Source organism: Musa acuminata, chromosome BXJ1-10, assembly GCF_036884655.1.
Source record: "Musa acuminata AAA Group cultivar baxijiao chromosome BXJ1-10, Cavendish_Baxijiao_AAA, whole genome shotgun sequence".
Taxonomy (NCBI): Eukaryota; Viridiplantae; Streptophyta; class Magnoliopsida; order Zingiberales; family Musaceae; genus Musa; species Musa acuminata.
The window spans coordinates 28239053-28511189 of record NC_088336.1 but is presented as its reverse complement, the minus strand read 5'-3'; the positions used below and the strand labels follow the sequence as shown (position 1 = coordinate 28511189).

Here is a 272137-nt window from a genome sequence, read left to right as displayed (position 1 = left end):
GAAAGTTGGATAAATTCAGCTGTCCAAAAGTGGATAAAACAAAAGGCAATTGGGTTGGAAAACAAATATCAGACACAAAACAAAAGCTTGATAGGCAAGAATTTCGACAATCCATTGCCTGGGCAGAAAGAAACAGTTGATGTCAAAAGGCTGCTGCGAAGATATATTACCAGGACCTGTAGTGTAAGCTTCACCGGTTGCAGCATTTGAAGGTGGGTCCTGAAATACACACGAAGCATCCAACTTTTGCATTAGAACAACAAAAAGAAGAGCCAAAGTCATAAAAAAATGGCACAAGTGAAAGTGCAATGTCATTGTCAATTGATATACATATGCATATTTTAAATCTCTTACAGGCACACGACGAAAGGCTTCATCTATTTCCTCCTTGGTTAGGCCTTTCTTTTCAAGAAAAGAACGCCGGTGGACAACTGGCGAACTCCTAACTTTTGGGTGTGATAGAAACTTAACAGCATTTTGCACTTGGTCTTCCCTCAACAATGGCTTTCCCAAGAATTCATTGGCAGCATCCATCTTGGCATCACTCCCATCCCCACCAATTTGTTTTTCTGTCTCAGAACCTGCAAGTAGAATACACGCCAAACTCAGGAATCATGCTATCCACCAAGATATGCATCTTCCACATGCTGTGAAAGAAAATAGTTGTTGGACTGTGTAGATCACCAACAACCAAAAGGTGTGTAGCACACCAATGTTACAACAGCATAACAAGGAAGACCACCTAACGCATCATCATATGTTTTGATAGCAAAATGTGTCTATCATATAAAATGAATAATCATAAACACAGACACAAAGGACGTGACACGTATGTAACATACTACAATATAAATACTTAAATGCAATATCTGAGGGTTTTGTTTATCAGTTCATGGGAGTTTTGACTTCGAAACGAAGCCAATCTTTCCATTTCCCAATTTCCTTCATGCTGATCCAAAGAATGGGAAATTTGTCAAGAAATAGTCCCTGCTGCTGATATCTGACTTTTTTGCTGGTTAGACAGCCTATGCTGGTGAAAAGATACAACAGTATCAACAGCGAGAGGAATCCATAATGTCCCAACTGTTTGGTGTCGACCCATAAAAACCCAAAAACCTTCGATCTAAACCTACTATGCCAAAGTGTTCAGTCAATCAGAAAAACCTTCGACCTTTAATCCCGTATAACCGATAGTTTTCCCCTAGCCCTAACAAACTTAAACTCTTTCTCCTGAACTCGGAATCGGAATCGGCGAAAAGTTAGCAACGATACATCATCCAAAGGCCAAGTTCACGTCTCAAACTATCAATTAAACCATTTGAATCCCACAAAAAATAACTTCCGAAGAACCTAATCATAGAAGACGGTCCCCCAACCATCCAATCCAAGAGGTCGCAATTTCTTCTCCACTGATATAAGAGCCGCCAATCAAATCCAGCAACATAATCGCCAAAAATCCGTACTTAATCTGTCGGTGGCCGATTGATGTTCGCATCAACTGAGCAATATTCCGATCACCAATAAAATGGAAGTAAAAGAGAACGGGAGGAAATTTAAAAAGAAGGGAAGAATCGATGTCGGAAGCGCGAGTTACTACCCGGATTTGGAGAACCCTCGACGGAAGGGGGCGAAGGAGTTGGGGATTGGTTCGCCATGGCCGGTGTGGACGTCTGCTCGCGTCGGCGTTTGGCGTGGTCTTCAGCGACCACACGAGAAATAGACGACTAAAGGGAGGCGAAGGATAAGATATATTGATGTATACTTCAGACTGCCATGAGATGTCAGGGAAATTGGCTTTTGGTGATGCGAACACCGATGCACGCGTCGCAATAAAAATATAGGAAAGTTGCGAAGATCCCTAAAAACCGTCCTGCGACTCTCAAATTTCATAAATACCATTTTGTTATTTCGAATGATAATTTAGATCACACTAAATTAATTTCGATTCCTAATAACTTTCTTTGACATCTCGTAATGTCATTGATTCTGATTAATGGAAGATTTTGTATGACCTTCCTGGAATGTGATATTTATCTCGTTATTTTGTTGCTTGCCTGTAATCCTGGGTGTCAATATATCATATTTAATTTATTCTGGTATTTATGGTTTCGATATATTTAGACATCTCTTCCGAATAACAATTTTTTATTATTTGTGTGAGAGGATTATTATATTACATGAGGCAAATTAGGATTACATTTCACATCAATTGTTTTTTTTGTTGTCAAGATTCCTATTCATAATTTTTTATGATTAAAAATTTATAACATTCCTAAGACATTCTTTGAATGCTCCGGTAAGTTTTTTTTTTTTTTTCTTCTTCTCTAATGAATTAAGAATGATATAGAATATGATGAATCACGTCGACCGAATATAAATATCTTTTTTTCTTTATTTCTTTATGCTCATCGAGCGATAATAATATGGATGGCGTCATATGGTAGAGTGATATTGATGGAGCTACGGTTTCAATGGATGGAATAAAGATATGATTGATAAATAAATAATTATAAATAGTAAAATATAATATTTTTTTTTTTTAGGGAGTGCTAATAGTAATATTTTTTATAAGTTCTCTAAAAAAATCCTAAGTTTTCACTTTTACCTATGGAATATCCCCTTTTTATATTATTTTCTTAGTATATTTTTTTCTTAAAGACAAATTATCTATAACCTTCGTCTCATCAATCGTTACCTCCACCTAGTCGTGGTTCCCCTCGCCTTTTCATAGTTGCATTGTGAGTTGTCTCCACCAGTATGAGGCTCTTATTGTTGTCCTCGTTACCTCTATCTTTTCTTATGACCATCATCTTTGTTTGTGAGGCTCTTCCATATAAGCTCCTAATCTTGTCCTTGTGAAGTCTCTATCTTGGGTGCTTACTACTCTTCTCATTATTTTCTTTATTATCCCTCCTCCAAAGAACATGAAGGAGGATAAATAAGATGGCCACCAGTGGTACGAGACCATGGGATGAAAGTAGTAAAAAGTTAGAGAATGGAGGATGAGCCTATAGACATCACAAATAATTATAAGGAGACGATAGCTAACCTCATCCCCTCACATGCCTCCAAAGCCTCCCTATGGGAGCTTCATAGGGGTGGAGCTGGGCCGGACGTAGAGGGGCCTCACAGATGAAGGTGACATGGGCAACACTAAGAATCGATATTATAGAAGCTACTAGTAGCATGGCATAGCGAATGGAGGGATGGACGTCGGCTATGAGTAATTTTATCTTTAAGAAAATAAAAAAATCAAGAGCATTCAAAACTTGAAGATAAAAAATATATATTATTTTTTAACCTATAATTAGTGAAAAATAGTTCCCATGAATTCAAACATAAAGAAATATAAGTTAATATGTTAGTTGAAGTACAGGAAAAAACAATTGGTGGCATGGTAAAAATATTTTAGTCTAATATATTAAAATGATGTTTATACACAAGAAACAAAGTATTGAAAAGTTTTAAAATTTTATAATTAATAAATATCTGTCTTACTATAATATACTGGATCGAAAATAATTAATTTTTTAATCCAAGCATATTAGGAATTCGATCTTTGTTCATCCAAAGCTAATTGTAAATTTTATTTCGTTGGTTTTCAAACTCAAGAGTATTAACATAAATCCTATTCGTGCATTGTCATCCTACAATCAAGCATGAGTCGAGTTGGCATCTTGTGTGACGTGTCCAGGTATGTGAGGTTTCAGCGAGCCTTACGTCCGTATGCAATACTCACGTCATCTAAGTCTATTCTACATAGACAAACAATAATAGTCTGGATTCAATAAGAAATGAGGATCCGATCCAATAAACTCCATTTCTAGACGATGATCCAATTACGTACGAACGTAGAGTTGTAAGAAGTATCAATATCCGCATTATCTGAACACAAGTAAGGGATTCTGGCTGTTTATAATTATCCCAAAATCATCAATCTTCATAAGCATATATACCCACCATTCAGAACCTAAAAATTACACCATTCTTAATTAAATAAATTAAATTAAAGATGGTGTTAGTGAACAAATGTGTCGTGGCTGGTGAGTCAGCACGGCCTGGTCCACGGGTCAATGTTGGTAGTCTTCTATCGACTGAGCTGGATGCCGAGTTTGATCGGGCCCTCACGACGGGGTGTTGATCAACGTTCCTTGGTATGTCGATCCAGGAGTCGTGTATGCTGAGCTGCGTCTCTCCTTCTCCGGGATGGTTGGCAGCTCGTCTTCATGAGGTGCTTGCGCCCTCTGGAAGAAGCGGTGGTTGGCGTTGGTCGGGATCCGGGTCGATTGGCTACTCTCATTCGTGCACTGGATGGCGATTCCCGGGTGGTTGGCAGCTCGACTTCGTGAGGTGGCCGCATTTTCCTACAAAAATAGCCCTTGTTGGGATCACCCGATGAGGCCCCTCCGACGAACAAGTCAGTGGAGTGATCAATTGATTTTTCCACCTTTTTTTTCCTCCCCCTCGATCAAATGCTTGCTAAAGGTCTTTATATTACTGTACGCGGGTCGGTCGTACGCAGGTTGGAGTGATGGACGTGTCAAGCAGTGTCGTAGTACGGATTCTGACTTGGCGTGTCTTGGGGCCGACGTCGTCTCGGGGTTCCCGAGGTCGAGCAGTGCCCTAGTACAAATTCTGACTTGACGTGTCTTGAGACTGCGGCGTCTCGGGGCTCTCGAGGTCAAGCAGTATCTTAGTATGGATTCTGACCTGACGTATTTTTGGGGCCAAAATATACCGTATCAGATGGTATTTATCATATACGAAGAAAATTTAAATATACGTTTATAATTTTGTGACGATGACCACTAACCAAAGTTAAGAGCCTTTCGTTTATGGTTGGCTTGCATCACTCTTTCCCAACAACTACTTTGACCGCGAGTCAGTTGGACTCTCTCCCCAACTGGACTACGCTTTTTCATTGATTGGACCGCCGTGGCGGGCCCACACTTGCAAGTGGACACCTACCTTTCTAGTAACGACGACCAATAAGAAAATGTGATAATTTCATATATATATATATATATATGTTTGTATAAAAGAGAAAATAAAGATACTACACGCTCCATAAATAAATAAAAAAATGAAAACAATAAAAAGGAATTGGAATGAAATTAAAAAGATAAAGTGGGCGTGATAGGGCGAACCTTCGTAGAAGATGTGGCGCCTCGACCACCATCGACCAAGTCAGTCTCGTCTCCTCTCTCTTGCGATTTCCACTTCTTCTTCCTTTCTTTGGCATAAATAAATCTATCCCTTTTGGATCGCCACACAATTCCACGATCACAGAGAGAGGGGGCCCCAAAAAGAATCAATATTACGTTACGTTTCTTCCCATTCCATATCATTCTTTCCGCCCCGTGTCGCTTCCGTTTGCCGACCTTGTCTTCTGGGGTTCAGCGAAGCGTTGCGAGTTCCGGCCAGGAGGACCGGAACGCGTGGAAAAGGTGAGCCCTTTGGTCTTGTAAAGGTTGGATCGTTTCTTTGGGATCGTGTGTCGAACTGCGTCCGGGATGTGTCCTCGATTGTGAAGTTCAGTTTCCATATCGAGATCGATCATTTTTCTCTCGTAAAGTTGTGAGTTTTAAGCAAGTTTCTTGCGTTTGCAAGCTTGTTTGTTCTTTCTTAAACTGAAATTCTTTTCTTGCGTCGTCAGCTTTCCGCTTTTTGTCGCCACTCTCGTTTTTCTATCAGCTGCCAATCTTAAACTCGAAAGTATTGTCGAAGTTGTACCTGAAAACCTAATCCGTTTTATCATTTTTATACACAGAGGTTAAAAAGAAAAGAAGATTTCATGTTTCCAGATCACTATAAATTTTTTCCCCTTCATTTTTACTGTAGTTTTGTGTTTTTTTGGCTAGAAAATTACAGATCTAAAAAGATTATGTTCGGAAGTTCCATAATGCCGATTTAATTAATCTTAATCTGACGTTCCATATAGATCTGTCTGTCAGCCTTGTTAAGCAATCTGGTTATGCTCACTCGCAAAAGTATATATTCACTTTGATTTAGATATGAGTTTTGTCTGATTTATTTTTCTTTGTCTCCTAGCACCGATATAGATGGCGATCAGTCTCTTTGATGGGAGTGCCAACTTGCAATGCGGATGGAACTTGCATATCAAGAAACAGCATCAACATGCTGCCGGACTTTCCAGTTTAGTTTTCAAGACCGGTTTCTTAACCGATGTTACCAGGTATGTCATTTGCATTGTGATTATAAGTTTTAACAGTTTCCTCTTCCGGTGCCTTAAGTTTTCTGTATTTTATAGTTGATCTGACATCGGTTGTGTCATCAACGGTGGAAACAACGATCATACTGTCAACTTTTTGCTGATTGAATATATTGTAGCTTTTTTTTTTGAAAATTCCAAAATCGGATTTTTAAGTGATCTGTTTTACTCTAGTAACTTATAGTGCCTTCTGTACCAGGTTATGTGCAATTTCCAGTGCTGCACATGGTGCAGTATTTCGTTCTGTCCGTGCGCCGCCGATGCCAAAGAGCATCTCTGCCGCTAGGAGTGCTAGAATTTTGTGCTTGCAAGACAACAATAGCAATACAAAGTATTTTGATTTTGTAGTCGTTGGCAGTGGTGTTGCTGGGCTAAGGTATGCTCTAGAGGTTTCAAAACATGGATCTGTTGCCGTAATTACTAAGGCAGAGCCCCACGAGAGCAACACAAATTATGCTCAGGGTGGAGTAAGTGCTGTTTTGTGCCCTTCAGATTCGGTAGAGAGTCACATGCAAGACACTATTGTTGCAGGGGCTTATCTCTGTGATGAAGAAACAGTCAGGGTAAGCTTCCTTGTGTTTCAGTTTGACAGCCTCTTTCGAAATATGCATATCATATTACGGATATAGCTTGGACTATTTTTGCTCTCAAGCTCTCTTTAAATGACTTGCTACGCTTTTGTTGATTGTGCCACCTTCTCTTTTGGGGAGTGATTATGTTGTTATGGTAATCCAGTGGATAAAAAGACAGAAGCAGAACTATGAAATAAAGAGATTGAAAATGTCTTTGCTTATTTTGCATGCTATGAAGTTAGAGAGATGGTGATCCTGTAGCATTCAAGTTAGTAAATTTCTTACAAAGATCTCAGAGGAACTTCTTGTACTTAAAGAGAATTGTCATTTGATTAATTGCTTCCCCAACATTTAGTATATCTTATTGACCTCGAGTTGCATTTCCTTTAATGGTGGTATACAATTACCTGCTAACACCTCTACAACTGGCTTTTACAGGTAGTGTGCACAGAGGGCCCAGATCGAGTTAAAGAATTAATTGCTATTGGTGCATCATTTGATCATGGACATGATGGAAAATTGCATCTAGCCAGGGAAGGAGGGCATTCTCATAACAGAATTGTTCATGCTGCTGATATGACTGGACGAGAGATTGAACGGGCATTGCTGAAGGCTGTTGATGATGAGCCGAACATACATTTGTTTGGCCACCATTTCGCTATAGATCTACTGACTTCTCAGGTCCTCCTTTCCTTCGGTCCTTCTTTCCTCTATGATATGTTGTTCTCTAAATTTTCTTCAATTTTATTTATGAATTGAAATCAGATTATGTCTTAATCAAAAGCATTAGCCAGTGGTATCTGAAGAGCATATGTCGTGGTCTCTGGCTAAAGGTTCAATTGATCGATGATATTATGATTTGGAGGCTTGTGATATTTTTACATTTTCGGTTTCAATGATCCTACAATATTTATCCCAGATTATTTTCCCTAGACACCTAATATTTGTAATCTATTTTTTGCTACTTTGGAGGAAATTGTTTTCTGTATGTGGTCTTTGGTTGACTGGTTGACGAGGTTTAGATATTGATGATGCATTTGAGATATGGGTGATTTCTTGAAGGAAGAAAGTCAACTTTAAAGTCCAATTGTCTTGAAACCTACTGAAAGCAGTTGTGCTTGTATCACATGGATAAAAGTTCTTGGGTGCTTCTTTTGGGTGAATTATCGATTAGGTTCTATTGAATCTTCGAGTGATGGTTGATATCATACAAAAAAACATGTTTCCAGAAGGCTACAACTGTAAGTTAAATAATACAAAATTGTCTGCGGTACCCTGTTCTTGATTATAGTTCTTCAATTTTGTAGCAGACTATATGCTTAAAATCCAAAAATATTTGAGATTCAAGATGTGAATCCCAGTGAAATCTTCTTTATTTTTCCTTTTATGTTGAAACATATTCTTGTGTTTTGTGAAAATAATCATCATGGAAACAATATGGTATGTGTGACAAACTCATTAGCACATACTCTGTTCCAAATTGTGTTTACTTATTCTTAGAGCATCAACATGTTCATTTTAATCAGTGATATAATAGTGGTCTGCCAAGATATCTGAAAAACAGTTATACTAAGCTATTCTACCGGATGATTTTGCAGGGTAATGATGAGATATATTGTCACGGTGTGGATACACTGAATACAGAAACTCAACAGGTTGCAAAATTGGTTCCATTTGAAATCGATATTTGTTAGTGGTATTCTAGTTGACGATGTGACGATGTCTAGGTCATTATTGTATGACTAGCTAGTAGTATATGACGTTTAGAGTTTTGTGTTTGTTAATTTCAGGTTGTCCGTTTTATCGCAAAAGTAACATTGCTAGCATCAGGTGGAGCTGGACATATATACCCGACAACAACCAATCCACTAGTAAGTACCGTCTAACCTTGGAAGTATGAGTTGCTGAATGTTGGCCTTTGATTTTCATGCTAATGATGCAGAAGTTGCCTAATCCTTTGTAAATGTATATGAGGATTTTTATTAAAACAAATGAAGAAAATTTGAATCTAGGGCAATCTATTGTTGAATTAATTTCTTATTCAGGGAGATTTTTTTTTATTGCAAGGCGAACATGAGAACAATGGTTGTGGTGTTCCTCTAATTCGAGTTTCACATGCCTGCAGGTAGCTACAGGAGATGGAGTTGCAATGGCCCGCCGTGCTCAGGCTGTTATTTCAAACATGGAGTAAGTATCTCTTGGGAGAGAAAGCCTAATTATCTGACTAAGCGCTCCAATAACTTTCTGATTCTTGTTTCCTTTATTAAGTGCTCTGAACTCCGAAGAACTTTTTTCGTCATGGAGATGCTGCTTTTTTTTTTGACAAGCTTGTCTCTCATCCAAATAGAATCTTAACTGTCAGATGCCTTCTCTTGAGCATTCTCACATAGTGTGCAATATTGAAGAATATTTATATTCTTTAATGAATAAATTGTCTTTGTTAACTTAATGCATTGACATTTTTTCCATCATCAAGATTTGTGCAGTTCCACCCTACAGCCTTAGCTGATGAAGGCCTCCCAATTAAGCCAACTAACAGACGAGATAATGCTTTTCTGATCACAGAAGCTGTCAGAGGAGATGGTGGCATCCTCTATAATCAGTCAATGCAGAGATTTATGCCATTGTACGATGAACGAGCAGAGCTAGCTCCAAGGGATGTAGTTGCAAGAAGCATAGATGATCAACTGAAAAAACGAGGAGAGAAGTATGTTCTACTGGACATAAGCCATAAGCCAAGAGAACAAATACTTGCACACTTCCCCAATATCGCAGCAGAGTGTCTCAGATATGGACTGGACATAACAAGCTCACCCATACCGGTTGTTCCAGCTGCTCATTACATGTGCGGTGGTATCCGTGCAGGACTACAAGGGGAGACAAATGTGAAAGGATTATATGTGGCCGGTGAGGTTGCATGCACGGGTTTGCACGGGGCTAATCGCCTTGCAAGCAACTCGTTGCTTGAAGCACTGGTGTTTGCTCGACGTGCAGTGCAACCGTCGATAGACCACATGACCAGATCAAGCCTTGGCATTCATGCTTCAACCATGTGGACTCGTCCAGTGCTTCCCACATCCCTTGAAAGCCACACAATGCAGGAGATTTTGTTCAGGACAAAAACAACAAGGGTCGAGCTACAATCTATAATGTGGGAGTATGTAGGTATAGTACGTTCTACAAGCCGATTGAAGACTGCAGAGTGGAAGATTGGAGAGTTGGAGGCAGAATGGGAGGAGTTTTTGTTCCGGAGAGAGTGGAAACCGATGATGGTTGGACTGCAAGCATGTGAGATGAAGAATCTTTTCTGTTGTGCTAAGCTTGTCGTGAGCAGCGCTCTTGCAAGGCAAGAAAGCCGTGGACTACATTACATAGAGGACTTCCCTTTCTTGGAGGAGAGTAAGAGGAAGCCAACAATAATATTTCCGACTTCATTGAAGTTGACGTGGAGCTCACAACAGGCACATAAACTAGCAGCAGGTGCACCACGATGATAAAATCTCAATCCCGTCTTTGGCATGCTAATGCAAGTTTCGTACGAGAGCTAAGTCGATTGAAATTCATTTAAAACCAAAGGTTGATAGGTTTAAGTCTATATCTTCAATTTCAAGCCTAAAATGTCTCTGGCACATGAAAGTTTGATACTGGGAAATACTCCTGTAACATTGTGCATTCCTTTTAATACAGAATTGAAAGTAACTTCAGTTTCTACTCTTTTGGTGTCATATAGAAGAGTAGACCCTAAACTTAAACAACAGGGTTTTGATGTACATGCACTTTGCACTTACTTGCTCTCTGTGTCTTGAATGTTACCATCATAAGCATTGAGAACTATTTCAAATTATAACATCGAATCTTTCAAGTTCTCTTTTCTAGTTTGTTTTAGCACATAGCGACGTTTTATGTACCATAGTTTGTTTCATGTAGCGTAAATGATCAGTCTAATGGATATCTTTGTGATGTATGACTTGTTCTTTGTCCAATCTCAGCTTTCAGCCAACTAAACTAATCCTGAGACACCCTATTTATACCATTAGAAACTTATCATTCAGGCAACCCTACAGCTCATTAACCTGTCCCACATAGTTCTTATATTTCACCATCATGGTGTACAAGGTGTAGAATTCCTCAAGGAGTGCCCCGAATACACTTAATTCTCTATTTTCTTTTCATTTATGGTTAATAATGCAATAAAGTTAGTTCCTATGATCCATAATTGGGCTTAAAGTATGATATGAAGCATAATCTCAAGTACTAGCATGTAGAATTCAGATGAAAATTCATTTGATTATCTAAAAGATCAAAAGAACCGGTCGAGTAACCATTATAATGACACATATACAACAGAATCTTGCAATCACACAGCCCTCTGTCCTCTGGAGTACAAGAATAGAGAGTATTAAAAAGAATCAGTGCATCAACAGTTAATTCTGGAAATATACATCATGCTCCATGCAGAGTGGCATCTTTCTTTACAACGCGTGGATTGGTGTCAAGGAGAGTTTCCAGTGACCTGGCTTTCCTGTTCCTGACTCTCCCGGCTTCCTTCAGCAACTCGGCCAGCCTCCTCTTCTCATCGTCTACGTCCGGGTTAGCTGTTCCAAGCTTTTCCTCCCTGAGTCCGACAATGTATTCCAAGATCTCAATGGCTTCATCCAACCTGCATTGAGGGAATAATCAACCAACAAGATGTACAATCAGCAACATGTATTTTTTAAAGGAAGGCAATGCATTAAACTATCAAAGTTTAAGTGATTATTGAAAAGTTCTTCATAGGAATTGATATGATTTGAAATCACATGGGCAACAAGAGTCACTAGTCATTCCTGCCCAGAAATTATGTGCAAAACGTCTTACAGAATTAGTAAATCACTCCCTACATCTTTCTCCACTGGTACAAACTTAGCTATACCCACCACAATATTATTGGTTCAAAATACTGCTTCCACCTTTTTAGACGATCGGTATATCAAGAACTGATTCACTTTTACACAGGCTTTTATGTGGACCAGATGGCCATTTGTAACAATGCATGAACATGATAATGAAAGTTAATACATTTCCAAAAGGCTGCAGAACACATGCATGTATGGATAAGTCAAAAGGATCAAGCCAGAGTTTTATTTATAAACAAAGTCCATTGTTCTATCACATTATTTGACTGAAAAATAAACCAATTAAAGTGATGAGGGAACAAATATAACACAATCCTAATAACTAGTGATTATAATTTAAGATTTAACTTTAGGAATCACATAGAAGCAAATTAATAGATGTCCATGATTAGTTTTGTTTAACATTGTATATCATGACTTTTGACTCTTCTAAGATAAAATCGTCGTTAATAATTTTTTCCCATCAAATTTTCACCTGAATGATACCAAAAACGTTTTATGATCTGTCTTGATACCCAAAATTCTCAGTTAGTAGGCAAAGTGTACCCAATAGCCTTCAAGTATCAGGATAACGACATTCAACATGTAAGAACAAAATATCATTTTTTTTGTCATTTATGATCTATATCAACTATGATTGACATAACACAACCATGGACGTTAGAGTTCCTCTAGACTTTGAAAAAAATCAGCAAAGGGGGAAAGAGATGTTAACATTCAAAGATTTTATCATCTTCGATTCATATTTTAAGAACAAAAAAGACTAATATACAAACACTCTGTTCCTAAAGTATGAAAATAAGATGAGAAGAGCCAAAGAACATACAAAAACCACGATCATTAAAGAGAGACTACCTTCCCATTGCGTCATAGGTTCCAGCAAGATTTCCGTAAACTCCAAGTGTCTCAGAATGATATGGTCCACATACTTGCTCAAGAATGCTCTTTGCTTCCTCAAACAATTCTGATGCCTCATTTAATGCATACCTCTGTACACAAGCTAGGCCCATCTGGTTTAAAGCGATCCCAAAGAAAGCAGACTTCTTCTCCCCACAAGCACGAAACTTAGCTATTGCACTCTTAAAGGAAGCATAAGACTCCCCATAATTCCCTAAGATATAGTATAGTACACCAATCTGTGCCTCAATTCCAGCAATCGTGCTTTGTTGACCAGAAGAACTATTATACATCTTCAAGGCCTTCTGAAGTAACTTGAGTGCCTGCTCATGCTCATTCATTGACTCATATATGGCAGACACATCCGTCAGTCCAGCAGCAATCTCCTCTGAAGAGGTCCCTGGAATAGGCTTTCCATAAATGCGGAGAGCATTTTCACAGTAAGACTTAGATTCCTTAAACTTTCCTATTTTATTGTACAGATCAGCAAGTCGCACAAAGACAGAGGCAATAGTGGTGTGGTTAGCTCCTTTTGTGGTTTTAAAGACGTCCAGTGCTTTCTGATATGCAAAGACAGCTTCATCATATCGACCCAGTGAGAGATAGATATCTCCTATGCTGCAGTCGACCGAAGCCACCTCTGTTTCCTGGCCATTAGCTACCATAGCCACGCTTGCTGACACTAGATGCTCAAGAGCCACTTCACGGTTGCCCTTGGTAACACAGATGAGACCCATAAGTCTCCTATCTGCTGTTTCTTCTAGAGAGGCTGCTTCGCCGCCTTCACTATGGATGTCGAGAGCCATCTGGCACAACTTCTCTGCCTCATCAAATTGCAGTGCTTGAATATGAGCTTCAGCCAAATAACGGCAAGTTTCACCAACCCGAGGATCCATATCTCCCAATGTCTGCTTCTGAATTTGTAGCCCCGTGGTGTAGCATTGTATCGAACTCTCTAGCCGACCCAGCATGGCATGAATGTCACCCAGTTGCATATAACCAGAAAATTTAGCAAGGGCATGCTCTTGGCCTTCTTCAAGGACTGGAATTTCAATAGACTTTTGAAGAACAGGAACAGCCTCCCCAAACTTTCCTAACTTGCAATAGATTGCTGCTATAACATGCAAGCTCATGACCAAGTCCAAGTTTGGCTTCTGACCAGCACATTTCTCAAATGCCCTGGCTGCTCGGAGGGCATACCTCAGGGCTCTTCTTGGGTTGTCAGAAGCAATTAAATCTCTTGCATGCTTAAGGAGGAAAGGCCCTAGATCAGGGTTGTCTAAACCTGTGTCAGATGGGTCCGCGGTTCCATTATGCGACTTTGCATCTCCCCTCGAACGATTATTTATTTTCTTTGCACGGCCAACTCCAACATTAGCCGTCACTTCATTCTCATTATCTTTGTCAGGGGATCTTCCATTCTTTGTGTCAGATTTCACAGATATACTGGTTTCCAACTGTAACTGCATAGGCCTTCTCGACTGCTTAGATGATCCAGAGGACACATTTGGAGAATGAACCTTCTCGGTATCCTCTTGTTTCTTACCATCAGAACCATTTTGTATTTCTTCTCCCACATTGGTGCCATCCTCCTCTTCTTCTATCACTCGGATAGCTTCCATCTCTGCACCTACTAGATGGCGCAGCTCCGAATCAATCCTCGACTCCTCTCCATCAGAACCAAAGCTGTGCCGGGACCGTGACCCGTCACTAGAGCTTTCCATCTCACATACATTATCATAAAGTTGCTCAATTGACGGCTCATTAGAAGTCTCAACGGGCACATTGACAGCCTCACCTGGAGCAGTCTTTCGGCTCGGAGAAGCATCCGGAGATTTTTGGGTGGACAAATTCTCTTTGACGTTAGAAGAATTCAACTCATGAGAAGCCTCGTTCACAACGATTCCATCCCTTGGGATTCCCGGCATGATCACGGAAGCAGAAATTGACCAGACCAGGGGAGGAACCGGGTCCAACAACAGGAAGCTCTGCAAATATTTCCAAGAACAAAAAAGATCCAATCTTCCTTTAGAGGACAACCAGAAGCATGTACAAAATCATGAAAATATAACTGGAAACTCTGCAAATATTTGCAATCACAGAAGACAAAAGATTCGATCTTTCTTTAGAGAACATATAACGCAACCATGAAAACGAAGAAAGCAACATTTCATCTCGTGCTCAATCAATTACCAACTCGGAGTTGCAATAAATGATGAGATGAATTCAACGAAGGGCAAAACGACCAAGATCCAAACAAACACGATCACTGATATCGGATAAACAAAGAAACAACCAAAAAAAAAAAAAATCAAAAGCTTAGGGTCCTCGCCTTTCGGCCACAGGAGAAAACAACTCCAAATCAATTTTCGATTCATGAACAAATGGAACAGTGGGAAGCTTCGAATGAAAAAAAAGATCAGCATACAAAAGAGCAGCAGAAAAGGGGCAACTTTTTTCCTTAGATCGGTCCAATCCCTAAAACCTCATTCATAAAAAACCAAATTCCTCCTGGATCTCACTGCATCGACCTAAACGGCTAGAATGAAAATTGAACAACAGTAGGAAAAAAGACCACAAAGAAGCCAATTTTCAATATGGGGCCAGCTAAATTTCTAATGAATCTGCCGCGCACAAGAATACAGGAACAAACTCGTCGGTTCCAAAGATCCAAAACAGGGGAAGGAAACAAGAAAACAATAAAAGACTGCAAGGGAAGATCTTACCCTAAATTTCCGACATCAGAGAAGCGTCAGCAGATTTCCAACTCCTCGACAGAAATCTTCGGACGGGGGAGACGACGGAGAGTGGGAAATCTGAGCTCCAGAATTCCAGCCGAGACCATAGAAGTCGGGACCTCGAGGACAAAGAATATATATCGGAGGAGGGCATAGAACAGGGATTTGACGCAGCGGCGGAGGGCAAAACCGGTATTTACGCCGACGGGCGATGATGACATGGGGCCATCTTAAGCTACTCCTCCTTCAATACGGCCGCCACATCCGTCGGATCGACGGCTGTGATCTTGATGCAAGGGAAAATTATGTGAGATAAATTACTAGATGACAAAAATACCCCTATCGGCGAGAAAACAAAAGGATAAACCCGCCCAGGGCGACGGTAGGTGAAAAGAGAACGCCATGTCGGATGTTAGAAAAAGGAAGACGGTGTCGGGTCACGGTCGCATTATTTGGGCACGTCGATCGGAATGCTACCGAGGCTCGATCAAATCCAGGAGCGACATCTCGACGAGATCGCTGCAATAACTCCATCACTGAATTCGCAGCTCCGACAATGGCAGCGATGTCCACAAAGCTGTCCTGTTCCTTGGCCAGAGAGTAGTGGTACTAACCTGCAAACGATCACATGCCGTCGATGACAGCGGATGAGGCCATCCTCAAGTACCGAGATTCCACTTGGGAACTAACCGAAGACATCGAGTGGGAGAGTGGTCCTAATCTTATTTATGGTGAGCTTAATTAATTGGGATGAAGGAGAGTTAATACAGTGTTTGGGAGCATAATTACGAGGAGGCAGACAGCTGGCAGGTCCAGCAAGGCGACAGGCTGGCGATCGGATCATGTCACATGGCGTCATTCCAATTAAATCCCCGGTGGGGAATTTTGTCAGACTCCCAATCTGATTCTTTTTATTTTCTTTTTTTAATTATATTTTTTTAATATTTTAAAAATGATATTAACTAGATAAAATACATTATTGCTTTGGACTTGCCTAAAATCGTAGATTGAGTGAATCCATCTAATTAAAAATTTCTTGGATTTCTTTTGCCGGATAAAAAAATGAAGGGGAAAAAACTACTCAAAGGGAATCCATCCTAACAAAATAATAATAATAATAATAATAATAATAATAATAATAATAATTTTATATCTGGGATCGATCAAAATAGATGGAGAGTTATAGCATGTGTTTCCGGTCCTTTGTGATAATACTTGTTTTTCTCTGGATCAGGAAAGAAAATTTCTCGTGCATGAGGTTGGCGCGAATGATTAATTCACCTATAAATGTTTGAAATGGTGGTGGGTGGTAAATGTTTCCTTTATGGTATTGTTTGATCTCTTGTGACGATGATTTTATATGACTTCTTCTTCTTCTTCTTCTTCTTCGTGGGTTCTAATAAGAACGATGCATGCTGATAAGGTATATTTTGGATCCGGGCCTCATCACGATCGACGCCATGTCACGCTACAGTCATGTCAGCAAGAGGAGTACCCCCACGCGCTGAGCCAGAATCCATACCAAGGCATTGCTTAGTATGTCCCATCCCGGAAAGCTCGGGACGGCATTGTATGATATCGTTTTGCGTGCCCCGAGACGACAACCGTACGAAGGTACCATCTCACCTCTCGATGATCGATCACCATGTCAAACCCGTGTACGACCGACCCTCGTACAGTAGTATAAAAATCTTGGATTAGCATTTGGCCCACGGAGAGGCAAAAGAGCAGATCAACACACCGCTAACTTACTCGTCGGAGGGGCCACAGTCGACAATCACCCAACAAAGGTCATTCTTGCAGAAAAGCTGCCACCCTCGAGCTACAAGCGTTCCAACCTTGGAGTCGTCGACTAGCGTCTAGACGTTAAGCCACTAACCGACGTCTGGACCGAGAGACGCTGATCAACACCCTGACGCCGACACCCAATCGCAAGGGCTTGACCGACCACGGCAACCAGCTCAGCCGACCAAAGACTCCCAACATCGACCCGTGGACCAGGCTGTGCTGACTCACCAACCACGGCACATCAGTTCACCAATATTTTTAGCGCTAAAGGAAGGGCTGAGCAAAAAATGATGGCAACTGTTCTGGAAGAAGCTTATAAAGAGCGGGATTAGGGCTTCCCGAGGAGAGAGATGGTCGTAGCATTTAAAACCCATCATAACTCCTCGGATTCTCCAGATTTGTCGGTCTCAAAGCTCCCGCTAGAGGCATCTCGTCACCCAAAATCTCCCGCCATAAACCATTCGTAACAAGAAGTTTCCCACCAGTCCTTGCGCCGCTCCACCATGCGCACCACATGGCGCGGTGGGACCCGAGCAAACCCCAATGCGCCACCCAATGATGCCCCCCAGTCTTCATCCTAATCACACCAGATCGGCTCCTGACTTGCGACTAGCCAGTCTTTGTCCAAGTCGCGCTAGGTCGGTCCTCCGACTTACGACTCGCCAATCTAGCCTGAGCCTAAGTGCAGACCCTCGGCCCACAGGCCCAGTCTTCATCCTAGTCGCGCCAGATCAGTTCCCGACTTGTTACTAGCCAGTCTTTATCCAAGTCACACCAGATTGGTCCTTCGACTTGCGACTCACCAGTCCAGCCTGAGCCCGAGTGCAGACCCTCGACCCACAAGCCCAGTCTTCATCCTAGTCGCGCCAGATCGGTTCCCGACTTGCGACTAGCTAGTCTTTATCTGAGTCGCACCAGATCAATCCTCTAACTTACGACTCGCTAGTCCAGCCTAAGCCCGAGTGCAGATCCTCAGCCGATGGGCCCAGTCTTCATCCTAGTCGCGCTAGAACGATTCCCGACTTGCGACTAGCCAGTCTTTATTTGAGTCACGCCTGATCGATCCTCCGACTTGTGACTCATCAGTCACAAGCCTGAGTTCAAGATCAGTTACTCGACCAACATGTCATCTCCTCTCGGATCACACAGTTCGATCTCTTGGCCAGTGACTCGCCAGCCACAAGCCCGAGCCTAAGATAAGTTACTCAGCCAATAGATCATCTCCTCTCGACTCACACAATTCAGTCTCCTAACCAACGACTCGCCAATATCATCCTGCATGGGCCTAGCCACCCGACCGACGGTGCAAATCCTTCCCAAAGCACAGGGCACCACCCCCGAACTGCCTCACGATGAGCCAATTCGGCTTCCCCTTGCAAGCAATGAACACAACCATGACATTCCTACCCAAACGCGCCCCTCGCTCTCTCAAGGACCCCACGACACGCCTCGATGGGGGGTGGAGAAGTGATAATGTATATTTTGGATCCAAGCCTCGTCATGATCAACACCATGCCACGCTACAGCCATGTCAGCAAGAGGAGCACCCCCACGTGCCGAGCTAGAATCCGTATCAAGGCGTTACTCGGTATGTCCCATCCTGGAAAGCCCGGGACGGTGCCGTATGGCGTCGTTCCGCACGCCCCGGGATGGCGACCGCACGAAAGTACCATCTCACTTCTCGAGGATCGGTCACCACGCCAAACCCGTGTATAATACTGTTGACCCTCGTATAATAGTATAAAAACCTCCCGGGTCGGCATCCGACCCAAGGAGAGGCAAAAGAGCAGATCAACACACCACTGACTTACTCGTCAGAGGGGCCACAATCGGCAATCACCCGATGAAGGCCATTCTTGCAGGAAAGTGACTACCCTCGAGCCACAAGCATTCCGACGTTAGAGTCGTCGACCAGCGTCCAGACGATGAGCCACTAACCGACGTCCGAACCGAGAGACGCTGATCAACATCCCGATGTCGACACCTCATCGCAAGGGCTCGACCGACCACGACAACCAGCTCAATCGACCAAAGACTCTCGACATCGATCCATGGACCCGGCCGTGCTGACTCATCAGCCTTGGCACATCATCAGTTCACGAACACACGTCACATGATACCCGTCTTGTGAGCTTCCATGAGCAGGTGTTCGATCGCGCCTCGGATTCTTCCGCCTTGGAGAAGATAGCATCATTCTGACAGTAACAAATGTGATTTGGAGATGCCACCCCATCGTGTTGTCTTTTGCAAAACGTACAAGCACAAAACTTGCTCAGAATCTTACAACTATTGGTGGCTCATACAAAGCGAACCCCCCCCCCCCCCCCCTCCTGCGCTGCTTGGCGAGACGAGGAGTGGGGCTGAAGAAAAGGAGAACTCGCTCGATCGCAAGCGTTTGCTGCTTGCGGAGTGGGGACCGCAGTCGGGTGGCAAGAGCTGTGTGTCCTCCATGGGAATCCGATCGCTGCACTGCTACTGCTACTGCTACTGCTTAATGTTAATGTTGTAGGCTTTTAGCACGAGGCATGCTCGACAAAGGCAGCGACTTTCTATAGTAGATTGTTCCATAAAGTTGTAAATCAGAAAAGAGTTGTCAACTCGGACAGGACGCCGTACTCGTTTATATATCATGAGACATTTTGTCACGAATGTGTGCAACCATCTGCGTACAGCCTTTTTCGTTTCGACCAGTGTCGGTCCTCTCTCTCTACCGAAACCTCACGAGACCGTGTAATCAGCGGTATCTTATCAACTCTAGCGGGAACACAAGACAATGCGAAAAGCAGAAGAGAGAATAGATTTGAAGTTGATGATGTTGATGTTGATGTTGATGGAGAGGAAGCTGTCGTGATGAGGGAGGAGGAGGAGGAGAAGAAGGTTCCGCCGGACTTCAATTTCATGGCGGTGGGTGGTGCTGGGCTGGCGGTGGCCCCCGCCACCACGAGGTTGAGCTCATCTCCGGTGCCTAGAGATCGATCACTTACTTCGAGAGCACGGCGTCGGGAGGAAGAGCGTGAGCACACAGAGTCGCATTAAGTTCCTACCCGCGAGCATTTATTACTCTTCCTGCTTCTCTTGCCTTTGGATATCGCTCGACTTGAATTAACAGGCGACGACGGATGGATGGCATGTGGACTCCACACGTTACGACGTTAGTTCGATCGACGGTAAAGAATTTAGAGATCGTTGGCTTTGCCCAAATAGAATTTTCCTAGTGCCAGAGAATCCCTCGTGGTGCTGTCTAATTTACCAAATAAAGAATTGGTGTTCATAATGATGATAGAGCCCTTTACGTGATTTTGTTTATCGTCTTGCAATATAAATACTCGGACGACGGCTTTAGCAACAGGTCAGTGGGTGATGATTCCTCTCGAAGTCCTTTGGAGTGGATGGTGGGTGGGTGTGAAAGTGATAAAAGTTATATCTTTGGGAAAGTAGTGAGTGGTTCGGGCTGTACGTGTCCACTATGTTGCTAATGTAAGCTTGGAAGGACGACGACAGTCTGTGAGGAGTTGACTCTCCAATTTAAACGGATTTAATTGCTAGCTATTATGAGCGCCCCATATTTTGATGGGTACGACCGCTTGTCCTCGGCCGGGTCGGGCGGCGCGCATCACCGCGTATCTACATGTGATTGGGCTACGACGACGATAAATTGGATTCCAACCAACCAACCAAGCACCACGACTTACCGGGGGAACTCGAGATACGAGAGTAGAAACATACTGCTAAGCGTCCACTGCATCTGCAACTCATGACCGAGGTCGGATACAAAGTCGTGGCGGTACACATCAGTTTTTTTGTGTCTTTCGATTGGTTGAGAGCTACGCGCTCCACCGTGACGCTTTCCTCCTATCCTATCCACGTTATGCACAGCCTTATACGGGCCGACACCCCTCCCAGGTTAAAAGCATTAGCCGATCCAATAGACTGGTTATTAAACAACCGATACGGGCATTCATATTTACTAATGGCTGCGAGGCAAATAATTATGTCGGATGAAGTGAAAACATTATCAACATATTTAGGAAACATAAAACAAAAAAATTACATGCCTTGTGTACGACAAGAAAAGAATCTATAGGAAAGAAAACCTTTCCATCAGATCTTCTTGGGAACTAGAACAGCCTTTCTATCAGATCCTCACTTGGAACTAGAACACAACATCAGGAGCTAATCATATTAGCTGACATATGAACAACCATTTCCTGGCATGTAGAATGAGATAAAAACCTTTATCGATCAAAAGCCAGTTTACTGAAGCCGTTCCGGAGGAGTCTTGCTTATATCTGGATGCAAATTTCGATCTGCATGATAGCATTAATCGGGGAGTTTCAACCGCTCAAACAAGACCAGAAATTTCTGCTCGGGTACAACATAGAGAAAACCAAGCTCTGTGCCTCGGACGTATGGCCCCAAACCCTGCATAAACATAATCCCAACACTGAAAATCACAATTGTTTTGCTGGTTTTGCATTTTTGGGATACAAACTTAGTTATTGGGGTAACTTTCTTCAATATAATAAAACTTGCCCCAAAAGGCTAAATATTGCTGAGATTATAAGGTTCGGTAAGAGATGTCAAACTTGTCAGACATCTGAAATGCAGTGGTTATAAAGAAACTAAGGATCAAAACCAAAAATTATTTTGTAAAACCCATTATAGTTTTTCTGAGTGCCAACAATTCAAGTTGCTTAGGAACACGCTAAACACTCATCACATGAACAATAAGATGCAAACCGAGTCTTTCATGGCATTCTAAAAAAACTTGTTTGAAATAGTATACCAATCTATTTCAGTTGCTCAGCAAACTTCAGCCCATTCATTGAATGCAGAAGACTACGATTCAAATGCTCATGATCATCAGCCGATGCAACCCTTCCTCTTCTTGTAATGCATCAGTTTCTCGCCCTGTAACTTCCCTCCTTCCACATACCCTTGCTACATTGAATTACATTTATTTTTGCCATGTTAATTACTACTCATTTGTATTTTTCCCATCTTATTTAATTAACATGCTGCATCAGGCAACAGTTTATCAGATCATCTAAAGTCACAAAACCATGATAACAATCACCACAACCATGCTGATCTCATTTATTATGAAGTGATTTAAACTTTTGTCGTGCCTATCCTACAACAAGTATTCACTTCTTCCACTTCAAAAGGTCTGCCATCTGTTTAGCAAGCATTCAATCCTAATTTTTACGTCAACTTTTGAATGGTGCCACCTTAGTGATATAAATGCATATAATTAGAAATAGGCAGCCTCAGATGTATGTTTACCTTGCCATTAAACTGAAGCAATTCTCCATCAACCCACTGTGGATTTTTAAAACCAGGTTCTGCTATTCTACCCTGGCCTTTGTAACTTGCAACCTGCATTCAAAACCAGATGCTAAGATGAGTTTTAACCAGGGCATACAGTTTCGAATGATACCGCCCGGTATGGGCGGTACCTACCAGTCCGACAAGTTACCAGTACGCAGACCGCCCGTTACCGGGTGGAACGCTTAAAAGCGCCCTGTATCGGATGATACGGGGTTATATCAGGCGATAACGATCAAAATTTCGACCGTTACTGCCCGACACAGCTCGATAATGGTTGAAATCGACCGTTACAACTCGGTAACGATCGAAATCGACCGTTACAGCTTGGTAACAGTGCTCCTACAGTCAAATTGACCATTGGAGCCCTTTCTCATATGTTTTAAACCCTTCTTCTCCCGTATTTCACTCCATTTCATTCTCATACTCTCTTAAATTATCTCAAAACTCTTTTTTTCTCACATTTGTGCTCTCTTAAACTCTACAAAACAACGATTTGTGAATTGAATTGAAGCTAATTTGGAAAGATTAAGAAAAACTTTCTAATCAAAATGTATGTATTATCTTTATTTAATTAAAAGTAATTAAGATCTTTAATGTTATGATTAATATGTTTAATGTTGATTAATTCGAAATTAGATATTATTAAGTATCTAATAAGTGTACCGCTCGGTACACCTAAATTAGGTATACCTAAATTAAGTATCTAATTAGATACTATTGATTAATTCGGAGGATTTTACACCTAAATTAGGTATATTGCTCGGTACGCCTTGGCATACCGCTCGGTACATGGTACTGTACCATACTGAGCCAAGCTCGAAACACCGGTACGGTACGGTATTTCAATCCTTGGTTTTAACAGTTTTCGTGTTCTTACGAATTGTAAAATTACTTTGAGAAGATTCAATCAAATAAATCACCAATGTGGCAAAGGCTATTATTGCTGAAAACATTGCCAATCTTTTACTGCTTCCTAAAGCACAGATACTGATTAGGAGATTATCAAGAGACAATTACCACACCAAGCTCCTCTGGATACATCCCACGATTGGATCGACGATTTCCCTTCCCAATTTTAGCACGAAAAGTCACCTGTTCACAAGAAAAAATCAGAAACAAACCTAACTGTAGAAAGAAGGCTGAAAAAGCATCAGATAGCAAACTACATGCCTGGCCAGCTGGAACATTTAGATCCCCAGTCAATTTTACTGCTTCAACATACTCAAAGAACTCTATGTCAGAACCCAATTCATCAGTACCATTCCAATGACCATATTTGCGCTGTATCTGTACCACCTCAACACCATAGGGACCAAAAGCACCCACATACAAGCCTGCATGGAAGAGAACAATGGTCATGACATACTCTACAGAAAAATTACCCAGCATTGAAAAACTTACCATCAAAAGGATCCAAGCTTTTATTGTCAGTAATGATTCGATTAAAAACAGTAGTTTTTGAAAGTTTATTTCTTCTCTGAGCGTGGCTAATTGCAAGCTTGATAACCTCACGAACTTCTTCAGAGACCTAAAAAATATTGAAATGTGCTTTCAGTTGGTCAAGAAACACACAATACAGACATACATCACTTAAATATGCAGTCGAAAGCACACTTCCAAAACATCATATGTCCATGGAAGTTGGAACAGAGGAGAATATAAAAAACATAAAACAATGTGCTCTGATAACATGGTGCCTGTGCTATGCTTACACCACAGCAACTTGTAAGTGCACAAATTTGCTAAGTGGCATGCCCTATGCTTCGTAGCAGTACCTTCCATGTTGGCAAGAGACACACAGCAAGCATGTTTGGTTCACTCCAACTAGCAACAGAACTAACTACAAATAATTCCCAAGTCGCTTCACAAGGCCCATACAAAATAATGAACCACCAGTATCCATATTCCTTATCAGCTGGATCCCAAGCAGCTAAAATGATCGTCACACAGTTGAATTTAAAGAAGTGTCTAGTCTTTTAAAAACATGTACAACAAAAATCCATTCCAAACTTTAAGTTGCCACAAATTACAATCACATCATGTAGTACATATCAAAAAATTAGTAATAGTTTCTACCAAGAAGTAAACAATTCATTTGAACCAAAGGAAGCTCACGTTAGAGAAATACAAGTCAAGCATTTGGAAAAATAGACCGGAAAATAAGGAAAATTGATAGTCATATATGTAAATTGAGATGTAGTAAGCAGAAAACAATGAACTGAAACAAGGCCAAAAGCCATTTAGACAACAGCCTGGATATAAAAGCAGCTATCAGAGATATGACCTTTTTTCTCATATAGAATTCAGTTATAACGACAATGAGTTTTGCATCATCAGAAAACATTTCACCCTAAAGGCTTCATTTATATCCAGGCTGACATGTGGTGATCAGCATAAAAGGACAGCAAAAAGACAGCATTCTCTTAGATATTAACCTTTAGAAATGTATTAATCAATTATTTAAGAACGAAAGAAATAACTAAAAAAATACTATGCATTCTGATTCAACAATTTAACGCTTAGAAAAAGGAATTGCCTAATAAAAATAACAAGTATAAGTCAGAACCTCTGTAGAACTATCGCTGTTACACACTATCTAGAGACTCCCTGAATTTAGGAGTGACCGCTTTCACGTAAACCTATTGCCATAGAGGAACCTTCTTCAGACAATTTTTCAACACCTCATATATAGTATTAGTAGTATGAATGTGACTTTTCAGATGTTATAACCGACAATATTACAAATAGATGTATAACTCTAAAAAGTAAAAACACAAGTATCAATAATGTGAAATCAAAAGGGAAAAAAAATCAACATTAGCCATTACCAAACTTGGTAATGAAATTTGTGCCAAGTCAGATAAGCAACTCTTTGATGAATTCCAAGGAAATAGGAAATCATTATCCTTAGAAGAAAACATATTTCCAACCTTTGAAATTGCTTTGTCCGAACTGAAGAATGCATTTGCAACATCGGGAGGCATAAGATCTGAGGCTGATTGAGTAGCAACAGCAGCAACCCTGATTTTTTCAGGCTTTCTTTCTACAATATGTGGATCAGAACTTTGCCCAAGAAGATACAATGTGAATGAGCCCTTCTCCACATCTTTCATTTCTGCAGGAATACGTTTATATGACTTTGTCATGGAATCATCTTTGTTATGAAGAACTCCACCAACAAAAAGCTTCACAGCCATATCTTTACTTTTATTGGCTAAGTCAGCATCCTCACCATCGGGAAGCATCTCTCCCTGACTATTTTCTGATTTACTGTCATCATTAATGGAATATTCAGGAGACCCATCCTTCTCATCATCTTCCTGCACCAACTGCTCTGACGATTCTGCATCCATCTTAATTTCCTCTTGGACAGAGTTGTTTGCTAAATTAACATTGAAACCAGGAATTCTTTCCTTGAAAAAATTTATAATGCTCTTCAGCCCTTCTTCATCAGAATCCTTATTAATGACATTATCTACATTCCTGATCTTAGCTGCATCCTTTTTGTTTTCTTCTTCTGAATCTTTGCTACTTTCACTTCCAACCTCATCAGTAGTTGGACTAACTTTGATGGATGATTTCAGAGAAGGTGATATGGGTGTGTCATCTATGCCTCTCGACGGTGATGAAGTAGACAAGGTTGAAGTTTCTTTAACTGGCTGCAGTGCTACTACCTGTCTAGTACCATGTGTCAGATGTGAATAAACAACTGGCCATATGATAGTAGGAAGAGCTTGTATCATTATCAGTGTACCTGTGTTAAAAATTTACCATCATCATCTTTGACAAGAAATATTTCAAATAATGGTGTTCCTGAAGATCCACTTAGCAGTTGCCTGAAAGAGAATTCTGGGGGTTATAATGGTTAATCTAGGTTCACAGGAGAACTCAAGAATCTTACCTTGGACTGTAACTCTTGGCTATGTATCTTCCAACAGCAGGGGTTATCCTGACTATTCTGCCAAAAGGATCACCAGAATCCTTTGCCCAGCCTGCCCACCAACCAACCTGAAAAAAAAAATCATCTAGAATAACCTGCTTTGACTAGCAGCATATCAGAAGGTAAGAGATATATGATGCTGGTGTCTTGGAATAAAGAGGAGAAGATGTGGACACAAGATGATTCACACTATCTAGTAATATATAAAACAAATACACCACAAATGGGTTGAATAAATCTGAAATGTCTAAGAAGATGAATCCTAAATGTTGAATGCAAGGGGCAGGAAGGACAAGAGGGATCGGTTACCATGCCAACATGACATGTTATTCACTAATTTCACTTAACCTATTTCTGTTTAGGATGGCAAAGAACAAAGTTGGAATTTTCACATTAGCTGCTCATCGTAAGCAAGACCTTAGCTGCTGATTCATTTGACGCACATATATATATATATATATATATATATATATATATATATGGTCATGCGCCCTCCGCAAAACAAGCTACTCACTGTCAGCAGGCACCATGGTCCTTATTGAACTCCCTCGGTCACTAGACACCTAAACATGTTTTCATATGTATTGAACCTCCACAATAGAGCTTCCCCCACTCACTTCCCTTTCCAACACCACCTGAATTTCCACCTCTATAAAACCGATGATGATGACTACCAAATCCCTTGTTCCCCTCCTCTCTATACCCACTCTCAATCTCCCCACTCTATCTAACTCAGGCTTGTGAGACTATATTTTAGACAACAGTGGAGTTGGCTAAAAGAAAACACCTAAAGATGAACATTCCAATTTGAAAAAGAAAACCTAGAGTCATAGGCCGCACACTGTCCCTTCCAAAGTAAATGAAGAAAGCACAAGACATGGCTCAAATGTTTTCTGATGTTATTAGTATTGCATGTTTTACTTTGTTAATGAACTCACTTCCTTTTTTCCCTGATATTCAATACTGTCTGTTGCCTTAAGTCTCACAACCACTCTTTGTTGTCGACGTAGCACTCACAAAAGGATTTTATTATGAGAGTAGACTCATCCAAATTATATTCTCTAAAAATTCTGTCAAGAAAACTTCAGAAAACCAGAGAGATTATGAAATTCTATATATGATCAATTAATCATATGTAATTAAAAAAAAAATTGAAGCACACAACAGATAGTAATCTTCTAAAAGGATAGGATATCAAAATTCAGTACATTCATGATGCATTAAAGTTTATTAGGACTAGAAATTACCAGTCCACTCCCAGAAAGCATACATAATCTTGATGCATCATGATAACGCTCTTCTTCTATAGCATACTGCATATAAGAAATCAATTTTGTGTTTTTTTAGCTCTCCTCAATTAGCAGTTCCATAACAGAAGGAAGAAAAATCTTGCCTTCAACTCAGACATAACTTCTGCAACAGTGTCCTTTGATGTTGCTTCTGCAATAGCTGCTTTCAATTTGGCAGCTTCCAGAAAATCTTCCCTTTCAACAGCTTCTTCAAGTTGAAACTAACATACAAATTTGTAGACACATCAGCATTTTTCCGAGAAAAAAAAGGCCAACACCATGGTTGGATAGCGCATTCTCAAATGCATTATACCACCATGGGCAGTAAACAGCTAGAAGATCCAAAAAAAACTAAGAATAGCAACAATACAATATATTTACATAACTTTACCTACATAAGACAGCTTTTAAATGCTGAAAGATAGTTGGAATCAGAACAGTTGTATATAGTGATGAAACACATGATTCATACATAGTGCTGAAAAGAAGCTAAAAATCCAAGTCAGACAAAGAAAAAAGGTAAACTTTGTGAAATAAAATTTACAAACGGGAAATGATGACATAACAATTTAATTAAAGAAAGTCCATTTTAAAACTCTAGCCAATGACAGATTTGATCTACATCAAAAAGAATTTTGGAACTGTGAAATCCTATATCATATCATCAGTTGTCAGCCAGATCTAGTAAAGAGATTTTCCCCTCTAAAAATCAACAGCAGAACTATCAATTTTGCTGCCATGACAAAAGGTTGTGCATCATGAATGCAAGCATCTGGGCTTCATGCACATGAAGCCCAGATATACTATCCACATGCTGCAGCTTCACTGAAATTCTGTTCTTAATTTTAAACCTTTTGCAGCACATAATCTTGTTCACTTTGATAGTCACAGGTTTTTGCTTGTACTTTTAAATCCAATGATATAGATGCATCAGACTTATTTGTTAGATAATGAAAACTGTTACATTGGTGTATAACTATAACTCATCGACCATGTAACATTGACAATGAACATAAGACGAGAGAGGTCTGTAAAAACCCACCTTTTTGTTTTTTTCTCTGTGCATCTTTCCAGGAAAACATCAAATACAGGAACACTGTATTGAAGTTTCTTGGCCAGAAACTGGTTCCTACACAATTCACACACAGAAGCTCACTGCCGTCAACCCAGATCTCGCTCAGGACTTTCTTTGTTCTAGATATTGTTTCATGATAACCAAAAACAGTGGAAGAATTGCTGTTCCATATGGCAAAAACTCAAAATCCAATCCTCATTCTCTGAGTTATTGTATCCTCTTATGTTTACCTGACCAAATAAACACAATCTGCACGAGTAACTCCTTTTGCATTATGAAAACATCGTCTTTGTCCTTTTTTCTTTCAAACTGTTCGTGTCCGGCATTTTTCTAATTGTTTGTGATTCATCAACGCTGACATGTTCAATTTCTCGGTGGAATACATTCGAACTGCCTCAATTTTAGATTTGAATAGTGCAGATATGCAGTTCAAAAGGAAGCCAATATTGCACGATCATACACTAGAAACCTCAAAAAAAAACGAAGATCATGAAGAAGGGATGAGATAAGGCATCCGTGGTGGATCGAGAGTGCCACTTACCTTGAGAAGAGAGGAAAAGCTCTCGGCCTGGTCGGTCTCGGAGAAATGTTGGTTCCAACGGTTCCAATCCCAATCGGAGCAGATTCCACCGCCGCCGCCGCTGGTGGTGTTGTTGGAGGCAAAGTCGCCGCGCTGACAAGAGAGGGCGGGAGGGCCACGGTTTCTCCTCAGGGCGGGGCGCCGGGGAGACGGGGCGGCGAGGCTAAGGAAGCGCAGCTCCCCCGATGACGGTTCGAGTTTCGGAGGACGGAGAAGAGGTCCCGGAGGCGGCGGCGCTGCCGCGGCCCACGAGTTCGTCAACGACATCTCTCTCGCTACACTAGATCCCCTGTTGCCGGATAAGAGGATTAGGGATTTGGACGGTGCAATTTAAGAGCTACAAATAGTTGGGATTTCGTACACCAAAAGAAACAACAAAATCGTGTTCAGCGTCTGGTTAATCAACACGTGCATCAGTGTTGTTCTCCCAAATACCCCTAAAAACTTGAACTACTTTTGTTAGAATTCCTTATCATTTATTGACTGGACAAGTCGCGGTGGGCCCAAGTTCGCTTGTTGGTGAGTTAGCGCAACGTCTTTTGCATCGGATCAGCTCCGTTTTCCGACGTATCAATATAAGGCAACAAATAAAAGCCAGTGCATGGGTGATAAAGTAAGTTAAAGGGGACCTTATCCGAACAGGATTTGAAGCCCATATCAGTAAATTCATTGAATGCAGAACCATCTGCCATACGTGCTCACTTCTCGCGACGGCTGCCACCCAGATGTACGGCCGAGATAATATGATCGAACGGCTATAAGAACGCTCCCTTCTTTCTGCACGAGACGAGCTCCCGAAGTCTTCCCTTTCCCTGTCGACGGCGAAAGAGATCTCCGTCTCCTCTACTGGGTTGTACGAACAAGGGTGATCTTTTTGAACTTGCGTCTTGCGATCTGCAATTGGTTTGTTAATTAGGTCTCCGATCGTGTTTTCTTCTCCGACTGCGGCCCCGATCTCCAGATTTCTTGTCTTGTTTGTTCCCTTTTGGCTCTCGATTTTTTCAAGCGCCTTCTTTTGATCTAGGGATTTGAATTCTTCTGTATCATAGCCTTTGATATCGTACCTGGACTAGTTGCATTTTTCTTCTAATTTTAGTGTCAGATTCCATTTTTATTTTGCTGAGGGAATTCTCACGCTTGGGTTCTGTTTAATGATCGGTAAAAGAGTGAAATAAGTCGACTGCAACGTTGTCTGGTCTCGATCGAATTAATATTGCAATTTTTTAGCCCATTTCGATCTTTGAAATTTTTCGGACCATGATAATGACAAATTTCGTCAATTTTTCCTTGGTTCATTCGTATAGGAAGTCTTCGACTGTTGCTATAATTTGCCTCTAACGCAGCTTCTACAATTATGGTAGAATCTGTTATTTATGTGGATAAATTCAAAGCGCTTTCAGCTCATCTGTTAAAAACGCTAATGAAAGATAGCCGGGTCGTGCCGCAAAGTCATCCAACTTCCCTTTTAGCTTAAATGATAGTACTGGAGTCATCATTTAATGATGTTGCGTGCATAATTAGGGTTCATATATAACATTATTGTTGTGTACACAGTTAGGTTGAACTTCATATAGTGGCGCCGACTGCTATCTGCTTCGCATATGTAGATTGGATTGTATTTATCTCCTCCTTTCACTAAGTTAGCTATATTATGACACAAAGAGCTAGTAATGGTTTTATGCCAGTAGCATCATCATATATGCTTGTTCTTGAATTACACCATCTGTAGTTAACATTTTAAATTACTGTGACAGAATGATGTCGTCCTCTATGATTGGTGTATTGTAATGGTCACTGAGAATTATAAAGGTTTTTCTAGTGTGAGTATCTTTTCTGTGTTTGGTTATTTCTCAGAAATGTCTGATACGAAGTCTGGATTGAGAAAACCAGTCTTTACAAAGGTTGATCAGCTGCATCCTGGGACCAATGGGCACACCCTGACAGTGAAGGTGGTGGATTGCAAAATGGTCATGCAGAAGAATCGCCCAGCCGGACCTCAAGTTCGGCAAATGCGTATTGCAGAATGCTTGGTTGGTGATGAAACTGGAATGATTGTCTTCACTGCTAGGAACGAGCAGGGTAAACATACCTATAACAATTAACTCTATTGACTGCTATCTTTATTTAATCCATTGTAGTTTCCCCCGATAGGACTTATGGGATCGTACTTGAAACACCTGTATTTTCTGGGTCCAGTTTCCATCAGAATTTATATGTGCTCTTTAAAATGCATCTCCACATAAAGAACTTATTTTCTTTCAGTCGGAACAACTTTATTATAGATTTGCTATTGAGCCTCTTTTTTTTTGGATTAGATGTACACTTCAGTACTCATGCAAGACCTTTTAAACATTAAATATATGAGTAATCAAGATGATGATACGTGTATAGAAAATGTCACCAAATCTTTTCTGAGAAAAAACAGCGTTTCATTTGTAATGACCATCAAAGATGGTTGTTCTACCCCAATTTACAATTGTTTTGTAATGACGATCATGATTGTTTTAATTTTTCTTCTTGTTTTTGTTTCTAGTGTTACTAAAAGTGCTTTCAGTCGACAACTTCTCTCCTACCTTTGACGCTTCTTCTGACATGAGGTTTTCTCAAAAACTGTATCGCTTTGTAGATTTCAGCCTTAATACTAAAACAAATGAACAGTCTGAGACATAAAGTTTGATAAACTTATATCGGAAGTTTGCTTTGGCCATCATTATCAAGATATACTTCTGTTTTTATGGTGTTTTCCTCTGGTTTACAAGAATCTTCTCTTGAACTAATATGTAAAAACACCATAACAGGAGAAAAATATCTCAATTAAGGAAAAAGAGGTACAATACTGAACTGAAAGATTTGCACCTCTAAATATTGTGCACTGCTTCACTTGTCTTGTTTCTTTTTTCCTTTTTTGTCCATTTGCACTTAAATGTGGAGATATCCTTGGAGGTCCCAGTTTCACAGTTTCTTTACTTCCAGTGCTTCACTTATTCATTTTAGTTCCATTGATCTTGCTTCAGGGCTTGCAAATGCTTGTCCGGTAACCTGCATGAGTAATTCTTTTAATTAACTATGGTCATTACACAATGGGATCATCTGTGAATTATTTAGCGAACTCTATATGTTTCATTACTTTATTTTATGAGCTTGATTGTGGCGAAAGTAGGTTGTTGTTTAGTGAGTCTTCCCCTCCCTTCACATGAGCTTGCTGCAATCTTTAGACCTTTGGCGTTCATTAAACTGTGAATTAAATTAAGGATTATTTGGTGAGTTATATTAGCTGATCCTTCTCAGTTATATGCCTCCTGTCACTTCTGTAACTTGTAAGGGCATGATTTATTTTCAGTGGACTTGATGAAGCCAGGGACCACCTTGATCCTCCGGAATGCAAAGATCGATATGTTTAAGGGATCCATGAGACTGGCAGTGGACAAATGGGGCCGTGTTGAAGCGACTGATCCAGCCGATTTCACTGTGAAAGAGGATAATAACTTGTCTTTGGTGGAATATGAGCTGGTGAATGTCGTCGAATAGCGAGCAGGCATTGCAGCGACGCTACGGAAAACCCTGCAAGCTGACCAAATCAAGATAAATATGGTTTTTGTTTGTTTTAGGTTGTTGGCAAGTGGTGTTTTTATTCTCCAATCGGGGCAGCTAGGATAAAGCCATTTTAGGACAACATGGTGCAATCATGACCAAGCTGCTTGCAGGCTTCAACCTTGCTATCCTGTGGAAGTCTTTGTCAACCGACAGATGCTAATTACACCTCAATTTGAACTCTGTTTGGTTTGATAAAGGTCAGTCCATTCTAAGCTGTTACCGGCTGGCTAATTCGGTTCTGTTCTAATAATGTCTATGCCTAGACTTCTCGTATGTTAAATACAGAAGAATAAATATCAATGTTATCTTCCAGTGAGATTTGGGCACTCTTGGATGGTGAGTTTATGTAATTCTATAATCCCACACAACATTTACCCAAGTGAAGTCAAAGTTGCTAAATTGCAGTTAGGCATTTTACAGCTTCGAGAAAAGCGACAGCTCACTCATCAGGATCCAGGAACAGAATTGGTGTCGCTGTGTTATCATCAGGAACACCTCGCAGCTTTGATGGAGGACATGAGAATGCAAACTGCTCGAGAAAAGAATGGGCCATGCGAGAAGAGCTCGCAATGCGTGTTATTCGTGTTGCGATCGCTTCCAATCTTATGGTTCTTCTCAGTATAATCCTTCTCTTGGGATTTGGTTATAAATCAGAAACAGTCTTCCATTTTAATGTCTTACAAACAAAATAGCTTCGAGTGTCTTGATGGCAGTTCAACTGAGGCATCCTCACGGCAAAAACATTACTTCAGTGACGAAGAAGAACAAGTTCTTTACCATAGTGTTCTATGATGGCAGCCCATATCCGTGTGGATCTCCACCGAGTACGAGTCGGTAGTATGATAGACAAGCCAACATTTCCGTTACGATTGGCAAGCTTTGTAACTTCTCTTTTTCTCTGCTTATATTCTCTCGAGGGTGTTGTCTCCCAACTCCATTCGGCTAATCTAACTGGATTATACAAGTTGGATTCGTCCTCCTATAATTTTGGTTGTCATTATTTCGGATGCCTTTTCTTTTATTTGGTAAAACTAACGTTATGATCGACGTTATTGTGTCAAAAGAAAGATGAACGTAATAAAGGATATACTTCATTGCATCAAACACCGTTCCGACCCACATGAGAAGACAAAGATGACGGCAAATAAAACATCGAAGGCGTCGACAGAGATCGCCTTAAACATCACGTGAACTGTGCAGCTCCACCTCGGCCTTGGCATCCTTCTTCGGTGTGGCTTTGAAGTAACAAGCATAGAGTATCAGTTGCAAGAAGCCGAAGAGGGCACCCAACCCATTGGGAATCTGCAGCACGAGCACAACATATCAATAGTTCAACTTGCACCGAGTCTGAACATTACGCCTAATCAAATCACATCACATCACGTTAGCGAGGCTCTTACGAATAGGTTGACGTCGAAGGGGAGGAAGGAGTAGGTCGTCCAGCAAACGCCGTTAAGGAAGCTAGCAAGAGAGAGAGTGAAGGGCATGTACTCGACGCTCTTTGTCTGGATCACCAGTTTCTGCCACAATGCATTCAAGATATCATAAATGCATGCATCACAAATTGTCCATCGACTCCTAAAGATATCATATGTGTTCATAAATGCACTTTCCCTGTTCGTCGATGGCACATGCCTGCATGGTCAGAGTGCCTTGTCCATGACATATTCTAGGATAGGCTGTTAAACGCAAAGCAGCTATCACAGAAGCATGAACTTTGCAGTGCTTCCAGTGTGGTCTTACCATGACCGCAAGCGGCGAGGCATACATGCAGGTACCGAAGATGATGCAGAGGATCCCCACGATGAGCGACCTCTTCTCGTGCGTGTGCGCGCCCAAGAGCACCGCCACCACCACCACCGTCATGAACGCCAGCTCTCCCGCCAATATCTTGAGCACCTTCAGCTGATATGCGTTCTTCCTCAGTGCCATGCCTTTTTAAAGACGGTACAGTAGAAAATTAGAGAGAGAAAGGCGATCGTGTTAGGCGTACGCGGCCTTCTCGGGTGGCATAAATGAAGAAGATGGTGAGGTAGGCGGATTCGATCACGAGACCAATGCCGTTGATGGTGACGACGAGGATGCTGTGGGGGTGGACGATGGGGAGCCCGTACAAAAACCACATCATGCAGTTGAGGAGAGTTGCGAGGTAGGGGATAGGGGAGAATTGCTCCACCGCCTTTTTCTTGATTATTTGTACAAAGGTCGGCCTGTAGACATTGCAGTTCCATAACCCAACCGGCCGTGATCAGATCTTTCCGGATTCAAACCCACCCACCCCAAGAAGAAAACGAATCAAAGATTTGAGAGAGTCATCGAAGCTTACACGGGTGATAGGAACAGACCAAAGGAGATGACATTGCCTGCAATCGAAACGGGAAATAAAGTTACATACACATCGATGGATGCATTTGTCGGTGAGAGTTGAGATCTGACTGAGAACGAGTTTCTTTTGGGAAAATGGATTATCTGAGAAAACGAAGACTCGGGTGAGAGGGATAGTGGAGAAGGAAGCTTATACCGATGAGACCAATGACATTACGGACTGCGTCCTGGCTCAGCATCACCATCGCGGCGACTGGCTAACTCGGGCTCAGAAACGAGGTGATCTCGGAGAGGAAGTTGCTAGCGGAGCGTCGTTTCCACCGTCAGTGCTTCCTCCTCCTCCTCCTTCCCTCTCTCTCTCTCTCTCTGTCTCTCTCTCTCTATATATCTCTCCTTGGTTCATTCAGTTGTCGAGCGTGCATGGAGGGGCGACTTATAGCCATCTCGGGCTTCGGGGTAGACCCCAATGCCGGATGGAGCACACGAAGCGCCCCGACGTTCTCATTATTTACGAATTAACCATCTTCTTCTGATCCGCTTGGCGGTCTCAACGGACCATGCGCTGTGGCTTGCAGTGCTGTCAAGAGCGAGCGATATGTTTTTTGGCAGCCCTTCACGTGGTTTACCGTCAATCTCACCTTCCCCGTAATTGGAGGCGGACGAAGGTGGGTGAGATGGTTAACCCATCATGGGGCCAATTGATTTTGTTTCTCATTGTTTTGGGACGCGTCATTTTATTTGCCTTTTATCTTTAGTCATAATTAGGTGCGACTGAGTTGCGTGTATGTATTTATTTGCATTGATCCCGTCGACAGATAGATAATTGGTGTAATCGGTGGATCATCGATTAAAAGGGGAGGTGAAATGAGCACAGCATTGACCGGTTCAGGCGCGCCGATTGGAGGGGCACTCGACGCGTCGCAACATTTGGTTAGAGCGTCCCTTCTTTGTCGGGGATCCGCAGGTTACCTTCCCATGACCAGATACGTTCTCTCGCCCACTTTTAGAAACACAGAGTGCAGGGTTTCAGTACTAAATACGTACTCACTGCTGCCTCTCTCTCTCTCTCTCTCTCTCCGGTTTTGGAAGAAACCACAATCTGACATGCACGTAGGCGTTGTTCGGTCGGGCCATATAATTTTCCTGCACCATATAATATGGCAGGGACTCTTTGGACACATTTAATTCACTTTTATTTCATTTAGCATTAACTTAAGTTTTGAATGAATCGAAGTGAGGAATTCACCTCCTGATCTTGATCCATGTGCAAGTGCCGAGTGACGAAAAAACAAGTTGCTCGTCAATAGAGAAGACGACACTCAAGGGACAAGGCTCGAATCTAACTTCACTCGACACTCGATTTCACCATCAAATATCCGCATGGGTGACTTTGCATATCGAAGATTGAACCAATCCATATTAACTCCACAACATATAGATTCACTAATAAGTAACTATGTGGTTCTAATAACTGTTTTCCCACCGAGTAGGTAATAAGCATAACATCAATCACCCTAGTTCACGTGTCGAAAGGAAGTGAGCACTCGTGGATCTTTTTGGGTTTATTCGTGTACATGGTTGGGTGGCAGCTCGAGCTTCTGCAGTCCCGGTGGTGGGGGTCAGACCTAATTGCAACTCAGGAGAAGGTGCGGGCTACAGCTTAAGTTGTCGGTTGCCAGTGCTGACATCCCAAGTCAAAGTCATCCATGATTCTGTTTCTCCTATTTAATTTAAACTGAATCAAGTTGTCAGTTGAATGAAATGATCAGTCGGTAGATATCCTACTTCATTGATTGGTGCATTCGTGATTCATATATAGCACACATCTCCTATATTAATAATCTTATCACTAGAGTTGCTAACGTGAATGGTCATCGTATGACTTACGTAGCCCAAATCTATTTCTCTCGATGGGTCCACTCTCCCGGCGGTGATTATAATACTCTCATTAATTCTAAGGTCCACTGTGTTGACGAGTCAACGGGAAGATGGTTAGATACTACGCAAATAGTTAGTCACTGACGCTCTTAGTGTCGTGATAGCCAACCATTGACACGTCAAAGCCAGTCTAAACGCAGAGGTTGAATCCCGGTCGCTCAGCATCTTCGAATTTTACAGCTCAATCAATGTTTACGGTGGAAGAAAGGTGGGAATTCTGAACATAAGCTCGCAGATGGTGTTACCTTATGGGACAAGAAAAAACAATATAGAATTTTAATTGGTAGATTTGTCGTTGCAGGGAGACGATTAGCTTGATTCTTCATATTTTTACTCTTGTGCCAACTCGGCTACCTCACTGGCTTTCTCTCTCCATTCCCACCCAAGAAGGTCACTCGAGTCATCGTCACGTTTTCGTTGCCGATAAAGGGTGGAGGAGCGGGTGTGTTCTGCGAGGTGTGTGCTCTGCAGCTGGGAATATTTGAGTTATTTTATGTTCAACGTTGCTGGGAACGCGCTGCAATTTGGCTGGCAGGTTTAGGGGCTCGGTTTAGGATTTTGTGATCCGTGTTCTTCTTGGTTTTGGCCTTTTTCCTTTTTTTTTTGGCGCAATCTCGGGAAAGGTGGGATGTCGAGGGAGGTTGCATTTTGAATGACCATTTCATTCATCGGAGTAATATTTGCGGCGCAGTTCGGACCTTCAGTGGTGCTTTTTTGCCATAAAGGTGGAATCTTGCGAAGCTAGGTCACATTCTTGGGTGAAGTATTTCCTTCTTTGCGTTACGAGCGGTGGTGTGTCGTTGGGTTTGTTTGAGGAGAGACTTAAGAGATTTGTCGGAAACGAGTAGATATGGAATTTTCTCATTTCGATTTCTCGGTTTAGAAGCTGTGTAGTTTTTGTTGGCTGATTTCTTTACAGAGAAGAAGGATTTCTGGCGTCACAGAGAACAGACTTTTGATCGGTACCTCCGCCGATGTCTCTCTATGTCTAAAGCGAGGGATAATTGCAGGTTCCAGTTTTGTACTAGAGATCACTAGGATCTGAGGTTTTGCTGATTCTGAGATCTCTTGTTGCCAAAGGAAGAAGCTTTTTATGGAATCTTTTCTTGAGTCTCATGGATTCATGGTGATCTGAGTTCTCCATATTTTCTTTTCATTTGATATATTTATAGGTGGAAGGGAGAAAGGAATTGACAGTATTAGTGAACATGTCCTCTTCCCCTCCACCTTCTGTTTCGGCGACTCCGCCTTCTTCTACTGTTTCCCCTCCTCTTGCTTCCTTTTCACCTCCTTCCACATCTGACTCGCCACCACCTTCTCCGCTCCCTGATCCCGTTGCTCCCCCCCCCACTCCTCCAGCGTCATCGCCAGAGCCTCCGCCTCCACCGTCACCACCCCCTCCAGCTGCCAGTTTCCCTCCGCCTGCTACCGCTTCTACGCCGCCGCCGTCTCCACCACCTTCTGCTTCTCCCCCACCTCCTGTTGCCTCTCCTACACCCCCTGTTATTACAGCTTCTCCGCCGCCACCTAGTACAGGCTCTCCACCGCCATCGGTTGCTGCCTCTCCCCCGCCACCTACCGAGGTTTCTCCTCTGCCACCCACTGCAGTCTCTCCCCCGCCACCAACCGAGGTTTCTCCTCCGCCACCAATTGCAGCTTCTCCTCCCCCGCCTTCTTCAGCATCCTCACCTCCTCAAACTCCCAATGCACCTCCGCCGTTGTCTGGCTCTCCACCACGTCCACCTTCGGCCGGACCACCTACCAGAACTCCCCCACCGCCTTCTGTTGAACCACCAAATGCTCCGCCTTCTCCTCCACTTCCACCGAGGTCTCCCAGCCCTCCTATTCCATCGGCACTAGCACCTAAAAGCCCATCGACTCCAGCTCGTTCACCCCCTGCCGCTCCTCCTTCTGCTGGTACAGTTCCTTCCCCAATTCAAGCCTCTCCTCCCTTACACTCTACCACCATTCCATCTGGCAATTCGACAAATCCAATTAGCCCAAGTTCCAACAAGTCCCCTCCTGGTTCAGATGTGGCGAGTGACAACTCTCCAGGAGGTGGTGGTACGAAGACAGGCACTGCGGTAGCTGTTGGATTGGTGGTTGTATTCGTTATATTTTGTTTTCTAGGGATTGTGTGGTATGTAAGGAAGCGCAGGAAACCTGTTGCTGGATATGTTGCAGGGTTTGTCATGCCTTCACCACGCTCATCTTCTATGATATCAGGTCATTCTCTAACATCTCGACAAGTATTTTCATTGGTTATGGTCTTACCAGCTTCTTTGTCATTGAGACACCCAAAAATCTTGACAATACTGATCCAAGAAACTTTGAAATATCTCAACATGACACCTCCCATGTTATCAAATTTTGATTATTCGACTGGTCTAAGTACATGTTCTTTTTCTTAACAGAATCACCCCACCCAAGGTCTCCATCAGCTCCTGTTGTATATCACCACAAGTCTGCAAGTGTCGCGTCCGATGCTGGAATAGTCAATGCTCAGTCGTGCTTTTCTTATGAAGAGTTATATGAAATAACAAACGGTTTCTCACCCCAAAATATTTTAGGTGAAGGTGGTTTTGGTTGTGTTTATAAAGGATGCTTTTCTGATGGAAGAGAAGTTGCTGTGAAGCAATTAAAGGTTGGCAGTGGACAGGGTGAACGGGAGTTTAAAGCCGAGGTTGAGATTATCAGTCGCATACACCATCGCCACTTGGTTTCGCTTGTAGGGTATTGCATATCGGAGAACCAAAGATTGCTTGTTTATGATTTTGTGCCCAATGATACACTTCACTCTCATCTTCATGGTATGATTAACTTATCAGTTCGTTGGATTTATAAAAGATAACTTGTAATATTTGGGATCCTGTATGTAAATTTGTTAGTTACATGTGGCACCATTTCTGTGCAAATCTTTTTCAGGTACAGGAAAGCCAGTTATCGATTGGCCAACAAGGGTTAAGGTTGCAGCTGGTGCAGCTCGTGGCATAGCTTACCTGCATGAGGATTGTAATATGTGAACTTAGTATTACTAGCAACAGTTTTCTGTAACTTCTATTTATTACTTATAATTTGGTTTGGTGATTTTGACCAGGCCATCCAAGGATCATTCATAGAGATATAAAGTCCTCAAACATTCTATTGGATAACAACTTCGAGGCCCAGGTTATCCTCCATTAATACCTCTGTGGACAGTTTCTGAGGCACTTCCTTATCATAAATTCCGTCTTGTTAATAATTTGTGTATGTCGAGTAGGTTTCTGATTTTGGGCTTGCAAAGTTAGCTATGGATGCTTGTACGCATGTCTCTACACGCGTAATAGGGACCTTTGGGTGGGTAAACCAATTACTTGATAACCGTGATTCCATGGTTCTTTGATATTAAAAATTATGTGATTGTTTTTCCATCTAGATATTTGGCTCCAGAATATGCATCGAGTGGCAAGTTAACTGAGCGATCTGATGTTTACTCCTTCGGGGTTGTGCTTTTGGAACTCATTACAGGACGAAAGCCTGTTGATGACACCCAGCCTATGGGTGATGAGAGCCTTGTTGAGTGGGTAAGCTCTGAAATTTCTTTCTCAATTTGTCTCTTCAGAAAATTGTTGAACTCAAAACTAAATGCATATCAGATATAGAAAACTCAGTAGCACATTCAATTTTCAGGTGCTGTAGCACTTGATAATGAATGGGCAAGTCAAAATTATTATGCAACTGAAGAAAATCTGTAGTTGGTCTTGAAACTTATCATGTCTAGGGCTTGCATCAAAGAAAGGAGACAGCTTACCTTGATGATCGAACAAATGTTTTCTGTAACGCTTCAAATAACTTTCCTCTTATATCCCACTTCATTTTACCCCATTTAAATTGGTCAATCTGTCTGGGAAATACCACAAATTAAGACGAGCCACATGATCTTCTTGTGGTAAACAGAACCGAAATCTAATGAACTTAAGAGAGAATGTTCTTTGTGTCAAATGGTGTTTGAATGATAAAACCAAATCTAATGCTTTCCTGGAGATTTTTTCGTAGAATATTATTAGCCAATTGCTACTTGATGCTCTGATAGAAAATTCCAGAGGGCTTGATAAATTGATGGATCGAACTTTTGTTTGTAGAATGAGGTTCTTTTTTACTTGACTTTCTTTCCTCCTTTGTTGTTGTGTTAGATATCTTCGTATGGCCTTAAAGATGTTTGGCTTTAATGTTGTTATGGTGTCTATTCCTCTTTCCCCGTTACAAACTTTTGCTTTACTAGCATTTTTCTCCGTTTTTGTTTTTTCTTTCTCTTGTCCTTCCAGTCCTTTATAGTGGCATATATATGGAGATTTTCTTCAATTCCCCCATAAAAGTTACCTTTTAGAGATTCATTGTGAACAAGGTTTTTGTCGGGTAACAAAGCTCATTCTGGTGGTCTGCCACTTGTAACCTTGAAGGGCTTATATATTTCAGCTAAGTAGCTTAGCTTGAGAAAATAGGGTTGGACTGTGAATGTTGCTTGTTAAATTAGATACTCGGATACACATCAGATTCTTATATCAATGCTCATATAACATTATTATCATTTTCAATGTTCATTTTGGAAATGTATTTTGTAACACCCCTGATTAGTCCCACATCGAAAGTGAGCAAGATTAAAATTGACTTACAAGGATCTGATGAGTGTACTACTATCAATTTCAGCTTAAGCATTTTGGTCAGTAGTTTAAACCAAATGAAATTGATAGGCCAGTTAGCCTATCAGACTCGGGTCATGACATTTGGTATCAGAGCTGACCTAGCATTTGGGCATGGTGAGGGGGCTCGAGTAGGAACGGCGTGGAGCCACCACTGGGCTACGCTTGATCTAGGTTATGTTGGTTCTTCAAATTGGACTAGGTTGGGCTACGCTTGATCTAGGTTATGTTGGTTCTTCAAATTGGACTAGGCTAGAGTTTGTTTGAATTAAGTATACTACTAATTGGTTATTGTCATAGTTTGCTGTTTCTCTTGGCATAAATGCACAGTTCATTGGACATCCATGCTTGAGACTTTAAAGTACCTTGCAACTGGATTCCTTCCCGAAGAATTGCACTGATGCTTCTTTTACCTTTTCTTTCCTTCAATTAAGTATTTGTTGTTGTTGGTGATGCACAACCATAAAACTTAAGCTACCAATTTGCACTTCTTGGTACAAGCGCAAGTTCATGTTAAGCTACAGAGCTTTTATTTGGAGAGCTCTTGAACATCTTTTTTCCATTGGTTTCCATTAATGTGCAACCTTTAAGCGGTGCCCAGAAGGCAGAACATCCAACTTCAAAATTTGTGCACAATATGAATTATGTACCTAATCTGTCACCATGCATCTATTGCCAATTTGCCACCAAGCATCAAGTGATGCCAAACAAATCATGTTGGAGACTCAATGTTGGAGTCTGAGATAGGAAACCTGAATAAGTGGAGGCTAGGGTGGTTTTCTTAATTTAGTTTTCCGTATGGAGTATTAATAACAAATAGAGTCATATATTCCCTGATCGAGTTCCCTTGGTCAGACTTGTCGATAACCAGATTGCATCTGCTTTCTCGTTGTGTGGATATCTAGATTCTAGAGTATCTGGCGTAACTAAGGTTCCTTTGTCTCCTGCAGAAATTTATTTAGTTTATGTCGATGTGATTTTGTAGGCACGACCACGGCTGTCCCATGCTCTTGAAACTAGAGATTTTGGAGAATTATCAGATCCAAGGCTCGAAAAGAACTACAATGAAACTGAGATGTTTCGAATGATCGAAGTAGCAGCAGCATGTATTCGTCATTCAGCAGCAATGAGGCCTCAGATGGGAAAGGTAATAATTCAGCATAAAACGATGACTATGCTAAATGTGAGGGGAATCTCATCTACTTGCATCGTGTTGCTTGTTCTATGAAATATTTTCGTTCAGGTAGTAAGGGTTCTCGATATCCTAACCGATGTTGATCTAAACAATGGTGTCAAACCCGGACAAAGTGAAATCTTCAACGTAGCAGAAACAGCAGAGATCAGACTGTTGCGGCGGATGGCATTCGGGAGCCATGTCTTTAGTTCTGGGTATAGCCAGTCTGATTGGAGTCATCAATCGGATATTTGAAAAGGTTTGTTTTTTGGCCTTTTGCTTTTTGTTTCATTTTCTTCCCCACGTAGTTATTCTTTAGCAAAAATGAGGCCTTCTTTATGGTTTATTCTCTTAATTCTTTTTTATTCTGTTGTCTGTACCTGTAATATATTCTCTTATTTCTGCTACAGAGGCGTCACATAATCAGTAGCAAATTCTTTATTTTCATGAAGAATCTAATACTCGGAGTCACCAATCCACAACAGAGATCTATTGTTCTTTTTAACTCATTCGTTTCGGTAAAGCAATTCATCCACTGCTTTGATGGCCAGTCGAAGACTAGAAAGTTGTTTCAGCTGATTGAAGTTTGAAACTACAGACGGTCACTCGGAAAAGCAGCGGATTCTGTGAATGATCTTTGAGTGATCGAAGTTGAACAATGTTATATATCGATTCGAACAGTGATGTTACCCTGCACAAAACATCCATGTAACAGAAGCTGCTCGTGGCCGTAGCACCTGAGGAGGCCTATGATGTTTAATGCTCTCTCCCTGCTGGTAATGTTGATGGACGCATCTTTCTGGAGGATCTTATGCTTCATGGGTGTCTTGTATATCTACGTTCAGATTCTCCATTGTTGCTCCGGTCAACAACCTCGGAAGGCGGGGAACGAGTGTTGTCGTGGGCTGAAGTCTGCTGTGCAAGAGAAAATTGCTGGACCATCAACGAGGGGCAAAAAAAGAATTTTAGGGCCATCATCTCATGTGCATTTTTATGTTTTTGGGTGATACAAAGTAACAGTAATTTCAAGAGAATTTGTACATTATCAATTTGCAAATACTTTTCTTTAGAGAATAAGATCGATTATGTACTTTTATTATTACTATCACTATAATTGTTGTAATAAGATTATTATTGTATTGCATGTTATTAAACATCACACCGGCACGCAAAGGATCCGCTCCAGGAATGAGTTTAAGAGATAAGAAGTCTGGTGAATGCTTCGATGGAAATCGACTAACGGTGTGCCACGTGTACCTTTTTTTGTGTGCATCTATAAAAGGAGGCGCGGTGGTCGAGGTTCTCACGGTGAAGCTGTGGAACGGAAGCGCTCCGATGGACGGATCGGCCGCCCACGGAACTGAAACTTTGGAATCCTCGCGCGATTCTCAAGGTGGTGTTGGTTCCACGACGATCTCGATTTCGCATTTGACTTATTGATTCTTGCTTTGCTTCGATCCGATGTTTGTTCCCTTATCATCACTATTTCTTGGAGTTTAATGCGACATGTAACAAGTCGAGAAAGGGTTTTGCGGTTCTCTACCTGAAGGATGGGTGTTCGATTTTGTAGATCGTTCTGCGCTTTCTTGTGTCTCCTTTTGACCTCTTGATGCTAGCTTTGCATTAATCTTATGCGTTGTCACCGTATCTTGAAACAAAATGTGATCTGTAACAAGTAGAGATGGGATCTTGCCTCGTTCTCTTCTTAAACAAAACGACGTTGGGTGTTCGATTTCCTACATCATTCTTTGCCGTATTTGTTGTTCCATTTGATATTTTGATGCTTGGTTTGCTTCTGTCTCGTGTTTGTAACTTTGTAGTCACCATTTCTTGAAGTTTAATGCGACCTGTAACAAGTAGAGAAGGATCCTGCGGTTCTCTTCTTTAAGGAAGTGATGATGGGTATTCAATTTTCGAGATCAATCTTCGGTTTCTTTATTGTTCCATTCCATTCGATCTGCTGATGCTTGCTTTGGTTCAAATCTTATGCTTGTTTCCTTATTGGCACCGCTTCTCGCCTCGAAGGAGATGATGATGGGTATTTGATTTTGTAGATCAATCTTCGGTTTCTTTTCTGTTCCATTTGACCTTTTCATGCTTGCTTTGCGTCAATCTTATGTTTGTTTCCTCACTATCACCGCTTCTTAAAGTACAATGTGATTGTAATAAGTAGAGAAAGGATCTTGCAGTTCTTTTCTCAAAGGAAAAGATGATGAGCATTTGATCCATTTGATCTCTTAATGCTTGCTTTTCTCCACGTTTAATGTGGTCTGTAACCATTGGAGAAATGATCTTTCGGTTCTCTTCTTGAAGGAAAATATAATGAGCTGGAGATCAGTCGCCAGTCTGTCTCTGTTTTGAGTGTCTATTCAACTTCAAGTTTATTCTTGTTTTACTGTTCTTTTCTTTTTTGTTGCAGAAGAACTTACTTATCGCCCTTTATATAAAATCATTGAATGCAACTATTTGTTCTTCTTTATCATAAGATGTAGGCAATTCTTTCCTCGAATACGAGGTGAAGTTTAGTGGGATTTGAGTTCAGTCATGCTGAGCGGATACTCAGTACTCACCCAAAGCTTAACAGTTGGGTGGCTGATGCGCTATGCTTCTAGTCTAGGCAAATGTGTGACATGGCACTTCACAAGGGGACTCTACTTATTTCTTGAAGGTGCAGCTCTTGCTAGTCTGCCAAGCTCCAAAAGACATTGGTGCCTCTGTACTTTTTAAAGCTTGATTTAGTGAGCCAAAGATGTTTTGGATTATAATTAGGTTGAAGATGTTTGGAAGTATAGATTTCTAGGTGCAGCCAATTACTTTTAAAAAAAAAAATTCTTGTAATATTCTTTACATTATGAACCTAGATGAGAAACTGCTAGACACTCAAGAAATGACTGTCCAGTTGTATTTTTGTTTAAGGTGATGAACAAGAAACGAATAAGGTACATGATAAAAACAAATTTTGTTAAGAAAATAGACTTTTTATGTATTACATGCATAGAGTTAGATATTTGAGACCTTAATGCATTAGGCCAAATATTACTTGGTTTTTCTTAGTGATGGTTATTGTTGATGATAAGATATACTGTTTGTTATTCCTTTTTGTGTCTTTGCTTAACGCATATAGATGTTGAATTCTTTGCTGTTTTACATTTAACATGTAAAATAAAAAGTGTCTAGCTGTTTCTGGATTAAAAGGATACATAATGTACAGTAAGGAATTTTTGGATCTTTAGTGTCGTTCTAGTTGAGAATTTTACTGCTATGCTCATTATCACTTTATATAATTATATTTTGTAGCTTAATGTTTCCTCTAGCTAATTATAGTCCTGAAATAACCAAACTTATGTTCCAATTCTTCTCTTCCATAATTAGAAATCTGGTTTGCAGGGATCCAATTGAGAATTCTGGTAATTAGAATGATATCAAATATCTAATATACTTACATAATTCTATAGAAAAAGAATATGGTCAACTGAAAGATGGTTATGACAATTAAGATCATTGTTGGGCTTATGACAATTAGTTGAGTTGGTTATTATCCTTCTTTCTCTCTCACACATTTTCTCACAAAGTTCTTTCTGTCTGCATTCTTCATTTTATTGGACTTGTATATTAGTTTGCTATATCTCTAGCTGACATAAAGACTATGTATATGTATATCGTTCGTAGGTTAAATACTTAACGTATGTAATTGGAGATTTGATTCCCAGATTTAAGCAAAGACATATGAGATCTTCTAGGTGCAGAGAGGGTGTCTTCTTTGCTTAATCTTAGGAAATTCTTTTAACTACTCATGCAGATATATCAGAAAATTTTTGGAAATTATTACTTGAAAATGATGCATCAGAATAAAATCTGAGTTAGTATAATCTGTAAGAAAAGTTAAGCTATAACATAGAAGATTGAGGAATCAAGATTAAATGAAGAGTTACCTCTTTAAAACCTTCATAAATCAGAAGCTTAATGTTTTTCACATATATGGTGCTTAGTATTCATGAAAAGTTGAATGGTGTATTTCTGTGTTCTTGTCATAAAGTAAATATATTTTGGGTGGTTTCTTATGGAACAGAAAAGGGTCTGAGATTGATTGTAGTAAGAGATAAGGATAGCAGCTCCACTATCATTGTTGAAGTGCTAAAGTTTGTCTTTATGATACCAAGGTTGAGCAGCAGGATGTTTATCACCATTGAGAAAAGAGTATATATGTTGCCATAATTAATCTTCCTTATGCAGAGGCCAAACTTATTTGATAGCCCGAGGATGTCTCTGTCTAACTTAACCCTATGCTTTTTACGTTTTATCAATGCTGGGGTCACCAAGTGACCATCCTTTTCCTTTGACTGATAACCCAAGGATGTCTCTGTCTAACTCAACCCAAGGTTGGTTGAAGGATAAAACAAGAAAATAAAGAAAATGGCTATTGGATTATAGTAGGATTGGCGAGGGCAATGCTAAGAAAGCGAACTTCATCACTGAGTATGTTATCTTCAAAAAGAAGGACCTGAGATTAAAGAACTGCAAACCCACTGGTTTGCACACTCGCAAAGGTTACTGTCATCCCCTCAATTTATCTTCACTATGATTGTTTGGTAATTCTTTAAAGGGTGGTTAAGTAGCTGATTGCCTTCATACATGTACGCATTTGTGAATAAAGTGGGATGTTCAATTGGTCTAATATCCTAGACGAACTAGCGGACAATGTTTCTTTTTGGACAATGCTGTCATAATTTTAACAGCCTTATGGAAGCTGTGTGTTCAAAAAATTTAAAAAGTAGTTTTTAGAATTCTATCATTCTGATTACCACTGATTATCTGGATTTATTGGAGGTTTAAAAGGTCAAAATGTCTGAAACTTATGTGTAAACAAAGTTGTAAATTTGAATTAAATAATAAAAATATGATTTATTTGTCAGCAGCATCATGAATTCTTAATCATGCATTATAACAAAAAAAAAAATTAACTCAGCAAATTAGTAAGTGGATATTTATTAGCTCAATTTCTCAATTTTTGTTTTGTTTTTCTTTTTCAGTTGGTTGTAGTTTTGGTTTTCCTGTTGATTGCATGATTAAGAAATTTTTAACTTAAGATGTTGGATGGCATCAAGTGGTTGGTGATTTTGCTTTTTTGTTGTGTGATTTACAATTGATGGCCTCACTGGTGTTCGTTGCTTTTTGTTGTATGATTTACATTTTGCTTTGCATTTTGCCTAAGTGCATGTGTCTCTCACCTAAATAGTTTTGTATTTAGGCTTGGAATCCGTATGTAGTTGAGTTTTCTATCAACTCAGCAAATCTTGGTTTTGTATATAGGATGGCTAAATACTTTTTTTGTGTGTTTTCTGTGAATAGGATGGATTTTATGAGGTATCTTGATGGAAAACGCTCTGCTCACGTTGGAAAAGTTGGTGGAACTATCTTGCATCCATTATACAAATTTATCAGAACAAGGAGGTGCCGGATGCACAAAGATTCCAAGAGACAAATGGTGTTATCTTAATATATGTTACTAATATATTGCTAAAGCTCAAACAATTGCTAATATATTGCTAAAGTGTTGTGTATATGATTACTATAGCTGATTTAAGAACCATGCAGAAATAAAGAGACGTCTACCAGAAGAGAACCATATAACAAGAAATTGATTTCTTGAAGAAGATAAGTAAACTGTGCCCGATTCAACAACTGTACAGAAATAAAGTGAGTTCTCCAAGAAGTGAAGCAAATTACGCCCGAATCAAGAACTGTGCAGATATAAAGTAATTCCTCACAGCAGAGAATCAGATCACGGCCGATTCGAGAACCACTAGGAAAAAAGTGCTTTCCCCAAGTAGTGAAGCAAATTAGGCGCCCGAATCAAGACTGTACAGAGTTAAAAGTGATTTATCCTAGAACAGAATCTGATTACGCCCGATTCAAGAGCCGCAACGAAAAAAGTGATTTCTCCAAGAAGAGAAGCAAATTACGCCCGGTTCAAGAACTATACAGAAATAAAGCGATTTCTCCTAGAAGCGTAGCAAATCCCGATTAGAGAACCTTAAAGAAATAAAGTGATGTCTCCGAGAAAGAGAAGCCAATCCCGATTCAAGAATCTTTAACGAAAAATAAATCGATTCTCCAAGAAGAGAAGCAAGTTAGTTACGTCCGGTTCAAGAACCACAAGAAAAAAGCCCACTGTATGTACTCAAATCTTACCGAAACCAAAATTGAAATCACAAGACGATAACCCAAAATCAGACGCATATGATGGGAAAGAGAAGAAAAGGAACCGTGCAATGTCGAAAAACTGATATCGCGATCAGAGCTATTGCCGTGCTAGCGTTTCCGAAGTTTCGATCGGCGGCCGATGCAGCGTAGAACGCCCGCGATTCGGCCAAGAGGATCTTGCCTGCCTCGTGTGTGCGTGTGTGTGTGAGACAGAGAGAGAGAGAGAGAAAAAGAGCCATCTTGCCCTATTTATAGTGAGTTTTAGTGATGACGTGGGATGTTCCAACTGGCTAGAGTGCCATGTTTCCTGTTCTCTGTGATTTCGGGTGAACGCTCTCTGAACTGATATTTACTTATATTTTTCATTATTTTCTTGACTAACGTTTTTTTTTTTTTGAAGAGTGGTTATCATAAATATATATATATATATATATATATATATATATATATATTTGTTATATAATACATAGAAAACCCAAACATGAAAATAGAATTATGTGCATATTGGGGTCACTTATGAATGAAAGAATGAATGTACATCATATTCGTAACTCGTGCTTTCATCTGCCATCATGTTCATATTATTAACCAAATGTTATTACAGCATAACTGTTAGTGCTCCATCGTTTCCATCAACCATCATCATTGTGTTGTATCACGAGCCTTGGGATGAATCCGCTTGATAAAGATCCCATGTGCTCCTGCAGGTAAATCACAATCTCTGTTCTCACCAGAGGCTTTCTTAGTGGAAAGCTCATCCTTACACGAAGCTTTCACTCATGTAGGAAACAATGAATATAGCCAATACGACACGACATCTAAGAAAAAGGAACGAAAGTATCTAAAGAGAATCTTATCGGACAAACAATCCATCCATCCATCTTTCTTAGTCACACACACTAATAAAACCTTCGACCATGCATTAAGCTTTTCTCCTTTCCATGTTGTTCTCCACTAAACCACAAAAGCTGGCTCCTTGCTTTTTAGCTTTACAAGACTCGTCCTCTGTTCCTTCGGCATGTAAGGTGGCATGAAACCGACACAACTGCGGCTCCTCCACCTCCCCCTTCTGTTCTTCTTCCTTCGCTGTGATGGCTTCGACCACCATGACGCCGGTACCAGACTACCGAGGACAAGCTTTAGCTCCTTCCGGGCATCGTTCGGGATCGCTCGGGCCATTCTTTGCCGTCATGTCGGCGATAGTGATCCTGACGGTGTTTTCATGCGTCTTTGGGCGGGTGTGCGCGTCGCGGGTCGTCGGTCCCGACGCATCGTACGACTGTGTTGGGTGGACTCGACGAAGATGGAGCTGGTGCACGTGGCGTCGCAGCATCGTGAGCGAGGCGAAGGCCGCGGTAGCTGCGGAGTCGGAACCATCACTTGCCTTGCCACAGCCATGAGCTACTTCGATGGATCGATCATTCCCTCCTCAAAGACTTGGCAACTCGAAGCTGTTGCTGCTGATTTCGCAAGGTTTGGCTGTGAAGCTTTCTTGTGCGTCGATCGATCGCATTTGAACTGAATGTTGCGAGCGCTCGACTCTTCATTTTTGAAAAGCAAGCGGTAGCTTTGCTAAGAAATGATCTTGCAAATGTCATTCCTCCTTTGCTATTTTTTTGATTCAAATACACTTTCCACTCCCATGTATTCGTCATAAGATGGAATCATCATAGATGGCAATAATGCTTTCTGCCGGAATTAAAAACCGAGTCGATGTTCGATCACCTCTTTGGCCCATTCTTCAGTTCATCGTTTCAGAAAAGGTTGGAAGAGCATGAGATGAAAGTCAAAAATTTGGCAATGCATTTGAATCAATTGCGACAAGGACTAAGAATTTACTGTATTAAAAAGAATCTACACCGAATGGGCAAAGAATCAAAATTTACAGCTGCTATGGCATCAAAAAATAAACTCATAATACATGGACACTCTAACCTGACCTCCAAAACCTAAATACTCAAACCAACATCATCCATCCGGGCAGCAGCTCTGACTCGAGCCTCCGCACTTTTTTAGGGAATCTAATGGTACAGTTTAGGAGGATTCTCGAATAGAAGCAGATGGTTGAGAGTGTAACTGTACAAGAGTGACCGATTTCAGATGACACAACAGATTATGGTGAGTGAACTACATGATGGACTCTGCTTCCTAACTGACTAACCTTTGCATCGATCCGAGCAGACACCCCAACCGTCGTAGGTCTGACCGACCTCTGGCGCACCACTTGGCAGTACTCAGGATCATCAGCATGGCCATCAAACCGCAACCACTGAATCATGTTATGGTACATCGGGAAGAACCGCATCCGAATAACCGAATAAGTGAAGAACGGGATGAGGGTGGCAACGACGACAAAGAGTGTTGTGATCCAATATGAAGGAGCTGGGGCCAACCCCTCCACAAAGACCATGAAGGCAGAGGTTGATAAGGTGGGCGTGATGGCTCCGTAGGCTAGCAGGAAGAGATACCACAGAGCAATGCCACCCCAGATGAAAATGTGCTGTATCAGAGTGAAGTAGCTGACAGAGAGTGCCATTTGACAGTTGGCAACCCATACCACACATGTGTACATTGTGGCCCCAAGAACTGCAAAGTCGACAACCTCACCACCTTTTCGGAAGGCCTGGTGCTGTAGTGCAGTAGTGCAGAAGAAGAAGATCATGACACCATTACAGGCACCATTGAACATCCAACCCAGTATCCGGAGCCAGCTGAACAGGACATTTTGCACGCCTTCTTGGTAAAGCATGGGAAACTGTTTCCAAACAGAGGCAAAGTTTCAGGATCTAAATGTTCTAAAGTAACAAAACAGTGCCAGGGTAACAGCAATGAATAAACATTTGAATGCAACAATGGATTTCTCATTCACTCATATTACATGATGTAGTTGAATTTTTGTTTGATAAATTCCCAAAAAAAAATCAGAAACTGGAAAACAAAGTATGTAAGGTTAAAGAATACTTGAAATATTTACTCCATTGAAATGAACTATACATCTATACATTGTTTGGTCACAAGGGCCACAAGATGCATTATTTTGGATCTTATAACAAAAACAGTGAAGAATATATTTATACACAAAAATTACCCTTTTACTTGCTGAAGTTCATAAACTTGTTTTCTTCTTTGCTATCTATTAGTGTAAGCACATGATGTCATTTGATGGATATATAAAGTCGAAACTTCAGCCAAAAATTCATAAAGGTAAGGAAAGGAGTACAACAGTGAAAATACATTCGACATTAAAAACTGTTCTTTGCCCAACTACAGAATCTAGTTGGATAGTTCTGCCAATAGATAGTCATTCAGTGAAATAATGCTTAGCTATTTATAATATTATAAAGCTAATCCTACCATCAAAAATACACTCTGATTTGCCGTCAAACTTAGTCATCAATGATTCCCAAGAATTTTTCAGGAAACAAGGAGCTCTAAAATGTTTAAAAATGAAGTTAGTACAACTTGTTTTCACAGGATATATTAGTATATTGTCACAGAGTTGGTGGTAGTATGGTTAACTTTTAATCGACTACAGATCACACTATGAAAAGACAGAAAAGTTGGAGAGATCACATACACATCACAGGTAAAATAATTGAGAACAATCATCACAGGACAAACTTTGTGGTCTATGGCAATGGACATACCTTTAAACAAAGCCGAGCAGAAACATCCTGATCGAATACCCCCAAAGCAATCACGGGAAGAGAAGTGAAGAAGACATTATACAAAGACAGATACCAATCATTATATGCAGGTTGGCCAGAGAATGATGCATATGCCTCATACAAGAAGAGGGTGAGTCCAAAAGTGATGTTTTTGTAGAAGAAGTAACATATCTGCAAAATGAAGGAACATGTCAGGAGACTAGGCTGAAAAGAGAGTTGAAACCGAAATTTATGTGAGAGAGAATACCATTGATGATATCCTTTGGTAGCACCAATGCCCATGCACGAGTAGCAAACGCTCCAAAAAGCGAAACTGAGCTATTGCAACATCGCTCGCCATGACAGCCTAAAAAATTGTTGCAATGGATATATTTTAAAAAAACACTTAAGATGCACTTCATAAGATCAAAACACTTAAAAAGTGTAGAAGGGCAACAAGGCAGCAGCGTGCAGTCTAGCATTTCACTGAACTTTTTGTGGTTTTCTGTCACCAAACATGTAGGTGCAATCACTAACCTGCATTCCTTCAGCACCACTAATGCCAACCCCTATGTCTGCTTCTTGAAGCATTCCGACATCATTGGCCCCATCACCGATTCCTAAGGTTACTTTCCCGGTGCCAGCTTTAACAAGTCTTGTTACCTGAAAATGATTAAACACCTCCATTAATTTCAAACCAGATGAATTACCTGAAGTATCAACCAGACCTCTCTTTTCATTTTTTTTTTATTCTCCATTTAGAAAACTATCCATACTCACAAGGGCTTTTTGCTTGGGGGAGGAACGACAGCATATAACTGATGCACATCCAACAGCCAGTTGTAAGAATAAGTTCTTAACATCATCTTCCAAAGCGTATGCAAGTGATTTGCCATCAATAATCAAGGCGAATGACTCAGTACTTGACGAACTAAGAAGTTTCTTTCCTTCGTTTATCTGATAGATGACACTATCCCTTGATGCCTGAAATATTAAAAACAAGATATTGTAGCAAAGGCCAAAATGGAGAAAACATTTGTGTGTCTCTCTCTCTTAGCTTATGACAAAAGCATCTTGCATACACATAAACCAAATATAAAATCGATAATGAAGTGTAAAAATGATCTTGGTATTACTATGAGTTAAGCTCATAAGAACAGTTAACATTGAAGATGTTCTAATGGTGCAGTTTCAACTGAATGGAATCAAGTGCAAGTTACCTGGCAATTTTTTTTTTTTTTTAAGAAAGACAGGATTCAGTGAAGTTTGCAAGTACTTTCATTTAAGTCATCAAAATATGCTTCAAACTGCACTATCTATACGTTCCTTAATAGTTCATTTAGCTAGTATCATACGCTATCCGTTTCTAGAACTGGTATTTGAAGAGGTCAAGTATAGAAATATTACAGCCACTTAGTGGCATCTAGATTTTTCAATGCTAGAAGGCCTTATGCTAATTTTCTTTGGTATACTTCCTGCTGAACTAATTACCTTAGCAACGGCGTCTTTGTTCCCATCTTTCTCCAACCTTATTATTTCTGGTCCATCCAAAGTGATTATTATTTGCTTCATTCCCTGCCTTAGAAGACTGCAAGCGTAGCTGCAAGAAGTAAGAAGAAGAAGTTGAAGACAACGTGCCAGAAGATAGAATCAGTAATTTTCCTGTTAAGGTATCAAGGTGCAGATCAAATAAATGTGTACCCTATATTGATGGCTGTCTCCATCTTGTCACCAGTCAGAACCCATATCTTGATCCCAGCTTGTGCAAGTTTGTCTATGCATTCAGGTACCTGTTCACCCATTACCCAGAAAATGAAAACAATAAGCAAATGCATACATGAAATGGCCATAAAATACACATGAATCATGTCCAGATAAATTCCAACTCACCCCATTTTGCAGTTTATCTTCAACAGCCGTGGCACCAAGAAGAATCAAATCCCTCTCTATTGAATCTGCAGCTTCCTCAATTTTTTCATCTCTATCAGCAGAGACTGAATTCTTAGCGGCCATGAACTTTTCATTGAAGCTTTTGTATTCTTCTTCATCAAGCTGACGATATGCGAGAACCAAGGTTCGTAAACCAGCATCAGCATATTCATGCATCTGCTCCTTAGTTTTATCTTCAAATTCCCTTCCATCTTGAGCTAGTCTTTCAAACATAACACTGTGTATATGTACAACAAATTCCATCAGAAATTCTAGGTGTCTATTAAGAAATGAAGAACATAATAAGTGGGAATCTTGTGCTTTATTCCATTATTATGTTTCCAGTAGACAAGATAAGCAGCTTACAGACCTGTCAGCACCTTTGCTGAGGAGTAGCAACTTTCCTTCCTCATCCTGAACTATTACAGACATCCGCTTCCGGGTGCTGTTGAATTCTAATACACTTAACAGCTTATATGACCTGCCAAGGAAAAGATCAGACTGAGTTGTGAAAACAAAAACGACATCAAGCAATTTAAAGTCTACATCAGGTGCAAGTTTAATGGACATTATTCACTGAAAATAGTTCAGCAGATATTTTTCTTACTTCTCGACATGCATGCCTGACACTGGATCAAATTCACGGATACAAATGTTCGTCTGCGTCCTCTGGTAGAACTCAAAGCCAAGTTCTCTTGCAGCAATAACAAAGGCAGCCTCGTCAGGTGATTCGGCTTCATATGATATTTTCCCTGTTTCCTCATCTACTTCAGGTATTGCAGTATGGCAGACTGCCAGCAACCGAAAGAACATCCGAACGACATCCGAGTGAGGCTCATTAACCCAATTCCCATTCATGATGCGTTCATCATCGAAATTAAACCCTTTAACTGCCAGTTTTGGGTGCTCATGATTTTCATTAGATTGTTCATTTTCCATCAACGGGAACCCTTTCCTCCTAGCGATTGCTCTCTCGACCTCAGTATACCCATGGCCATAAGCAGTTCCAGCAATTGAGCATTTAATGAACTCCATTGAGTTGCAAGTCAGAGTTCCAGTCTTGTCCGAAAGGATCGTGTCAACTTGACCTAGCTCCTCATTCAAGTTTGATGTCCGTGCATGAGCAGGTTTATCTGACTCCTCATGATACATCTGGATGTCTTGGTTAATAAAAATAGTCTGCAGAACCTTAACTATTTCAATGGAAACATATAAGGAAATCGGGATGAAATAGCTATATAACATCATGGCCGTCAAAAAGTGCAATATTGCCGCAACAGCTGCTTTCTTAGGATCATAATAGATTGAAGAGTCATCAGGTTTAAGATACCATCTTTTCATCTTGCCATCTTGAATATCATCACTGGTTATTATACCGAAGATAACTGACCCAATAAATGAGATCGCAACCAGTACTAACAGGAGAAGATAAATTAGCTTATCCATTTTCCTCTCAATTTTGCTCCTTTTCGATGGTGGATTTGTGGCATTCTGCATCACCTTTGTATCATGACCTGTGAAAACAACAACTCCATATATGTAGTCAGTATTCCGCAACTTCGAGTCCCTAAGAAGAAGTTGTTGAGGTGAAAGAGGGTACTGTTGCTCTTCATATTCCATGGTTCCAACAAAAGTATAGAGGCTTGCATTTGGATCCTCGCACTTGATAATTGCCTTGAAATTTTGGAAGCTAGAATCTGCTTGTAAACCTGAAGTTGCATCCAATGCTTGTTTCAATTTCAAGTTTGTTTCTCCATCGAGGTTCATTGTCTCGACATAACATAGTCCATCATCATAACCCGATGCAAGCATAACAAGGTCAGTGGGGAAGAAGTTATCCTTCTCAACCTTCACAATGTCACCAACCCTTAGATTCTTCCATTCTGTAAATTCGAATTTGCCATCCCCACGATGTATTTTGACTTTTCTATTATTCACTTCCAGATCCTGCATAAGGAAATATTGACATCAAACTTTTAAGGATTTTCAGTGTGAAGTATGGGAACGGATTTGGTAATCATACAGAACTTCCAGAAAGCTAATAGAAGAACACATATGGTATTCACCAAACCTAAGCAGTTTAATAATTTCCATCATCGGTTGCAAAGTATGAGAGGTAAAAATTATTTCCTCCTATTAGGATCAGATAATTAGATCGCTCACTACTAATCGTGCGGTGGAACCAAGTTTTGTTTCCTTTCATGACAAAACATATTCTTCAGTGACGCAGGTGGCATTTTAGGTTATACCAAAACTACTAGGTATCTATAAATGTTAACTTCAACATATGTGTGTATAAGATATTTAGATAAACAAGGCCAGTTCTGTTTTCTTTCTAATACGAACTATGTCTAGATCAAATTCTAGAACCTTACACCAACAGTCCACAATCATCCTGCCAGAGAACCTCTCATTTTCCAAACATTCACGAGTTACCATATTCGGTTTTGCCCATCTGCATATATTCACAATTTGCAGTTAGAAACACATGAAGATAGTCTAAAGTTAAAAGTGAGATATGCTATGGATTCTGTAAAACAGTTTTGCTGGTCTAGAATTCCAAATTAATTACAACATCGCGAGAAAAAAAAAAAGTCTGCCACATGCAACCAGGAAGATGCATCACAATTATCATAGCATCATAAATCATCTTTAAAAGAGGATTGTAAGAACCTACCTGCTGATATCGTCGCCAGTCTTCGATAGCTTCCTTCGCCATGGTGGCTCCAATGACCACGATTAGTGGGAGAATCGCGCTGACAGCAGAGTAAGGGGCCAGTGGGGTAAAAGAAAGGCATCCAGTAAATAGAAAGAATATGTTAGCAACTCTCCTGAACTGCTCAAACAGTGACTTGGGGAAGAATGTAGCCAACGTGTACTTGGTGGTAGAGACGTAGTTGGATCCGTAGTTTAGGTTGGCAGCCTCGAAGCAATCTGGCTCATTGGCATAGGCCACACGGGAGAAGCCCGGGCCTCCGATCTGAGAGTGGTCGACGTCGAACTTCGATCCACCACAAGCAAAACTGTATAATCGACCGAAATGAAGCTTTCTTCTCCTCCCTCGCGCCATTCCACTTACACCACGATTTCACCAGACTCGAAAAACTAATTTCAAGGAGAAATCAGAAAGATGCAACCTTTAAAGCTTTAAAGCCCCTGCAACTCCCTAAATTCCCCCAGCAGACAAAAGTATCTCCTTGTCTTCAACAAAACCAATCTTAGCAAAAATGGCTAGAACTCTTAAAAGTCTCGCCTTTAAGAACTTCCCATAATACTAACCCACGCCTAGCGGCAGACACAAATAGATAACGAAGAAGATCCAATCCAACCTCCTCCCTCTCCGAGACCGGTGAGCTAAGAAGCAGCAGACTCTAGAAAAGAGAGAAGAATATCAATGTGAAGACACAAAAAACCCAAGAAAAATCACACCTCCGATGCACTTGCAAGCCCGATTCATAAAAAGGGCCAGAAAAATCGCTTATTTATCCCTCCGACGCCAGAATCCCTAGATCATCAGAGCTTTCAGGCTGCTATAAATGACAAGGGAGGGGAGTAATGTTAATAGAGCCATCTTCGTTGAAAGATTCGTGGTCGGAAGGGACGGCAGCGTCGCGTTGAACCTTCAAACCTCGCACCAATTCCAAGCTTTGACTCGAGCCCGAGAGTGGGGCGAAGGGAAACCAAACTAGAAAATCTCATAAAAATCTCGTACGAGCCCATGGATTTGGTGTCGAAATGGCGCACCAATTCCGTGAAGAAACATTCGCAAAATGGATCCAGGCTTTCTAGAAGGTCAATCTACACAACCGGTCAACTACGTTGTATTTGACGGAGAGAGAGAGAGAGAGAGAGAGAGAGAGAGACCTCCCAGCGTCACGCCGCTCACCGCCGGTCCAAAATGTGTTTTTTCTACTCATCTTCAGCCCCGTTCCTTCTCTCCCCCTTCCACGAAGCTTCTCGTCGATGGAGAGGGGGGAGAGGGGGGAGAGGAGAGAGAGAAAACGACAACTATTAATTAAGCGCTATGACATGGTAATAATAAGAAGAAGATGATGAAATTAGTTTGTGACGAAGGAGCTCCGGAGATTCCAGAAGAACCCAAAGGGCATAAATGTCAAATATTTAATGATATCGGAGGGGTACCGCTTCCAAATCCTCGTAAAAGTACTTTCTGCAGACGACACACGGAGACTATGATTTATCTCTGACTAAGAAGATGATTATAATAATTATTCTAACTTTTTATTGACAGCTGAAGTTTTCGATACGATCACAAATTGTAATAATTATTAAACAAAACATTTTTTTTCCGCATAGAATTAAGATTTTTCTAGTAAAATACCAATAATGGGCTTTGACATTGACGGACGGCTTCGATCAACTTCCATGATTGCTTCGTTTACTCAGCTGAAATCTGACGTTGGATCATATATTCAATGCTCCTGATAACGTAAGAAGCTTAGATTCATTAATTAGGTGATCAAGTCTCGAGACCATTGGCTGCCGCAAAGGTTAACAGTAAAGGGAAGTCAATTGAAGCGGTCGCCATCGGCTGCAGAAGAATGTCTTTTTGTACAAGATGGCGACTAGGGAAAAAGAACGATAATAATTAATTATGTTTTAATTTATTTGGGATCAAATATATATATATATATATATATATATTCAATTAAATCAAAAGTATTTAATTTCATCCCAACAAAAAAAACACACACACACACCACAAACACAAGATTAACACATCCAGCACTTTAAACATGGGATCCGGTCCGAATCCTTATCCACTACATGTGATGTCACGCGTGCACGAGAATACCACAAGGAATCACGACAATTTACAATCTAAACCATGCTTTACGAGCAAGTTGAAATGTCGATACTGCACAAAGGTTCGCATGCGATTGCCCCTAATAAAGCGAATTGATGTCACGATGCCATGTGGTAGAGAGGATGAGACAGAGGAGCGGTTGACATTTATTTGTTCGCCTGCCTCCTCCTGGAAGATGCGGAATCATAAACTTACACGGCCACTCATAGGTGAGGATTTGGCTTAGTTACTTTGGGCGTCAACCAGTGGGAAAAGGAATGCCAGGAGGAGTCTGAGTGCGTGCAACACATGATTAATGTCCTATCTAAAAGACCCAACGACTTTGGGAAAAAAAAAGTCGTTTTCGTTGCTTTGCTATTTATTACATACTACCTTTTTTTATATATTTTTGAGCGAATTTTCGAAAAAAAATCTTTTAACTTTGAGAACTTTTTAGATAGCACTTCGATTTTAAAAAAAATCACATAACAATCATCGATCGCATAAATGAAAGATCATTTTACTCTTGCCTCCGTAAAGAGCATCACAAACATCCACACTAACCCTAACTACCTCTATCGCTTATCGTAGGGGACGGTAGGCTCACGCGCACGAAGGCACAAGCATAACGCTTGTTCAGGATGGAGGGGTGAGACCATCGAGGTCAACCAATGCATGGAGGCGCAGACATAACGCTTGTTCGGGGCAAAGGAGAATAGTCGATGAGGCTAGATTACGCATGAAGGCACGGGCATAGTGTCTATTAGAGCTAAAGGGGGTAGTCGATAGGGCTAAGTCATTCATGAAATTATAAGTGCAACACTTGTTCCGAAAGGATGCGATGATGGGTTGTGGTCAATGATCAATGGTAATGGACAATGAGAAGAGTCAACAACATGATGGGCAATAGGGTGGCAGAGAGAACGGTGATGATTTGGTGCACAAGTGGGGTTTATGGGAAAGGAAAAAATAATAATAAAACGAAAGGATAATAAATAAATATAATTAATTATATAAAAATATGAATGAAAATATCCATATTAAGATTTTTATAATTAATAAATTTAAATTAAATTAGTATAATATTTTTTCCATCGATCCCTTCAATATGTCATCTTCTAATATAAAATATTTTAATACTAGTCACATGTCACTATCTCGCATGAGTCATGGAGTGGATGTGAACGATAACTCAACATCCGTCTAACGCAGAGTAGAGTCAACCTAGCAGGTAGTGCCCCTTCGATCACTAGCTTCACAACGCATGAGCTGGTGCCACACTACAAAGGCCAAGATGGGTTGACCCACATTATCTCAAGCTGGTCCTACCTAGGCACAGCTCCCTCCCACTAGCTTCACAGGTGTAAAAGTTGGTCTCCGACATCTGAGCCCTCCAAATCCAACTTAAGCATCGGAAGGGTTGATTCGAAATCCCCTCTCGACATTGACATATCGTGTAGGATCTCCGTATAGATTAAGCACCCTTCGACTCCACACCTTTGAAGCAGCTCGATCGCAATCTCGGAGTTGGCCTCTCCGGTCCGAACTTGCTATCTCTAATCTAATTTTTCTAAAAAATCCATCAGGATGATCAAACCATACCAACCCCTCGGCCATGATACAAAGGTGTAAAAACACCTTCCATACTTATAGTTGGAAGATCAGAACACGACTCTTCAAAAAACAATAAAATAAATAAATAAATAAATCGAATTAGTTATATCCACTGATTGCAATTAGGTTCGGTCCGTTTTCAAACGCGTGACTTCGCCGTCTACTTCGTGGACTTTTGGTGGCTGGCAGAGTCAGCCATCACGACCAAATGCTTCCCAAGTATTTGACGTCCGCGACCAAATGTTTCTAGAATATATATTAGACACGGCTTTCTTTAGAAGACATAAATTGACAAAATCGTGTGTGTAAAGTATGCATGATGTTTCGATCATTTTTTCTCCAACAAGAGACAAAAAAAATATTCTTAAAATAAATTTTTAAAAATGATAAAAATCATATATATATATATATATATATTTATATATTTGAAGAGATGATTAGGGGCTATCGGAAATTTGATCATCCGTTGACCGGTCAACTATCTCCGGTTGGTCAGTTTTGGATTCTCTTGATTATTCGTTATCGGGATAAGGGATCCGCCCATGTGCTGTTCACGTGTTTGATGGAATGCGAGACCCGAAGATGTGGTATTTCTATTACTACACCCAAAAAAATATTAGAATAAAAGAAACAAATAAGACAGTTTCTCTGTCTTTCTTTATTAGTTTAATTTTACAGGCATTTAATAAGGGTTGCCTCCTCCGATGCATACGAATGAGATCTACGTAGCCGTTCACTTGAATCCGAGATCATGTGATCAGCGTGCAGATTGAATCCATCCCATCTATCCATCAAATAACAGAAATATTTTATTATTTAGAAAATGGATAACATGTTTGATATCAATAGTTTTGGAAGTGATGGTGGGCCATTTGTCAACCTCGGCCCGACCCAAACGGAGAAGAAGCCCAGCGTAGTTCCCTGGAGCTCAGGTTGGGCTTCATTTAGCTGCATGGTTATATTAATTATTATGTTTGTGAGTAATAATAATATGAATAATATATCAAGGTATATTTTATTTTAATGGAGAAATGCATCACAGACTGCTTATGATCCATCCCAATAGTCATTGTTCATCGTTATCGCCTCCCATTGGCTTGAAGTTTTCTTTAATAAATATAAAAATCGAAACTAAAAACAATACAAAGGCTCTTTTTACGTCATATGTATTGCATTTCTCCGTGAGGAATACTCTCCTACCTGTATTGCATTGGATCCATCCATGGGTGGCCCCACCAGTGAGTCACTACGCAGGTGACGCGAGCACGTTGCTACACCCAACCCGTAGGAAGACATTGCTTTGTTATCCGTACGACCTTTGCATTGCCAAAAGAGTTGCTGCTCGCATCGTAGTTCCGCCGGACCACCGAAACCTGCGTCACCCTTTCCCATCGTTACCCCTCGTCTCCCCTCTCAGGCTCAGCTCTCAGGTGGCGACCGCACCCCCGCCAATCGCCCGTCGTCGGATCTTTATCCAACGGCCGTGCCCTTCTGGTATGCCCTTCTCTCTTCCCCTCCTGTCCCCGTCCCCATGTACGGCGGCTACGCGGCCGCTACCTTCGCTGTGAGGTCAAAATCCTCCATTTGCCACTCTCGCCGCCTTGCCCTCCTCGACGATGGGGGAGGGGATGAATTCGCCCTCCATGGGCTCTCCATAAACCCCAGATTCATGCTCTATGGCTACTACTCGAGGCAGTCCAGTTTGATCTACTGGTCGCATCTGAGAACCTTTCTCGCCGGTCATGGTCGGCGCCACTACCTCCGGCTGAGCCTCCGCGATGTTCAGCCGTGCGCTCCCAGGGTGCCAGCGAGGAGAGGAGGGTGCAGGGCTTGTTGTTGCTGTCGGAGCCCCCAACCGAGGTTTCAAATGGCCGGTGAGTGCTGCAGAGAAAGCTTCGATGACGGGATGTGGGAAGATGACGCGGACTACGTTGAGTTTGGCGATATGAGGAGGCATTCGAGGAGGGAGGTTAAAATTAGGTCGGATGATGGTGAAAAGGTACGATCTTTGAGAGCGAGGAAAGATACATCGAGCTCGGTCTGCCCCTCGTGTGGGCATGAGAACAAGATGAGTGGGGGGCTGAGCTCTGGTGGTAACAAGTGTTACACTGGCAAGAAAGTCAATGCAGCGGTAAGAGAGGTTCGAGAAGGTTGGAAGTTGGAGGATGATGTTGATTATGATTCAAGAGAAGAATCAGATTATAGAGCTAGCAACTATAATGTGAGGGACTTGACATCGGCAAGGGTCTCTAATAGGAAGACTGAGGGTAGGTCGGCCAAATCAATTGCTTCAGCCTATCAAGAGAAAGAAGATCACCAATTTAAAGTGGAAGACGAGGTCAAGAAGAGAGACTCAAGGGAACGTTCCCGAAAGTTTGCAAAAATTGTTAAGGTGGATGACAATGTGGATGTGGCTTCCAGTTTTATTAATATGGCTAATCTAAGGAAGGTGGACAGAGACAAGCAAGTCGTTGAACAAGATAAACAGGAAGTTGACAAAAGAATGCAAAGAGGCGCTTCATGCAGTTTTTTGGCTCATGGAAGGAGGGATGAATATTACCTTGGAAAGCAAAACATTATTGGGAGGGAGTCCAGGGAAGGATCACAAAAGTCTGTAATAGCATCTGATGTACATGAGGATGATATGATGATGACATCCAAGCCTAAGAGACACGTTGATGAAAGGAAGGTTGATATGGCAGAAAGTTCATTGAAACAGCATGGGCAAGTAGACAAAAGAGTAGTTAGACGAGCTGAATCGAGAACTGAAGTCGGTGACGAATATGTTAATAATGAGAATCAGGTTGCCGTGCAAAGGGAAGCGATAGAAGGATCTCAAAGATTTAGGAGAATACCTGGGGTGCATGAGGACAATGCAGGGAGGATCGCCAGTGCTGAGAGCATGCTTGACACGAGGAAGGTGGACAAGGAACATTCTTCTACATCAATCATGAAGAAGCATACTGCAGTAGATCAGCAAGCAGTTAGAAGCTACGAATCAAGAGAACAATTACAAAATTTTAGACAGATAGAAGAGGTCCATAATAGCAACATCCAGAACGTCTCAAATAATGAAAAGCGACACGAGGAAGTGCTGGTGAAGAACAGAGATGATAAATCAATTTCAGTTCACATGGCTAGAGATAACAGAGGCCACATTGGCCAACAGATTATTGATAAAATGGAACTTGGTAAGCAGTATGAAAATCAAGTTGATGTTTCTAGACCCCATGTAAGGGGAACTGAGAATGCCAGCAGCTCTCAGAGCCTTCTGCGATCGAGAATAAATGATCGAGTAGACTATTCTACTTCAATTATGAATCCAATTCATCAAGTGGAGAAGCACCAAACACAATCAGAAAGTCAATATGCTTATCAATATAGTCCAAAAAGAGAATCTGGAAAGGCCATGTGTACTTCTGAGTTGCCAAGGAAAGATAGTGGAAAGGTTTCCACTGCCCAAGTCATGTACAATGCAGACATACAAAATGAGCTCAACAGTTGTCAGTATAGTTCGAGAAGAGAATGTGAAACAGATGCTAGAATGTCTTATGCAGTGACTGACATCCAAAGGAACTTTAATTCGCAGAATATATCTAATATGAGAATCAGAAACAGTAAAGAGAGATCTTCATTGTTGATGGTGCAGGATGATAAAAAGAAACTTGGTACTGTAACCGGAGAGAGTTCACAGCCGATAAATCAAGAAATCACTTCTCTTGGTGCTTTTGATGGTGATTCCAGCTTTCTTGACACACATATGCAACAACCAGATGATCCATCCTGCAGAGATGAGAACTACCTAGTCAAAAGTGATACACTGGATTCTGCTAGTAGATTAGAGAGCTCTTCTGCGATGTATGTTGGTGAGTTTGTGGACAAGCTAAGGCACGAGTCATCAACTTTTATATCTTCTGGAACTCGGACAGAAAAAGCACATGGTAAAGGCATTCAAGCAACTACATCCATGCAGTCAGATAGACTTGTTGCCACAATAACAGAAAAGGATGAAAAATATATACAAGAAGGTTCAGGGAGATCTTCTAGGTCTGGAATTAGAGGGCCATCAGATGAGATGTGGGATGTTAGGAGCCTGATTTCTCAAAAAGATGGTAGGAAAGAAGAACGGGGGGAACATGGTTTATCTGCTGGAGTTATAGATTCTACAACCACTACCCCTACTGTCGAAAATACCATTGCTGGAAGATCCCCCAAGTCATTGTGGGCTCACATAGCAGATATAATGAGAATGGGTTGGGTTCATCGTGCTGAATCTCATACTTCAAATCGGAAATCAGGCAAGAGAAGCTCCTCTGAAGGCAGTGAGGCTTGGTTTTCTGGTCAAGATGCTAGTGATGATGAGAATGATCCTAATGCAAGAAGCAGTGAAATAAAGGAGTTATTGCCAGTTGCAGCCCCTGTAGATCGAGGCCATGAGACACATTCTAGTATTACTCAAGGATGTTTTCAGGCACCAGATGTTGTTGTCATGCAGTTGGGAGGTGGTGCATCCACCTCGATGGCAACTGCAGGAGGTTATGCATCAAAAGGTGCTTCTGCTAATTCAAGGCCAGAACAGTCAACATTGGCTGAGAATGAAAAGGGAACCAAAAGTATAATTTATCGTGCAATAACAGTTGACAAACCATCATTGATGACTGGTGATGCATCTTCAGTTGCCATTGATGAAGGAATAACTTATACAGGAAATCTTACAGTACCTGTATCTGGCTACAAACCATCATTGATGACTGGTGATGCATCTTCAGTTGCCATTGATGAAGGAATAACTTATACAGGGAATCTTACAGTACCTGTATCTGGCTACACGAATTTTGAAGAAGATCTATTGAGAGAGGAACCACCTGAAGCTGACAAGACCGAAGGGAAGGATGGGGAGTTAAAAAGGAGGAAACTTCAAAGGAACAAACAAGTACTAAAAGAAACATTTGAGGAGTGGGAAGAAGCATACAGGTTTGAAAGTGAACGGAGAAAAATCGATGAGTATTTTATGAGGGAAGCTCTAGTGGAAGCTCAGAAAGCTGCAGACATCTGGGAGGTACCAGTTGGGGCTGTATTAGTGCAGAACGGAAAGATAATTGCTCGGGGCTTCAATCTGTAAGTATAAATTTACTTGATCCTGCATTAGAAGAATCACTGCATAAACATAACTCGGAATGTATTCACAGAGTGGAAGAAAGGCGTGATTCAACTGCACATGCTGAAATGATTTGTATTCGCGAAGCATCTAATCTTCTTCGGACCTGGCGCCTTGCAGTAATCTTTCTTGCCCTGCAGAGCTTGTTATAGTGTTACTTTTGTTTGTTAGTGCAGATTGTTTGTTATGGATATTAAAGATGAACAAGTCTTATAGATAGCATGAGATTTGATTTTTGTGTCAGTTCCCTAGGTTGTGTACCTTTTGTGGACCATTATGAAATAGTATACTTTCAAGTTTCAACTTACACTTTTTTTCTTCCATGTTTTGGAAGAATTTTATGGATGGATTTGGTATAGGTTTGTTGTGCATAAAGATTCATTGGTTTCAATTCGATCATGAACCATTTGCATCTGAAACATGCTCTTAGTAGTTTAGCTGTAATAAGATCAATGAAAAGGTAGAAATTTGATCAGCACAAATTTATTGAAATGTGTACTAAAAGAAGAAAATATGATACTAGCTAAGCATAAAAGTTGAACCCAGCAATCTTCAACATTAATGGTATTAATGGTACCAAACGTATTTCTTCACAGTATTCTTAGTCAATTTAGAACTTTCTGAAGGTAGTTGAAAAGGAAAGATCTGAAGTACTTGATAGATTTGTGGAAAGCTGGTTCGATGAAGTAATTTGACAATTTCTTGCACTAGTTTTGGATCATGAAGAAAAAAGAAGCGACCTCATCACTAATTATGGTGCCAAGTAGGTGATGATATCAGGAGGTGCAAACCATGAGGAACACAACAGCTAGGCTGTTACACACTTCTCTTTTTGGTAGTTAAGACGGAACCTTAGGGGGTTGATGCATGCCTAATGAATAGACAATCCTTTTGAACTGCTGATTCCTGAGGTCATAAGCAAATGAGCCAAAAGCTCATATAGTTTTCTAAGCCACATATTAATTGGACCCCATTTTTTATTTGTGAACATGGTTTCTGTAATTTTCACCAGGAATACTGGCACATGTTTTACACTTCAGTTAATTATCATTTTGAAAATGTGCTGCAGGAAACAACACTTTATGTGACACTTGAGCCTTGCCCCATGTGTGCTGGAGCAATCCTCCAGGCTAGAGTTGATACTGTGGTATGGGGAGCTCCCAACAAACTACTAGGAGCTGATGGCAGCTGGATCAGGTACTTGTTAGAATATTTACCCTTTTTTTTTTTAACTAGATAACATATTGGTATCTTCTCGTTTATATGCTCAAATGCAAGTTGAACTGATATTTTTCCAATACATCATGCTTTATTGATTTTCATGATACATGTTCGAATATTTACCTACTATTTTGCTTTGTAAATGTCTTCTCTCTTCTCTACATGCATGGGGACAACTGAGGTTATAATCGTCACTCATCATACTTAGTATGATATGTGTGAATGGAAAATTCTGATCAACATGTAACCTCTAATCCAATCACATGAGTCCCTTTGACTTCTGTCCACACCTTTTTGCAAGACTACGGACAGTTTGACCAGGATTTCCTTTTGCATTAATATCTTGTTCACATTTGTCTTATTTTAATAGAAGAAATTCTTGCTGTGTACTCTTCTAAACTTTCATATCTGTCCATCTACCTTGTAAAAGTGTGAACTGTCTGCATATACCTTTTGACATTAAGAACCCAGTAGGTTGCTTCTCCTCAACAACCCAGTAGCATTGATTTTTGGGAGGTCACCTTTACAAAATATCCCTTCCCTCAATTCTATTATCTGGTGGGGCCCCACCTATTGCTTACATCAATTTCTGTGGTGGTCGCACCCAGTCGGAGTGGGATGGAGCTTTATGGACATCTTACATTTTTGCAGGGGGTTATACAGAAAAATATAGAACTTTGGAAGGGTGCTGTGGTATAAACCCCATAATAATTTATCAGAAGTCGCAGGTATATAGTGGATTGTGGATCCTATTTCATTCTTTGGATCGATTGTAGGTCCGCATAGTATGATGCAGTTGAAGAATTTGATTTGGATCCATATTAGGATTCAAGGTACCAGTTACCATTAAGACATTGATAAGAAAGCAGATCTTGTTGGTTTTGGATTAGAAATGAGGTGGGCCTATCACTCTGGGCGAGAGCCTGGAATCACGGCAGGCCTACATGTTAACATCCAGTTGTATCTGAGGAAACCCACAAATAATTGAAAATACAGCTTGATATGCAGGATGTAAGAAGGAAGAGGTCCAGGGCTGTGGTTGGTTCACGCTTAGGTTTCCGTCTATCGATTAAGCAAATGATTTTTCCTACCTGCGTTGTTGCATTTCCTAATTCAACTATGCTATTTATTGGATTCATTATGTATCGAATCCAAGCTGCAAGTCTCTTTTCAATATTAATTATGTTACCAGCTAACTGTTTGTCAACTCCGCACCGTCTGTGTATTCTAAATAACGTTGTTGATCGCTTGGTCTCATGATACCATATCGACGAGCTGTTACTTGCAGTAATGTCTGGTATGATGTCGCATTTAGGTGTTGATCTGAAATCATGTAGAGTTTCCACAGAGACACTAAATCACCATGAATCAAGATTTTCTAAGTTGTTCTTGTTGTATTTGGCTTATTTTAAACTGGGCATATGACAGTATGCTGATTCATCGAGAGAAGGCTCTCTCATGAATCATAATCATGACGGTTTACTGTAATTCTTCTTATACAGGCTATTTCCTGGTGATAATGGAGGAAGTAGTAGCTTAGATCCATCAAGCCAAATGGCCGGTCCTGTTCATCCCTTCCACCCTAACATAAGAATAAGACGTGGGGTGCTTGCAACCGAGTGCTCCGATGTACTGCAACAATTCTTCCAACTCAGAAGGAAGAAGAAAAAGAAGCCGGAGTCACCACCGCAATCATGTCTGCCAGTGCCAAACCACCCTATAAAGTTATTTACGAGGATGCATAACATCTTCTCCGTAATGTTTTGTTTGTAGCGTTTCCAACGGGCTGGCTTTTTTTTGTACGATCGATCGCCGGTGGTTAGGAGTTGCTTGTGCAGAAATAATTGTCATGTTTTGGTTGCTCTCCATGATTTTCTATTAAATTAAAAAAATGGTTGATAAGCTCTAACAATTAGTACGTCTAAGAGTGATTAGTTTTCCATTAATGTTCTCCATAATAAAAACGTGCTGCTCCCAAACTGTGACAGGATAATGTTCTCCATAACTTCTCTTCTGTTGCCTGCTATAGGATGGTGATCACATTGGCAGCAAAAGAGAGACAAGGAGGTAAATATATGACAACCATGCTACGAGAACACATCCAAAGAGTATATATTCTTCCGAGTTCCAGTTCAATGGTAAAAGAATATCTGATCGTAAGTTACAGTCAGATTTTAACAGTGTGTCGAGTTTCCAGCCCATCAGCTTGGCAACACACTTCTACAGGGGCCTCAGTTGCAAGAACTGATTTGTGAGAATAATAAGCTCAAAGCAAACAGACTGATGGCTGATTACTTTCAGAAATTGCCAGCTTAGTCACCAGAAGAAAAGTTCATGTGATCCTCCATTTCTGCTCAAAGGCACTGCAAATCCTGTTTAAGCAGCATGCTGCGCTGAGAGGGTATTCTGAAACTGCAAAAGCCAAAGAAACCAGCCGTTAGCTAGCAGATCCTGTTCCTCGGCACCGACACATGTTTCTAATCATAAAAATCATGTGTTCCTGATTTTTTTTAAAATAATATCCTGAAAAGCAACCAAGTGTCGATCTAGAGATCATATGAGCATCTGCAGAGAATGACTCATATTTAAACTTTTTCAAAATCATATAAAACTACATGCAAAGATGGATATTTGTAGGGTTCATGCAATTAATTGGCTGTCTGCAAGACACTACATCAAGTAGATACCTGTTAGACGAGACAATATCATTATCCTTCTATAAAGACAGAACAGCATTATATCATAAAGCACTAAAGCATCAACAATCTACATAATTGTTGCGAACTGCCTGTTGATTGACTAGAAGCTTACTTGATATAAAATCATCAATGTATTCCTTATCGATCACTCCATGTGCCATTGCACCGACCTAAAAAATGGAAAAATGGAATGTTGTGTATCATTTATAATATTGTTAGAGTTCAATGAATAAGAAAATAGACTCATATTTCAAAGATACCACAAAAACAAGGGTAGCGTCGTCGCTAGCAGCAGCAACATAATTACACAAGTTAGCCAACTTTTCTGAACTGTATGAGAGACCTGCAAAGAACAGACTTCAAAAATTAAAAGAAGTGATCATTCGTAAAGTTTGTTTCAAATAAAATCAAAATATAAAGTATCACCTATTTTCCTGGAATTGACAGGCAGGTGGCGAGTTACAGGGTTCTTTATTACATTAAGAAGCTTCTCCCGCTTGCCAACAGCAGTTATGCTTAACTTTTGTAACAATTGTGCTACAGCATTCACAGATCAGATGTGGCAACTTCCACAGGTTAATTTACTGAAATCCAATTGTACAACACCTGAGAGGAAAATAATTGCAGATCTATTGTACTTACACATAAGACCGCAGAATCGCTTGAAAGTCCTTGGAATGCGGACATATGGTTTAATTTCAAAAAGCACTCCTTTTTCTGTTTTTACATAGACAGCCTGCAGTCTACCAGCCTTGGCTAGGGGGCTATCAAATATTGCAAGAAGTGCCTATTGCATCAGTTGACATGTAAATGTCTATATGTTAGTAGAGCTGCAAAACTTTCCCCAAAAATTGGGAGTGAACTTTTCAATGCAGAAGTATGAACCTGAGCATTCAAAACAAATAAAATGAAGCAGATGGGCATCTCATGATCATTAAAACTTCTCAGCTATTGAATGTCAAAGATCACACAATTCTTGGAGTATCTAATGAAGCATAATTTATATACTGCAATTTGACAAGGATAGGCCACTCTTCCAAACACAAGCAAGATTGCCAAATTATAAAAAAAAAAGACAACCAAGACATTCACAACTATATAATGAGAATTGCGAAACAGACGGAAAATCGTAATACATAGGGAGCTGGCAAATAAATTGACGTACCTGATGAATAATGTCAGGCCGATAATCGGCAGGATTCCTATTCTGCTTCTTTAGGTAATTTGCATGATCATCCGAGTTCAGGATCTGGAAATTCTGAATACAGAGAAAGACAAGTTTATAATTTCCACACCCAAGGAACCACCAACAGGAAGGAGAGAAAAGAGGTGCATAGCCCACTCGATACAAGGGAAGATGCACAAAAAGAGACTCCTTTTCACTTCTCAAATCCTCTAATGGGACCAGAAACCATGTTTCTCAAAATGAAACCCAAGATTCCGACAAGAAAACACTAACTTGACCCCCAGAAGCCCTGTATAAGCAGTTTGATTTTCCTTCTAAAATTTTCAGACATTAGCTCCTACCCAGTACCCTTTAGACGGTCCAAATGCCTACTTGAACCTAGAAATCACCTGTAAGGATATTGATCTTCCTCAAGAACGGTAAGTCTGCCAAAGAATGCAAATAATAGAACCCAAATTACCTATATGAAACAAAATTTTATGCAAGACAACTTTTTTCCCCACGAGTCTTTCCAACTCCGGACCACGAATTGCCTACCTGAGACTAGGTACGATCAAATACTTTACGAACATGGACTACAGATTCCATCAAAACCACGGTTTCAACGCAACCACAGCAGAGAAAACCCTACTCCCAAACCCTCGATTCGAAACTCTTGAGTGACTCCGGCTTACCTTCCCGACCTTGCCGACCTCCAAACACGCCTTCTCGAGGACGAATATGACACCCGGCCGCTTCGTTTTATCGACCGGCGCGGTGATCGGGATGCCGGGCATCTCGTTAACGGCCTCCTCCGCCCTCTCCTCCTCCTCGGTCTCCGCAATCTCCCCTCCATTTCCGGTCCCCTCTTCAACGCCGACGCCTTCTCCCTCGTCGGAGAGCACCTCCTCCTCCTCCTCCTCAACTGGCGCCGAAACTTCCACCTTTCGCTTCTTGAGCTTTCGCCCCTTCACGCCGTACGGCCGAACCATCTCTCCCCGCGCCGTCAGCGGCGACCTGATATCCAAAAGATTAGGGTTTTTGTTGCGCTGGGGAAGGGAGGGGTTTAAAGAAAAAGGACGGGGATCCGATCGTCCAATTAGGGTTTGGCCCCTCTCTTTACTCGATTTTATTGCAAAGTCCCTAATCGGCTTCTTGCATAAATATACTTTCAATTTACTATCCTACAAAAATATTTCAAATATATGTACTTAAACGTAAATTTTTCTCTGTCCTCCATTACTTTGACATACATTCGCCTCTACAGGGCTTCATTTATGGGGATGCGACATTTTCGGGATTGCTTCTTTACTGGGCCTAATAATGGGCCCAATTGAGAAACACGTCGACACCGCATTTGGGCCGAAGGGATAAATATCCCTTCGGGGACTGCCGCATTTGTTCTCCTCGTTGCAATCAATCCAAACACGAATGTCAAATCACATGATGAGACTGCTAAAGGACTGCAACTGCCCCATCAAATCGACTAATCCTTTTACCTAAATGCCACTGCGTGCACATCAATCTTCACTGCTGGCCACCAGTCGAACAAAAGCCGAATCAACCAGCGATGGAGATAGATACCAGCGCAACCTACGAAAAAAAGCTGGCGATCGACGATGAAACACCGGCATGAGGTGACATTAAATATGCAGAAACCGCAGGATGATGCCGTCCTCGATCATCATTAGACTGTGGTACGATGGCCGCAGGGCTGCGAAACACAGAGCCTAAAACTAGGGTATCTGAGTCGTAGGCTCTGCTCCACGGTAACAGAGCGCTCCTGCGGGCTCGATAGGGTCAGAACTCCTCTGAGGAAGGCAATCAGGTAAATGGTCCACAGAACCACCGGCCTCCGAGTAAAAATTCTTGGAATCCGCCATCTACTGTGCGGATACGAAGATTCATGATAGAACGTATCTTCTGGTCGACTGTGTGCGTCAGTGGCAGCGGATTTCGGATGTGGGATTGGATGCCTGTTTCAGAAGCTTGATCTGACAACAGAAAAAGTGGCGCTGCAAAAGTAGAGCATTTGTTGATTTAGCGTCGGGCATTGATGACATGCTTCGGACCAGCATGGAATGCAGCTCTGTAGCCACTTCTGAAATGTTCCAAGGTGGTGTTCTGTATGCGAACGTCTTGTCCGACTGTTGGTTGTGCCATGGCAGATCCTGTTAACATCTATCTGGAAAAGGATGCTTCCCTGTATCACTTTTTAAAGGATTTTTTTCATCATAAAAAATCTGTCGGCCTCCAAAAGTATAAAGAGCGAAATTTTTACATACTGTTTTAATTATAAAAAATTCTCTTAAAATATTTTTGATCTGATTATTTTATCTCTATTTTCGTCGGATTCATTATTATCTACGTCATCGTCGCTATACTGTCGTGGATCGTTGTGAGCGTTCACGTCAATTCTAACCACCCTTTACATCATCGTTCCATCGTTGTGAGCGTTCACGTTAATTCTAACCACCCTCTACGTCATCGCTCCTATGCTGTTGTTTCTAATCACCCTCTACGTCATCGCTCCTATGCTATCATGGACTGTTGTGAGCGTTCACGTCAATTCTAACCACCCTCATTAAACATTAAAAGCATCATATATATATAAAGGAGAGTGTCCTGCAAGATTAGTGGAGACACAAACACTACTAGGGAATGACCGATTAATAAAACTAATTTATAAATGGATGTGTAAATATCTGCGATGAGGTGGAGAGGGATAGTTGACAAGGAGGAGAGCGATGATTATTAAAAAAAAAAGAGAATGCTCTTTAGAAATTTTTAAAAATTAGGATGTGTTATGAAATTTTTTTTAACTTATGAATTTTTTTTCTGAAAATTCACCCAAGTCATAATCTATCTATTGCTAGAAAAAAGTTTTCAATATCCCTTTCTGCGATCTTCATGAAGGTGTTCATAAGCATATTTTAACAGATGGAAACGGGTAAGGGACAGTAGTTAGATAACTATTCCAACATTCTGCTTGATTACAAGTAGTTTAAAAGAAGAAAAAGAAGAAGAAGAAAAATTGACGTATAGAACTATCTACCTACGCAGGTTTGCAAATTTACAAGAGCATGATCAAAAGAAACATGATGATTACCACTTCCTGAGCAACAATTCCCCACCAAAAGCCACTAATCGAAGAAGGCAGAGCAGGAAGCCAAAAGCAGGGCACCGGACCAGAATTCTTGTCGAGATTCTCATTGTCTACCCTTCCGTTGGAAATGGAGTCATCATAGGTCGAAGGCTCTCGGTCCTGCTTGCATTGTGCCACACCATAAGGAACATTTCCCGTGACAGCATTGTAACAGAGATTTGGGTTGTCCCATGAAGCAAATTTCTTTCCCATCCTCCGATAGAACCTCTCGGGGAACCGAAGCTCTCCTGTCAAATTGTTGCCATTGAGATAGAGAGCATTAAGAGAAGGCAGAGCTGCTAATTCAGAAAAGACACTGCCGGAGAGATGGTTGTTATCCAATGCAAGGTATCTCAGTCTCTTCAAGCTCGCAATAGCTTCAGGAATCGTCCCAGTCAAGCCCATATGAGAAAGGTCCAGGGTGGTAAGGTTCCTCAGGTTCTCCCAATCGAATTCCACGATACTCCCACCCCATGGGTTGTAAGACAGAAGCAAGTCCTGAATCGACTCCGTGCCAAGGAGAGATTTCGACGAAGCACCAGATAAGCTGTTGTTCCTGAGGTCCAGTAGCGTGAGGTGCCTGAGATTTCCGAGCTCCGGTGGAAGGCTTCCGTGTAATTGGTTATTGCTGAGATCCAGCTTCAGCAGTGACCTAGCGTTGCAGAGAGAAGAAGGGAGAGAACCCGTGAGAGAGTTCCTGCTGAGGTCCAAGATCAACAGCTCAGCCAGATTGTTGCAAAGCGAAGCTGGAATTGTCCCGGACAACTGATTCCCCGACAGCATTAGCCTCTTCAGGTGGATTAGATTGCCAAGTTCCATTGGCAGCTTCCCAACAAGGGAGTTCTCGACCAGCACCAGGGACTGCAGATTCCGAAGCTGACCGAGGTCGGCTGGGATTTCTCCAACGTAGCCTCGATTCGAGCGCAACTCCAAGGTTTCCAAGGTTTCAGCAAGATTCTCCCAGTTGCTCGTTGGTATGATTGTTTGTCGACGAGAAGAGAAGCAGCTAAAGATGGAGAGGCTTTTGAGATGCTTGAGCTGAAAAACCAGTGGACTGAACTCTGCGTCCTCCGCGCATTCGAGGGAATTATCAAGGATAGGTCCGATGCTTATGGCTGTAACATACCATAAACCATCAAAAAGATCGCACGACAACCCCTGCATTTGAGAATTTTATGGATCAAATACGCGAAGGCTGTGTTCTTCCTCCAAGTTCATAGCTGAAGAGTGCTCTTATCCATGGCATGAAGCTAATAATAAGAAGTGGGATACTCCACAACTCATTTAGGTATCAACTAAAATGTGTGTTCGTAGGATAATGCCATGCCGAACATGTTTTTTGCAATTCAAAGATGAAGTTCTGCTACCTCCGATTGAGAATTTTAAGAGAGAAAATAACTAAATTTAACTTGTAGCGGAAGAACAGAAAAGATGATAACTTCAAAGGTGAGATAAACTACACACATCAGTTAACTAAGCATAAACAAAGCTATTAAACAGTCGATCTCTGGATAGAACCTGTATTAGTGTCCAGCCGCAGGGATCTGGATAAAGATCAGAGCCATTCCAGGATCTGCCGACAAAGCCTTGGATCACCCGATACAGGGCATCCCGCTCTGTCTTCTCCATCGGAGCAATGGCGCTTTCTGGTTCGGATAACGAATGGAAGATGAGGAGATGGAGGAGGAGAAAAGCCAACCGAGAATCGCTCTTCCTCATTGCCGATTCCGAGACCAACTCAAGGCGATACTATTCGGAACGAACGCAGGGCCGAACTAATCGAAGAGGGAGAAACCAAAAGATGCAAATCAACAAGGAAGATCTCCGATGACTCAACCAAGGAAACGTAGAGATTTTGACAGCGTGAGAAGAAGCGGAGCTTCTCCTCCCGTGAAGCGCAATAATTTCACGTCGATGGAAGCCAGACCGACGTTCCCAGAGAAAGCAGCACTCGGGACTCGCAAGAAAAGCAACAGCGAGCAGAAGATTTGAACAATGGCATGCGCGAACTCATACTACCACAAAGAGCTAAACCAAAGATACGGACATCAAAAGGAAAAGGATCCAAGTCATGCGCGAACTTATACTACCACAAACAGCTAAACAAAAGATGTGGACATCAAAAGGAAAAGGATCCAGGTTTGGCTTCTGTTCTCCGACTCTGATTCAGCCACCAACGAAAGAAGGCAACCGGTGCCGAGCAATTTCCCAGAACCGATGCGACGACCAAAAAATAAACCCGAAGGAGAGCAATCAAAGCATGGCAAAGAAGAATGGTATTTGAAGACCACAAGTTAGAGAGAGAGAGAGAGAGATCTAACGTTGACATTTATCGGAGCTTTTTAAAGTTGAGTAATGATGGGAAGGACTACAACGGGAAAAGTGAGTTGAAAGGATGGAAGATGGATGCAAGGCCGCAAAACAAAGAGAAGGCTGTGTCTGAGCCGGCAAGAATCGTACCTTGGGTTGGTTAGTTGTCTTCTACGGCCCCCTCCTCGTTCCAGTTATAACCACTGCCGGAAGAGACACACTAGCCATAACAGGTATGGTATTGGTCCAAATCTAATCTTCTTGCCCAAATCGATTGACTCACCGTAAGACAAGACTTTTCTTAGACTATATCAGATTAATCAGTGAGGTGAGATCGTATGCCTCCTTTTGTCCTCATGCCCTACAGTTTACGAAGCAAATAGAGAGGCGGGCTGCTCTTTGGCATGGTGCTGCAGAGGAGTAATGGAAAAGCTACACCGACCGATGTTTACAGGCCTAGAAAAGCCACATGGAGTGTGCCCTTTATTTGACGGTGGAGGTACTCTGCACTGCAGCCTGATCCTAATTTACCTGCCGTTCCATCTGCGAAATGCCAGCCCGAACAGTATCTACCCTTTAAGACTCACCAAGAGGCAGGCAACCTCCAGAATTGGTCTGCTATCTAAACGCACTTGTGCCTCAGCCATCAATGGCTAGTTGGGCTTCATGAATGAATCCCTCTGAATGGAACTCCCTCCGGTCGAGCCTTGGTTTCAATCGAGAAGCACGATGAGTGCATGATTGCATCAAAATTTCCAGACAGGTAGCGATGGCCAAATTAAATCGTGGAGCTATATGTTAGCAGTGGCATAACCTTGTAAGTTTCAGAGCAGGGGATGATGTCTATATACCCTGACTTGTAGGTTTAAGATGGCCAACGATTTTACTGATGCAGTTTGCAAGAAGACAGCTTCGTTTGGAGATCTCTGACGATTGTAGGACAGCGGCAACTCACGCCTCGGTGTAACTTGGCATGTACATGTTATGAGGGAGCAAACAAAGAGGAAGGACCAGACCAAACCCACCGACATGGCAGGCCACCACGTCGCAAAGCTTGGGTGAGACAGCAGCGGCATTAAGGAGCCATGGAGATGTGGTACCGTGGACCACCTTCTGCGAGATAAAGAAGGAGAGGTGGATGAGGCCACCTCCCTGCCCCTTCTTTACGCCCAGTCCCTGCGCATGCCGGCGTTCACATTTTGGCAGCTGCAGCTCCGGGAAACCGACCCAAAACCATGAATCTCGAAGCCACAATAATATAGGTTAAAAGAATCGACCAGAGAAGAGTCGGAGAAGATACTGCCCGACTATGACTCGGGAGAGGGGAGCGGGTGGTGGACATCACCATTGCCGAATGTTTATTTACACTTATATTCCTTTGATTAGCCTATTATCTATGATGTTTAGTTGATTTATCTTTTATGATCCGTGAACTTATAACCGGATCGAGATTTATTTGAATATCCTTTCTTACGATTTATCATAAAAAGAGAATTAAAGATGGTTGGTTGTGGACCAGCCCAAGAAGGACTAGTCTGCTATAGATCTTAGGAAACCAGCCCACGACATGTCTCTACACATTAGACCTTGTGAGATTGCTGCATTCTCAGGCTCTGCAGCGACAGAAGGCTGCTGCAAGCCCATAGTTGCTACTACAACTGATGTCCTACAGCGACGCTAAGTTTATTAGGCTGCCGTGCCACCCTCTCTCTGCAACCTGTGATACCCTAGGAATGGTTTTATGCATCGGCTCAAGTCCAAAGCAAGTCAAGACATGCTCTTATGACTTGCGCACATCATCCTTGATTTACTCTAATGATTTTGTACCCTTATTTGTTGTTATCTAACTCATAAATCACATGCACAATTAATTCATCATGATATATAATTTTTACTGGGCATTTGTGCTCATCCAAAACTATTTTCATATATTATAATATAAATTATTTCAAGATAGTATGGTAAATTATTTCATCCAAAACATTTAATCAGTATGTTGCTATTACCTTTTTCTCGTATTTATCTCTATGCATTATTTTCTTCCTTCTCGCATATAATTGGCATCTCGTCTCTAGCGTTCTAATTAATGTAATAAATAAATAAATATATAGCAAACAAAGCATTACCAACCCAACCCCACAGCCCACGTTCTAAGAGCCCACCATAACAGATGGGTAGCTTGGAAGCATGTGAATCCATTATGGCAAGACAGCTTTCATTTCTACACAGTCCGGACTAACTTGAACAGTCATTTAGATCCTTTTTTTGTTTTCCTTCACGTACGAACTAAACATGGTAGAGTGCAAAGACGACAAGGGTTAGCAGCGAGAGCTGGAACAGGGGCAAAGACCCGACGGTGGAGCATCCGCCATGCCCACCGATCTGGTCGGATCCAACGGCGAGCGGCATGTCGTAGAGGGAGAGCGAGCACGAGGTTGGATCGGAGCCTCCGGCGCCATCCGCCGCCATGAGCACCCGGAGGACGGAGGTGGTGGCCGGCAGGAAGAGCGTCCGGTTCTTCGAGAGGAGCCATGTCACCCCCATTAGTTGGCATTCCCTGTCGTGAGCCGGGGTCGCCTTCTTGTCCGACCCGTTTGCATCGCCGCCACCTCGTTTCTCTTTGGACTTCAGCTGCCAAAACCGACGCAGATTTAGATCTGTTAATGAGCAGTTGAAGGTAGAGATAAGCGCAGATTTGGATCTGTTAACGAGCGAGAAGACAAATTTTGGGGAATTTATGCTTGAAATGTCATGTGACGACGCTGTTTTCCCGCAATAATTGATCCGAGAGAAGAGAGCATCGGAGGACAGCGTTGGCAATGGCTCACTCAGCTAAACTGCAAGCTTTCCTGGGCCATAGGGACGGTCGAATTCTCAGACAGAGTGACGCAAGTACCTATGCATGTGAATCCACATACATTCTGCTAAGTTCTAGCTCAGGTATTTCCAATCAGTGAATTCATACTGATTCGACTTTTCCCGACAACTCCTATTGACCCACAGGCAGCGGCAATCATAGGCACGAGTGTTTCGACTGAGAATATAAGAATTTAAGATCAGAATATTTTTTTGATGACTTTCAGCTAAAAATTGAAGAGTTTGCTCGATTGGATACTTATGTTAGCAAATCGATACGGAGAATATGTTAATTTCGCAAGTCCATCTCAACAAAACTGAGAATGGAGAGAGGTTTAAGATCGAATGGATTGGAGGATGATTTCTTGGAGGACTGTCTTTTTAACGTCTCATCCCAAACCGCACCTTGCGAGTTAAACGAGTTAAGCGAGTCAGGTAGGGAACTCAAATGGGGCGAGGAGAAACTCACCTGGTTAAGGGTCCGAAGGCACCGTGTGCACCCGGCGAATCCGGGGCGAGCGCAGTCCCTCTCCAACCGCCGCCCGGCGTCTCCCGCCGGGACCCACCGCCCCTCCGTGGCGTTAGCCACGAATGCCCCCGCGCAGGCCAGCCGCCGAAGGCGGACTCCGCAGAAGCAGTACGCCGCGTCGCACGTGCCGTTCACGCGCGGGAGCTCCACCCCGCGGTCCCGGAGCGCGCGCTCCACGCCGCCGATGCACGACTCGGAGTCATCAGGCAGGGTGGGCAGATCGTAGCCGGCGGATGGCAGAGGCCGGGCGGCGAGGGCGGAGGCGGAGTAGGCGGCGAGGAGCCAGGCGTTGAGGGTGGGACAGCAGCGGGAGCGGGAGGGAAGGCTGCCGTCGGACGCAGCGCAGGCAGCGGAGACGGAGGAAAGGAGGTCGGTGGGAGGGTCGAGGGGGCAGGCGGCGGAGACTTCGGACTGCTCTGGGAAGGCGGGGATAGTGACTGGTGGGGAGAAGGAGGAGGCGGCGGCGGCGCCGCCGCCAGCGGCAGCCGCCGAGGTGGAGGGGATGAGCTGAATGGAAGCGGGCTCAGGTTCGGGCAGGACAGGCTGAGCGGCCAAGAGAGTAACCTGGAGGAGTAGAAGAGATAGCAGCAGCGGTAGGAGACGAGCCATCGTTGTCATTCCTCTCTCTTCTCTTCCCACCACGGTGTTTCTTCTGAGGCAGTGGAGCTTATGTCGTGCTCTTGCTTCGTTCTCAGGGAATGGGTGCAGTGCAGTGCTTTTGCTTTTCTGATGTGTGCTTGCCCCCTTCCTTCTAATATCGACTCACTGTGAGTAATAGATTGGTGCCTGGAGTTGATTGTACATATGATTGGGGGTGAACGTAACTCGCACATAACAGTGTAGAATACACTTCGGTGAAAATGTCTCACTCCCCTGTGAACAACGAGTACTTCTCCGTACCTGCAAACCGTTGTGTTTCTCCATCTCACTAAATCATGCTGATAGTGTTTGTGACTGGAACATGACATACGGAAACATGGAGAATTGTATTTTAGATCCCGTATGTTGGTACCCTTTTGGTTCTAATTCGCCGGTGGGCGACAACCTTGGCCTGAGAGTGTCATCGAGACACCGCACCAACTTAAACGCATCGAATGGGACGCTAAACTTCTCGTGTTCTTGAATCTTGATAAATGCTTCAATCTTTCAGTCAACAACAGTTATCATGCGTAGGTTCTTCTCCTTCTTTTTAGGTCTTCTACTTCCTGCAAAGTAAGAAAGAAAAAGCAATTCGACTACCCTTTTCATCATCTCGAGAATTTGGTCAAGGTATTTGCTGCCACCCAAAAGCTGTCACACAGTCCTACACAGTGCATAACCTGAGTATAGTATAGCAGGAGACGGTCGGACAGCATAGAATTTTCTCCACCGAAAAGAAAAGCAGTTCATCGTTCTTTGAGTTGCCATCACCTGCTCGTCCTCCATCATTCTCTGGTTATCATTCCTGGTAATGACTTCAAGATACCAATATGTGACAGAGTTCTAAAGCTGGTGCTTATGTGTGCCAATGCCAAATTAAGCTCTCGACTAAACAGAGAACCAGAACAAGCAGAACTCCATCATTAAGTTTCGTCAGCCTTTTTGAGAGCTGCAATCACATTCTTCTCATCCTGTGAACTCTCGCCCTTTCTCGTGATTCATTCAGCATCGACCATAATAAAATGGACCTGTGCTGGTGAAGTGTGGCATGAGCACTTTTTAGCAGCACTATTCTACTTCCTTAAATCCAACCATCGATCCTTCCTGGCACGGAGAGATGACCACAGCTGCACTGATACCGAGAAAAGAGGGAAGGGAATGAGAACTTCGAGAAGGGCATCGATTAAAGCCCTCCCCCTTCATAGGTTCTGCTTCATGTCTCACGGCTTGACGCTCTAAGTGGAACGCAGAGGAGCTTTAGATGCTGTAGCTGTTGACATATTTACCGGGCATTGGCTTCGCTCACCTCACGCGCGTGAACGAAGCCAGTGAGCGAGTCATGGACGCGCACGGGCGCGTGACGACGGAAGCAAACAGCAGGTAGCCGTGCTTGGGACCGCATGACTGCGTGTCCAACCTTGTCTGTTTGTCGATGTGCTCACAATCCCAGCAGACAGCGGTTCTGAGCAAAGGATTCTAGGAAGAAACACTTGATGAGGCTGCGTGATGACATCAAATCAAGGGCCTTTTACATGGGATTTGATCTACTGCAGCATGCCAGTGCGAGGATCCTGATGGATCACGCTGAGTCGCCCCATCGTCGAAGGTAACTATTTGTTCCCAAGTAGCCGAGTAATTCTACGTATTCTTCATTTCTAAGCACTAATACATAATAAACTCTGTCTGACCATGAATTATCATCTGCTTTCCGTTTCAGCTTTTTGGAAGGAGTTGTGTTGCTTGTTTCATGCACTTTCTTTTTACGGTTGCCTTGTGTTTGTAAGAATGCCAAAATGACCATGAATTTATCAGTATCTCATTCTGTACTCGGTTTTCTCTACAGCATTAGTCTGTGAGCCGAGTGAAAAGATAGTATGCATGAAACCTCATCAAGCGAGCATTAGTTTCCAGGCTGAAGGGCTTTACCGATAGGTTAAGATCAATTGCTTCAACCATGGATAGACAGAATTTGGACCCTGACCGCCGTAATGGCACAAACTGATAAGAGCACTAAAGACAGAATTTGGAACCTGTCGATAGGTGATGTGGTCCTTTTGGTATCACTGCCAATCGAGTGGAATTGGTATTTGTTGCTATGCTGCAGACGGGATTTAAGAGAACAAGCAAGCAGAGACAATGCAGTAAGGCATGACAGGAACAGCCCTTGGCTGCTTCTTTTGCCTGCCGGTCTTCTGTTTGTACTTCACACACTGTAGTTTTCATATTCTACCATGTTCATGGCTGATGATAAATAAATATTTTAATCAAGTGATCATAATATCTTAAAAACAAAACATTTTTATGGTAATTTTAGTGGTTTCCCAAAAGATTTTCGTATTATGCTGTCCCTTTTTTGGGCCGTGTCGATATTAGGCCGAAAAGAGAGATATATGAGCCCATTATTAATCAAAGCAAAACACATAATTTTTTTTTCTGGAAAAAGAAGGAACAACAAGTTATGAAATTTGGTTTAGCCTAATATTCTGCATGATGGTTGGACGATATACATTACGACACATCTTGAGTCTCAATTTGGTCATATGAATCACTAGTTTGTTATTTATCTACTGATTATAAACAATTTAGTACCAGATGACTGGTTATGGTACATGAAACTTAAATGTACATTATCTTGGGGATTAAAGACCTGACTCACCTAGCATGGTCTACAAGCTTTCACTTGTTTGAGGGTGAGGACCGTAAACATCAACTCCAAGCTATTATTTAACGTCTACTGTATGGCACTCATTTGCTCATATACCATGGAACAGAGAGCTTATTGGTCCATCTTAGTTCTAAGCTCTTGAGATCCCACATGAACAGCTGTGCTTGGTAGACTTGTTGTTATGTCATGCATTACACACTCCAACAGCTGTGCCCACCCAGCATTCAATGCTTTTAATCGCTGTCTTGACGATCCATTAATACTTCACCTCTATCATGCCATCTGAAGGGTGGGGGGGTGTTCTGTCGTGTACCACGTGATCTCCGCGGATCCGTGGGTTCATCGACAACAGGCAACCCACTCATCACTATCATTCATTTGGCTACTAATTTAGTCCTCCCATCAGTTAAAGCAAGTGTTAGCTGCTGTTGTTAATTGTGATGTTGGCTAAACAAGTTGAGGAGCACGGCTTTCAGCACAGTTTACATCGTAAGTTTATGTGAACAGCAGATTAGTTTAAGGCTTGAGCTTTACATAAGTTTGTGTCTGGTGGTGCAGTTTTCTTAACACGGCTTCAGAGAGGACCGAGAAGGCACAGATCGGGTGCAACAGCGGAAATCATGCTTCGACCGAGATCAACTGGATGCTTAATCAGAATTGTTAGTCCTTAAGATCATTTAACTCTACGTTGATGTTCAAAAAAGTATATCATTTCTCTGCGACTATGAAGTTAAAATGCATTTCCCTAAGCTTTGAGACTTCAAAGTTTTATGGCCTGTAGTTGTTTAGCTAATGTTGTGTGGGTTTTCATCGTTAATGCACCAAGACCAACTGCCAAAGGCTATTCTGCTGCTGCAGCACTGTTCATGGCTGCATAGTGGCCGAGAAGGTATCCGACAAAGCAGCACTGTTCATGAATTTGTTTGTCCAATTAAGTGCAAATTTTTTACTGAAAATTGACTTCATGAATGACTAGTCATGCATCTGAATCTAAATGCTGCTTTGGAAACCATTTCTAGCTTTCTTCTTCACTGTTGTGTGTTACCATTTCTAACACTATCTCAAGGTTCTGTCTCGCATTCACAGAACCCAAGTCGTAAGATGCACATATGAGTTCTATTCATGCTTGCCATATAAAAAGTTGGCCATGCCAAGTTACAATGCGAGAAGGCATAAACAATGAGATGATGATTCAGCCTAGGAGATGACCCAGCAGGTAAAGACTCAGAGTAAGTGGTAAGCTCTAGAAATGAGCTGAGTTGGAGTTGGATGGATCATATCATAGGATGTGTTAATGGAACCAACTTAAGGCGTCGATGCTGATCTCTTGTTTCGGTATTGATGCCACAAACTACTACAAAAAAGAACGCAGCATTTAAAGCTTCCAAGTTTGATGTCCAGAATTATACTTGTTTTGAGATAAGAAAATGATGCTGGGGTTTCATGGCCACGTGCTACAGAGACGTGGAGGTGAGGAGGAAGGGGGGCTCATGTGGGAATCTTAGACGTGGGTTTGCCAGACTTCCAAGCCCTCCTCCTTCATTCACGCCAGCTAACACCAACCTCTCACAGAAATGTATGCGAGCGCTTCTAAGTTCCATTAATTCTGACGATATAGAGAATTTAATGAACCCCTCACATGGATCTTTGTTTAAAGGAGCAGTAGACATCTCCTTGTATGAGTTGCAAGCCTACGCCATGCATATATAAGATCAAACAAGAGCAAATCCTCCGCAAGGAAGTCCATCCATCTTCTCCCCACTGTCGATTAGCACCACTAGGATTGGCCGAACTAGGATGATGCTCTCGCAAGAAGAAAGCTCTGATTCCCTCGGGCGCTACTCGAGCACTCTTCTTCCTTTCATGTCAGACCCGAGCAGCTCCTCTAGCAGCGCGTACGTGCTTGGCGCAGTGAATTTGCCACCGCAAGAAGCTCTCTCTTTCCTCGACTGCAAAGCCGCTGCATCCGAACACTGGGCCTACTCCAACGCTTCGGTGCTTAGCTTCGAGCAAGGCGACCATACGTCTGGTGCTGGTTACCTGAGCCTTGATCATGAGGACGAGTGTGATGCTTGGGTGGCCGCCATGGATCAGAACTATCAGCTGCGTCCCCCTGACGTCAAGCGTCGAGCTGCTGCCGATCGCTCGAGGCTAATTCACGAGCGAGATTCTTTCGAGGTAGAAAGCGGGTACGGTTCCGTAAGAACTCCGGTGACAGATAAGCGGCAAGGTCAGGTTCGGTTTGGGTTGGTGTACCCCGGCGCTGCAGCCGCTGTCGATGGCCGTCAAGAAAGCATTGGACGAGCGACGGTCCTACAGAAGCGTCGACACATGGTATCTTTTTTGTTGTTGATCTTTTTGAGTTTGATCATGCCGATACACATTAGGATAATCTATGGAATGAATCAAGCGCGGTTTCTTGAACTAAATTTAAAGGGAGAAACGAAGAAATTTTGTTCTAATTGCTTGAAATATGCAATGCGATTCGGCACATTCTGATCGAGCATGGTTATGCATCTCGTTGCAGGATGCATGTGATGTTCCAAGTCCGAAGAAGCAGTGTGGTAGTACTGGAAAGACAAAAGACAAGTCTAGTCCAACCAAGGATCCTCAGAGTATTGCAGCAAAGGTGCCTTCCATCTGCTATATCCACACTAGTAATTCGGATATGTTTTTTGTTCTCTTTCTTACCGCTATACGAGCAATTACACGATCGATAGTTCGTGGATCACATCGAGCAATAAAATAGATGTTTCCTCGTTACAGAACCGGAGGGAACGGATCAGCGAGAGGCTCAAAATTCTACAAGATCTTGTTCCTAATGGCACCAAGGTCTGCCTCGCATCAGATCGATCTGGTTTCCCATACGTGTTCCTTTCATGGTCGTCTTAGCACTTATGTTTCTCCAAATAATTTCCGTAGGTCGACTTGGTAACCATGCTCGAGAAAGCAATTAGCTACGTGAAGTTTCTTCAGCTGCAAGTGAAGGTGATGCGCTTATCAAACTCTGTTAGTTTTCCTTCTTATTCAATATATCGCATGAACTAATTAACATAAAGAGATTTGCTTCTTTGCATGCCGGTGCAGGTGTTGGCTACCGATGAATTCTGGCCGGCGCAAGGGGGAAAAAATCCAGATGTTGGGCAAGTAAAGGAAGCTATCGATGCCATCTTATCCTCTCAAAGAGAGAGGAAATCCAGCTCTGAGCAGTGAACAATTTGCATAGGAGATCAAAGCCCAGGAAGGAAGCAATGCTACGTACATGAGAAACGAGATAAAGAACTCGATGCAAGTAGAACCCACAAGGAATAGTTTGAATTTAGGTGTCGATGAAGACTTAATATTTCTTTCTTTTTTCTTCGTTTCTTTATAGCTCTGTCTCTCTGACACTCGCTTTGTTCGATGTAGTGATAACTGAAATAAACTACAACATTTCAGGATTATATCGAATATTTGCCTTTGTTGTTCTCTTGTTCTAGCGAGAACACCCAGTTTCTCTTTACATGTTGAGAATCGATATCGCCTGTTCGAGTGCCGAATCACTACCAGAAGGATCTAAATGCATAACGAGGTCCTACAATCTGTACAAGTTCGAGCTAGTAAACACACGAAGAAACAACAAATCACCAGGCTCCAAGATCAAGCTCATGAAAGTTGTGCGATTATGTATGTCAGTGACCTAAATGTCAAACAGAAGAATAATCACCAGATGAATAAATATACATATCTTTTGACCTTCATCGATCAGGGTAACATGGGAGGTACAGCAGGTAGTACAAGAAAACGCCTTCTTTCACCTAAGAGAGTACTGGTTGATGCAACTACATGTCCTTCAACACATACGTGCAGGCATGATTCTTCTTAGATGGATATTATACGACTGGGTGATGGAAGATCTAACTGAGGAGTGGGTGATGCAAGTTTACCAAGTACCAGCTTAATTCGAGGCCGATGCTGTCCTTTAAATAGCAAGGTAAGCTATATAATCATGAGAAGACCATAGGCAAGCCTTCACTGAGTATACATATACCTTCTGCTGCTATCAATTTATTTCAGCGACAAATAGAGTATAACATGGTGAAACGCAAAAACGTGTCAGAGATAGAAGTTCATGTTCTTGCATTCCTGGTGGTAAGACAAACAAAATGGCGGTATACGCGGAAGTACTGATTAGAATATGTTATCTTTCACGGTGATCACCGAAAGCCATTTCTTTAGTAGGTGAACCCTAATGTTAGTAGTAGGGAAGAGCAGCAGTGAGAAATTGGAAGAACAACATGGAGTGCAGCGGAGGATACGTGCCTGCCACCAAGGGAAGGAACGGTGGTGGAAGCTTCACTAGCTTCACCTACCAAAGCCTTTGCGCATGTGTGCATTAATTTCAAGCCCTCGTATCCAGGGAACACGTTCCCAAAGATCAACCCTCAAGGACTGATGAAACCCTAGATAGCTAAGAGCAGCCGGTTGCCGTTCTTCCCTGACACACAAACATGCCATTAACGAATGGGTTTCCCCCGGCCCTAAGCAGAATCCATGTTTTTCCTAGGGAACATGCTACCGTAACTCGCGTCGCAAAGAGCTCCCCACCACTTGATCGCTCGATCTGCTGGGCCTCATGGGGCCTCTTCGATCTGTAGCTTGGACGCTTCTTCATCGCAGACACGGGCAGCAACGTCGTGGAAGAACGACGACATGTTGTGTTTCTCTCGGTATTAAACCGAGCGAAGACATGAATTCTTTTCTGTGAAATGTCTGATGCAAGAAATAGTAAATTCATAATTTATATAATTTTTTTAATATTTTTTTATCTTTATAATACTAAATATTTTTAATTAAAAAAATATAATTTCTTGGGAGTGAAAAAATCTTCTGTAAATTATAAAAACATGTCAGTGACATTTGAAAAATTATAGAAATAGTATCTAATACTCATGAAATATATTCGAATATTAACACTTTAATCTAAAATGAGAATGTATCAATTGATTATGAAATTTATGTATTAAATAAATAATGATAATTCTTATATAATAAATAAAATTATGAATTAGCCACATGTAACATATTTTGATGGCATACATATTTATCAAGTAATAAAGATATACAACGAATATGCTCCCGATAACAGATGGATTATATATTTTTCAAACAGAGATAACTTATATCATACTCCTGATAACAAAGGAATTGTACAAATATTGGTCTACTTGCCCTAGGCATGGAAACAAAGTCCTCGATTAAAATGTTATGATCATTAATTTATATTCATTTATTTCTTCTATTTAGGAAATTAATATGATAAAATATTATGATATACCATGTTTCATATATGATCAGCTACCCTATAACTCTTTTCATAGGGTGCATTTTCAACATGGGTCACTTAACATAGCTATGTATACCATAACATAGCTATGTATAGCATGTTATAATAACCACATTAATGTTTATTAAATCATAAGTTTTAAGTTTATTAAATCATAAAGACATGATATATCAATATCTCAATAACTCTCAATCAATCTAAACTCTAATTGGGTTCAATTGGGTCAAATAGAATTAACTAATCAAATTAGTCCAGAATCATCATAAACAACCTTGAATCAATAAAGGATAGAAGGAAAATATTCAAATTTTTTAATTAAATTTTTTTATTAATAATTAGGAAATAAATTAGTCAAATAGGTTCACGTTATTGATTGGAAAATAAATAAATTAATATTTTAGATTATTTAATTAAATTACTAAATTCTTTTATATATATGCATTCATATGATTAACAAAACTAATTTTAATTAATTTCATAACATATTACACAAACTAGGAAACAAATAATTTAAATAATAATTTAATTTATGATAAAAAATCTCTTATTATTATTCATGATTGTGTGTCGATAGTTGTGTTTAATGATAATAATTTAATGACGAGAGAACATAAGCTTTAGAGTTTTTATTAAGGGGAATATCTGTTCCATTAAGAACTCGACACATGGCAATCATGGTTTAACATACTATAAAAAACCCTAACGAATCATAAAAAATCAAGACCATTTATTATTAAAAAAATTATTTTATTTTTATCAATTATTAATTTGAGTGTTAGAGGAATTAGGTCGAAAAACCCACCCGACATTCGTCTTTATGTAAATTAACTATAAAACATACATTTGAGTTCACCACAGCCGAATTTGTAGCTCTCTTATGATGATCTTATTAAGCTTAATATGCTTATGGCTCCAACCCTAGTTGAATTAATAAGCTCTTTAGTGAGGGTAAAACAGTTTAAAGCACTGTCTATGTTAAAATATTTATTAGAAAATATTTATTTTCCTAAAATTCATGATTAGTAAATAAATTAATTAATAGTTTTTGGATTATTTAATTATTATTATTTCTTAAAATTCACATCATCGATCACGAAACAAATTCCTAACTTAAGAAAACTAACTTTAAATAAATAATTCAAATAAAATAACATATTAATTATGATGATTTGATTTACGGAAAGAAAAGAAAACTGTGTGATCTGCGATGAGATAATTTACTGACGAGAGACCAAAAGCTTCGGCGTCTTCGAGGAGGTAGCACTACAAACTTGAGGCGGCTAAAGGGGTTAGGGATGGTGAGTGCGGCAGGCCGTCTGGTTGCTAAATCTTGGTGTGCGTTTGACAACCCAACCCTTTCCTCAACTTCGTCGGGGACCTGAATGACACAAATAAAACAATGCAAGTGTTTGTCCCTCGGAGAGATGAACGATGATCTTTCATCATCACAACACTACCTTATAACAATGGTAAAGGTTTTAAATGTCGATTGCTCCTCTCTACTAATGAAAATATCAATTCTTCCTCATTAAAATCGTTCCTCTCACCATTCCTACAACTTTCTCTATTTAAAATCGTTCTCTTTTGAAGCCTCCAAATTTGGTTGCTTACCATTTTATTCTATTTCATTTTGGTTCGTATTCTTTGTTCCAGTGGCATTTGTTTCCGCGTTGGACTTGGTGTGGGGGCCCAGTTATGGCTCGCTCGGCTCTTCCGATGAGATCCTGTTTGCCCGAGGTTCGGCAACTCTTATGGGCTTGAACAGCACCAGTAAAAAGCTTACGATTGGCCGGCCCATTCCATCCATGACATGCGGCGATCTGGTCCGTCCATATTTCAACGGTCAAGATCACTCCATCAAGCGTGATCAGCCCGCAGACGCACCCCTCGACGGGGAGTCGTCCATCCACGACCCTGGATCTCCCAACGCACCCCGCTTATTACCAATCGCCACGTGTACGTATGTCGACGTGGCAATATGCCATTGGCACTATTGCGGCTTTGCCATGTAGTATTTTGCTATATATATTATATATATATATGTAAATGAGACAGACTATTATCGTTTGAAACAAATAGCGAGGAATAATAGAAAGCAGAAAGAAACTCTCCAAGAGAGAGAAGCCGAGAGACCGTTCCGCATCCTACTTCCTTCCACAGAGCTCCTTCGGAGGCGACAGCGCCAAACCCTACCCTACTCATCCTCCAACGGTGAGATTCCCCTCCCATTCCCCATCATCCGGCTACTGATTCCAAACTATTCTTCATCTTTGGCTGGAGCTCGAGATCGGCCGCAAAGATGTCGAGATTTGCGGCCGGAATCCGGATTCTTTTGGTATTAGTTTCGACCTTTTCCCTGCTTTTGATCCCCTCCGAACCGGCCGTCTCGAGCATCGATCTTGGCTCTGAATGGATGAAGGTGGCCGTCGTCAACCTAAAGCCCGGCCAGAGCCCCATATCCATCGCCATCAACGAGATGTCCAAGCGGAAGTCCCCCGCTCTCGTCGCTTTCCATGGTGGTAACCGCCTTGTCGGCGAGGAGGCTGCCGGGATCGTCGCGCGGTACCCGGACAAGGTGTACTCCTTCGTCCGCGATATGATCGGGAAGCCTTACAAGAATGCGAAGGATCTCACGTCTTCTCTCTACCTACCGTACGACCTCGTCGAAGACTCGAGAGGGGCCGCCGGCATCAGGATTGACGATGGGGTCACCGTCTATACCGCAGAGGAGTTGCTTGCAATGGTCCTTAGTTATGGGATCACCTTAGCAGAGTCCCACGCGAGGGTCCCGGTGAAGGATGCTGTGATTTCGGTGCCGCCGTATTTTGGCCAGGCGGAGCGGAGGGGAATACTTCAGGCCGCACAGCTGGCAGGAATTAATGTGCTCTCGCTGATTAACGAGCACGCTGGTGCTGCTTTGCAGTACGGGATCGATAAGGACTTTGCGAACGAGTCACGGCATGTTATATTATATGATATGGGTTCCACTAGTACTTACGCCGCTCTAGTTTACTTCTCGGCGTACAATACAAAGGAGTTTGGGAAGACGGTATCGGTTAACCAGTTCCAGGTAAAACTCTGATCACCTTAAATTCAAATGTGCTACTTAGAAAGCTACTTTTCATGAAGTGCCCGTTGTTTAGAACTCTTGGGATTATATAGTTAAATGATGTCCTATGCTTGCATTTGTCTCTACCAGCCTATCTTAGTCGTGTCTCAATATTCCTTCTCTAAAAGTAGCCAGAACATTTTTTTTCCTTGGTCTGCTTCCATTCTCTATATACATACATGACCTTTCTTCTTATGTGGCGTCATGACCATATACAAATATACGGCCTCACAAACTGCATTTTAGAACACTGATGAAAGAATTATACTGTTACTTTCTAGGACTATGTAGAAACTTCTTAGATATATAGTTTTTCCTGGAATTTAAATGGATACTATGTGTATACTGGGAGACTGTTCCAACATCAATTAAAGAAAGAGCAGATGGAGAAACTTGCAAGTCAGGTTGATTTAATGTACAACGAGATATTGGGCTTTTTTATTTTCTATATCAACAATGATGCCTTTTAGGTTGTAACGGGTAGCCAAATCCTTCACCTTGGAATAACCTTAACTAATAGGAACTGATATGTATGCTTTGATAAAGCTGTGGGTAAGAACATCAACAAATTGAAAATCATGTAGCTTATTGGACTCATTGATGCAAAGTAACAACTGGTGTTCAGCTGTATGAAAAATCAACTATAGAATATTTTGAGTTAGATTTAGGTGTAGGAATTTTATGGGCAATCCCTGCAAAGGCTGATATGAAAGTCCTTAGGCTGGAACTAAGCAATTTGGTTTCTATAATTTGCTGGAAACTCAGGACAGCATTCAGCAAATATGTTGTTTATCACCAAGTTGATCAATTATGGTTGAGAATCAATGTCTATTCATGAGTGATATCTCTTTACAACAAAGATACAAGCAGAAAATTTAAGACCCACCAAACACAAATAAGAGGAAGCAATAATAAAAACATGGATAAAAAGAAGATTCAGTTTTGGTGTTTCCTATATTCCTTCCTAGAATATGACTTTAGTTGGGTTGAAACTTATGACTTTGATGTTGTTGTAGAATGTGACTTTACTTGCATGTTCTTGTTTCATATACTCCCATTAGTTTTGCTTTCATGCAGCATGCACATTGTTTAAATTTTGTTCTATGCAGCAAAAAATGACCTGCCATGGTTTTGTCAAAACATATTGGTTGATTTAATCATTACTTGTAGGAGTTTCATGCTAGCATATTAATTCTGACAGGTAAAGGATGTTAGATGGGATGCGAAACTTGGAGGTCAAGATCTGGAATTGCGTTTAGTGGAGTACTTTGCTGACGAGTTCAATAAACAATTAGGAAATGGGTTTGATGTGAGGACGTCTCCTAAGGCAATGGGTAAATTGAAGAAACAAGTCAAGCGAACAAAAGAAATTTTGAGTGCAAATACAGTGGCCCCAATTTCAGTGGAATCTATATATGATGACCTTGATTTCAGGTATGATCACCATTAAGCCTTGTGGTGTTGGGTATTTATTGGTCTGGATAGGTGGAGCTGCCAATCTGATTGCTGATGACTTGAAACCTATACTCTCTCTCTATATATTTTCTATTCCTATTAATATAACTTGTTTTCTGCCATCATTTGGCTACTACCATTTCTCTTATTATACTTCTGTTAGCACTATATTATTTTAATTTATCACATCATTTAAATTGTTAAAAGTCAGTTGTGGGATGCCTAACACTTGAGTAAACCTCTGTCAACTTTCAGTTAACTTGCATTCTGTTTTCCTTGAGCTTTATTATTACTTGATTGTTGAGTTTGACTTTCATTATTATGTTCAATTAATTATGCATGTACGGTTGGATTCTTTGTCATATAAGATTTTTCTTTCCCTTAATCTGCATATCTTACTATGTTCATTTATGAAGTTTGATTGAATGACTAGTTTTATGATTGATGTTCTTAGGTTTTTCATGATTGTTTTGAAGCATTTTATATTTTGGAATTGGTTGTACCTAAGTTATCGGTCATTTTTTAAAATTTCATTGAGCAGAAATATTTGCTAACTTTCTTGAGGTTGTTACAAAAAACTCTTTCACAAACCAGGAGACGAAGTTTATCTGTTATTATTTGTAGTAATGTTTTTAAGAGGTATTTACAATACTCAGTGATGTTATCTTAAAATTTTTTGGATGTTGTAAAAGTTATTTGTGATTGCATAATCCTGCTAGTATTTGCCAAGTTTATGCTATAATGTTATCTTCAGCTTTGCATTTACAAAGTCAATACTGAATGTATTCAATGTTTGTGTGTTTCAGAAGCACAATATCTCGTGAAAAATTTGAAGAACTCTGTGCAGATTTGTGGGAGAGGGCACTTGTGCCATTAAAAGAGGTTCTGAGAAACTCTGGATTGAAGATATATGATATTTATGCTGTGGAGCTGATCGGTGGGGCTACTCGTGTGCCAAAGTTACAGGTAACTAGCAATAATATTTCTGTTTCTTTGGCCTTAAGAACTTTGTTCCTGAAAATATGGCCTACTTATCGCATAGACAAGTTGGAGTTCTGAAAGAGGCTTTAGCCAAGAGTGATCATTACAAAAATGATCTATTTGTCGGTTTAGATTTGGATGATGTTGTTCAGGAGGTTCTTGTCAAAATGTCCCTGTTTCGGAAGTTGTGTTATAGTTTTATAACCAAGTCAGATCAACAGCCATGTACCTTATATGAAGGTATATTTTAAGCTAAAATGAAGATTGTGTAACATAGGTCGAGAAGTTGTCACCATTAATTATTATTAGCTAAAATCTAAATTTAAGTAGGGAACTACTGTAGGTTTTGTCACGACCCGGTCTTATAAGATAACTGGTGTATTAATTTCATTGAGCCTAAACCACTAAAAGTTAACGGTAGTACAGCTATCGGACCTTTACAAGCTAATCTAAGTGTTAGTCTACTTCCGATGTGAGACTAAGCCTAGTGTTACATGTCTTTATATATCTGTTACATATCTAGAGTATCTGTTTATTTCTGTATTAGTGGGGCAAATTTAAGACTCTTTTTTAAAACAAGAAAGCACTGTAACAGTTTTACTTAACAATTTTCACCTAGATAGGTTGGTACTTATCATCTTGGTTGATCACCTTTGGGTATAACTGGTGTTGGATTAGAAATCATAACAAACATATCAAGAAATAAGTTTGAACTAATATTCTTGCCTTCTAGATTTATTCATTTTCGGATAATTGTATTTTGTTATACTTAAACCAAAGTCTGAAGTTCAGACTCTGAACAATCAATTAGACAGGGATTGCTAATTGTTTTAGTATATATTCTATTTGGTTGATGGTTGATTCCTGCAGCAAATTTACATGATATTGCCAATTACTTTTCTTAGAAACATCTTGAGAAGTGTACGATCAAGTTGTATAGTTTTGATATGAATAGAAGTTGCATGTGGTCCCTTATGCACACCTTTTGTAGTTTTCACTATACCTAGTTTCAATGATATATATATCAGTTATTTATCAATGCCACATTGATGATTACCTTAAAAAAGTTCGATGGTGGAAATGACTTACTACAATGTATCGTGATGCAGGTTAAGCTCCAGGAATTTCTTGGCAGGAATGACCTGGACAAGCACCTTGATGCTGACGAAGCAATAGTTCTTGGTGCATCACTACATGCTGCCAATTTGAGTGATGGCATCAAGCTAAATCGTAGGCTAGGAATGATTGATGGATCTTCTTATGGTTTTGTGCTTCAACTAGATGGGCCTGATCTTTTAAAAGATGAGAATACTGATGTGTTGCTTATACCACGGATGAAAAAAATGCCCATCAAGGTAGAAACTTTGCATTCTATTGAGTCTACTTCATATGTTTAATTAAAAATTTCTGATATAACACCTATTCTGGCTCTTAGCTCTTTGGTTATTGTCATAACCCTTTTGTTGAACAGTTATTCAGGTCTATTAAACATAACAAGGATTTTGAAGCTTCACTTAGCTATGACAAAGCAAATGAACTGCCCCCAGGAGTTCTTTCATCTAAGTTTGCACAATATTCAGTATTGGGTTTGACTGAAACTAGTGAAAAGTAAGACACCTCACCTCTGAATTAATCACTACAGAGAAGCTATTGAAAAATCTTGTTGTTTTTTATTTAAGTTGCTTTTTGCGATATTTCAATATTACATATTATTTAATTTCTTTTTGTTTATTCTTTAGTTGTTTTTTCTAATTGCTAGTGTTACATTGAACTTCTGTGTCACCTTTTTCTTTTGAAGGTATGCTGCTCGCAACCTCTCATCTCCCATCAAAGCAAATCTGCATTTTTCTTTGAGCAGAAGTGGAGTTATATCTCTTGATCGGGCAGAGGCAGTTATTGAGATAACAGAATGGGTGGAAGTTCCTAGGAAAAACACTACGTTGGAAAATAACACCACTGACAGTTTTAATGTATCTACTGAAACAAGTCCAGGGAATACTTCACAAGGCAATGCAGAAAGCTTGAGTTCTGATGATGATGCTGATATCTCACCCAATGCCACTAATGGAAAGCAAGATAACGATATCATTACAGAAAAAATATTGAAGAAGAAAACCTTCAGAGTACCACTAAAGGTAGAACCTGAATGATTATTCTGCTTTTTTGTTATTTAAAAATCATTTTCTGAATCTAGAATCTGCTTGTATGCCATAGGTAGTGGAGAAATCTTCAGGGCCAGGATCTGTTCTTTCAAAAGATTCATTTTCTGAAGCTAAAATCAGATTAGGTGCACTTGACAAAAAGGATGCTGAAAGAAGAAGAACTGCAGAGCTCAAAAATAGCCTGGAAGAGTATATATATTCTACAAGAGAAAAGGTTTGTCGTGTAGTTTTTCCTATTTACTAGTGTGCTCCCTGTTATATGGTGAAGGTATTACTTTGTGAGATAATCAAATCTTTGTTGTTCTGTTCGCACTCTAACACATTACTTTATTATTTAATTTCTCTTTGAAGGATTGAAAAACATTATGAGCTCAAAACACAGTTTTTTTGGGTTATTGATGATTAAGCTTAGTTTGATTAATTTATAACAAAATTTCCAATTTAATCCAAAAATTTGTTCCACCTTTTGTAGTTTTAGGTAATTTAGCTTTCACCTCTAATTATAGTGGGGGAACTTTTTCCATCTCTGTGGATGGTTGTAGTCTGTATACCATACTAATATAGGTGTATTATAAGAAAATCATGGCTGCACAGATTGTCAACTTAGGACAACCTTTAATCAATTATTTTGGCTAGAATTTCACACTCCTCAATGGTTGAAACTGATAAACAAGGCAATGTAGGGATCTGAGATCAGGTTTCACTAAATTCTATCATGCAACCAAATTTTGAAATAAACATGTAATCTTGTATTAGTATTGCTTGAGGAAAAAAAACAATCAGAAAAGTCATCCTAGAAATATTTTGGAAGATCATAAAACATCTATAAAGAATTTTTTTTCCTGGAAAAAGATAAACAGATAAGGAAAATCAAATTGTATTATCCAAACATATTTAGAGAATAGCATGGACTATGATAGTATGATGTATAAACTTTGTTTGAGAGGAGACTTTGAGAGCAGTTATTCCTCAATGTTGGTGATGGTTCATCATAATTCTTAGTAGCTTGCCTGAAAGTTATACTCCTATAGTTACAAGCAACTCGAGAATCCTTCATAGCTCCAGTTGTTTTTCAATCTAAAAACTTGAATTTTTATGTTGACATGTGCATGCAGCCTTTAAAAAGGATCGTTTTGAGACTTTGACAACTCTAAGTTTGGTAGCCTTTGGCATTTCTGTGAATAAGTTATGGCAGTTGAAAGAAACCATATTGTATAATACTCATATTTAACCATTCAAATCTGAGAAATCTTATTTATTGGATGTTACCCAATTTTAACCATTCAAATCTGAGTGCAACAATGTGAACAAGTATGACACTCTGCTAACATAAGATATGATAGCCATGGGATTGGGTATTACAGGAATATTCCCATCTATCATTTAAATAATTTGATTTTCAGAAAATTCAGCTGGTAAATGATTTAACTATTATGTTCTAAACTTTTGTATCGTTTAAAGTTTAAACTATTCTCTCTTGCTTTAACTTTATTTGTTGCAGATAGAAGATAATGCTGAAGTTGGGAAAGTCTCATCTGAAGAAGAGCGCTCTTTCTTTGTAGAGAAACTTAGTGAGGTGGGGTTGGTCATTTATTTTACTAAGTCTCTAGTCACATGGTGCTTTGCGCTGGGTTTTAATCATTCTTTTCTGTTATTTTAGGTGCAAGAATGGTTGTATACTGATGGTGAGGATGCTTCAGCTAGTGAATTTAAAGAACGACTAGAATCACTCAAAGCCATTGGTGACCCTATATTCTTCAGGTAAATTACAGTTTAACTATCGAGGAACATGGTGGTGATGATAGATAAAAATGTATAATATCTAATACTTGATTTCTCTATCTAGATTGAACGAGTTAACGGCACGACCACTTGCTTGTGAGCATGCTCGTCTTTACCTCAATGACCTACAAAAGGTACTTAGTAATGCCAAGATGCTGATTTCACATGCTTAATTTCCATTTACTAATAAATAGAGGGATAACTCAATGCATAAGGTTCCCACCAATGGGATCCTGAGGGTCAGATATACAGAGTTTGAGTCTACATGGATAGTGTGAATCATGTTATTCAAATCCTGGACAGTCACCATGGAGCAAAACTTATTGTGGACCTGTGGTGCCAAGGCTAACTATTTAGACTGTTTCTTATTTTCCTATGTCTGGAAAATGTGCTAATCTGATGTCCATAAGTGTCTTTGAATCCTCTTACTTGTTTGAATGCAACCTACATAAGACATCAATGTCATTGTTAGAGAACGTAAACGAGGAGGTTTTGATTTATCATTGTAAAATCTGGAGTTGCAAACTATGAAGTCAGATTTGTTAAGCTGATTCATGTTTTTCCTTGATTTGTTCAAATATCCTTTCTTGTAACAGAAAAGACATAGTTCAATCAAAATAGCTCAGACTGGGGTAGAACTTGTATAAGTGACATTATGACTTAATGTTATTAAGTATGAAAAGATGTAATTGCATGTAGTTGTCCTTGAATAACCCTACCTGGTCTTGCTCACTATTTGTAGAATATGAAATGTATGTATGATGATAACCAAGTCCATCGCAAAGTCTTTATAACAGTGGTGATGGTAACCGATTCCATCTGTATCTGTTATGTATAACAAATGCATTGATTTGTTATAGACTGGCTACCGTGTAACACATCTGTTGATTATATTTTTCTGAATGTTTACAGATTGTTAATAATTGGGAAATGAATAAACCGTGGCTTCCCAAAGATAAAACTGAAGAGGTAATTATTGGCATTATATGACTTAAAAAGTTGATTCATGCAGTAGGTGATATATATTTTCTTGTAAACTATTCTCATGTTAAGAGGTTTATAAATAGAACTGCATCGAATGAATTCTCTTGCAGGTACTGAGTGAAGCTGAAAAATTAAGAAATTGGCTAGAAGGAAAGGAGGAACAACAAAAGAGGTGTTTTCTTGGGCTTTATATATTGATGAACCTTGACTTTTCTGCAAAATGTTCCCTTGTTTCTACTATTGAATAAATTTTATTTTTCTTAATTGGTCAATAAACCATCATCTTCTACATAAGATTTGTGGGGCTAGGAAAGGTGGGGGAAGACACAATGTTTTACGAACACTTTGAATGGTTTGTGGCATCTAGTTTGATCATTTAAGTTGCCTACCAAAGGAGTTCAAGTATAGAAAAAGATTCATCTAGCTGACTCTAGTAATTGTGAGCTTTTGCTGTTGTGCTGCATCTGTTTTTTAAGCATTAGAAATGAGTATTCATGGAGTTTATTAGGCTGATGTTGGGTTATGCTATTGCTGCTAAAGTTGAAGCAGAAATTCTATCCATGCCCTTTCTTCTGTGACCATTTACCATGGGAACTACCTCAGAATTGTTTTTGCTTTTTCTTAAGCACTGTCATTCTCAAATTTGTGAAAATGAACTTCCATTGTAATGTTTTGTATAGTATAAAATTTCTGCTGATCGTCACGTGGATCAAGGAATTAAGTTCCAGTCAGTATGGTGTGTACCAGACCATAACCCAAGGGCAGGCACTGGACCATATAGGCCTGTACCTGTCTGTACTTGTTTTCAATTATTTTTTATTTTGATATCGGTTGATCTACCTGTACTATACAGATCTATCAAGTTACTGAAACCAGTATCAGATCTAGATTTTAGTCCTGGATATCAATATATAGATCCTTCACACACTGGTTTTGGATAATTTGCAATAGGTTAAAAGCAGCATGATAAAAGCTAGATGGACTTTGGTAACATCAGGATGTCCAAACACATGAGCATATAGGGTTTCGAAAATATTTAGGATTTTTAGTTGTGTGTGATAAAATATAAATTACATCTAGGGACGGTCTAGTTTGGTTGCACTGCCTAACATCTCAACAGTATACTATTTGGTATTAGCTCTCAGGTGGATGTTAGAATATTTTGTGAAAATGTTGGTTTGCCTGACATCTCAACATACCATAGTGTGATCAGCAAAACCTTCCAATGATTTTTTGCCTTTGGTTTGAATTTGGGTTCATTCAATTAGTGTTTTTTTTTCTTTGTTCCAGGACTTCCATCTTAAGCACACCAATCTTCGAATCAGAAGAAGTATACCAGAAAGTGGCCAAGCTTCAGGATAAGGTAAGGGAGCTCTGTACTGTGTACATAATATAAAAGCAGGTTAATCAATTTCATCTTGTGCTATTTTGACATACCAAAAATCCTGTGTTTTTAGGTTGCAAGTGTCAATAGGATTCCAAAGCCAAAACCAAAAATTGAGAAACCTCCAAAAGAAGAACCAGTGAGCCAAGAGAACAGCACAGGCACCTCAAACAATACTTCTGGTGAGCCAACGCCTGAGGCAGGGCACACCACGCAAGATTCTGTTGATTCATCCCATGCTGGAACTGATCAAGAAAGAGCGGCCCATGATGAGTTATGATCATCTCGTCTCATCACCGGCTCCATATCTAGATGGATAGCTATTGATTTTCAGGGAATATACCACAACTACAACTACAGATGAGCTCAAAACACCAGGCATTATTTCTTCTCTTCAGCAAATATAGGCATTTTGGTCATTTACATGAAAGGTAGATTTCTGCAGCGAGCAATTTTGCTAGCCCAGTGTTGCTTCTACGAGCTATAAGCTATACTTAGGATCATATCTTTGCAATATTTAGTTTTTTTCCCTTGCTTCAATGGCTGCAGAGGGGCAGTGCTTTTTCAATTGGTGGATTATGCTACCCCCACAAAACAGGGGATGATATCTTGTATTCTCTTAAGTAATTGAGTGGACATGCAAATCCAAGAGGCTGATGGCATGTTGTAGAATTTGCACTGGCTCTAATATGTACTTCTGTTTTAGTGATTGTGGACTGCAACTTCGATGAAATGAGGAGCTTTATGAAACAGTGATTTAAATTTTTTATTCTTGCCCATTTGTCCTTTTTATCTTTACTTTAATGGATGATCCTTGACATTGTTATCCGTATCAGATTTCTCTTTTGGGGGGTTGGCAATCATGCTAGTTCAGATTATTGTTTACAGTTTGGCAAATATATACCTCATCGACTCTCACTATGGTCGATCACGGTCCTTACATAAAGATGCAAGTGATTAATGGCAAGGAAGGAACGATCGACATTCCCTGTCAGCACGAGTAGACACAGTGATTAATGGGGATAAAATAATTATTTTTGAAAAAAAACTTTGGAGGTTTCTGCAAGGAAAAACACCATGTCTTTTTCCAGGAATTCGCTCATATTTTTATATACAACATTTGTATTTTTAACTGATAAGAGAGAGCCCTTCGCGTATCGGATAGCACCAGCGTGAGCAGAGCCCTGAGCTCACCCCGATGGCGGAATCGCTGGGTCTCGCCTCCGTCGCCTGCGAACTCTTCTTCCTCCGAGTAGGAGGAGGAAGAAGAAGAGGAACAAGCGGCGGCTCTATAGGTTATCTTCTGCTCTCCTCTTCTTTTTCTTCTTCTTCTTCTTCTTCTCCAAACGCTCCCTTCTCCCCACTCGCTTTCCCCACCCGGGGTATCCGTCCTTCCTCTTGCTCTCTTTCCGCTTCTGCCAAGTCGTTGATCCCGAAAGGCCCGGTATTTAGTGAAGGGAGGGAGGAGGATGAGCGCCGCCTCGTCTGCCCCGGCTGCGGCATTTTCATGCAGGACACTGACCCCGATCTCCCCGGATATTACCGGAAGAAGGTTGTCGCCCCCTGGAAGGAAGAGGAGAACCACTTTGGTGGCCTCTCCTCTGACTCGGATGGATTTCTTGAAGAAGAAGAAGAAGAAGAAGAAGAGGAGGGAGGGATCGATGGGTTGGCGTCAGGGTCCGATCTTGAATTCGATATGGATGACCTTTCTGATAGGATTTTGATGGAGGGAGCCAAGGAAGGAGAGGCAGTGGATGATGGGATCGATTGGGACTTGGACTGGGATATTGAAGAGGACGATGAAGAGGATAACCTTAGGAAGGAATTGGATGGGTTTGCTCCAGCCGGCGTTGGGTACGGGAACAACACGGAGGAGACGTTAGAGAAGCGCAAGAAGGAGAAGGTTTCCAAGTCGGAGAAGAAACGGAGGATGAAAGAGGTTAAAAGAAGAGACACAGAGGAGGATTCCGTCACAGTGTGCGCTCGATGCCACTCATTGAGGAACTACGGGCAGGTGAAGAACCAGAAGGCAGATAATTTGATTCCCGACTTTGATTTTGATCGGCTGGTCACTAGCCGGTTGATGAAACCTGCGACCAGCGCACCGGTGGTCGTCATGGTCGTCGACTGTGTGGACTTTGATGGTTCCTTTCCAAAAAGGGCAGTGAAATCCTTGTTCAAGGCATTGGAAGGAGGCAATAGGCACTACAAACCATCTAAATTACCGAAACTTGTGCTCGTTGCAACGAAGGTCGACCTTCTCCCTTCTCAGATATCACCGACGAGGTTGGACAGGTGGGTTCGCAACCGGGCTAAGGCTGCAGGAGCTCCTAAGCTTAATGCTATTTATCTGGTAAGTGCACGCAAAGATCTTGGAGTGAAGAACTTGATTTCTCGTATCAAGGAGTCGGCAGGACCCCGTGGGAATGTCTGGGTGATTGGGGCTCAGAATGCTGGAAAGTCTACTCTGATTAATGCATTTGCCAAAAGAGAAGGTGTAAAGACTACAAGGCTCACTGAGGCTGCAGTTCCAGGGACCACATTGGGCATTCTCAGGATTCCAGGTATCTTGCCTGCAAAAGCAAAGATGTATGACACTCCTGGTCTTTTGCATCCATATCTGATGACAATGAGGTTGACAAGAGAGGAGCAGAAGATGGTGGAGATCAGGAAGGAGCTGCAGCCAAGAACATTTCGGATGAAGGCAAGTTGCTCGATACTGTGTTTACAACCTTTTTAGCTATCTGATTAACATGCTTAGGGCCTATATTTGTTAGCTAAAGTTTTTTGTCATAGATGTTTTGCACCTAACTAGTAGTAATTGGTGACACCTATTACAATCAGATTCAGGGTGTTCTTCGACCAATTGAGAAATCTAACAGATTAGTTACTCTTCTGATTCTTTATCATTGTAGTAGCATGCCCCTCAGAAGGATAGCACACTATCTGTGCACTTCTGTGACAAGCATGTGAGAAGATCGTATAGCTCCAAAAATATCTTCCAACATGACTCACTTATCACAAAGCCACTCTTTGATGAAGTATTTTTTTCACCTATTTGTCGAGTGTTACTGCATATGGATTTCATACATGTCATGAATGTAATTTCAATAATGGCTTTGAGTTATATCTTTGTGGTAGAATTTTGCATCCAGAAGTTCCTGTTCTGTTAGAATTTGTTTGATCTTGGTAATTTCATCTGATAACAAGGTACTGTTGGGAATCTTGAACATGCTTTTGGCATCTGGATTTTGAACCTTCTGTGGAATAAATAAATAATCTGCTAATATTACATCATGGAGTTAAAACTCAATGTTCCACATGTTCAGGGTAACTGACTTGTAACATGCTCAGAGTTGCATGCAGTAAAAGTCTTGCATTATTCTTCTTTCTTATAGACTTTTGGTATATAAAAAGTAGAGAACAACTTTGATCCACTTTGTTCTTAGGGATCATTCACAGACGAGCAGTAAGATTCTACTGCTAGTGAGACCAAATGCTTTATATTCTACTCTTCAACTAGTTGTCACATTTTTTTCTTTTGCACTGTCTGTTCTTCTTACAAGCTATGTAGATAGCTAAATTGAACTTTGACCACAAGAGCTATTCATTTGTTTCGTTTCTCGGGTGACCGTTGTATTCTTACATGCTAGATCTATACTGTCTGTCTTTGAAACTTGAAACCAAATTGTATTTTTCAGTGTTGGATCTGCATACAGTTGTTTCAGAAAAACAGTTGTTAGATGGAGATTCAGTTGCAGATGTTTGTTTCATGCTGGTTCTTTGTTGTATTAACATTAATATTGTGGTTTATGTCCATTTCAGGTCGGGCAGACTGCTCATGTTGGTAGTTTGATGAGATTAGATTTGACCCAGGCTTCTGTGGAAACAATTTATGTTACCATTTGGGCATCATCAAATGTATCTTTGCATATGGGAAAGACCGATAATGCTGATGAGATAAGAACGAAGCATTTTGGCATTAGGCTGCAGGTGGGTTTTTTTTTTTTATTTCCACCTTTTGTGGCAGTAAACCCTCTATTCTGCTACCGCTATGTGATCATGCACTCCTACTTTGTCTTCAATCAAACCCTATCTTTGTCAGAGACTTACCAAGATCCATTTCTGTGCTTGGGTGTTTAGCCACCTATTGGGCAGGACCGAGTGGCTGAACTGGGTGAATGGAGACAGCGAGAGATGAAGGTATCTGGCAACAGTTGGGACGTGAACAGCATCGACATTGCAGTATCTGGTGTAGGATGGTTTTCACTGGGACTGAAAGGTGAAGCTACTGTGGTGCTGTGGACCTTTGATGGTATTGAAGTAACACAAAGAGAGCCCTTGGTTCTTGATAGAGCTCCGTTCCTGGAGAGGCCGGGATTTTTATTACCAAAGGCTATATCTGATGCCATAGGTAAGCAAAGCAGGATGGAGGCCGAAAAAGAGAAGATGAGAGAAGAGCAAACAGATTTTCTTCTTAATGCAAGCATCTAAATTTCATCTGCGATTGTAGACTATAGCTTCCTCGGCAAGCCTTTGGTTTGGTTTGTACCAAACAAGCATTCCAAGGAAGAAGTTTCTGAAGAGAGTATTCTCTTTGGACTCTTTATGCAACCGAATACACCCTACTAGTTTCCTTTGATAAAATATCTTCTGTTTTGCCTTAAATCTTACGTGAAAGTGTTATGTAATAGATCGGTAGAGATTCTGTACCATGGAAGTCGTGAAATTTGTCGTTGAGGATAATCTTGGCAAAATTATGAAGCTGATATTTAAAGGATGAACATTACCTGAAGTATGGACTCCTTAGATCTTCCAACTTATGTATCTTGGAAATTTTTAACATCTCCGGCTTTCCTTTTCTGTTGTGCATTTGCATTCAAATAAGGTGGCTCAGGAGCACACTAGCTTTACTCTAAGGTTGTGTACAAGTCAACGCAGTTGTTTGCTTTAAGGAGTGCATTGATCCATCTCATCCATGTCTCGTGGAGGTAATTTACAGCTTCTTTTAAATGTTAGGGAAAAAGAGCATCACGTTCGCCAATTTGTGTTCAAGGTATGGGTCTCCCTTTTTCTTTCTTATGGTGATTGCTTGCTTCCCTCTGTTGCAACTTGACTTGTGTTTATTCCCTGGCAATTGGGAAATCGGGCTTTGAGTCATTTATGCTTACTGTCTTTGTTGTATTGGGAGTCGATTCAAATTCTAATTAGAATTATCATTAGAATGCTGATGTGCTTTTCCTTCATGCAGGTTGTATTCCATAAAGGTACCCGTCAAGTTTCCTCTAACCTTATTGTTGTGTGTGTATTTTACCATCATATAGTTGTATTTTTCCTGTAAAGAATACAATTTTTTGATGAGTAATATCATTTCCGTTTCGATTCTGATCGTGTTTACACTGATATACCTCAATCCTTGCCTCGTTCTTAGCTCAAAGCTGATCAAGTTCGACCCGGATAGGCTGGATTGCAACAGTGACTACAAATGATACAGGAACGGAGAACGTTCTTAATCCAACGTTGGCTTGTGTTTAGACTTGGAAGATTAATGTGTCACTCTGAGCTTGGATACACGTTCACCTAGCCAAGTCAATCCATTTGTATCTAGCAATTCTTTCAAGTTTTCTTGTGTCCTACGAAAACGAAATTACCCTCATAACGTGAGATGGTGTTCTTGATCAGGTCACGGGCTATGACTTTTTTTTGTGAAGCATCACAGTCGCAACCTTTTCCGGTCAATCCTTCAGCACAGATCACCATATCGCAAGAAAGAGAGAGGGGCACAAATTGCCGAAGGACCTAAAACACATCTGACTGGTAATCAAAGATACTAATTTTAATATCTCATTCGTCCCGTAAGCCAGTCAAAATTCTCCTGAAGGTAAGATAATCTAGAAGCAGGGTCGAGGAACTTGTTTTAGAAGCGATGTCCATCTTCAACGCATGAACAAGTCTAATGAACCATCTCTTCTATCGTACGACGAGCCATGAGACTCCTAACGTTGTTCGCATAGGTCGAACTTGCCGAAGAAGTCTATCGATCTGCCTCCAGCCGACTGTTTGAGTCAAACAGCTAATCCAAGTTTGATGTACGGGTTAGTCTGACTTACTCAAGCTGGATTCAGCAGTGAGACCAAAGACTTAATGCGGCGAAAGAGGAAGAGAATGCTGGGAAGGGACCAAACATGCTCTGACTTGGTCGACAATCCCCATTGTTGTTTGTAATCTTGTCCTCTTGGAGCTTTGACTGCCAGAATAGCAGCAATCCGGTTGCTGCTTCTCTCCCAATCGCTAGATCAAAGACAGCTGCTTTCCGATCACTAGATCCAAGCTAAATGAACCCTTCTTTGACTGCCAGTACTGAAAGCTTCCTATCAGTACGAACATGGAAAATGGATATAAGAAATATCTGTCCATCTTCATTACCCATTTTTACATGTTGAGAGTATAAGGAATCAAAGTTCCCATCTTTCTTTGTTACAGGCCAAATAATGTTCAAGCTCATCCAAACCTTGAAGTAATACTCTTTCAGCTGGCAATCTCTCCTGTTTGCAGTCTGCAGAAGCTACTGAGAGCGATATGTAGCAGAACATCTTCTTCAGTTATATATCGGAGACCACCACGAAGCTGAAAAAGAGCTATATATCGGAGACCATATTGATTCAACCATGAAAACTCAATACATCCATTGAACTGCAAAAGAAGTACATAACACTCATCCCTTCTACTTTGTTTGCACATGCCAAAGTACTCACGGAGGAGGAGAAGCATAAAAGAAACCAGAACAGAGTTCACGTAGGAATTATAGTCACAGCGCTAACAAACGTAACCGGCGGTCACCGGACTCTTCTGGGCGAAAGAAGGCAACGGGCTCCGCAGCGGGGAGCGCGGTGTGGGCACCTCCGCGAGCTGGCGTCCGTCGGCGTCGTAGTAAATGACCCCGGAGAAATCCAGCGGCTGGCACTTCTCCCCCATCAGAATCGTCCTCCGCCACACACCGTCCTCGCCCTGCATCTCCTCCTCCAGCTCTCCCTCCGTGTCCTCGTCGCCGAAGCCTCCATCCCTCTCCTTCTTCTTGCCGCGGAAGGAGGGGACGAAGCTGGACCGGCGCCGGGAGAGCTTCCTGGCCGCCCGCGACATGTTCCTGGACCAGGCGGACACGAGGGCGGTGACCGCGTGGAGCAGCCCGATCGCCATGGCCTTACCTACGGAGCTCGGCCTGGAAGGCGTTCGGATCGATGCCTTCAAGGTCTTCGCTCACATCACGCTCGCACACACACACATATATATAGATAGGGAGAGGAGGGAAACACAGCGGTCCGGGATTGGACCGGGTTTTTTTAAGTAGAAAATTAGCATGGGAGTCGGTCCAACCAAAAAAAAAAGGGGTTGCTTAGGAAGTAATGGCCAATAAGAAATAGTAGATGAGCATCAAAAGAAAGAGGAAAAGGTTTATGATTCCCTCATAAGCTTTCCTTTTGCTAAATGATATCTTTGTGCATTAAAAATTAGGGTTTATCAGATATTCCTCATCAGTAATTTTATTGTTGGTCGGCAATTTCTAATCAAATCCCATTCATCACTAACATACAATTCCCACTCCCAGTCTTGCCTTCGATTCTATCATACTTTAAATCCACTTGCACCTCAAAGTGATTGCTAGTAAAGGTGTGCGTGGAAGTGTATCACCATTTGCAAACATATGGATTCTCTACGATCTCCATTTCGGTCACATCCATCCAATCATGTCTTACAACCAAAGTTACTGACCAAAGAAAGCATATCCATTTGCCTCCAATTTGAACAGGTAAAAGAGATGGCTGATCCTAATAGAACATGGAAGGAAGAAAGTTTAGGCAGCTTTCCTTTGTTTCCTTTCCGCAGCCATTTCATTTGAAGGAAGTCAACCTGCAGAGATTGGGTCGAAGATTTTGTCCAAACTCGTATTTTCCTCGTTTGGCGTCACTGCGTGTCTATCATCGCCCACCATGACTAAGACCGTAGTGCAGTGGCCGGCGCAATGGACCCAACTCCCATCTCACCAAGCTCCAATCCAGGAAGGACAATCCATGGATGTCCACCGGAGATGAGTGGGAGCTTTTTACACTTGAAGAAGTTGGTTCAGCAGCATTTCGTCGGAGATAGAACAGCACACATCAGATCATGTGATGGTGGCAGCACCGAGTTTGACGTTTTGTGACATTTGTGGCTCGAGAAGATACAAATGGCAGCACAAATCAGTTCCTTGTCATCCATTAAGCTGACAAGCTGCGTAGATAAACTGGATGGATAGATCAGCAAGTGGTGACCAACCCCTGCCAAGAACGAGACGGTGGCATTCACCACCGGGGTGGCTCATCTTACATGGCTGGAGACATGCGGGAAGCTCTTACAAGTCCCTGATAAATTAGTTCGTCCAAAATGCTCTACTGTGGCAATTAAGCAGTCAAATGATGAGCACTTCAGTGGGCAGTCTTAACGCTAAGCTGTAGGATGGTTTGATATGCCATCGTACACGAGCAATGATTGAACTGTTTGGATTCTTGCTGGGTTTCAACTCTCATATACGATACACCGACCTTCAAGGATTCGCAGACGGCAAGTAATCGGTGAAGAACATGAGCTGCAGAAGCTCTCACGAGCTTCAGATCTTTTGTTTATCCTTTGGCTGTGGTTGAAGGTGAAGGTGCATCAGAAGGCAAGCAACAGTTATCCTTACTCGAAGTCAGCATTGAAGACCAAGTCTAACAAGTTAGGTTGTAGTGGAATGATAACGGAGGTGGGCATCGAAAGACCCACTTCATCTGCTCAACAGGTCATTCTTCTCTCTAAAACCTACATAGTAGTTGGGTCAGTGTGAAGGTCAACGTACAAGGCCAAAGACATAATAAGCTCACATTTATCACGGGACCAGAGTTGACTTACTCATGTATGTGCTCTCTTCCCAAACATATTAGTCTGTGACTTGATGATGATCTTCCAACCAGTCATCTGAACTACTCTTGTTAAGAGATCATTTGTTTTCTTCACCTTGACTTGTGTATCAATAATGCATGTCCATTGCAGGGTCGTCTTCGCTCGCACATGTTAAGTGTACTAAACCTTCAATCATTTGATGGCAGAAAATTAAAAGATGTATAGGTTAGGATGCTTGATGGCAGAAAAAATAATATATATATATATATATATAAATATAATTTTGTACTCTATTTAGGTAGTGGGAGGAACTCAAGATGTGGTTATGGGCCTATGAAGGGTCTCATTGAGTACTAGCCCGGCCCATGACCTCTGGTGTATCGAATTTAATTTGGGGCTAAAAGAATGCCTTATTGGCTCCATCAGATGGAAATTGAAACTATACCACTGTGTGAGCTTTGCTATTATTGCACAATAAGGAATAAATAGGGGACATGAATTTTCTTTTTCATTGGTCTCCATCAATATTAAACGAAAATGCGGTGCATCATGCGAACAACTAGTTAATATTCCAATATCACCAATCTTGATGCATCGATCTCGATCTAACAGTTAAAAACAGTTATAGTCTCACTAATTTCCAACGACTCCTCGGAAGCAGTCGTCTTAGTGTACGGAATAGAACACTGCTTGCTCTACTCTCAGCCTAAACGCTGCCCGCCTCTCGGTGGCACGACCGGAGCCAAGTTCGGCAGCTGGTTTCCCTGGGAGTCGTACAGGATTTGGCCCGAGAACACCAGGGGCCTGCACCTCTCCCCCATGATGATGCTCTTCCTCCATAAGGCCTCTTCTACGGCTACGCTGCAGAGGAGCTCTCCGTCCTCCTTTGGCGAAGTGCTTGGGTTACTGTCTGTATTCTCCTTTGCCATCTTGGAGTGCTTGCGGGTGGTGCAGAGGGAGTTGACAATAGAGGCGACCGCGGCCACCAAGGCCACAAGGAAGAACAGAGCGGCAGCGGCGTTGGAAGCGGGTGAGAAATTTGAGAGAGGAGCATGTCGGGCCATGTTTGCTTGTGTGTGTGTTATTGTTGGACCAGGCACTTGCCGACCTTTTAAGCAGAAAAGGCAAGGAGAGGATGGAGTTTGGCGACGATGGAACCGGACAAAGAGTGAACATCTCCTCCATTTCGTTTAAAATCTCTCTCTCTCTCACACACACACACACACACAAACACAATAGTCGCACAGAATTCTTGGGAAGCTGACTGCATCTGAGTCAGTGGAGAGGCATTTTATAATTGGGATGGTTAAAGTGTCGTTACGGGGGGTCGGTAAATGTGCTCCAAGAAAAGAGAGTGGGGGAGGGAGGAGATGCTTACGAGCGAAGATAGTCTGATGTTTCAGTGCGACAAATCAATGAGGCCAAAGCTTCCGGCACAACTTTGCTTTCCATTTGCAATGGAGAGGTTGAGATGTGAACTCCCACCCTCGTTTATATCTACTTGTTTGTTCCTCGTTAGTTTGTATTCGAAGCTCTCGAAGTGCTCTGTTGCTGTCATTCCGTGCTCGTGCAGCAAGCCAGAAGACATCAATAATTTCATCATGGCTTTTTGGGTTTTGATTCGTCTGAATTGGCTAGTATGATATAATTCCATTAGAAAGGTGTATTATTCTAAATGACAACTACATAGGGTCGGATGAATCGGCCAACTTCTTCGCAAAGATCCATACATATTAGCAAGTGTAGGACACGCTCAGAGCATCACCACCCAAGGAAAGTGAGAAAACAAGGGGCAACTTGAAATTACATTTCAGATGTTGCTGTCGGAACTCTTTTAGGCCAAACGACTGTTTCTGAAAATTCCATGCATGAGAAACACAGACTCACAAACACTATGGTGTCGATATTTGCAACCCACCTTTGGAAAGGGATTAGGGATATTGGATTTGACGTCATGCTGGCTGCATATTTGGCACTAATATGCAATAATTGCTGGACATAGATAGAATCCAAAATATCAAATCAAACCAGAGATCCATATGAACACTAAAATATGAGACTGCAATTGGCTACACTATAGAATTGTAACACAAATAGATCAGGAATATACTTTGGGATCATAAAGAGGTAACATAAAAAAGAACATATGAGATCAAACTAACAGCGCTTGGCTTGCGCTTCACCAGTCACCCGATACCATTAGCAGCCTGGACTGGCATCATCATGTTACATTATTATGTGCTCACCACTTAAGCACTAAGGACAGAGAACAAACGATAAAGCTTGTAGGAAAAGAAAGTTTCTCATTTTGAAGAGACTTCAGATCGACGCTTACCAGCAGGTCGTTCGGATGGAGTGCACATGAGTGCTCTTTGCTGCAGCTGCCTCAGGCTCTGCTCCATGCTAATCTGAACCATCTCAGCTAACATTTTCTTTGCCTTTTCTGCTTGCTCGTGGCCGTCGATCTTAGACACGATGCTACTAACAATATTCTGCAGCGTATCCGCTTGTAATTCAGATCTCGGATACGGAGAGTCCCTCAATAACTCTAGGAGTCGATGGGCTTTGCCTTGAGATTTCGATGTCCCTTGAACGGTGAGCTCAAGAAGACCTGGAATGACGCCTTCTTTGAGAATGACTTCTCTGTATCTACTTCGGTCGCTCTCACACATCGTTAAGAGGGCTCCAACTGCATGCTCTCTGCTCTGAAGGGATCCTTCTTCAAGAATTTCCACCACCGTGAGCACCCCAGCTTCCTCGGCCATCAATGCAGTTCTCCCTTCATCAAAACCAACCAACGATTCCAGAAGGGCACAGCATTTTTCAGCTGTTTTCGAGGACTTCTTGTGGGTCTTGAGAAAGCCGATCAGAGGAGGGATAGGATGGAGTAAGAGGATAGTTTTGAGGTTATCTGTGATGGTGGAGAGATTGTAGAGAGCCGCAACGGCATCTTTCTTGGCTTGCTGGCTTCCATCTTTAAGGACGTTGACAAGGAAAGGGATGGCTCCAGAGGCACTTATGCTGGCTTTGTTGACTGATGCAGCAGAAAGGGTAAAGAGTGCAGCAGTGGCGTATTCTTGTAAATCAGAATTTGTGGACTCTAAGAAAACAATTAGTGGTTCGAGTGCACCTGCTTCCACTATGCTGATCTTGTTCCTGTGAATATCGAGCACGATGCAATTCAGGTCAGCATATTTTGAATTTTTCTCCACCAAGTTTAACACAATTACTGCTGCAAATTAATTAAAGAACCTAGCGTGGTTCTAACAGTCGCAGTAAATCTTACATATTGAAGTGCACCAATGTCTAGAAATCACCATGCATAAAACTAAAAAGTGTGAATTAAGACAGTTCATTACTCCGACAAGATAAACCTGTAGGTTTTACACTTCTACCTTTGTGTCAACTGAGATATTGACTTCTGTTACTCTTTCTCTCGAGGCATATAAGCAGCATTAGCAATTCAAGAAAGCATATTTAGGGAAAAGAACACATTCTAAATCAAGAATATCGAGAAAGATGTTTGTATCCTTTGTTTTGCTAAGTAAGCTTGCTTTTTACCCTCATATGAATTCAATACTAAAAATGTATCGAGACTATGACTTCGTGCCAACCTGAGCTTCCCATTTATCCTCATAAGAACTAATACAGAAAGCTCCTCTGGTCCTAGGCAGCACAGAGAAATCCCTAGAAAACAAAGAACACGGTTGATAATAGGCTAAGAATACGACGGTGGACCTAGAAGTATTCTACATCATCAAGTTCAAGAAGAGCAATCCACTGAGCTTCCACAAACCTAAACAAATCTGGTAAAGTAAAGAAGATACCAGCTAAAAGGTGAAATTTAGAGAACGGCCAAGATGATACACAACTACTTTCACTGATTGCTTAACGCTGATCGAAAGAAAAACTATATTCATGAGTTTTTTTTTTTCACTTTCTGCCTCAAAATTTTAATAGTCTAATCATACCTTAACATTGAAAGTTTCTTTACTGGTGGACCACAAAGTCAGACTATTTTTTCTAACAAATAATGGTGGCAAATGAGATTTAAGATGCATGAAATATATATAGTAACCAAAATGGTGATATAACGAAGCAGAAACCCCATTGAACTAAAGGTCATACACCTTCTACAAATCCTGGAAAGACACTCAGAGTAGCAACTCTACATTTCTTGTTATAAATGGTAAACTCATTCAATAGGTAGGCAAACTTGTTCTAGAACCTCCTTAGGCTTGGATTTCTGACAAAATTCATAATTGAAGCACAGATTACCAGACAACAAGCTCCTTTTTTGTCACACTAAACAGATGAAATGCATTGTACTTCCATTTTGAAAACTCAATAACATACGGTAAACATCTTCCTTTCATGACAAAATTATGAAATAACAGATAAAACAAGGATATTTATATTGGATGGTTTTTCTTAAGCTAAAGTGCTTTTTTTTTAATTTGGTATCAACCTTTTGGCTAAGATGTAACTTCTGTAACAGGGTGTTTTTCACAATATCACAAAGTTGTGAAGTGTCATAACTAATTTCCTCAACCAAAAAGATAAAAATTCCTCACCTACTAAATCTAGACTCATTCTTAATCTAAATTCATATGATATCTCTGCAAGCAAACAAAAAAATGTTTTTTTTTTTTTTTGTCCCAACAAACTTAAGTTCCAAAGAGTCAAGACAAAAACAGAAAAGAAAATCATCACAACAGCTTAAAATGTTAAAAGATTTATTCACATAGAAAGATATGATAAACGCGACCCTATAACCCATCGATTTCACATAAGAAGAGAAGGCAACGCAATAGAGGCAAAAGAAAAATAACAGCGGCATGAGAGGAACGAAAAATTTCTCCACCGTAAACAACATATAATTGTACCCAACTAATTTTTCCGAGGGCAAAAGAACAAAGATCTCACCTTTCATCCTTAACAGCAAGATTCAGGAGTCCGAGGATGGCAGCCTCGCTGGACCCGGAGCTTCCAAACCGAAGCATCGACACGAGGGGCTCGATGGCGGCGGAGAGATTTCGCCGATTCCTGGAAGACGTCTTCGTCAGCCTCCGGATCTCCAACGCCGCCTGGACCTTATGCTCCTCCGTTCCATACCTAATGCGATCCATGATTCCCTGCAGCTCCGCCAGGGAGACCCTCCTTTCGCTGCCGCAATAGCCGGAACCCTCACCGCGGGCCTGAATCTCCGACAAGGCCATCCCTAAAAACATGTATATCTCCCCGGGGAATTCGTCCTCGTCTCCCCCTCTCCCTTTCTTTCTAGTAATAGTAAGGCTAGGAAGCGGTGAAGAGGAAGGACGGAGGAGGGGAAGGGGGCAGGAAAGGGGGTTTTATCACGAACGGTAATGGCCGAGGGTAACGGCGCCGACGCTTTCGCAAACGAGCCGTTAGATGTGGTGACGGGGCAAGCGGAACCGTTCGTGTCGGCTAGCCTTGACCGAGGCGGTTGGATTTCTTGCGGGCCCCTGTGACGTCGAGATTGTTCCACGCTGATCTCCTCGGAGAGATAGCACCGGTCAAATCTTGTTAACGATTTCAGGCATGAAGTGTCGTCGTACGTTACATACACAATCACGTACATGCTGATCTCTCTCGCGAGCTCACAGAGCGAGGCGCTCATTGTATGGACCCCACATACAATCTTTTGGGTAAGAAGATTGGGACGTACATGGGGTCTCTTATTTTAATGAAGGCACGTCAGAAAGGTCGCAAGTGGCCCACATAAATCGGGCCGAACCGTCGGGGTGGAGTTGACCCGGCTTATCCCAATTTGATGCCGAGGCGTGTCCGAAGCATCAACCAAATCTTAACACGCATCTCAAGGCACGATGAATTCGAGTCGCGCTTTGCATCTTAATATCTCGTCGAGGAAATTGAATTCACGGCATCGAGAAATATTGATGAATATTTTACGTATATTTATTTAGGATTATTAGAATGTCATTATTGTTGGAAATATCTGCGCCAACTCCCCATGACAAACGAATCCAAGGAGGAAATGTCATTTGTCAAAACATTATCGATATGTCCGGAGACTCAAATGCGTACAAATTTAGGTGGAGATTGTCGAACCCGGCACCACCGTGGAGCGATGTGTTTCAAGGTAAAGAAAAGGGTAAATTGCAAATGGAACATTCATTTATAGCGTACTGAGGGAAAAATTCGAGGTAAATTACTGTCTGAGAATCGAGTTATCCCATTAATTATAGAGTGATTAGCCTTTGTTCTAATATCAGATTAAAATATAAAGATAAAAAATTAATCATAACATCATTAGTTGGCTTATTCATTCATTGGATCCCTTATGACGTGTACGATTATTGGTGCCCGATCCAAATTTGAGTGACTGACTGTGACTCATTGTTATTTTGTCAATGACATCTTCCTACGATTCAATATGTGGTGCTAATTGCACCGCTATTGTTAGGTAAATACGTTCCTTGCACCTCCCACCTACAATCACTCTCATAATTAAAGTTCCATGCAGGTGTCCAACGTGATTTATATCACAATACGACGTCTAGAATGAACACATGGATTTCACGTAGGAAATGTGTTTCGAAGACAGAAATGGGAAGTGGACATTGCAAGAGGTCAATTAAGCAGACAAAAAATATTCTCAAATGAATCATCACTCTTGATTTCATCAACTACTCTCCTCGATCATAAACTACTGTGGCGTGGGGACAACAGCATACGACAATTAAGCGTGTGGAATTGTCAACAATAATTATTGTTGACCTAACTGCGTGATGCTGCTCAAACATAAAAATATGGCACATATGTCGCTTATGATAATTTGACTAGTTCACGTAGCTTTTGAGTGACAATAGCTAAGTACTGATAGGGTGTATTATGGAATTTGCCACGAGGACTCGACCTCTGCCACATCAGTCCGAGTGCAAGGCCTTAGGAGGAAGACGCAAAGCCATGTCGGAAGCTCTACCAGAAATCCAGGATGATAGTTGGCTTCTCCTCGTGCCATCCAACGTCGCACTGACCAATTCGACCGCAACAAGGATCACTCCGAAAAACCCAGAACGGCACCGCATGATGCCATTCCATGTATCCTGGGCGATGAACGTCCGAAGGTATGTTCATCACCCAAGGGGTCAGCGTCGGTAAAGACCACGTACGATCAACCCCCCGAGGGCTACGATAAAAACTCATCCCTGGCATCTGACGAAAGGAGAGGCCAAAAAAGAGAAAAATATCATCTCCCTATTGCCTTAAGCTTTGAAAGGGCCTAAATTGGGATCACCTCCCATCTTGACCTAGGCTCATGTGTAGGAATCCGTCGGGGGAAATCAAGGCGAAAGAAGTGCGTCTACACAAAACTCGACCTCGATCCTATCAAGCGAGACTTTCATCTCCAAGACAATCTTGGACATCGCTAGTCGGACCAAGCCATACTGACCATGTGGCCACGGCTATAGGTTCACGGAACAAGTACAACCGAGGCATTATGCTCGATCGATACGGTAATTATATATTAAAATCATCTATTGGTTTGGGTATGCTTGAAAATATTGCCATGAATATTGCCTAAGAATGTTTTTGTTTCGTTGACAATTGCATCACGAGAGATGAGAGATGTGACAAATGTCAAACCTTTCATGGCCGCTCGACTAAAGGCAGCAAATGACTAGGGATCTTTAGAATCTGTCTGACTATTAACTACCAACGCAACGTGGAAGTAGGAATAACTACGGCTGCAGCACTCGCAGAGCTCCTTTAATGTAAACTCTGTCAGCTGCTTTACAGGTCATGCAGAAAGAACCAAGAATTCCGTGCATGCAGCTGCTGTCTTCATGCCAGTGGCTAATTTGCATTTGACTTTTGGTGTTCGCATCTTTCCTTTTGTTCTTGCTCCATACAAAGGGTCTTATTCTCGTTTCTACAGAGTTCATTTAATTCTTAGTTCAAGACTTGTGGCAGAACACCAAAATCAGTCCCCCAAGGAGAAAGAAGAGAAAGCGATCGTACATATACACGCATTGTATAGATAGCACACAAGGACTCGCATGATTTATCTGTGGGATAATCCACTTAATTGAATTTACACAAGATAAATCTCTCGAGAACCTGAAAATTTTCTTGATGGAGGGAGGCTAAGCTCAAGAAGAAGCCTTTTATGGTTAGTTTCTGGGGACACAATCACGGTGGGGAATGGGGAGAGTAATTGCTATTTGTTTGCATCTTCCAATGGTTGGCTCGCGGTGAAGTTGTCGCTGTTCACATTCTCCTTGTTTATAGAGTGTCAAACCCACGGCGGCACCCTCAAGCAAGCCTTTGTTCTCTCTCTCTCTCTCTCTCTCTCTCTCTCTTCTCACTCTCGTTGCCTTTGTTTCCGTTCCTTCTCCCATGGAAGATGCCTCCGACGACCGCGCAGGCCATCGCAGGAGCCTGAGAACCATGGTTGTGGATGATAACCCAACGTGCCTTAAGATCATCACCACAATGCTCGCAGCATTGCATTTCGTAGGTACTTACTGTTAGTCTAATCCGTAGGCTTTGCATGCATTCATCCCGTTGCTCGTAGAGGCTTCTTTATGGATTTCAAGTCATCCATGGGTATGAAATGTCTTCAGTTCCACCTCTTCTTTCCTTTGCTTCTTCGTGTGTTGCTCTGCTCTGGCTTCTTGATCCCTCGTAAGTAACAACTAGTCTCGTTTTCTGCATGCCCAGCCACAGAACTCGGCTGTTCCATGCTTCTTGCATTGTTTTGTGAAGCCGCATGAGACATGATCTAAGAGTAGCTTTTCTTTCTTGGGAACGTGGTTGCTTAACAAATGAAGCTATGGTTTCTTGGGGCAGTTCAACCCTTCAAGAGCGCAGCTGAAGCTTTGCTCTCTCTCCGTAAACAGAAGGAAGAAATCGATCTAGTCTTAATCGAGGTCCACGTCGGAGAGACCGGCTCGACTAGTCTTACTAGTTTCAAGCTGATCGATCATGTCGTGAAGGAGACCGACGTTTCTGTCATCAGTTAGCAACATCTCAACTTGTAATTTATGTTCTCGATCTCCTCGTTTCGGCATTGCATCGATCCACCTCAACTTCTTTGTATTACTTGTTGATGCAGCTATGTGCGCTGATGATGATCACAACATTTTGTGCGAGTCGCTCAGACATGGAGCTTGTTTCCACTTTACCAAGCCTATGACGCCCGCGGTCATCGAGGTCATGCGGCGGAAGGCAATGCGGGATGTGAGCCGACCTGGTTCTGCAGAAGGAAAAGGTGTTTCCGCCAGTAAAAGGAATCTTGGTTTGACTTTCTACGGTGTGGTCGGTCCGAGAAGATCGATCCAAATGGCCGACGAGCTCTGCTATATCGAAATATCGAGCGGGGATGAGTCAGGGAAGGGCAGAACCACTGCTGGCAGAGTACAAGGCAGTTGTTCTAAGGAGCAGAGGATGGGCCGCTTGCTCTGGGACTCTGATCTCCACCAGAGGTTCTTGACATCCGTCGAGCTGTTGGGGAAACGTAAGCTTTCTTGTCGCTGAACAAACAATGGATGACATAATTCATATCAGCTCGACGTTTCTTCTATTGTGTCCTCTGATGCTTCTTGATCTGCTTGCAGATGCTGTCCCGAGAAAGATACTCGAACTGATGAACGTTGATGGACTGACCGTGAAGCAAGTTTCCAGCCACCTTCAGGTACGATCACTGCATATAGTCGTGTTCATCGGATCGACGATTAAATGACAGTGCAGTGCTCGCGAATGCAGAAACATCGGAGACGCCAAGAGAAGGCAAAGAAGAGGTCGAATCTGCCGCGTGAGCTAATGCCCAAGCCATGGCAGCTGCAAAGCCAATCGACATTTCCGAGGAGGCAAGGCAAGACGAAGTCTTTTCTACCCTCACGCAAGCTGCCGTTGCGGCCTCTGTTACCCAAACTTCCTTCAGCTATCAAGACACAGCATCCTTCGGTGCTTTTGGCTCAGATGGAGGCGAGGATACCCCAACCACCCCAGCAACGTCCCATGACGACAGGAGGAAACAAGCACTTGGCTCTCAACCCTATCCAAAAGAATCAAGCACGGCGAGGGGGGCACCAAAAGATCATGCAGTGTCTCAGCCTGCAACGCATGTTACCTAACGACACTTGCATGGGAACTCAGTTTCCGAGTTTTGCCAGCCGGGTAATAATCGACTGGAGCTCATCGTCGACCCACCAGATTCCGGAGAACGTCGTCCATTCCTCAGGCAGCAACGATTCGACGAAGGTTCTTGCCTCAGGTGTCAATCTTGAGCCGTCCGGATCGGATCGGGGCTCATCGACAGGTAATTAGTGATCAATTCAGAATCGTATATCATGGCGAGTGAAATCACTGATTACGTTTTCGATCGCGAAGATCTTCCTGCCGTCGCTGGACTACGACATGATAAGTTGCAAGACTACTTCGATAATAGCTTAGTTATCGAGAGAGCTCTGCGTAAGGCCTTCGACGTCTCAAGCGATGGAGAAGACTCGTCGCCGCCTGATGCTTATATGAGCCTTGCAGAATTGGTTGGCTTGGACCAAGCGAGAGGTGTTGTAGAAAAGGATGTCACCAAAGACAATTCGTGTGTGGAGGAGGGTATGCTTGACGAGAGGAGCAGAAGTCCAGTGCAGGAGCATGCACCCCACAGTATGGACTTCTCTGCCGCTCCTGATCGGTTCTCTCAGCGAAGACATGAACCGGAAAGCTGCAGCACGATGCAAGAAGCTGTAAACAAAGACGAGAGCATAGCAAGTGAGAATTCCGGCAGCTTCGACATCCAAAAATTCAATGTGGATGAAGACCTCACGGCGGAAATCTTTGAGGAAATAAACAAAGCTAAAAGGTAGAGCATCACGGTGACTTCCTAGAGTTGATCTTTTAAGAAACAAGCTCGTAAATGCAATCAGATCGTCATCGACTTCTCTAAATGCAATCAAAACTGTATTTTGATTCCATCGTGGTTCTACTGGGTTGATGTGAGAATAAACGAACCAAAACCTGTTAATCCCACGATATATGTCATCTGATAAATCATTATTTGTCCTCATCGGCGAGGACAATGAGCACTCTCCATTAGCAGAGTACCTCAAGAGACGCTTAGGCAAAGATAACACTCGACTCACACCACTAACTTCAGCATTTCCGTGAAGTTTCTGCTTCTTAATATAGCTCTAGAAAGTCTTTCCGTTGAGCCTTTGGAGAGAGTTGCAAGGAGACTCAGTGAAGCTGAGCCTTTCCTCACCAATTTTTAGCTCTATGAAGTATCTATGACGGCTGAAAGAATGTTTTCCTTCCAAAATTATGTAAAGAAGATCTAAGGAAGACCACAATACGTGTCTTTTCGTGGCCCTGAAACGTACGGTAAAAGTAAAAGGTGTCACCTTTCCAAGTTATCGTTTGATCAGATGTGGGAAATCTCTGCTTGGACGTTATAATTTACATATCTTCTATAAATCCTTCGGGCGATCCACGAACATTCTCCAGAACTGTTCATATCGTTCGAAGAAGGCGATGGTGCAATTCTCAGCTCTTCTTCATCGTCTTCTCCGTTGCGCCTTCTTCCACTTCTGCGGTATTCAGTTTGCATGATTCAACAGAGAGCAGAAAAGAGAGAGTCTGATGTACCCTTATGTATCGGTTTTTTCTACTGGAACTTTTTGTAGCTAAAGGTACAATTCTTTGCTGTATGTTGACCTACATTTCCACTGTGATGCACTTCTAAAAGATGGCAGGTTGCAGCTGATCAGAGAAGGCAGAAGAATTTAAAGGTTAATTTGATGGGAAATCAATGATCAACATCCTCAATCTTGCAATTAATTTCCCTTTTTCTTCAAGCAATTACTGATATTATCACTCAATTCTTCGCAAGCAACTCGATTACGGTGCCCATTTCACTAACATCGCACCTTGTCTTCTGGTTTTCTTGTATGATCATGAATAGATCCAGAGGATTGGTTCTTGCTTCTATGACAGATTATGCGTTGGATATGGGTTCATTTATAATCGATGTTGTCAACTTCTGATGGAGCCATTAAGAAGGTATTGTTTTAAGCTTTAGCTATTCTATATATATGTATGTTCTCATAACAGGGTAGGAAATGCTTAGAAATTTTTGTTCTTCGGAATAACATCATGAGATCATGAACACAAGAAATTGGCAAAATAAACTCAATGTGCAGAAATCATTTATTCAGAGATCTTTCCCTCTTTCATGCCCTGGAGGTTCCGCTTGTAACACACACACACACACACACACACTCTCTCTCTCTCTCTCTCTCTCTCTCTCTCTAGCTCGGTCAACAGAGGTGACGACAAACGTGAGCACTTCCTGGCTGGCAGTGTGCATTGAAGGAAGTTTTCAGCAGGGAACGTGAGAAACATGAGCTCAAACGACAAATGTGTAAGCTTTACTTGTGGTCTGTTTGGATGCTTCTTCTGCCCGGACTGCAGTGAGGCAGCTCTCTCTCCATTAGGGCTACAGAAGAGCATGGCAAGTTTCAGACCCTGACCTTGTCATCATCTCCAACCACCCTGTTTTCCTCTGCCACCCTTCTGCTCTGCTTTCATCTGACCCTCCACCGTTTTCTCTCTCTTCCTCTTTCTCCTTCTCCTCCCCTATTTATGGGGTCTCATGCTGCCGAAGTAGCACATCCAAGCAAACCCATCGTGTGCTGCCTTTGGAGTTCCGCCACCCTTTTGCCTCTTCCTTTCATTTGTCGATTGGTGTGGAACAGATGGCCCATCACAGAGAGTTCATCCACCCTACACCGCAGTCGGAGCAATTCCCGGCAACATCAGCTGCTGATCCTCCCACCTATGACTTCCTTCAACTGCCTCAAAATCCACTGGCCCAATTCCATGACATGCATGAGGTAGAAGATTCACAAAATTTCCTTTCCGAGGAATTAAACTTCTTATCTACGACATTGCAAGCCTGGTGAAGGAGGTGTTGACTTTGTTTGGATTTCTACAGGTGGTTGGACATACACAGCCATTGCATCCTTCTAATTTCATGGAGCTCCAAAAGTGGCATTTACAGCAATTTTGGCAGCAACAAATGCTTGAATTGGGAAACCTTGCAGGTGAGTTGATACCATCAAAAGACTTCTTCCATGTGGGCGTGGAATGAGATTATGATTCTTCTTTTCCTTACAGATTACAAGCAGCATCAACTGCCACTTGCAAGGATCAAACGTATAATGAAATTGGATGGGGCGGCAAAGGTCTCGAATGATGATGCTCTTACAAGTCTTCTAATCATCCAGTTTTCGGGTTTTGTGTGTGTGTGTGTGTGATTTAATGCTATATAACAAAATCTTTCAACAGATGGTTAGCTCGGACACGCCGATCATATTTGCAAAAGCATGCGAGCTCTTCATCTTGGAGCTCACGGTACGCTCATGGCTCCATGCCGAGCAGTGCAAGAGGCTCACCATCCGAAGAACCGATGTAGCAGGGGCCATCTGCCATGCAGACATGCTTAATTTCTTGGTCGACATGCTTCGCCCAGATGAGTTCCAGGTATTGCTATGTTTTAGCTCCAACTTGGGAGTCCTCTTTGGTTTCTGAACAACACAAGGAAGAATTCTTCCATTGGTAGGGTGAGAAAAGAACAAAGAACAGAACATAGTTTGTAGGAAAAATGAGGTGAAGAGAATTTTAAGACAAATAAGTTACCAGCATACCATCCTTTTAGCATCAAATTAAATGCTAATGGTGCCTTAGAAGTTTGACTTTTGTCTTGCAAAGGTCTTCATCAGGCAACCACAAATGCTGCAGCAGCATATGATGCACCGGCAACAATCTTACCCTAACCACATCTTAAGTGAGCCACCTCCACCATTGGTAAGCTGTAAGAACTTGCATTCTCCAATGATATATAATAAATACTGAATGAATAATAAAGCAACTTATATATAAGATCTTCATTCTGATTTCAAAGCAGGGCCTTAATCTCCTAAACACTTTAACCAGGAAGAATCAAGAATTTGATTGCTGCTGTTAACCTATGCGTCTCTGTTTATTGTTTTCTCTTTTGCAGTGAGGAATTTGGACCGGCACCTAAACTGCTGGGAGCAGAATTGCGAGGCCTCAAGAGACCACTCAAGGACTGTTCTCATGGAGGGTAAAACGCCATGTAACGTGCATTCATGCCTTGTAAAGAGCTGATGCATTGATATTTATGTAAGAGACTCTTTTTCTCTGCGTTCACCATTCTGGTTTCGCATGAACTTTATATACTGAAGTCGATCAACCTCCTGAATCCCTTCATATGCAGTAAAGAAATTTAGAATAATCTCCAATAACATATGTATTTATCTATTGAAGATGATCAGATCATATCGCCGTGGTCTTATCCACGATGAATGTGTTGATAGAGTCTATCATTCGTCCGTGGTGCCGATGCAACCTGGAATCCTTTTCTCAAGTCAAGCTTGATCGAGATAACACAATAAATACAACATAGCAACTGTGTGTATTTTTCGACGCTTGACGACGAAATAGTTTAATTGCTGTTTTCGCAGAAGAAAAAGAAAGTTGCATTCAGCGTTTACTAATGCATCATCTTAGGCGTGGCACCAATTGGGCCTTTAATTCACGTTATAGATAAACTGCTTTCTCTTACATTATGGGCGTCTTCCCTCAACCCCCAATCTACAGAGAACCACCACCATCTCTTCTTCGTTACAAAGGAAGAGGATGAAAAGCTCAACCCCAGTATCCTTTTCTATTACTACCGTTTCTTCTCTCCTCCTCCTCTTGCTCCTCCTCACCACTGCCGAACGCTGTAGCTCCCAGCGCAATGAAAGCTGCCATCCTTCTACTTGCGGCGACCTCAGCATTCGCTATCCGTTCCGTCTAAGGGGCGATCCGCCTGAATGCGGTGAACAGCAGTTGGAACTTGTGTGTGAAGGAAAAGATGCGGTGCTCTATCTCGACCCCGACAAGTACTACGTCACCGAGATCTCATATAAGAGACGGCGATGTCGGCTACTCTATGCTGGTTTCGTGACAGGCACTTGCAGTATCCCAACCCGAGTACCTTTTAGCATAATGAATTACAGTAGCTTCCTTTCAACGGCCATTTATTATGAGACATTTGGGGGCTCAACTACAAAATGGGCCAGTTTTATGAACTGCACGCAGGAAATCCACAGCCCGGAGTATGTGGCCGTGCCTTGCCTTAGCGGGAACAACTCCACTACATATGTCGTGGTTAACTCCGTTGCATATGAGATACGCTACCTTAAAAATTCATGTAGCTTCATCACCTATCTTCCGGTTGAAGGATTCTTGAGTGCAGGCATGGATATCTTTGAGCTCCTACGGAAAGGATTCCTGGTTCATTGGTCAGTTGTCCCGAACGAGAGCATCGTCGACCAGTGTTGGACAAGCGCGACATCGTGAGAAGATCTTTAACCTTTTTGATCTGCTCGGCTTCCTTATGTGTCCTGTTGGCTTTATTTGCTTACGAATTATTGTTCATACAGGTTATATACGAATTTTGTTATATATGGAACCGACGCTATTTACATTAAGTTTCTAGAATCCATTTCTTTTGAGATGGACTTTCTAGGTTGCATCTTCTATCGGGAGAGTGATCGCAACCGCAGCCGCACTATCTTCAGTATCGCTCTGGTCTTGATCATTTTATTAGACGTAGCTCTCTGTTTACTAGGTAGAAGTCTATCGGTTCTACATTAATTGGTAGATCATCTGTTCAAGTACATATAGACTCTGATCTTCCACCCGTCACCTATGACTGTATGCAGTGAGCAGAATAATATTTGCTACTTCATCTGTTGCTGTATTCCTGGCGTACAACGCTTGGAAAATGAGAGCACCCGTCGACTCAGTAGAGAAGTTTCTGCGGAACCAGCAAACTCTGTCGCCCACACGGTATGCTTATAGCGACATCATCGCCATGACAAGCCACTTCAGAGAAAAGATAGGCCAAGGCGGCTTCGGTTCCGTCTTCAAAGGGCATCTCCTCGGCCGGTACCCGGTCGCTGTTAAGATGCTGGGCGGCTCCAAGTTCGACGGAGAGGAGTTCATCAACGAGGTCTCCACCATCGGTAGGATTCACCACTTGAACGTGGTGCGGCTTCTCGGCTTTTGCTCCGAGGGATCCAAGAGAGCGCTGGTGTACGAGTACATGCCCGGCGGCTCACTCGACAAGCACATCTTCTCTGCAAGCAGCAGCAACCATCGCCGGTTCACCATGGAGAAGCTCCGTGACATAGCCCTGGGTGTGGCCAGGGGCATCGACTACCTTCACCATGGGTGCGACATGCAGATCGTGCACTTCGACATCAAGCCCCACAACATCCTCCTCGATCACGCTTTCACTCCCAAGATCTCGGATTTTGGATTGGCAAAGCTGTATCCGAAGGACTACAGCCTGATATCCATCAGCGCCGCGAGAGGCACGATAGGATACATAGCGCCTGAACTGATATCTAGGAGCTTCGGGGTCATATCTCACAAGTCAGATGTTTACAGCTTCGGCATGCTGCTCATGGAGATGGCTGGAGGAAGGAGAAACGTGAATCCAAAGGCGGACAAGTCCAGCCAGATCTACTATCCTTCATGGATCTACGACCAGCTCGCCGGAGAGGAATGGCCAAGAGAGCCAAGATTGGATTGGACTACGGAGATCGATGCGATGGAGAGAAAGCTGTGCATGGTGGGGCTCTGGTGCATTCAGATGAAGTCATGCGATCGCCCCTCCATGAGCCGCGTGGTGGAGATGCTGGAAGGCGACGTGAATGACTTGCGCATGCCTCCCAAGCCCTTCTTCTCCTCCCCACAGCCAAGCTTGGGAAGACAGTCCTCCTGCATGCCTTCATGTTCTGCAGGACTAGAAATCATTTCAGAGCATGACGACCTTCCCTGAACCTGACAAAAGTAAATGCGGTTTACCTGCATTGTCCAAGCTAGTTTCAGTATTCAAATTGCTGGTGTGAGCAGGTCACTGTACTATCGATTTCCACAACATCAATAAGCAACACAAGTCTAAATCTCGTGTTAATGTAAGATTTAATTTCAGGAGTTAATGCTACGTGTTTTATGTCATGTCCTATACATATATTTAGGGAACAATGGATTCGCACAAGTCGCCGCCGAGCCACCGAGCATGATTCTGGGCGTTTTGATTTGCCAATGCCCCCAAAGCCTCCAAGTCAATGGCGGTCAATCTAATGAAACCACTCAAATAAGTTAGCTTACTCGAGGCTTCCAAGTCATTGGCAGTCAATATACTGAAACCAGTCAAATAAGTTGACTTTCTAAAGACTTGACGTCTCGAAGACGTAACCTAACCTTTCAAACAAGTCGGGCAAAAAAGAAAATAAAATAAAAAGACAAGATTACCACTCGGTATCTTTCTAAGGCTTGACGATAATGGATATGATTAGAAACATATTTAAAATACATATTGAGAGTTAAATACATATTTAAAATATAAATGAATATTTAATATTTTTAAATCATATTTGACTTGGATACTAAATAAATGTTCAAATGTTGATGCTACTAACGGGGCAGCAATAGTATTTCAATATTTATAGAATACTAATATCATTTTTTAAATTTTAAATATAGCTTATGAGTTTATCTAAAATTATAAGATTATCAAAATAGTTTAATAAAAATTAATATGAAAGTAAAAAAAATGTTTATTTATTTTTAATATTTTTTAATATTTATTTATATTTTTTTATTTTTATATTTTTCGGCCATATGAAATTTTTTATAAGATTGGATACATTCATTTATTTATTTTATTTCTTTACTTATTTAATTTAAATAAAAATGGTTTTTTTATTTTTCATAAATATTTTAAAAAAAAATAAAAGAATAAATTTATCATAAAATATTAGCGTAAAATTTATGCCAATACACATTTAAAACATAATTATCATCTATTATTTATCGAGTACTTAAGGTATTATACAACTATGTATTCACTCAATTTTTTTTCAATTATATATTTAAAATATAAATAGATTTATATTTTGATTTCTCTTTCGACGGAACAATTGAAAAAAAAAATAAAAAATAATAATAATATGTCTGTTGACCGACAGTATGCATGCGGATTCTGATAGTGGATCATGTTGTCGAAAGAAACAAAGTTTGAGGAAATAACAAAAATAAAGGAAAATATATGAATCGAGTGACACCTCAAAAAGAAGGCAGAAATCGAGTTAGCCAAACGTCAAACACTTCTTCTATATACTCATTATATTTTTTCATTAATTCAAATTTTTTTCTGAATTTTATCGTAATTTCCTGATTAAAAAAAACCAACCTTCAATAAAATCTGTCACTAATCTTTTTTTATTAATTCTTCTTTTCCATTCTTCTTCTTCTCTATTTCTTTTCTTTTCTTTTTCCACTTCTCGTTCCTTATTTCTTCTTATGCTTTATTTTGGCTTCTTCCTACCAAGAGAATTCTTGTTTTCAGTCCAGTATCTTTATCTTCCATCACACGCGCTACAATTTATGAGAGCTCTCTCTCTCTCTCTCTCTCTCTCTCGTCGTGTTAGATTGTATGTTGGGCAAACTTATAAATTTTCTTGTTAGATATTGATATATATATTTTTAAACAGCTACCAAAGTATAGTTAAGGATCAAACTAAATGACGAAAAATATCAAGATTCATATTCTCTATAATCCTATACATTTCAATAATTCATGGGTGTTGAACTAGTTTCGATTATCTAGTTGGATGTTGATTAAGAGATAAGTAGGGTCACTCTTTTGTACTTGTTTTGAGGTGATTTCAATCGATATTTTTATTGTCCAACTCTATTTGAGTTTGGCACTTATAAAATTGCATCGTGAGCACTATTTATAATATCCCTTTGATACCTAAGTAAGAATGAGGTTCCAAAGATTCTAACTTATATTTTAAGAGAAAAATATTAGTATTTGGGATTGCACATAAGAAGCTCTTTTCTTTTATAGTAAAGCTCTAAATATCGTTACTTTCATAGTATGTATGAGAATGTTATGTGTTTTTTTTATACTTAATTATGATGGTGGTTCATGAGTGTGATAACATTCGACCTATTCAATCTCGTATTGAGGTATCGATCATGTGATGATGAAACGTGAGCTATATAATATTGATGTATCGATTATATGATGATAAGACATCGAGTACGTAGCATATCCTTCATGTGATACTTGACTTCAATCATGATTGAATATATAATGTTTGATCAACTTAATCTTGTGTTGGGGGTGTTGATCATATAACGATGAGATATCAATAATATGACAGTGAGATATCAAACACATGATAATAAGGATGTGACATTCACGGGATGTTAAAGTATTGATCATATGATGTAAAAATATCAATCACGTGATGCTCTAACATATCAATTGCATGTTTATTCTTATGTCAACCAAAGAATTAAAAAACATAAAACACACCATCTGATGGTTTGGTAAGATAGCTGGTAATGATGCTGATAGGAATTCATGCGTCGACCGTCAGGTCCAAACAGTTAAAAATAAAGCATCGTTAGGTGTGGCACCAATTAAGGACCTGACTATTATACGCATTTCATTTTTTGAGTGTCGTCGCTCCACTTAGAGCAAACCAAATCCACGGAGAACCATCTTCTTTGTTCCAAAGGAAGACCATGAACAGCTCTGCTTCTTCTATTGCTGCTTCTCCTTGTCGTCTCCTCCTCCTCTTTCTCCTCCTCACCACTGCCGAACCCTCTAGCCCTCATCGCCACAAAGGTTGCCGTCGGTCCTCGTGCGGCCACTCGCCGACAAGTACTACATCACCGAGATCTCATACAAGAGTTCGCAATTCCGGCTCGTCTATGCTGGGTTCGTGACAGGCACTTGCCGTCTCCCAACCCGAGTCCTTTTTCGCTATGTAAATTACCGGAATAGCAGTATCTTCCTCTGTCCGGTCATTCATCACGAGAGGAGTGAGGCCCAATCTGCAAACTGGTCCAGTTTTCTGAACTGCACACAGGAAATCCAAAGCCCAGAGAATGTGGCCGTGCCTTGCCTTTGCGGGAACAACTCCACTACATATGTCGTGGTCGAGTCCGATGCATATGAGATACGCTACCTTAAGAATTAATGTAGCTGCATCACCTATCTTCCGGTTCAACGATTCTTGAGTACAGGCATGGATATCTTTGAGCTCCTGCGGGAAGGATTCCTGGTTGACTGGCCATTTATAATCTCGAACGAGAGCATCGTCGAGCAGTGTTGGACAATCATGACATCGTGAGAATAATCTTTAACCTTTTTGATCTGCTCAGCTTCCTCATGTGTCCTGTTGACTTTCCTTACGAAATATTGTTCATACAGGGCATATACGGATGATGATGATATATATGGCATCAAACCAATTTACATTAAGATTCTAAATTCCATATTTTTTGCGATGAATTTTCTAAATTGCATCTTCTGCGAGGCGAGGGATCACAACCACAGCCACACTATCTTCAGTATAGCACTGGTCTTGATCATTTCATTAGACGTAGCTCTTTGTTTACTAGGTAGGATTCTATTGGTTCTACATTAATTGGTAGATCATAGACTCTGATCGTCTACCAATCACCTGTTGGTGTATTCACAACGCTTGGAAAATGAGAGCACCCGTCGAGTCGGCAGAGAAGTTTCTGCGGAACGAGCAATCTCTGTCGCCGACACGGTAATGCTTATAGCGACATCATCGCCATGACAAGCCACTTCAGAGAAAAGATAGGCCAAGGCGGCTTCGGTTCCGTCTTCGAGGGGCATATCCTCGGCCGGTACCCGGTCGCTGTTAAGATGCTGGGCGGCTCCAAGGTCGACGGAGAGGAGTTCGTCAACGAGGTCACCACCATTGGTAGGATTTACCACTTGAACGTGGTGCGGCCTCTCGGTTATTTCTCCGACGGATCCAAGAGAGCGCTGGTCTACGAGGACATGCCCGGCGGCTCACTCGACAAGCACATCTTCTCTGCAAGCAGAAGCAACCATCTTCGGTTCACAATGGAGAAGCTCCATGAAATAGCCCTGGGTGTGGCCAGGGGCATCGACTACCTTCACCATGGGTGCGACATGCGGATCGTGCACTTCGACATCAAGCCCCACGACATCCTCCTCGGTCACGCTTTCACTCCCAAGATCTCGGATTTTGGAATCCGAAGGACTACAGCCTGATATCCATCAGCGCCGCGAGAGGCACGGTAGGATGCTTAGCGCCTGAACTGACATCTAGGAGCTTCGGGGTCATAGCTCACAAGTCAGATGTTTACAGCTTCGGCATGCTGCTGATGGAGATGGCCGGAGGAAGGAGAAACGTGGATCCAAAGGAGGACAACTCCAGCCAGATCTACTATCCTTCATGGATCTATCTACGACCAGCTCGTCGTAGAGGAACGGCCAAGAGGGCCAACATTGGATGGGAGCATGGAGATCGATTAGATGAAGAGAAAGCTATGCATGGTTGGGCTCTGGTGCATTCAGATGAAGTCATGCGATCGCCCCTCCCTGAGCCGTGTGGCGGAAGGCGACGTGAATGACTTGCGCATGCCTCCCAAGCCTTTCTCCTCCTCCCCACGGCCAAGCCTGTGAAGACAGACAGTCTCCCTGCGTGCCCTCATCTTCTACAGGACTAGAAACCATTCGAGAGCACGACGACGACCTTCCCTTAACTCGATACGCAAATAAACGTGGTTCCCTCAAATGAATCGCGTCTTTGTACTACATTTGCCATTTGGTCAAAATTGTGCCCCGCATCCTTTGACCGAAGAAAATGAACTTTGACATCCCACTTGATCTGTTTGTGACTCGCCCTTTCTGGTTTTCCTCGGCCAAGTCGTTGGGAACTTTGCGTGTCGAATGGAATCGGTGAAAGCAAGTCCAACAAGTTGTCAGTCCAAAAGCATGTATGTTCTTCACATCTTGGAGCAATCGAGGCTGCAACTCAAGCTGGTTGGGCATGGCAGAAGAATTTAACGCAAAGAAGATTACTAATCGCTTGTAGCTTTACAGGCAAAACAAGTCTTAGGATATCGTTTGGCAAAGACTCAAGGTTGGGCTAATCCGAACCTTGCTAATCTCGTGTGGCATCATCCCTAATCAAGCACTTGAATTAAGCTCGACAAAAGTCTTCTTCATGAGCATAGGTGGCAACCCTAACCTACCCAGTCTCCATGTCCTCTCGACTCTACAACCTAAGAGACTACACAGTGACCTAAGAGGGCACAAAACAAGATTAACAACTGAATCAAAAGTACAAGCAATAAACTGGAATGAGCCATTAATCAGCAATTGACATGTAAAAGAAAAATTCCATATCTGAGATCTAAATCGAAACTACAGTCATGCAAACAAACACCAAGACAGAATTAATTGGCAAGTAAAAGAAAAAAAAAGTAAAAAGAATTCCATGTATCCTGTTCTATATATCGTTTTCACCCTAAGAACTCCAGTAATTTCTGCTATGGATGATGTCAAGAACTCAAACAGTTCGTTTTTGCATGATAGATCTGATCATGGATACGAACCAAAATAAGCCAGATTAAAGATCTCTTTCAGAAGAGACCCAAAAAATAAGGCCTTATATACACAGGAGAAAAAAAAGTGCATTAGAAACCAAAAAAGCAAGAGAAAAAAAGGCCAAACCTTTAAAAAAGGGCAAAGAGAGGGTTTTTATATGATAAGATATTTAACAGCAACAGCGACCACAAATGATCAGTGGTGGGAGAGCCAGGCGACGAGCTCGGCCCCGATCCGGCGGTCGGCAGCGGCGCGAACCTCCGGCGCGGCCAGCTCGGAGCGGCACAGCGGGCAGGTGAGGTTCAGGTGGTGGAACCAGCCTTCGAGGCACTCACCGTGGAAGACGTGGCGGCAGGGGAGGCGCCGGACGCGGTCCCCGTCGGCCAGGCCGCAGAGGCACACCGCGCACTCCGCCCGCCGGCCCTCCCCTCCCGACGAGCGGGAGGCGAAGGCGAAGGACCGGTTGGAGGCGAGGTGGTCGGCGAGGACGACGAGGCCGGCGAGTCCGGATCCGACGGACGGCTCGGGGTCGGCGTCGGCGTCGGCGGGGGAGGAGGAGAGGGAGAGGGGGAGGAGGCGGAGGAGGAGGGAGCGGAGGTAGGCGATGGAGGCGGCGGCCGCGGCGAGGAGGAGGAGAGGGATGGAGTCGCCGGAGACGTCGTGGAGATGGTTGGAGAGCCCCATTCTACTCCTTATTTCCCTTTAATGAAGCCGTGTATCGAGGATTTATAAGGGAATGCGTGCAGAGAAAGAGTGAGAGAGAGAGAAAGATGAAATGGGGGATTAAGAGGAAGGACGGTTGTGGTTGATGTGATGGGTCCCATCACGGGCAAATGGTTCCATCAATGAGAGGCCTCATGTTGTCAGGGTTCTACTCCCCCCTACTGTCACGCCTCTGCTTCTTTCACCTCCCTCCCTTCCCTTCCCTTCCCCTTCCCCCTTCCCCCTTCCCCCTTCCCATCTCTAGATTAATCTCCAGAGACGTGTTCGAACGCTGCTGCTGTTCACATCTTTTCAATAACCATGTCCTCTTCGTATCAAATCTCATGCACCATTCTTCTTGGAGTTTCTTCTCCGATCCAGTGTGTACGCAGCTGGGCCATGTAGGGACAAATATTCCAGATTTCACCTCATCTTTATACCTGAGTTGAAGTGGATACGGCCTTCTCGCTTAATCAATCACAGAAAGACTAGTGACAGGATTGTGATGGTAACCCGCTATTACGGATATCGACAATTCCTTCTTCCTGTGAACTTGGAACTGTTCCTCTCTCTCTCTCTCTCTCTCTCTCTCTCTCTCTATCCTGATATCACTGATAGGATATCACTTATGTTTTCATCATGATGGGATTTCAAAAACAAAAAACCACATATGTTTTTATTTTTGGTCGGTCAAAAGTCTATCAAACTCTCGCTGGCATCACTGCTGACCTACGATGAGCAATTATTTGGTGTGTCGTAAACATGTATCGTCAATGACAATCTCAAATCATGGGGTCGAGCTAATGTCCGAATCCTAAACAATTGGCGTGGTGTGCGTGTGACAACATAGTCCAAGTTTCCATTCAACAGGTTGCATTTCTTTTATTCTTCCTCTTCTTCTTATTGACACTCAACTGGCAATAGTAAACTCTGGATACGTATTATATACGTACACCGGACGGACGACGGTGCTTCTCGTGTTCTTCTTTATCGGTTCATACGATCGATGAAATGGAGAGGGAATAAAATTATCGAGAGATGAAGACATGAGAAAAATCTTTCACATGTCATATCCGCATGCGGCGGTGTCTAATTAGGCATCGATAAGATCGGTAGGCATTACATTTGGACCTCAATAGCCGATACATGTCTTTTTTCTTGTTAGATCTTCAAATCTACCGATAGATCTTAATATAAGTTCGTGGCACAAATGTTTATCCTCAGTCACATCTCTTCAAATCTACCTGCTCTTAATAAAAGGCCAACGACCACCACAACAAAAGATGTCACATCAGCTCCTGCAAATTGCACCACGATGTGACCGAACTCGTACGAAATTGTTTGGACTAATGCTGATGATCGATTCCAACCGCGAATCACTCGGATGCTTAACCTATTTGCCTCCGATGTCTCTGTTACTGCCACGGCAGTGGAAGACTCCATCCACAGAGCAGCTACTTGCAGGATCCCAACATCTTTATCCAGGCACTGTGATTCGAAGTATTCGACCTCATCCACCCACCTCTGGTAGAGCTGCACACCAGTCGTTTGACTAAATGCCGACGCCGGTGCCTCTTTGGAGCCAAAAAGCAGACGCGGACATGCAACAGCGTATAAAGCTTCTGGTAACAGTGGACGCAGGTGCTTCTTCAGTGTTTTTCTAACGCATCAGATTCACCTGCCAAATGAGGTAGAGTCTTAGTGCGTTTTCCAGCGTGAACCATAGTGGAGGCTCTACTTCCGGATATGCCACGGCCTCGCCAGCCTCCGCTGTTCTAGTAGGACGACGTGGCCATACGCATGTTTTGTGTGAGATACTTGAATCTCCATTCTCAAGGTTTCCACATGATTGCAAAGTTCTAAGCCTTACTGGCATGAAGGAACAGCAATCAGATGGTCGAGTGTTGTCCGAGAAGCCTCGAGGGTAATGGAGTTGAAGCAAAAGGAGGTCCAAAGAATTATCCAGTTGCTTCAATCTAGTGAAGCACGTTAGTTTTAATGGTCCACTTCACCTTCAGAGTCGAGAATCTACCCAACCGTTCCACTTCCTGAGGTCAGCCTCATTCTCTACAGTGATATCAGCCTCCAGGAAATGCTTGTAGGCCTCCAGAAAAGGATACGAAACAGTATGTATATTTAATGTTTCCTGCGGTCTTCCATCAGTTTCAGAACTATAAATTAGAAACCAGGAAATGGTGGTTACAAAATCCTTTTCTTAGAGAAAATTTGACAAGCATACCAAAAAGAATATTGATATTATTTTCTAAAAGAGAAGCATCCTGCTTTCAGGTCACAGTGGAAATTGTTGCAGGCATCAAGTTGTAGCAAAATTTAGAAGAAGCTTGATGCATTGATTTCGGAGCTATTCGGATAACATCTCTGTTTCCATGAATCCCTCCATGGCATGGCCCTTCGAAAGGACTTGGTTTCTTCCAGAGACGATGAATGATATCAATTGACTCGTTCAGTGTGGCAGGTTCGAAGCTACGGACAGCAGCCGAAGGAACACTCCAAGCTGTCTTCATTGCTCCTCTTGTGCCCATGCTCATGGCCAGGACTCGACAGTGACGCGTCTTAATTGGATCTGTTCCCCACAGTGCCCGATGTGGGGTCTGTGAAGGTTGGATCTACGATTAAATCCGTGCTCTGTTGCAGCAGTGTCATGCATGATACAACTGTGTGATCCCAGTTCATAGAATGCACACGCGTGGGTGGCAGGCTGAAGAGGCCTCTTGGCAGTTTATGGTGCAAACGACAGGGACAGGACGAAGCTTCATGTGAGGTGGTTCATAAAGATGTGCAAGGGGTTTGGAAGACAACACTTCATTTCAGCTCTCCATTGCTATCTTCAATCGTATATGGTGTTCATTGCTCGATTGACATGAAAGAACTTCAAGGTTTGTGATCCACAATTTATGGTGCGGTTCATCTCTTTGATTGAGAACAATTTAGTCTGAAGTCCCAAGTTTCTTTCAGAACTTTTCGGAACAAGAGTATGCTCTGAAATGTGACAGTGCCTCTGAGGATTAGTTGATGGAATTTACTTTGTGAACAAAACCAAAATCATGCATCAAGCATGAACATGTGAAATAAAATCTCATCGAGGAATTAGTTCTATAATCATTCTTTTCATGGGAATCGGGTGTTTTTCTCATGGAATTTCTCACTTACGACAGAGTTTGGCAGGAAATCATGCTGAATGTCTAAGTGAATTTGGTAATGAATTGTATTCCAGAATGAGTCCAGATATGGAGGTCTGTGAAAAAGCCATTTAAGTTCAGTGACAAAGTTCTGCTATAAAAGCTACAATTAGCAGCAAAATGTCTTTCATGGACACAGTGCACGGTTTCGGTGCTAAAGATCTGTTCAAGTTTAGGGGTAATTTTTTTTCTTTTCGTGATAATCATACTTATACAGATCTTATTTCTGTCAGTGCTTGAGCTCAATCAGTTGCACTAAGAGTACCCACAATGGTTTTTCTTGCAAACAGATAAATTGTATTCAATGGTTGCCAGATCACAGATCATTACCTGAAATTTCAGATTCCAGCAGCTGACAGTACTGCATGATAAGACACTTAGACTGTGTTATTTGAGGGACAGAAGTATCATTTGCATGTGAGGCACCTACAAGTTACCAGCTTTCTGTCACATACTTCATGCCATGGCCTCTTGACTACAACACTCCAACAGCAGGAGCCAAAAGAGTTCAACATCAATCAAGATGTGAGTCACACCTTCATTTCAAAGTAGTTGGGCATTATCCCCACTGGATCAGAACCCATACTGCCATGTACAAGTTGGACAAGACTGGAAGAGCTTGTGAAGCTTACAGTGCCTATAGGAATCTATGACTTCCCACAAGACTTGAACAGGAAGAACTTGTGAAGCTTACAGTGGCTTTTGGAACCTATGACTGCCCACACCAACTCCATTATACTTTCAGGACACACAGAATGGGCCACTCTCATGGGATGTCAGTGACTGCAGCGTTTTCTTTATGCAAGTTCTCTTGGTCAAGGAGAAGCCTTCTAAGGTCATTATTCTCCAGTGCCTCCTTTGTAGGTTTCTTCTCCTCACTTTTCCCCCAGAGGACAAAGTAGAGGCCAAGCACAATCAGAATGGATCCAATAATCCTGGAAAAGAGCAAGGAAGACAATTATTAGGATGTTAGAAGATTATGCACTGCATGGTAGAAATTGTGATTATAAAATATTCTTCATGAAATTACTGTCACCATACCCTCCTGAGTACAACTGGTCACCAAGTATAACAGCTGCCATGATGGCCACCACCACTGTCTGCACTGGTTGGAAAACAGCAACAAAAAGGGGACCTCCCCTATCAATGCACCAAATCTGGAGAGAGAAAGAGACTCCTGATGCCACAAGACCCTGTAAAGGTTGCAAAATAAGCATCAAACATAAGACTGCAAATCTGATGATCTTAAGCAGCAGCCCAAACTGTTTGTTTAATCATGAGAGAAGCAAAGAAGCCAGCAGATGTATGGTGGCATTACAGCATAGAGGATCGTAAAGAGCTCCCCTCCGGAGTGGACTTTCCACCTCTCAATGTCCTTCTCTGCGAAGGCTGCTATTATGAGGAATTGGATTAGCCCAAAGAAGCAGGTAATTGTAGTAATTGAGAGCCTGGCAGGGTACTTCTTGAGCAATGGAACCTGTATTCATTCACCACAAGCAATCACAAGCTATCTTGTTATGATACCATAAACCAACTGATACCCTCACGAAGAGTAGATATTGAAGGGCTAACCTGAAGCACCATCCAACCTGACCATGCAAGGCAATTCCCAAGGATGTATACGCAACCCAATGTCCAATTCAGTATTGTGTTCGATGAGGCACCGACGAATAGTTTGCTATGTTGTTGGTGATTCAGAAGAGGAGGGCCCTTGTAGAGAGTAATGATGGTGGCACCTCCTATACTGGCAACAGTTCCGACCACCTTTGCCACACCATATCTACTGTTGACATTGATTTGCTCAAGCCTGCGGAACGAGGATTAATTAAACAAGAGCACATGAGATGTGATACTGCATGTATGCATATAGACTTGGTTACATTTCCTTCAATTACCTAAGAGCTGCAGCCATGGCAAATGTTATTGCTGGAACTGAGTTCTGGATGGCAGAAGCATAGGTTGGAGACAAATAATATAAACCCAAGAGATAGAATCCTTGGTTAGCAGTTATCCTGGAAGTTAAGAAAAAGAAAAAGAAAAGGAAAAAAGAAAGATTGTAAGCTGAACAGTAACCAAGTGTAGACTTGGAAAGAGGCACCGAAAGCTGGTACAACTCATGTAAACAGGACTTTGTATTTGCTTACCCACATAATGCCAGAAGAAAGAACTGACACAGCAAGGATAAGGTAAGAGGTGGCCTGTCTTTCCTGAAGAAAGAGAAAAACCAGACTGAGACATCAAATGACTAAGTTTTACTGCTCTCAGCAGGAGCATGTAAGCCAAGAGAACTGCCTTACTTCTCTAGAAAATATGCAAAGGGGGCCAACAAAACCAAAGCAATGACATTCCTATAAACTGGGAAGACAAGCTTGCTGATCCCCATGTTGAGTGCGGTTCTGGAAACTATATGGAACCCTGCATAGCTGAATTGGAGTGCAAGAACAGCTACAAGAAGCTTCACTTTCTCGGAACTCTGTGATCCTCCCGCCATCGTCTCTCTTGACAGCGAGTACAGGATGTCACAATGGGGAAATCAAAGTTGGTGCTTGCATCCAGAGGGGACGAGGCTTTATATAGAGCATTGGCCGTCTGCTCAAGTGCAATTTTCTTTAGTAGGCAATGGTTTGATGAACATGGCGTTCTAACAGTTAAAAGTAAGCCTTCGTTCTCTCTCTATAGCTCTTTGTGTAGTACCATTATTGAGTAGTGATGTTATTAATGCATTCACTGGATATGTTTGTTCTATATAGTATGATTCTTGAAATTGGTTGGGGAGACAAGCAGAAGTAAAATCATGTTGGCTAGGCTGCTACAAGCATACAATTAGCATGGAGGAGACATCATCATTTCCTTATCAAACAGGTAGGTCATCCTGTTCCTAATAATTTTTTTTCTTTGACATCTCTAGTTAGCGATGCTTACTTTATGTTATTTATAGTCAAATGACCTTAGTTACATTGACCATATGGAACTGATCCATATGATTTGGATAATTTCTTCATCCTCCGAAGAGCTTTGTTTTCTCACAACTTGCGGCACTTGCTTTTGCCTTCAAGTAGTATTTACAGCCATTTGCAGTTGCAGGCAACGTAAGGCTTCATGCAGACTAATGATGAACGAATCATGAGCCACAAGTTTATTAGATTTCAATGAAATAAGTGCATCTATGTTGATCTTTCTTCTGTTCACAATTAATGTCTTTCCAGCCCTTCATAAAGATGGATGGGCCATGTGTAGCATCAATATGTTATTTGTGAAACTGATGATGATAGAGTGTGGTTGGTCGGAGACTGGAAGGAATCAAATATCATGTGGTCCTCAATAGATGGTGTTAGACATCTAACTATTCATTTGGACTGGAGATCATAAACATGGTGAAGCACATGAGGAGGACTCATTGCATGTAATAGAATATCTCAGAACTAGACTTTGTTAGTGGAAGCTATGGATTTGGTGAATATACATGCAATGAGGCATTTTGATAGTTCCATTAGGTGTCCCTACTGATGACATTCCCCCTACTGTTAAGAAAACCTAAATGATGGTTGATGAGATATTACTCCAAGGGAAGAATCTCTCTGCCTCCTTGCAGATTTATTATTGCTCACATTTCTTGTTTTTTGGCAACTGTTTCTAACTGTTGTTACTGTTTGGTTTATTATGTTTCCCAAGCTATACTGTTTATTTTATGATGTCTGATAAGGTGAAGCTTTGTTTTGTAGAGATGTGGGTTTTTTGTGTTTCAGCTACAGCAAGCACAAAATTCAGTGGCTAGACTCATATGAAAGTAAGCCAAAGAACAGGAAGTCAACAAGAGAAGGGTAGAAGCAGAGAAGCTCAAACTGTCTGGCGAACTCTAGTGCAATGGTGATGGACCTTTTACCATAGAGGGCATCATCTTTCAGACGATTGCGAAGCAATCATAAGCAATGCATTGAATCGAAGTCTTCACAGAGAAATCAAGCAGGCAATCAGAAACTCAGGTCATCATATTCATAAAAGTACTGATCAACTTGAAGATTGTCTGCACTTGGATGACAATGCAATCCTGTGCCTGCTTTGCATGTGTACTACCTGTGTCCAAAAAGGCTAGCAGTGCACCCGCAGAACACCAAGAAGAGGCGGCAGAGGGATCCTTGGAAAGTTGCAGAGGTTCAAGAGCCAGCAACCTCCATGAGCAGAAGCCTGGAGCAACAGCCCCACTTGCTGCATGTGGTCATATGGCAGCAGGTCTGCAGCAGCAAGTTGAGAGCAGCCAGAATCTTTTAAGCCTGTGCAGCGGAGAGAAACAGGTTTCTTTATTACTCTCTGACTTGAATCCATAACACTTGTTCATGGCTCTCGGACAAGGCTGTTCCCAATCATGAGAAGCTCTGTTCCACTTGGCATTGGATATATTTGCCTTTCGAGAACACCAACCTGTTTCTTTTTCCTCTCTTTAAGTGTCGGCACTTATTTTCATCTGAAAATTCACATCAGCAGAAAACAAAAAAACAGAAGATGATACATAGATTAAAATATGTTATAATTATTAATGTCCTGTTTCTAATTTTTTATCTTGGAAACATGATATTTGATTTTATTATACTTATATAATACTCGATTGGAAGTATTTTTTTTCTCTCTTATGTAATTTTATCTTTTTAATATGTTATTATTTATTATATTTTAATGATTCAATGCTAATGAATAAATATCTTGATTATAATTTTATGATGTCATAATTTAAAATTTTAAAAAATTAATTAGAATTTGAATTGAAAACAACCAGTAGGTTAGGTCACACCCCATAGATTAAGCTGAGCCGAAAGGCTAAACTCAATCAATAGGCTAGACCCAACTCGCAAGTCAACCCCAATCCCTAGCAATCCCTAGGCTAACTCAACTCGGCCCAACATGAGCACTCATATGTGGTGCACATGATCAATTAATATGCTATCGGCTAGCTCGACCAAGAATAATACATGCATAGTTATATGAAGTACAGTACATAGGTTAGCCTAACATAGCCTACTGTCTTACCAGCTAGCTCATTTTCTTTTATTTGATTTGAGCTCAAATATTAATTAAATCAAATTAGATTTGATAAACTTATATCGATTCAAGGTGATTCCGAATCGATTTAACTTATTCAAATCTATTTAACCTAAATTGAACCTAATCTGATTTAAATTATACTAGTATAAGGTGGTTGTATATCAGTTAAATAAGAATTAGAGATCGATTTAGTTAGGTTCTAGTTAAATCGAGTTTAATTAGATCGATTGAGTATGATTCAAGTCGACCGAGGGATAATTAATATTATTTGATATTAATGATCTTTAAAAAATAAATTGAGATATTTTAATATATTATTTCATCTAAAATATAGATATGATTAGTATGAGATGATTTATTTTTCTAACGAGGGTGAGTAGGGTGATTCCCTTCGGGGATTAACGGGCTATTATATGTGGCAACTAGATGGTTCAGCCATCCGTTATTAGGAGAAACATGTATCAACTTTGGTGAGTGTGAGACACTACTTAATCCTTTATTAGGAGTGCAATATAAGTTTATTTTCATCTGTGAGAATATAAACTCATCATATAAGAGAAAACTTTTCTATCCATTATTGAAAGTATTTCTTTAGGTATTTGATATATACTAGTGGGAGATTGATTTTTGGATATGTATTTATTTTATAGTTAACATATAGGGTTCCTAACTAATTGTTATTGAAATTTTTTTGTTTGATTTTGATATTCAGAGCAGTCTCTCGGTAGTACTAGATCAAAGTATATACCTTCCTCTACCACTAGATAAATTCAATTCGATTTTATTTTTGAGTGATGAATAAATAAATTTTAATAAATATTTATAATTTATGTATATTAATAGAATAATATTTATTTACTTAGCTCTTAATGTACAAAAATTATCGGTGAAAAGATGTTGTAATCCTATAAAAAAATTCCAAGATGTGACAAAAATTATCCTCAAACCTATCCAAACATCTCCAAAACTATTGATTATAAAATATTTAATACTATTTTTAATTTTTTTGATTTAGGGTTATTATTTGTCATAATATGAGATTTTTGAATCATTGAAAGTAACCTAAGTATAACTCAAGTTTAAATAAAGAAATTATCATCAAACCTATCTAAACTTCTAGGTTGACATGATATTATTATTCTACCATATGTTGTATCCTTTTTTTAATTTATTTTCAAATTTTAGGGTGTTGAATTATCCAAATAAGGGATGTGTGATGTTTGATTTCAAACATATTAAAACTTCTCTATAATAATAATAACATAATTCTAATATGCTTAGTATTATTTTTCCTAATTTATTTTTATTTTTAGATAATTTAAAAAGAATATTATAGTTTTGGGTGGTACTACCATCTAATATTGAGTGATGATTGATTGTAGCTCGAGTTACAATGGATATAATTGATCAAAACTTATGTTTGATATGATTCTAAGTTGATTAGTATTTATTTTTTTTAATTTTTTTTAATAATTTTAGTGTAATTAGAGAAATTTGACACATGGTAATCCGAATAAAACATATCTTAACAAAAAATTATCCTAATATCCACTTTGAAAATAATCAAAAATAAAAATACAAGGATTATAACATTGCAAAATGATAACTTCAAATTTAAAATTTTCATAAGTTTACATTGTCTCGTAATGTTATAATACACTTGCCAAAAATTTGTATCTGTATACTTGTATAGATATATTATCCCTGTCATAAGTAGCATATAATTATATGACATTCGGAATTAATAATATCAAACTACAAAGTTATATTTATGTAATACTATATATTTTTTATTATTCTAGTAAAATGATTCATAATATATTGAAAGATAGATCGATGCAATCAAGCTTCAATGACACTACGAAGGACGTGCTTCAACAATGCTATAGATATTTCACTAATACAACATAAGTCATATAGCGAGGTTGCTAGGCTTCATTGAAGGCGACAATGACCAATAAGAATAAGGACATCAGTGATGGCCACCTCCGAGACATCAGTGACAACTATACTAAGTCTCTATTGTCCAACCGGTCACTAATGCTCAATAAATAGTTTTATTGATGGGGACTCTCACAAACACTAATGGGAAGGAGAATATTGATGTTGGTGACCACTCATTATTGAGGCTCATGACCACAATCACGATGATCAATAGGAAGGCGAAGGATGATGACTAAGCTAAAGTTCGATTGTCCCACTGATCGTTGATGCTCAACGCTTAATCGATGACCACGATAATGGTGAATAATAGGAAGGATGACGTACTATTAGCGTGAAGGCAACATCCACCTTCTATGCTATTGGCATCAACAACCATGACCTCCCTTCCTCTGACAATAGCTTGTTAGCAAGAAATCAATGACAACAATGTTACCAACAACGTCGTCAGTGGGACTGCCCTTCCTCTCTTGTCCGAAAACGCCCACCTATTGTCGCTTTAAATGGCTATAGCTCATGCTATCATTGCTTCATGTTGGTGACAACAACAACAAAGGAGACGACGACGACGAAAACCATGAGTTGCCGATCACCATTGGCAAGAAGGTCGGCAACAGTAGCCTTTCACATCGTTGTTGCATTGGTCGAATAGGTTAGTAGGGTGATTTAAGAAAAAAAAAGAAAGCAATTTAAGTCATAATAATAATAAATCAAATACTTCAAATTTTATTAAAACAGTTTGATTCAATAAAATTTATCCGATTGAACCATAAATTTGACTTAATTTAGGTCCATCAAATCGATTCAATCTATAAAAAAAATATAGTCAACCATAGTCAATGGATATATTTTTTTAGTTTTATAGATGATAATATAAAAAAAGACACATTAAGGTAAAAACCAAAGATGATATCATCCGATAAAACCTCATTATTGAGATTTTTTATAAATTATTCATTATTTTTTCTTTAAAAAATATTTTCCGACATGTATGCTTGTAGTTATTATATTTATTATTATTCTTGTTGTTATTATTATTATTATTGGTAATATTGCAATTTTGCCAAATGGAGCCTCTTCGCGTTTCCTTGTTTCAGAATGTAGACACGTACACACACGCGCAACAACAGCAGCTCGCTCAGGCTCACTACCCGGTGAGCATAACCCCCAGCTACTGCATCTATAAAACGAACCAACCCCTCTTCCCCACGTCTCGCCCGACACCTTTCCACGATACAAAGGCGCTTTTGCATGTACTCCGACACCCGAAGCCCTCCTCCGCCTTTCTCTTCCCCCTTTCGTCTCCCTCTCCCATTTGAATCCTAACGCCTCCTCCGTCGCCGCACCACCTTCAATACCCTGCTGACGCCTTTATGGGCGTTTCCTTCAAGGTCGCCCGCGTCGGCTCCCGCTACCGCCCACGGGCTCCCCCTCCGGACCCTGCCGACGCGGCCGACGGCGATGTGGAGAGCGCCCTCCTCCCTGTCGATGGCCCCGCGGATCCACCACGCAGCGATGATCCTAAGGTGAACCTTTAGTCTTACCAGCTTTGGGGTTTGTGTTCTCCCCGTGGTTTCTGTTCCAGCCCGATCTTTTTAGCAGTTTGGCGCATTCGGCCTTTGTCGCTTGTCCGATTTTGGGGTCGTGGCCGCGATTTAGGGTTTGCGTGTTGGATTCTTGTGAATGCTCGGGGTTTGGAGTTTGATTATTTGGGAGGTTATGTGGCTTTATTCCCTTAGTTACGCGTTCGCATCTGTTGTATTCCGAGTTGGATTGGAGTTTGGCGATGCTTTCTTTGTGGTTAATGGGTTTTCTCCGGGGTTTCTTGCTTCGCCATTGTTCTGTTTTACCCTTTATTTATGGGTTTCAATTTGCACGATTCCTTTAAGGGTTCCGTGTTGAAATGGTTATTGCCCAATCCAAATCCCCCACTATAACTTCGTTTATCTTATAGTATGTTTTTTAATTGTTATCTCGGCTGTTATTTTCCTTCTTTTCTTGTTCGCTTAATATGATCGAATTTAAGGATGGGTTTTCAGCTTAACCCGAGGCGGTGCCATGTGCATTCAGATTCAGCTTTGGTGAACTGTGCGACAAAAATAAGCGATATACATTGTCGCCCTCATTACACGGATATACTACTGTTAGACTGACCCTTCTAGTGAAGCAACATGGGAGCAGTTTATCACTCTCTCAAGTCCAATGAAGTTTATCTGTTCTTTACAAATATAATATTTACGCAAAACACAAGCAACTATGTTCTCCCAAGCATAAATGTGAAGCAAGCAAGTATCAGTTCAACGGCAACTCATGGCAGAAAAGTAGGTTGTATCATGATAACATATTACTCCATTGTCTACTCTTGACTCATTACGCACCTAGTTGCATTTGGTGATGGTTGATTTCAGGGCATGCCATTTTAGGGTTTTACAATTATGTTATTCACCGCCTACATTAAGATTCTGGTGGCTGGAGCATGGATAAACGATACCTTTCAACTGTAGTGATTCATTTCTTCTATTTACCTGTTCCTTACCCAGTTTTAGACTGACAAGGTTTTGTACGCTTTACCGCTTTTCAAATGAACGGGCTGTGATCATTTTGCCTTCAGGATTGTATTGTCTAGTTTCAATTGGCCGACTGTTTTTATTTCTATACTCTGCAACAGTTGCCAATTCTATGTTCTTTCCATGATGATTTGGCTTATTACAACCACAATATTGGCTCACCTTTTATTTGTTTCATCCATGTTGGTTGTGCATCTTTGCATTCACTTCTTTAAACATGATAATAAATGCACCATCGCTAATTTCTTTTCTCCTTTGATACATTGAGTTAAATATGACTATATAACTTCCAAGAAAATAAAGGGTGCAATTTAAAAGAGAAGGAATGACGATTGGATTTAGGTGATGCAAAAAGGATGAGAAAGAATGATATCTGCTTGTGCGAGGGTTTGAATAAAGACATTCAGGCATCAGGCTACCAGGAGTAAAGAAACTGATAAAAAACATCTGATCACTTGCAACCACACGAGCAAAGTAGCCTCCCAAGAACATTGAAAACCCATCCGAGGGTAGCTCCACCAACTGGAACGCCCAGAGGATATATACACCAATCATTTTTTGAATTATTACAGGAAGGAGAGAATAACCTATGACTAACACCAGACGGAAGTTGAGAGAGTCCCTAACTAGTTTTAGTAGATAGGGAGGTGGACTTTCCCTGATTGGAATGTAAAGTGGGAAAAGGAAGGAGAAAAAGGAAGATAAGAAATAATAGAGAAAAATGAAGAGAAAGAAAGTGGTATATATTGTGAGTCTGTGACTATGTATATGTCTATGCATTCATCATTTTAAGGCTTTGGTCCATTTGTCGAAAAAACCAGGTTTAGAAGCCAGTATGATGGACCATGCAGTCTACCATCATGAGCCATTGTCTGAGTGAATATATTGGTTGTGTTAACTGTTAAGCTTGCTGATATATGCCTGATCCGTAATATCAATGAAAAATGTTAAGATGATTGCCCAACAAGCCTAAACTTGTTGCATGTGCTACAGTAGATTCTTTTTTGCTACTGGAAAAGAAAAACCTAACTTAATCGACATAACTCGTTTTATTTGTCATTGACAGGTGAAATAACTATTCTAGTTTCTTGCATGCCAGTGAATATTATCATAAGGTTTTATTTTCTTTTCCGTCCCTTCCAAATCCAAACTATGGAAAAAAACCCATATATTTTCTCTGCAATTATTATTCAATTGGATAAATTAAGGTGCTTCAGGTTCAGGCAATCTCGACTAGTTATCTGCTTTATGTTGAAGTATTTCAAGCCACCTTCGGTAGTTGTCTCCTTTATATTTGATACAAACTTTTACTAATGAATAATGATGGGTTTTTACATACTGCATTGATGTCTACTCATATAGGTTTGTGATGTTTCTTAGTTCAGACCTTCAGTTCATAATTTCCTATTTTTTGATTTAAATTTGTTCTTATTGCTTATGTAATATACCAACTGGATATTGTGCCATTTGATCTTTTGGGTTGAAGTTTGTTAAGGATGTTTGTTTTTGAACTTATTCCTGTAGGCTTCTTTGCTGGGGTTAGATGATGGACTTGGTTGTTTTTCTTTTTTTACAACCAGGAAGGAAAACAATTCCCTTGGAATAGGTGATTGCAATGGCCATCATGTTGTAATTATTATGCGTCAACATAAATGTCTTCTCTAAATGTTCTTCTAATGGCAGAGTGTGAACCATCCTTCTCCATTAACTTACACCCTGATGGTTTCTTTATCGGAAAACCTACTGAGGTTTGTCGCTTCTACATTTAGTTGATATGTGAGTTATTACAATCAATTTTTTATCAGGTTTCTGACCATTTAGTGTTGTCTTATTATGTTATGTTGATGAATTTACTACAAATTTTAGGGTATGCTGCTGCCTTTGCTTGAAGATGTTCCCAAGTTGCTGCACCCCTATGATAGGACATCTAAGATATTGTTTTCTGTAAGTATGCTATAATTAATAGTGGCAAATGATTTGGATATTGTTACTTGAATTCTGATTTGTACTTGCTTATCTAGTCATTGTCTTATACTCATTTCTGTTGAGTCCTCAAATATGTCACTTCTCTTTATGCTTTATGTGAGCTTCTTTCTGACATAATCAATATGCTAAGACATGGTCAGAAGAATATTTAAAAATCAATTCACCTTGTAGAGGGTGACTGGGGTTAGGTCAAAAGTGTCATGTGTGTGTCACAGATGTGGACACCACTGGAGCATCTATGTTGCTACATTCAACCCTATTCCGGACTATACGATAAAGTTCAGCTTCAGTTCAGTGTGCAAGATGAGAACAAACTGAGGTGATGACACTGAGGGTGGTCAAACCCAGCCATGTATTTAATTATATATCAAAGAAGTTGCACAAAAAAAAAATTTCATTAGTTAATTTGAGTACTTGGTTAGGTTTTGATGTGCTTTTACTATTATTAAGTCATTTCCTTTCATTTGCATACTTGAGAACTGGAGCTACACTGGTGTCAATTCTAGTGTTTGTTTGGATACAAGGATGGAGGGGGAGAAACTGACCTTTCTTTTTGTGTTGGATTTCTCCTGCCCAGGCCTGAATCAATTTTGGAAAATTGACTTTCTGTTTTATGTTTATCTAATTTAGAGTGCAAGAATGGAGCTTTTTCTGATTTATTACTTTTGTGCCATGTGTCTGATTCTAAGATTCTGATTTCTCTCTATGCAGGCAATTGAGTGTGGCTGGTTGCCTGGAGATATGTTGGATGACATACCTTGCAAGTACTACAATGGAACTCTTTTTTGTGAGGTGAAGTACTGCTAGATCATTATCATATTAGTTCATCATTATTTGCTTCCTTTATTTTCTTGTGATGTACTCATGATGACTGATATTCAGAAGTTTATGTTTGACATCTTGTAAGTTCACAAGGGAATTCTCTTTTGCCATGTTTATGGTAACTTTACTGATGGCATTTCAAATTTCATTGGCATGTACTATCTTGACAAGATACTGGAATACATGCTAGACCTTGGATCAATATTCTCTCATATGGCTGCAGTTTCCTTGTGTATGTCTCATGCACCATGAACAGCATAATGTGGCACACAAAACCGATGGCTGGTATATGGCATCACATGCTTGGCACTTGACATGTTTATCCTAACTTATTTTGCAAAATACTATAAAGCAAATGCAAGAATAAGAGGATTTTTAAATCCAAAGGCTTTGGATTGTTGCAGAAGTTGGTTTCTAAAGCTTCTAAATTTATTTTTACATGATTTCAACATATTTCTAACACCATTACTTTTTAAATGGTGTTCTTCTAGTCAAAATCCTATTCCTTTGATTGCTACTTTTTTGTGAGTTTCCTCCCACTTCCTTTTCTGTGCTGTTTGGGATTTGGCCATAACCAGTGACATGCAGTTATATGAAATAATATGATGTGCAGGTTGGTAATAATGAACAATATTTTTAATTTTTTAAAATTATATATCATATATATATATATATATTTTTTTTTTTTTATAATTTTAGTTAAAAAAAAGATAACCCAGTGATAGGGTACACCTCTACCAAACATCTACTGATGCCCTATATGCTACATACCGTCATGTTCTAGTTCAACCACATCTTGCCATGGTATGATACATTTGGAGTTGCCTCGACCACGCGTGTCGTAGTCCTTGATTATTTGTTAATATCTAATAAGCCATAAGTTTTTACCCACATGCAATCATGCATTCGAGTCATTACCATGACACTGGCCATTTGTGAGTTTACTTTATGTCTAAGCTGTGGTGAAGAAAGATATTGAAGGTGATGATTACTTTAAGTGCCCATAAAGAAAGAAAAAATGGTGAATTCCGCAGCCTATTAGATGGAGTCATTTTCTTTTGCATCTAGCATTAGGGTTCAAGTTCAAATGCACATGTCTTCACTCATGCTGTTGGTGGTGATATAGTAGAAGATTTTATTTCCTCTGTGCGAGTAGATAGAGTTGTGCATCTCTTTTGCATCCATGCCTTTTAGGGTTAATGCTATGTTGTTATTTTGTGGTACTAGAATTTTCTTATTTGGACTTTGACCATAGTTGTCTCTGCATATGTTTTTATTTTGTTTGATATATGATAACCAAAATGAATATCTATTCTGGTAGGTGTGGGACTTTCGCACCTCTTTGTCTAAATTGGGGCTTGGTGGATGTGATTCCTCTCATGATGAGTTTCCTAAAGTTCAGAAAGTCTGCTTACGAATGGGTAATGAAAGTGTGGTCAAAGACTTGCAATCAATCTCAGATGATTCTTGGACTTATGATGATCTATTGGTTTGTGTGCTCAGCTAGTATGTTATACCAATGCTTGTTATCACTTCAAGCTTGATGTTGTTGTTTTCCTTTCTTGAGTTATTTTCAGCAAGTTGAATCTGGGATCATCAAGTCCTTGCAACCGCTGCTTTATTTGTGCCCAAAGCCATCTTTGGACAGATTGTGCAGGACGCCATCTTCGAAGAAGGTAATAGTTATGATGGTTTAAATTGCACTCTTGGGTTATGATATGGTTCCAAGTTGCATGACCAGCTCTGAGGATTATGTAGCTTGATTTAAGCATAATGGGGAGGAGATTGACAAGAAAGCAGCATGATGAGCCTGAAATTGGCCTCAAGTCTGTCCGTATGGAAATGGCAAGCAGCAGGATTATTGACAACTTGAAGACACAAACAAGTGGTTCCCTTGAACATGGAGGATTATGTTATGCTCGGAATACCATTTTAAGAAGCATGCCATTCATACAGCAAGCTACTGATTGGAACCACAGTATACTTCACACTTTGCAAATGGCTTCACAACCATTTAGTATCTCAGATGCAGGTTGCTCTCTCCCCGTTCCAAATAATGCTGCAGCAATACCAAGTTTTCTATTACCACCTGATCACAATTCAAAAAACTCTCTACTTCATACTGAATATTGTGCTACTCTTGGAAAAAGGAGCCAGTTCCAAGAAGAAGTTACTCAGAATACTGCTGTAAAAAGGCCAAAACAAGGAACACCAGTCTCGGATATTTCACAAGCAGAAAAAAATGTGCTGCCTGGAATCCAAGAACAGAGGAGAGTCAAGTTGTCAAAGAAGCAACAGGAAGTTCAGATTAGCCAGCTTGTTGTAACTTGTGATCGACATAGTTGTCCGTTGATAAGTGAGACTTCAATGAAAATAATTCCAGAGGTTGAGGTTCAAATGACCTCTCAGCTATACAAAGAAGCAGCAAAAGATATGGTCAAAGAAGAGCCTACTGAAGCAAAAGTTTTATGTAGGTCAGATTTGGTGAAGGGTAAGAAGGATAATCTAGTGGATGCCAGAAGTAAGATTTTAAAGCAGCAGTTATCAGTTCAGAGGTCTCTGCCATTTCGTCTGCAGTGTGATAAAGATGGTCCATCCTTTGTGAAACACCCAAAGAATGGGGATTTTTCTCGGAAAAGAAAATCGACTCAAGGTTATCAGGTTTCAGCTGAAAGTTCAGACCAATTTCCAGTGTCTCAGTTGGGTGAAAACCAGATACTGTCATTGGGAACTTCCAGGACATGTCACGAAGTTGCTGCAACTAAGTTACAGAAGGAAGATACTGCAGTAGATCCTGTGGCTTCAGTTGGAACTGCTTCCATGACATCTGTGTCCAACAGTACTTTAGTACAAGTGAGTAAGATGATACTCAAGAAAAAGCCCAAAGCTCTTACCTCAGCTTTTGCTGAAGGCACAATGGGAATTAACTTTGACACAAGTGTTAATGCTACACGAGTTCAGGACATATCAAATGGTTCCTTAGCTGAGATCATACCTGCACCAGCTCCATCAGAAGCTAATGATGATACAACCATTCTTGATAAGTTCTCCAAGATTCAAATTATAACACAAAGGTCCTACCCAAGTCAAAACCTTCTTATTAAAGATGATTTTTTTTCCCTCAACAATCATTATATCTGTTAGCCAGTCAATGACTTCTTGAAAGCTTTTCCAAGATTCAAATTGTAACACGAAGGTCCTCCTCAAGTCAAAACCTTCTTATTAAAGATGATTTTTTTTCTCAACAATCATTGTATCTGTTAGCCAGCCAATGACTGAACATGAAAAGGACATTTCTTGCTTGAAAAGGACAACCTTTGCACAAGGCTCCCACCGATGGGGTGTTTGAGGAGGTTTAATGTGCATAACCTTACCCTTGTAAGCAGGGAGGCTGTTTTGGTAACTTGAATCCTAGTCAACTAGTCACAAGGAAACAACTTAACCATGATGCTGAGGCTCGTCCTCTTGCCAATGTCTGTCCATATAGCTAGTAAATCATGCAGGAAAATGTTTTTTTATTTCTTCCCAGGTAAATCATGCTATTATTTAATGCTCTTTAGGTATGGACTTGGCTGCAAGAAGAACAAAGTTGACAGTTACATTATGACAAAAGCATCATCATGTTCCCTCTTACCACCAGTTGGGATCTTGATGCCTGAAGATAGTGAAGAAATTGATGGAAGTAGAAATGTTTGCAAAACCCGCATACTAACATATAGGCGTGTTCTATTTTTCTTTGGAGGTACGCAATCTGTTTCTGTTATCTGGTTTTCTTTTTTAAGCTCATTTGCTTGAAGTTTCTTCTCCTCAGGAAGTAGCTTACCCTTGTCGGCTTCTGAGTCTTGGAGAAAGCTTGTCTTGACTGAATTTGATGAGCCTTGTGGTCACAAGGTAGGAGCTGAAATTGTCTACATAACTGATGCGAAGCGCTTCCATATTGCTTTACTTCCGACACTTGTAAGTCTCGATCAACTAAAGTTATTATTGACCAACATTTTCAAAATATAGTTGTTTTCACCCATTTGATGACCTGCTTTACAGCATCTTGCAGATTTGTTTGCTGCTCAGTTCACTTCATTGGTAAGGCTCCCTTTCTTGCTTGCATTTTTTGCCTTTTTATGAAGCTTGCACAACTACTTCTGGAATCAAGAGCTATAGAGCTTTGAGTTTCTGTATTGGCATGTCAATATTTCATATGCAGGAAAGGTGTGAATCAGTGTCCATTCTGTTGTTAACTTTTTCTTATTAGCATAATGTAGAAACTTTTGTGGTAGATAAAGACATCTAATTAGTTTAATACTCCTAAATTCCTATTGCAGTTTTCCAAACCATTTGTTCATGACGGTCTTTTCTTTATATTAATGTATTACATATTAATCTTTTAAATTCCTTGTGTCCAATTATTATTTAACATGCTTACTCGAACTCTTAATCTCTTGAATGTGAACACTACTGCTTAACCACTAGGATGTTTCCTTGAGGTCTCCCAAACTGTCCATGGTGTCTTGTTGTTTTTGGGTTATTTTTCCCGTAATGTTAGGAAAAAGCCTACTTGATGATGATGAACCTCACAGTGTAGCTCTTGCTTTTTCAGATGGAACATGACGGATATGAACTTATGAATGATCGGCTGGAGCATTCTTCATCTACCACCTCTGATTCTTCTTTCAGTAGTTCTCAACATAATGGTTTTTCTGGTGTTCCGTTGCTCCCTTATGAAACTTCTAATATGGACCATCCATTGAGGAGAGTTACAACATTAGATAAGAGCATCTGCACTACTCGTCTGCATCATTTTTCACATAAAAAGATTCTACTTCCAACGAGATTGACATCGTCTTTCGCTGTGGCCAGGAAACAACAGCTAGAAGCTCTTACCAATTTAGGTTTCATGCATCAGCACATTCCTAATGGTTGGAGATCCACAACACTTTATGAAGACACATCGGGTAATGTAAATAGTGCTGCCTTTCTATCACTTAATGGCTTGCAGCAAAGTCCACAGCAGCCTCAGAGAATCTTGCAAAGCAAAGTGGCCGGTGGTGGAACTGAAGATGATGTCATGTGCGGGGAAGAACTTGGGCAAATTTCTGGTTCCAAAAATCCTTGTCAACATTTCTTAAACAGAGGCACCAGTCAAATAACTCAGGCAGTTGATCTAGCAAAGACCAGATTGGCAGTGGGTCCAGGGATGGATGTTGGTCTAGGTATGGGACGTACGAGTAATGGATCTGGGATGACATTAAACCTGGATCATGCTCTGGGTAGAAGCAACGTGTATCCATTCCAAAATAGAGACACGTATGTGCTACATTTTAACAAGCCATTAATGGACTTGTGCAACAATACCTGTGATCCACAGTATCAGCTGCATGTGGATCTTCAGCAAAGTCTGCTACAGAATTTGCAGCATCAACAGCTCCAGCGATTAGGCCCGCTTGAGCAGCATAATTTACCAATGATCCCAGCAGCAGTTAGTCCTCGACAGCTACCCAGAGTACCAGGCAGGCAGGTTATTTCGGGCATTGTAAATGTTGGAATCCCACAGTTGAGCTCCCAAAGTGTCAATTGTGGTGGGAGGTTCACAAAGGAAGATAATCATGGCAAAGACACTGTGTAGATAGTAGGGGTGAAGCGTTTCCTTCCCTTTGTTACGGCTTTCTGTCGTAGATTGTTAGAACCTTTGGATCAAAAAAGTTGAGATACAAAGTGTAGCTTCAATTTTCCTGTCTAAAACATCCTTTGGTGGGTTGCTGCTCATCATGGGATATGTCGCCATCATGGAAGTGGCAAGGAACTAAGGACTTAATGCATTTCAATTATTCGCTTAGGGTTCTTTTAGCTGATTTCTTTGTTAAGCATCTCAGCACTCGATATTAGCTGATCACTCCCATCAGACTGGTGTCACTCTTTTTTTTTATTGACATGTTGTACATGCGCCAGGTTTGCTTATTGTTACTGTTGGTTAATTGAAGGTACGATGTACCACTCATCTTTCACATCAATTTTATTGCTTGCATCACGTGATGTACTATTCTTGTCTTTTGTCCTTCGAGTAGTTCTTTCTTTCCACTCTCTTCTTTCGTTCTATACAGAGAACGAGTTGTCCAAGGAAAAGAATGACGAGCTTCTTTAGAATATAATAGAAGTGGAGACGTATTGTCTGGGCCACTGGACTGGCAACAAATGGGCCTATGATTGGCCTAATCTCCTGTAAGAATCTTTGTTTTATTTGTGCACTATCTATTACTGCCGCTACTATTAACTACATTATTCTTAAAATTACATTTTTTACATATGATCACTTTTGATTCATATAATTGCAGTCTAACCTTTTTCTGGCTATTCTGGAGTGGAAGATAACAAGTATATCATAATCCACGCCACCTGTGCCTCGATTTTTGTGCAAATATTTCTAATGCACACATATATGTATATTGAAGCTAAATATGACTGCATGTGCTGCTTATCTATCCATGGCGAGGCAATCCGATACAAATCATGTTCTTTTCTCGCATCTCCCACCCTCAGCAGCAGCAGAGCTTCATGCTTTGTTTTCAGAAATACAAACAGGTTCTCGTCTTGCGGCTCCTCCGTTTATCACTCGGTGGGCGTTCACCGGAGCGACGGTTCTAATGATGCTGTCCTGCGATCTCCTGTTGTTCTGGTGATGCTGTCCTGCGATCTACTGTTACCCTCACCGTGACATGATCAGGTGGAAGGGAAGACCTTTGACCGGTCAATTATGATGCGGTGGGCCAGGGCACAACCTGTAGCTGATGGGCCCCCCTGCGGATGTCGGACAGCTGTCTTCCAGGCTGTGCTTGTCAACATCCGACAACCGAGCACCGTCCGATCGCGATCGGACTGTTGTGCTGGACACTTATTCCTCGCCATGTACTGCAACCCCGCGCCCCCTTCCCTCCCACCATCACAGATTCCCTTCGCTTACTAAATATTAGCGTCCGTCACCACCGCAGTCATCAGATGTGCAAACACTCTTTTCGAGCTCTGCAGCGCTTTCAGACTCGTAACACCACTACTACTGTCTCGCTGCAGTCAATGGTCAACAATAGGCTCCATTCTTCTTCTTCTTCTTCTTCTTTTTTTCCTGGTTACTGTGTCAGTAAATTATCCATGAGAAAACTGTAGACAAAAGAAAACATGCACATTTGGGTGGGATCTCAAGGTTTCTCCCGCTTAACCTAGACCAGGATGATCAAAATAATTGTACCACAAGTATCAATGTTGGGTCCCAATAGGTGTCGTTATCTTTGCGTTCAAGGGTTAGGTCTGACAGCCCAAGGCAGCACCAAGTACTACCGATATGTGTAGGAGATGTCACCCTTTGTCGCCTCTCGTGGGACCTTTTGTCCTGTAGCTTATAGAGTCGGGCTGGCAAGCATATGAGACCACCTTTTGGCCATTCTGTCGTCTCCTTCCTGACTAGAGCAAAATATAAAGATGAAGGACGAGAGCGAGGGGGGGGATTTAAATCTCGGCTGCTGTTAGCTTGCGTTTACGTAGCAGTAATATCACTGTGTGCTTGTAGCATTTTGAAGATTTTTGGATGTTTTCTTTTCCTTTTATGGTGCTCCGAGCGAGGCCCACGCCGCCATGTCCCCACACTTCTTTTGCCATTTCTTGGCTAATAACAAGGGAGGCAAGGACGGGATCTGAGGTGGCCGCAGGACCACACGGACGTCCTTCTTTCTCTGACTTCTTTTACCATCCTTATGATGCTGTCGTCGGGCCTCGGGGAAACGTCTCATAGTGGTTGGGAAATGCTGAGAGTTATTATCAGCGACGATGACACCTTTGTGTGGTTTCCCATGTCGAGAAAGGTCGAATATGCCTTGTGATGATACATTTGACATCGATGATAGCTGAGCTTGAATGATGATGATCATAATGGGTTAGATGATTGAAGTCCAGAAAGACTGAGTGCAGTAGTATTAAAACAAAGAGCAGGCGTCGATTGATGGAGGAGGATGGTAAAATATATACCAAGTTGTGATCGCCATCATTCATGATGAAATCACTACAGATATTGATGAGCAATTTAGAATGATTGACTTGCTACTTTTTATAATAACATATTCGATCATTTCATCTTCAAAATAAAAATTAAAACTCAAATATAAAAAGATGATGAAAGAGAAGTAGTATATTGAATCAACCAAACCATTTCAGCCGATGATACAAAGTCTCTCTCTCTCTCTCTCTCTCATCTTTCTGAATGAGGAAAAACCAATGGAGAAAGAAAAGAAAAAAATCACGTTGAGTGGGTCATTTCAGCCGACCTCAGTCCACCTGCTAGTGAAACGCATCCTATTGCAGATGGATGCTTGCCAGCTCTTCTCTTTCTCCTCCGTTCAAAACCCTTTTCTTGGACGCGTCAATGGCGACGGGGAGCTGAGCTTGGGCTCTGTGAATCGTGCGTTTCTGCGTGCGGCCGAGTTTGGCGCCGTCAAGCGTGAAAAGGGATAAACCATTGCTGAGATACCCTCCGCTGAAAGTTTCACAGAAACCCTTATATTTCATTCACCCTCGAACTTAAATCTACCGTCGTCACTGTTCTTTGCTTCGTTCAAGTTTTTGGACTCGGGATGACCACAGTTGTAGATTTTACTTCAGTAAGGCACGGGCAAGTATTAGTGCAGACAGTTCTGCACACATCTCCATGCATTCATTTTCCTTGTTCTAATAATAGGAATCGTTTGTGGGACATCAAGTCAGCTTGCGGATATACTATTCCGCTACAGTAAGTGGGGAGACCTTGTGGGAGCAAATGTGGTCTTCCACACCGGTTGAGATTGGTGCAGGCATTAGTTTACTCCGGTCGGTAGGTTCAAGGATCTTTAAATGACCATATATTTTGGTGTCTTCTTGGATGCGAACTCGCTAGGAGAAAGACATGAATGAATTGCTTACAATTTCTCGGAACATACATATCCATGACTCCTCACCTTCATATGGTTCATCTTTGTTGAACAAAGCAAGCAGCAGATCCTATCACTGGCTGTGAGATCTAATGGTCGGTCCTCTCTCTCTCTCTCTGTATCAGACCGAAACGTAAATGCTAATGCAAGTTTGAGACATGCTGCAACACCTCATGACATCGGGTTACATTCGTTCATCCAACTGCTGCTGGATGACCGTACGTGCGGATGTAGCACAGGATTGAAGGAGAGAAGAAAGCCTATGGATTGACTTTGTGGATCAAAAGAAAGTGGCCGCGTCCTTATCGCCTCTCTTAAAAACCAGATAGCTGCTACTCATTAGCTTCTGATGCACCGTACTTTTGTCATCAGAGCATCATTTAACTTCATTCCCCAACCTTTCGCACACGTACGTATGGGCATTCGGAGAAGGAAAGTGCTGATTTGAATGGACGCTGCGGGTGTGTGTGCGCGTGTGTAGGAACAGTACTCTGAAGACGAGGAGGCTATTATGAGGACAGTGGAAATCTCTCAGAGGGATCACTGTTGTCAGCGAGAGTGGAAAGATACATGGGACAGTCCTACGGCCTACGCCCTTCTATTGGCCTCTTTAGTGTGTCCTTATCTCCGCGTCGTCTCCCCCCTCCAAGCTGTTGCCATTGATTTCCTTCCTGAATGGTCTCAGTTCACCGACTTCCCTGTTTGGCTACTCTTCACCTGAGGGAGGAACTTTGTTTTAGCTGGCTGGCTTCGCTTCTCGGATAAGCTGAGTGGAATAATCTTCTCTTATTTCATTATGATTTCATGTTAATCGAGTATAAGAACTGTGTTGCCATTCTTTCCATTTCTCTACCCGAAGGAAGCGCTTTTCTAATTAATTGTATTATTATTAATGTTAAGGAGTTTGATTTTTATGTATCATTACATCCAACCTAATGTGTGAAGTAGTAATCTAATTAAGCCTCATATATATTTATATTTTTTATTTATAAAAATATATATAATAATACACAGTGGCCTCTTATGTAAATATGGTAGACTAAAAGGGCAGTATTGTACATAAACACTGCTCTTCCCGTAGATCGAAGAACCTTTTTGACCACCTACGGAATCTCTTTCTTCCGTCTCTCTCACTCACTCTTTCCTTTATAAATCGTTCTTCTCTCAAACCCTGTTTTCGCCTCTCGCGATCGAGTCGGGAGGACTGGGGAGAAAAGAACTAAGAAGCTTGCGGCTTGATCGATTCGGGCTGCTTTTGGCGGCCCGGATCTCGTCGTCCTCTGATCGTACGGCGGGGGCGGGCTTGTCGGCCACTGCCTACGTGAGTGTCCGTCAAGAAACGGGAAATAAAGGAACCGCCTTTCTCGTGTTTCTCTTCCAGTTTTCCTGTGACGCTTTCAGTCCATTGCCTTGTTTTCGTTCTCCGCATTCCGGTTACATTACCGGAGAAAAAGAAAGAAACGCTGAAGGAAGAGTACAATCTTCTCTGTGTAAGGTACTCTGCGTTCTTGATTGGAATCTCTTGGTTAAGCCTTCTATTTTTGGGGTAGTTCTACCCATTTCTCGGTGTTTTGCCTCCATAATTTGGAAAATATCGTTCTGTTCGAAAATGAAAAGGGTATGGTCTCTTGCCTTTGTTGCGTTCTATTCGCTTTATCAGATACTCAACCATAAGATTATGTTCCTCCGAAGACAACTTTATCATTCATCTTTATTTTGGTGCTTGGTTTCGAGAATATTACCCAAGGAAAATGATCACTGGTGTAGATTTAGCAGAAGCCGCTATGGCGTTTCCTTTGAACGGGTCGCTTAGATGCTCTCAAGTTTGGATTTTGGATTGTGATTAAGGCTTATGAATTCGCAAAAATTGTTTCTTGTTTTCTTTAGTGGAATCCGTCCTTCGCATATCCGAAGGTGTAAAGGTTTTGGTTGGAAAGATTGTCTTTTCCAATTTCTCTTTTAATTTTAATCGTTACCACTCTAAGTACTATTTCCGAATTCGTGAGATTTAAAACTGAAACCGCCGCTTATAATAATGTAGCCATTTGTATTTCTGCTGATATAATCTGTTTCGCAGGCGATCTTTTTAGAGTCATGTGCTTTTATTTGTGATTTGCAGCAATCTGCGTATTAGATATCTTCAGCACCGGTCGTTTTAAGTCATAGAAGACAGACTTGGTTTTTTCAAGAGGTGGTTCTTTCTGACAGTTCATGGCCGTAGAACTGATTATTCCAATGAATCTTATGTTGGATTGGTTTTGGAAGCTACATGATTGAATTTTATGTTGTTTCTCAGGAACGATGTCTGCTCATTTTTTAGAGTTCTTCATATACGAGTATTATGTCTCTCATTCATCGACTAATGACGCCAGGGAGCAGCTTGGCTGATGCTTATGGAGGCCAATGGCCTAGTAAAGATAACAAGAAGGAACCACATGGCTCAAGGAGATATTGATGCGAAATCTAAAAGTGATTTTGGCGAGCTTGATCCATGGACAGCTTGGGCATACAAGCCACGCACAATATCTTTACTCCTCATCGGGACATGTATATTAGTGTGAGTTATGGCTCTTTCTAGTTTGATAGTTTGTGTGTGTGTGTATGTCAGTGTCTATATATATATACATATATATATATATATATATGTATATATGTATGTATGTATATATGTATGTATGTATATATGTATGTATGTATATATGTATATGTATGTATGTACGTATATGTATGTATATATATATATATGTATATATGTACGTATATGTATGTATGTATATATATATATGTATTTATATATGTATATGCATATGTATGTATGTATTTATATATGTATATGTATATGTATGTATGTATGTATGTATATATATATCGTTCTCCTTTCTTTTCTAAATTGTCAATTAGAGAAGACACTGATATAGCATAAGCATATCTGAACTCATATTTGATTTAGCAGTAACTACTTGAAATATTGTGTTGAAAAAAAAGGGAGGATAAGTGATCAACAAGGGAAAGAATGGTATAAGATATCTAGAAGAATGATCACTGTGGAATTGCATCGTTAACTACTTATTTCATAGTCTTCCACAAACTTTAAGGTAACCTTACATAAAGATATGGTGATGAGGCCTTGGTAAATTACTAATAAGCCATTTTAAGAACAACAGAAAATCTCATTAGCAAGTTGTAGTGTGAAGCAAAAGTCAAGATTGAGTCACTGATTCAACCAGAAGTGTTTTGTTCAGAAAGCACTAAGACACTACATCAGAAACCTGACAGTCCTATAATGCATGTGCTTGTTAATGTTTTATGGTTTTATTACAGATTGGCAGGTTTACATAACCATCTTTTTTTACAGTTGGGCAAGTGGAGCACTTGATCCTGAAAGCACAGCATCAAAAGACATTGTTTCATCAGTAAAGAGGTGTGTTTATTACATTACTGAAAAGACTTTTGAAACTGCAAAAAAAAAAAAAGAAAAGACTTATGAAAAGTTATTTTCTTTGTTTGCATTTTGATTATGAGCTTAATGTCCAAGCTATGTTCTATAAGTTATTTACTGATGAATGGTTCTCTCTGCATCATTTTTGCTCTCGGTAGTTTGTATGTTTCAATTTGCTTTTATTATATCAGACTTGTTATCATTGATCTGTCTTTGTTTTTCAGGGGTGTTTGGGCAATGATTGCAGTGTTCCTAGCCTATTCTTTGCTGCAAGCACCTTCAACGTAAGTTATGACTTCCTTTGCTTGATCCGAGGATTTAAATTTGTTATCTCTTCATTAATTTTCATGTTCTCAATTTATTTGTGGAATGAAACATGGTTCATATGCCCTTCATAAGCATATTAGACATGAAAGTCATGAAATTTACCTATACTACCACAATCAATGAAATCTTAGTGATGTTTCCTAAGCAACTGTTCCTCTATATAGGCATCAGAAATAAAATTGTTTCTATCTTGTACTTTACTGCCAATATTCAACATTTTAAGTTATAAAGTATCTGGTATCATCACAAGGATGCAGAATGATTTGATAGCATATGGAGGATCTTGTGGTACTTGCACAAGGAAATTTAAACATAGCAAATGTTTTTTTTTTCTTTTTCTTTTTATGTCGAATCATATAAGTGGTGGGAAGTTCTGTCTCCTTCAAGATGTACAATCTAGTTTGCTAGCAAAAAGCTGTCACTTGTCTTTAGACTTTTATTTTAAAGCTGTTGCTGCATTCGTATAAGATGGCATGGTAATTTATACCTTGTTCACAGCATATATGTTTTTCAGGGTCCTTATAAGGCCGCATCCTGCCATTTGGCGCTTGGTTCATGGAATGGCTGTGGTGTACCTTGTTGCCCTCACTTTTTTGCTTTTCCAGGTATAAATCACTAAGAACATTATCATTTGTGAATCTTCTTTCTATTATTAATTTTTTTGAATCGTTTTCCTTTTGCTTTGCTCTGGTACTTGGTATTGGATCTAGAATCAGATGAAGTTTTAGTCACATTTTTAAATTTGTGCAATATCAGCTAATCTGTTCTGTCTTTTTCCTCTTAGTGTGTGTCATGGTGGACCATGTAATAGGTACTTGACTTTTGGTTGGTCTTGTAACCTTTAAAAAAAAAACATTTTAGAAGGTTCTGGTGCTTCTGTTTGATTGGCATTTTACCTTTTGTACTTCTTGTTGTGTTCTGAGAAGCGTCTACACTCAAATCTAAATATACACAACCTAAGTTTTGTGATCACTTCCATCTCTAAATTCTGTAATCATTTCTCTGGTGTCTTTGCCCCACTCCCCAGAATCGTGATGATGCTCGGCAGTTTATGAAATATCTCCACCCTGATCTAGGAGTTGGTAAGCATTGATCAGGAACCTTTTAATTTGTGTTATAAAAATATTATTTTTTGTAAATAAAAAAAATCAGAATTCTGTTTATATTGTACAGAACTACCTGAAAGGTCATATGGAGCTGATTGTCGTATTTATGTCCCTGATAATCCAAAAAGCAGGTTTATCAATGTTTATGTATGATTTCTTCATTCTTCAACCTAATTTTTTTTATTCTATATTTCTTAATGTTTTCAAGCAAAACATATTTTGTAGTGTTGCAATTACTAATTGTTTCTTATGTTATTTCCAGGAGACATTATTTGATGAGTTTGTTCTTGCTCATATTTTTGGATGGTGGGGGAAGGCGATAATGATACGTAACCAGCCCCTTTTGTGGGTGTTGTCAGTTGGCTTTGAATTAATGGAGGTCTGTGTTCACATTGAGCAGCGATTACTAATATAGATTATGACTTTTTTCCCTTTAAGAATCCAGCATTTTGAAAGTTTTCCATCCAACAATCACAGCTTACTTTTCGTCATATGTTGCCGAATTTCAACGAGTGTTGGTGGGACAGTATTATTTTGGACATCTTAATCTGCAATTGGTTTGGTGAGGCCCCATTTGCTTTTCTATTGTTGCTGAATGCAAACAATGCTTATCAAGTTTTGAATTTCCCAAGTTTGAACTAGCCCAGCTAAACAGAACAGAAATTTTTTTGTGAGCCTCATCCAACTCTTTTGTGGCATAAGGTTTCATTCAATATCTATAAGGCTATAACTATGTTCACAGCTTATACTTCATTTACGAAAACTGGGGTATGATTCTAGTCTCTGATTTATGCATCCACATTATTTTGTTATTTGGTTGGTTTCTTAATTCCATGATAGGATGTCATCATTGCTTCAACCTTGTGGGCTTCTGGGCTTCAACCTTGTGGGTTTATCTTCTTCTTAAAAGAATTGCATATATTTGAATTTTGGGACATGTCAATGAGCCTTTTCTGTAATTTCTATCCTGGCAAGTTTAATAGGCTAAAAAGAAGTTTGCTCAGTGTATCTGGTTTGTGTTCTACTTCATAATATTGTTAGGTTGATGGTAGAAGCTTCCTCAACAGCTAGAATATTCATTGTTGGACTTGCAAAAATTCCAGGATTTTGCTTCCACCTTTTGCTTGTGCTTCTAAAATGACTCACTTATATAAATTTGTCTATATAACAGAGCACTATTGGGCACTTGCCACTTTCTTATTTCTGTTGATTGTATCTGTATTATGAGGAAACTCGTTCCTAAATGGCTTTATTACTGTTCTTGGGACATAATGAAGTTGCACTCGTGCACTATTGAGACAGAAATTAAGAGATTAATTTGGAATTTTGGAATTGTTTCTTTTGTTTCTCATGATGACATTTACTTGATGGTTTATGTAGTGACAGCTTGTCGAATTATCATAACGATGTAACTAATTTGTAAAAGGAGACTTTTCTGAAGTATCAGGATTTGACTATTCACCCATGAAATTCATAAGTTAGATTCTGTATTTTTTTATTTATATTTCTTTTTAACATATGAGGTTCTTTTTATACATGATGCATGAAATTTTACTCAACCAAAAAGAGGAAACAAAAGATTTGGCTGACATTATGATGATATTTTGGTTCATGGTTCAGGTATTTGTGCAGGAATGCGTACTGTTAGGTACTTTGATGGGAAAACCTATGAATGGGTTGGCATAAGTCGGCAGCCAAATATCATTGGTAAAGTATGTACTATTACAAGTATTCTTCAGCTTTTATGAATATTCGAGTCTGCCTTTATGATTATGTTGCAGGTTGGACCTGATATTTATCTTTCCTTTGTTCTTGGGAACATGATTAATTACCTGTCGATAAGAGTATTATGAATATAATGGTTGTGTTATTCTTTTATGACAGTAGATTAGGATAAGAATCTTTTTTTTTTCAGGTTTCAGAGTTCAATTAATGAATTTGTTTGCAGCATTTCTGCTAATGCTATGATACTTGATATATTACTATTACCTCTCTTGTGACCTTTGTAGAATGAAGACAGGAGGCAGATCATAAAGAGTTACACGATATATTAAACATACATACCCTAAATGATTCTTTATTTCTCTTGTTGCTTAAGTTGGGGAACATATGCTTCTCTCTTAAGAATCAAATAAAAGTTTTACCATGAATTTCTTGATATGGTTTCACAAACAAGTAAAATTAGCCTCACCATTTTGCAGAATCAATATACTAGTAAATGTCAGAAAAGATTGCACAGAGGTCTATTGACCTCTATTAATTATTTATATTCTTTTCAATTTCATATGTAATGCTAGAAAAAACTGCATGATGATCTGGTATTGGCTGGTTATAGAATGGTATCATGACTATTTGGGAGGTCTTTGGAACATGTGACATTTGGATTGCAGATGACTTCATTGAGCTTGAAGAGCTACCAGTGCATAAATGTTCAGCATCTCACCGTCATGTTGCTCCTTGATAAGTTCAAATTGTGGTCAGCCTCACACAAAATTGATCTTGCTGCACCACCAATAGATATGTTTTGTCAAGCTGCTTGTCATCTATAAACTACAGGCGCTTGATTGATTTATGATTAAATTGCCATTGTGCACATGCCATGACACAAGTTGTCATTCGTTGGTGCTTGTGTCATGATCATGTGCTGGTCATGAATGGTGCAGATTAATGACTGTCATGTCAGGTGCCCTTTCAGTGATGACGGATCCTTGGTGCAAATATCTCAAGCCTATCATGCCTATGTTTACCCAGTGAATGACAAACCAAATTTTTAAATAAGAGCTTGCCAGAATAAGTGTAGGATTTGCTGCAGGGTATACTTTCTAATTTCTATCATTCTTTTCAATTTGGCGTCTACATATAATAACTTGTTTTTATCCAGAAAAGTAGATAATATCTAATATAGCCAAATTTGTACAAAAAAGAATACTTCAAATTTTGACCAGAAATTGAATATTTGCAATTAGATTGTTGAGATTGCATTTGTGCAAATCTGGAAGCTTCACCAATTCAGCTGAAGTTGAGGCAGAACTATTTTTTGGATGTTTGGATATCTTCAACAGAAATCATTTCATGCATAGAAGAACCAACTTGAATAGAAGTGCTAAATGACAAATACCAAAGGATTTGCTTAGATTGAGATGAATGTCAAAATTGGTCATGTAGGGGTTTCAAGCAGGCTGGATTAAGGGCCCTGTTTACTTAAAAAATGATTCAGCAAGATGCTCAATCTAGCTCGCAGCATCTTACATTAGACATTCCTCCCCAAGGCATTTTATCCTACTTGAGCTTGATCCAGCCTCTGGATGTAACCATGTTCGAAGAAGTTGAGCCTGATTTGGATCTAATGGTTAAGCTTGTGATTAAGCCAATTAGCAAACTGCCTGCCTTACGGTTTGTACTTTGTTATGAGAATCCATGTCTATCTATGATCCAATGGGGACTTTGCTATCTTTTGATCTCTGTTCACTACAAGAGATTGTAAATTCTTATTCTGGTTTCTTAATTCTTACTATTCTTTAGTTTCATGTGTATCCAAATTTTGAGAAAGATTGCTGTACATGATTATTTAATCATCGCAAGCCCCATCCCTGCTATAGACTAGTTGGCTTCTATTGCATTCTCTTATAGAGTCTAGTTAATTTCTTGCTTTTGAACTTGTACAAACTGATGGAATTTATAGACTAGATGGGAATATTCATATTTTTTAATGCATGTCTTAGTTGCTTCCCTGCCACAATAATTGCTTTGTTATCTCAAAGATGTATTCATTTTTTTCATCTATATACATGTTATTTGTTTTTCAAGGTCAAAAGAACATTGGGGCAATTTACACCCGCACGATGGGACAAAGATGAATGGCATCCTTTGCTTGGACCATGGAGGTTCATTCAAGTGCTGTGCCTCTGTGTTGTTTTTATGACCGTGGAGCTCAATACCTTCTTTCTCAAGTTTTGTCTTTGGATTCCACCTAGAAACCCCTTGATTGTTTATAGATTGGTTCTGTGGTGGTTAATTGCTATACCAACTATCCGTGAGTACAATACCTACTTGCAAGACAGGTATACTTGGTTCTACCATAAAAAAAAGTATTCTTTAGTAAATGTGCAAAATTCCTGTTCATCTCAAGTTAATCGTTAGCATGTACCACTAGTTCTTAATTTATTAAAACACAAAATGGTATCTAATTTTTGATGTATTTTCACTTTCCAAAATGCGATGATCACAAGCAACTGTTGCACCTAGAACTAGAAGGATGACTAACATGATCAATGGTTTCAGAAAGCCTGTGAAGAAGGTTGGAGCATTCTGTTGGATTTCACTAGCGATTTGCATAGTGGAGCTTCTGATGTGTGTCAAATTTGGACATGGTGGGTGCCTAATATTTTGGTTTTTATGGTTTATACTTCCAATGTGCTGCTTGCAAAGTTAATTTCTGCTATCACAGACTGATTAGTAATTCCTCAAACCAGGTCTCTTTCCCCATCCAATGCCCCCGTGGTTGATTACATTCTGGACGACTGTGGGTATGGCCCTCGCTGTCTTCCTACTTGTTTGGTCATCGCATATTCATCGAGTAGTGATGAAAAAAAGGTTATGATCGCCTTTCAGATTTTTCTTCTACCATTTATTGTGCCATGTAAATATGCCTCACATTTGTAAATGGCGTAATTGATGCCTAGACTGGAAACCAGTCTGGCAGGTAGAGGAAATTCCTTTATGTTCTCTTTTTTTTTTTTGTGGCAATTATGTTTTTGGTTTCAATTCCTCCTGTACTGTTAGTAGCTGTTTTTCTCGATGACTTTGACTCTTATTTATTCAATTAAACTGTGAGATAAGTTCATATTTGAAAAATGAAATCGGGGTTCTCACTTGCGACATCTCAACTATCAGTCGTTTTAATTGTTACTGGTTTTTTCAGGATCATAAGCAATGTTCTCTTGTTTACATCACTAACCAAGAAACCGGGCACCGGTGTTTGTACTTTGTTAACTTGCTGGTTCAAGTTGGCTTGATAGAAGTATCTGTCACTGCACTCATTATCCCTATTGTAGTTATATTTGTTCCACCGTCCAATTCATATTCTACTCCATTTGTATTAACAGATGTCCAGATCATAAAGTATTTGGTACACTTATTACCCTTCGGTTGGTCATAGAATAGACTTATGGAGTGTTGGATGAAACATCTACAGTCGGAACCAATTTATTCGTTCCTCTTAGATATCAAAGTTAGGGCATCTCCTATGAACTTGCAAGACCAACTCTACACAGCTTGGTTGCCTATCTTACTTTGCTTGAGGAGTTAGATCAAGAACTACCTGTAAGAAAACTTTGTTTGAATGAAATGACTCTGTAAGATGATTGTCTCGATGGATGTTCAAAGTCTATACGTCCCTATCATCATGTTTAGGCTGCACTTTCTTGTCCTCTCCTATAGGTATCATATAGATTCAGCTGTAGTATGTTCTTATTCTGAAGGTGGGATATGTTTGTTGAACGTCTCCGACCTTTGCATGATAGCTTTGAGGTAACCCTGTAAGTCGTCAATGGTGGGTCTGCTAATTGTGTCCTCGGAACATAGAAGAGAGTAGTAGGAATCAAAGTGACTATCTCCATGAATCTGTCCTAACTAAGAATGATAAAAGCTGCAATAATCTAAGGAGATGGATGCAAAGGACTTGATGTTCTTCTCTTTTCACTGCCAAATCACAGTGTTGCTGGAATAGACTCTTTAGATTTCGGAAGTTGATGACCTACCAGTTCTAATGCATCTCCACTTTATATGCCAAGTAATAGGTTGTGTGTAAAGGCCCCACAGGTCCAAAAGAAGAAATTGATAGCCATTAGGGTCTCCAATCTCATCATACATGCAGATCTGGGAAATGCTTCGGCATCGATTGCCTGAGAAAGTTATGTCAGAGAAAAGAAAAGAGAAGAATCAGGAATCTATGTAGCTGCCCAGTTTGATGCGTCATGAAAATTTGAAGTATTCTGCTTTCCTGTGTCCAAAAGAAAAAGAAGGGAAAACAAAGATTTACTTGGATTTTTCTGGTGAAGAATCTGATGTATGTAGTTTCTTGCAGCGGTACTCGTTGGTAGGCATGAAAAGTGATGTGGTGTCATGTTGTTATCATCCAGTGATGTTAACGGCTCGTCGGCAATCTTGTTCGACTGTCCATTCTTTTCTCAGCGATCGAGTTGGCTTGCAGATGAACGAAAGCAGTGCAAATTGCTTTGCCCTGCGTCCAGTATTTGGATCAATGGTGCTGAGAACAGATTCTATCATTCACGAGCTTGATGTGAGCTTCTATGAATGATTTCACGTGGTTCTCGAACAAATCACATCGAGTTCACTCAACACAACAGTCAGATGGCGGAAGGAGAGGAGTTGAGCTGTTCTTACCAACTCTGTAGAAGTTCTTCCTGTAGAGAGAGAGAGAGAGAGAGAGGAACTCTTTATGGGGTAAGGTGATTGATGTTGCACATACTTAAAGTAGCTTCTCACTTAGATCATCATGCCTTTAAACTGCAGCAAGCAGTGCATATTTTAGTAGAAAATGACAACCTTTTACTGAATCAGATTTCAGCACTAAAAAAATATGTCCACTGATCTATCTTATCTATCTACCTAACCAAAAAATAAAATCTCAGTGGCTGTTGATATCTTCACAAGTTGGACAGAAAAAAGAAATATTCATTCCCTTTTCACCTCTCTCGCGTTACAAGATTGTAAATTCCAATTTTTGTTATTACTGCTTTTCTTGTGACTGTTATCATTATATTTTTGCTGATGAAATGTCGTGAGGAAACCTTTTCTGTCATGTTTTTGGTCTTCCTAATGCCGCTTCTCCAAACATTTTATAGTCAACATCACTCGAGAAGTCAAGCCATCATGGTAAACTACAGGATGGAAATCTGGCTATGTTTGACCAGACAAAAGCTTGTCAATATGTCCATCAGTACGATAAATGTCCAGTATGAGGTGATAAAGCTATAATTTTGGTTTCTGTTCATTGCAAGGGTGGTTCAGAGAGATCAGGGATCAAGCAAGTTTGTGAAAGTGGCTTGCAATCAGTCGATCGATCCTGGGAATGGCCACAACAATGTAGTCTGCGAGAAGATTGAGCCTTTAATATACTTCAGAAGAAGAGTGCTGCGTAGGTTGGGGAGTTGAAGGAAGAAGCGAGGGAGAAGGATGAAGTCTCTCAGAGCTCCTCCCAGGCTCGAGCCAAGGAGAACGGGCAACGCGCTCATCGTCGCCGCCATGCTTCTTTCCCTCTGCATCCTCTCTTTCATCAAGGCTCGCTATTGCTCTGCTCCATATGGTCTCTCTCTCTCTCTGATTCTTGTTTGAGCTTTTCTGTTCTTGACGACATCTAGAGCTTGTGTTCTCAAGAAACGCCTGCTGTTGTTTGTTCTTCTTGCAGCAAAGCTACGATCATTGGCAGAAATAGAATCCATTGAGGTCCCAGAGTCGGCTGCGGCGAAGAGTTGGGAAGCCGCTCTACCAGGTAATATCGACTGCATGTCCTTTTTCCTCTGCTTGTTTTCGAGGAAAACATGGTCATTTGGGGAGGCACAAGCAGCGACGAAGATTAGGACTCTAAATCTACAAGATCTTTGGCAAAATTTGCATGTGTTCTGTCGATCATTTGGAGAGGCACAAGCAGCAACTTCTGTTGATCCATCGTTCGTGTGTTGCGTTACGTGCAGAGGATGAAGATGACGAAGGTGATGTTACAACTCCTCCAAAAATTGTTGCAGAAGAAACTGTGACCGTCATCAGCAAACCGATATGCTCCGAAACAAGCAAGAGATCCAACGTCTGCCGAGCGGAAGGCGATGCAAGATTGCGAGGAAGCTCCCGAACCATCTTCCTCCACCCTTCTTTGACAGATCGAGAATGGAAGATCAAACCTTATTGCAGAAAGCATGACGGCCCAGCCATGAAGAACATCGAGGAGTGGACTCTAAAGCCTTTGGCCAGCAATGAGCCGCCCCCGCGATGCACCGTGCACCACAAGGTCCCGGCGCTGGTCTTCTCCATCGGAGGATTCACCGGCAACCTCTTCCATGACTTCACTGACGTCCTTGTTCCCCTCTTCATATCATCCTACCAGTTCCATGGCAAGGTCCAGTTCGTGGTATCCGAAAACAAGCCTTGGTGGGTCAGCAAATTCATCTCGATCCTGAATCAGCTCTCCAACTACGACATCATCGACGCCGACGACGACGACCCGGACGCCGTCCGCTGCTTCCCGCGCGTCATCGTCGGGTTGAGCTTCCACAAGGAGCTGGGCGTCGACCCCTCCAAGACTGCAACGGGGTACTCCATGGTGGAGTTCAAGGCGATGCTGAGGAAGGCGTATGGGCTGGAGAGGCCAACGGCGGCGCCGTGGGCCGACCAGCGGGATGCAAAGAGGAAGCCCAGACTGCTGATCATATCCCGCAGGAAGACGAGGGCGTTCCTGAACGAGAGGGGGATGGCGGACATGGCCATGAGCCTGGGGTTCGACGTGCGCGTCTCCGAGCCCGACAACACGACCGACCTGGCCAAGTTCGCGCGGCTGGTGAACTCCGCCGACGTGATGATCGGCGTGCACGGCGCCGGGCTGACCAACATGGTGTTCCTCCCGGCAGGCGCCGTGCTCATCCAGGTGGTGCCCATGGGCGGGCTGGATTGGGTGGCGAGGGACACTTTCAAGAAGCCTTCTTCGGACATGCAGCTCAAATACATGGACTACCACATCAAGGCGGACGAGAGCTCGCTCAGCGATCAATACCCCAAGAATCACCCGGTGCTAAAGGATCCCGATTCCATCCAAAAGCAAGGCTGGTACACGACCAGCAAGATCTACTTGGAGAACCAGAACGTGAAGCCTCACCTGAGGAGGCTTAGGAACACTCTGTTGGAGGCTCTCCGGCACCTGCCTCACGGCCGTAAAGAGGCTTAGAGTCATGGCTTGTAGCTGGAAGAGATCTCCCATATATATATATATATATATTTTTTTTATCCTTGTGTGCTAATTTTTGCATTCATTTATTTCCCTTCTGCTGTAAGAAAATGTAATCTCACACAAGTGTATCTCTAGATTGGGCTATAACATATGGATCTTACACAATGTAATCACTCGTGCTGGGAAATTGGAGCACAGCAGTTGACATGTTTGTCATCGTTCAGTTCTTCGAGTCATTTGTATATATATATATATATATATATATATATATATTTGGCTAGTTAAATATCCTTTGATGGAAAATTTCATGTACTGTCTGAACTTTCTGATATCAACTGCTTCCAGCTTGAAAATTAATTGGTAATATTAGCAGGAAAACACATGTAAAAATCTGCACCTGATAGCTCTTACTTTGGTTCCCTGTTCACCGGAAAGAAGAGTGTGCTCGCATGAGGAGGGGGGGTGGATAGAAAAAATCTCTCGCCAATAACAACAGAGAGCTGAAGAGTCAATGTTCGCCTATTCTTTTACTGTGTTGATGATATGGGAGTTTGGTCACTGAGAGGGACCACTCACTCTTACGATTTGCTTTTGACATGACAAGGTTCGTCATCCTTATCTGTAGGAGACAACACTCGTTGCTTGTTTCCTTGGATTCTTCATCTCTCGGGCAAACGAGAATTAAACGCCCGTGATACAAAGGTGCGGAACTCCACTTCATCGTCTAACATCTCTTCTTCTCCATTGACACAACTCGAATCTCATCCATGAACTTACTTTTGTTTTGGCGTTTTGGAGCTATCAAACAAGGCTGGAAACACCTCTCTCTCTCTCTCTCTCTCTCTCTCTCACCTGCATCTGAATTTTCATCCAACAGCTGAAGAAAAAGCAAGGCCAACCATCGCCTGGGGCATTCAAAGGGCCACCAAAATCTGATTTTGAAAGCAGTGTTCTCATGTTTCGATCATGACCGTGGCTGTGGCTGTGGCTGGCCAGCTAAAAGCAAAAAACTAAAAATGGTGGTGCAGTGACTGTTGGGACTACCTGCTGCTTGCCATATGATGAAGCAATTCCGTGCGTGGTCTGGCCAGACATCACATGCCACAGCATATGTTATTGCCCCATCATGTTGGTGGAGCATCTTTCTGCAACACTTTTTATCTCGAACTTCGAGGGAAGCCCCCACTGACTCAGATCGGCATGGAGCTCGATGCAAATTGTTGTTGTACATCAATAATTGTCCTTCCTCTGCCACCACTCTCTTGTGCTCCTCCTCTGCTAATGCTTGACGCAGTGCCACTGAGAGATGGACAAAACAAACAGATACAGATTGGATCCGTTCCATACTTTTTTTACTTCAGATAAGAAAAGGGTTTCTCTAGCTTGGGTTAAGATTAGCTCTGCAGATTGTAGTTAGTTTCAGAGATCATAACCGGAGTGTTCCGATTGGACTTAACTGTAGTTTCAAGTAGAAGTTATCTTCGTTTTGGTAAGGAGAACACCACACGACTGCCATATCAATATCACTGTTGTGGCCGCAGGAAGATTCCCTGGTTGCTGTGCCATTCATGTGGCACAGAAGCGAGTGTCCTCTCATGGTTTTGGCCGGAAAGCAGAGAAGAGATTGATCCTAAAGCAGAGAAGAGAATGAGCGAGGACAGATGGTGATTCTCACGTTTTTATCCTTTTCATGAGCCACACAAGTAAATGACACTGGTAAACACTGTGTGCGGCGGTAAAAGTGGCTCGGAAGAACAAAAGGTCAGTGATCAGTGATGATGATGCTCATCGGTCTGACAGCAACACCTACTTTCCGTCCGGCTGTCGGTTTGAATTAAATATTCTCCAAAATAATTGCTCAAGCAAAAGGTTTCTCAGCCAGATGATCCATCATACTCGATGTCTCAACAAAGCTTGCTCAAATCTTGAGTATGATAGATAAAAAAAGTGCTTGCTCCTCGATCATCCAGGCATAAATCATCTCTGCATTTACATTCTTCAAGAATGCCTGTGATCGCTAAGGTTTTATGTTTGTCTCGAGATCAAGGAAGGTTGAAGTTGCCATTTTTCGCTAAAAAGCCAGCAAAGTGATCTGATACCTCATCTCGACAACAACACAACGTAATCTCTGTAAAATGTTTGAATCTGTGTGAGCAGAGCAACTCGATTTTAGTTACAAAAAGTTTCTGAAAAACCACTCTGGATCATGGCAAAGAAGACGAGTTGATGAAAGAAAAGAATTAGAACATGGAGTTCCCCTCCAATTCTGCTATTGGATGATATGCTCGAGTGCTTTCCACAGGACATTCTTGAACTTTTTGGTATCAAGCTTCACGTTCTGTTTATCCATGAATGTAGACCTCACGACATCAGCTCCTTGCTTGTGGAAGGAGAGGGGATCCTTGAACACGGGGTGGTTCTTCGGGTACTGCTTTCTCAGAGTGCTCTCCTTGATGCTTATACTGTACTGCACATAGTTCAGCCCCATATCCTTGGCTGGATCTCCAAAATCCAGCGTAGATATCCATTCCAAGCCTCCCCATGGCACGACCTGTATGATGGTTGCATTGGGCGGCAGGAACACCAAACTGGTGAGCCCGGATCCATGCACTCCGACCATCACGTCCACCGAGTTCACCAGCCTTGCAAGCTGAGCTACGTCGCCTCCCGCCTCTCCATCATTGATGACCGCTTCGAAGCCCAACTGCTCCGCCAGCCGAATTATCTCGGAGAGATTCACGAACGCCCGCGATTGCTTCCTTGCAATGATCAGTATCCGCGGCCGCTTTCCGGCGAGATCTTCGATGTTGGACATCGTTTCCCTCTCCAACGAGAAGGTGTTCCTGATGAACTTGCCGAAGTCAACCATGGAATAGCCATTGGGAGCTCTAGCGGGATCGATGCTTAGCTCCTTGTGAGCTCGAAGACCCACGATCACCCTGCTGAAACAATGCACGCCCTTGTCCTTGTCGAAATCGATCACCGGGTACTTGGAGAGCTGCTTAAACACGAGGAGGTACTTGTAGATCCACCAGGGATTCATGTCGCTAACGACGAACTGAACCTCGCCGTCGAACGGACGCGAGGTTAGGAAGAGCGGGATGAGCACGTCGGTGAAATCGTGGAAGAGGTTGCCGGTGTAGCCGCCGGCCGAGAAAACGATCGCAGGGACGTCGTGGTTGACGGTGCATTCAGGTGCTGCAGTGCTATATTTCACGGCCAACTCCCGGACGCGACTGGATGCGGCTTCGTCCCCCTTGCGAGCGTATGGACGAAAGCGGAACACCTCATTTCTCCCCGGAGATTCCACGAAGATGACATCCGAAGAATTCCCAGGGATTCTGATGTCGCCGGACATCTCGCAGATATCCACTCGAGGGTCCGAAAACTCACACGACAGCTTCTTCTCCACATCCTTGATTTCCTGGACTGCATCAGGCAACACGGTGTTGTAATGTCGAGAAAACGCTGTGTTCTGCTTCGGATTTGATGTCAGTGGTGATCGACGATCGACGATCGACGATCGACGTACCCGGTTGGTCGGGAGCGGTCTTGTTTTCCACCTGAACATTATCGTTGATGGTGTAATTGGAAACCGTCGGCAGCGTCATTCGATTGTGCGGTTCGTCTCGGTCGGAGCTCCCATCGTTCTTGGTCCTGTCCTCCTCCGTCTCACTTGTGCTCTCTGCAACAAGTTGAGCAAAAGCTTTAGCTGCCTCAGATCCGTCAAACCAAATCTAGACCTTCCCCATGTCGGTTCTCAGCTCTCGGTGATGATGGACATACCCAGTACTTCATCGATGTCCGTCTTGTCTTCCTCGATTGGATCAGCAACGGCGCCGTTATTTTTGACCTGGAGATTCTCCTCTGCATTCTTTTCTGAAAGACGAAGCAAATCTTCACTAGATTGCATAAAAGCTCAAAAATCAAACTAAACTGTTCTAAACTCAATCTCAAATAGAAACCAGACAGTGCTAGACATCAGAGAAACTCAGGATGCTTCACCAGCTAAACCTCTATTTTCCTCTTTCTTCCGGTGTTCTGTGGAGTTCAACCCAAAAAAGGAGCTGAGCTGAGCCAGATCTATTGATCTGGCGAAAGATGCAAACTGAAACAGATGCTCACCTGAGTGCTGAGTAATTTGCTCATCTTCTCGCATGAAGGGGGCCGAATAAGGTGAAGAGTCCTCTGCTTTCTTTGGCTCCACATCTGGGAAGCGAAAGATTACGACTCTTAAAAGATGATCTCACAAGCATAAAATCTCTGGCTACAATCATAGCTGTTCGGATCGAACACCAAAAACATCCATGAATTACAGATTCAAGCCCGGGGGGTGCACCTGATTTCTTCGGACGCAACCTTGAACTGACTGCAACCCCGGTCAAACATATCATTTTTAGCATCAGAATTTGCAGGAATCCAAGCCGATGAACCCAAAAAAAACCAGTGGACAGAGAACAAAAACAAGATCGAAGGAACTCACGGGAAGGAAAAACGAGAGGCCTCGACACCACTATGAAGGTCATGGAGACCAGAAAGCACCCTATGACGAGCACCACGAACCGGAATCTTTGGGACTGGCCGGCGTTCCGGAACATCTTCAACTTGGCCGCCATCCTCGCAGGCGGTACCGGCCTCGATCCTCCACTCTTCAAGATGATATATGGCAGAGTTTTCTTTGTGCAGACAGGCCAATCTCTATCCACTCACATGGAGCCTGAAAGCCGCTTCCTGCCAGCCTCAGTGACATGAGTAGATTACAAGAAACCATCTAACTATTTTACGTGTGTTGTTTATGTCATGTCTGCAGTAGTTGGTAAAACTTGGCCGTGGCTGCGGTTGACGAACGTGGCAATCTCACCTTCTTGCCTTCTTCCGGGACATGGAATTGGTCCAAAGCTCGACTGCAGCAAGTTGGGTCCGCTAAAGCAGTTGGGGGCATTAACCGAGCTTTTCATCTCGGCAAGAAAAGCATAAAAATGGGAATGCGTGCTAGGGAAGATGGCCTCCCACCGGCTACCTTGACTTGGTCTGGAGCTCTGCACCCTGTTTAATATCAAAACAAATCTCCATGATCCACTGTAGCATCTAATCCTCTACTTGGAAGGCCATCATTTTGACTAGCAAGCTATCAAAGATTCTGCATGGATGAATGAATGAATAATTCTTGGGAAAACAAAAGATGAAGCGAAAAAGAAAGCAGAAAATTTGGGGGATGTTTTGGTTTGTGATTTGTTATACAGATTGAATGTTTATTTCTTATACCCTCTTTTCCTTTTTCTAATAACAAAATTCTTATCTCAAATGCCATGGAAGCGTATTTAGTAGAACAAGCCAACAGTGCTCTTGAAATGCCCCCATCTAGTAGTGGATTGGTTCCTTCTTCCTTTCCCCACTATCAGTCAAGTATTTCTCCTTTATGCTTAGTGCCTATCCGTTTCTCCCACTCCGATGGCACATCCGAAGGAACACATCATTGTTTTCCACTAGAAACTTGTAATCATCCAGAAGGATTTGTCAATAGGAATCGGATTGCACTGTTGGAGACATGAGGAAGAGGCCTCAGTAAAACGTAGATTGCACACACACGAAAAGTTTGAACTTACTTCTGTCTTGCTTTGATGTCGCTGCCATTTGTGTCCTCCCACAACATAAAGGCAGCCACAACGCTCCTGCCGAAGGCAAAGGCATAGAATAATGCTGAGATGAACAACCAAAGCAAAAAAGACGCCTTGGGAGGTTGCAGTCCATGCTTTTAGAACAACTTGGGACATGCTCTTTCACCGGCAACTTTTAGAGGTTATCTCTGTGCTTTTGGGAGTGCTTTAAGACCATTATTTTGTACGGGGTAATGTGCAGACTGCACCACCACAAACCACAGCAAGGACACCGCCGTTGAAGCTGGTTGAACACATGTAGGTCCATCATATTAGGTCTTTGGGAAACCAAATCACCACTGAAGCTTCTCTTGGATGGCTCAATCAACCCAAACAAAATCAACTTCTTAATATTTCTTGTGCATTTTGTAAGTTCCATACATTATTATGAGCTTTAAGTTTCTAAAATGTGGTGTTATGTGCCTTTTTCCTTCTCTTCTTAATGGTGGTGTTATATTTGTTTGTCATCAGAGCAGGTTGAACAAGTGTAGCATTAGGAAGGGTACTAACTGAGCTTTTTAGATGCAGGATGGTACTTTGAAGGGTGGCAATTAGCATCAAAAGTAAAGTTGGAAGATGGTGAATTTTGGGGTGCATGTCATGTTGAGATAGTCAACCTCTGTCTGTGTCTTGGAGCCTCTGAACACACACAAATTTGCGTGCCAAACTCCCATACTCAGTTTGATCCACAGGTCTTTGTTATTTCATCATCAGATAGTTAGCGCATCGTACATACTTCAAAAAGTTTCATGATCCAAAAACTTTGTACTTCTTAACATGGAGTGTATGAGAGTATTCTCCTATTTATGCTTCTTAATATTTGTTTGTCCTTATCATGAACAGGTCTTATTTACTTTTCCTTTCTTTTCGGTAGAAGCAAAGTTGCTTGTGACTCGACAACAATTGAGCACCAACCCACCAAGAACAAGCCTTCGTGTTCAAGAACATGTGCAACAGCTCCTCAACTACCATAATGAAGAGAACTTCTTTGACAACCAAGTATAAATTGTAGAAAATTTGCAGGACTTTCTATTTCCTTTTCTGTGAGCAAATCATTGTCACTGGTAGCTGCAATTTATACGTCACTGATTAATTCTGAGCGAAGCAAAGGCATTGGACCGATCTCGAATTGAAAGCAAATTTTATGAACCCAATCATTCATCTCAAAAGCGAAAATGATATTTTCCAAAGCAGAAACCGACTGATGAACCGACCGAAAACCAATAGGTAAATAGTTAAAGACATGAAAATCTTATTGTTGAGGAAAAGCGGGTGGTCGGAAAGCATTTGTGAGGAAAGTAAATCTTGAGCTGATCCTTTCACCTGAATCACAAGAACTCATAAAATTCAACCTTCTTTTCCTGTGACAGCAGTGTGGGCAGGTGGATGATCCATGCATCGTCCAAGGCTGTTCAACACAAAATATCAAATGTCATGAACCAAACCCCACCTCTCACCATGTAGTTGCCAGCTCTGTTATTATCAGTACCCAGTAAAGCACATGCAGTGAAGTGCTTGTGTTGTTTTCCTAAAGGCTTTGCCTACTGCCTGGGGTTTCCCCAAGAGTGTCATGTGAAATATTAATATGAGACCTGCATGCTATCATCACAAGGAAACATAGTAGATAAGTTTATTTAATGCTTTCACCATAACCTTAACTGACCTGCACCCACCAATCCTGACGTTGGCACTGAAGCAGTGAATTGACCCACATGATTTCCCATGGGGGCTTCAGAATTCCAACTTTTGCACCATCCTTGTTGAATTGCCTGCCCAGCATCTTGGATTACATGTTTTTTCTCAATCAATTTAAACCATCTAGCTAATTCTTTGGAGCATGAGCTTGTCTGTCATATCGATTAGCTGTAGATTAGACCAAATCATCATCAACATGACACCTGGTTTTTTTTTTATGAACCATCTAATTAAAAAAAATATGGATATGAAACTATTGATTTCATTGGACCTACCAAATCAGGTCATGCGTGTCAAAAATGTTGATCTTTTTTCCATATGCTCACTCATGTACATATTAAATGAGAAAAAAAAAAAAAAAAAACCTTGCCGAGTGCCAAGTCATTTAGAATGATACAAACAAAAGCCACACAATCATTAAACATCAAGTATTTGAGTTGCTATGGCTTTCGCAAAAACAAAGAGTTGTAAAAGATATGTTCAGGCTAGGTTTAGGCAGACAGTGGAAATGATCAGGCTTCCGTGGTGTGCCATACTCGGGTTGTGCACCAATTTGAAATCAAATGGATCTGCCGGGTTCATGTAAAATATAATTATATGCACTTTGATAAGTGGTAAAAAGAGGTCAGGTTGGATATGTTTCTTGCTTCGGCGTCCCTAATCAATCAACAACCTACTAAAGCGTTGAGTTCTCAGCTGCTGGACAAAATATTAAGCTGTTTGGCCAGGTGACATCAGTTGCCAATTACCCAAGTTTGACCTGACTCAGCTTCGTTAGTGCAGTCAAAACTTCAGACAAAGTGCTAAAACTTTATCTAATTAAGATCATTGCCTTGGTTTATCTAACAAGATTAAAGAAGGGGTGAAAACAAGTAAGAATCCCTTTGGGTCCATGACTTAAAAACCTGCCTTCCATGGGGTTCAAAGGCTATCTTCAAAAAAACCATGATTGATAATTTGTACTACATAAGACAGGCTAACAACATTGGTTTAGGAGTCCCACCATGAGACACAAATAATGATCATCTACCCTTGTCCTCAAGTTGCAGCTACAGATCAATGCCACATGATTAGCATTTCAGGCTGGGGACTGCCAAATTCACCACAATCATGCAGCCCTAAATGTAGGTGGTGGATCTCAAAGGGTCCTTGATCCATGCATACTTTAATCATTTACATCAGTTGCATACCAATGACAGAAATCAGAAACCAAGTGCCATGATACAACCAACAAAAGGGCTCTTTGTCCTTCAGTGCATTACTCATTCACAAAAAGTAACAAAGTAATGGCAAAAGGTCACTTAAAGCTGGGGCCTACCAAGTGAAAAATCAGTGAAATCAGGTAATTTACGCTTTAAAATCTTGTACAGTTTCATACTGACAAACCAAAAATCATGCAAACACTATCTTTAGGATGGCTACTGTTTTCTTGTGATAATATGCTTGTTGTACATGTGGGTTTCTTTAAGTTAGCATGGGCAGAAAAGGAAGGGAAATCTCATATATTTTTATTGAATTCTTATTCAGGGATGATGTTTAACTCTTTTTCTTCCCCTCAAGACTGTTAATAGTTCCATGGAACTCAATTTTTACTATGCAAGCAATGAATAAACTCCACATTTAAAACTTGACCTCTAAAAAATTTTCCTTTATGAAGTAACCAAATAGTGAAAAAAGGCTCTTAAGATATGAAACCTTTTTTGTGCTGTTAATATACTCTTTTTAGGAAAAAGTAGGAGAAATCCCAACAAAACTAGTAGCTTAGAACCAAGCTTGCCACAGTTTAGAATGCAGATTGTCAGCAGCCAGGGCATAGGTCAGAGATGTCACAAAACACTTCCATGGAATGTAACATTTAATTATTTCTGGAAAAGAATGCAGAACCAAATATGTATTTTAATACTTACATACCTGACAATGTTTCAACAAGAAAGCAATGTGAGCCATATCAACATTATAGTATCTCCTATCTCACTTCGAAACAGCTAGTATAAATGAATAAATCAACCAGCAACTTATCACCTTTCGCTAAGAACTGAATGCACGGTAATGAAACCTGCTCACTGATGATAAGCAGATAAATTCATCTGTACTGCTGCTCACGGAGAAGTTGAAGAGCATGTTCCAGGACAGGCCTAAACTTCCTCACATCAAGCTTCACATTCTGCTCAACCAGGAAAATCCTGGAAAATGTATCCCATCCTTGATGGTGAAGCGACATTGGGTCTTTGAACACTGCATGGTCTCTTGGATACAACTCCGACAGAGTAGTCTCTTCCTCATTGATACTGTATTCCAAATAGTGCAGTTTCATTTGCCTGGAAGGATCTCTGAAGTAATTACCAGCTATCCAATCTAGATTGCCCCAAGGGACTACTTGGATCACCACAGAGTGTGTTGGAAGGAAGACGATATTAGTAAGTCCTGATCCGTGAACACCCATCATCACATCGCATGAGTTCACCACCTGCGAAAATCTAGTAATGTTGGCATCTGCCTCAGTGACCACTGCATTGAAGCCCACCTTCTTAGCCATACGAACTATCTCCTTTACATTCGTGAATTTTCGGGTCGCCTTCCTTGTTACGATCAATATCCTTGGCTTCTTACCAGCTTGTTCACCTGGCCGCACTGGATGATCTCTCTTCAGTGAGTAAGCACTTCTTGTGAACTTGGTGAAGTCGGCCATGGTATAACCAAAAGGATCTTTCGAGGGGTTGATTGTAAAGTCACCTTGGTCGCACCGGAGTCCAAGAGTCACTTGCTTGAAGCAATGCACTCTATCGTCATTGTCATAGTCGATGATTTCGTACCGTGAGAGCTTCTCAAAGTATTTGTGGTACTTGTTGATCCACAACGGTTTGATGTTTGCTATGAGAAATTGGACCTCGCCTTCAAAATGGTACGAAGTCTCGAAGAGAGGAACCAACACATCAGCAAAGTCATGAAAGAAATTTCCAGTCCATCCACCAATCGCAAAGACCAAAGCTGGGATAGTATGATTAACATCGCAGTGTTTATCTTCTCCATGACTCTTCACTAGTTTCATCGTTACCTCCCGAACTTTAGCACCTGAGCCTTTGTCCCACTTACGAGCATAAGGTTTGATGGTCCAAGATTCACCTGTTTCTCTGTTGCTGAATTCAGAGTTTGCAACATATATCATGCGGGTATCCTTGCCGATAATTCTAACATCTCCATCTGCTTCACAGATATCTGATTTTGTGTTTGAAAGATCACATATTGGTTTCCTCCCAGGCTTTGCATTATCATGTCTTTCTTCTTCATTAAAAACTGAAGTTTTTAATCAGGAAAAAAAATGGTGTCAAACAGAGCTCAATTTAGCTCCCCTCTTTTAGAGGAATGCCTAAAGAGTGTGGATGGTTCGATTTAGTCAAATTTGAAAGGTTGACACGCTACCTAATTCATCTGAGCTAGCCATCACTCTTGTCGGATCTTGATCAACAACGGTTGAAGAATTCTTAACCACCATCCTACCGTGACCCGTCTCACACTGACCATCTTTCAGCTCACAAGCCAGGCTTCTTCCCAATTCCGCCTCCTCTGTTTCTGATAGATGAATGAATCAACTAGATTAGATCCTTCAACTAACAAACAAGGCCTTGCCCAGTGCTTGTTTTTTTCTAGCCATGAGGTAAGTAAGATATGTGCTCAACCAAACTGGTTCCTTAGGGAGAGAGGGGAATCTTTCCCTGTGTCATACTTGAGAAACAAATAGTACAAGGAACCCTTCAGCTGGTGAAATATGGGCTTTGCAGTGAAAAGCATGGAGTTCAGCTTTGCAGAAACTAAACTTGATTTCGAAATCATTGGTTTAAAAGGAGAAAAAAAGAAGGAAAAAGACAGAGAAATATGATGAGTTTGCATACCTAGTCCTTGAGAACGGATCGAAGAATCTTCCGTCACAGGATGGACATCAGATGCCATGTCGGAGGTATTCCCGTTCGTCATCGGCGGTAGCTGAGAGTTCACTGCAGAAAAAGCAAGTTGTGAGAACCGGAGTGAGCTGCCGTTTCTCACCTTTATGTGGCTCAGCAGCAGGAAGATACCAACGGAGAAGCGCAACATGCTGGTTTTGGACATGGTAAAGTAGCTCAGCGAGATCAGAAAGATTACGGCCAGCAATCCAAAACAGCAACTTTGCGGCTTTCCACGGCTGGTGTTCCTGGGCTTCATCTTGTGACTTAACCTCTCCGGTTCCGGCCGCCTCCTACTTCAGTGGAACCTCCAAAAGTTTGCAATTCTTGTCTTGCAGAAAGACTGAGAGGCGATTTTGATGATTAGCATGCAAAAGATGGAGCTACTCTATCCTCTCTCTTCTCTCCAAACAGTGATTGAACGGCGACGAGTCGAGTTGGGAAAGAGTCCAAATAAATTGGCCGTGATAAGGACCTCGTAACCTGTCAAGTAAAACAAGCACCAGAAGGCGGCTGCTACTGCTACTGCTTCCACCACCACATGCCAGCTTTCTTTGTGGAGAGGATGGTCTGAAACGAATGCTTTTAGGTGGTGTTTGGTGAGGAAGGTGAGTTGAATGCTCTCACTTCTTCAGGGCTGGGTGGCTTAGTATTAGCGATACAAAGCACTCGACACGCTTTCTATTACTCAATATGCTTCGACTTAGGAATGTGCCGTTTTACTCGTTTGTTTTCACTTCTTAGAAGAGGTGGGTGGAGGAGACCTCTACATCAAACCACAATGTCTCCCTCTTCCTTTATTTCTACATAAATAAGGTATATACGTACGTGTATAATTTTTTGTTCTGTTCGGGTTGGGACGAGGGATAAAGCAATTAAAGCAAAGCGTGATGAGGACCATTCGCTAGGAAATTGCATCGTGCATTGATTGGGGCGGACAGGAATTTAATACTGTGGCTCTCCGAGGCAAGTTGAGATTCTCTATCACAGTGTCGGTGGGAGTACGAGACGAAGGCGTCTCTGCTGGCCGTGTCCTCATCCCTGTATTGTCATAAGGACCGTTGGTACTGGGACGATAAGAAACCGAAGTATCACCAACGCTCGAGTTATTTCTGGATAGCTTTCTTCACCTGTAAAGATAGCAGCAGACCCACCGCTGCATCGGGCTGCATCATCTCCGTGTGTTGTCGTAGGGACTGTTGATATTGGGACGATAAGAAATGGAAGTATCACCAACGCTTTTGAATAAGTGTAGACCCTTTAAGGAGGCGACCGGGCAGAGCCATAGCTTAAAAAGCATTTAAAGATGCGCCAAGAAATCAGACCACGTTTTAAAGAAAAAAAAAAAAGGTTCTATCGCCCTTTATTAAAAGACCATAATCTATGTAACACCAAGACTGAGGCCATAATCTATGAAAAGCAATATTTGTAATAGACGAAGATCACAATCCAAGTGCAACAGAATTAAAGAAAACTGTGCCACCAAAATTTCATTTTGAAGTTGGCAAAACTTTACTTTGTACAAATAGGATATATATACAAAGTGAAGAAAGGTAATAAATATTAACCACATTTAACAAGATGAGTACTTATCCATAATTCTGGCAACATGAACCTTTTGACATTCATAAATATGTAGAGGCAGTTGATGTTCGACTGTCAGTCCCAAGAAGAATTACCATTACTGTGACGTCGTCATGGTACTTTCTTCTCATGCCAGCAGGGATGCTCAGCAAGTCATCTAGACTCAACCCTGCGACCCCGAAAATGTGATGTGTTACATGAACTATACAGGAAACAACTGAAGTTCCAGACGCAATGATTCAAGTAAATGCAAAGATCATTGAGGCAGTTCAAACGAAGTCATGCATTAACAGTAGTTGCAAATCAGTTCTAGCACATGGAAGTTAAATTGCTTCAACCTATGCAGTGAATTATGACCAGGAACTCTCTTCGTCACTTCTCCCTGACCAAGAATGGCTGATCTGTATATTCATTTAGTACTGCATTTTGTTCGACAAAATGTGATTATAGAATAGCAAAGGAAACCAAATGCCAATAAATTCAGTAAATGCAGATAGAGAGGCTCCACGTGTAGGATTAAAAGAAGCAGATGCAATTTTAATGACCCTAGGAGACTGCAAAAAAAAAAACCCACCGAAAAACTGCACAGACCTCAATTTGGGTTCAGTGGATCTAGATATACACTAAGAAGAGACCTCAATCATCCTAATATGATCTCTATAATAGTTATGTCTCAAAGGGTTTGAAATTGGAAGTCTGAATGCTAAGGATTCCAGGCATGTATCTCTTTCTTTGATTCAAATATAACTTCCATATTATCTGTATCATGATTATGTCTAACAATTTCCCTCCCTTAACCCATCACACTGGTTTCTAGCATTTTAAATGTTCAAATAAGTAATAAAATATTTTAAAAAATATTTATGTAAATAACTTGCCCAAAATTACAATAAAGCAAATTCTTCTGTGGAATGTGATGTATCTAGACAAACTAGACTAGCTATTCAAAGAGTGGAATGTTAAATGCATGGGAAACACCAATTATATTACATGGCTATTAATCTTAGAGATATATTCTTTATTCTTATAATTCCATTAAATATTCACAGTAATAATGAAGAGCTCTCATAGAATTGTTGCATTCTAATATCTCAGGTTACACGATGCACCATCATCGAGTTAAAAAGTGACTTGAAAAGCATATCATTTGGTATACTTTGGTCAAGAACCTTCATTTACTTTGTCAAGTACCAAATGGAAGATGGGGATATCATGCAGAGGAATTGCCCTAAAACAGGGGAACCTCACACAGGTTTTCCAATTTCAATAATTTGTAGTTCAATGTTCTTCAAGTTTTCTGAGAGTTCGAGGCTGCAACTCAAGCATTAAACTCAGCACTAACATCCAAGATCAAACAATTGATTCCCAAAGAGATTATCATATATACATCTATTGAGCCTACCAGTAGTTTTCATCTTTGTAAATACTGAAAAGATCCTTCTTAGATAATATTCTGAAGGCATTGCAATACATCTAATGGCTACTAGGTGTTGCATCTTTTACGTAACAAACCTACTGAACTCAAGTCCACTGATATACTCACTGAAATAACCTCTACATATAAACCACACATGGAATAATTTATTTATAATAGAAGTACTCATTTTCAGCCTACTTTAGTGACTTTTGGGGATGTTCTCTGGAAAAGAAAATTCAATCTTGCCACAAAGGAACAGGTTAATTTCTATAATAAAAAAGGGTCGAATATAGTTGGTTTATCTTGTAGAAGTATCATCATAGGTATAATCTCGTGTGTAGCTTGATACACCATAGAGTGAAGAATTTTGTCAGTTACCAAAAAATCGAACTTCAATGAACATGGAAACAATTTCACTGATGCGTGACCATACCTGCCATTTTGGCAGCTTTTGAGAGAAGCTGCTCCACTAGGAACTTGGCTGGGTCACCAGCTGGGGAGCTTAAAATGTAAGAAGATACTAGCTTCACAACTTCGTCGTTGCTCAAGAAGTCAAACAGACCATCACTAGCTAATATCACAAAACGATCACCTTCTGACAGTCTGTGGACACTAACAGATGGTTCTGTGGAGATATACGGTGGACTGCACAGATTTGGAACTTGAAGTATACCCATCAAAGCATCATTCATCTTTCTCTGCATATTTAAAAAAAAAGCTAAATGACAAATTTTTTAAAGTGGATAAAAATTACAGTTGACAAGCATGAAACATATAGTTTCAATTGATGCTACCTCTTTTAGATATCCTACTCCAAATGCACGAGTTAGTCTCAGTTTTCCCTTCACCTTGCCATGTACAATCGTCTTAGGGTCATCAGGGTGCTCAGACAGAAGTCGCATACGTTCCATCTCGTTATCAACTGAGTGACATTCCATAAGCTGAATTGCATCCAAATCCTTGGTATCAATGTTCTTTTGTTCAGATGTTGCCAGTATAGCTCGACTATCACCTAGGCTGAGTGTATATAAATCTGATCCATGAAGAAACACAACCAGAACACAAGATCCAATGGACACTAAATCCGGTCGGTCATCCATTTCTCGTTCAACCATATGCAGGAAATCACTTTCAGCTTGTGCAAGAGCTAGTTGAAGGCAATTAACTATGCCACATCTAAACGAATCAGACAAGGATTCATCCTCTTGGTCATGAACAACTCCTAGATCATTGAAACCATTAGCCAACAGATGTGTTTGTTTATGGAAATTATCATCCTCTATAAAGTGCTGGATGAAATCATTTGCATAAACACTACCTAAATTCTTAACATCATTATCCTTTATTCTTGAGTCCGATAGATTTAGATATAACACAATATTCTCATATAAAGTTCCAGCTAGAAAGTCAGCTGCATCGCGCCCATTGAAGCCATCAAAAATTGCACAAAATAGCCATCCATTTTCCTCCGAACATACAGCTTGTACTCTGTCTTCACCAGCAGCTCCACCTGCCATTTGCACTTCCATGACATTCAGGAAGCCTCCACTTATGGGAGCACTCATCGATTTGAACATACCCACATCTGAATCTAAGAAATCACCATGTGAAGACATGCTTCCAATTGAACTTGTTATGTTGGTCTTTGAAGAAGATGATAAAACATCCAAACTCGATAATGATGTCAAAGAAGCAACCTTATGAAATGTTTTTGGAGAATCCAAATTAGGCAAAATTCCCATCCCAAGTAAACCATTGCCAATATTGGTGTTAGCTAAAGTTGCATTTGCACTTATAGCAGCCCCTGATAAGAAAGCAAATGAACTTCTGCTTGCAGGAAACTCTTTGCTTGAACATTCTTGTTTAACAGAGCATTGATAACCAAAATTAATATTAAGTTGTTGATCCGATTCAGCAAATATTCTGCTTAGCATGATTTACTGTTGAGCCTGAGAAAGTCTCCTTCTAAAGAACACTAGTTCTCTGTATAACACCAAAATCACACAAGTAGTCAAAAGAAAAGTTATAATTCAAACAAGCATATAAAAAGCCATATGCATACTTATGCGAGAAATTTAGTAGGTATCATAATCATGCACATCCAAAATATTACAACATTGTGGTATCATACAAAAACATAAAGTTTTGTACATTTAGTCATTACAAAAAATATACACATATATGATACAAAATTTTGTATCCGTTGCTTTGAGCTCGAATCCTATCCACATAAAGCAAGTACATGCTCATTCTTCTACATACAAATGGGAATACAAACAAAAAACTTTCTCTAAGAGCATGATATGCTAAAGTAATTCAGACAAATTGTTACATATTATCATGCACAAGATTTGAGTACTAAACAATCACGTTAGTGCCATACACTAAACAAACAAGCTAAATGTTCACTTGAAACCCATGCATTTGCACATAAATGCATAGTTAGCAAGTTCAGAAACCCCCCAAAAAAGAAAAAGAAAACCTATTATGAGATTGCAATATAACTAATTCCGGATCGATTTGATATATCCAGAGCAACATGAATGCTAATATATCAAGGCTTAGGACATTTTGTGTACAAGTTGCAGTTAGCCTAGCACGCGAAGGGATGATATGATACTTTCAGTAAGACATGCAATGAATTACTCAACAGTACCCCTCCAAGGAAAGAGGTTGTGTGCATGACTCGAACTTTGGTCACCTGGATCGCAAAGGAGCAATCTCATATGACACCTAGGCTTCACCCTAGTATATGCCCCATCACTCTTATACAACATTCAGAAACCTCAACTTGATATTCATTTCAGCTTCATGGTTCTTCCAAGGTAGACAAGATCTGTCTATTATATCCCACAAAGCTTCATCATGCCAACATCCCAGTAAACGACTATGGCCGCTCTGTTACTTTTTCGCAGATATGGTATCCTTATCAAAGAAACCTATAACTTGATTCCATACTTAGCAATAAGGCCACGGTTTTAGCGAAAGGACGATTCCCTTGACATCAAGCGATGTTGTAAAAATTCAATACCATAATTATGTTCTTTTTTTTTTGCCGATCGAACTGTCTGGAAAAGAGGGAGAAACCATTAAATCGAGAATTTTAACGTGTCATTAAGCTCTGTACAACCAAAAATTGACATGGATTTGCCTAATGCCCTCAAAGATGAACGAGGACAGAAAAGATAATCAAGATCAAGGTACTGCTTCAAGAAGAAGAGTTTGGGAATGACGGCAGAGATGCAGCCGATCAAACCTAAGGAACAACACTGCACAAGCAACAAAACACCGAGGGCAAACTCCACACACACCAATTTCTAAAAGAAGTAGGATATGAAGAAAGGAGCAACAGAAGAAACAACATCGAAACCTACCTTCAGTTCCGAAGATGCCTCTGAACTTAACCCGTAACGAGGGGAGAAGAAAGATAAGGAACGAAACGAAAACACGAACGAGGACGGGTCGGTGCCACGAGCGGCGTCCCCCTTTATACATGGAATTTAGGTGGTTTCGGTCCATAATAATAAATTCGGAACGATATTGTTTTTGTTACAGTAATGAGAAAAATATATCATATAATAAACAATAAAAGGGAAGAGATTATGAGTTGTGCGGGAATAAACCATGACCTCCCTTTTTTTTTTTTGGTCTCGATCTTTTTATGTGATGCGATGCTGCCAGTCCACAAAATGATCGGAATCGATGCCTTCAACCTTTCTTTAATGGTGAAAGATTCACATCACGAGTAAAGGCATTTGTTCTGCTCCTAAAAGAATGTTCGGCAACCGTGTCCTCCGAACTCCAATCTGAATGCGATCTTCATTTAATTTTGCACCCTATGTATGCATTTCACAACGAAAAAGGAAATTAAAGCTTAACAAACATATTGAATTGTGGCATGTGCTTGATTTTGCTTTAGCGATGGAATTTGAATAAGTCAAACCGGAACAATTTTTCTTAGGCAGTTAATATTGTGGTCGAATGGCAGTAGAGAGGCAGCCATGGAGTCGCATGGCTCCCTTTGATTTCCCATCTCGATCAAACATGCTGACTTCTCTGATGTCTGTTGATCCACGCACACCAACCTAGGCCACGAGCATTGTTGTGGGCGGGCGGGCGGCATGGTCATCCGCCATCACAAACCACGCTGGAATCTCTAGGAATCCATTATTTGTGGCTTAGCATCTTCTTTCCGATACCACACATCCAAGTCACAATTTCTGGCAAGGTCTTATTTGGACCGCACCAATTTTGTCCCCATCTGCAAGTGAAAGCATTCGTATTTTGGAGGTATAAACTAAACCAAATAAGAAAAGAAGGATAAACCCAACAAGTACGTAGAGGCATCTTATCTAAATAGATAGGATCGTAACACAGCAACACTGATGTCGCTTCTCCTAAATTGGATAAGGAAATTATCATTGATCAATCATCGAAAATAAAAATAAAAAAAAACTCTGCAAGATTAAAAGTGTGTGAAAGATATGGAGGTGTCAAATCAAATGAGCACACTTGACTCTTAACACGTCATATTTCATAAAGCCCAAACACGAAATAAAATTCTGCAAATGCATATTCACCCAGCACGCACTCAACTTTCTCTGTCATGAAACAGGGATAACCACATACAACGGGCCTGTCCATGTGAAGAAGGATTAACATTGATAACGACATACAATGGACCTGTACTTACCCAAGAAAAAGGTACACATTATGGATTTGGAGCAGCAGATGAAAGTATCTATACACACATGGGAAAACAATCCAAATAATATTTTCTCTAAAACAAAATGCTCAATCACCAGCTTCCATAAGAGAAATGTCCTCAAGGCTCCCTTGAGAATGTAGGGTGAAATCAAACGTATAACTAGCATAATGCTTTTCTGTTGTCTAGCTCAGAATAATTGAAAAAGACCAAGGAATTAGACAATATTGGAAACAAAAGATGTCAGGCTTCAAGTTTACACAAAAAAAGGCTGGTTGTAAGTATTAATTCTGCTAGCTTTGATCGAAACCACAAACCATCCCGAGTCAATCCAAAGTCCAGTCATTTGGTTAAATAACTGGGATGAGAGCTACCCATCCACAACCGACTCAGAATGTTCATCCCAAGCAATTCTCCCTATTTTTCATGCCACTAAAAATCAACCAAAATAATATTTTTCTCAAGGAAACACCCTGCCCAAACAAAGATCATGGAAGTATTTCTCCAACATTGTCTATAAATTTCTGAAACCTTGTCACTCCAGGCCTTCTTCAAAGTGCTTACGACTGAAAGTTCGTAAAGTATAAATCAAGCAACTTAATTGGGGATACAGAGTAGATTCTCCCTGGTACATTGAGTATCATGGACTAATGACTACTCTTTGAGCGTGCTTGAGAAGGAAAATCAAATTCAGTTGAGCCATCTGTTTACAACAAAATCACTTTATACGACGGTATTGTAATTACATATTGCATGAAGGAAGCATAATTCCAATCTATGCAGAAACAAGGAACACAGATTCTATCAAGGGCTGATGCTATAGAAAACTTTGGTAAGACCTTTCTTTGTTCGGATCTGTGTGACCTGAAACCAAAAAGGAGACTAACAAATGCATCCATACTTTTTTTTTATAAAAAAAAATCAAAGAAGACAAACTTTTAATCTAAAAAATGAAAAAAGAGTAAATATATGGGCATTATACAGCAAGCAGAAAAAACTGATTCTGCACAGCAAGAAAGACACCTTTCAAGACCGAGCAAGCAAACTGACAGAAACTTATTCTTGTGCCAGAGTAAGATACAGCTTAAACCTAGCAACCAATGTTATTACCTAAATTCTTCAAAGTTAGATCTGGTTGTTCCACATTATGACTTCACAATGCAAGTCAGAAGGAAGAAGCAGGAAATTCCAGATAATAAGAGAAATAGCTGACATACAACAAAAGCTGTTTTGTCAACTTCTAGTTTTAGTGATTTTAACTCCAACACTTTCTCATCTATCCAACCACTTACTTTTTCTCATTTTTTGATCAATTGGGATGGACAACACATGGAATACAGTAAGTGCCTACCGGACATAACATGAAAGATACAATCTCTCGTTAAACTGACCGTTATAAGATTACTCTTGAGACAATGTCACAAGAAAACCGAATACAAAAAGTCCCAAAAGAACTTATCAGTGAAGATACCTCTCACTCGACTTTCACTACAACAATTGGTCTTGGAGAAGAGGCCTCTACCTTCCCCTCACCAAAGCACCCATCATAACCCAAAGCATCCCCTTTGTGCATGGTGCATCTACCCAAGACAAAAAAACATTCAAAGCACTCAACATATCCCATAGCGTCTCCTTTGCGCGTAATATGTTCGAACAGAACAGAAAAGCATTTGAAGCGCCCAACGTATCCCATAAGGCCTCCTTTACACGTGATGCATCCTCCCAATACAAAGAAGCATTTGAAGTCGTTGATGCATCCCAAAGCGTCTCCTTTGAGCGTGATACATTCACCCAAGAAAAAGAACATCTAAAGTGTCTGATGCATCCCAAAGCATCCATATCGAAAGTGTTGTCTAATTTAGCTAGTAAAGACTTTAGTAGATCATCATAGGATCCTAGGTTCGAATCCCACATTCGCCACTTACCCTTTGCAAAAACAAAAAAATAACACTATATAAAGTGGCCTTCTTATATATGTTTTCATTGGAAGCCGACTAAACCAACACTTACAACCTTTAGATGCCTACAGACCTAATTTGATGTTGAAGGAGTTTTTCGGACAATCAAACGTAGTCTTCTTCTATAGGAAGTGGGATATGGGATATGAACATATTTCAGCACTCGAACTGACGAGGGACAAGGGATATAAGATATAAATGCCTTCAGAAAAATTTCTCCCTCATCGAAGTTATGAAACTCAATGACTTTCTCTCTTTTGGATGTGATGGTACTCGAAAAACAAACCAGGTTGTTCAATTTCACTAAGTCAAATTGACAATCAAATTTGACCTTATCAAGTCTCATTTCATCACTTCTGTTGGGTAGTGTGTATATGCAAAGGCATGTGCTTCTTCCAAACTCTAAAAGTAAGCACAACAAAATAAATTACTATTTCACTATGATGTTTCATTGTCCAAGCCACATATTTCACAAAAGCCATAGGATTCATATTCCATCCACCATCCAATTAGCATACATTTATATAAGATTTCGATCTTAATCTCGTGCCATACTGTACCTATTAGTGGGATGATAAGGGAAGAAGTTCTTTGATAAATTCTGAAACCTGAATACTATTGCAACAAACATTAAAACACCACCACAAAATGCATTGAAGTCTCTCCATGAGCAATGGAGCATCTACTTGGTGTTAATGTCCATCGCCTAACAGGAAAAACTCAATTAGCAGGTTACTTGGTGACACACAGTTATATAGGTATCTATGTTCCTTTGACATGGAAGAAACATTTCAGCAGCTTCGAAATGAAATGGGAAAAGGATTTGTTATGCAAACATGCAATTATCATCAGTACATGTTAATATCCTTTGACATGCGAAGATAAAGACTTAATCAAAAGAAACCAAGTCAATCTTACCGTCAAGTTCCTTATATCGGCAATATCAGCGACATGTGTCCCACCACAAGGACAGCCAGGATGGTCACCCAACTTCACAATCCGTGGAGCACTATCCTGAATAGTTTCATGAAGCACTAAAAGATCACTTACATTCATAGAGGTACAAAATATCAACAAAACCACAATTTATGTCAAATTTGAACAAGAATGACAAATTAGTGGGACACTTTAGGAAGAATTTCACTACTTGATAGTTTTAATCATTAATTATGTAGATAAATTGTAACTAACAAAACCTGAGAATGATTAGTAACCTACACCAAGTTTAAGCATAAGGATTGTCAAAACTTCCTTCAGCACATCTATTATGAAGAAAATACAAGAACTCATTTAAACAGAATTATTGTACCTAACCAAAAATGCATTTCTGCATCTATGAGTTACAGTGTAGACTATAGAGGATGATATGTTACAAAGAAATGAAGAATATGTGTCTGAGATGCAATTGTTATCAGATCTTTTAGCAAAAAATTCATCATAGGGTATAACAAAACACACGCTTGCCACATAGTCTTAATTAGCAGTCATCTTCAAAGTTCACAGTTACATACCATTGGAATGTAACTGGGAAGAACACCCCCGCACCACTCAGCAGCTTCATTATAAGATAAAACGGAAGCTGAAACCTAAAGAAATAATCACAAAAGATCATGTTTTATGACTAAAAGAAGATCCAAAAATAAACACAACTTGCAAACAACTAATTAGTTACATAGTGTGGTACCCACCTTTCCTCCAGTTAAAATCAAAGCATTTGCTTCTTTCTCCAACTCCTTTGATTTAATTTGCAGCAGATCTGGTGGGAAAATGCCTTTATATTCAACAAATGGCCTGTGAAAAACAAGCAATTTGTCATCCAGACTACAAAATTTGCATCCATGTAAATCTGACAATCCAAGTGAAAGTGCAAGTCGAGTTACAAAGGATGTAGCATCCATGTAGCAAAAAGGACAATAAGAAAGAATATGGACAACTATGAAGTGTGTACAGAACAAATAAGATGGTACAACTACATGGAATGCATTCTGACTGAGATATTCTCTAAATCTAGGACACAATTAACACCATGTGCCAGTGTACACGGAGTTCCAATACAAGGACAAAATAAATGTATGCTCCTTTGTGAATCTTGATTGCTGAAGAGTATGATGAACTACAACAGAATATACACTGGAGCACATTTTAAGATACGTTCTTATAAAAACTCAAATATGACACCGTACAAATTAATGCTCTGGAAGAACCAAATAAACACAAATAAGAAAGGGCAAGTGCCATGGATGGATGATGAACTACAACAGAATGAAACAAATATTATGTGGCAGCTAATTCCCAGGAAGTTGCTTTAGGTGCAAAGATTCTATTAATTAGAATCAACAACTGGATATTCTGGCAGTAGTCAGTACATATTTTAACCCCAGCAATATGATTACGCACTCAGACATCTGACACACAGCATGACTAAGTATGCTTTGCAGACCATAACAACACAAAATATGCATATTGCAAGCAAAATGACATAATAATGGTAATGACAATGAAGGGTTTTTTGAAGTTTCAAAATTCTGAATTTATAGCAGAGATATAATCTCAAGTAAAAACACTATTGGAAACTGCATGTCCACCAAAGCAGCCAAAGTACTATGAAATAAAAAAAAATGCAAAAGATGTAAAAGTGCTTAGCTATTAGCATCATAAACATCAGATGAAAAAAACAATCCATTAACAAAGAATATAGTAGCTGCTACTCCAAAAGGTGTATATAAAAGTGCAACATCATACCCATCCGAGAAATGGTAACCTTTTCCAGGTTCTAAATGAGATAAGCCCACTTTCCGGATGCATATATCAAGCAAATGCCCTGCTGAATGAAGTCTGCAGAAAAAGAAACAGAAGGCCTGAAATGAAAATTCCTTGTATTCTTATAAACCGTCATTAGTCATGTGCAAACCTAACTAATGATCTTGACATTCACAAGACATCTGTTTCCATAGTGATGCATAAAAGTACATTGTTTAGCATTATTACAGAGGAAGAATCTCGCACACACAATAAGGGTGCCCAAGTTTCTTTCTATAAGAAAAATTCATAGCAAAGCAACATAGATAAAGCAGCAGAACCTTCTCATTGAGCTTTCTTAACTACATGCAACTCTTCTTCGACTTTACAAACAGTTCCAAACTAGGATTGTAAAAAGTTCATTTGCATGCCACAAATGGCAAAGTTCGATGTTGCAATAATACATGGTTTGTTATTCAATCATATTTGATGCCTCAGGAAAAAATTTGAAGCATGCATAAACTACATTGTTTTTATTATGTAAATATATCAGAAACTCAGATAACTACCTAATAGGCGCTACTCTATAGAATAACAAGCAGCTATAATCAAATCGATTAGTGTGACATCTTTTGCTGATAAAATAGCAGCAGCAAAGATGGGCACCAAATAGTAATGTGGGACATCAATCAATTTTGCAATTGGTTCTACTATAAGTGGTCCAAGCCACTTGAGTGAATGGGCAAATGATGGGTGTGGTAAGGATTGACTAGCGCTCATCCAGGTAGGTCAAACTTAAGCCTTTATAGTACTGGTGAGGCAAGGTTGACTTGGTTATGGTTGGCTTTCAAATGTACCAAACCAAACTGACTTAGATTAGTAAACTTTTGCCAACTTAATACTCCTTGGAGATCCACCCCAGTCAAGGATTTGAAACTAGCCAGAATGGTCCACCCGAGAAATGGTACAGAGACCTGGTGATTTCACACAGTACGGTTTCATACAGGGTATGGTTACCCTTAAGGCCTTAACTATAGTACACTTTAGATACAACTTGTTCAATTTAAAACCCTTGTTCTGTCCTTATTTCTTAAGGATAATGAAGCTGATGTACTTTGTGAGTTTGTATCTTGATGATTGTTTCATTTAATTTTGGTTTTATACTTCCGTCAAGTGTTTGCAAGTGAAGGCATATGGGGATAACATAAGCTGATATATTTTGTATCATAACATTTTTAGCAATTGTTCAGTTGTATCCTTTTCTAAAGCATTTGCAAGTAAAGAGATATGGATGGACAGTTCGTCCTCACTTCAACAGGGAAAATGTTTACTCAGGAGAGGTGTGGCAGTAACTTGGTTATAGTTGGCTTATTGTGACAGTAAGTCATGAAAAAAATCAATACCTTGAATTAAGATCACGTCTTTGGGGGTTGATATACAAGTTAACTTCTTCTCCCTCTTTTGCTATGGATACACAATCATCTTGAGGGTTCTCAAAAGAACCATAATGATAAACCTAGCAAAGAATAGGAAAAAGAAAACATGTAAAACGAACAGTGAGATGACTGAAATCTGCGGCCATGCAACCCCAAGAGATACTCAAAGCAACCATGCTCCTGCGACATGACAAATAGCAATAGGCTATTACATTTCTATTCTCAAACAAAAAGTTTACTCAACTCCTAAGATACCCTGATCTACTATCTGCTAAAACATTTTATCAACTGCTAAATAAGCCATATCCTGAGAATTAATGTTACACTCTTTATGGCTAATCACAGCCTAGAGGCAGATTTATAAGCTCTAAAGCAAAAAATAACATTATCTTAGTCTCTTGGATATATTTTGATTGTGTTGACACATGTTGTATGGTGACTGCTTTGGTACTAAACATTTCTGGTTTAAGGCTGTTCACTATATGTCTCTAGTTTGGGAGTTAAAGGGGTTGAGCCATCCAAGGAGAAGCAGCAGAAGGAGGCTTTTGTATAATAGAATGGTAGTCAGCCATGTGATCATTTTCTGACACTACTATGAAGAATGAGCTAACTAAGATGGAGAGTGACAGCCATCAATGGGAAATTTCTATGGAGACTTCAAAGTGATGAATACCTGAAACCCAGTATGAACAGTCACAGGAAGGGCTATAAGGAAGGACCATAGAAAAACAATATCCCAAAGTGCCAACTACCAGATATGCTACGATTTTAACACCAGGAGTTAACTAGAATGCCTCATATGGTGATAATTGTGATGTTAGGTGAATTTCTAGCTCAATCGGGTGTAACCAGGAAGATAGTACTTCAAATCATCCCCAAGACTGAGTTTTAAATAATTAGAACCAACGAGAAACTAAGACTTCTCGCACCAACATGGGTTCGGCTATGGGACATAAATCAAATTCGAGATGCTCTATGGAAAGTTTGATAGGGTTTCAGGTCCCAGCTGAAAAAAAAATAAAAAATGTTAGAAAAATGGACGCTCGCCTCTTTGATGTCCAATTCTCGAATTGTTTTTGGTCAAACTGCAACTGAAGAATGACACGACAGTACATGACTGTCCCACTTCTCACCACTCAGCACCAAGACAGCAGAGTCAGGTTGCGAAGGGGAGGAAGAGCACATTGAGAGAGAGATGATGAAGAAGGGTTCAAGATCCAGCGGAGAACAGCCGAGAGGCTTGAGAAAGACGATGGGACGAAGCAAAGTGAGGTAGGAACAAATTCCTGCATTGCTGAATCAGATGATGATAGCATTGGGTCATAATACGGCAATTTAACCATTGGATCAATTGCTAACCGATCACAAGAAAGTACATAACGTTGTTTTTCTGTACCAAATTCTTGTTTTCCCTTTTTTTTTTTCTTTTGTATGATCTGAAGAATCAAGAACGAGAATTAGACGATTAGACGGCGAAAGGGGGTTTAACTCACCAAGCCATCCTTCAGTCTCGCGTCCTCCACGACGAACTTGAAGCCGGAGGCGGCGCCTGAGATGAACCCGGTGTCAGCCGGCTGGCCCCCGCCCTGGGGATGGAATATGGTGGAGTCCAAGATCAGCGCTCGGCGGCCTTCCTCGGTCTTTCCGACAAAGATTACGGAACCAAAGTAGTCAGGATTTCTCTTTCATTCGGTGGAGATAAAACGTTCGGGGAGAGAGGGGAATTCAAATCTTTACCTGGAGGTGGGAGAGGAGGGTGGCGGTGGATTGGACGGCCCACATGTTGTCGAAGTATGCGAGCTTCGTGGCCGGAATCGCTCCCGCCGCCATCGTTCGTCGTCGCTTCGGATGCGAGATCGAGCTGCACCAAGTCGTTTCGTCTTGTCCGTCTCACCTACCCACTCTAATAAAAGCAATTCTTCAAACAATAATAAATAAGAAATTGTGCGAGGAAGTATATATATTCGTTTCGTCTTGTCCGTCTCACCTACCCACTCTAATAAAAGCAATTCTTCAAACAATAATAAATAAGAAATTGTGCGAGGAAGTATATATATATATATATATATATATACACACACATACTTATGACTTCTGTGGCATCTCTTATGACCTAACAACATAGGTAGATTGCTAAGTACCTTCAATTAAGTCTCTTATGATCTAGAATTTTAAAAAGGTCATCTTGAGTGAACAACCACCTCACCAAAGATTCAATTCTCAAAACATAATAACATATAAAAAATTAATGACATGAACAAACACTTATAGTTATAAAACTGTGTTAATATGCTATTATAAAATTTATATACCTTGTGATTGGACTATCTAGGAATAGAGTGCATGTAAAATTATCCTTTACATAGTTAATATAATATTAGTAAAAATATTAAAAGTCATAAGATTTTATATAGTTCATAGTTTCTAAGGTTTAGATTTTCTCAAACAAATTTAAAAGTATATTCTTGAATTTTTTTTACATTAAAAAAAATTAATTTGATACCGTACTATAGATAAGCTAAAGAGAAAAATGAAGGGAACCACACAAACATCTCCATCCCGTTTTCCATGTAGATAACGATCAATATAACACAAAAATTCAGAAGAAAAAGGGCCAAAAAAATAAAAAAGGGAGAATATTTTCTAAGAACTGCCGTTATTTTCCACCCTTCTCTCGGCGGCGAAGACCAACTCCTCCTCCCATTGCTCTCTATATCCCCAATGGCAACTACGCTCGCCGCCTCGTGTTCCTCGCCCCCTCTACTCCGCCCCATGTCTCTCCTCCCCCGCCTCCGGGTCGGCCTCTCCCTTCCCCTCCGCCGCCGCCGCGCGCTCACCGCCGTAGCCGCCGCCGTCCGGCAGGACGCCGCCACCTGGACCCAGGCCCCTCTCAGCCTCGTCGCCCCCGCCTCTGCCGACGCCTCTCTATTCCACGTCTCCGTCGACGTCTCCTACGCCCCCGACCTCGCCGTCTCCTACACCGTCCCCGGCCAGTACCTCCAGCTCCGCGTCCCCGCCTCCGACAAGCCCTCCTTCCTCGCCATCGCCTCGCCGCCCTCCTTCGCCAGCTCCCGTGGCGAGTTCCAGTTCCTCGTCAAGAGGGTCCCTGGCTCCACCGCCGACCTTCTTTGTGGGCTCGGACGGGGGGATGTCGTCGAGCTGAGTGCAGTCATGGGGAAAGGATTCCAGGTCGAGCGGATCTCGCCCCCCGACGCCTTCCCCGCCGTCCTTATCTTCGCCACCGGATCCGGAATCAGGTAGGGCTCTGGTCCCTTCCGTATTTCCAATGAATCTCTGGAGAATCTTCATAGTTGACTCTATTTGTGGACTTCTTTTATAGATACGATTTTGTGTATTAAAAATTCTTTGTTCTTCTGTGGATTCTTCAGCAAATGTGAACTCTATACAAGCACTGAAAAGACAAATAGAAAGTCGGGTAAATGTGACCAAAATTAGGTTAATTTGGGTGGGGAATTAGCTTTAACCAAACAAGTAGCAAAAGATAATTAGATTAGGAACTCTGTGGACGGAACAACTTTAATTCTAACTGCTAATCAGAGTGTCGTATCTCTCCTAACTATAATTTAGATGTAATCTACATGGGAGTTCTATAACCAGCGATGGAGCCTTCTTGTGTCATTATTTGGTGCTGACATAAGAAAGCATGCGTTTTCTCATTTACTCTAAGCATCAGATCCATGGTGATTTAGTATTTAATATTTTGAAGAGAAAAACCATTGTGTTTCTGGCAACACCTTCTTCTTGGATTTTTCTTCCTATATTTTGATTACTGTTGTCTTCTGGTTTGATAGGGGATGCCTTTATAGGAATGGGAAGAGTAAGTGTGATGTATAGATAGTCGGTCAAAATTAGTATTTGTTTCGTTGCCCTGGGCTGATGAATCTACTAGATTGTTACCGCTTGAGGGTTGTATCAAATTATCAATCACAAGAGAAGAAAAGAATGGTAAGGATGTAGTTGGGAAGTCACCATGCTGTGGATCATGTGGTTCTATGCGTGCTAGATGTATCAGGTGACAGTCTGCTGTTTTTATTTGGATTTTGTTGATGTGATTTTATTTCAGTTTCTCTTTCCAAGTCGCCGGGTTCCCTTCTTTTGTTTAATTTGTTCTATCAGGTGCTTCAAGCAATTCCTTTTTCAAACCACAGGGGACAATTCCAGTGGGCTATATAAGTCATCCTAAGGATAGTAAATCCGTTGCAATCATGGTAGATTATGTTCTGTAGTTCAAATAAAGGCATGGTTATACAACTTAGGAACAAATACACGGGCTCTTTCCTTCAGAAACAGAAAAAAATAGGCACAGACAAGAAGAAATCGTAATTACTCACAGATGAGATGCATGCCATGTCTGAAAAAAAAGCATTCTTCTCTAAACATGGTTTAGCAGAATGTTTCTTTCATGTACAGCCTGAGCCGTTGTTAAAGATTTAGACAGTCCCTTAAAACTGAGTTTTCTTTGATATCGTATTCCTGTTTTTGGCATGTAGATTCCAGAAGTTCTTCCTTGTCATTCTTTTGTCAGGGGAATTGGTCTTTGTTAGTAAGTTCATGTTACATCATTTGTTGTTGGATTAAATTTATAACTTGAGCTAAGTTTCAATGTTTGACTTGACCAAACTTGCAAGCGACTGTTTGCTATCATGCTGAGGCTATAGTTATAGAGTATGCAATACATAAATCTCATGTATCTCTTTGCTTGTAGAACACTGTATAAGATTTTGATCTCTTGTATGCTAAATTTTTTTGCCACTAGTCAACACATTTGTGTTTTTGAAAATATCTTTATTCTATCAACTCTTCGTGGCAGTCCCATTCGTTCGCTAATTGAATCAGGTTTCAATGCAAATGAAAGATCTGATGTGAGACTTTACTACGGAGCTAGAAACCTTCAGAGAATGGCATATCAGGTCTCAGATATGATATATGATGTTTGACATTATGGTTATCATCTTTCATAGAAAGATGCTGCATCATTCTGAATCAAGAAGTCAAGTGTGAAATGGTTTGTTCCTCTCTGTAGGATAGGTTCAAGGACTGGGAATCTACTGGAGTTAGAGTCATACCTGTTTTATCACAACCTGATGAAAAATGGAGTGGTGAACGAGGCTATGTACAGGTCACTCTCATAATCTATTATCGTTTTATGAAACTCTTCACTTCCTGTATCCTCATCAAATTTATTCTTGCAAACATGTTGCAGGCTGCATTTTCAAGAACTAAGGAGATTCTAAATCCTTTATTGACTGGTGCTGTGCTTTGTGGGCACAAACAAATGGCTGAGGTATGTTTTTCTGATGCCTTTTAATTATAGTCATTGGTAAATGATCTGAAGTAGCTTCAACTGTCTAAGTGCATCATTAATAGGTTTCCTGTTCTGTCGGTACTAAGAAAAGAGTGGCCCAATGCACAAGGCTCCCACTATTTGGGGACGTCAACGGTTGCCGCCTTACCCCAACAATCATAGAGGCTATTTCCGTACTGATTCTTGATACCTTATTTCATAGCTGTCACTTGTATCCTGCCTGGCTTGTATCAGTGGACTCCTCTGTTGATCACCATGCTCAGCCCTGTAAACCAACTCCCAGTAGTTTGTCAAGGATGGACCAAGACAAATTCAAGTTCGATGGTAGAAACAATCTCCCGGATACCTTAACTCTAGTAATTAACACTAAGACAATTCACTTTTCATGATTCATCTAAAATTATGCCGTATAATTACTTCTAGTAGTTTGAGAATCTCATCCTCACCGTGCATGATCTAGGCCCTTTTATTTCTGTAATGATCTTCTTCACACCTAATGAATTGCTTGGTTTGGACTCAAAACTTAACCACTATTGAGTGCTCATTTTGATTGATACAGTTGTCTTAGCTTCCATTTTTTTTATGGAACATGATTGTCAATAAGCAGCGACTTGTTTTGCTATGACACATTAGGTGCATATTCTGCTGGTGATCATCTGCTGATGCCTCAGTATGTTATGGTACAATTGCTTTATGAACCTGTTTGATCTTGTCATCTATATCTCATAACCATATATCTTATTGCTTTCTGTATTTGATTGATCTGCAGATTGCCACTCTCAAAGGAAAAAAAAAGAAAAAAAAACTGGCATTCACGGACAATAAACTTTTAGTTTGTTGGATAACCTTCATCTAGATTTAAGTTGTCTGTCTTGGTCAATCCTCTGGCAGGTCAAGAGTTTTGTAAATTTTTTTTGTTTATTTAAATCAAAATTTGAGGGAACTTTAAGGCATGCAAAACCTCGGTATCCTTTTTCTTTAATAATATTCTCCTTTTCTCGAAGCTATTAATAAAGTTTCCTGCATTTTCATCCTAGAATTTGATAGGACATAAGTAGCTACTTTTGTGTACCTTTTAGGTTGCTGGAGCTGATGCTTGAAAATGTTAAATCTGGCTTGTATCATTCCTTTAGAACCAAAGTTTGGAAACAAGTCATGATTATTGACCATAAGCAAAATATAAGGAGAGGATCCAAGAACTTTTTCCTATTATTCAGAATGTATTAGTTTTGAACAATGTACAAGTCATAATATGATCCGGTACTGAGAACAGAACATAATATACCTGATTTCCAGACCCACCATTGTCAGATTTCATTGTTAGATTTTTGGTGTTCACCTACTGTTGAGACCATGAAGCTATGACAAAATTACTTTCTACGATATTTATTTATCTTATGATACATCATCTCATTTTTCTTAGCTCATTTACGGGTGAATTTTACTAGTCACAACAGTATGTTATTATGCTGTAATGAATCTCAGTGGGTTCTGAAATTAAAATCACATGTCATGAATGCTGTAGATAGTAAGCTTTATGAGTTATTCTCGGAAAGTAGAGGATTTTGTTTGATGAACCAATTGTTGTTGTTCCAATTTTTGGTAAAGTCTCCAGATTTGGTTGCACGATAATGCTGGTTAACTTACAGTGGATAGCTTATCTGCGACTTTTTCTTTTATACATGGCAGGAAGTGACATCTGATCTTGTGGCTGACGGCGTATCAAAAGAGAAGATCTTAATGAATTTCTAACTGAGGGCAAGTCCCTCAATTTTTTTTCAAAATCTTTTGCCCATGGAACATCGACATGATTCTTTTGTTATCGGATGCTGTGATCATCTGATTGAGCTTGGAGCAGAACGATGGCGAATAATTTATCTGATACTGGCAGTCTCTGATGGCTTAATATATGGCCTCTGCGCCGAATGAATTTTGAAGAGCTGTACCAAGTAAAATGAATAATTGATGTATACTCTCCGTTTTTAGATCGATGGACAGTAACATGTCTGAATATACAACGAAAGATTCCTATTCTTTTTTTGTTTTTTAACCATTACCTACTTTTGATGAGTTATCTTAGCCAGTGTATGATTCCTTACTTTTAGTGATCACCTCTTTTAATTCTGTGCTGTGCTCAAGTGCAGACTGCTATCATGTATATATACGCTTAGGCCATAATGACACACAATGCCACTCACTGCCCATGCCTGTTTAAAATCAAGATAAGAAAGTTGGAGGATTAAAAGTGTGCAGCTATCATGGAAGTGTGTTAGAGCTCATGTCCCACTCCTAAACAATCGACATTACAGCTGCTGCTTGTATCCTGACTGCAATTACTGCTTTTGGTTGTCATCATAAATCATCGCCGAATAGATTTTATGTTTGTTTATCATTGTAAAGAAGCTTTTAAATGGGAAAATTAATTGAGGACAAAAGTATGCACAAACTAAATGAAGGAATGCAGCATAAAATAAAAGTATTTTTTTTGCAGTGAACATGGAAGAACAGATCACAGTTCAGCCTCTGCACTTTGCTTCACAGATTCATGAGATTTACTTTTTATGTAATCGAGCAGAGGCCATCTGTCGAGTTCGATGTGCTTTACGCGATGATCTAATCCCCGATCATGATCATCATCATGTCCTCTGATGATCATTTGTTCCGTGCCAACTTGCACAGCCTTCCTGCAAGAAATCTTTGGATTACATTAAATATGCTGTGACTGGATTTTTGTCTTCAGGATTCCCCAAATGATCGAGCTTTAGACCGTTCCCCACAACCACCGCAGATTCTTCAAACTGCAGATCTTGGGACACAATATGCGTTAATCGGGAAAAGAGTGGCAGAGTCTGCAAACGCAGAAATCCAGCAGAGTTTGGTGGAGAACAAACAGGGTTGACTGTAACTCGCAAGAACAACACTGATTCATCCTGCAGCCAATCCACTCGACAAACGTTGGCTGGAGCTTGTTCTACAAAACTCGAGTCTTTCTTTGTGCTTTGGTTCACATGGAAGCATGGGGGAAAGATTTGGGCCCTCGGACAAGGACAGAGACAGCTTGCAAGCTAAAGCACACCAGCGGGCAGTCCTTCTGGGGCAGCGATGGTGAATGGGGCCAAATCAAAATAAAGAAGAATGCACGGTGAAAGCAAGCTGGAGTTGGCACTTTCGTCACTGGCCAAAACACCATCAGATTGAGATGAGTCGATTGTCGTCAGCATGCACTGGCACAGATGAGCAGACTCCTCCCGTGTTGTTATTCTCTGTGTCCTCTCTACTCCTATAAAGAAGACACGAAGAGAGGGCGTTAGGTGACAGACCGAGCAAATGGCACTTTGGCCTCCCGCTGATGCTTCTCCCCGTCTCTTTGTTTCCATCATCGTTTTGTCTGCTTCCATGCATGACCTAATTCCTAACTCCCAGCCCATGTGCTCTCCTTGCTAAACAATCCCACATCAATAGCGACTGCTTGCCAAATCTCTCCCCCTCCCACCCACAACCCTTTTTAAAGTACCGGCATCCACAGGCATTCCTCAGTGGCTTGCTGCTTAATTTCTTCCTTGCTCTCTCTCTTTCTCTCTCTCGATCTCGACGAGTGCTTATGCCCCTTGCTGTGTTCTTTTAGTCGCCGGGAGACATCTCATGGGGAACACTGCATGCGCGCCATACGCTACTGGCTCAGGTGGATCCATAAAGGTGATCAGCAGCGACGGCAAGTTCGAAGAGTACGTGCACTCGGTGAGAGCGGAGGAGCTGATGGTGGAGAACCCGGGAGAGTTCGTGTGCGACGCCGACCACCTCAGCGTGGGGTGCCGGATCCCGGGACTGGTGGCCGACGAGGAGCTCGAGAGACGCCGGCTCTACTTCCTGCTCCCGATGGACTTGCTCTTCTCGGTGCTCACCGAGGAGGAGATGGCAGCTCTTTCGTGCAGGGCCTCTACCGCGACGAAGAAGAGAGGGGTGGCCAAGAACTTTGGGAGGAGGATTCTCCCCGTCCTCGGTGCAGAAGCCAAGCGAGCGAGCGAGACCACCGGCAGCGTCAAGAGGATGTCGACGCAGCGGTCATGGAAGCCGGCACTGGACACCATCGAAGAGGTTCCATGAACAAAGCCCATAGAGTAGGTGTCGAGCATCAGCAAAAAAAAAGCAACTCTTTATTCTTTGGTCACATCTCTCGGTTTTCACTTACGACGACATCCGAGGATTCGATTTCAGATTCTACACTGACAGTGTCATGACTTTGCTTGGAGTTTATGGGCTTTTGAATTAAGACGGGTGAAGACAGATTTGAGCTTATGGGTAGGGAAATTTTGTGATTTGTTTTTGTTATGTGATTATAAAAGTGAGTCTCGAGTCGTATAATTAATATAAATGTCATTTGTCACAATTACTTTTTTTTTATGACAGAGTGAAATAAGAACGCTTTTTAGGACAGAGCAAATACAAACGCTAATATCTATCTTTTGATGGTTTATAGGAGGATCCTACATGAACAAAAACAATATAAAATTAAAGCAATATGCATATAAGGGCATAAAGCTTTTTTTGCTTATGATGTGAAATATTTTTATGTGGTACCAGCAAATTTGTCAGCTGACCTTTGGTGTCTTAGTGTGTTAGGACACTAGCGTTGACTTTAGGCTTGTCTTGTCCCATGCGCCAGTGCTGTCGAATCAAAATGATCTCATGAAAGACGCCACTATAAGAAAAAGTAAGTCGAAGATATGATTCAAGGCATTCGATCACAAACAAGAAGGTTGTCAGTTGAACTCTTTCGAAACAGGGTGAATCCAAGTCATCGGGTGGGACGACGAGACGAAAGTCAACCAAGAGTAGTATCATAGAGCTAATCCTACATCAAAGCTTCTCGTCTAAATGCCAAACATATCATTCTGTTGGTAGGCAACCGATACAGAACTCATCAACTCCATTGGAGCTCTCAAGGATAACAACACCCGGGGGCACCGAAGAGTAGCAATATTATATACAGAAGAATAAGAGAGAAACGGGAAGAAAGGGACGAATACGACCAACCGTGGAAACAAAAGCATGATGACAACATTGAAATATGTTGATGGAATGCACCTTTGGTTAAAGAGCAAGTGTCGTACCGGCTGCTCAAGCAAATTCCATCTGAGGTTTTGATCTGTCGGCCACCTTTGAGCTCTCCTCAGACCTGATCACTGTCAAAAGTGTTTCCACAACTTGAGTAGAAAGTATATGAAGCAGTGATTACAGATATCTGATGCAATGCACAAAAGCCAAGCAAAGTTTTATGTCAGGGTCATGTCAGTGTCAGTACACATCGATCCTAGGATATATAACATCTGATGGAGCAGTTGTGATCAGTACAACAAAGCCATTCAACCATCAATCTGCAGGTGGTCCCTTTAGAAATAAGTAACAGGAGAGTAGCACCTCCACATGATGATACTACAGGAAGGACCACCACAGAGGCAATGATGCAACTTGAGATCCTGGATGAGGAAGTACTTTTGTTAAACCTGCCGTCCAATCCACCTGGCCTCAACAGAACAAGACTCACACCAATGCAAAAACAGAGGGCAAAGACTGCACAAAAAACACCAAACTTGAAAAGAGAAATAAACTTAATATTATATTTCTTAAGGCTCAAAAACCTATGAGTTTTTAGAGTTACAGCAACTGCACTAGAGATAGGAATTTGATACATATCACCACAAGTGACGCTTTGCTCCACTTGGGTTGCGATTTCGATATAAATGCTAGAAGAGTTGTATGTATTGCTTATATACTAGGAGATAATTTAGATCATTTAATTAAGATACTGCTATCTGAAAAAAACAAAAATTCTTAACTTCAGACAGCAGCACAAACACCTCCTCCCTTGTGGGGGCGGTTTGCGTTGACGATCCACAAGATAAGGCACAAAAGGACTCCGATTGAGATGAGTGCTAGTCCTGCATTGACCATCCGAAGGTTATTTTCCAGTCGAGGACAGTAGAGAGTGGTGATAGTGTTGAAGGTCTCTCGGACAAACTTGCAGTCCTGAAGGCTGAGTAGGAATGGTGTGTAGTGGTAGAGGGCATAGCTCACGTTTACGGCCATGACCAGCTGATCGTAAATGCCAGGGGTAAGCCTTCCACGACTGACACATGAACCTGAATCAGCAACCTTGCATGTGTAATTCTCCCATACCTGAGAAGTTTCAATATGTGAAAGCCTGTTAATATTAAATGAGTACCCTAGGAGTCAGAGGAGAGCTTTGAAGGAAATGAGACAAAATGCCTGAAAAATGATCTAAGGGCCAGTTAATAAATATCTGCTACTGATCACAAATGGAGAGATCATGTTATACAGAAGAGCTTTGAGGAGACTGCTGAAGTTGAGGAGCCAAAATGCAAAGCCTATTTGTCATATAAGTGAATTTTGTCTGCATAGTTTCAGTTTCAACCATGCAGGTCACAGCAATGTAAATAAGCAGAGCCTGTAAGTACTATAGTCACATCAAACCAGAAGGTGCAATATCTACCACAGGTTACCAAAGATGGCTAGGATATAACAGACAAATAAACTAGAGAATCAGCATGTAGAACAGCACATACCAGCCACCAAATGCTTGTTTCATTTCTTGAGTTGAAAAAAATTCAGAAGAGGGTTCGTCAAAATAGTACAGTTTACTTTTCAATTCTTCGTGAAGATATGAACTTAAGGAAAATCAAACTAAGGACTATTCTTAAGGGCTGTTGTTTACATACCAGTGATGCATTAGCAACCGACGCCTCGTCAGGGTTGCACTGTCGATTTTGCAGGTGGAAATCATAGGGAGAACAGAGATAAGGAACCATGGGCCCAGACTGGTTGTACGAATAAGTTTTCTTCTCCCGAGACGAGGTATCTGAATTCACAGATGAAGATATTGCTGTGTTGACTATGTTTACAAGCTGGTAGACTACTACTTTGCTTTGGTACAGAGTGTGATTTGTGGTCTGCTCATCGACACATGGGAGAACATTGCTCAGGGCTGTCTCGGCATAAGGATAACGAACCCATTCACCCATAGCTGTACAAGTATCAACTGTAGCACTTCAGAAGAAAGCATTTGTGAATCTTCTGATATGCCAAAGTGAAAACCAAATTTGTTGTGCTCCCTAGGTTTTACGGAACATCATGGATAAGTTTGTGATTGATATACAACAGGACAAATGAAAAAAAGGAGAACTAGAAAATTAATATTCTTACTTGTGAAGCATCACAAAAGTTCCACAGAGAACAAAGGTAAATGCCACAAGTAGCCAACCACTCATTATGAATCTGAAAGATTATACATAAGAAGAAGCCTAAGTAGTCTTCTAAAATCTTTATTCAAAATGAAAATACACCATAGTCCAGAATTTATCTACGCTGCAAACCTGCAACTTCTCAACTTACATGTAAATCGTGTGTCTGTACCCACATATTGAAAACACTGCAGCAGAAAAAAGTGGGAAATGCAAATTGCATGTCAAAGTCAATATGAGAATTAGTCAAAAAACTAAGACACAGCAAACAACAGACATGAATAGACAAGTCAGAAGATAATGCAATATAGCGAATTAGAGATTACATACCAAAACCAAGTGTGGCCAGCAAAAGCATCAAACAGGCTACACCAATCAATGTGCAATGCCTAAACAAAGAGAAAATGAAGCATGGAATATTAAGATGAGATACACAGACCAAAGAAGTAGCAAAAAAGTCGTAAATGCATACACAAAATCAATGCCTCCTTTAATTTTGCCAGAATTTTGATCTGTTTTCTCTGAAAGAGCATTAGCTGCATCATCTAAATTTGTATTCAACTTGTCAATTTCATTCTGAGCATCTGGTGGAAGATAGACCTCTTCAACATTGACAGTCTTTGCAGAGGATAGAAAGTCGGTGACATTCCTTAGAATCTGAACTGTAAAATCTGATTGGTTGACTACAAAACTCAAGGTATCCATCACTTCGCCATGAAATTCAGCCTGTTCCACAGAAAGCAGAATGCATCCAGTCCTGCATGGAAACAAATTTGACGCATAAACTAGGAAAGAAGCATCTGAAGAATGGAACGCAGTAATCCAGAGATTCCAAACTTCTATGTCAACCAGATGACACTAAACTGTTTTCGAATTGTATCTCAATTAGATCAATGGTTCAGATCTTAAAATGGTCTACAACTTATTTGACATACTAACCATATTAACTATATCCATTTTCAGGCTTCTTATTTGATGACATACATGATACCACTCCAGACAATATGAATGTGCCAAAACATCTCAACAATGTAGATCATGCTTAACAGTTTAAAGAAGTACCCGACATACTCTTGAGGATCTAGTTAGACAAATGCCACTTAGCCATTTAACATACAATTTAGCATTTGATAATCCACGTGATGATAAATGAGAATTTTCTCACGGAGATATTGTAAAGCTTAAATTTTGCCCAAAGAAAAAAGTTAATAGCTTAGGAACATTACGATGCAACACAAGTGAAGACAAACAGCAACATAAGACAAACACGTTGTTTGCAGAAAGAGCCTTCATCTTTGATTTGTGGTCCCCATCCACAGCAGAGACGTATAGCTAAAGCCAGTCCAAAGGAAACCAACCACAGTAGTGCAAGGAGAAACCCAGCAGCTCCTGTAAAAGCAACAGACTACACAAACAGCAGTTAATATATAGCAAAAGACATCTAATAATAATTTAGGGGTCAATAGAAAGAACAAAAAATCGATTTCACATTTTGAAAAAGATGCATATTTGACTGGATTTAATCCAAGCAGAGACATTCTTCACTCCTTGAATAGTCCAATCATATTTGGTGGGATCATCAGCAATACACAATCCCAATTAATAGAATACTACGGCAAACATAACTTAATATTTGCCTGTGTATTTTAAAGAAGAACATGATACTAAAAAAGGGCAATCAGTTTGAAAACCAGTTTGCATCTTTAACAACATCAAAAGATGGTCCAGTTTATTACGAGTCGAAACTGAATTTACCGGATACATCATTATGGGAGACATGCATACTCCAAAATAACTGGATACTATGACACCATCAAGACTATGAACCAAAATAGAAGATCATAACAAGATTTCCAATTATCCGACCCTAGCTATAGGATGGAATACAAAGGCAACCTGAAAAAGAAATGGACCCCAGGAGATGCTCTAGACCAGCTACATGGAATGCCACCCTTTATTGTGATTCTCTGGTCCAGCTTATTATGAGTCAAAACTGAAATTACTGGATAACATCATTATGAGGGACATGAAAACTCTGAAAGAATTGGATAGTGGATACCATGACACAAGTAAGATTAGAAAAAGGTATACCCTGTGCGTGAGGCTCAAGCCATTGTGAGATCTGGGAGAGGTACCTTACCATTGTATCAAGGCTACCGAAGCCCGCCCTCTAAGCAAGCAAGATTATCACCAAAATAGAAGATCATATCAAGCTATCCATGCATCAGACCACAAGAATGGAATGGTACAAAAGGGCAATCAGAGAAAGGAATGGATTTCAAGTGATGCTCAAAACCAGCTGCATGAACCACACCCTTCCTTTTTTGTGCATCCTTGGACAGTGTCTCATGGGGCCCAATCTACAATCCCAGGATGAGTACACACAGATACCATCTGTAGCGAAACATTCATCAGAAACAAAGTCATGCAGCTCTAGCACTAAATTGGGTAAACAATATATTTCTCTTGGCATTCCACATTCATCCTCAATCGTCTTGCAACATGATGAGCAAAATGAAAACAGAACCAACGTAGGTGAAACACTAACCGGGATCTATTTATCTGGCGTCGGTAGAATTCCATTCACAACTCCAAGAACACAGATACAAATAAAATTTAAAATATCATGTCAGAAACAGTAATGCAATCTCTGCTAAGACTACAAGAAAAGCCCCAAACCCTGATTGATTAACATGCACAACAGGGATAACAATAAGATATATACAAATGAGTGCAATTACACTTGAGAAGAACATATATAGATTCCCTTTATGTTTGTTGATGAGTATAGTCTCTATCACAAATCAAAGCCATCTTAGCCCTTAAGATATCATAATATAACACAACCATGTTAAAGCATGAAAGAGGAGGACTTGATGAACTCACCGCCCAGTAATGCTTGTTGGTAATGTCCCAGCCCCCTCGATACATCCTGAACTTGTTAAGAACGTCCGGCCTCTTCGTCCTCTTGGCCGCTAAGACCAACGGAAACCTCGCGTCGGGAGCCGTGGCGACAGGCCCCGACGCGATCGACGTCAGCTTCAACAGACCCTTCTCCCATGTCGGCAAGTTCTCTCCCCCTTCAATTTACATCGTCAACCAAGGAATCCATCAAACGGGAACAGCCAAAAAAGACGGAAAAGAATCTTATTGCATGAACAATACATATCAAATCGATCGAAATCCCAATAAACGTTCTTTGGAATCAAGAATTCAGTCTCGACCGAAGGTGACGGGATCGGATCCAAGCTTCAAGAACCAACAAAGAACGAAAAATAATCTCACCGACCTGGTATGGATTCTCCGGCGGTCCCTCCTCCAAACGCGGCCGGCGCCGCCTCGGAGACAACAACGAAAGCGGCGGAGGCGAGGAACAACAGGACGACAGCTCCACCTCCGCCTCGGCCGCCGCCACCAGCCCCGGCGCCAAGGTCCATCACCCGATCGGAGAAAAAGATCCAGTAGGGGTTCGATCTCAGCCCCCGATGACAAGAAAAGCCGGGGAAAAGAGCGGCAGCTCTGCGAAGGTGACGGCTTTTAATCGGCGGGAGTGGAGAGAAAGTAAGGAAGCGAACGGGGGGTGCAATCTCTCATACCTCGAACGTTACCCGCAATGACGTGTCGTCTAAAAGGCCCAACTGTGTGGATTGCGATGGAAACACCGTGTGGGGTCCGTGTTTGCTTTAGGGTCAAAAGCAAGCGCCACGTTGTGGAGTCATGAAACGGGTCTCTTTCTTTGGTGGACTTACGTAACGCTTTGAATGGGGAACGGTACGACCGAATCGCCTGCTGACCCCGTGTAGTGAAAGTGAAAGGAGTGCCCTGCGATTCTCAGATAATCACCAAAACGCCACTATTCCGTTTCCTTCGCTCTAACCAAAGTGCGCTTTGAGTGCGCCACGATTTGCGTGTTTGTGGCTGGTAGTAATATTGTTCACTTGTTAGGGGTATTATGGGGTACGAAAAAGAGAACGAGGATCTTGTCTAATTATACGAGCATTGGAACCTTTAAATCACATCTGAACCGTCCATTAGAGCTAAACCCCATTCATCATCCGCAGGATCTTAGCACCGTAGCCAAACCGTACAAACAAAGATTTTAGCTTGGAGAGAATCCCACCTGTAGGTTTGCGACACTGATTGGAGCCGTGCAATTCTGATCGTACGGCTACGAGAAAAGACAGGAATTTGTTTGCTCGTTCTCCAAATAGTGTGAGCATAGTAGAACGAGAAGACCAGAAAGATAGATACTGTCATTAGATGGCTTTACCGTGAATCAAACTAAAGGAGGAAAAGAACCTGTTCGACCAAAAGGGTTGGTCAAGATTTTTCTCTCGCCTGAGTATGCTCCTGAGGAAGCGAGAGAAGGGAAATGCTTAAGCAGGGACTGGTGGAATTTCACCAATTACTCAGATTGGTTGGAGACAAAGAGGATGAGATTTCCTTTGGTTTGACACTCAATAGTAAATGTATATGTCTGCTGTATAAGAAGCAAGATTACGATAGTGACGGCTGCTAATTTATGCGATTCTAAACGAGATGTCTTATGCTGGAGCATGTGTCTTCCAGTGGCATCTTAGCTTTCTCAAGATTCTCAGGTAGGATATGAGTATTCTGTTCTTAGGAAAGAGATGGTCCGACTATCTAGTTTTGGATGCTTGCATGTGATGCAGTGGGAAGAGAAGAGACTGATTTGATTGAATCTGTGGATGACAAAACAATGCATCTGTGATGGAAAAGGAGGAGGAAATCAAGCAGACAAAAAGGAACAAGAATAAGAACAGTGGGACCGCCTGGTACAAAGCTGCGATGCAACCGACGTTTTATTCTACTGTTGTCCATTCAGGTGGTTTGTCTTGAAGGTGACCGTGCCGCCTTCTTCTTCTTCCTTCGTGCGTGATCGGTGCTGGCTGTAGACACGGAGGAAAAGGTGCAATAGATTAAGGGATCACACCATACCACATGGCCTTCCGCCATGCGAGGGAGCACGTCAGACGGTGGAGTGCACGCTGGGTTTGGTATACTGTTGCTGCTGCGTGATGGTGTTGATCATCTTTCACAGATGATCAGTATCTCTTCGTAGGCTGGGATGGTTTAGCATACGGCTGCTGGTTAATTAAGAAGAGAAAAGGAGAAGGGTGCACATGTTGTCGCCTTCCTTTTCTGGTTTTCTCCATCCTTCTCTTTCGGAGGAACCGATCGAGCGTGGAAGATAGACTGGTCTTCTTCAGAAAGCTATATACATAACTACCGATCATAAATGTTCTTAATCGACCTTTTCTCGAACGGCTTTAACAAGTTATAGAATTCAATGGAAACGAGTTGAATATACGATGGAAGCTTTACAGGTTCGGTGCAGAAACAAAAGATTTCTTAGGCACAAAAGGACAATTGATAGAACCTTTCAACCACTACCAAACTCAAAAGTAGTTTACATTGATGAACTACCATTCTTAGTACTGAAGAAGACTTCAACTGCTATCTAATATAAAATCACCAGTAATAAACAATCAAGCCTTAGGCAAGGAAGAAGCATACTGTTCTGAGCCTCAGGGAGGTCGGAGGTGGTTATGGAAGATCTACTGCACTTACTTCTTTGGACTGGTCTTCCCTTTTCCTCTCCTACAATGGATTTAAAAGTTACAATCTACAGACATCTGTTTGCGAGGGCAATCTACTCCTGTCCGCAAAGATGAGGGTTGTATAAGGAGGAAGAAGAGATGGGGGATGCGTGAGTGTGCTCAGGAGAGACAGTGTGGTGGGATTTTGATGCTTGTCGCTGTGCTTCCTTCCTTTTATTTGTTTGTTCGATGTATGATAGAAAACTCGATTGCGATTCAAACAAAACCAACCATATAATGGTGTTCTGTGCATAATAGAGTTGAGGAACAATGAAACGATGGGTAAGCATCTAAATGCTAACAAAGCCAACTTGTTCCAACGTATGTGATCCCAGAATACATTGCTGCATGCAGACCATACTGAGCTCGGTCACTAGAACGATCGAGACATTAGTATCAAGATCACCGATGCCGGCATACTCAGCGCAAGCATCGCCATGGCGGCCAAGCCCACGCCAGGGCGTGCGTTCAGCAGGAAGACCTGCAAAACCCCCATCAGCTCTGACACATCCGATCCGTATCTCGCGTGGTATCGCCTCTCCCACTCCATCCATTCCCTCGGGGCTTCGTAGTTGTTCTCCGCCACCTTCATCTCATGGATCCGCCTCCGAAGCGTGGCCATGTTCTCGTCCACAAGCCTGCCACCATAGTGCTGGCCGCCGCCGTCCTCCTTCCGAGCAGAAACCACGAGCCTTGATCTCTTCTTCTGGTGCAGGCTCGTTTTCACGAGGAGACGAGAACCCAAGGAGCAAACTGGGGAGACGAAAGAAGAGGTTGCCATGCTGTGTCGATAGATGATGCAGAGGATGACAAGAATGTGTGTATATATACATACAGGCACGGTGGTGGGACGCGGAAGCTTAAAGAAGAAAGCAGAAGGAAGAAGCAAGCGTGTTGAGGTCGAAGAGCAATATATCACGTTTTCGACGGCTGTGTGAGATCGATGTGACTGCTGTGGAACTTTCCTCGTTCTTATTAGCCCCTAATCATACGTTTGCTTACGAGGAGATCATCGACATGTTGCTGTCGGCGAATATAATATCGGACAACGTAAAAGCTGTAAACCCATGCATGGAGGGACATGCGTGCTAGCTAAATCTTCCAGTAAACGAAGCAAAGTGTGGCCCAGTTTCCAGGTTTTCTTCTCTCTCTTTCTTCCTTGATGTGTAGATAATAAATGGCAATTTATTGGAGATGGGCGACGTGAATACCATTAATTTGATGTCTCCATGCTCATGCACAGAACCTTGACGTTGGCTGCCAGCAAAGATCTGCTCGTATCCAAATTAATGCAGCCTCGTGTCTTCATCCTCCAATACTTGAGAAATAATTTTAAAATGAGATGGAAAAAGAAAAGCTTCTAATTTTGAGGGGTTCGTTCGAGTCTTTCTCACACATCTTGATTCGTTCTTGTTTGCCTCCATTGATGTTTGGACGGCGGCACTAAACCACCCTTGTATCCCGAATGTTCTCGTTCTCCGACTGATCGAAAGGGCAAATCTCTGTGATGTACTTGGACGAACAGATGTTTTCTTTCCTCACGAACCAAAAGGCGGCTGCTCCCCTTCTCGGGTGCAAGTCTTCTCGATCTCGAATCGACCTCCTCTCGATCTACGTAGGGGCAAATCCAGTTGGTGTTCTTGAACGATGTTGAGAGTTCTGTACTGTTGTTCTTTCAGTGAGTTCTTTTTCGGAAGCTTTGCCGCGTCAATCAGCGAATACAACATTGCAGTCATTTTCTCGTCAAGAAGAACTTGAGAATTTTCTTCATGCGAGCAAGTATCTTTAAAAAGGGTAAAAATAGAAGAAAAAAATCATAATACAAGCTTTTGACAACAACTCTTCAGAGTGAAAGTATTGAAAGTTGTTTGCATGGCAATCACATCTAAATTCGATTTCGAAGATCTGAAGCATATATCATCAATCTCATCATATTCGTGGTTTTAGTTGGACTGTCTGCACCATGCAGAATAGATGCGGATGTAGGTAAAAGAATCAGTACTTGATGTGGAAATATTGACTTTCACTTGCTTCCACATGCATTTTCTTAAAGAACTTGATACAACAATTACTACCCATGCCAGATTCTGAAGTCAGGCAAGAAAAAAAGAAAAGCCTACTGCTCACAGACAGTTTCAGAGTTTCTGATACTAGGGGAATTCAGCAGGAAAAGAATTTGGTAGAACCAAATCCACGAACATTAGACCAAGTTGTAAGTACTTGTTGCGATTCCTGATCGCATTGACCTATCTATACCTGTTGTTGATGCGACGAATCGGGCGACACAAGCTGTTGATATTTTGGTTTGTTCTTCTTAAGCAGAAAGTAAGTGGTCCAGTACCAGAACATCAGTATTCTGGCCTGCGCAACAATGGTATCCCTCACTCGACTGCCTCCAAAGGAAAGCCTCTCCAAAGCCTGCCATGCCATAGAACGGAAGGTATTAATTGAAATCCTCAGAACAGTCACCATGCAAAAAATAAATACTAGTATGTTCAATGGACATCATTTTAAAGATGAGCCATTTTACGCTATTAGTAACTCGCACGTTGAGCACTTGACATTTGTCTTCTGTTTCTATCTAACAAGTGATCATAGATATGCTGCACCAGGGATACACACATTGCATCCAGTTAATATGGGCTATTAGTGATGCTGCAACCTAAACCGATCATCTTAGTTGAGAAAATGATAATGTCTTGATTCCCAATACTGAATTAATGGAAAATAGCATGTCTGAGATGAAAATGCAACTAAAAGATAATGCTCAAACTTACAGATCAAAGCAATATCCTCTGAGAACACTAAAATGCTGCACCAGTTTTCTATAATTATATGATTTATTAAAATCTATATTCATTTACTTGGCAAGTCTATCAGTATATTGACTTCATCATTTTGTTTTTCCTTTCTACAGGTTAATTCTGCATTTATCCTGGAGATGATGTTATGTGATAGATGCTTTCCGAGTCCCCTCATACCTGTTCTCCAGTTTGGATATCATACGAATGTTGTTGTTCAAATTGAAGGCCACTGAATTCGTTAATGCAAAGCCCCTGGAAGGCCCTGAGAATGGAAAAACGAATATGGTTGTCACTAACTGATCCAATTCATGATGTCACGGAATAATTAGTACCATCTTATCGGAGGAAAGAAAAAAAAAGTGTCTTGTGTCACCGATGGTCTGATCAATAGTGTCACAGAATAGGCATACCATCTTATCAGAGAGACTCGAGGGATCCAACGGAAGACCAGAGGCGTATTCTCAGCATTAACATAATAACCACCAAAAACAATGAACACAGTCATCAGGGATGGCCCCACAGCCATTGCTGCTTCAGTTGAAGGAACCATAGCCCCAACTGTCAGACCCATTGCAGAAGCAGCAAAGGACTCCATCGTCACAATGCCACAAAACCTTGCAAACCTGCTTCAAGAGTTGTGTGTCAGGTATACACAAAAGCAACTAATACTATATTAAAACTGTGACACTCTTATGAAATGACTATGGCCTTGGTTTGCCGAAGCGAGATAAGCTGAATACTATAAATTGCTAGCATGATACATGGATGAAGTAAATGAGGAAAAATGGTTAGTAATTTGCTACTGTGAGAATCAACAAAAAACAATAGCATATGCTTGCCACTTGGAAAATAGAACCTAATGTGTACATGTAGATATCAACCACACATGAAAAAACACTACTGTATAATTAAAATAATATATAAGGAATAAACATCTAAAACTGACCTGGTAAGAGTAGGATGGAGACGAGCCATTGGATATAAAATTGTTCCAAACATCAAGGGGAATGCTGCTCCTATTGGGATTTCAGCTAGCAATTTGGACAAAAGATAAGGACCCAATGCATAGGAATCTTTGGCACGTTCTCGATCAACAATGGCACGCTCCTTTGGAAATACACCTACTGTTTTAGTTAGAGCTGCCATTGCTGTGTTAATTGCAGCCACCTTTAGCCAACAAAAACAAAGATCCGAATCAACTACGTGTTTAATTATACTAGCACTCTTGTTTTTTTAATATAATCATCAAGACAGAAACTCCAATGATGCACAATGCAAGTACTTTCTGGCGGTAATACGTCATGTATGCACAACTGAGTTTGGAATGCAAAACTACTTGAAAAATCCTGCCATGGAGAGAGAATACACGTGCACACCTCTATTTTGAAAAATGAAATTTACACAAGCAAATAATGGAAGAAAAAAAAATCTATTTATCTAGTGCTCGTTATCTTGGTGAATGTGACTCCATTATGATTGATCTACCATTATGATTGATATATGTTCATAAATATCCCAATATGGGAAGAAAACAAAGATTTCTATGTGCCAAGAAGTTTAACCTTCTCAAAAGAAAATTAGCTGGCATTTAAGAACATCCACATTTCATGCATTCAAATGCCTTTTAGACATTTTCTCAACAGCAGCATGATAATGAAACCCTTGCATTGTGCAAGGAAAGATATCTTGCAGATGATATTTACTCTGTTTTCACCAAACACTTCATATGATATACTCCCATCGATTAATCACAGAAGCTCACATTTCATTTGCCAAAAAATATTTTAGAGGCCCCATATTTTAGGAGTTTGCAACGTGGATCTAGGAGTTCTTCATTCCAGTTCTGTCCCATATGCTGAGGATACCCCATAGAAAACTCAACCCCCTTTGTTTTTAGTACACATGAAAAGCATATGTGCAGCTTTAGTTAATTCAGACAATAAAAGGTTTACACATCACACTTCCACATGCTAAACAAATAAAGAATTATAGTTAATAACACAAGAATCAATTAAGAGATTGCAAGCCACCAAGCATGAATGTCAACCAGATCTAATCAGTTAAATAGCTAGTTTGCAAGCAATTAAATGCACTAAAGACACGAGAAAACAGAGGGTGATGCATACTTGAAGAAGTCCCATCCTATCTTGTATTGATGTTTGAGTTCTTCCCATTCGCCAAAAAACAGATCCAAATATGATAGCTGATGCAATTGACATTCTTGCCCTAACTTTGTTTGTTGGACCATCACGAGAAGCCTGAGCACAATAACAACCTCTGAATATTTTCAAAGCAAATATGAACAGTGACTATCAACACAGTGATTAATGATAATTTTCCTATTTAAAAGGAAAGAGTTATAAAAATTCTCTGGTCTCTTCACCCATATGGGGGGTCAATAAATTAAGAGCCAAATGACATAGAATCTGATAGTGTCAGTGAGATGTCATCTTGTTTTACATTAGCTAAAATATATTCAAGTTAATATCAGCTGGACATGGGATTTTTGGGAATTTTTCAAGATTATGGACCCAACACTCTGAATCTCCTGATGTCACACTATTGACAAGATATAAAATTTTCATTAAAATTAAGGACATCTAAGCAGCAGAACACCTATCTCCAACCCTTTGTTTAAAGCCCGACAAAAGGAATTAAGAGAAAAGGTAATAGATGACAAACCTGCATCCATGCTCGCTTAAGGAGCAACCGGAACTGCCTCCACCAACCACTTCTCCTCTTTACCATGGTTTTCTTGCCAAATTTTGCGGAAACCTTGGAGTCATCCAACTGCATAATTGGAATCGTGCACTGAATCATGAAACTGCTTTTTGAGAAAGCTTCAATCAGATCATCAATTCTTTGCTGAGATGAATGCACACTTTCAGCTGAACTATAATCAACTGAAATCAGATCAGCCAGAAATTCAGCAGGGTTCACATGATCAGGACATTGGTACCTGCCAAAGAGGCATCAGGTAACTCAAGAATCGCAATAACTTGACAAGTCAGTATAGCAAGAAACTAGACATCAGTGTAAAAGAATCCCACTGGTATCAGTCACCAAAAAGTTTCTGATACAAACAATAAACCATTCCATGGCTGTTTTACTCTTGACACAATGATAGTTTGTTATTTGCATTGGCATGCTACATACTCCAGTCCATCATTCTGTTCCACCATACCTCCAATTTTGTGTATCTCAAGTTAATAGAAAATGGGAATTCTATTAACTTGAAACTTGCATCGATAGTTTGTTAACATTTTGTTCTATTATGATTCTGTTCTACTATATTCTGTTAATAGAATATGGGAATTCTATTATTATTTTGTTCCACTATTGACACAATGATAATTTGTTATTTGCATTGAAGGGTAACATGAAACTTCAAAAAACATAATCAACTTCTAAGAATAGCATATACGAGCCAGATAACTGAGTAATAACCCGAATTTAGCAAAGTATGTCAATGGTTCATCCTTCGCAGGACCCATGTATACAAGTGCCCCCTCTGATAACAACACAATGTCATCGAATTTGCTATAAACCGAGCCTCTTGGTTGGTGTATTGAGCAAATAACAGTATGGCCATCCTCTGCAAGCTGTCGAAGTGTTTCCATAACCTTCTCTGCCTGGAATGCATCAAGACCTGCATGTAACACAGACCACTCACTATCAACATGTATAAGAATCAAGTCATAGTAAAACAATAATCTCTATCATTCATCTTAAAAAATCTGTTTCTTTTCTTTTTAAACAAAATTTCTCTCCGACAATATAATAGTGGTCACCTTTCCCCAATCCAATTAAGGACAGAATCTGTATTTGTTAATTAAATTTGCTTAAAATTATAGGTGAGGAATAATTAAAAATTATACACTTCTTAAAGCAGAGTGGTCACTTCGTGGACTACCGCCTACTCAAAAAGAACTTCTTTCTTGATCTACTGTCCAAAGTAGTAAATGTATATGACCGGCTATTATGTTACACAGTATAGTGAGCTATTCAGAAAAATGCATGTGGCCAGTTAATATGATTATTTCTTTTTAAACAAATTGTTCCTTCAACAGTTAAGTGCATCTTCCCTTCTCCCAAGTCCAGTTAACATGCAGTATCTGTCCTCCTGAAAACTATATCAATGAATTTGTCTGAATTAGAAGGTATGAATGCAGTAAAATATGTAGTATACTCTTTAAAGTAGTTGTTAGTTTCATTGTCTTCTTTCTAATCAAAAGAGTTTTTCTTAATCAACCACAAAATCAAATGTTTGCAGTGGTATATGTGTATGTGGCTGACAGCTGACTATTATATCACATGTAGTGAACATTCAGGAAAAGAACAATTCCGATTAAATTGGAAATAGAAATAACATATGATGATATGACAATGATACCAGTTGTTGGTTCATCTGCAAATATGACAGATGGACTAGCAATCAGTTCGCAAGCAAGTGCAAGGCGCTTCTTTTCACCACCACTGATTCCACGGACTTTGGCATCACCAACGATAGAATCAGCACAATTGACCTTTTTTAGCAAAATGTTATATCACCAACAGGGAGAAAGCAAATAAGTATAATGTATAAATTGCAGTCATCAAATGGAAAAAAAAAGAGAGAGAGAGAGAGAGCAAAAAAGTTAGGTACCAATTGTCAGTAGAAATATCTATCCTATGCATGTTACATGTGATAATTACTGTTAGCTTTTGGATGAAAAAAAAATTCAAAACATAAGTTGGACTAACTAGTTAGACTAGATGAACTTTTAAATGAAAGGGAAAATAAATCTTATGTATAGGTGTTGCTATGTGCATTTGCAGACCTAGCATAGACAACAAAACTGGGGAACTTTTTAGATTATTCTTCGGGGAAGAGTTCACCAGAGAAAAGATTGGCATGAGTAGATTAATTGCCACTTGCTTAGTCTGTAATTTACCCTTGACTTTTTTCTGTCTCGATTTCTAGCTTCATTTGATGTGGAGTTTACTGAAAATACTGCTATCAAAACTCTTATTGGTATCATACTTCCATTTTAGTATAGTCATCTTTAGATGCTTACCAAGCCCAATCGGAACAATATGCTGCTGACATACTTATCCTTCTTCTCTGCTAACCATGTCTGAGGAAGCTGAAGTTCAGCAGCCAGTAACAGCGTTTCTCGTACTGTAAGTTGTGAGAAGAAAAGGTCCTCCTGCCTCAAATAGGCAACCCTGCAATATAAAGATCCTAACTGGTGAAAAAACATGACCAATTCACTCTCCAGAGTGGCAATGCAGTACGGTGGCGGTGGCACGCTAACAATCCTTGAAAAACCTAGATCAAACAATGTCCGAACCGACTTACTTATAACCTTCGCTTGGCATTGGCAATCCGTTAATATCCAAGTGTCCCGATAAGTGCAACCGGGGAGAAGCCATGAGCTGCCCTGCCAGTACATTAAGCAAAGTGGTCTTCCCCGAACCTGACGGGCCCATGATCGCAAGCAATCTTCCGGGTTTCGCCTCCCCACACACATTTGATAGCAGAAACCTTGTCTAGTAACAAAAAGAAGATGAAAACACAGAAAAAAAATGCACATGATTCGAATCAATATACATTTAGCAAACAATTCGATTCTTTCCAAATGCTTTTCAAATTGATTGCCCAGCAAACACTGATGCAACTATATTCGATCATTTCAGAACCTAAGGAATTAAATCCAAAGCTTTAAATGCTGAGTTCACCTAACAAAGGGACAGACGCAAACAAGTGGGGGTCGTCAAGCGCCTCTCCAGAAGCATATAGCAGGGAGAGAAGCGGCTGCTAGCATACGCACACGTGTGACAAGATAAGGGTACGGGGAAGGTTTCCACGGTCCATATATGCTTACCCGTCTGCCACGCTTATCGGAGAGAGTGCAGGTGATGCCGCTCCACCGGATGGTGACCGGAAGGACCTCGGCGGAGACCGGAGCCTCCTCGTCGCCGGCCGGGTGCTGCCCCTCGTCATCCTCCTCCTCCCCTGGCAGCGGGAGGGCAGGTCCGGCACCGGATATAGCCCGGAAGAAGAACGCCGCCGCCAGCGCCGCGAGTATGCGGCCCAGCCCCCTGCCGTCGAATCCTACCACCATCTCTTCTTTTCCTTACCCTCTGCTCTCACTTCCCCTGTGCGTTCGGAATCGAGGGAGAGGACAGGCATCGAGCTGCTGGTCCACACAAACGCCGAAGGATAGCTAATCGAAGCGACAGCTTTGGGCCGTCGCAAGGTCAGTCCAATTTTTGTTTCTGGGCCGGGCCCACAATGTTTGTAATATTCATATTTATTTATACCTCTATATTTTACTTTAGCGACTTGGATTGACAATGAGTTGACTGCTCAAATGACATTAACGTCCTTATAGTCCGTGCAGTAAGATATTTCCACGGTTGGTGTGCCGACCCACCAACTCGCGTGAATTGCACGTGCAAGATAATAATCCATAACCAGCATTAACTTGCTATCCTAATCTAATTTGGTGAAGCACGAATTCACAAACAAATCACAACTTGCCATTAACCTTATCATCTATTCAATTAATTTTTTTCATTTAGTAAACTGTAATAATAATTATTATTTTTATTTCTAAAGAGTAAAAAATTATGACGACAACTAAAATATTCCAAAATAATTGATGCCATACTTTAAATAGGCAATGCAATAAGCCCATTCACTAAGCATACGGAGCTCCGAAAGAAGAGCATTTAAATATCATTCGATGGTCGCAAGCAGCACATAAGGAACCACTTCGGGAATGGGTTTCCCCCGTTGCCTCTTTAATCGTTGGGTCGGAGGAGCTCTCTTTCCGTTCCTGTCTTCCTTTCTACTCTCCGTCCGTCCGCCTCGAGATCGACTCGTCTACCGCAGACCCTAATCCCGTGGTTCTGAGATCGAGCAAAGCCGTGATACTAGCTTAGGTGCGGTGCCCCCTCGATCCCCGGCGTCGAGCCTAACCGTAGCCCTAAACTCCATGCGCCTCGGGTCATGGCGGGCGGGAGATGGCTCTTCCCCCTCGTCTCCGTCTCCTTCGTCGCAGTCCTCCTCGTCCTCTCCGCCATCTCCGGCTTCATCGCCTCCTCAGCCTTCTTCGCTGGCCAGCCGGACGCCGGCGATGTTCACCGCGGCGCAGCCCACCCGCCGGCCTTCGCGTACTACATATCCGGCGGTCGCGGCGACGCCTCTCGGATGATCCGCCTCCTCCTCGCCGTGTACCACCCCAGGAACCGCTACCTTCTCCACATTTCTGCCGATGCCCCTAACTCGGAGCGCGCGGATCTGGCGATCCGGGTCCGGCTCTCGATGCCCGCCGTAAGAGCGTTCGAGAACGTGGACGTGGTGGGCAAGGCCAGCGCCATGACCCCGATGGGGTCGTCCGAGCTGGCTGCGAGGTTGCATGCTGCGTCGGTGCTCCTCCGCCTCGATGGTAGCTGGGATTGGTTTGTGACCTTGAATGCAGCGGATTATCCGCTGGTCACGCAAGACGGTATGTGATCCTGTTTCATTAAGATTTTTCTTTTGGATCTTAGTGGTAATTAGTGTTCCGTCTTGGGGTAAAGAAAATGGGAAAAAGGAAATTTTCTGAATTTTAAGCAATAAGAAATTAAGAAACTTTTCCTCATTAAACCAAATGTAGATTGGGAGGGTTGGGATTTTTTTTTTACCCTTAAATATGTTAAAAATTATTGTTTTGTTGTTTCGATTTGTTCTTGTTGGTTCTTGCACTAGAGTGATAACAAAGGCCGATTGTGACCGTTCCAGATTTGCTATGTCTACCTGAAATTAGCATGAAATATATGCTTCTTTTAACTTTTAACTGGAGAAGTATTGCCTGTAAGTCCTATCTGAAACACTGGAACTCTTGTTTCTCTCACTTTATATGCCACCGGAACATCAATTTGAAGACATGGAAGCACGCTTCTTTTTTTTTTTGTGAAGATAACCTGTGCCTGCACTTTGTAAACCAATCTAAACATTTGTCCCATGTGGATTTGGATATACCATAATTATTAAATGGTTTAGATCAGATTGGGAGCAAACATCATGGTGCTCTAACATAAGTAATCATGCTCTCTTTTAGTGCCTGCCTTCACTGAAGCTTTGTTGGAAAATGAAGTAGTTTCTGATCTAGGAACAGAGGATTTCCTTTGCCAAAGAAAGAACCTATTATTTTGCTTTAACAGATGTACAAATATGCACAGAGATAAATTAATGGGTTGTTTTATTGTCTCATGGTATTTTAATAAACTAAACATGTTGAAGACTTGATAAGTTGTAAAAGGCCAAAAATCATGCAGGGGTTCATGCTCATCTTATTCATATTTTTCGTACTAAAATTCAATAGGGAATTTTGCTCATATTTTGTTTGTTTATATGGTTGATCATCCTCATTTTGTTTTCTCGACTTGAATCCCTTAGTTGTTAATTGTTTCCGAGTATTCTTTTCTTTTGAATTGTATTTTGAAAGATGTGAAATATTTTGGTGTTGTAGAGAGTATAAAAAGCTCTACAATGTTTTTAACTCTCCCCCGAGGGACTTTTAACTTATTAAATATTTGTCTTGTCTTTGTTTCAGATATGATTCATGTTTTCTCGTCTGTGCCTAGGGACTTTAACTTTGTGGATCATACCAGTGACCTTGGATGGAAAGAGTGGGTACATGCCATTTAAGTTTCATGATTTGTGAGATTTGTTTCTTCAGCTCCTCTGAAGTTCTCCTATTGTGTCCTTGCAGATATCAAAGGGTGCAGCCTATTATAGTCGATGCAGGCATCTATTTGGCAAATAGGAAACAATTCTTCCAAGCTTCACAGAAGCGGGACACTCCTGAGTCCTTCAAATTCTTCACAGGTAAAGAATCTTTTGTTTGTGTTTTAGATGATAAAGCCCATTCTTATTTAGCCACGTGCAGGTTCGCCATGGGTTATTCTGAGCAGATCTTTCATAGAGTACAGTGTTTTAGGTTGGGACAATCTTCCCCGAACATTACTTTTGTACTTCACGAATGTAATACTGTCCCAGGAAGGCTATTTCCATTCAGTCATGTGCAATTCCCCTGATTTCCAGAACACAACCATAAACAGCAACCTGAGGTACATGGTGTGGGATAATCCTCCAAAGATGGAGCCTCATTTCCTGAACATGACAGATTTTGACAGGATGATGGAAAGTGGAATGCCTTTTGCAAGGCAGTTCCATCAGGATGACCCAGTGCTCAACAAAATCGATGACAAGGTACTCGGACGTCGGCACCATCAGGCTGTTCCTGGGGCTTGGTGCTCTGGGCGCAAGAGATGGTGGACAGATCCATGTTCCCATTGGAGCAATGCCAACATCATGAGACCTGGTCCACAAGCTGAGAAGTTTGGTCGGGTGATGAAGGATCTTTTAGACAAATGGAAGTCCGATTCAAGGTCATGCAAAAGCCCCGAGAATGCCACGATTAGTTCCTAGAACCTCAGTGGCGTGCCATCCAGCCATTTCCCCACGCTGGGAACTAGCATTGGTAGGATGGATTTTGATACGGAGGTGGTGGGTGGTTCATTGTTTTGATGCTCGTCTGGCTTTAAATTTTCCTGTATATTATTCAACTAGCTACGGCGATACAATGCATTTTAGAGGCCAGCATGTCATCAAAACCCAATAATATAACTTCTTTCTTTTAATACATTTAGTCTCATGAGTTGTATACGTGTATGGTTTGGTGTGTGACTCTGGAATCCTTTGCCTTGTATTGCATTTTGTGTAATTAGTCAAAACAATTGCATGGATGTGGCAGTGTGGACTTGAGATGAGCCACCCTCGGAGAAAGAAAGCACTGTGGAAAGTTGTGATTCCGAGAGGCTCTTCAAAACACAATTTCTCGTGTGCAAATTCTACGATTACTGTAAGCAATAATAAGATGTCAAGCCATTAGATGAAGTCATTGTTGATCTCGAGTGTGCGAACTCAAAAAGGATTCCAAAGTTAAATGATTGTGTACCGAAGGAACATGTGAATAAGTTAAGTTGATGAACGCGACCTTACATATGCGATAAGATCAAGTCTCTTATTCCATAAAATTAGGAATCAGATCAGAATTAAACTGAGAGAATCTATTATATGTATACTGAAATATGTTTTTTTGTGTTGTTTATACCTTTCTTTTTTTACTTTTTGTTTATTGTAATCAGATTATTTCTTTAAGTGTCATTAAGTTCATTAGTACTAAAACAAAGATAATACCACAGTTTAATTATAATGTCATAATCATGATATATATAATAACACATTAATCATAAATATAAATATATATGATTAAAGTAAGTGATTATGTGTAATAAATAAGGCCCATCGCGGTTTTAATTCTTTTCACCGGAGGTGAGACTAAAAAGTCGAAATTCGAAGGATTTAGACGTCAAAAATATTTTTTGAGCATTTGTATCAACTGTTGTGTATGCGGTAACCTCACATTCGATGGTCACACTATTATCAGGAAGGTCGTGACGGATTTAAATGGCACAACGCATAGCTTATCGTCTTCGAAAATGGAAATGGGCGAATAGAGATGGTTCTGGCGAGTATCGTCTGCGATCCCCGCGCCTTTGCTCGATCCGATTCTTACACGATCATCCTTGGGTTATTGGTGAGTATTATTAATCTCAGCGATTTCTCCTCTGCTCGATTTGATTCTCGTAAGTTCATCCTCGGCTTTGGTATCTTCTTGGAAGAATCGAGTAGTTCCTTTTCGCATTTTCTTCGTAGTGTCAAGCTGCGTCCACGGGATGCGTGTTCTTCTTGGATGATCCGGCGGTAAATGGGCTTGGTGATGGTTTTCCTTTCGATTCATTTCCATCTCACGGCAATTTCTGTTCTCTTGCGGTTGGAATTCGAACACACAATTAAGTCATCGATTGCAATAAGTGCTTATGTAATGTGAATTTGAAGATCAAATCCGATCTACCCTTTCCACAACACATGGTCACAGAGACTACAAAATTGTAATGACACCACCCACCATGGAACATTTCAAATAATTGCTGTAGAGATACTTCAAAGACAAAGACATTGATTTTTTTTTTTGTCTTTTGATGATCCTAGTTCCATATTTTATACTAATTAATGCATGAAATTTTAAGTTTGGTAGAAAAAAAGGATAAGAACAGATGACACATCTCCACAGAGCCAACTGTGTTAGGAAGACTAGCAGAAAGAATTGGCAAAGAAGTAGGAAAACTGTTGATTGTTTCTCAGGACTTTTGAAGTAATTTGATCCTTGATGAAATCTTAAATAAGTGCTCAGGACTTGAGCATCATTCCAATACATTAATTAATACCTTGTGGTATTAAGAGATACAATAGTTAGAAGAAAACACACACCATAGGAAATAATCCTACTTCATATCCCACTTCACTTCACATCAATAGGGTTTAATAGAAATAAAAGTAACAGGAGATCATTCGATCAACCATTAATGCACATATGTTTGTCCATTGAAATTTTACATGGCATTCTACACTGACATGTTGCCAAAGAAAGGAGAAAGACTTGTAAAAGTGTTAGCCTTCTCAATTCATGCATATAGTGCTCTTTCCTCTCATGAGCAGAAATCATGCCTGAAAGTTCCCTCCACTCCTTGATCAAAATAAATAGAGAATTACCTCCTGTTAACGTCTTTCGTTTTTCCTCCTCCTCGCTTGAGCTTTTTGCCACTTCTTTCGAGGGACAAATTTGCTTTTTGGCTTTAGTTTCAACTCGGGCGAAAATTTGAAATTTGGATCTCTCATGCGTGCTTGTATATCCTTGAAGAATTGCATATTTAGCTTCTTAGGCCCGCCTTCTCGAAGCTCTGCATACTCTGGCCCTGAAACAATGTTTTCGAAAGCTCCAATCAGGATATCGATGTCACTCATCACCTCCCAGACATTTATGTACCGCCCATCTGGCCCTTTCTTTAACTTCTTCAGTGCATTTTCCACAGCAAGCTTTCTCGCTTGCTTTCCCGGGGACAACTCTGGGGGTTCCTTTTCGGCTTTCAACAGCTCCGAAATGGTCCTGTACTTGGGTGTCTCCTCAAACTCAAACAATTTGTCTATGTGTTTATCACTACGTTCATTCGCGTGTGACTCAGTAGGAATATCATCATCGTCGTCATCCTCACTGCCACTCCACAGGGCAACCTCTTCGTCACTTTCCGAACACAAACTTCTCAGCTCATCGCTCTCATCACCATCGATGAGGTCCGAGTTCTCCTTTGCCTGCTTCCTTATCTTCTTAATTGCCCTTTCCAAATTTCTGCTGTCCTTCTCGTTATCTTTTTCATCATCCTCGCTCGCAGTCCATAAACAGTCATCCTCATCCATCTCTTCTGCCCAAGCTTTTCTGAATTCTTCATCGCCAGGCCTTCTATTACCGAACAAGTTATAATGTGTTCGCTCACGAGCGTAGGATCGTGATACTGGAGAACCAATAAGAATAAGGCTTAATAAAAACACAAAATAACACATAGAAGGAATGACATCTCACAGTGTGATACGTTCTCAACGAGTGAAATTTCCTCTAAAATAACATTGAGCTTGAAGCAGTTACCACTTTCAAGAGAACTAATTTCACGTAAACAAGCAGTAGAAAACTAAAAAGAAGTCGTTAAACTCTTCTTGATCATGACTGCCTGGATAGCTAAACCAAGTAAACATATTGGAATCCCCCAGTTTCTAATTCCAAACCACTACTACTGTTGTTCAGTTCATTCAACTTTTATAAGATTGCAGTCTGAGATGAGGCTAAACCAATCATCGATATCTCATAAAGTTTGACGATCCTTTTTTTCTCTCGAAGGATTTATATTCCATACCTTTGCTGTCGTCACTCTGTGTGGAGGACACAGAGGCATATCATCGAACACAAAGTTGTCCTCGGTAGAAACGAATGATGCCAAAAAGACTTCCAACTATTTTAGGTTTAAGCCAATCAAAAGGTAGTTTCTTGGAATAGGAAGCATCGATCATCGCACGTAAAACTCCGATCATAAATGCTTCATGACAACAAGAGGAGAGAACGGACCTTGTAGGATAGGATTAAGATGTCCTGCACTGGTTCTTCCGCCACGGTGCACGCTTGCTAGACCGGGCGAAAATTCAGGCCTGGAATCGAGACCCAAAGAAAGCGAGTTAAGGAAAGACGACTAACGACCGTAAGCAGGGCAAAAAAGAACCGGAAGCAGCGGTAACCTATGCGACAATGGAAATCGAACGAAACGTAGACGAGCCAACAGCCGCGCCATCACAGTTTCTGAAGGGGGAGGTCCGATGCATATTGTCTCTCGTGCCCTGCCACGCGGATGGTTTTAAGAATGGCGGTGCACATTATTTTTCAGAATATATAGACAATTTTTTTTTAAGAATATATATATATATATATATATCATCAAAACTCAACAGAGAATGGCTGCTGACCCAACGTACGGAGCGGCTTAGAGGTCATTGGAATAGAGTTTCCGAGTCCGAGGTGCCTTCCCATCTCTCAAGCGTCGGTTGGCATTGGAACGGAAGAACGCGGCTATCACATTTCCATTAGTTTGTTGTTCGCATTAAGAAAAAAAAAAGATTAATGATGAACCAAGCAGACTTCCCTCTTCCCTAGCAAAACATCAACACCGCAAACTCAAATAACTTAAAACCATCCAGAATTTTTTACACTAACTTCTTGATTCAATCACACGAAAAAAAAACCGGCAGTTCATTGTGATTTGGAAGCATGACTTTTTTGATCTGAAAAGAAACACATACGATTTTCATCGACCTTCTTGATCTGAAAGTTTGTTACATCACAAAGACCTGTTTACCTAAGTTAAATGCGATTGCCGTGAAACCACATTGTAGAACACGAGAAACCATGGTGGATGCTAAATCCGAAATGGACAAAACAACATTCCCCTCACTGAACAAAATTTTTGAGAATATGGAATTCATATGGGACAACAATCTTTTTCAGAAGTTGGCAGTTAACAATACTGGTGGTGGTAAGCCAGAATTTTGAGATGGCTGCCATATGGGACAACAACCTTTGCAAGCGCCCACCTTAAGTCAAACACCATTGCTAATATAACATGTCCAAAACAAACCATGGAGAAGAAATCCGTAAGTTAACACCACAACTGGATCCGCCACTTAATTTTACTGGGAAGCCTGGAGGTTAATTCACTTCTTCAGAAGGTACAATTACCGGAGAGAACTGCAAATGACAGCACAGACAGATCAACTTCCAGAGCTTTGAAGAGAAAGCTAAATCATGTTTAGTTAGTAATTAACAATATCAACCTCATCCCCTTCGTTGCAGATAACTTCCATCACATCTGCAAAATCCCACCCAAGTGCAGTCTCCAGCAGTCTCTTTAGTTTTCTCGTCTGCAAATAGCATTACCAGTCAACATGTTAATGAAGGTCTTTAGATAAAAGGAAAAGAAGAAGACCCAAAAAAAATCTCATAATCCATGCCCACTGTCATTCATAAAAAGCACATAGAAAACAAATACCATACTGTCATTCACAAAAAGCACTGAACTTTGGTTTGCCCTAATATACCAAGTGATACACAATCTATATATAAGAATTAGAAAAGCAGTAATTTTCAAGAATAAATATTACAGGATGCTGAATGAAAATTTTAAAAAGGTTTTAACATTCAAACCCATAACAGCAGGTCACCATCAACAACTGGGGACTCCAGCACCAATGGGAAGAAATCCTGAAAAATTCAAACATGATCAATAACTATGACACTGACCATTAATACTTAAAAATCGCTCACTAAAAGAACTAAACCAATTTAGACAAACCTTTTTATGAAATTCCATCTGGAAAAAGTTCAACTAGAAAAAAAAAAAAAAGCAAGATGACTAATGCTAAAATACAAAAACAACACACTTTGACAAGAATCTTGATCGATCATTAATCTCATTCTATGGCTCACATTTGCTTATCACACGCCAAGTAGTTCTTGATTTATTGGCAAAACAGTGATCTAGACCACACGTTAATAGGGGCGTGAAAGCTAAGGGTATTACACTAATAATGCCCATACATAGTTAACCAAATGATAGAGATTACCTTGCACAAACGGAACAAAAAGATGTCCTTTGAGAACCACACATCATCCAAGAAAAGGGATATTCCTTTGCCTGAATCATTCCCATGATTTTGTTTTTTATGAAAGCCATGCTTGAGTTGGGAGTAGAGGACTCTGATAAACTGCATGCGGTGCTATTGCAATCAGATATATGAGGAAAAAAAGGAAAATTCTTCGCTGCTAGTAATTACAAGCAACACATTATTGAAAAGAAACTCGTGTCCATATCACAGAAAAGTATGCTGTTACCAAAGCTAAAGCTTGAATAAGAGTTTTTGCAACTATATGATGAACTAGAGTCAACACAAATCCTAGTTGATACTCCTTTGGCTATGTTACATATATATCCTCATCCATAATGAGGATATATCTGATTTCATAGTAAGGCTCTCCAGATGTTCCTTTTTTATTCTACCATCAGACAAGAAAGACATGCTGACAACTCAATATACAGGACACAGGACAAGCACCAGGAAGCATGGGCAAAATATCATTCTCATGTGACAGAAGAAGTTCCAATTTATATTTTTTTAATAATCAATAAAACCTTCAAATATATTAAAAAGCACATTTATGTACCTTTTAAAGAGATATTTCAATGTCAGTTGCATGTAGACCTTACAATAACACATTTATCTTTCGATAGGTAAGGAGTCATATCCTTAGTTAAGAGTATTTTAAATTTTATTAACAGTTTCTATTAAAATATTTTTAGATTTTCATATACTTCTCATACCACTAATCGTAATCATTTCATTTCTTCTTACTACCGCATCTATAAGTCTTCTTATATCATTTTAAACGAAGTTCTCTTATTTTATTTTTATCGAAATGAATGAAAATATTTTTTTTCTTATCTTTACTAGTAAATTGAACAATATAAACTTTTTATAGCTGTCCAACTGCTGCTCAAGACTCATGTAGACCTTTAGTCCTAGTAATTAGATATTTAGGACTGCAGCCAAAATAGTACTACAATCATAGACCATAGACTTAATCCAAATTCTCCAACCGAAGATACCTGTGAATACTGTTATGCAATATGAAGGAAATAACTTACTATTTCATCTTTTGTTTCAAAATAGTGTTCTTAGATTGTCATTCAGGAGTAGATATTTTAAATACAGTTAATTGACCAATGTCTGTTGAAATTACCTTGGAGAATAGCTGAGTCCTTGTCCGAAGTGGCTGCAAGAAAGAGACAAGAATATCAAAGTCATATCACCGTTTAAGCATAATTCCACTCAAGCAACACAATTACATCACATGCAAGACAAACAAAATTGTTACTGCAAAAAAAAAAAAACATCTGTTATCTCATCCAAGGTTTGTAATACCGTCAAACAGAGGTGGTACATGCCATAACTACCCAGTATAGGGTCAGTGCCTCCCGGTACAAGAAGGTACATGATCTGTTTTTTTTTTTAAGTATTTTTAAGCTTTTTTTGAAACTCAATACATAACGGCACACTGGCACTCAGTACACTGGTAGAGGACCAGCACAGTACCAGTCATTTTTTTGAACAAAGATCAAAACAGGTGAGTCATTTAAAGACAGGAAAAAGGATAGGCAGTCAAACAAAGATCTAAACAGAATCATAAAATCATAAAAGCAAAGCAAAATTATTTAAGCTCCTTTCTTTTATAAAAAGTAACAAAAGAATCATTTAAGCAAGCAAGAGCTGTTTGTGTCTGTTTAACTAATACATGAATATTGCAGAACTCACAGCTTCTGTACAGCTTAAAAGAAGGCTAATTAATGATTTCCACTGTAGAAAGGCTTCAAGTGATTGCCCCATCTGCAAGATCCACAATTAATGAAAATACAAGGGCTATAAATTTACCAGGAAACACATGCCACCAGACACATACCATAAATGCAACAAAAGCAAATTGTAGTTCCCCCAAAAGTGAATCTTCTTCGCCTCCATAGTCTTTCATCAAGATTGCTTCCAGTAATTTTGTCTGAAGGAAAATGTATCTCATTAGTCAATGCATAAAAACTCTTTAGTAATGTGACCCTTTAGTACACAATCTAAATTAAAAATGTCATTAGTAAGCCTTTAACCCAGCCAGATAACATTCAAATAAACTTTAATATCTAAGGAACAACTCCATGGGTTGTAGGAAGGATTTAAGTCCACAAAATCAAAGAAATTAAAGTAGCAAATAAGCTACCAGAAGATAGATTAAATTATAAACATAAACTGCTGTATGGCTTCTTAACAGGCAAATATTGTATCACATTGAAGTGTCATACACAAATGCCATTGTTTCTGAACCATTGGTGTAATAAAATATAAGTTTGAGCAAAATTAGAATCATGGTGTTTACACACTAAATAGATATCATCATATTGTGCAACACTCCTAAATATTAGCACTATTTTGATACCAAAACAACTAAAATGCAACCCATCTATACACTCTCAATTTCCTAATTTTGTGCTGATACAAAGTTTAAATCAATAAGTTCATGTTGGAAAGCTTTATCACGAAAGTTATTGAATGTTAACCAATGTCCCACTTTCTATCAGACATTTCAATTTAAACTTTCTTTTTAAACCGATTCAACAGAGAAAATGTTTTAGCTTTATGCCGGTAATTTAACTTTGACCCGTTATTTTTCTTGAAGATACAAAATGGCAAGGATCCAATGATCTACAGTATCAAGGTATCTATTTTGGTTTGAACACAAACGGACAAGCTCACATTCCTAGGACAATCATGGATTAAAATATTGGAAGTTCCAAAGAAAACCTTGCATAGAAGTATCATTTTGAACTGAATAAAGAAAATCCATTTACAAAAAAAACACAAACACAAGAATCTTGACATTACACACTGAGTTCAGCAACCCTAAGCAAAATTACATTTTCTCTTTTCACCAAATTCTTGCCAAACAATCCAATTATGACATTTGTTTTTCGCTTATTCAGGTAGATATAAAGATCTATAAGGCCCAGTATGCAATATATTAATCCTTCTACTTTACCAAATGGGGTAAATGCAAAGATAATTACTTTGTCAAGGTTAATTGCTGTAAGTTCCTCTCCAGAAATGCCCTTATGCTTAACAGCATGGGGAATTGATGTGTAATAGCATCCACGCCTGTGAGATCCCTCTGCTTCAGAGTTTGAAAACTTACTGTCCTTTAGCTGTTCCATCAGACGTCTCTCCATAACAGAAATAGGAACCCTGTCGATCAATCCAGACTCGTAGGCTATCATAATATCTCCACCAATGGGCTCTGTTAATTCATCCATTCAATATGTAAAATATCTGGATATCAAGGTTATCCAAGAAAAACATTGAAGCAATCTTGCAGTGACAAAAGGCACAAATAATTCAGGGAATAACCAAAAGCCTAATAAAAAATAACAAAACAAAGAAGAGAGATAGAATACAACAGAATGCAAAGGGAATAACAAATGTAAGAACTTGAATGCACAGCAACTCAGAAACAACTTTCTGAAAGGATATCTTTCCTTTTGTGTGAAAATTGAACATTCAAATAATGTTATCACCAGCAAGCCTCTTTTGTTTGATAACAATACATAAATCATGAAGGTAATTATCAACTCTCTTCCAGTTTGTCCAATTACAGCAATTCCACTGAAGAAGTATAAAGAGTAGAGAATGGGATAAAGATCCCTGAATGCTTCTTAAAAGACCATATGGCACAATAACATCAAATAATTAAAAATCTTTAGCTACAATCAAGGTAGAGGTCAGAGATAAAATTGACCGATGAGTTACAACCAACTAGGACAATGACAAGTGAAAGAAAATCCTACCAACGCAAATGCACCATACAAAGACCAAAGAAGGTAACGTGCCTTTCACAGAAAATAGAATAGAGTGCCACTTATTGGAAGTTCAGGATTGGTAAATAGACTAAATAATAGTTTTCACCCTTAGTATCACAAGCAGTAGATAGATGCATCAAAGAAGATCACATCCATGAGCTACCCAGACTTGTACAGGAAATCTATACTTCAAGAATAAAACTCAAGATGAGTTATAAGACCAATAAACTAAAAACATCTAGCATGTCAAAAAACTATAAGCATATTTGATATCTCCAACATCTGCCTAAATTCCATAGAACATAGTCTTTCATGGTGCAAAAATTTTAAACGCAATGGTACATGGCTTCCATTAATATAAAAATTCTTCTTTGCACAAAATTTAATTTTGATATGGATGTGAAACCTAGTAGTTTATTTTCTGTGCAAAGAAATGAAGGTTGGCACAAAGAAAGTTTTTGTAAAAGAGATTGCAAATGATATGTCACCTTGTAACATATTAGACATTACCAACAAAAATAAGAAAACTATACATGATTCATGAGGATTTAAATAAAAGAATTATAAACAAACTCATTCCAACCTAATTATCCACAATTAAAGCCAATAAAACAACAGCATCCACAGCTAATATACAGTTTGTAAAACTTACCAATTCTCTCAATAATGTTCTGTGTAATGTAATTAGAAAGCTGCTTCCACTCTCCATGCCTGTCTAAAGCATAAGGCCCAAGGTGGGGATCGAATTCCAGACGTCTCACTGCTTCAGAGTACCTGCCTTCCTAAATAGAAGTCAAATTATAAGTGACAACTATCAAATTTCATTGTAAATACACTAATTCTACCATTGCATAAGAATGAAGAGTTTGACTTGGTAAAAGCTGCTTATCAATCCAAAATTTCAGTAAGTTCACATTGTTGGTCTTTGCAAAACAGTAATATGTTGACAAATATTTCCTGCCACAACAGATTATCACAGATATGTTCCAAATCAACTTGGCAAAAGATCTGAATGAATCCATGGCAACAAACTTCAGTAAGTTCAAATTGTTGGGACTACACAAAATACTAGTACATAAACCAGCTTCCTGCTAACAGATATTATGCAAGACATGTTCCAAACTTCAGACATCTAACTGTTACAACACACTGAACTATCAAATTACTGCAGCATCAGAATGGACAGAACAGCATATATGTTCAACATAAGCAAAGACAGAATTACCATACCTCACAAACACACATTTTAAAATTTCAGTCTTAAGTACACCACATTTTAGATAATACAAGCAAATTCACCTATATAATACTTTTAATTAGTTATAACACTCCAATCAATTAAGTGATATCTAAATTTTTGTAACTATCATATAAGACTTGTGATCATAAATGGCTACCTCATCTTCTGAAACTTTAATCAGCCGTTCCTCCTGATGATGCCACTTGCGCACAACTACCTGTCCGAAGCATAATAAGAACTTATAAATCCTATCAAGCACAAAAGCTATACTTCTAAAACAATTCAATAATTGATAGAACCACATGATTTAAATGCTATCTATATCGCTTTTTCCATTTAAAAAATATTACTTGCCACAATGATAACCAAGGTTGTAATTTGGTTTCTCAAAGTCAACAATGTTATTCTTGTGTATGCATATAAATTACAGCATGCATACACACAAACAAGATATGTAACAAGTTAACAGAGTCCTTGTGTGTCTGATACATGCTGCAGGAATGCAGTGAGAGATCCAAAATGGTAACCTTGAAAAATGAATTTCACGTTATGGGACTGTCATGTGCTACAAGTATCAAAATGTGAACACAATATTTTATCCAAAAAAACATTTTGATATTCTTGATCTGGTAAGAAAAGTGGCACATTCGAGAAAAAAACTCCAAAAAGCAATAAAAAAATTCACTAAATATCACCCTTGGTGAAAGATCTCAAATTCTAGATTTATACCTACTAGTTCACAAAGATATCTATGTATGATTTTGCAAAGTCATATCAACAGATACCAAGCAAACATAAAGAAATATTACATAGATGAATACCTCAGCAGGATGGGTCGTAAGGAAGAAGCCAACTGTCGGTGAAAATTCATTCCCCTCTCTGAATCAATCACAGTAAAGACAGGAAGACACCTAGCTTAAGTATCAGTTGAATCAAAATACTATGGCTTAACCTATACAGTTGCCAAAACTACAATAACAACACAGATACAAGAATTAAGCTATAATGACAAACAATCTTTCCATGCCAACTGGCATGTCGAATTGTGTGAATACAAAAGTCGACCAACTTTTGCCTATTTTGGCTGGCACGGTGGAAAGAACCAGCACAACACAGTTGGAACAACATATCAACATGCTTCTGTATCATGAAATAACAATCTCTAGGAATAAACATTACATGAGCTTTCACAGAAAGTCAAGTATGTTACACCAAGCTTAATGAAGGTTCAACCAAGAGCTCAGTGAGGGGCAATCTCAATTCGTAATCACAGAACTATGAATGACTGATCCAGACACTATACCGAATTGGATCCAAAACAGTCTGACCCTAGTCAAATCAATTTAACCTCTTAAACACATTATTTAAGTCTTTGAAGTATTGAATCCATATAGAAACCCTGCCTGCCTTATGCCTCCATGGTTTTGTCATGGCAGATGTGGAAATGTGTGAACCAGGAGAAGAGGAGACCAAAGAAAAGGTTGTAGGTTGGAGAGGAACAGAAGGCAAATATTTTTTACATTGTTGCAATGTCGTTCAAATTGTTTCTGTTTTATGGTACTGCCAACATGATGATTTGTCATCCACGCGAGTTGTATAGTTTTTTGTTTTAGTACTCCTTTCAAGTGAAGAACTACCTAAGGACTAGGACAAGACACACAACCTAAGGTTTGACATCTTGTAAGACCAAAAAACTCATATTATTCTAATTGCTGGAAAACACCAAAAATAGAACGTCCAAATGTGATTTGGCAAACTGCAAGATCAGAATGGATGTCTAATATTACAAAGACTATCCTCAAGAAAAGAGCAGTGGCAAGTGGCAACCAGCGCTGTTATGTCTCACCTCAACTGAAGGCAGTTATAAGATGCCAAAGAAAGGGCTTTCAATGTTCTAGATTCCGAAACCTGCATGTATGCATACATGGAAGAAGAGCCTTTGTTATTGATATAATGCTTGTATTATATGATTTAAGGTCAATGGTCACGTATAATTGCACTCACAATGATACTATTGTTTCAATTCAAAATTAATTTGATTTTAAATAAAAATTTCCCCTGTTTCCCACGGCACTGCACTGCCATGATCTTAATTGGTCTGTTAGTGCTTCATCTCTTTGTTCTCAGACAATCAGAGACTTCGACTAATCACCAAACATCTAAAAACCTTACATAGAGAAACTTGGTATTTCTAACACTATGAATACAAGCCAGTAGACTGAATGTCCAGTGTTTCAACAATAATAGAACCCTATAGCAAGTTTAACCATGTGGCACTCAGTAATTATTGCAACAATTGCAATCAAAAATTTTTCAGTCTCTCACCCATTAAGATTTACAGAATTACTACATGTATTATTCACTTGAATCCACTATTTGTTTTAATTTATCCTTAAAAGACCATCTCATCAGTCCTTAGGCATTAACAACTTCAAAAAATAGCAATATAACTTGCCATCAGAATGAGCTGTTATAATATTTGAAATTTTGAAATATGAAAATATATTAAGGCAACTCCCTGATTCCAGACATTGAGGTATAGTTGTCCTTTTGTTTGGATTTTGGAATCAGCTAAAGCAACAAGACAACATATAATTGCAAAATTCTTGTATATTTAATATTTTAAATATTTCTTAGGTAGGTTATGCTGATTGTTGATACTATGTCATATATCAACCAAATTAACAAACTCAAATTCAACATACAGTGAGAAAAGTTATTCCATATTATTATCATTATAGTTGCACATTGCAAAGAACTTCCATATCAAGTTAATCATATATGCATAAAAGAAGATGTTAGAAGATCACATCTTACTTGCTTGAGGGACTATAGTAAATGAAGTGTGTGCCCGGTGGGATCATCTTCATACCCTTAAACATCGGCCCCACAGAAAACATCTGGAAGAAATTACATCAAAGCTTAAAGATAGTTATGTCGACACAACAACAATATGCTGTAATGATCCAACTATTTGTGGGCAATGAATCTTTTTCTGCCATAGAATTCTATACAAGACAATACCCTTAGTTAGGCCAATAGCATTCAAATTGTTTTGTATAGTTTCTACTTTCTAACAATTCTTTTGAAATATCCTTCTCTCTCTTCTAACCTTGTTTAATCACAACATCTAATATGTCTTTTTAAAACATATTCTTAATAATCTTATTCTTCCTAATGCTATCATTTATTTAGCTATACCTAATTGTTTATGAATGAAATGAAGATTTTTGTTATCTATATTTCCAAGTAACTTCATACATTCACTTCAACTCATTTCAACTAATATTTTTTTGTACATATTTTTAATAAATTGCCCAATACTCAGATCCACTGAGTATTGTTGATCAAACAATTGTTTTATATTTTTTTTCTAATCTAAGAGCATATGATGATCATACAAAAGTAACAAAACTCCAAATTCTCTTCTCCATTATATATATACACGTATATATACATATATATGCATATACATATATACATACATACATATGTATATATATATGTGTGTATATATATACACACACACACAGGCTAAATTTGTCATGCATTTTGATGTCACATTTTAGTTGCATTAGTACTAATTATTGTTGTTGGCATGTTTATGATATTAGACATCCGTCAAATTTGATAAATTTCCACATTAGCCATGAAATCTGTATATGAAATTGCTTCACAAATAGCTGTCACCTATGGCCTGGTTAAATTTCAAGTTTTGCAAAGACACCAAAGTAAAATTTCCAATTGTTGACACAGACATCAATGAACAAGTATTTTGCATTTAAAAGGTTAGTAAAACTCATGATGAATTAAATTTAGGATCTTGGTTGACATAGACAATTATAAAGTGTTTATTTTGTATAAAAAAGAATGGTTTGGACTCATTAGAATCTTAATTAATGATCTAAAACCTATTATGGTTGGATTTAATTTTTTCTTAAATTTTAATGATTACTATTATTATTTAGTGACTAAAAATATCCGTGAGAAATTTTTTATTTGATTTCATTATTGATTTTCTTAGAATAAAGGTAGGAATCTGAGTGCTACAAATAAATGCAAACAAATAAAATAGATGCACTCGTTGTGTATAAATGTTAATTTTAAATAACACAAAATTGATCTTATTGGGCCAATCATCCCACACGTAACGTACAAGCAGATAGAAACTTCTTTCATGCCTTTGAGATATGTGTGCTAAACCCCCAACAAGTGGAGATTACATCACAACAAAAGGGCAACAGACCACATGGTAAAATACTCGGATTTCTTGTTAACATAAATCATTATACAATGCAGTTTACGGCTAAAGTTTATTCGCAAGACGCGGGCATCAGTGCTTTCCATGACTCCAGAAACCCTAAAGGCTATCTTATTTCTTCTCGTCATGAAGTTTATGCGAATATGCACATCCAGGCGTCGAAAGGAAAGAAGCTTCTTGGAAGAAAAGAGAAAGAGATCTTTCTAGGGTTCGTGAAATAAAGAAACGTAAAGGAGGAATTGGTAGAAAGAAATGCGAATAGGGAACAGGAAGAGGAGACCTCGGTGTCGATGCCGAAGAGAGTGAACTGAGGGACGTCGAGGAGAAGAAGTGTCGCCCCTTTCTTCACGAGATCGAGAGCGGCTTCTTGATCCATCTCAAGCACCAGGCTGGAGAACGCCGCTTGGAGAAGACGAGGAGTAGAACGACCACTCGGTTGGGGTCGACGCTACGACCACGATCGGCGGTTGTTCTCGGAGGTTCAAGAATCAAGAATCAAGATGTCTGATCACGTGTCGCGCACGTGAAACAGAGAGGACGTTCTCTTCCCTTCTGTTTTTTTTCTTTTTTCTTTTACCTTAAAACCCTTACTTTAATTTAACAAAAATGCCCCCTCATCCTTCTACGAGTCCTTCTCGGCACGCGACTGTCAGCTGCTCGGACCACGAGTCGCACCACCTGTCACCAGGGTTAGGACAACGTTGCTTTAAGATTCGTAATTCATGATTTCCATGTCCGAGGTTTGCTTGCATTGGGAAGTACCACCTTCGAGGGAGAAGACGATGTGAACCTGTCAGAGTGGGGATTGATTACTCACGAGCACCAGGAAAATGGACCTGTTAAAATGGGGATTATTCATCATTTGCCAAAAAATTAGAAGAAAAAAAAAATGCAGCATCACAAGCAAGCTTCTCTTAGCATTTGCATCTCGAGGTCATAAACCCAAGCAAAAGACAATGAAATTGCACACTCAAACCAGTTTTTCGCAGGCAAACATGTCCATCACAACTTGAAATGACGATGGCTGGTCCAAACATGAATTCAGCACCTCAACTGCACCTATATGGGTTCACCAGTCCCCATCTTGTAATCTTACTTTGCTTTCACTTGGAGGGAAACAATAGAAACGAACCCAAAAAAAGCCGCCACCAAAAGTTGCATCTCTCAAAGGCTTCTGCACTTTGACTCCATAAATCAAATTCATCGGTCTTCTGCAATATTATGTTCCGATGCAACTAGGCACTGCGACGGCTTCACCAAAATGGTAACTGTTGTGGAAAGTGATTACACACACGCACAAGCCAACTACATAATGGTTGAGCAAACTGCAACACAAGAAAACTTGATCACTCTGCCACCAGTGGCATAAATTTCCATGGGTCAACCCTTGTCACTGTGGTAATAATTTCCAAACACGGACGCATGCATCTTCTCCTGCACTAACCAAACTGTTTTCGTCAATGAAAGCTAATCCATACACCCCTCCCAAGTGAGCCCCCTTAATTGTGATCCGGCTGGACGCAGGCTTATCTACCTCATAGACTATAACACTAGTATCCAGTGAGCCAGTGGCAATCAAGTGGCTATCAGGAGACCAGGCCAGGCAATTTATGCGGGCAGTATGGTACAGCATGTTCTTTAGCTTCACCTAAAGATGCAAGGGATGATGAGAGCGTGAAGTGAAAAATTAGAACAACATAAAATTTTAGTTCTAAGACACCGTGAAAAAAAAGATAAGGCACAATCAACATTTTCAATAATAAGATAAATTTATTCATGGCTGGGAGGTTTTTCTTCTTTTCTTGCCTCATTTAAAGAGTATATTATCAAAGTATAGATTAAACAGTTGGACAAGGATACTATAGGTTAACTTTTTATGCTTATTCTGATTTGTGCTCTAGTTTAAAGATACAAAGAAATCCACTCCACCTATCTTGTCCTTTTCAAATATAAACAAGTTTTACAAGATGTCTAACTCAGAAATGAAATATACAGGCAACAACACACCAGAAGCTAATAAGAGAATACAACTACTAGTATGTTCACAAGATAATATCATATAATACTAAAACAAAAAAAAAAGTTAATTTGATTGTCCGTGAAATCTCTTGGTACTTGACCTGCAAGGCATGTGCAATACAGTATCACATAATCACAAACCCCATCCATGAGCCATTGGCATACAGCATGATGGTTCGTGATTTTCCTTTTCTTTAACTTTCTCAGACAATAGCAATTAAGAATTGAATTACTCAAAGTTTCGTTTGTACTAGTTGGTTAATATTCATGACCAACATTTTTCTTCAGATGGCTCAAGGAGCTAAAGAGAACCTATTTGTCAATACTAGCATATAATGATGTTATGGATCAGGATGTTTATTATATATACAGTTCAAATTGAAGTTGGAAACACACTGACCAAAGCAAGCAACTATAACTGGCTTATATTGCATATTTCAGAAAGATCAAGGCTTTCCATCCCACAGTAGACCTAGTTTGACACATTTTGACAAAGATCATGCCATATGTGATGTTCCAAATGTTGTATGTTACTGACACACATGGGGACAGCTGGAAAGGAAAGCAAATTGTAAATAAAACAGCCCCTGAAGAAACATCATTAGAGTGCTGAAATTGATAGCTGATCTCATTCATTTATATTCTTATTTGAATACAAGCTTTTAGAAAATTTACCTAAACATTTTCTATTGTCTGCAAAAGCTTCTGTTGTTAACCCGATCCAAATGAACATATGGATCTTATAAGAAACAAAATTGTGTGTGGTACATTATTTTACCACAAGTTCTAACTTAACATGAGTTAAACCAGTAAGCATTAATCAACTTCCTTTTACCAGTTTTCTAGTGGCAGTAATCATTATAGACAGCTAGTAAAATCAAGAGATGGTGGACAAAGCAAAACACATCCCTCTTACCTTCATGCTCTAAACAGACAACACAGTACCAAGTTAAGAAGACATACCTCCCGAGATATCCGATCCCACACAACAGCTTCTCGATTGGCATCTGCTGAAGCAAACATGGAAGCATCGGGGGAGTAACATATAGCAGTAATAGTTCCTCGATGTTTCTCAAGGATTGCTTCCTCTGTAAGGGTGTCTCCAGTAACACTATAAATGTGCAGTTTCCCATCTTGACCACCCACGATGACCTCATTTCCGTCAGGTGAAATTGCAGATGTTGTTACAGCATATCCTAGTTTTATCTGTGAAACTACTTTTGGACCTTGCAGCAAGACAACTCCTGAATCAGTAGAAACAATAGCTAGTTCAGGGGTCTGAGCTGCAACAGTTAAACCCATCGGCTGAGACCCAACATCAACTGGCTGTGAATCCCCACATTGATCCCCGTTAACAGGAACTCTCCAAACCTGTTTGAGACAGAAGAAAGAAATAAGATTTAGAGAATGACCACAATCATTAAACAGCAAAATGAAACTAGTTCTTGATTATCATTGCACAATGATACCAATACCACAACAATAACAACAAATTATAATGGGTATCAAATTGACGAGTGCTTTCTAAAAGAAATTTAACATGAAATTTAACAACAATAAGCCAAATCTTACCAGAGAAGATCAGATGGGAAATTTAACATGAAAGGGAATCAAGAAATCAGTTAGTCCCAATTTCCACTTGTTTGTTAAGTCACCTAGACAAGTATATGCAAATAATCTGTGTCGATTTTTTTGCAAACATGTGAAAGTTATATCTCTTGTATGCAATATTTAGAATAGGCTTTAATGTCTTCTTATTTTAAAGCTATTTGAGTCTACTATGTAGATTAGGCTTGGTTGTATAAAGTTCGAAGAATCCCAAGAACCTTTCCAATTATGGTAATAAATATATTTCTATATAATTTTTAATTGTTTGTATCCATGGAAAACATCAAATGCAGACAAAAAGCAAGGCAACCTCCCAAATTTAACCACACTAACCACTCACTGTCATGGAACTTCGTTATCACTGCTTAGTGCATGTAACTAGTAACTATTTCATTATCTTGTTCTACTAATACCAATATTGATAAAAACACTCAAAACAGCAACAACAGTCGATCTGTAGGATTATTTTTGTGATCACATTGTTTTAACTGAAAGTGCCATCCAATTGAGTTCAATTGGAAACGAGAGTAAAGATAACGAATGAAGAAAATAAATGAAGCATAAGAATCATCAAGATGTGGACCCCAACTATGATCAAAGAACAAGCAAACTGACATTTCAAAGACCAAAATTAAGTCATGTAAGCATATGACATCACAAAGGTCGTTAGCCTCTTTGTCCAAAGAATTTTAATGAATTTATGAAAAATAACTGATGAATCAATAGAAAAATAAGTGTCAAGTGTCAGCTCAACAGAAAAACTGACCATAAACTTAATTAGCCTGAAATCACATGACCCAAAATGCTCAAGCATGACTTAACGATAATAAGTCCATATAGCCCTAGATAATCAGTTCCATCTTGTCACTTCAAATGTGGGACCAAATTGAAGTATGGCAATCTCTTCCACTTAAGACTTGACATCCTCGTCAAGGTGCAAGGTCAAACATAATTGATAGTTTAGTAGGTGGCATATGACAACTAGTCTAACAGTGACTCATGTCGTGATATGCCTCCAGCCCTATCCACGAATAACGTTTTTTTCTACTCTACCCTCGCACAATACCTACTATAGATTTTATTTATTACCTAGTAGCATGACCCCAACTCAGATTCAGAAACTGCTCCACCAACTTGAGAGGCTTGAAATCATGTAACTAAAAAATATTTGAGGCCCGGATTTTAGTCAATATAATCAAGTGACATCCTCCCACTTCCATTGTGGGACTAAATTGGAGTATCACAATGTGTTCATTTAGATATATGTTTATCTCTTATAGACCTTATTATCTGTAAAGCATTTTACAATTCTACCACTATCAGAAAGAATGTCATGAAAACAGTGGCTTTTATTAGTCATACCTCATTGATCATGATGATCAACAAATAGGAAATAGAATAACACCTTTGAATCTGTAGTTGGTTCTGGAATCACATGCACAAACAGCAGAGCTTGTGCAACCCAATAATTCTCAAAAATAACATGTAGCAAAATGAAGGCATAACTAGAGCTAAAGCCAATTTCAAAACTATAATGGAATAACATGCCAATAAGAACACTCACCTTATTGTCAAACCCTGAAGTAATGATTTCTTCTTCAGCTGCAGCAAAACATTTAATTTGGGTACTATCCTTTCTAACCAACTTACCAGCATAACCAATGCCTCGTATCCATCTTGTAATAATTCCATCATAACTGCTAGACAAAATGACATTCTGACCACTTTGAAGAAAAACCAAAGAGGTGATGCTTTTCATGTGTCCAGAAAATGATACCGGTGACTTGTCTGGATCACTTGCTGAGAATATTGTCATTGTTCCACCAAGAGAAACTGTGACAAGATGATCATTTTGCCACAGACAACCGACAAGCATATCATCCACTCCCCCAGAGCCAGGACTAGCCAATGTTCTCCTTAGTTTCCCACATCCATCCTCCATAATGTCCCATACTTTTGCCGTTTTATCAGCAGATACTGTGAGAACCTAAGTTTGACAAACAAGCAAGATAACTTATGGAGAAATTCGAGGAAAAAAAGAATCACATTTTATTAAAAAAAAAAAAAGTCACAAAGACAAATGAAAATCAAATGTGAGAAGAAAGATCATGTCCAAAACAAACTTGGGCACGGTGACTTAATACAATGAAGCTGTTATTAGAAAGTCAAAGACCAGATGACCCAAGAAAATGTTCACTTGGATGCATAAGTTGATGTAATGTTATCACAAACTGGAACTTTATTAGGTTCAGTGACATATTTTGTTATATAATGTTACTTTGGGCTTTTGTTGCATGCATATTTTTCAGCCCACCAGAGATTTTGGAGACAATTATAGCTCATACATACTCTCCAGCCCACCAATAATTTTGAGGACTACGGCAGCTAAATCATACACAATTCATTCGTCCCATCAGGAACTACTAGATAAAACTACAAGTGAAGTTATATGTATTTCATACTTAAGAGGGAGCAAGGATGAGAGAGGAAGAGAGAGAGAGAAAGACATGAGGAAATTGGGTCAAGTAGTAACAAGTAATTAACTGATCAACTGAGAAACCATAAGAAGTAATTGAGTCAGAATATTTCATAACATGAACTTCAAATAATATATTACATCAAGGAATGGAATCACAGATAGGTGTTTACTTGTTTGCTATCAGGACTCCAGCTTACAGCATATATGCTACCCTTGTGACCATCTTGTATAGACAATTCCCCAATCTTTTCTCCAGTCTTTCCATCGTATAATATACCCTTCTTGTCTGAGCTCACAGTTATGAACTTACTCCCATCAGGAGAAAACCGTACACAATTAACAAAGTTTGAGTGTTCCCTGCAGATCAAGAAAATAGACAGACAAAAGGTTAAAAAAATCTCAGTATGGTGAAACTCAAGTATTTCCAGTATATGATGAAGGTTATGCATATTAGATCATTTTGCATATGACTAAAATCAGCTAAACAGAAAGAAATCACTCTAAACTTATCTAACAGCAGTCATATCCAAGACCTGTTCTTAGGATTCATATTATTTCATGCAAAAAGAAAAGACGTGGAAGTGAGTGGCATACAATTTTGGTGAGACAAAACTATTTTCCAGTGTCTGAAAAGTTATGTATACTGGATGACTTTGCACATGCCTAAACCTCCTAAAATAGATCAGAGATGATAGATAAGACTTATTCAGCAGCAGTCACATACAAAGGACCCAAATTAGAGAAATTATCATCTCATGCAAGGAACAAAAAACATAGAAGTGGGCTGCATATTCATATCACATGAACACAAGCAGGTGACATGATTACAGAAAATGGTCCATGTCTGATATCCAAACTATGAGGAAAAAGCAGACAAGAAAAGAAACAATTAAGTAAAATATGACACCAGTTTTAGATTTTAAAAAAAAAAATAAAACAGAGGGGACCTGGTTCAAAATCAATAAGTGAAATATGACAGTGTGTGTTTTCTTGTCCTGACATCTTTATGTTTGATGTAGAAAGGGAAGGTTTGCTGCACAAGCAGGAGAACCAAGTTAAGAAATTTCCACAGTCTACTCAATATGCTGTTCAAAAACTCAGTCCTTGAATGAACATTCCACCTCTTATACAGCCTGCCACTATTGCAACACGGTCTCCGTATTCACTATCAACCTCATATCCACCTCTTTTCCAGCTCTCACCATTGCAACCACTGTCACTAGCTTCATGACAACCAACTCATAGTTCACCTCCTAGGTGTTGGTGATTGGGGCGACAATGAGAAAAATAAGAATAGGGAGAGGTATAACAACAGGAAGAAACTATGAGGTGATAATAGGGCTAATTATTGTCAGCATACCAAATTCTTGTTAATTATAGGATGATAGAGTGCCCAAATATATTTCATGTACTTGATGGCAAGGGCTAATTCTTGAACTACCGAATAGGAAAGGATCATTTATAGGCAGAGAACCTTTTTTTAATCTATGTCCAAAGAATTCATTTGAAAATGTCTGGAAGCATGTCACCGTTCTGACTTTTGCTAAGATGTAAAGAATGAAACAAGAGAAGAACATCTCGCTAAGCTTCAAAATTTTCAGACCATTAAGTACTAGTGCATGGGTAAGTAATTACAAGACAATTTCCATGTTTGAAGTGCCTAAGCAGTAAGTTATTTGATCATTCAACAATATTCTATACATACTGAAGAAAAAAACTCAGACAAACTGTAAGGAAACAATGACATGTCGATAGCAAAGAAAGCTGGATAAAGAAAAAGTCAGCAAAAAACCACTTGTATCATTATTGATATAACTGGAACAAACCTCTGGGAGAGCTTGAATTTAAAAGGTGGCCCTTCATAAAAGTTCACCAAGAAATCTTCACCGCATGTGACAATGCGGAATGGTCTGGTTGGCTTAAATGCACAACTTAATACCCTTCTAGAATGTCCATCAAACTCCCCAACATTAGTACCTGAATCCCACCTACACAAGAACAAAATTCCACAGCCAAAGCAATGATCAGACATTTACTGAAAACACTACTAACAACAGAAATAGTCTGCGAAGGAAGGCAAAAACAATGTTAAATTTACGAATTAGCATTCCTATGAATAAATGACCATTACTCATGGATCATGTTTGCTAAAGAAAAATAATTTTTAAGAAAAAAGACAAACATGGCATCCCAAAACGCTCAAACATGGCTTTTTCTATTAATTTGTCAAAAGTGGCAGAAACTTTCCAGCAAGAACGAAAAAAATATCAAGAAGGGCCAAAAGATTTTTCAATGAGTTTCATATGGCGGCAAAGGAACTTCAATAACAACCAGGTTTAGTGTTAATATGGAACGGAAAGGAAAGATCTATTTTCAAAGTGACATCAGCAAAGATCAAATCAACAAGACATATTTCAAGAACTACTGCATTTTGCGGTCTCGTGAGGCAGTAATTCTTCTCTGTTTTACTGGTTCTCATAGTATGAAGTATTAATCCGATCCAAAGTGGAGTCCAAAACAACACAAACAAAAGCCCTAAATCAGCCCAAACCATCTTATTTTCCTTGTGGGAGGAAAAAATATCAAATTGGAAGAAGGGATCCCTCACATGAATGCCCGTACGAAGGACTTGCCCTTGCCGTCCCCGCAGGCGACGATGCGGAGGCCATCGGGCGACCACTGGAGGTCGTCAACGCGGCCGGAGAGGACGCGGAACTCGTTCTTGAGGGCGCGGTCGCCGTGCCTCCCCCAGATCCGGACTGTCCCAGAGACGTCGGCGGAGGCGACCCACTCGCCGTTGGGCGAGAACCGCGCCACCGTCACCTGGTACGCGTGCTCCCCGTAGATCGTCGCTTCCAGCGGCGCGTCCAGCCTCCGGATGATCACCGACCGCCCGTTGCAGTACGCGATCGAGTCCGACCGCGCGTCGCCGGCTATGAGTATCCCCCGGCCGCGCTCGGTCGCCGGCACGCACGCGTACGTCTCTGACAGCTGCGCCATTCACCTTAGAGAGAGATCGAAGGAGAGAGGAAGCGAGCCGCCGATGGAAGCTTCTACAGTTAAAAACAAGACGTTGCTTCTCGGTGTCCCTTCGACACCCCAAGTAGTGTGACTCAAATATGCGGGGTCAGAAGGAACTGACCACATTCCAACCCATCGGTTACCCGCATAGCAAACTTTCCACTGGGACCCACTGACGTTTTTATCATGTGTTCGACTTATGACGAACGTGTCAGGGAAGACACGTGTTTGTGGCGGTGGCTCGGTTTCAGAATTATTATTCTTATTATTATCATTATTATTATTATTATTATTATTATTATTATTGTTGTTATTTAAACCGTAAAAATGTCGAATGTGATTCTGTTATCTTAAATCGATATATTAATTAGAAACCTATATATTCATTTTAAATATTTTTGACTAGTCTTTAAAAAAGATTGATGATACGCTTATTTATCTTTAGAATCATCCTTTTTATCATTTATACGAAAATATAAAACTATATTTTGATGTTATTGATTGATATGGTGTCGCTCATTTGATGTTATAACTCATATTTATGATTATTATATGTTCTTCGTATTTAAGACACAACGATTATGTTTATCATTGAGGAAGGCGTATAACTATTTTCTAATATTAAAAAATATTTTTAAATATGTAAAATAGTCTTGAAACCTCATTATAAAAAAATTCTCATATGTTTTTTTTATTGTCAGATTCTCAAACTCTAATACACTTGATATTAACTAAGATTAACTTAAGTATACAAAGAACATTATCGAAACATCCTCCATATAATTATGGACGAAGAGGATACGATACATTCTTAATAGCCATAAGAGATAAATGATAGGGGTAAAAACTGATTTGACGTAACACCTCGAAATTGGACGTAATACACCCCTTTGACGTAACACCCCGAGATTGGACGTAATACACCCCCACGTCAGACACCCCTGTGCGGCACACTGCCCCAGGAAACGAGCATTAACACAGACGCGACATGCACCCACGCCCGTCGTACCCAAACGACCTCCTCGCCCGATCTCTCATGACTGGCCGGGGTAGGGGGAGGCGTCGACTGACACTCCCTATACCCTGCAACAGCTCGACCATCCACGCAACGCCCACGACGACGACAGACGCCATCAGAAGTACGGCCCAGCTCTGGTAGGATGGCACATCAAGTAACATCAAACCCGCCTATAAATGCCCCCTGGCCCCTAACGGGCAAAGAGGGAGGAGGGGGGACGATCTCGCTCAAAAACGCCACTCCATATCACTGACTTGATCGTCGGAGGGGTCGGGACCCGACCTCTGTGCAGGTACTCGACCGAAGCTGAACATGCCCGGCGCCGCGGAACCTCCCAGCCAGACCCCCTGCGTCAGCCACCGCAAGATCCTAAGGGGAGCCGCGTCTGATCCTGACCACTTGGAGCCCTGGACCAGCCGCGTCGACTCCGAGGTCACGGCTGATCGAGATCCTAATCAAACAATTATAATCTATATTAATAAAAATAATACTAATAAAAATTATTATTTATTATTGATTTAGCAATCTCTTTCCAATACCTAAAAAGTAAAATAAAATGTCATGTCAAGCCCCAACTTCTCGCCAACAGATCCTCTAACTACGTGCTTAGTAGTGCCTACGTGCAACATGTGCACGAAGGACTAATCGTTAGATTTTGGTATAGAATCGACCCTTTCCTAACCATTCAAATTAACTTAAATCTTTATATATATATATATATATATAACTTATTTAACATACATCACGCATTTAAGTTCAAATCTACATACAAAGTCTAATTCCAATTTGCATCCGAGTTCATTAGTAGACAGACGGTGAATCCTTTCCCAACAGCTTTAGCGGGACATCAATCGACAAAGAGATGTTTGGAAAGGATTCACTAACATCAACCAACAAAGCTTCATAAAACCCTAGAGGTTTTGATCGACCGACTCCGCAGCTTTCAGAGGAAAAGGTCCCATGAAGGCCGCGTTCTAGTCGAAGTTGAAATCCCTGTGATGCTCCAAGCTAGGAGCATGGATATGATGAGCTGGTGACCACCAGAGATGGTTGGGAGGTGACTGCTCGGAACATGGAAATCTATCGGTCAGCTTGCGTGCGTGTGAGAAGAGGAGAAATGCGTACAATGTTTGGTTGCTTGCTTTCCTTCAAGCCTCGCGAAGACTTTTAAGTTCTACCACTGCAACTAACAAGCCCCAAAACCTATCCGTCTTCCAGTCAACTCCCTCCCTCCCTCCCTCCCTCGTCCTCCGACCTCGCTCCTATATATCCTCCAACATTCTCCTCCTCCTCATCCCTTCGCACATCTCTCTCTTTGCTCTGCAACAATGAGGAGCCCTTGTTGCGATAACAGAGGCAACAACAACAAGGGAGCGTGGTCGAAAGAAGAGGACCAGAAGCTCATCGACTACATCAGAGCGCATGGCCGCGTCTGCTGGCGATCGCTCCCCAAGGCTGCAGGTTGGCGACGAGCACTTTTGCCACGAGTGTCGCTTGCGTTTACGAAAGCAGCTAAAGCTTTTTTGGGCTTCTTTCCTAATCAGGTCTGCTTCGTTGCGGTAAGAGTTGCAGGCTGCGGTGGATCAACTACCTTCGTCCCGATGTCAAGAGGGGGAGGTTCGAGGAGGATGAAGAGGACCTAATCATCAAGCTCCACGCTCTACTCGGTAACCGGTATGCATGCATGCATGCTTACTGACCGATGAATGACCAAAGAGACGTATATGCTCCATATTTGTTTGAATTGATTCAGGTGGTCGTTGATCGCCGGGAGACTGCCGGGGCGAACCGACAACGAGGTCAAGAACTACTGGAACTCTCATCTGAGGAAGAAGCTGGCAAGCATGGGTATCGACCCTGACAACCACCGCGTGATCCACAACGGACGGCTCCATCGATCTCACAGCTCCGGCAATGCGACTCGATCGAGTATCGACGACGCGACCAACGGGTTGCAGAACAACTCCAAGAATGGATTTCGTGATGCTGATGATCTGAACCTTGACCTCACCATCTCCCTTCCTTCTTCGCAAAGAACAGGTTCCGACCACCTCCAGAACACGGCCAGTCCTACGCTCCTCCTCTTTCCATGACTTGAGATTCCCACAACACTGAGATAGTGCAGAGTGTAACGATCACGTAGGTCCTAAGTTGAGAGTTCAGAATCATTGGTGTCAACTCCGAATCATGTAAAGAACCTGTGGGTATTTGTTGTATGAATTTTATCTTACTGTGTCTTATTCTCGCACATTTCTTGCTGTGTCGTTGGCAAGCAAATTCCCACACTGCATCGCCGGTCTCTGCTCCACAGGAGCAGACCATGCAGGTCGAAGCAGTCACTGTACACCACATCGTCGTCCTCTTGTTGATTGTGATCAGTGAGCAGACATCCCTCGGTGACACATTTGTTCGTCTTCTCCAGCTAAACGTTGGCACATCCAAGCCCGTCGTCCTCTCTGGCAACCACGTCCATGATGTCCAGCATCGGCATTCCTTCAAATACCTCGTCCCTGTGAGGCAACACATTGGTCGGCACTGGCGCTTCTCCTTTTTCATCATTCCTGGAGAGTGAGGGAGCCGAGTAAAGTCAAAAATATGAACTCCATGGCAAGCGAATCTCCAGGCTAAGCCTGTAGAGAAGTAGTGTCAGATCAAAGTCAGACATAAAGTGCAGATGGCTGTTCTACCATTCTGCTCCCAAAAAAAAAGGTCTTTGACAAGTAGTTGAGTAGTAGCAGTATCAAACAGGACTTAGAAAGATCCGTAACAACTGAACAACTGACAAAGGATCAATCGATTTGATGATCAATCATTATAATATATATATATATATATATATATATATATATATATATATATGTATATATAATTTAAGCATATAATCAAGAAAAATCTATACCTTAAATCTGTATAAAGACACATTACCTGAAGGAACGAAATCAAGGCTTTCTTGCTTCAATCATGACTTCCTCTTCCTCGTTACTCGGCAACAACAATTCCTTTGCTAATTTTTATTGCCCAGTGACTATTCTTACTCTTCCTTGATGCTCCAAAGACAATAACTCCCTCTTCCTCGTCGATTTACTATAGCATCAAAGATTCCTCTCTCTCTCTCTCTCTCTCTCTCTCTCTCTCGACTCAACAGCATTCTTCCTGTGCCATCTTTTGCTCTTCTGCACCTACTGCCCCTGTCGCTACAGTAATAACAATGCTGCTTCCTCGTTGATCCGGAGCAATAGTCATCGTTGCAGCAATTGCACCGTTTCCTCCTCACCGGCGCCTCCTTCCAATCAATGCAACCTCCTCACACTGCAATGAACGCTTGCACTAACGAAGACACGCGATTCCTCTATATGATCTCCCATTTATAATTTTCTGTACATGCTTCGCCTCGCAAATTTGATTTGCTCCTCGGTGCTATAATCGAATAAGAAACGTATAAAAAATAAATAAAGAGGAAGCCTGGACCAGTTATCTATCTGTACGTTACACTATCAAATCTTGTCAACTTCAACCCAAACAATTTAAAAAATAACTTCAATCATAATAATTAGTATAATTATCGATAACAAATTTAACATATAATAAAAATTAATCAATATTAACCCAAGCTTACCGTGACACCTAGTTGGTCTCAAGCAAACATCAAGACTACCATAAAAGTTCATCTAAGTAATTGGATTATTGAGCCTTAACATCACATGATAACACGTTCCAAAAATAACATCTTTAAACCGCGCTAAATCCTTGATATTCACACTATCACATGCTTTCCACATAGCCTTACTAAACCTACAAACTTCACCAAAACCTAAAAATCTCTATACTAGTGCAAAACGATGTGTGAACAATATGATGTCCTACTCTTGTACTATCTCACCTTACACAAAATATCATCGGTTGTAAGTTGATCTTTAAATTAAGTGAAACCTAGATGGATCCATTACTTGATGTAAAACACGTCTAGTGGTTAAGTGGTTTCACCAATGATCAAATGTTGATTTCATAAATATTTTCGATCTAATTATTAAACCAATGAAAATTTGATTCATCTTAGGTTGGCATGTATACTAACTAATTGTTAATAATACTTTCTTACTCGGGACTTTAAACTTTAACTGAAGATACATTTATATAGTAATCCCATGGCTTCATTCATCTTTAATTTTTAAATAATATTTTAATTTTTTTTAAAAATTTTATAGACTACGCCAAACCCTAAGAGTCTAGTATGATGAACTTGGCTCATTATTATATGAGCTAACTTCATTAACTCCAAATATGATAATTTATTTTCCTATAATAACAAAATAGATATATTATATATCTACTAGTTTATGTTGATAACATTATCATTATAGGTAATAATTTTATAAATATTAAGTAATTCCTTTAGCAACTTATTTATCAATTATCCATCGAGGATCTAGGAACCTTAAGCTATTTTCGAGTGAAGATAATGTTCACACATTCTAGACTTTTTTTTTCTCAAAAAATATATATTCAATATCTATTATTAAAAATGAATATTTATAATGTGAAAGAAATTATAATCCCAATCTTCTATATTAAGTCGATCAGATTACATGACAATAGCCCTACTACAGATCACATACAGTATTAACAAGTATTTAGTTCTTACAATATTTAACTCTTATGGGATCCGTAGCAAGGCTATTATCATGTAATCTGATCGACTTAATATAGAAGAGTGGGATTGTAATTTCTTTCACATTATAAATATTCGTACATCCATGTATTTCATTTACAGTAAATAAATTATCATAATTTATATGTCAACCCTTACGATGTATTGGTTTGCATTAAAATATATTCTGTGATATCTTAAATGGACTCAATCATGTACTTCTTATTAGGAAACACTTAATATTTTATTTTAATACCTTTGTTGATCCTATTTGGATAAATAATACTAATGATAGAACATCTATATTAGCCTATATTTTCTTTCTTAGAGTAAACTTGATCGATTAGAGTTTTAAAAAATAAAATACAGTTGATAGGGGTAAAAACAGATCTGACGTGACACGTCGGATTTGACATAATACATCATGACATCAGCCATCCACGGGCGACACAGCTCCCAAAGGACAAACATTAAACACCCACATTATGTGCACCCTCGCTGACCGTACCCAAACGACCTCATCGTCTGACCCCCACGATCGGCCAAGACAGGAGAAGGCATCAGCTGAGGAACCCGGCACTAGTGCCGACTTGATGTAAGCCAGCGTCACCAGTCCTCAGCCAACAAACTGCAGCATTTGACTCCCGGCGCCCGACCAAGGCAAAAGAGCACGTCGACCGAGGCGTGCCCATACCCTGCGATAGCCAGGTTCGTCACGCAACCCCTGCGCCCTGCAAGCTGCCACATCAGGTAACATCAGATTCGTCTACAAAATACCCCGGAGTTCGAGACGAAGAGGTAACTCGGACAACTCAACACCAAAGACCCTTTCTGCCTCGCAGACTAGATCCGAGCACTCCTCTCCGAGGAACTGACTTGATCGTCAGAGGGGTCGGGCAGAGCGACCGACCCGACCTGTGTGCAGGTCCTCGACTGAAGTTGACCAGACGGTGGCGATCCTCTCCGGCCAAATCCCCTGCAGTCAGCCCCCGCAAGAAGGTTGAGAGGAACTTCGTCTGATCCCCGCCATCCGGACCCCTAGACCAGTCGCGTCGACCCCAAGGTCACGGCTAAAAAAGTTGCTTATCGTAACAACAGTAATAAAATTTACCATTGAAACTGAAATACTAAGCCATCACCTCCACCGCTGCATAATTTGATTATGTCACTAATATACTACATAAACTTGACATAGTACCACCTACATACCATGGTTATGTCAGTACCACTTCCTTATGCTTTTAAGTTGATGTTTCACTCTTGCATGGCACATTGCTCTCGACTTTTACTTTATTAGAGATAAGTTATCAGACGTAACTACTTGCTTCGCATGTCTATATTTATGACCAACTAGCTGACTCTCTCACAATATCTCTCACTCGTAAGGTATCTTGATTACATCGTTCCAAGATTGATATTATTTACAAAAATTTAATCTAATAGGAGTACGATAGATGATCAAGATAAAACATAAATATAAAATGATATCTTTACATTCATTATGTATTATAATATTTAATTAATCTATAATTAAAAAAATTATCATATATATATATGATTAAAAAAATCTCTTTTTTAAAGATATGCAAATACACGTTATCTCGAAATCGCCCAGTTTTACATAAATACTTCCACGACAACCTAAAAATACCTGTAAAATATGATTCGAATCATTGGCTGAACATCCTACGAACACATGTTTGCTAGTGTCTCAGTCTTAAGAACAGTTTCTCACGATTAATCTGACTTTAAGTAAGCATTAATTTACCATGTTCTGAACAAATCTATGATAACTTTGCTCTGCTAAAACTATTTCAAGCTGTCGTCGAAAAGTTGGAGGACATCTGTCGATGTCTTCTTCGTTAAGAGTTCTGCTACATCTCTCTTCCCCCTCCGGACACCGACCTCCACATGAATCGTAACGAGCCACGGCTTGTTCCGCAGAGCGTCACATAACTCGAGCTCTTCCAAGGAATCCACGTCACTTTTGCTCCGAATCCACCCGATGAACACCACAAGTGTCGATCTTCCCAACGCTACCCCCATCTGTCTTTGCTTGCCTCCCATGGTGGTTTTGCTTCACAGAAACGGCTTCCAGAACCATCTTTGTTGTCTCCTTCGTAACGACGACAGGGGGAAGAAGCTTGTAGTGCGGTCACTTCGATGCTCCTGCGGTCGACCATATTTTATCTCGTACAAAGGTAAGAAAATTTCATGCTGTGACATTGCACAAGAAGACCTATAAAGCTTGATGCGCATCCGTGGAAGGAGTCTCCCTGTTTTGGGTGGTTCTGCTCCTCCACCAAAGATGCTTGGGGTCTTCAGCGGCGCAGTGGTGAGCCCACCGGAGGAGCTCATCCGAGCCAGCCACCGCACCCCGACGGCGATGAAGACCGCGGACAAGCTCCTCGATGCCTTCCTCAAGAACAACCCATCCTCCGTTGCCATCAACATCGGCAGCGCTGCACGTATCTCCTACAACCATCAAAACCAGTCCCTGCTACAACCAAGGTGAGGAGCACTACTAGTCTTCAACGTATCATCTCTTTGGTTCACCAACCACGCTTCCCGTCGTCGGTACTCGGCAGGTCGTTCGCTGTGAGCGACGAGATATTTTGCTTGTTCAAGGGGACGCTGGAGAACCTGCCGAGCCTGAAACACCATTACGGTCTGGGGAAGAATGCAAGCGAGGTGGTGCTGGTGATGGAGGCGTATCGGGCACTGCGAGACCGCGCTCCTTACCCCACAAACCTCATGCTCGCTCACCTCGCAGGCAATTTCGCCTTCATCGTCTTCGACAACGTCACCTCGACGGTGTTCGCGGCATCGGTAAGCATCATGGCGCGCACGGTAGATGGTAAGGTGGTCACGTCTGATCACTCGTGTGACTTCGTCAGGACGGAGATGGTAAGGTGCCCTTGTTCATGGGGATAACCGCCGATGGCTATCTAGCTTTCTCCGATGACGCCGAGGAACTAAGAAGTGCATGCGGGAAATCATTGGCTTCATTTCCGCCAGGTGACTCCATACTTCCTTGGTTAGTACGATAAGCTGTTCGAGTATGGCAATGGCTAACCAGTCGGGATCTGAAACAAGGCTGTTTCCTGTCGACGTCCACTGGACTCAGGAGCTATGAGCATCCGAAGAACAAGGTCACTGCTTTGCCGGCGATGGAGGAGGAGATTTGGGGCACAACCTTCAAGGTAGCATGGGACTGTTCAATTTGCCACCGGAAACAAAACAATAGGCTCTTCCTAAATAGCATAAGTAGATCGATTGATTCAACTAAATGGATTGCAGGTTGAGAGACCATATTTACGAGCGAGAGAGAGGAGTGACACATGACCATGGGAAGGGCCTCAATGTCTCAATGGCCAACAGATACATCCTCCAAACGCCAGTAATAAATATGGCTACTAAGAATTATGTAGTGTACCTAAGAATAATATAATACCGTAAAAGATTGATACGTTTAGAAGAGCAGAAGCAGCTTTGACTCGACTGACGCTTCACTGTCAAAGTAGCATTGGCACGTGAAAGTTCACTGTATCAGCTCCCCTGTTTGACAGAGACGGAGAGCTCGACGACCATCCATATACAAGGAGCACCAAAAAGATCTCAGCAGCAGCGCAGCATTAAAGAACTCCACCACCAACCTTGGCTTGGAGACAAAGTCCGAGCTCACGATGTGGGGAACAGAGAGCATAACATGCGGTACAACACCAGCCATGCTTTTTTTCCCCCTCGGGCATCATCAACACAAGCATCCACCAAGAATGGAAGACAGCTTTGAGGGAATAAGGACAAGCGACCAGTCTTCGAACGCACAGTTTCCATGGCGAACGCATTGCAATAGCCGAACGAAAGCAAGACTATGTTTTAGAGAAAAAGACCAACATGCAATGACAAGGAAAAGTCGTCTTCTTGGGGGCGGCTCTTACAGCTCCGGAAAAACCCAAGAGTCCTCACTCACGAAGCAAAATTGAACGAAAATCTCGAAAAACACATCTCTTTCTTGCTGAGATAAATAATGGTAGCAGTGATGCTGGAGACTAAGCTGCAAAATCTTCACGCTATCATAGATCGAAGTCCATCAATTGGCTGAGGGCCTCGAGGCTGGGAAAATCATCGCCGACGATGTCGTCATCAAAGACGGGGAGGCACTCCAGCGGCACGAACTCCTCGTCGAGCAGCACCGACTCGAGAAACGGGTCCGACTCGAAGGGGAACGCCGACTCCAACGAGAAGGGGGACGCCAGCTGTTGCTCCATCAAGAGCTCCGAGAAGCACCGCTCTGCTCCTGCCGGGGCGGTCTTCTCGGGCGACACCTGGCTATACTCCGCGATGGCGGATGCGGAGATGTCGAGCACGGATGAGGGAGAGGGGGGCGCCGCCACAGCCACGGCGTCGGAGTGCATCGAGACACAGGATGACGTGGAGGTGGTGGTGGAGTTGGAGGACACGTCGGCGGCGAGGATTTTCTTCTCAGACTGAAAGCGGCGCGCAGCAGCCGCGTAAGCTGCGGCGGCTGCCTCCGCGGTGTCGTAAGTGCCGAGCCAAATCCTGACGCCGCGGATGGGGTCACGGATCTCGGCCGCCCATTTCCCCCAAGGACGCTGCCTGACCCCCTTAAACTTGACGGGGGAGGTGCCGGAAGTCGAATTCACCGAGCCGAGTGTTATGACCTTCGGCCTCCGGGAGTTTTTGGGTTTCCTTCCGCTGCTCTCCTCCGACGAGGCTTGCAAGAGCGACAAAGGGAATGTGGGAAGCACCGAGAACTCGTGAATCGCCCTCTTCTTTCGGCAGGAGTAGTTCATCCCCTCGTCGTCGCTCGACTCCGTGGCGTCGGGATCGTCGAAGACGACGCGGATTCTTCTTGCGAGTAGTCTGGATTGGAGTTGGGAAGCGGCATCGGTTCGGTGGCGTTGCTTCTTCCCCCTCCTCCTCAGCGGCTTATGATGCTGTTTCCCACACAAGCGCTCACAGGGCGTCATTTCTCCTCTCAAAATCGAAAAAAAAAGGAAAAATAAAACGAAAAGGTGGGCTTTTCTTTTTTGGATCTCTCCGTCAAGTAAGGGTTACTCTCAAGAAGATGAATCGGAAACAACACAGATATGAATGCTGAAATCCGAAATACGTCACTCCAAAACCAGCCCTGCAACCAAGAACACCGAAAGCAACCAACTTGAGGCGTTTGCCCCGATGTTTGTTTCCAATCAAAGATCACGGGTGCGGTACATCCATACCTTGCATATTGCATCGAATCCCTCCTCTTCGGCCACTGGGAAGAGTAGGAGACGAAGGAGAGGATGAGAAAGAGGGAGAGACCAGCGATGACACCAGAAGCACACAGTAGCCGATCCAAAGCTCCCAAGTTTCCAGCACCGAGAAACAATAGATCGAAGGGACCAGACGACATAAATCCAAACCGCCCCTTAAACGTAGCTCGCGTTCGACCTCTCCTCGTCCCCTCTCCGCTGACTCGATCGCTTCACCGCTAAAACCCCACAGCCACGACGGAGGAGGAGAACGGAAGAAGACTGACGGGGTTGTTCGCATTAATAATGAGAGAAACCGAAGCAGGTGACGAAAACATAAGCCAGCAGAGGCGCGTACGGCTCAGATTTGTTGCCGAGGGCCCTTTCTCGTTACGTCACGAATCTCGAGTAGGAATCCATTGAGTTAACGGCTACGATGGGATTCGTAGAGATAATGGAACGCTGTCTCGTGTCCCACTGACGCTCGAAGACAAAGTGGGCCACGCACGGAACCCTCCGGGTGGAGATGTGGGTCCATGAAAACATCTCGGAGACAAACTGGGAGAATAAATACGCAATTGATGGGGTGATTAATTCGGAAACGGCAACAGTTGGAATAAATACCAACAAGGAAACCAAAACGTTTCCAGCGCATAGATTACCTGAGTAATTTATATTATTACGGTGATTAATTTGATGTTACCTTCTCATTATTACCCCCACAAATAAGTTAATATTACCAATATCGAAAGTAGGAATTTGCTACTCTTTATCTTTCGATGGTGAAGGTTGGTGGACTCATGGAAAGGACGTCGGTTTACTGTTCGATGACATGTTCGCCTTGTGACGGGGGTGGGTGTGATGAGGCCGCATGCGAAGACTCTTCCAACACAAAGAATGTCCATATTCTATTGGCAGAACCCACATCTCGAGCAGGAGAGAAAGAGATGAAGTCCCACGACTCGAGCATTACCCCTCTCTTCTCTGCAGCAGTCGAGACACGCGGTTGGCATCACTTACCAAAGTCTTCCTACTAGAAATGTATACATGATTGAATCATTGACACTGGACAAATAAAATTTCAATCTATAATTCCCAAAACAAATGTCAATCAGTGACATCGGCAGTGGCTCTTTTGCTTTGAATGTAATTCCAATCTCATCAAACACATAAATTCCTATAACGTGATGGATGCAAGTAATCTATAGAAAATTGAATTAATGTAATTTTGATATGACTGTTAGCACCAAACAAAATTCTATAGCGATAATTCAATCTCTAATCAACCAGTACTCTCAAACTTCGCATGACGATAAAGTCCAATTTATCCTCGATTACGTAAGCCATGGACATTGGATGTAATTCCCAATCCACCATCTAAATTCTCAATCAGTATTAGTTTCCCGTCAAAAGGTCTCCTGGCTGTGGCATTTTGTCAAGCACATACCAAACAGTCAAAAAAGTTGATGTTTTTGTCTTCATCCTTTTGTTGGTAACGCTCTTTTTCTCTAACAATCAGAGGACTTTCTCTTGCCATATCTTCCAATCATTTATGTAGTTTTCATCCATGGCAATGCGTGGGTTGTAAGGCTCTAAGGCAATAAAAAGTGGGATGGTTCCAATCCTTGACTACGATACCACAACGATAAACAATAAAACTTAAATTAAATACCCGTTTGTAGAGATGAAGCCACTATAAAAAGGCACGGCACGTGCGGATCAACACCTCGCACGCTCGGAGCGGAGGCCGTGCACGATGATGCCGTCTACTTCATTATTAGTGTAAGTGAGTCAGATGGTGGGTTTACGGGAAAAGACCTCTTCCTGGGAAACACGTGGGCGCACTTCCCAATCCGAGTTCCCATATGCGGAGCACGTGAAAACACGCAGTCGGCATGCCTTCTCTCCAGTAAAAGAACATGTAAACTCAGTGGACCGGCCCATGTAGTGTAAATGAGCCCGTTTCAGACGGTCCATTTCAGAACGCAGTGATCAACAATGCAACAAGAATCGGGGAAGACACACCTGAGGTAGGAGATCCCTCCAGCAGCACGCAAGGAACAACGAAGAGAAATAGGGAGGCTGTGGCCCCATCGACTCCTCTTCGAACTCGAGACTTGGTGCCATCAGAACGAACAGCGATGATGGTGGCCAGTCTTCGATCATCCCCAAGCAGCGGTGGGATCAAGTCAATGTCCCCGGTCACAAGAAGAGACGAACAAGCAATCGGAGTGGAGAATCAGAGAGAGAGAGAAGTGAGAGCACGGAACACGAAGCTTAGGGCAGAGTCTTATAGGCGCTACTAGACCCCCTAATCACTGGATGCCTACCCGAAAGGAGACGGAAGGATCGCGCACGATCCGCGGGGCCACCCGCCGACACCTCGATGAGAGGTGGGTTTAAAGTTTAAATAAAACGGACCGGGTCCAATTGGATATAATGTGACATCCGATTAGTTTAGACGAGCCCAAATCCATCTGAATTTGGGTTAATTTGCCCGACCCAAAATCAAACCCGGTCCAAATCAGAAGCCACAGGTTCTGATGGGCACCAAATCCATCCCCAAGAAATCAAATATATAAATCTCATTTCATCGTCACAAAAAGACGCTTGACATGGTGCCGGAGCATCATTCAATAGCCTACTGGACGAATAAAGCTTAATAGAACTCCTACGTCATTTAATATGATATATAATTGAGTTGTTATCACTATATCATGGTTATTAGGTTCACGAGAGTTCCATTGAGAAGGGCAACCACAGATTCATAGTACATATAATTCCCTACCCTTTCTCGAATCAGATGACATCAATTGATGAAGCGATTTGGATCTGCTGCAAGTTTTGGGTCCTTTTAATATATATATATATATATATATATATATATATATATATATATATATATATATATATATATATATATTATAATTCTATTTTTTCGAAAGTTTACAAACTAAAAAATAATTTTAAAAACTTTAATGGAGAAAAGCTGGATGCGTCCGACATCGATCAGACGGCGGGAAGCGTCTCCGACCGCCAGGGGATATCCGCGGAGTCGGCCGGCGAACAGTCAGCGGCGTCAGCGACTTCGAACAGCCCGCAGTCGAACAGCATCCCGTTCTCCGACTCCGCCACCACCCTACACTCCGACCCGATCCCGAACACTTCATCTGGCCACCCGTAGCCGCTGAACTCGTCGTCGAATCCCCACATCTGACCGATCTCCACAGCCTCCGTCGCACCTCCTTCGGTGGCGACAGTGGAGGCTTCCAACTCTGGGGCCTCGCCGCCCTCGACGGACGATGACGGAACCGAAGGCGGCGGCGGTAGGCCAAGCTCGTCATCGGAGGCCTCGCAGAGGTACCCCAAATCCGGCTGGTCTGTCCACACAGCAGCCTGCGACTGAGGCGGCATAGGCGACGGGAGAGAAATCTCCTCCTCCAGGCTCTTCATAACGGAGGCGAGGTCCTGCTCCCGGGCGCCTGCGTCGTCGTCATCAAGGAGAAGGTCATCGTGAAGGCGCTTGGCCGCAGGCAAGGAACTCTCCGGGAAGCCCTCCTCCTCGCCTCGGCGCCTCTTGTGTTCGACGGATTCCTCCATAGGAACTAAAAGGCCAAGCGTGGATTAGGGAAACGATAGTGAAAGGACTACTTCGGCGTCGGTGTACAATACGAAGACAGCGGTAAAGCAAGGGGGGTGGGGGAGGGTTATCGTAGGAAGGTTAAAACGGCAAAGCACTAAGCGCACGCGAGTCTACACGGCCGAGCGGGTGGGAAGGGGTTTATATAGTGGGAAAGGCGGAATTTTCGTAGGTGCTTATAATAGGTGAAAGTAGGAGGGCCAAAATGTTAAGAGGACACGTCCGCATCGAGCCGGATTTCAAGTCCGGAGTTGGCGTCCGGAGGGAGGGGACCAGCTCGGAGCCCGGCTTGGTCTTCTCAGCTCGGCTGGATGTTCTTGGAAGCCATCTCGTTCTCGGTGGGAAGCGTTTCTTGCGGCATTTGTTTTTTTGCTTTCTCGAACGGTGACACACAAAAGGCCGGTAGGTGTCAGATCACGTGACGTACTGCCCTCACCGCCACCACAAGACTGGAAGTTCATTTGCGGGGCCCAGTCGTGAACTCAATCAAATCGTACCGTGGGCCCAACAAAGGGAATAGGCAAGGAACATGGGCCCACCGGTTCACGCCTACCGAAGTCTCCAGGGCCTTTTAGTGGGTTCAACCGGTCCGGTCGGAGATGGGCACCGATTAAGTCCATCGTAATCATGACGGCTACCGCCTCAATGAATGTGTGATGGCCACAGCATCCTAACTCGGCTGGACAGTTTGTCCGTCGGGACGACGAGCCGATCACATGGGAGAGTTGGACCGGGCGTCCTAACGTCCCCAGATTTCACCCTCCCATCGGAGGAGTCGTGCGCATCAATCAATCGCATCGGAGGAGCACGATTGATTTGGGAGTTCACATCAATGTGAGCCGCACATGATCCGAACGACAAGCTTGGCGTGTTTGCGGATCCACCACCACGCAACGCAAACGCCCCAATCCATCTCGAGTCCGAATGCCGAATCACATCAAAAGAAAAGTCCTCTCGGTTCCTTGTGTACCTAAAATGGATAGATGTTTTGTATGTGGATATACAAATAATGACCGTCTCTGTCAACGTAAACCGACGTTGACTCCTTGTTTCGTTGCATCGCAAAACGTGCAACAGCGTGAGACGCCCCATCAAGGTTTTATAGTTTCTCCCACCGCTTTCTCCTCGGTGCGAGGAAGGCGGTGACGGGTCACCAAACTCCAAAGAGAGATATTATTATGCTCATCGATTTAGGAAGATGTCAGCTGATTTAGCCGATATCAAAAGTCTTAATTAGCTTAATCGATAAAAATTTTAATTAAATATATCTTCTTCTCAAGAACAGACTAATCCTTCTTTCTCTACCGGTGTTTAAACCTCGAGAGAAACTTCCTCTGCTCATTCTTCCACCGATCCATAGAGATGTGGGTAAACCGGGGAGCAGTTGCGGACCGCAGCTGCAGCTACGTGTTCCTCGAGAAAGTTAGAGAATCGTCACCGGAAAATTCATCCCAACTTCCATGAAACCGTAAGTTGAGGCAGCTGCAAATGCCGCCGATCATCATCCATCCTCACCATCAAAACTCTCTATCATGACACTCGGGGGTAGCTTCTCGGAAACCTAATCTAACCATCTGTCTTCAATAGACAAACACGATATTGATATCTTCTACAAAGTCCCACCACCGCCATGTCTCGCGAGGACCCGGATAAGCTCGGAGGTTCCAGGCAGGAGGGATATGAAGTGATTGGCTGACACCGTCTTGCAAAGGCCAAAAGGCGAAATAAACACGATGGTGTCAAGATAAACGTACATACATTTCTAGCCGCATACGTCCCAACTGCAAGTTCGAGTCCGTATCAAGGAAATGTCCAAGAGAGAGAGAGAGAGAGAGAGAGAGAGAGGGGTGGGCATCAACTTGTGGCCAACGAGGCATCGTTGAGATGAGCTTTCCCGTGGTTGCGCACTGTGGCACGGAACGAGGACACGATGACTGTTGGCGAGAGCAGCAATGTCGGCTGCCGCTGCCGCCTTCATATCAGATCGGAAAGCTCAGTTTACGGGCACAGTCATTTGCCAGGACATGCCTCTGCAGTTGGAGATATTGGAGGTCATCTGAAACCAACCTGCCAGCTACAAATCACATCTCGTGATCTGCGCCTGACAGGTGTTTTCGGCTTGGCTGAGCCTCTCACGAAGACGAGGGATGATAGACCAGGAAGAAACCCTTAGTGTGACTTCATCCTCTCCGCCGACCATTAATTAATCTAGCCGTCTTTATTCTTCTTTTATTCACAGCACAGAAACTGCTCTCTTTTTGTTTCCTATCATTCTTCGTCAACCAAGTCGAGTTGGTGTAGTCACTCTTTTGCTTTAGGGGAAGGAAACACTTTTGATGGCTGCGACTGGGAAAAGGATTAGCATTAACAGTAGCCAAGCGTTTAGTGCTTCGAGTTTTTGAATGGTAGCCGGAAAAGGAACTCAAAGCAGGAGGATTACGGCTGTGTTTCTTGGTCTGCGAATAGGAGCTCATGGCAGTGGCTCGTACATGCATCAAGATGCTCCGACGAGCGACATTGGTCGTGGGAAACAGGAAGAACCATCACTATTAGCACAGCAAATACAGAGATCGCAAACAGCATTCTTACAATCCATACTGGTGAATAGAATGCCTCCTTTACATAAAAAGGTGTGCCTAAATACTGTTACTATGATCTCAAAGCACTCATATCTGATGCCACTCCACATGCTGCAACAAAGACGCAGGGAAACAACTTCGATCAACGCTAAAGCTTTAAAGCAAGTGGTGGAAGGTCGCACAGGCAAAGTTGGCATGCACTTCTCCATCTCTTGCTCTTCACAAAGAATAATCCATCACGCGAGAAATCTGACACTGAAACAAGACATGATTCCCCTGTCTCCCTATAGTAGATGCAGCATTTTACAGTTGATATCGAGATCAACGTGAAGCATATTGTTGAGTCAGAAATCGATATCGCTGTAAGCTCAAACACTCGTGATATGTGCAGTTGGTTGTTAATTTCCTTTCGTAATGCTGTCATGTACCTTCAGCCCTTCGTCTCATGGATCATTCAATGGAGATCATTACAAAGATGGTGACCGGAAAATTGCAGCATTAACAGAGAGCCGCAGTACATGCACAGAACTAATTAATGACGCCGTTTAGCTTCTTCTACTTCGGCTGTCGGTACAAAGAACCAAAGCCTGCGCATGCTGTTGGACAAGCTTCAGTTCAGCTATCGGCGGCAAGCATGAACAAAAAAACCAACGCCTGACATGATTTCTCTCCTTCTTTTGGAACTACTGTTCCTCTCATTCTTTGTAAGATGAGCTTATATTGATTTGAATTCTACAAACATAGCAGTGAATTAAAATAGAGAAAATGGAAGCAGAGTCCGTAAGGAGCCCGGAAGAACCTCCAGGATCAAACCGAGCAGAGATGATACTCTCCGCCCATGAATCATTTCACAAATTATCCCTATAGATCTCTTGAGAAATTTCTAGTTTGTGGTAATATATTCCTCCCATTGTAAAGCTAGAATAGTAGATACAAACATAGATGAAATATGACACACAAGCATCAGAAGGATCAATATAAGAACGCATCATTTCCTGCTTTGCTCCACATCACCCATCTCTGAGCCAAAATGGAATCCCATCTTCCAGAGACAGAGAAGGGGGAAGAATTCAAGAATTAGAGCGAAGAAGAAGAAGACAAGAGCACAAGAAATATCATTCTTCGAGTGAGTCACCTGGCCCTCAGCTCCGAGCGCTATATTTGAACAGAGCAATAAAAGCCACAAAATCAACCAAGAAACCATTAAAAACCCACTTCACTTCCAAAGCTGCAATCTTTCACCCATGTCTTGTTACTTTCTTCACTCTGTTTCTCTTCCTAATCTGTCTTGTCCTCTACTTCTTCACACTGATTCCTACTTTCCCTCCAATTTCCACCTTTAATTATTTGGCCGCTGCGTGTGGGATCTCGTGGATGTTTTGCAGCTCCCAGATATCATGGTCCTCCTCTTCCCAGAGCAGGCCGCCCGGGCCCTCACTTCCCCTGCTATCGGAGCAGAGGAAGTCTTCGTCCACGAACGGGAACCAGCCCAAGAGCTTCTCCTCCTCCACGCCCCACAGGCACCACCACCACTCTCCCAGCTCCGCCGCCCCGTCCCCCCACCCCACCGCTTCCTCCTCCGCCGCAGCAGAGGGAATGAAAGACGACTGCCGTATGTCGGCGGCGGAGGCAGCAGCAGCAGGGTTCTTGTCATCTCCTCCGCCCATCGCCGCTGCGTTCTCCAGCGAAGCCACCGCCGTCGCCAGCCTCGGCGTCGACGCCTTCTGCCTTCGCTGAGCCTTCCCGGAGGCTTCGGCGGGGGCCTTTGAGGACGGCATCGCGCCCTCTGCTCGACTTCGTTTCATCTCTTGCTTCCTACTCGTTTTGCGTCACCGTGCAAGAGGAAAGGCTGCCGCAGCGGTGAGAGCAGCGAATAAGGAGGGTTTCTTTGGGTTCCTTTAAAGCGAATGAGATCTAATACATGTGTATTTATCCTTTTGAGATATTGACATGCCTATCCTTCGACTGTTTGGAAATAACATATTAACTAATCGGAAGGCTTTTTTTCTTTTTTATTTCCTATCTAAATTATAGTAAACATTTCGTGAACGCAACAACAACATATTAACTGTTGGCCGCAAACAAACAAGTCATTCGTCCAAGAGATCGTCTTGGCCTTCGTCTTCAACGCTACGTGCTCGCTTTCTTTCCTTCTCCGAAGGCGGCGGAGGGAGAGAAGAACAGTCACACTGTCAAGACTTCACCAGCACCGCTGAGCAGACGTCCGACAGAGCACGTCACCGGGCGAGAGGCGAGCGCAGTCAAACCTGAAACACTGGGGGAGGGAAGGCGTATCTCCATCGCAGTCATCGTCGTCCCCACGTACGCTCGTGCCTATCAACATGGACACGAACGAGGGAGAGGCAGCCCTGCAACCAGTTAAGGATGGTTTCGTTCTTTCTACTTCTGTGATTACGTATTAGCACACTGCTCTGTGACTGGAAACCGAAACAAGCAAAAGGAAAGGCCACCCATCCTGCTTTGTTTGCTTCCTTTGGACATCGAATCGATCCCTGGGGCTGTCACGCAGCTTCCGAAGAGGGTGATGGTGACAGGTGGAGCACAACAGCGGCACGCAATTAGATCCCCAGCCAAGAATCCTATAAAAAATTAATAGTATTTCAAGAACCAGACAGTATTTACAGTTTCGATCGATCCAAACTCTTTTTTTCTCTTCTCTATGCTTTGTCTGATTGCTCGTTCAGCGCCACAAAGTGACGGAGCGACTCGAAACATATATTCGAACGATCTGTTACTCCACGATTAGGTGTTCTAGATGTTATTTTATTCTGATGAGTCTGGCTTCTGTGATGAAGTTGAACAAAGAGGCTTAGAGATGTATGATTGGCGATTTAGTTTACAGTCATCGTAAAGAAAAGATTATTTAGGAGGACACAGTCTCGTGAGAGGGTACAGTCACATGAGGGCTGCCGTACTTCCGGCGCGCTGTCGACTGCATGTCCTCCGCCTGACTCCGCCGCAGGACCAGTACCCGTTGCAGGATCTGGGACATCAACAAGCGTGACACGAATCGCACGCCATTCGACCACATAAGGCACCCTCGGTGCAGCAACTCAAGACCCCCAAGCACAGTCTTCTTTGTCGTAGATGTCACGTCCAATCAAATGATGTATCCACAAGGAGAAGAGCCAAACAAAGAGAGATCCACCGTGCGATCTTTCAGTGCTCCCAAGGGCCGAGGCGAGGATAAAAAATCTGCAGCCGAAGTAAGAGCAGCAAAGAAGCCAAGCAAAAGAGAGAGAGAGAAAGAGAGAAGGGGGACAGGGGTGGAGGCAGAGCAGCTGTTGTCGGCTGGACGAATCGCATCCAAATCCGGGACGTTTCTTCAAGTTCATCGACAGAGGTGAGTCGCCGTACGTAAAAGGCAGGATACGATATCCACTTGGATTTGGATGTATGCGCCGGACTGAGGCGAGCTAAGCTGATCAGGATACGATATCCGCAAGAGGACATCAGAGGCAGCTGTGAGAAGCATGCATGACAGCCTCCTTCTGTTCCTTCCCTCTGTGATTTCGATTGCCACTCGTCTGCTATTTCCTTTCTCTTAATCGTGATCAGCATCACCTTTGGTAATATAATATTATAATATATTATATACGTCTATATTTATTAGGATGGATAACTGTTTTTAAAACTAAAATTAATTAGAAAATTATTCATACATTAGCTTTACTTACGGAACACCTAATCGACGTATGATGATACTTAGTCGGCTCCTCGACTAGTTACGAGAGATTCTGAATCTATACACCAATAACATATCACACCAATAAGGGTGTCGGTTAAACTTTACAAGATTAATCAAATAACATAGATACGAATGTTAACTCGATCAATCGTTTACTGAGAGATTCTGAATCTATACACCAATAACATATCATACCAATAAGAGTGTCGATTAATCAAATAGCATGAATACAAATGTTAACTCGATCAATCGTTACATCCTATCCTCGGATTCAATACACAAATCTTTGATT

General features: G+C 41.0%; 43 protein-coding genes and 1 pseudogene across 65 annotated transcripts in view; 19 read left to right on the top strand and 25 right to left on the bottom strand.

The window, feature by feature from the left end:
- The window catches only part of LOC103968767 (peroxisomal membrane protein PEX14), a 6025-nt gene extending 4251 nt beyond the window's left edge, over window positions 1-1774 (bottom strand). The window contains exons 1-3 of one of the 2 annotated variants that reach the window (XM_009382076.3): window positions 1598-1774; window positions 355-581; window positions 177-219 (exon numbers count right to left, since the gene is read on the bottom strand). In XM_009382076.3, coding sequence (XP_009380351.2) covers window positions 177-219; window positions 355-581; window positions 1598-1655 — 328 coding nt within the window. In that variant the 5' untranslated portion in view covers window positions 1656-1774. Of the gene's footprint in view, window positions 1-170; window positions 220-354; window positions 582-1597 lie in introns of both variants that reach the window. The other variant, XM_009382075.3, reaches the window with a different exon arrangement.
- A 3449-nt stretch (window positions 1775-5223) lies between these two features.
- LOC103968766 (L-aspartate oxidase, chloroplastic) lies at window positions 5224-10515 on the top strand. 3 transcript variants are annotated; one of them, XM_009382074.3, is made up of 8 exons: window positions 5224-5447; window positions 6063-6196; window positions 6432-6795; window positions 7243-7485; window positions 8403-8459; window positions 8595-8675; window positions 8930-8991; window positions 9281-10515. In XM_009382074.3, the coding sequence occupies exons 2-8, from the start codon at window positions 6063-6065 to the stop codon at window positions 10296-10298; spliced, it is 1959 nt and encodes a 652-aa protein (XP_009380349.2). In that variant the 5' UTR covers window positions 5224-5447; the 3' UTR covers window positions 10299-10515. The 3 variants fall into 3 exon arrangements, with proteins under 3 accessions (XP_009380349.2, XP_009380348.2, XP_018675533.2); XM_009382073.3 differs by having other exon boundaries at window positions 5225-5447; window positions 6052-6196; XM_018819988.2 differs by lacking the exon at window positions 5224-5447 and adding an exon at window positions 5465-5577 and having other exon boundaries at window positions 6052-6196.
- Window positions 10516-11071: 556 nt separating this feature from the next.
- Window positions 11072-15958, bottom strand: LOC135595962 (protein KINESIN LIGHT CHAIN-RELATED 2-like). Its single transcript, XM_065087540.1, has 3 exons — window positions 15323-15958; window positions 12555-14584; window positions 11072-11464 (listed from the first exon to the last, which is right to left on the bottom strand). The coding sequence occupies exons 2-3, from the start codon at window positions 14522-14524 to the stop codon at window positions 11248-11250; spliced, it is 2187 nt and encodes a 728-aa protein (XP_064943612.1). The 5' UTR covers window positions 14525-14584; window positions 15323-15958; the 3' UTR covers window positions 11072-11247.
- Window positions 15959-21121: 5163 nt separating this feature from the next.
- LOC135595961 (protein EXECUTER 2, chloroplastic-like) lies at window positions 21122-29652 on the bottom strand. Of its 2 annotated transcripts, XM_065087538.1 has the most exons (11): window positions 29299-29651; window positions 27787-27903; window positions 27641-27706; window positions 26355-26461; window positions 26208-26289; window positions 25384-26127; window positions 23855-23981; window positions 23624-23787; window positions 23471-23545; window positions 22409-22501; window positions 21122-21544 (listed from the first exon to the last, which is right to left on the bottom strand). In XM_065087538.1, exons 1-11 carry the CDS (start codon window positions 29602-29604, stop codon window positions 21443-21445), a joined length of 1983 nt encoding a protein of 660 aa, XP_064943610.1. In that variant the 5' UTR covers window positions 29605-29651; the 3' UTR covers window positions 21122-21442. The 2 variants fall into 2 exon arrangements, with proteins under 2 accessions (XP_064943610.1, XP_064943611.1); XM_065087539.1 differs by lacking the exon at window positions 22409-22501 and having other exon boundaries at window positions 29299-29652.
- A 395-nt stretch (window positions 29653-30047) lies between these two features.
- On the top strand, window positions 30048-33247 carry LOC135595960 (uncharacterized protein At4g28440-like). Of its 2 annotated transcripts, XM_065087537.1 has the most exons (3): window positions 30048-30202; window positions 31192-31416; window positions 32678-33247. In XM_065087537.1, exons 2-3 carry the CDS (start codon window positions 31194-31196, stop codon window positions 32863-32865), a joined length of 411 nt encoding a protein of 136 aa, XP_064943609.1. In that variant the 5' UTR covers window positions 30048-30202; window positions 31192-31193; the 3' UTR covers window positions 32866-33247. The 2 variants fall into 2 exon arrangements, with proteins under 2 accessions (XP_064943609.1, XP_064943607.1); XM_065087535.1 differs by lacking the exon at window positions 30048-30202 and having other exon boundaries at window positions 31110-31416.
- Window positions 33248-34074: 827 nt separating this feature from the next.
- On the bottom strand, window positions 34075-35644 carry LOC135595046 (bidirectional sugar transporter SWEET6b-like). The gene is made up of 6 exons (XM_065085551.1): window positions 35453-35644; window positions 35258-35294; window positions 34925-35141; window positions 34675-34836; window positions 34332-34451; window positions 34075-34233 (listed from the first exon to the last, which is right to left on the bottom strand). The coding sequence occupies exons 1-6, from the start codon at window positions 35499-35501 to the stop codon at window positions 34108-34110; spliced, it is 711 nt and encodes a 236-aa protein (XP_064941623.1). The 5' UTR covers window positions 35502-35644; the 3' UTR covers window positions 34075-34107.
- A 1926-nt stretch (window positions 35645-37570) lies between these two features.
- On the top strand, window positions 37571-44149 carry LOC103968761 (proline-rich receptor-like protein kinase PERK8). Its single transcript, XM_009382068.3, has 9 exons — window positions 37571-39420; window positions 39609-40004; window positions 40120-40206; window positions 40292-40362; window positions 40454-40530; window positions 40610-40757; window positions 42859-43020; window positions 43117-43306; window positions 43458-44149. Exons 1-8 carry the CDS (start codon window positions 38403-38405, stop codon window positions 43300-43302), a joined length of 2145 nt encoding a protein of 714 aa, XP_009380343.2. The 5' UTR covers window positions 37571-38402; the 3' UTR covers window positions 43303-43306; window positions 43458-44149.
- A 6917-nt stretch (window positions 44150-51066) lies between these two features.
- Window positions 51067-58808, bottom strand: LOC135595959 (putative phospholipid-transporting ATPase 9). Of its 2 annotated transcripts, XM_065087534.1 has the most exons (12): window positions 57505-58808; window positions 55435-56774; window positions 55198-55308; window positions 54789-55065; window positions 54600-54688; window positions 54390-54498; window positions 53679-53882; window positions 53436-53561; window positions 53167-53265; window positions 52899-53090; window positions 51413-52006; window positions 51067-51327 (listed from the first exon to the last, which is right to left on the bottom strand). In XM_065087534.1, the coding sequence occupies exons 1-12, from the start codon at window positions 57895-57897 to the stop codon at window positions 51286-51288; spliced, it is 3576 nt and encodes a 1191-aa protein (XP_064943606.1). In that variant the 5' UTR covers window positions 57898-58808; the 3' UTR covers window positions 51067-51285. The 2 variants fall into 2 exon arrangements, with proteins under 2 accessions (XP_064943606.1, XP_064943605.1); XM_065087533.1 differs by having other exon boundaries at window positions 51067-52006.
- A 3594-nt stretch (window positions 58809-62402) lies between these two features.
- On the top strand, window positions 62403-69545 carry LOC103968757 (tRNA(adenine(34)) deaminase, chloroplastic). The gene is made up of 4 exons (XM_009382064.3): window positions 62403-66366; window positions 66438-66525; window positions 67476-67603; window positions 69130-69545. Exons 1-4 carry the CDS (start codon window positions 62780-62782, stop codon window positions 69398-69400), a joined length of 4074 nt encoding a protein of 1357 aa, XP_009380339.2. The 5' UTR covers window positions 62403-62779; the 3' UTR covers window positions 69401-69545.
- A 170-nt stretch (window positions 69546-69715) lies between these two features.
- Window positions 69716-72592, bottom strand: LOC103968756 (uncharacterized). Its single transcript, XM_009382063.3, has 7 exons — window positions 72187-72592; window positions 71492-71584; window positions 70969-71113; window positions 70753-70863; window positions 70587-70669; window positions 70439-70496; window positions 69716-70039 (listed from the first exon to the last, which is right to left on the bottom strand). The coding sequence occupies exons 1-7, from the start codon at window positions 72481-72483 to the stop codon at window positions 69960-69962; spliced, it is 867 nt and encodes a 288-aa protein (XP_009380338.2). The 5' UTR covers window positions 72484-72592; the 3' UTR covers window positions 69716-69959.
- A 1857-nt stretch (window positions 72593-74449) lies between these two features.
- Window positions 74450-77953, bottom strand: LOC135595958 (piriformospora indica-insensitive protein 2-like). The gene is made up of 2 exons (XM_065087532.1): window positions 76155-77953; window positions 74450-75794 (listed from the first exon to the last, which is right to left on the bottom strand). The coding sequence occupies exons 1-2, from the start codon at window positions 76353-76355 to the stop codon at window positions 74565-74567; spliced, it is 1431 nt and encodes a 476-aa protein (XP_064943604.1). The 5' UTR covers window positions 76356-77953; the 3' UTR covers window positions 74450-74564.
- Window positions 77954-79094: 1141 nt separating this feature from the next.
- On the bottom strand, window positions 79095-81072 carry LOC103968755 (uncharacterized GPI-anchored protein At4g28100-like). Its single transcript, XM_009382062.3, has 2 exons — window positions 80272-81072; window positions 79095-79577 (listed from the first exon to the last, which is right to left on the bottom strand). The coding sequence occupies exons 1-2, from the start codon at window positions 80947-80949 to the stop codon at window positions 79233-79235; spliced, it is 1023 nt and encodes a 340-aa protein (XP_009380337.2). The 5' UTR covers window positions 80950-81072; the 3' UTR covers window positions 79095-79232.
- Window positions 81073-85363: 4291 nt separating this feature from the next.
- LOC103968754 (transcription factor RHD6-like) lies at window positions 85364-87089 on the top strand. Its single transcript, XM_009382061.3, has 5 exons — window positions 85364-85969; window positions 86163-86264; window positions 86402-86467; window positions 86558-86623; window positions 86723-87089. Exons 1-5 carry the CDS (start codon window positions 85433-85435, stop codon window positions 86846-86848), a joined length of 897 nt encoding a protein of 298 aa, XP_009380336.2. The 5' UTR covers window positions 85364-85432; the 3' UTR covers window positions 86849-87089.
- Window positions 87090-91031: 3942 nt separating this feature from the next.
- On the top strand, window positions 91032-101587 carry LOC103968753 (heat shock 70 kDa protein 17). Its single transcript, XM_009382060.3, has 14 exons — window positions 91032-92031; window positions 93272-93504; window positions 94332-94491; window positions 95616-95861; window positions 95978-96114; window positions 96305-96641; window positions 96721-96882; window positions 98170-98244; window positions 98329-98429; window positions 98515-98584; window positions 99363-99419; window positions 99545-99606; window positions 100725-100797; window positions 100892-101587. The coding sequence occupies exons 1-14, from the start codon at window positions 91261-91263 to the stop codon at window positions 101096-101098; spliced, it is 2691 nt and encodes an 896-aa protein (XP_009380335.2). The 5' UTR covers window positions 91032-91260; the 3' UTR covers window positions 101099-101587.
- A 380-nt stretch (window positions 101588-101967) lies between these two features.
- LOC103968752 (GTP-binding protein BRASSINAZOLE INSENSITIVE PALE GREEN 2, chloroplastic) lies at window positions 101968-105613 on the top strand. The gene is made up of 3 exons (XM_009382059.3): window positions 101968-103522; window positions 104644-104811; window positions 104962-105613. The coding sequence occupies exons 1-3, from the start codon at window positions 102017-102019 to the stop codon at window positions 105310-105312; spliced, it is 2025 nt and encodes a 674-aa protein (XP_009380334.2). The 5' UTR covers window positions 101968-102016; the 3' UTR covers window positions 105313-105613.
- Window positions 105614-107461: 1848 nt separating this feature from the next.
- Window positions 107462-108092, bottom strand: LOC135595045 (uncharacterized). The gene has a single exon (XM_065085549.1). It carries the CDS (start codon window positions 108013-108015, stop codon window positions 107635-107637), a length of 381 nt encoding a protein of 126 aa, XP_064941621.1. The 5' UTR covers window positions 108016-108092; the 3' UTR covers window positions 107462-107634.
- Window positions 108093-110435: 2343 nt separating this feature from the next.
- LOC103968750 (uncharacterized) lies at window positions 110436-110798 on the bottom strand. Its single transcript, XM_009382056.3, has one exon. It carries the CDS (start codon window positions 110796-110798, stop codon window positions 110436-110438), a length of 363 nt encoding a protein of 120 aa, XP_009380331.2.
- A 976-nt stretch (window positions 110799-111774) lies between these two features.
- On the bottom strand, window positions 111775-115068 carry LOC103968749 (U-box domain-containing protein 4). Its single transcript, XM_009382055.3, has 2 exons — window positions 114661-115068; window positions 111775-112890 (listed from the first exon to the last, which is right to left on the bottom strand). Exons 1-2 carry the CDS (start codon window positions 114963-114965, stop codon window positions 112038-112040), a joined length of 1158 nt encoding a protein of 385 aa, XP_009380330.2. The 5' UTR covers window positions 114966-115068; the 3' UTR covers window positions 111775-112037.
- Window positions 115069-118062: 2994 nt separating this feature from the next.
- Window positions 118063-120698, top strand: LOC108951461 (two-component response regulator ORR26-like). The gene is made up of 5 exons (XM_065085548.1): window positions 118063-118740; window positions 118838-119239; window positions 119340-119416; window positions 119488-120043; window positions 120115-120698. Exons 1-5 carry the CDS (start codon window positions 118548-118550, stop codon window positions 120588-120590), a joined length of 1704 nt encoding a protein of 567 aa, XP_064941620.1. The 5' UTR covers window positions 118063-118547; the 3' UTR covers window positions 120591-120698.
- A 1525-nt stretch (window positions 120699-122223) lies between these two features.
- Window positions 122224-123889, top strand: LOC103969826 (nuclear transcription factor Y subunit C-4-like). 2 transcript variants are annotated; one of them, XM_065085547.1, is made up of 5 exons: window positions 122224-122615; window positions 122717-122825; window positions 122899-122966; window positions 123070-123264; window positions 123493-123705. In XM_065085547.1, the coding sequence occupies exons 1-5, from the start codon at window positions 122478-122480 to the stop codon at window positions 123634-123636; spliced, it is 654 nt and encodes a 217-aa protein (XP_064941619.1). In that variant the 5' UTR covers window positions 122224-122477; the 3' UTR covers window positions 123637-123705. The 2 variants fall into 2 exon arrangements, with proteins under 2 accessions (XP_064941619.1, XP_018674974.2); XM_018819429.2 differs by lacking the exon at window positions 123493-123705 and adding an exon at window positions 123785-123889 and having other exon boundaries at window positions 122335-122615.
- Window positions 123890-124368: 479 nt separating this feature from the next.
- On the top strand, window positions 124369-126819 carry LOC103969825 (rust resistance kinase Lr10-like). Its single transcript, XM_065087530.1, has 3 exons — window positions 124369-125147; window positions 125235-125422; window positions 125517-126819. The coding sequence occupies exons 1-3, from the start codon at window positions 124444-124446 to the stop codon at window positions 126638-126640; spliced, it is 2016 nt and encodes a 671-aa protein (XP_064943602.1). The 5' UTR covers window positions 124369-124443; the 3' UTR covers window positions 126641-126819.
- Window positions 126820-129908: 3089 nt separating this feature from the next.
- Window positions 129909-131422, top strand: LOC135594822 (rust resistance kinase Lr10-like; annotated as a pseudogene).
- Window positions 131423-132469: 1047 nt separating this feature from the next.
- Window positions 132470-132958, bottom strand: LOC135594820 (E3 ubiquitin-protein ligase RHA2A-like). Its single transcript, XM_065085332.1, has one exon. The coding sequence runs from the start codon at window positions 132956-132958 to the stop codon at window positions 132470-132472; it is 489 nt and encodes a 162-aa protein (XP_064941404.1).
- A 3584-nt stretch (window positions 132959-136542) lies between these two features.
- On the bottom strand, window positions 136543-138742 carry LOC103968745 (auxin-induced protein 5NG4-like). Of its 2 annotated transcripts, none has more exons than XM_065087529.1 (7): window positions 138527-138742; window positions 138321-138385; window positions 138072-138188; window positions 137749-137983; window positions 137495-137653; window positions 137218-137369; window positions 136543-137111 (listed from the first exon to the last, which is right to left on the bottom strand). In XM_065087529.1, the coding sequence occupies exons 1-7, from the start codon at window positions 138665-138667 to the stop codon at window positions 136943-136945; spliced, it is 1038 nt and encodes a 345-aa protein (XP_064943601.1). In that variant the 5' UTR covers window positions 138668-138742; the 3' UTR covers window positions 136543-136942. The 2 variants fall into 2 exon arrangements, with proteins under 2 accessions (XP_064943601.1, XP_009380328.2); XM_009382053.3 differs by having other exon boundaries at window positions 138321-138383; window positions 138474-138740.
- A 5639-nt stretch (window positions 138743-144381) lies between these two features.
- Window positions 144382-154481, top strand: LOC135584456 (protein PHYTOCHROME-DEPENDENT LATE-FLOWERING-like). Of its 5 annotated transcripts, none has more exons than XM_065087525.1 (12): window positions 144382-144680; window positions 147302-147327; window positions 147405-147469; window positions 147588-147665; window positions 148419-148499; window positions 149851-150018; window positions 150107-150205; window positions 150288-151603; window positions 152090-152271; window positions 152341-152486; window positions 152571-152609; window positions 153124-154481. In XM_065087525.1, the coding sequence occupies exons 1-12, from the start codon at window positions 144616-144618 to the stop codon at window positions 154147-154149; spliced, it is 3291 nt and encodes a 1096-aa protein (XP_064943597.1). In that variant the 5' UTR covers window positions 144382-144615; the 3' UTR covers window positions 154150-154481. The 5 variants fall into 5 exon arrangements, with proteins under 5 accessions (XP_064943597.1, XP_064943596.1, XP_064943600.1 ...); XM_065087524.1 differs by having other exon boundaries at window positions 147246-147327; XM_065087528.1 differs by having other exon boundaries at window positions 147246-147327; window positions 152581-152609; window positions 153124-153261.
- Window positions 154482-157947: 3466 nt separating this feature from the next.
- On the top strand, window positions 157948-167221 carry LOC135595956 (CDP-diacylglycerol--serine O-phosphatidyltransferase 1-like). Of its 3 annotated transcripts, none has more exons than XM_065087520.1 (13): window positions 157948-159089; window positions 159844-160028; window positions 160827-160892; window positions 161135-161194; window positions 161752-161842; window positions 162265-162319; window positions 162390-162490; window positions 162606-162722; window positions 162821-162905; window positions 163976-164055; window positions 166151-166404; window positions 166625-166713; window positions 166816-167221. In XM_065087520.1, the coding sequence occupies exons 1-13, from the start codon at window positions 159081-159083 to the stop codon at window positions 166941-166943; spliced, it is 1320 nt and encodes a 439-aa protein (XP_064943592.1). In that variant the 5' UTR covers window positions 157948-159080; the 3' UTR covers window positions 166944-167221. The 3 variants fall into 3 exon arrangements, with proteins under 3 accessions (XP_064943592.1, XP_064943591.1, XP_064943593.1); XM_065087519.1 differs by having other exon boundaries at window positions 157955-159089; window positions 163964-164055; XM_065087521.1 differs by having other exon boundaries at window positions 157962-159089; window positions 162411-162490; window positions 163964-164055.
- Window positions 167222-169107: 1886 nt separating this feature from the next.
- On the top strand, window positions 169108-171509 carry LOC135595955 (alpha-1,3-arabinosyltransferase XAT3-like). The gene is made up of 3 exons (XM_065087518.1): window positions 169108-169670; window positions 169773-169856; window positions 170059-171509. Exons 1-3 carry the CDS (start codon window positions 169541-169543, stop codon window positions 171297-171299), a joined length of 1455 nt encoding a protein of 484 aa, XP_064943590.1. The 5' UTR covers window positions 169108-169540; the 3' UTR covers window positions 171300-171509.
- A 1898-nt stretch (window positions 171510-173407) lies between these two features.
- LOC103968741 (alpha-1,3-arabinosyltransferase XAT3) lies at window positions 173408-176314 on the bottom strand. Of its 4 annotated transcripts, XM_065087512.1 has the most exons (8): window positions 176164-176313; window positions 175786-176033; window positions 175642-175671; window positions 175428-175511; window positions 175308-175343; window positions 175089-175181; window positions 174835-174987; window positions 173408-174731 (listed from the first exon to the last, which is right to left on the bottom strand). In XM_065087512.1, the coding sequence occupies exons 2-8, from the start codon at window positions 175916-175918 to the stop codon at window positions 173572-173574; spliced, it is 1689 nt and encodes a 562-aa protein (XP_064943584.1). In that variant the 5' UTR covers window positions 175919-176033; window positions 176164-176313; the 3' UTR covers window positions 173408-173571. The 4 variants fall into 4 exon arrangements, with proteins under 4 accessions (XP_064943584.1, XP_064943585.1, XP_018674990.2 ...); XM_065087513.1 differs by lacking the exon at window positions 175642-175671 and having other exon boundaries at window positions 176164-176314; XM_018819445.2 differs by lacking the exon at window positions 175308-175343 and having other exon boundaries at window positions 176164-176310.
- Window positions 176315-178060: 1746 nt separating this feature from the next.
- Window positions 178061-183274, bottom strand: LOC135595954 (alpha-1,3-arabinosyltransferase XAT3-like). 2 transcript variants are annotated; one of them, XM_065087515.1, is made up of 4 exons: window positions 182725-183274; window positions 182545-182646; window positions 182075-182224; window positions 178061-181948 (listed from the first exon to the last, which is right to left on the bottom strand). In XM_065087515.1, the coding sequence occupies exons 1-4, from the start codon at window positions 182849-182851 to the stop codon at window positions 180738-180740; spliced, it is 1590 nt and encodes a 529-aa protein (XP_064943587.1). In that variant the 5' UTR covers window positions 182852-183274; the 3' UTR covers window positions 178061-180737. The 2 variants fall into 2 exon arrangements, with proteins under 2 accessions (XP_064943587.1, XP_064943589.1); XM_065087517.1 differs by having other exon boundaries at window positions 182075-182377; window positions 182725-182751.
- Window positions 183275-184056: 782 nt separating this feature from the next.
- Window positions 184057-189118, bottom strand: LOC103968739 (probable protein phosphatase 2C 40). The gene is made up of 4 exons (XM_009382044.3): window positions 188968-189118; window positions 186388-187576; window positions 186027-186291; window positions 184057-184345 (listed from the first exon to the last, which is right to left on the bottom strand). The coding sequence occupies exons 2-4, from the start codon at window positions 187525-187527 to the stop codon at window positions 184218-184220; spliced, it is 1533 nt and encodes a 510-aa protein (XP_009380319.2). The 5' UTR covers window positions 187528-187576; window positions 188968-189118; the 3' UTR covers window positions 184057-184217.
- Window positions 189119-189270: 152 nt separating this feature from the next.
- On the bottom strand, window positions 189271-198363 carry LOC103968738 (uncharacterized). Of its 2 annotated transcripts, none has more exons than XM_065087522.1 (8): window positions 198169-198363; window positions 197925-198071; window positions 196399-196511; window positions 194999-195091; window positions 193945-194047; window positions 193768-193842; window positions 193175-193270; window positions 189271-189854 (listed from the first exon to the last, which is right to left on the bottom strand). In XM_065087522.1, exons 1-8 carry the CDS (start codon window positions 198259-198261, stop codon window positions 189825-189827), a joined length of 750 nt encoding a protein of 249 aa, XP_064943594.1. In that variant the 5' UTR covers window positions 198262-198363; the 3' UTR covers window positions 189271-189824. The 2 variants fall into 2 exon arrangements, with proteins under 2 accessions (XP_064943594.1, XP_009380318.2); XM_009382043.3 differs by lacking the exon at window positions 189271-189854 and adding an exon at window positions 190866-191162 and having other exon boundaries at window positions 198169-198361.
- Window positions 198364-199048: 685 nt separating this feature from the next.
- LOC135595952 (fruit protein pKIWI502-like) lies at window positions 199049-203827 on the top strand. The gene is made up of 5 exons (XM_065087511.1): window positions 199049-199688; window positions 201263-201362; window positions 201476-201571; window positions 201656-201736; window positions 203447-203827. The coding sequence occupies exons 1-5, from the start codon at window positions 199153-199155 to the stop codon at window positions 203507-203509; spliced, it is 876 nt and encodes a 291-aa protein (XP_064943583.1). The 5' UTR covers window positions 199049-199152; the 3' UTR covers window positions 203510-203827.
- A 1207-nt stretch (window positions 203828-205034) lies between these two features.
- LOC135595043 (uncharacterized) lies at window positions 205035-206201 on the top strand. The gene has a single exon (XM_065085546.1). The coding sequence runs from the start codon at window positions 205400-205402 to the stop codon at window positions 205859-205861; it is 462 nt and encodes a 153-aa protein (XP_064941618.1). The 5' UTR covers window positions 205035-205399; the 3' UTR covers window positions 205862-206201.
- Window positions 206202-207348: 1147 nt separating this feature from the next.
- LOC135595951 (uncharacterized) lies at window positions 207349-212590 on the bottom strand. Its single transcript, XM_065087510.1, has 9 exons — window positions 212306-212590; window positions 211903-212096; window positions 210243-210421; window positions 209489-209773; window positions 209347-209405; window positions 209168-209204; window positions 208979-209050; window positions 208495-208822; window positions 207349-207934 (listed from the first exon to the last, which is right to left on the bottom strand). Exons 1-9 carry the CDS (start codon window positions 212451-212453, stop codon window positions 207596-207598), a joined length of 1641 nt encoding a protein of 546 aa, XP_064943582.1. The 5' UTR covers window positions 212454-212590; the 3' UTR covers window positions 207349-207595.
- A 2420-nt stretch (window positions 212591-215010) lies between these two features.
- Window positions 215011-215418, bottom strand: LOC103968734 (uncharacterized). The gene has a single exon (XM_009382039.3). The coding sequence runs from the start codon at window positions 215416-215418 to the stop codon at window positions 215011-215013; it is 408 nt and encodes a 135-aa protein (XP_009380314.2).
- A 1221-nt stretch (window positions 215419-216639) lies between these two features.
- On the bottom strand, window positions 216640-223625 carry LOC135595950 (ABC transporter G family member 7-like). Its single transcript, XM_065087509.1, has 11 exons — window positions 223309-223625; window positions 222783-222973; window positions 222499-222649; window positions 221835-221967; window positions 220889-221090; window positions 220124-220400; window positions 219568-219699; window positions 218388-218608; window positions 217852-218064; window positions 217619-217703; window positions 216640-217055 (listed from the first exon to the last, which is right to left on the bottom strand). The coding sequence occupies exons 1-11, from the start codon at window positions 223546-223548 to the stop codon at window positions 216888-216890; spliced, it is 2013 nt and encodes a 670-aa protein (XP_064943581.1). The 5' UTR covers window positions 223549-223625; the 3' UTR covers window positions 216640-216887.
- A 559-nt stretch (window positions 223626-224184) lies between these two features.
- Window positions 224185-227116, top strand: LOC103968731 (beta-glucuronosyltransferase GlcAT14A). Of its 2 annotated transcripts, none has more exons than XM_065087508.1 (4): window positions 224185-224937; window positions 226058-226106; window positions 226186-226301; window positions 226363-227116. In XM_065087508.1, the coding sequence occupies exons 1-4, from the start codon at window positions 224439-224441 to the stop codon at window positions 226902-226904; spliced, it is 1206 nt and encodes a 401-aa protein (XP_064943580.1). In that variant the 5' UTR covers window positions 224185-224438; the 3' UTR covers window positions 226905-227116. The 2 variants fall into 2 exon arrangements, with proteins under 2 accessions (XP_064943580.1, XP_009380312.2); XM_009382037.3 differs by having other exon boundaries at window positions 226027-226102.
- Window positions 227117-228844: 1728 nt separating this feature from the next.
- On the bottom strand, window positions 228845-230768 carry LOC103968730 (uncharacterized). Its single transcript, XM_009382036.3, has 3 exons — window positions 230661-230768; window positions 230494-230573; window positions 228845-229888 (listed from the first exon to the last, which is right to left on the bottom strand). The coding sequence occupies exons 1-3, from the start codon at window positions 230711-230713 to the stop codon at window positions 229098-229100; spliced, it is 924 nt and encodes a 307-aa protein (XP_009380311.2). The 5' UTR covers window positions 230714-230768; the 3' UTR covers window positions 228845-229097.
- Window positions 230769-231366: 598 nt separating this feature from the next.
- On the bottom strand, window positions 231367-242412 carry LOC103968729 (uncharacterized). The gene is made up of 13 exons (XM_018818945.2): window positions 242147-242412; window positions 240423-240505; window positions 238427-238484; window positions 237763-237822; window positions 237018-237147; window positions 235580-235806; window positions 234430-234522; window positions 234285-234356; window positions 233713-233745; window positions 232539-232679; window positions 232120-232176; window positions 231750-231836; window positions 231367-231663 (listed from the first exon to the last, which is right to left on the bottom strand). Exons 1-13 carry the CDS (start codon window positions 242240-242242, stop codon window positions 231625-231627), a joined length of 1176 nt encoding a protein of 391 aa, XP_018674490.2. The 5' UTR covers window positions 242243-242412; the 3' UTR covers window positions 231367-231624.
- Window positions 242413-242803: 391 nt separating this feature from the next.
- Window positions 242804-251068, bottom strand: LOC135595949 (actin-interacting protein 1-2-like). Its single transcript, XM_065087506.1, has 6 exons — window positions 250581-251068; window positions 249799-249960; window positions 248143-248329; window positions 247058-247480; window positions 244849-245256; window positions 242804-243514 (listed from the first exon to the last, which is right to left on the bottom strand). The coding sequence occupies exons 1-6, from the start codon at window positions 250970-250972 to the stop codon at window positions 243257-243259; spliced, it is 1830 nt and encodes a 609-aa protein (XP_064943578.1). The 5' UTR covers window positions 250973-251068; the 3' UTR covers window positions 242804-243256.
- Window positions 251069-253293: 2225 nt separating this feature from the next.
- On the top strand, window positions 253294-254259 carry LOC135595042 (myb-related protein 308-like). The gene is made up of 3 exons (XM_065085545.1): window positions 253294-253472; window positions 253556-253685; window positions 253765-254259. The coding sequence occupies exons 1-3, from the start codon at window positions 253340-253342 to the stop codon at window positions 254102-254104; spliced, it is 603 nt and encodes a 200-aa protein (XP_064941617.1). The 5' UTR covers window positions 253294-253339; the 3' UTR covers window positions 254105-254259.
- A 4261-nt stretch (window positions 254260-258520) lies between these two features.
- LOC103969824 (stem-specific protein TSJT1-like) lies at window positions 258521-261691 on the top strand. 2 transcript variants are annotated; one of them, XM_009383466.3, is made up of 5 exons: window positions 258525-259170; window positions 259248-259488; window positions 259557-259677; window positions 259756-259862; window positions 259960-261691. In XM_009383466.3, the coding sequence occupies exons 1-5, from the start codon at window positions 258911-258913 to the stop codon at window positions 260002-260004; spliced, it is 774 nt and encodes a 257-aa protein (XP_009381741.2). In that variant the 5' UTR covers window positions 258525-258910; the 3' UTR covers window positions 260005-261691. The 2 variants fall into 2 exon arrangements, with proteins under 2 accessions (XP_064943577.1, XP_009381741.2); XM_065087505.1 differs by having other exon boundaries at window positions 258521-259170; window positions 259756-260038.
- On the bottom strand, window positions 260513-264175 carry LOC135595948 (pathogenesis-related genes transcriptional activator PTI6-like). Of its 2 annotated transcripts, XM_065087504.1 has the most exons (3): window positions 263943-264081; window positions 261906-262901; window positions 260513-261814 (listed from the first exon to the last, which is right to left on the bottom strand). In XM_065087504.1, the coding sequence occupies exon 3, from the start codon at window positions 261651-261653 to the stop codon at window positions 260736-260738; it is 918 nt and encodes a 305-aa protein (XP_064943576.1). In that variant the 5' UTR covers window positions 261654-261814; window positions 261906-262901; window positions 263943-264081; the 3' UTR covers window positions 260513-260735. The 2 variants fall into 2 exon arrangements, with proteins under 2 accessions (XP_064943576.1, XP_064943575.1); XM_065087503.1 differs by lacking the exon at window positions 261906-262901 and having other exon boundaries at window positions 260513-261620; window positions 263943-264175.
- A 751-nt stretch (window positions 264176-264926) lies between these two features.
- Window positions 264927-265517, bottom strand: LOC135594819 (uncharacterized). The gene has a single exon (XM_065085331.1). It carries the CDS (start codon window positions 265515-265517, stop codon window positions 264927-264929), a length of 591 nt encoding a protein of 196 aa, XP_064941403.1.
- Between the last annotated feature and the right edge of the window lie 6620 nt (window positions 265518-272137).

Coding starts and splice junctions, on each gene's coding strand:
- LOC103968766 (XM_009382074.3), top strand. CDS start 6,063: ATGGCGATCAGTCTCTTTGATGGGAGTGCCAACTTGCAATGCGGATGG. Junction 6,197..6,431: donor TTCTTAACCGATGTTACCAG/GTATGTCATTTG, acceptor CTTCTGTACCAG/GTTATGTGCAATTTCCAGTG. Junction 8,992..9,280: donor GCTGTTATTTCAAACATGGA/GTAAGTATCTCT, acceptor TCCATCATCAAG/ATTTGTGCAGTTCCACCCTA.
- LOC135595962 (XM_065087540.1), bottom strand. CDS start 14,524: ATGCCGGGAATCCCAAGGGATGGAATCGTTGTGAACGAGGCTTCTCAT. Junction 11,465..12,554: donor ACCTATGACGCAATGGGAAG/GTAGTCTCTCTT, acceptor CCCTCAATGCAG/GTTGGATGAAGCCATTGAGA.
- LOC135595961 (XM_065087538.1), bottom strand. CDS start 29,604: ATGTCGTTGACGAACTCGTGGGCCGCGGCAGCGCCGCCGCCTCCGGGA. Junction 27,904..29,298: donor GCTTTTCCTCTCTTCTCAAG/GTAAGTGGCACT, acceptor TTTGTATGTTAG/TTTCAACTTGAAGAAGCTGT. Junction 21,545..22,408: donor TGCTTCAGTTTAATGGCAAG/GTAAACATACAT, acceptor ATGTTTATGCAG/GGTTTGGGGCCATACGTCCG.
- LOC135595960 (XM_065087535.1), top strand. CDS start 31,125: ATGGTCACTGAGAATTATAAAGGTTTTTCTAGTGTGAGTATCTTTTCT. Junction 31,417..32,677: donor CACTGCTAGGAACGAGCAGG/GTAAACATACCT, acceptor ATTTATTTTCAG/TGGACTTGATGAAGCCAGGG.
- LOC135595046 (XM_065085551.1), bottom strand. CDS start 35,501: ATGGTGATGCTGAGCCAGGACGCAGTCCGTAATGTCATTGGTCTCATC. Junction 35,295..35,452: donor TAATGTCATTGGTCTCATCG/GTATAAGCTTCC, acceptor TTTCGATTGCAG/GCAATGTCATCTCCTTTGGT. Junction 34,452..34,674: donor CCTCGCCGCTTGCGGTCATG/GTAAGACCACAC, acceptor GCATTGTGGCAG/AAACTGGTGATCCAGACAAA.
- LOC103968761 (XM_009382068.3), top strand. CDS start 38,403: ATGTCCTCTTCCCCTCCACCTTCTGTTTCGGCGACTCCGCCTTCTTCT. Junction 39,421..39,608: donor CTCATCTTCTATGATATCAG/GTCATTCTCTAA, acceptor TTTTCTTAACAG/AATCACCCCACCCAAGGTCT. Junction 43,021..43,116: donor TGAGGCCTCAGATGGGAAAG/GTAATAATTCAG, acceptor ATTTTCGTTCAG/GTAGTAAGGGTTCTCGATAT.
- LOC135595959 (XM_065087533.1), bottom strand. CDS start 57,897: ATGGCGCGAGGGAGGAGAAGAAAGCTTCATTTCGGTCGATTATACAGT. Junction 56,775..57,504: donor ACTGGCGACGATATCAGCAG/GTAGGTTCTTAC, acceptor TTCCTTATGCAG/GATCTGGAAGTGAATAATAG. Junction 55,066..55,197: donor CTCAGCAAAGGTGCTGACAG/GTCTGTAAGCTG, acceptor ACATATACACAG/TGTTATGTTTGAAAGACTAG.
- LOC103968757 (XM_009382064.3), top strand. CDS start 62,780: ATGTACGGCGGCTACGCGGCCGCTACCTTCGCTGTGAGGTCAAAATCC. Junction 66,367..66,437: donor ATTGCTCGGGGCTTCAATCT/GTAAGTATAAAT, acceptor ATGTATTCACAG/AGTGGAAGAAAGGCGTGATT. Junction 67,604..69,129: donor GCTGATGGCAGCTGGATCAG/GTACTTGTTAGA, acceptor CTTCTTATACAG/GCTATTTCCTGGTGATAATG.
- LOC103968756 (XM_009382063.3), bottom strand. CDS start 72,483: ATGGTTCGGCCGTACGGCGTGAAGGGGCGAAAGCTCAAGAAGCGAAAG. Junction 71,585..72,186: donor AGGTCGGCAAGGTCGGGAAG/GTAAGCCGGAGT, acceptor CTCTGTATTCAG/AATTTCCAGATCCTGAACTC. Junction 70,497..70,586: donor ACGCTACCCTTGTTTTTGTG/GTATCTTTGAAA, acceptor TCCATTTTTTAG/GTCGGTGCAATGGCACATGG.
- LOC135595958 (XM_065087532.1), bottom strand. CDS start 76,355: ATGAGGAAGAGCGATTCTCGGTTGGCTTTTCTCCTCCTCCATCTCCTC. Junction 75,795..76,154: donor GCGGCTGGACACTAATACAG/GTTCTATCCAGA, acceptor TCTCAAATGCAG/GGGTTGTCGTGCGATCTTTT.
- LOC103968755 (XM_009382062.3), bottom strand. CDS start 80,949: ATGACAACGATGGCTCGTCTCCTACCGCTGCTGCTATCTCTTCTACTC. Junction 79,578..80,271: donor GCCTTCGGACCCTTAACCAG/GTGAGTTTCTCC, acceptor CGGTTTTGGCAG/CTGAAGTCCAAAGAGAAACG.
- LOC103968754 (XM_009382061.3), top strand. CDS start 85,433: ATGATGCTCTCGCAAGAAGAAAGCTCTGATTCCCTCGGGCGCTACTCG. Junction 85,970..86,162: donor TACAGAAGCGTCGACACATG/GTATCTTTTTTG, acceptor ATCTCGTTGCAG/GATGCATGTGATGTTCCAAG. Junction 86,468..86,557: donor TTGTTCCTAATGGCACCAAG/GTCTGCCTCGCA, acceptor TAATTTCCGTAG/GTCGACTTGGTAACCATGCT.
- LOC103968753 (XM_009382060.3), top strand. CDS start 91,261: ATGTCGAGATTTGCGGCCGGAATCCGGATTCTTTTGGTATTAGTTTCG. Junction 92,032..93,271: donor TATCGGTTAACCAGTTCCAG/GTAAAACTCTGA, acceptor TAATTCTGACAG/GTAAAGGATGTTAGATGGGA. Junction 98,585..99,362: donor ACCTCAATGACCTACAAAAG/GTACTTAGTAAT, acceptor GAATGTTTACAG/ATTGTTAATAATTGGGAAAT.
- LOC103968752 (XM_009382059.3), top strand. CDS start 102,017: ATGGCGGAATCGCTGGGTCTCGCCTCCGTCGCCTGCGAACTCTTCTTC. Junction 103,523..104,643: donor CAAGAACATTTCGGATGAAG/GCAAGTTGCTCG, acceptor TGTCCATTTCAG/GTCGGGCAGACTGCTCATGT. Junction 104,812..104,961: donor ATTTTGGCATTAGGCTGCAG/GTGGGTTTTTTT, acceptor TTGGGTGTTTAG/CCACCTATTGGGCAGGACCG.
- LOC135595045 (XM_065085549.1), bottom strand. CDS start 108,015: ATGGCGATCGGGCTGCTCCACGCGGTCACCGCCCTCGTGTCCGCCTGG.
- LOC103968750 (XM_009382056.3), bottom strand. CDS start 110,798: ATGGCCCGACATGCTCCTCTCTCAAATTTCTCACCCGCTTCCAACGCC.
- LOC103968749 (XM_009382055.3), bottom strand. CDS start 114,965: ATGTTTTTAGGGATGGCCTTGTCGGAGATTCAGGCCCGCGGTGAGGGT. Junction 112,891..114,660: donor CTTGCTGTTAAGGATGAAAG/GTGAGATCTTTG, acceptor CGATATTCACAG/GAACAAGATCAGCATAGTGG.
- LOC108951461 (XM_065085548.1), top strand. CDS start 118,548: ATGAAGCTATGGTTTCTTGGGGCAGTTCAACCCTTCAAGAGCGCAGCT. Junction 119,240..119,339: donor CGTCGAGCTGTTGGGGAAAC/GTAAGCTTTCTT, acceptor ATCTGCTTGCAG/ATGCTGTCCCGAGAAAGATA. Junction 120,044..120,114: donor GGATCGGGGCTCATCGACAG/GTAATTAGTGAT, acceptor TCGATCGCGAAG/ATCTTCCTGCCGTCGCTGGA.
- LOC103969826 (XM_065085547.1), top strand. CDS start 122,478: ATGGCCCATCACAGAGAGTTCATCCACCCTACACCGCAGTCGGAGCAA. Junction 122,826..122,898: donor TGAATTGGGAAACCTTGCAG/GTGAGTTGATAC, acceptor TTTTCCTTACAG/ATTACAAGCAGCATCAACTG. Junction 123,265..123,492: donor TTCGCCCAGATGAGTTCCAG/GTATTGCTATGT, acceptor TGTCTTGCAAAG/GTCTTCATCAGGCAACCACA.
- LOC103969825 (XM_065087530.1), top strand. CDS start 124,444: ATGAAAAGCTCAACCCCAGTATCCTTTTCTATTACTACCGTTTCTTCT. Junction 125,148..125,234: donor TGTTGGACAAGCGCGACATC/GTGAGAAGATCT, acceptor TTGTTCATACAG/GTTATATACGAATTTTGTTA. Junction 125,423..125,516: donor CGTAGCTCTCTGTTTACTAG/GTAGAAGTCTAT, acceptor GACTGTATGCAG/TGAGCAGAATAATATTTGCT.
- LOC135594820 (XM_065085332.1), bottom strand. CDS start 132,958: ATGGGGCTCTCCAACCATCTCCACGACGTCTCCGGCGACTCCATCCCT.
- LOC103968745 (XM_009382053.3), bottom strand. CDS start 138,667: ATGGCGGGAGGATCACAGAGTTCCGAGAAAGTGAAGCTTCTTGTAGCT. Junction 138,384..138,473: donor TTTGCATATTTTCTAGAGAA/GTAAGGCAGTTC, acceptor CTCTTTCTTCAG/GAAAGACAGGCCACCTCTTA. Junction 138,189..138,320: donor TTTCTTCTGGCATTATGTGG/GTAAGCAAATAC, acceptor CTTAACTTCCAG/GATAACTGCTAACCAAGGAT.
- LOC135584456 (XM_065087524.1), top strand. CDS start 144,528: ATGGGCGTTTCCTTCAAGGTCGCCCGCGTCGGCTCCCGCTACCGCCCA. Junction 147,666..148,418: donor CATCTAAGATATTGTTTTCT/GTAAGTATGCTA, acceptor CTCTCTATGCAG/GCAATTGAGTGTGGCTGGTT. Junction 148,500..149,850: donor ATGGAACTCTTTTTTGTGAG/GTGAAGTACTGC, acceptor CTATTCTGGTAG/GTGTGGGACTTTCGCACCTC.
- LOC135595956 (XM_065087519.1), top strand. Junction 160,029..160,826: donor ATCGGGACATGTATATTAGT/GTGAGTTATGGC, acceptor CTTTTTTTACAG/TTGGGCAAGTGGAGCACTTG. Junction 161,195..161,751: donor TTGCTGCAAGCACCTTCAAC/GTAAGTTATGAC, acceptor TATGTTTTTCAG/GGTCCTTATAAGGCCGCATC.
- LOC135595955 (XM_065087518.1), top strand. CDS start 169,541: ATGAAGTCTCTCAGAGCTCCTCCCAGGCTCGAGCCAAGGAGAACGGGC. Junction 169,671..169,772: donor CTATTGCTCTGCTCCATATG/GTCTCTCTCTCT, acceptor TTCTTCTTGCAG/CAAAGCTACGATCATTGGCA. Junction 169,857..170,058: donor TTGGGAAGCCGCTCTACCAG/GTAATATCGACT, acceptor CGTTACGTGCAG/AGGATGAAGATGACGAAGGT.
- LOC103968741 (XM_065087512.1), bottom strand. CDS start 175,918: ATGGCGGCCAAGTTGAAGATGTTCCGGAACGCCGGCCAGTCCCAAAGA. Junction 175,672..175,785: donor GCCTCTCGTTTTTCCTTCCC/GTGAGTTCCTTC, acceptor CCGGGGTTGCAG/TCAGTTCAAGGTTGCGTCCG. Junction 174,732..174,834: donor GACCGCTCCCGACCAACCGG/GTACGTCGATCG, acceptor TGCCTGATGCAG/TCCAGGAAATCAAGGATGTG.
- LOC135595954 (XM_065087515.1), bottom strand. CDS start 182,851: ATGAAGCCCAGGAACACCAGCCGTGGAAAGCCGCAAAGTTGCTGTTTT. Junction 182,225..182,544: donor GATCCGTTCTCAAGGACTAG/GTATGCAAACTC, acceptor TTCATCTATCAG/AAACAGAGGAGGCGGAATTG. Junction 181,949..182,074: donor GGCTAGCTCAGATGAATTAG/GTAGCGTGTCAA, acceptor TAAAAACTTCAG/TTTTTAATGAAGAAGAAAGA.
- LOC103968739 (XM_009382044.3), bottom strand. CDS start 187,527: ATGCTAAGCAGAATATTTGCTGAATCGGATCAACAACTTAATATTAAT. Junction 186,292..186,387: donor GAGTAGGATATCTAAAAGAG/GTAGCATCAATT, acceptor TTAAATATGCAG/AGAAAGATGAATGATGCTTT. Junction 184,346..186,026: donor AAAAGCTGCCAAAATGGCAG/GTATGGTCACGC, acceptor TCGGGGTCGCAG/GGTTGAGTCTAGATGACTTG.
- LOC103968738 (XM_009382043.3), bottom strand. CDS start 198,261: ATGGCGGCGGGAGCGATTCCGGCCACGAAGCTCGCATACTTCGACAAC. Junction 193,843..193,944: donor TGATTTTAACTGGAGGAAAG/GTGGGTACCACA, acceptor TTATTTCTTTAG/GTTTCAGCTTCCGTTTTATC. Junction 193,271..193,767: donor TTCCCAGTTACATTCCAATG/GTATGTAACTGT, acceptor GAAACTATTCAG/GATAGTGCTCCACGGATTGT.
- LOC135595952 (XM_065087511.1), top strand. CDS start 199,153: ATGGCAACTACGCTCGCCGCCTCGTGTTCCTCGCCCCCTCTACTCCGC. Junction 199,689..201,262: donor GCCACCGGATCCGGAATCAG/GTAGGGCTCTGG, acceptor TCTTCGTGGCAG/TCCCATTCGTTCGCTAATTG. Junction 201,737..203,446: donor GGCACAAACAAATGGCTGAG/GTATGTTTTTCT, acceptor TATACATGGCAG/GAAGTGACATCTGATCTTGT.
- LOC135595043 (XM_065085546.1), top strand. CDS start 205,400: ATGGGGAACACTGCATGCGCGCCATACGCTACTGGCTCAGGTGGATCC.
- LOC135595951 (XM_065087510.1), bottom strand. CDS start 212,453: ATGGACCTTGGCGCCGGGGCTGGTGGCGGCGGCCGAGGCGGAGGTGGA. Junction 209,774..210,242: donor GTCTTCACTTGTGTTGCATC/GTAATGTTCCTA, acceptor GTTTCCATGCAG/GACTGGATGCATTCTGCTTT. Junction 209,406..209,488: donor AAAGGAGGCATTGATTTTGT/GTATGCATTTAC, acceptor CTCTTTGTTTAG/GCATTGCACATTGATTGGTG.
- LOC103968734 (XM_009382039.3), bottom strand. CDS start 215,418: ATGGCAACCTCTTCTTTCGTCTCCCCAGTTTGCTCCTTGGGTTCTCGT.
- LOC135595950 (XM_065087509.1), bottom strand. CDS start 223,548: ATGGTGGTAGGATTCGACGGCAGGGGGCTGGGCCGCATACTCGCGGCG. Junction 220,401..220,888: donor ACATACTTTGCTAAATTCGG/GTTATTACTCAG, acceptor CCTCTTTGGCAG/GTACCAATGTCCTGATCATG. Junction 217,056..217,618: donor ATATCCAAACTGGAGAACAG/GTATGAGGGGAC, acceptor ATGGCATGGCAG/GCTTTGGAGAGGCTTTCCTT.
- LOC103968731 (XM_009382037.3), top strand. CDS start 224,439: ATGGCGGGCGGGAGATGGCTCTTCCCCCTCGTCTCCGTCTCCTTCGTC. Junction 224,938..226,026: donor TCCGCTGGTCACGCAAGACG/GTATGTGATCCT, acceptor TCTTTGTTTCAG/ATATGATTCATGTTTTCTCG. Junction 226,103..226,185: donor AGTGACCTTGGATGGAAAGA/GTGGGTACATGC, acceptor GTGTCCTTGCAG/ATATCAAAGGGTGCAGCCTA.
- LOC103968730 (XM_009382036.3), bottom strand. CDS start 230,713: ATGGCGCGGCTGTTGGCTCGTCTACGTTTCGTTCGATTTCCATTGTCG. Junction 230,574..230,660: donor CGATTTCCATTGTCGCATAG/GTTACCGCTGCT, acceptor TCTCGATTCCAG/GCCTGAATTTTCGCCCGGTC. Junction 229,889..230,493: donor TCTTAATCCTATCCTACAAG/GTCCGTTCTCTC, acceptor TTGGTTCTCCAG/TATCACGATCCTACGCTCGT.
- LOC103968729 (XM_018818945.2), bottom strand. CDS start 242,242: ATGGATCAAGAAGCCGCTCTCGATCTCGTGAAGAAAGGGGCGACACTT. Junction 240,506..242,146: donor TCTTCGGCATCGACACCGAG/GTCTCCTCTTCC, acceptor AATTTCTTCCAG/ATGTTTTCTGTGGGGCCGAT. Junction 234,523..235,579: donor CAGCAATTAACCTTGACAAA/GTAATTATCTTT, acceptor ATTTTCCTTCAG/ACAAAATTACTGGAAGCAAT.
- LOC135595949 (XM_065087506.1), bottom strand. CDS start 250,972: ATGGCGCAGCTGTCAGAGACGTACGCGTGCGTGCCGGCGACCGAGCGC. Junction 249,961..250,580: donor TCCTTCGTACGGGCATTCAT/GTGAGGGATCCC, acceptor GTTCTTGTGTAG/GTGGGATTCAGGTACTAATG. Junction 243,515..244,848: donor GGGATCGGATATCTCGGGAG/GTATGTCTTCTT, acceptor TTGCATCTTTAG/GTGAAGCTAAAGAACATGCT.
- LOC135595042 (XM_065085545.1), top strand. CDS start 253,340: ATGAGGAGCCCTTGTTGCGATAACAGAGGCAACAACAACAAGGGAGCG. Junction 253,473..253,555: donor ATCGCTCCCCAAGGCTGCAG/GTTGGCGACGAG, acceptor TTTCCTAATCAG/GTCTGCTTCGTTGCGGTAAG. Junction 253,686..253,764: donor CACGCTCTACTCGGTAACCG/GTATGCATGCAT, acceptor GAATTGATTCAG/GTGGTCGTTGATCGCCGGGA.
- LOC103969824 (XM_065087505.1), top strand. CDS start 258,911: ATGCGCATCCGTGGAAGGAGTCTCCCTGTTTTGGGTGGTTCTGCTCCT. Junction 259,171..259,247: donor CAGTCCCTGCTACAACCAAG/GTGAGGAGCACT, acceptor GGTACTCGGCAG/GTCGTTCGCTGTGAGCGACG. Junction 259,489..259,556: donor CGACGGTGTTCGCGGCATCG/GTAAGCATCATG, acceptor TGACTTCGTCAG/GACGGAGATGGTAAGGTGCC.
- LOC135595948 (XM_065087503.1), bottom strand. CDS start 264,083: ATGATCGAAGACTGGCCACCATCATCGCTGTTCGTTCTGATGGCACCA. Junction 261,621..263,942: donor GGAGGGATCTCCTACCTCAG/GTGTGTCTTCCC, acceptor TGTGGGAAACAG/CATCATAAGCCGCTGAGGAG.
- LOC135594819 (XM_065085331.1), bottom strand. CDS start 265,517: ATGGAGGAATCCGTCGAACACAAGAGGCGCCGAGGCGAGGAGGAGGGC.